Consider the following 288,358-nt stretch of genomic DNA (forward strand, 5'->3'; position numbering starts at 1 on the left):
TGTCCTTATTACAACATATTTATATTTTATATGAGACGTTTTCTTTAAAAAAAAAAACGTTGAAGCAAAAAATTAACATAAATACAAATACAACAAGTTTAAATCTTCACGTGTGGAAAATAAATCCTCACGTGTGAGAATCTGTGTGTTGTTTCTCGTCGTTCGTCTCAGCGGTACAGACACATGCTGGTGCTCTGGTACAGGTACATGTACGCGTCGCAGAACAGACGTTTGGCCACGCCCCTCATGTCCCGAGGCACCTGATTGGCCAGCTCGGCCGGCGTCATGTCCAGGTAGTCGGCGACCTCGGGGCAGAGCTGCACCTCCGGGATGTTGAAGCCGTCTCTCTCACCTGGGACAAGGCAAGGGACAGAGCTGTGTGACTGAGTGTGGTAGCCATGGTAACGACGAGTAGAGGCTGGGCTGGGACGATATGCGATACGCTTTTCTCCCGATTCGATTCTTCCTACGATTTATTTTGGATGCCGATTCGATTTAAATTGGGGATTCTTCGATATTGCAGATTTTCTCGATTTTTAGTCTGCATTTTTAACACCAGTGAAACAGTTGAATGATTATGATTGTCTACAGCAGTGGTTCTCAACGTGGGGAAATGTTACCACTTTTTTCTAGAAGTTTTTATTTTTATTTGACCACTTTTTCTAGATTTTTTTAAAAACGTTTTTGTTTTAGAAATTTTACCGCTTTTTTCTAGAAAATTTTTACTTTTTTATTTTTATTTTGAACATTTTTTACGAGAAATTTTACCACTTTTTTCTAGAAGTTTTTATTTTACCACTTTTTCTAGATTTTTTTTTTTTACTTTTTGTTTTAGAAATTGTACTGCTTTTTTCTAGAAAGTTTTTACTTTTTTATTTTTATTTAGAAAACACTTTTACGAGAAATTTTACCACTTTTTTCTAGAAATTTTTTTTTTTTTTTAACCACTTTTTCTAGATTTTTTAAAAAACGTTTTGTTTTAGAAATTGTACTGCTTTTTTCTAGAAAATTTTTACTTTTTTTTTTTTATTTTGAACATTTTTTATGAGAAATGTTACCACTTTTTTCTGGAAGTTTTTTTTTTTAATTTTACCACTTTTTCTAGATTTTTTAAAAAACGTTTTTGTTTTAGAAATTTTACTGCTTTTTTCTAGAAAATTTTTACTTTTTATTTTTATTTTGAACATTTTTTTACAAGAAATTTTACCACTTTTTTCTAGAAGTTTTTTTTTTTTTTCTAATTTTACCACTTTTTCTAGATTTTTTTTTTTACACTTTTTTGTTTTAGAAATTTTACCGCTTTTTTCTATACATTTTATTTTTATTTTTACCACTTCTTCCTAGAAATGTTTAAATGTTTTTGGAGAAATTGAACCACTTTTTTCCAGAAATTTCTCTCTAATATTTCCAATAATTCACGCCATTGGCCCCAATTTAAAAGTATAAAAAAGTAATGTTCTTCAGTCTCAGAACAAATATTTGTGTATTTCTGGTGTTTACTTCTAAATTTGGTCCAATGGGGGTCCGTGGTCTAATTTGTGTCAATTTCGGGGTCCTTGATGTACAAAAGGTTGAGAACCACTGGTCTACAGACTATTCAGGAACTATATTTCCCCAAAAAATACACATCATATGTAAGTCAGTTTTTAAGATATATTCAGTATAGAAAAAACAGACTTCTGAAACCTTTCTGACAAAATGAGATATGGACTGTAATAAGGTAAACTGCTACATTTTAACATTTATCTGCACACAAACACTGTAGGAGCCTATACATTAACATACTCCATTATAAAGTGAACTTAAACCCTTTTCAAAACCTGGACTCTCTGTAAGTTAAAAAGGCGAACAAATGCACATTGCACAATATTTAAAAAAAGAAAAAAGAAAATGCGCGCTCACCCTGTCTGTCGGCCATGCTGTCGAAGAAGAGCCAGTGGTGGCGATCCGGTCCGAACCGGACGAAGGAGACGTAGTGACTGGTCTCGATGCAGAGGACGGCGAACAGCTCCAGCTTGTCTCGGCTCATCGGAGCCGCGGGGGGGCGGTGGTCACGGTAACCAGCGGGGACGCGCAGGGGGGAGGGGGCGTGGGAACACCGCTGGGGGTGGGAGTGCACCTGCACACACACACACACACACACACACACACACACACACTGTTGTGTATATTCATAAACACACACTCTTCCTCCTCAAAATCACATGAATCAACTCAACAGAACATTAATTCTATCGTTTCAGCATCAGAGATCGATAATCGATCAGTTCTGAGAACATCTGTCCTCACAGAACATCTGTCTTACATCTGTCCTCACAGAACATCTGTCTTACATCTGTCCTTACAGAACATCTGTCCTCATAGAACATCTGTCCTTACAGAACATCTGTCCTAACAGAACATCTGCCCTCAAACAGAACATCTATCTTAACATCTGTCCTCACCAAACATCTGTCTTACATCTGTCCTCATAGAACATCTGTCCCTACATCTGTCCTTACAGAACATCTGCCCTCACCAAACATCTGTCCTACATCTGTCCTCATAGAACATCTGTCCCACAGCTGTCCTTACAGAGAACATCTGTCTTACATCTGTCCTTACAGAACATCTGTCCTTACCGAACATCTGTCCTACATCTGTCCTTACAGAACATCTGTCCTACATCTGTCCTTACCGAACATCTGTCCTACATCTGTCCTTACAGAACATCTGTCCTCACAGAACATCTGTCTTACATCTGTCCTTACAGAATATCTGTCCTCATAGAACATCTGTCCTCACAGTCCTCCATCTGTCTGATGGGACCAGGACATTTATGACCTGATGTTAAACATCTGTTTGTATAACGTGGACTCAAACCTTCTTTGAACATTCGCTGCAGAAAACTTTGAATCCAGTTTGACTGAAGACGGAGTCACTGAAACAGTCGGAGCAGGAAAACTCAGCAAGAAGACCACACAGGATGCACTGCTGAGGACCTGAGAGAGGGAGAGAGAGACTGATGAAGAACTGACAGAGAGAGAGGGTGTGTGTGTGTGTGTGTGTGTGTGTGTGTGTGTGTGTGTGTGTGTGTGTGTGTGCGTGTGTGTGCGTGTACCCTCAGACAGCAGGTCAGTGATGTCCAGCTCCAGAGACGGGACGATCTTCTCAAACATCTTGAATTTCTTTCCAAACCGAGGCATCTGCAGGATGAGACAGGACGGCACCTGAGGAGGAAGAGGAGGAGGAGGAAGAGGAGGAGGAGGAGGAGGAGGAGGAGGAGGAGGAGGAAGAGGAGGAGGGGGGGATCAGACAGTGACATCAGCGTCCTACAGAGCCCCCTGCTGGAGGACGGAGGAGTCACACCAGTTGTTCAAAAGGTGTAATCTGAATAGAAATCTCTTTTTTTGCTATCCAGGATCATGTAATCCGTCTTAAAGCAGAAGTAAGTGATATATTTGTGTTAATATAAGTCTTAAATAGTTATATCTTCTGACAGCAATCACTTCTATAGAGTGTTTGGTCTGAAACACGGGTCTGTCAGTCACTCTGCTCTGCTCTGAGCCGAGGAGAAAACTTTCCTTGTATCCTACAACCTTTATCCAATGAGGAGAGAGAACGGCTCACTCAGAGTGTTTGAAAACTGAGTGTATGTATTGTTTTCTGTTCTCTTTGTTGTTTCTTCAGTGTCTTTTAAACAGCCAGACTCCATCTGGTTGGGCTGTTAAAATATATATATTTTTAAGCAAATATACAGTACATTAGTGAAATTGTGAATATTTCCCCATGTGTTTCAAATTCAAACTTCAAATTTCATTAAATTCAGTTTTGGGGAAAAGTAGTTGGGGAAAGGTTTTTCAGTGGTAGAATATTCAAAAGTTAACTTTATTTACTAATCACTGTTATGGTTTAGAAATTAGGTGCATACCTTCTGGGATCAGAATAATCCTTTTTTTTTGGATCAAAGTTTTCCTGATCCTACTAAAAAGTTTTGAACAACACACAAACTGAGGGTTTGATCCAGATGAAAACCAAGACTGGATCACGTGATCCAATTCCAGGGTTCCTACGCAAGTATGGAAAGTATGGAAAAGTATGGAATTTGATTTTATACATTTCCAGGTCTTTAAAAGTATGGAAAATTGAAACTATTGTATGGAAATATATTTATTTTATTTATCTTATCTTGGTTTGGTCTTATCTGAAGTTATTTGGGTTAATTATTTTGAATGCGCTATTGTATCTAGCTACGATCTCCTGGAAATTATTTGATTGCATAATGGCATACCCATTCAGAATAATGAAAACAAATGATAAATTGCATGCTTTTTTTTATATTATGCACGTCTATTTACTTAAATATCACAAATTATTTGATTTTCTTTTACCGAGAAGTCTGGAAATTAGGGTCTGGAAAAAGTATGGAATTTGGAAATTTCAAATGTGTAGGAACCCTGCAATCCAATCTGATCTCATAATCCGTTTTTGGTTTTGAAACAACACATTTTCAAGATTTGAACCAATCCATTATCCAAAATCCTATCAGATTACTTTTGAACAACTGGGCCCAGCTGCTCAGACTCAGACACAGATCCAGATGTGATCACTGGATCAATAAATCAACCAGTGGTTGGCGGTTGTCTCACCTCAGCCAGTGTGAGTGCGGCGCTGTGCAGGGAATGTTCCAGCAGCTGTTGGACCGTGGGCAGAACCAGACTGTGGTTCTGGTCCAGGAAGATCTGGTAACAGTAACTCTCCTGCACTTTACCAAGAGCGGAGCTGCAGGGAGGAGGAAGAGGAGGAGGAGGGAGGGGGTTAAAGGGATAAGGCAACTTTTTTTACGTGTCTTGCCTCACTCCCGAGTCCATGACCAGCAGATAGACACCATCCTTTCGACTGTTGCGTGCAGTAACAAGGGAGATACGGGTAGAGCTGGTGCACTGCTAATTAGCTTATCTTGCTGAAGTGTAAAGTCGCTAATTAGCTTAGCTCAAATGCTGGAAGTGTATAGGTAGTGTTAGCCTGCCTCCTACCTAAAGTCGCTAATTAGCTTAGCTCAAACGCTGGAAGTGTATAGGTAGTGTTAGCCTGCCTCCACCTAAAGTCATCAGAGAAACTCTTCAGCAACTCGGCGGGCCGATCTTCGTCTCAGAGCTGACAAAACTCTCCGGTAAGGCATCTTGAGCGGTCAAATGCCGGTAACGGGACGAGATCGGTCAAAACGGAGGGTTCAAGCAAAGACGGTTTATTTTGGTTCAAGCTAGCTACATCGAGGGTAGGTTAGCTTCCTATTTCAAAGTAAAAGCACAAATTCTATCGTCATGGTTTTCTGTATGTAAAGGGAAACGGGTGTTTTATTTTGTGAAAGTAACCGGAAGTGCGTTGGTCACAACGGCTAGCTTGAGTAGCGCCGAAATCGTCCGAACAAAATAGTAAACAGCTGGTATTTAGACAAATTAACGACACACTGCTGATCTAAACGGCTACTTTCTCGCCTAAAAATGTTTGAAATGTGGATAAAGTGATATATTTACAGAGTTTAGAGCTAAAATTAAACCAGCTTCTGACTGCTGATTTCGGCTCGGGTAGGAGGCAGGCTAACACTACCCATACACTTCCAGTGTTTGAGCTAAGCTAATTAGCGACTTTAGCTGGAGGCAGGCTAACACTACCTATACACTTCCAGCGTTTGAGCTAAGCTAATTAGCGACTTTAGCTGGAGGCAGGCTAACACTACCTATACACTTCCAGCGTTTGAGCTAAGCTAATTAGCGACTTGAGCTGGAGGCAGGCTAACACTATCCATACACTTCCAGCATTTGAGCTAAGCTAATTAGCGGTGCGCCAGCCGTATCTCCCTTGTTACTGCACGCACAGTCGAAAGGATGGTGTCTATCTGCTTGTCATGGACTCGGGAGTGAGGCAAGACAGAAAGAAAATGTTGGCGTATCCCTTTAACAGAGCTGTGTTTTGTGTGTGTCTGTGTGTATGTGTGTGTGAGTGTGGTTAGCGTACAGTTTGAGCAGCGGGTCCAGGGCGAGGATGTGGTGCATGATGACCATGAGGAACTCCTCTGGGTCTGAAAGGAAACACGGAAACACACACACACACAGACGTCAGCAGTGACATCATCACCAACACACTCCTCACGTGTTTTCACCCGTGTCACACTGACCCTTCTCGTCTGTGGTGAACGACCGACTGTGGCCGAGGTCCTGCAGCTGCTGCCGTAGCTTCATCACGTGACGCCCCTCCACAAAGCCTTTGCTGCACACACACACACACACACACACAGAGGTTTTACCAAGCAAAGTCGAATCATGATATTTACAAAAGTTAAATATCAAACTTGTGGCGACACCTGCGCAGCGGGTTGACGATGTCGTGCAGCAGCGTTTTCTGGACCGGAGCGTCGTGCTGTGACGTCGACTTGAAGAGCATCGAGTCCAAAACAGAGGAGCAGGAGAAGAGACTGAGACACAGAGAAGAGTCACATCAGAGAACAGTTGGAAAAGTTGCATCAGAGAAAAGTCCGAAGAGTCGCATCATGGAGGAGTCAGAAGAGTCATAAAAGTGGAATCAGAGAAGTCACATCATAGAAGAGTCAGTGAATAGTCAGACACGTTGCATCAGAGAAGAGTCAGATCAGAGAAAAGTCGTATCACAGGCCAGTTGGAGGAGTCGCATCAGAGAAAAGTCGGAAAAGTCACATCTGAGAAGAGTCGGAAGAGTCGCATCAGAGAAGAATCGGAAGAGTTGCATCAGAGAAGAGTCTGAAAAGTTGTATCAGAGAAGAATCGAAAAAGTCGTATCAGAGAAGAGTCGGAATCACAGAAGTGTCGGAAGAGTCGCATCAGAGAAGAGTCTGAAAAGTCACATCTGAGAAGAGTCGGAAGAGTCGCATCAGAGAAGAATCGGAAGAGTTGCATCAGAGAAGAGTCGGAAAAGTCACATCTGAGAAGAGTCGGAAGAGTCGCATCAGAGAAGAATCGGAAGAGTTGCATCAGAGAAGAGTCTGAAAAGTCGTATCAGAGAAGAATAGAAAAAGTCGCATCAGAGAAGAGTCGGTAGAGTTGCACTGGAGAAGAGCCGGAAGAGTCACATCAGAGAAGAGTCTGAAAAGTCGTGTTAGAGAAGAGTCAAAAGAGTCACAACACAGAAGTTTCGGAAGAGTTGCATCAGAGAAGAGTCGGAAAAGTTGTATCAGAGAAGAATCGAAAAAGTCGTATCAGAGAAGAGTCGGAAAATTCGCATCAGAGAAGAGTCGGTAGAGTTGCACTGGAGAAGAGTCAAAAGAGTCACATCACAGAAGTGTTGGAAGAGTTGCATCAGAGAAGAGTCTGAAAAGTTGTATCAGAGAAGAATCGAAAAAGTCGTATCAGAGAAGAGTCGGAATCACAGAAGTGTCGGAAGAGTCGCATCAGAGAAGAGTCTGAAAGAGTCACATCACAGAAGTGTCGGAAGAGTCGCATCAGAGAAGAGTCGGAAAAGTCGCATCAGAGAAGAGTCGGTAGAGTTGCACTGGAGAAGAGGCACATCAGAGAAGTGTCAAAAGAGTCGCATCAGAGAAGTGTCGGAAGAGTCGCATCAGAGAAGAGTCAGAAAAGTCGCATCAGAGAAGAGTCAGAAGAACCACATGAGAAGAGTTGAAAGAGTCACATCACAGAAGTGTCGGAAGAGTCGCATCAGAGAAGAGTCAGAAGAGCCACATGAGAAGAGTTGAAAGAGTCACATCACAGAAGTGTCGGAAGAGTCGCATCAGAGAAGAGTCGGAAGAGTCGCATCAGAGAAAAGTCTGAAAAGTCGTTTCAGAGAAGCGTCTGAAAGGTTGTTTCAGAGAAGAGTCTGAAAAGTTGTTTCAGAGAAGCGTCTGAAAAGTTGTTTCAGAGAAGAGTCTGAAAAGTTGTTTCAGAGAAGAGTCTGAAAAGTTGTTTCAGAGAAGAATCGAAAAAGTTGCATCAGAGAAGAGTCAGAAAAGTCGCACCAGAGAATAGTCGTAAAAGTCGTATCAGAGAAGAGTCACATCACATAAGTGTCAGAAGAGTCACATCAGAGAAGAGTTGGAAAAGTCACATCAGAGAACAGTCGGAAAAGTTGCATCAGAGAAGAGTCGGAAAAGTCACATCAGTGAACAGTCAGAAAAGTTGCATCAGAGAAGAGTCGGAAGACTCACATCAGAGAACAGTCGGAAAAGTTGCATCAGAGAAGAGTTGAAAAGTTGTTTCAGAGAAGAATCGAAAAAGTCGCATCAGAGAAGAGTCAAATCACAGAAGTGTCGGAAGAGTTGGAAAAGTTGCATCAGAGAAGAGTCAAAAAAGTTGCATCAAAGAAGAGTCAGAAGAGCCACATGAAAAAGTCGTATCAAAGAAGAGTCAAAAGAGTCACATTACAGAAGTGTCGAAAGAGTCGCATCAGAGAAGAGTCGGAAAAGTCGTATCAGAGAAGAGTTATATCAGAGAACAGTCGGAAGAGTCGCATCAGAGAAAAGTCGCATCAGAGAGGAGTCGGAAGAGTCTGATCTGAGCTACCAGCTCTCTGACGTCCCCGTGCTTCACCCTCCTCACCTGAAGAGCGCGGCGTCCATGTAGCAGGAGTTACAGTGGCCCTGGATCCCCCTCATCCGTCCAATCAGAGTCTGTTTCACCTGCTCCGTGCTGATGGGGAGGGCCGTCTCCACCGGCACACTGCTGCTCTCAGCGCCTGTCACTGACACACACACACATCGACATCATCATCAGTGATACATGATGCGGCTTCAGCTGTTTATCAGTTGACCTCTTCATGTGGTTTGTGTACATTATGGATGTGGTTTATAATATATAATATGGAAGCATATAAACACAGTATAAAGTGCATATAAACAGTATAAAGTGTAGTATCTACATGACTGTGTACATGTGCAGTATCTACTCTACTACATCCAGGTGCACTCATATGTCGTGGGAATTCTTAGCTGTTTGCTGTTGGTGAATAATGAAATAGAGATTTCGCCGGCCGACATGATTTTATTTCCTTGCAAGGAAAGGTCAGTTCATACCCGAGTGGGTGATGGTAAAGAAAAGACCCTGAACAAAGGGAAAACCTAAACATTTATAGCTGAGGGAAGGTCCACTTCTGGAGTGTGTTTGTGTCCTTTGGCCGGCCCCTTCCCTAATTGTGTTTTCACACCTTCACCTTTAAAGGTATCATGACCGGTCTCCCGAGGTATGGAGTTAAGAGATACAATTTAAAATACAAAGGGGTTTGAGTGTGAATTAGGAAGTGGGAAGTTGGGCATCACAGATGGTTAAGTGTAAAGGAACTTGAATTCACAATTGCAGAAGGAAGTCTGGGAAAGTAGGGTGTAGGAACGTCTCAAGTGATTAAAACAAAGGAATATTAAGATTTACCATTACATCTACCTGTTCCTTCCTGTTTCTCCGTCGTCTGGCTGTGATTGGCCTGGAAGCGCGAGTCCGGACGCAATGAGCTCAGCCTGACGAACAGAGCTTTCTTGGGAGGACACGTGAAGTAACGCTCGTGTTTGAAGGTCCCGTTACTCACCCCGTCCTCCTCCTCCTGCACAAACACACACACACACACACGTCAGTTATTGCTCATCAGTCTGTTAGAGCCGTGTGTTTAACTCAGTGACTAGTTACCAGCTCCAGTCCGGCCATCATGTTCTCATTCAAGACACCGATCCACCGAATGATCCCGTATGAATTTCCTTTAGCCAAAGTCACCTCCACCAAGGAGTTGATGCTTAGGTCAACTCCATCCTGGTACAGATCAGAGTTCAGTTCAGATGGAGCATCAATGTCCATGCTCTCTGCCTCTGGAAAGAAAAAAACATTTTCCAGATTAATGAGGATTAAGAGGAAGAGACCTGCGTCTTCATCATGCTCATTAACAGCTGCTCTAACCTGCAGGAACCTCCCCTTTTATCACACACTCCAGGGGGACTTGAACCTGACCCCCTCTCTTCCCGTTCTCGTCCTTATCCTGGAAACAACAACAACAACCTGTTGAAGTGGCTACATGACACATTAAAACCATTATGAAGACAACACACTTCATAATTAGTGATGATAAAGTAAAAGGCTGGAATATGACTCACTGTGGAGATCCAGACAAAACATTTCCCAGCCTCATCCACCACATCCAGCACCATCCCATGATAGCAGGTGTCACTGAAGTAAGTGACTCTGTCCCCGACCTGCAGCTCCTCTGGCTCTAGCTGTGGCTGTGGACCAGGGCGGGGCTCTGGGACAGAGGAGGAGGAGGAGGAGGAGCTGGGAGCCAAGGGTCTGACTCTGGTGAACGGGACTAAAATGTCACAATTTTTTGGAACTGAAAAGCGGGTTTCATACCGGGAGGAGCCGGTGGATTTCCCCTTCTTGCGATCTGCGCCCTGCGTAGAGAAACACAGCAGAGTTAAGGTCAGACGATGCTACTTAGCAAATGATACAGAAACACATATAGCTCAGTCACTTTAAAGGGATACGCCAACAGTTTTTTGTGTCTTGCCTCACTCCCGAGTCCATGACCAGCAGACAGACAAGATCCTTTCGACTGTGCGTGCAGTAACAAGGGAGATACGGGCAGAGCTGGCGCACCGCTAATTAGCTTAGCTCAAACGCTGGAAATGTATAGGTAGTGTTAGCCTGCCTCCACCTAAAGTTGCTAATTAGCTTAGCTCAAACGCTGGAAGTGTATAGGTAGTGTTAGCCTGCCTCCACCTAAAGTCGCTAATTAGCTTAGCTCAAACACTGGAAGTGTATAGGTAGTGTTAGCCTGCCTCCACCTAAAGTTGCTAATTAGCTTAGCTCAAACGCTGGAAGTGTATAGGTAGTGTTAGGCCCAATCCCATTTCTCTTTCTTACCCCTACCCCTTCCCCTACCCCTTGCCCCTCGCCCCTTGAAACGGAGCTACAAGGGGTAGGGGTAGAAAGTCAACCCCTCCGAATTGGGACACCCCTTCAACAATCACATACGTCATCACGTAGTCTCACTGGCTTTTACGTAAGCTGATGTGGCGAGCTTTTGCCAGAAATCAAATAGCGTGTTCCATATAACTTAATAAAATAAGATAAAACTTAATGCAGACTGATCGGTTCATTGTAAAACATTTATTTACTGATGTAAATGTGGTGATTTCTGTACACAGAGCCCAGAGGCAGCGCTGCCTGCTCCTCTGACTGGTAGCTACATGAAGCATAACTTTTCATCCAAATAAACTAATGCTACTGCCACAATTGTCAGATTTCATCAATGAGACCAACATTTAAATGCTGAAAAGAATTTAACATGCTGGTGGTAAACCTCTAAAAACCCGCGGATAAGTTAATTAACGACCGCCTTCTCTCCCGGCGGGACCGGGACGAGGACGTAATTTGGCCGGTGGAGCAGCGCTGCAGACCGGCTGCTGTCTCTGTGAGGAGCCGCTCCTCCTGGAGCTTCACTTCTCCAAAAAATCGTCGGAGCAAACTTCTAACCCGCCGTCATTTGGATAAACTAACCACACATTTGGGACCTAAATAGTTACTTTCTCGCAAGAAAAAATATTAAAACTTAATAAAGTGACATAATAACCGCGCTACAGTGAGAAATAAAACAGCTTTTCGTTTTACAGCCACCGCTGCCGGCTGCCGCAAGATGCATTCTGGGAAATTTTCATACCCCTCCGTTTGGAGTGTGCCTCTGAAAAATCTCCGTTTGGAGGGCTATGTAGCCCTACCCCTTCCCCCTACCCCTCTGTCCTAACGGGGATTGGGACACCCCTACCCCTACACGTGAACGCGCAAAACGGAGGGGTAGGGGTAAGTGGTAGGGCCAAGGGGTGAAATGGGATTGGGCCTTAGCCTGCCTCCACCTAAAGTCGCTAATTAGCTTAGCTCAAACACTGGAAGTGTATAGGTAGTGTTAGCCTGCCTCCACCTAAAGTTGCTAATTAGCTTAGCTCAAACACTGGAAATGTATAGGTAGTGTTAGCCTGCCTCCACCTAAAGTTGCTAATTAGCTTAGCTTAAACGCTGGAAGTGTATAGGTAGTGTTAGCCTGCCTCCACCTAAAGTTGCTAATTAGCTTAGCTTAAACGCTGGAAGTGTATAGGTAGTGTTAGCCTGCCTCCACCTAAAGTCGCTAATTAGCTTAGCTCAAACACTGGAAGTGTATAGGTAGTGTTAGCCTGCCTCATCCTAAAGTCATCAGAGAAACTCTTCACCAACTCTAAACGGAAACCGGCGGGCCGATCTTCGTCTCAGAGCTGACAAAACTCTCCGGTAAGGCATCTTGAGCGGTCAAATGCCGGTAACGGGACGAGATCGGTCAAAACGGAGGGTTCAAGCGAAGACGGTTTATTTTGGTTCAAGCTAGCTACATCGAGGGTAGGTTAGCTTCCTATTTCAAAGTAAAAGCACAAATTCTATCGTCATGGTTTTCTGTATGTAAAGGGCAACGGGTGTTTTATTTTGTGAAAGTAACCGGAAGTGCGTTGGTCACAACGGCTAGCTTGAGTAGCGCCAAATTCTTCCGAACAAAATTGTAAACAGCTGGTATTTAGACAAATTAACGACACACTGCTGATCTAAACGCGCGAAATAAATAAAGTGATATATTTACAGAGTTTAGAGCTAAAATGAAATCAGCTTCTGACTGCTGATTTCGGCTCAGGTAGGAGGCAGGCTAACACTACCCATACACTTCCAGTGTTTGAGCTAAGCTAATTAGCGGTGCGCCAGCTCTGCCCGTATCTCCCTTGTTACTGCACGCACAGTTGAAAGGATGGTGTCTATCTGCTGGTCATGGACTTGGGAGTGAGGCAAGACACGAAAAAAAAAATGTTGGCGTATCCCTTTAAAGAGGAACTAAGCAGGACATTTTTACCTTAATAAAAAAGCTCCGGAGTAATTGTGATTATTAACTACATGACTTCTGCCTGTCTCTGCCTTCCACCTGGTGTGACATGGCTGAAAACCAACCTTGCAACATCAGTGAAGTTACTCGGTGTCCCAGCTCTCCTCTCTGCACAACGCAACACAAACGCGCTCCGTAACCCGTAATCTTTTGTTTATGATGGTTAAGACTACACAAACGCACACATCGTAACATCGTACATGTTATTATGTAACGTTATCCACCGCTCCATTTATTGATTTTTCGCCAGCTTCGTTGTAAACAAATGCACATGGGTGAGAGGAGTGTAACCAAAACAGCGGAAAAGCCACCAAACATAATTCCCCTTTAAAGTCTGACCTGCAGCTCGATCCCAAAGAAGGTGCCAACCAGAGGATCTATCCCTGGCTTTTTTTGTTGTCCAATGAAGCGGACGATGCCTCTCAGCTCCTTCCCTTCCTCCTGGACCGTGACTGGACTTCCCTCAGCCAGTCTCTGAGCCTCCTTTAGAGCTGCTTTCTCTCTGAACCACTTCAGCCTCTCTGCATCCTCAGACACGGCCAGCAGAAACCCGGCATCCTCTGCACTCACAGCTTCCATGATGTTCACTTCTGTTGGATAATCTAACAACGAATGAGAGCCCAGGAACATGACTGGCAACTTAGTGGGAGTGTCACATTTTCTGAGCTCTGCTCTGTATGTGTAGTCCGTTATGTAGCAGATACAACCGGCCTTGGCTTGTCTAGGGGAAGTAGGACTCTCTGTCAGGATGAAGTAAAACTGGTCTTTTGACGACATAGTGCTGAGGCTGGGTACTGTAAACGCACACATACACACACAGTGTTAAGAACAACAACACGCAAAACAATACATCAGTTTACTAGTTCATATTTTATAACATTCATAAAATTAAAATGACTAAAAAGGATAAAAAAGAAGCATCTGTATGTTTCCAGCATGGTGACTGGTATCTGACAGTGCTGCTACTTAATGTTAGTCAATGAGTTTGTTCTTTGTGGTGTCAAGTCCACACACATAAATCTATACATCTGGTTTCTTAACACAGCTTTAAAGGGACAGTTCAACATTTTGGCAAGTTTGCCTATTGCCATAATCCCTAAAGTCATAGCTGACATGAAATAATCATGTATAATTATGAGACGTTATGAGTTGTTTACATCCCAGACATGGCTGCTGGGCGGAGTGATTTCAAAAGCTCAAGTAGTTCAGAGTATTTGCTTCATGTGTCGTAATTGTTACGTAATGTTACATGATTATTTCATGGCGTGGTGAATGTGCAGGTCACAACTGTTTGATGAGGGGAAAGGTAAAAGTACCATTCACCTCCATTGTGTTCACTGAGTGTGTTCACGTCTCTAAGTTACCCTGCGGATCTCAAAACAACATGCACCACCGATCATAAAGATAATGAACCTACTGCTGCTATGACTATAGGGATTATGGCGATAGGAGAATTTGCCAAAATGTTGAACTATCCCTTTAAGACTAAATTATAACATGTGCGTTTACAAACATTACATTTGCACTGAGCCTTCTAGAGCTCTTAAATAACATTAAGGCGTCATTATAAGTCACTGGACAGCAGGTTGTGTCCTGTTTATTACACCTGAGATAAGTAAACAGGAGTTAGCTATTAGCTTCGTTAGCTTCTGTGATTGAGCAGCGTCAAAGTGAAACTGTAAACACACGATGTAAAGTCGGAAGAGCGACACTTTATATCCCGAATGACTCAATAATGTGTTAAACATCGACACACTGGGTTAAGTTAGTTAGTTATCTTCACCTGTTCTCCTCAGTTAGCTCGCTTTATCTTCACCTGTTGTTCAGACTGAGACTTCAGGTCCAACCAGCTCAGCTGCCTCTCTTAACTTTCACTTCCTTTTTCACTCCAGCGTAGTCCATCTATGGTGACGACATCTCTTCTGTCTTTCTTTCTGTCTGTCTCTATGGTTACAGTCCATATATACAGTCCATAATATGGTCCATACACGTCTTCATACGTCAAAACATCAAAGCAACTACGACGTGTTTCCTGATGACAACAGTGACAGTGGGTCTGAAGGAAAGTAGCTGAAGTGCTGCTGCTGCTGCTGCTGCTCAGGCTGTAATCCCTCAGCGTTGTCTCACAGGTGCAGTCTGCGTATTAAACATTCAGTAGATTGTATGTATTGTATGGTAATAAATATAACACACTTTCTTTTTTTGCACATTTGTGATTTCTAAAAAATGCCTTGTTCATATAAAATAGATCTGAAAACACTAATGAATAAATCATTGAAAAGCATAGTGAATTTTCGTCGTTTACAGTAAACACACGGAGAAGACGGCGCCAGCGTGTACCAACTTCCTGTTTTCAAAATAAAAATGGTATATGATCTTACAGTCTATGTATATAATTGAGCATACATTTTAATATTTACATATAGCCTAAAAAATAATAAAAAAATTATGAACATATGTAAAATGAAAAAACAAATGGTTTATCTCATGCAGCTAGTGGAATAGATAGGGCTCCAATGATTAACATGTGCCTTGTTTCTATCTTGTTTCACACCAAATAAATAAATAAATAGAATAAAATATTTCGCAGCTTTGAGTCCTGCTTAGGAAAAGTTTTATTTTTGTTTCTAAAAAAAGTATATCATTTGATTTGTTTACATTCAAGGAAAGCTTGTTCATCTGAAACCATCTTGAGGCGTATTCCAGCGCAGTATTTGCATTTCTGATTAGGCATCCAAAGTCAGAGTGAGACATGGCAAAGTATCATCCACAAATAAAATGGGCAGAGAAGACTCAGACATTACAGCGAAATCATTAATAAAAATTAGAAACAGATTCATGACCATAAATACAAACATTGTTCTGTTACAAAGCAGGTAATCACTAAACCATTTGATCACATTATCTTGAAGACCATATCGGTGGAGTTTTGACAGGAGAATATCATGGTCAACTGTGTCAAACCATTTTGAGGGATCCAAAAACATGCCAATGGCAAACATATTTTTGTCCAGAGCAGTAGAAATTTGAGAAAGTTGAGTGCTTTTTGCGAAAACTATTATTATGTGGGTGGTTTGAAGTTTTGCAGGGCAGGGAAGGGACCAGTAATATTATCTATAGGGCAGTTATTAGATGGACAGATTTTCTTGGCAAAGGTGCTACCAACATTTACAAAGAAATTATTATATTCATTTGCTATGTCAGAGAGATTGGAGAATGTGGACTTGCCATCAGTAAATTGGGATGGAAATTTTGCAGGTGCCTTTTTCTTGTTTAATAGTTCACTAATAATATTCCATGTATTTTTTTTATGTTGTTAGTAGATTCTTTGAATTGATCAGAATTAATATAATTATATAATATAATCTGTTTTTCACATCATCATCCCAATTTACTTTTTTAAGCATTTCTCTAAAGCGTTTGATGTTATCTTCATTAAATTTGCAGAAACCTGTTCTGACATTTGGGCCCTTGTGTTTGAAACTATTACTTGTAGTGACATGGAAGGTCGAGCTGATGCTTAGTTATGGAAGGTTGAGTCGATGCTTAGATCATCTCCACCCTGGTACAAATCCAAACTCGGTTCCTCCGATGGAGCATCAATGTCCTTGCTTTTTGCCTCTGAAAAGAAGAATACGTTTTCATTCAACAGCATGTCTCTGCCCCACGGATCTCAAAACAACAACCAAATAATGCAAATAATAAAGTAACAATAATACCTCCATAATATATGACTGTGTACATGTGCAGTATCTATTCTACTACATCCAGGTGCACTCATCTACCTGTTCCTTCCTGTTTCACCGTTGTCTGGCTGTGATTGGCCAGGGAGCGCGAGTCTGGACGCAATGAGCTCAGCTTGACGAACAGAGCTTTCTTGGGAAGACACGTGAAGTAACGCTTGCCTCTGAAGGTCCCGTCACTCACCCCGTACTCCTCCTCCTGCACAAACACAAACACAAACACAAACACACAAACACACATCAGTTATTGCTCATCAGTCTGTTAGAGCCGTGTGTATAAACCGAATCTCCTTGTTGTTTACATTCTACTAAGTTCCGGGTAGAAAACCAGCACGTAATTTGAATGAGATCAATAGTAACGAACGAGAGTTTAGAGATATCATGTTTTTCACGCCCTATCACTGTTTAGACAAATCTGAAATGATTGAAGAAACATTACTATTTCTGTGAGTGTGTTTTGTGTTGCTATGTGTTGTATTTATTCAGTTTGGGGGAATCACAGTGTCTAGAAAGCATCAGTGGCTCAGCTGACAGGGACAGCTGATGGCGGTAGCTAAGCTAACGGCGGTAGCTAAGCTAACACCAGGACGTCAGCTGTTAAAACCCTCCCATTGTGGGACACGACATGAAACTACTCCAGTTAGCTCAGTCATGTTGGAACTCAGATATCTGCTGGAGAAAATATTTTTTCATGGACCGTTTATTGAGTCACTGAGTTATTAAAGTTAAACAGGTAGCTAACCGTTAGCCCGGCTAATCTCTGATAACCATGACTAATTACAAATATGTGCACACAGAAATAGTAATGTTTGTCCAATCATTGGTTTTATAAACTTTACAAACATCAGATTAGTCTAAACGGCGATATAGTAACATGAAAAATTAGATATATATAGCGAAACTCTCGTCCGTCACTATTGTTCTCATGCTGGTTTTCTACCCGGAAGTAGTTGTAAACAACAAGGAGATTCGTCCTATAACTCAGTGACTGGTTACCAGCTCCAGCCCGGCCATGTGCTTCAAGACGCCGATCCACCTGATGATCCCGTATACATTTCCTTGAGCCAAAGTCACCTCCACCATGGAGTTAACGGTTAGATCCTTGTACAGATCAGAGTTCAGTTTCCCCAATGGAGCATCAATGTCCTTTCTCTCTGCCTCTGAAAGGAGAATATATTTTCCAGATTAATGAGGATTAAGAGGAAGAGACCTCTGTCTTCATCATGTACTAGACAGCTGCTCTAACCTGCAGGAACCTCCCCCTTCACCACATCCTCCTGGGGGACTCGAACCTCGCCACCCCTCTTATCCCCGACCTGCAGCTCCTCTGGCTGTGGAGCGGGACGGGGCTCTGGGACAGAGGAGGAAGAGGAGCTGGGAGCCAAAGATCTGACTCTGGTGAACGGGACTAAAATGTCATAATCTTTTGGTCGTGAAAAGCCGGTGGATTTCCCCTTCCTGCGATCTGTGCCCTGTGTAGAGAAACACAGCAGAGTTAAGGTCTGACGATGCTAATTGGCAAATGATACAGAAACACATATAGTTCAGTCACTTTAAAGTCTGACCTGCAGCTCGATCCCAAAGAAGGTGCCAGCCAGAGGATCTATCAGTGGCTTTGTCTGTGGTCCAATGAAGCGGACGATGCCTCTCAGCTCCTCTCCTTCCTCCTGGACAGTGACTGGACTTCCCTCGGCCAGTCTCTGAGCCTCCTTTAGAGCTGCTTTCTCTCTGAACCACTTCAGCCTCTCTGCATCCTCAGACACGGCCAGTAGAAACCCAGCATCCTCTGCACTCACAGCTTCCATGATGTTCACTTCTATTGGATAATCTAACAACGAATGAGAGCTCAGGAACATGACCGGCAATTTAGTGGGAGAGTCACATTTTCTGAGCTCTGCTCTGTATGTGTAGTCCTCTATGTAGCAGATACGACCGGCCTTGGCGTGGCTAGGGTAAGTAGGACTCTCTGTCAGGATGAAGTAAAACTGGTCTTTTGATGACATGGTGCTGAGGCTGGGTACTGTAAACACACACACAAGTACACACACAGTGTTATGTTATGTTATGTTAAGTTAAGTTAAGTTGAGTAATTTAAGTTAAGTCTTTTTTTCTTTTTTTTTGCCGCGGTCTGACTGAGAATAATGCTCGTGAGTCTGCTGCATCGGGTCCAGGCTTCAACATCTGGACCGGACTGGGCTGGGTCTTTGAGAGCTCTGGCACAAACAAAGAAGCAGCTTAGAAACTGTGTAAACGGGCGATCATCGACTATGAGTGGTTTTTTACATTCACAAGAACTTGCAGAAAATAGAAATAGACCCCGCTTCTAAATGAGCCCGGCTTTTATTTACCTAAACTTGCAGCCAGACCTGCCCAGTATAGGAGACCAGATAGAGAGTCACTCTGCAGGGGGGAGGGGGGGGTACCTGGTATTGGGAAACGTCTTTAGGACCCGAGCAGCGACTGAGTCGCCAGCGAAGGCCCTATTGAAATTGCGCTATTGATTATATATAGTATCTACATGACTGTGTACATGTGCAGTATCTACTCTACTACATCCAGGTGCACTCATCTACCTGTTCCTTCCTGTTTCTCCGTCGTCTGGCTGTGATTGGCCTGGAAGCGCGAGTCTGGACGTAATAAGCTCAGCCTGACGAACAGAGCTCTCTTGGGAGGACAAGTGAAGTAACGCTTGCCTTTGAAGGTCCCGTCACTCACCCCGTTCTCCTCCTGCACAAACACACACACACACACGTCAGTTATTGCTCATCAGTCTGTTAGAGCCGTGTGTTTAACTCAGTGACTAGTTACCAGCTCCAGTCCGGCCATGTGCTTCTCATTCAAGACGCCGATCCACCTGATGATCCCATATGCATTTCCTTCAGCCATAGTCACCTCCACCAAGGAGTTGATGCTTAGATCAACTCCATCCTGGTACAGATCAGAGTTCAGTTTCCCCGATGGAGCATCAATGTCCTTTCTCTCTGCCTCTGAAAGGAGAATACGTTTTCTATATTAATGAGGATGAAGAGGAAGAGACCTGCGTCTTCATCATGCTCATTAACAGCTGCTCTAACCTGCAGGAACCTCCCCCTTCACCACATCCTCCAGGGGGACTCGAACCTCGCCACCCCTCTTCCCGTTCTCGTCCTTATCCTGGAAACAACAACAAAAGCGTGTTTAATTAAGAAGATAATGTATCTTAAATGTTAACTCACAATAAAAAATAAGCTCAATTTTATCAGTGTGAAGATAAATAAATGTGTTTGGTCACACGTTAGACACGAGGCTACATGACACATTAAAACCACTGTGAAGACAAAACTTTTTATAATTAGTAAGGCTGAAATATGACTCACTGTGGAGATCCAGACAAAACATTTCCCAGCCTCATCCACCACATCCAGCACCATCCCATGATAGCAGGTGTCACTGAAGTAAGTGACTCTGTCTCCGACCTGCAGCTCCTCTGGCTGTGGCTCTGGGACGGAGGAGGAGGAGCTGGGAGCCAAAGGTCTGACTCTGGTGAACGGGACGAAAATGTCACAATTTTTTGGACGTGACAAGCGGGTTTCATACCGGGAGGAGCCGGTGGATTTCCCCTTCCTGCGATCTGCGCCCTGTGTAGAGAAACACAGCAGAGTTAAAGTCAGACGATGCTAATTAACAAATGATACAGAAACACATTTCGTTCAGTCTGACCTGCAGCTCAATCCCAAAGAAGGTGCCAGCCAGAGGATCTAACCCTGGCTTTTTCTGTGGTCCAATGAAGCGAACGATGCCTCTCAGCTCCTTCCCTTCATCCTGGACAGTGACTGAACTCCCCTCGGTCAGTCTCTGAGCCTCCTTTAGAGCTGCTTTCTCTCTGAACCACTTCAGCCTCTCTGCATCCTCAGACACGGCCAGTAGAAACCCGGCATCCTCTGCACTCACAGGTTCCATGATGTTCACTTTTACTGGATAATCTAACAACGACCGAGAGCCCAGGAACATGACCGGCAACTTAGTGGGAGTGTCACATATTCTGAGCTGTGATCTGTATGCGTAGTCCTCTATGTAGCAGATACAACCGGCCTTGGCGTGTCTAGGGGAAGCAGGACTCTCTGTCAGGATGAAGTACAGCTTGTCTTTTGATGACATGGTGCTGAGGCTGGGTACTGTAAACACACACACACACACAAACACAAACACACACACACACATTGTTAACAACAACAACACGCAAAACAATACATCAGTTAGTATATATTCTATGCTATTTTATGTTATGTTATGTTATGTTAGACTTTATTATGGACTCAGGTCCATATACAAGATACAACATTTATACAACAAAAATGACTAAAAAGGATAAAAAAGAAGCATCTGTACCAATGTTTCCAGATTTCTCAACACAGCTTTAAATGGACAGTTCAACATTTTGGCAAATTCTCCTATCACCATAATCCCTATAGTCATAGCTGTACGTTTGTTACCTTTAATCATCAGCATGTTGTTTTGAGATGGGCGGGGCAGAGACGTGAGCTGCTCAGTGAACACAATGGAGGTGAACGGTCATCAAACTCATCAAATACACAATCCAACAACTCCACAACGCTCTGGTGGACAAGTTGTGACCTGCACATTCACCACACTATGAGATAATAACGTATAATCATGTAACATTAAGGTACTTGGGCACAATTTTTGACAACCTTCTGAGGTTTTCCTCCAACCCTGAGAAGATCCTGAAAAAGTGCCACCAGAGACAATATCTCTTCAGGAAGCTGAGATCGTTTGGAGTGAATAAAGTCATTCACCTTTTATCACTCGAGAGTGTCCTAACTTTTTCATTCATCTCCGAGTTTTACTTCCATCAGCCTGCAAGATCGGACACGCCGTCTACTTAGCATCACCAAAGTCTGCTCTAAAATTATTGGACACCCTGTTAGAGCTCTGTCTGCCTTCTGTGACCAACAAACACTCTGCACTGCTCACAGGATCCTACAGGACCCCTCATACACTCTCTACACACTCAATGTTTGAGTGGCTCCCATCAGGTCACAGGCTGCGCTGCAGAACACAAAGGAGGAGGGCCACCTTTGTCCCCACAGCAGTCCAGCTCCTAAACTCTGATCCCTCCCTGTCCCAACATCACTGCCTTTCAACTTGCACACAGCACTTTACCAGCACAGAGCACTTTGACTGTGACAGTCACTGAAAATACTGACCAAAGTACCGACTATCACTTTATCTGATTTTATGTTGTTGGTATACTGTTTGTCCTCTTTTAATCATGCTGCTCCTCATGCCTCTTAAATTGCCCCTCTGGGATAAATAAAGTGTTTTGAATTGAATTGAATTGAATTGATCTCAAAACAACATGCACGGATCATTAAAGGTGATGAACCTACTGCTATGACTATAGGGATTATGGTGAGAGGAGGATCTGACTAAATGTTGAACTATCCCTTTAGGGGTAGCCTAATTAACGTGTATGTTTACAAACATTACATTTGCACTGAGCCATCTAGAGCTCTTCAATAACATTAAGGCGTCATTATAAGCATTATAACTCACTGGACAGCAGGTTGTGTACTGTTTATTACACCTGAGCTAAACAAGTGTTAGCTTATCTTCTGTGATTGAGCAGCGTCAAAGTGAAACTGTAAACACACGATGTAAAAGTCGGAAGAGCGACACTTTATATCCCGAATAACTCAATAATGTGTTAAACATCGACACACTCAGTTAAGTTAGTTAGTTAGTTATCTTCACCTGTTCTCCTCAGTTAGCTCGCTTTATCTTCACCTGTTGTTCGAACTTCAGGTCCAACCAGCTCAGCTGCCTCTCTTAACTTTCACTTCAGCGTGTGACGACATCTCTTTCTGTAAAAAAAAGAAAAAAGAAAAAAGGTTACAGTCCACATACAGTCCATAATATGGTCCATACACGTAAAACATCAAAGCAACTACGTGTTTCCTGATGACAACAGTGGGTTTGAAAGAAAGTGGCTGAAGTGCTGCTGCTGCTGTTGTCCCAAACAATCAACTACAGAATGTAAGACTTGCTAGTAGTTTATTGTCAACTGGCGATCCACACTAACTGACGTAAACACACATCACACAACACACTGAACACGGTGGTATGAATTTTCTTGATTTTTCAACCCTAAATAATACCTTCAAAATAAATTGGATAAAACAATTTCTTAAAAACCCATCCTCAACATGGAACTTTATCCCAAACTATCTGTTTTCTAAACTTGGTGGCCTTAAATTTGTTTTACTTTGCAACTACAACATTGAAAAGATTCCTTTAAAGCTATCTAATTTCCATAAACAGATGCTTCTTTCTTGGGCCTTAATTTACAAGCACAATTTCTCACCTCACAGATACTACATCTGGAACAAATACAAACGTAAAACTTTATTTTTTGAAAACTGGTTTGACCATGGTATCTATTTAGTCAAGCAGCTTCTCAACTCTAATGGTTTCTTATTGTCTTAGGTACTCTGATTTTCTCAACAAGTACAGTATTCCATTTTCTCCAAAGGAATATGCTGTTGTTTTTGACGCTATTCCGGCTGGTGTTATTATGCTACTTAGAAGCTCCATTACATCTGAACTGTCCCTTTTGGAGTTGGACCCTGCTGTCACTACTGTTGGTCAGATCTGTTTCTCTACTAAGAAAAGTAATAACAACTGTAATATACGTGCCTTATTTCAAAAGGACTTAATCTCTGTTCCAAATGTAATTTCTCACTGGAATAACTTTACTCCAGACTTGAACTGGAAAAAAAAATATGGTGCCTTCCCTCTAAATTTCTGATTATAAATAAGATTAAAGAAGTTTCTTTTAAAATGATCCATAGATTTTATCCCTGCAAACTATTTTTACGTAGACACAAAAAAGACATTGATGTGAACTGTTCATTCTGCAAACAATGTGAAGAAGATCTTTATCATCTGTTCTGGTCCTGCCCCTTTTCATCTGCTTTCTGGCAAGATATTTGTACTTTTATTTCTCAGAATATCTTGTCTGGTGTGTCTCTTACATATGTGAATGTGCTGTTTGGGTTCCACTCTTATCCTGCTAATAACAAAGATCATTATTACATCATCAACCTGCTTGTTCTACTTGCAAAATACCACATACACAAATCCAAATTCGCTAATCACAATCCATTGTTTTTAATTTTTGAGAAGGAACTCAAACAATAACTATTCAATATTCATCAAACAAAAAAGCTATTAAAACCACTGAGTTATGCATTTTATATAATATTTTATTGGATTAATAGCAATGTTTTGTATACTATTTTGAATACTGCGACCCCCTGGCATTGTATTGTTCTTTGTTTTGTATGTTTTACTAAATGTAATACCTGAATTGTCAATAAAATTTGCCTTAAAAAAAAAAAAAAAATACCTACATGGATTTTTGGGCTCCCTGACCTGAAAAAAAAAACAAGGAAAAAGCTAACATAACTTTTATTATCACCCTTATTATTTTAATGGCAAAATTTCATATTCACAAATGTAAGTTCAAAACCTTCCTTTACTGCTTTTAACGGTGAGCTCAAGCAATACATAACCTCCATCAAATTTTCAAACAACCAGAAAGCGATTAAGACTATCAATATATGTGAAAACTTACATATACATATTATATATTTATATATATAAAACATTTTTTGTAAACCTATAAATTCCCCCTGGCGTAAATATAAATGTGCTTTATTAATTGCATTTTACCATGAAAAACTGTTTTTGTATTGTGAAACAAAGTTCTGAATAAAAAAAAAAAAAGTAAACACACATCTGCTGGCGTTGACACTGTTGCCTGGCAACGGTCAGTGTTCCATTTACAAGTGAAAGTGAAACATTTTTGACTATTTTCTGAATTTCTCTGGGACTGACTCTACTAGATACAGTATGTCATTTTTTGCTATGTTGTAGTTACACAAGTCTACTACTGTCTCATACATTTATTCAGCCCCATATATTACACAAAGAGTACAATGTTGATTTATTTCTGAGAAGTCAAATGTTACTGTTGAGCCGCAGGGTGGGGTCAAGTGTAACACCATAGGGTCATGTGTAACACACTACAAAACAACCACAAATAAGAAAATAACTAAAGTTTTATTACAGAAAGTATTAATTCAAAACATTTTCTTATCTTATTAGCTCATGTAAATTTGATAATAATGAGTGGTGTAATGAATTCTAGCTAGTGAGTTCGAAAGCTAGCAATGAATTCTAGCTAACGTTAGCAGTGAAGCGCACTGTTGTTGTCCCTGAGATAACAACAGCTAAACCTCTGCTAGCTACTCCATAGAGTATCTAACTATGTACTAAAACATTGAGTAGGTTTGTTTCATTAAAAACAAGTAAAAACTGCATTGTGATGCAAATTGTCATTGCTGAAAACAGGGTTGTCAAGGTGTTACACTTGACCCCACCCTTGTCAGATAGCACCCCAATGTGCTAGCTAGAAGGCAATGAATCAGATGGCACTCATTTAGGCTGTTAGCTAAGACATCAGGCATCAAAATGATATAACTTGAGGTTCATTGCCTCAAGAACTCAGGACACCAGTTAAAATATACAGCGATTTTGAAAATTACTTTCTTACCCCAAAAACAGTGTTTTCCTGATAAAAACCTGATGGGGATCAGAAAATGGGCTGATTTCTTCCAGGTAGGCAGAGGACCATAGTGAGCATGTGCAGAGTGAATATCATGACTCTAGCTTGTTTCTGACTGGGTGAAAGTGAGGTGTTACATTTGACCCTCCGTTACACTTGACCCCACTCTCCCCTAGTACTGAATGTCTGTTGGGATATCTTTTTTGTTCTTTGGCCACCCTGTTAGGATCACATTGATCAGGTTTTTTTTGTAGCCAATCTTATTGAACTCAACAGAGATGGGTAGGTGGTTGATCATATTTACAGTTTCCAGCTGTCTCAATGTCATCTTTATTACAGTACTCTCTGGTAAGTAAGGTAAAGGTAAAGGTACTTTATAGCCTAGTAGCTACAGTGAAATTCTTTCTCTGCATTTGACCCATCCCTGAGGAGCAGTGGGCAGCCACAGTGCGGCGCCCGGGGACCAACTCCACATGAGCCAGTGCCTTTGTCATGGCTTTCCTGTTCCATTTGTTACTGTATTATGATATACCCAAACACTGACATGTTTTGCTCGGTTTTAAAGTATGGTTTGTTCTGCTTGTAAGATGTGTGTTTTATTGTATTATTTTATTTTTTATTTTATCTAGGCCTATACACACCAAATACTCTAGCTCTGATTTTACTCTGTAGCACTTTGAGATTTGTTTTTATGAAAAGTGCATTAGAAATAAAATGTATTATTATTATTATTATTATTATTATTATTATTATTATTATTATTATTATTATTATTATTATTATTATTATTATCAAAACAAGACCATAACAAAAAATACACGGGGTTATCCAGAGCATAGATATGTTATATCTATCGCTCTGGGGTTATCGTTTAAAAAAAAAAAAAGTTTCTGGTGTTTTCTGGGTTTTTCGCTGACGTCAATCGCATGATGCCGTCTTCCCGCGACGTCACAATTCCGCGACAACGACGAGCCGAAGGTAACTGGCGGCTAGCTGACCAGCTGGCTACAACAACCAACCACTCGGGACAGCGGAGATATAAACGTGAAGTCAAACCTCCTCATCCAGGGCTCATCGACACCGGTAAACGCAACTGGTAGAGGAGAGAAACCCCCGCTAGAGTGTTTATTTCCATGTGTTAGATGTGAAAGTGTGACAGTTTTCCTGTTAAAAAAAGAAAACGGCAGCGTCAGTGGGAAGTGACATGAGAGCTAAGTGAGTTAGCCGCGTTAGCATCACGCCGCTGTGTGGCTGACGTCACGAAGAGCTTCTTTAAAAACTCCTGACAGAAAATAAAGATTTGGTTTCTGAGCAGAACAAAAGTGTCCCGGTGAAATAACCTTTAATTCGGCCTGAGTGACGTCCAACTGTGTGACTCTGATATTGATCAAACCGCCGGTGTTAAGCAGCTACATTAAAGGGATAGTTCAACATTCAGTCAGAGCCTCCTCTCACCATAATCCTCCCTATAGTCATAGCAGTAGGTTCATTACCTTTGATTATCGGTGCATGTTGTTTTGAGATCGGCGGGGCAGAGACGTGAGCTGCTCAGTGAACGGTGACAGGTCCTCTGTCCCTCATCAAATACACAATCCAACAACTCCACAAAGCTCTGGTGGACAAGTTGTGACCTGCACATTCACCACGCTATGAAATAATCATGTAACAAGTTGTTTTAGAGGCAAATGCAGCCGGAACTACATTCCAGATCGCATGAGGCGGAGGGATTTCAAAAGCGAAAGTAGTTCTTCTGAGTATTTGCCTCATGTGTCATAATGTCACATGGTTATCTCATAGCGTGGTGAATGTGCAGGTCACAACTTTTGACTGTACCGTTCACTGAGCAGCTCACGTCTCTGCCCCGCCGATCTCAAAACAACATGCACCGATCATTAAAGGTAACGAACCTACTGCTATGACTATAGGGGTTATGGTGAGATGAGGATCTGACTAAATGTTGAGCTATCCCTTTAATAACAACTAGTATTGTATTACTCAGACTGGTCTTGAGACACGTTTTCAAAGTCTTTTTTCTCATGACCACAGCTGCAGTGACGTCTTTTCTTCTTTTTTTCTACCACAAATGGCTCTCTGTCGCTGGCTCACTTTAAGATAATTAAAATAATTGTACTAAAGTATCTGCTTGTTGTGTAACCGCCTGCAAAGCTCGGTGTCGCCAGTGGGAGGAGACTTCAGCTCAGCTGTGTTCTTCTGTTCAATACAAACTTTGTCTTCACCAAACAAACCTGAACATTGAACACGTTGATGTGATTCACCATCTTATGAATGAATAAACAAAACAACTAACTGTGATTGTGGTTGTCGTTGCTCTTCTCCGCAGGGTCTCACACACTCTTTCCCCTCAGTCGACACACACACACACACACACACACACACACACACACACACACACACACACAGAGGTCTGAGCCTCCGTCGTCACCATGACAGACAACAAGCGTCTCGCCTACTCCATCATCCAGTTCCTCCACGACCAGCTGCAGTCGGGGAACCTGACCTCAGGAGCCGCGGAGAGTCTGGAGGGTGAGTGACACGACACGATGAGGCTGTTTGTTTGTTTGTGTTGTTGCTGTTGAGGTCTGTTAAAGGGATAGTTCAACATTTTGGCAAATTGGCCCATTGCCATAATCCCTATAGTCATAGCAGTAGGTTTGTTACCTTTAATTGTCGGTGCAAGCTGTTTTTAGAACGGCGGAGCAGAGCCGTGAGCTGCTCAGAGCTACGCTACGGAGGCTCATTATGGGATTTCTTGGTTTCCCTCATCAAACTCATCAAATACACAATCCAACAACTCCACAACGCTCTGGTGGACAAGTTGTGACCTGCACATTCACCACACTATGAGATAATAACAGAACGTTACGAAACTGAGCTGTTTTCAAGGTAAATACAGAGACTGCTTGATGAAGAACTGTCCCTGAAGGCAACACGCATCAGCTGTTTTGCATGAATTTCCCTCTAAAACAACTCTGTCTGGTAACGTTGTGTTATTATCTCCTAGCGTGGTGAATGTGCAGGTCACAACTTGTCCACCAGAGCGTTGTGGAGTTGTTGGATTGTGTATTTGATGAGTTTGATGAGGGAAACCAAGAAATCCCATGAGCCTCCGTAGCGTAGCTCTGAGCAGCTCACGGCTCTGCTCCGCCGTTCTAAAAATAGCTTGCACCAACAATTAAAGGTAACGAACCTACTGCTATGACTATAGGGATTATGGCAATGGGCCAATTTGCCAAAAATGTTGAACTATCCCTTTAAGACGGAGGTTGTTTTACAAGATACAAGTAAAGAGTGTGTGTGTGTGTGTGTGTGTGTGTGTGTGTGTGTGTGTGTGTGTGTGTGTGTGTGTGTGTGTGTGTGTGTGTGTGTGTGTGTGTGTGTGTGTGTGTGTGTGTGTGTGTGTGTTGCAGTGGCGGTTCAGTGTTTGGAGACGGCGTTCGACGTGTCGACAGACGACCAGACTCTGGCCGTTCCCATGACGTTACCTGAGATCTTCGCCTCAGCTACAGCTCAGGTGAGACAGACACTGTTAGAGAAGATGACACGATGTCATGCTGGTGATGATGTCATGGTGTTTTAGTTTAGTTTAGTTTGTTAAGTTTATTTGTATCAGGGACAATGTACAAAATAACATTAGTCTCGAGATGAGAAGAGATGCTGTAGCGGATTTAGTTTACTAGCTACTTTCCATCCGTATAGTCCCTGGGCAGGTGAGTAAAAACAATAGAAATGTAAGAATTATCAGTTTACATAGCGTTCTAAACATCCATACACATATGCATATACACCCTCTCACACATCACAAACACTCAGAACATAGGCCTATTTCATATCAGAAAGAAACATACAGTTATTAAAATACTTCACACTTTGCCAAGGTTAAAAATAATTTCAGCTCATGATTAATGCTGACATGACTGATTTCTTAGGATCCATTGTTTGACTTCCCGGGAGAAAACATTGAAGTCTGTACAAAGTTTCAGATTAGTTGGAAGATTGTTCCATGATTTGACAGATTTAAAAGAGAAGGCAGATTGAGCAAAGGCAGAGCTACGCTTAGGAATATTACTTCTCCACTTGAGACAGATCTTAAAGCTCTGGTGGAATGCTCAGAGCAGAGTTTAACAAAGGTTTTCAATGGGGGAGGGGCAACATTATGAATTATTTTGTACACTAATGGTGATGATGTCATGGTGATGATGTCATGGTGGTCTGAGTCTCTGTGTTTGTTTGCTCTGCCTCTGTTGCAGCTTCCAGCTCAGTCACAGGTTAACAACAACGACACCTCCAACTCCAACTCCGTCAGCGAGGAGCAGAGAGCAGAGGCAGAGAGGCTGAAGACCGACGGTAGGAGGAGGAGGGGGAGGAGGAGGGGGAGGAGGAGGAGGGGGAGGAGGAGGGAGTAGGAGGAGGAGAAGTAAGAAGTAAGAAGGGAAGAGGATGGAGGAAAGAGAAGGAAAGGAGAAGGGACGAAGGAAGAGTTCAAGGTTCAATTTATTTCATGTCCCAAAGGGCGATTCGTGTTGCAGCTCATAGGATCACATGAAAGTAAAAACATAAAACACAGGAAACACATAGTGACATAAACACGCATCAGAATAAATAACAATATAAATAGTATAAATGTGCACTGACTGTAAGAAATATAAAATATAAGAAGTAACGTTATTCTCGTTAAGAGTTCACTGAGGAGGAGAGAGAGGGAGGGAGGGAGGGAGGAAGGGAGAAGTAAGGAGGCAGAGAGGAGGAAGAAGGAATGGAGGAGGAAAAGGGAGAGGAAGGGAGTGGGAGGGAGGGAGGACGAGTTCACTGAGGAGGAGGAGGGAGAGAAAAGGGAGAGAGGTAGGAGGAGGAGGAAGAAAGAATGGAGGAAAAGGAGGAAGGAAAAGTAAGGAGGGAGGAGGAACAGGGAGAGGAAGGAAGGGAGGGAGAAGAGGGGGGAGGAGGAGAAGGGAGGAAGGGAGAAGTAAGGAGGAAGAGGGAGGAGGAAGAAGAGCTCAGTGAGGAGGACAAAGAGGAGAAGGAGGGAGGGAGGAAGAAGGAATGGAGGAGAAGTAAGGAGGGAGGGAGAGAAAAAGGAGAGAGAGGGGGAGGAGGAGAAAAAAGAGAGAAAGAGAGAGAGGGCTCCACACCTAAACTCTGTGATTTCTTCTTCAGGTAACGACCAGATGAAGGTAGAAAACTTCTCAGCAGCTGTAGAGTTTTACTCCAAGGCGATCACCCTCAACCCCCAGAACGCCGTCTACTACTGCAACAGGTGGGAGGGGGCGTGGCCTCTGACGCCGTGATGATGTCATAGTGTTGTTGTTGTTGTTGTTGACATTGTGTGTGTGTGTCCTTTAGAGCGGCGGCCTACAGTAAACTGGGGAACTACGCGGGCGCGGTGCAGGACTGTGAACAGGCCATCAGCATCGACCCCAACTACAGCAAAGCCTACGGACGCATGGGGTGAGGACCACTGCTGCTGCCGCTGCATTCAGGGAATCAGACCTGCGATCACAGCAGCAGCTGAGACACACACACATACACACACACACACATTGACACAGTCTTCTTCTTTATTTTGGCGTCATTCAGCTTTAAATCGTCTCGGCTGCAGCTGCTCCGATATAATTTTTTTTGCTGTCACTATGACATCATCAACTCAGTAGGTCACATGACACGGCAGCGAGTGTGTGAGGAACTACAGCTGTGTCCCAATTCAGGGGCTGCAGCCTTCGGAGGGTGCATTTGAAGGCCGATTACGTCACAGCGCTGTGTGAAGGCTCCTCCAAATGCGTCCTCCTTTCCCCTGCATTCGGAGGATGCACCGCAGCCTCCCGTATCCCAAGGTGGTTTGCGCACCGTTGTTGTTATTAGCAACCTAGCCTGTTAGCTACAGGTCAGCTATCGAACGGTAGCAGCTCTGTGCTGTAGCCACGGTAACCCGGCTCGGAGGCGCAGTCGCCCGCTGAGCTCTGCTCTGGCTGCACAGGTGAGGAGCGGAGGCAAAGCATCTGAGTGACAACTTTTAATAAGAAAGCTATGAAAACACATTACTTGTGCTCTTTATAGCCTACCCCCCTGGCTGCTGTTTGTTTATTAGTATATTAATGATAACTGCCCTTGTATTGATTGAACTTCTTTAAAAAAAAAAAAAAAAGTGAGGAGCAGAGGAGCGGTAGAGCCGTTGCAAGCACCACTTTTAAATGTTTAACGTTCGGCCGCCCGTTGTTTTTGTTCGGATCAGGAAATGCTCTGAAGGCTAGACCGTCCCATCTACCGACCGTTGACGCAGCCCCCGGAGGAGCCTCCGAAGCCGTTGCCTCCGGAGACCGCGTAGGCTGGGTCCTCCGGAGGCTGCAGCCCCTGAATTGGGACACAGCTTACATGTTGAGCTCTCTGGGCCACCGTAGTTCCTCACTCTGGAGAGAGAGACTCAGTACGTTTACATGCAGAGCTTAATCCAGCTTTGCTCAAAATTCAATTTCAGCGTCTAATCAGACTTCTGTCCTTGTCCCAGTTTACACGCAACAGAGAAAATCTACGACTTCAGTCGCAGCAATTCAAGCATGTTTGAGGTTTTTGAGCCGATTCTGGACGCAGTCAGGTAGTGTGTCCTGGTTACCGACCCAACCGCAAACACGTCGCCCACAGCCAATGAAAAAGAGGAGGTGGGATAAATGAAATAGCGTGTGAACTACACGTCGACTCCTCCACAACTTGATCCAGACCCGTTTTTTCTTTTTAATGGATTTCTCACAGCAGAAAGCTGCGCAAACAACAGCAGCAGCAGCGAGCCATATGTTGTCCATGTTTGTTTACACACAATATGTGTTCACATGGCTTGGCCAGTCACAAGTTAACTCAACCAAAGATCCTCTATATACGTTCTAAACCGTCTTTGACTCAACTAACCGCATTTGTGGAAATTACACACTACACTCTTAAACTGTCACTCCCGCAAGAGTTTTTTTTTTTTGCGAGAGTTTGGTGCGTTCAGGTGCCTTCAGTTGGTTTGACAGATCGCGTAGTCTGTGCTTCCTCATCTGGCGGAGTTAAGTGTGTGATCCCCAGTCGTCATAAAAATCATTCCCTCCTCCCTACTCACTATATAGTGAATTCAATATAGTGACTATATAGTGACTCACTGGTCAAATGAAAAAACACTTTTGGACACTACTCCACCGCACAGTTAATGACGTATTACGTTGCGTAATTAAAACGTTCCGACCGCGATTGTAACCGGTGCAGGTACCATGGATACAACCATGGTAACGGCCGGTGTAGAGGAGTAAAGCAATATATTAAGCAGTAATATATATATATATATTTAAGCATCAAAGATGTTCAATCAAACCCACATAGTTTGAAACAACATTCAAAACACACACAGCCAGTGTCACAACTAAGGATAAAGTCCGCTAGCTTAATGCTAACGTTAATGTAAAACCCCATAGACGGGCTAACATAAATTAGCCTCGCTATCCAGAGTCTGTGGTCAGTTTATAACACTTGTTAGGAAATTTGCTCCGACGTTTGTTGTGGGAGTCTGTTGAAGCCGCGACCGGACAACTCTGGCAGCCTGGACACATTTATTGAGGCTGCTGCACTACTGCATTTATTTGGTAGCTATGGCTACACCGGTCGCTCTGGGCTGGTGTGGTAACGGCGATCCGTGACCGCAATGCATGATGGGATATCTTGCTCCGGTTAGTGACCATCGGATGCTCACTACATTTCGCGGTGAATTGTGGGATAGATTCAGTCACTATATAGTGAACATTAATAATCACTAAACATTCGGACACCACTACAACATGGCCTGGTCACTATATAGAGAGTAGGGGGTGATTTCGGACACAGCCCTAGTCTTTTCTAAATCGGCAACAACTCTGAAAATCGCGCAGTGTCCCCAGATTAAGGTAGTCGATAGTTGGAGAACTCCAATATTAGTCGGACTAACGCGTTTACATGCACTCAGTTGTCCAGTTATAGTCGGATTGAGGCAATAATTAGATTTTTCAAGTGTCATGTAAACGTACTGAGTGATGAACAGAGAGAGAGAGAGAGAGAGAGCCCTAACCCTCAGGTGACTCCTCCAGGCCACCGTAGCTCAGCCTGTTTCTGTCTCAGTGTTTAGACCTGAAGAAGCTGCTCTGAGACGTTTCCAGCCTCTGAATAACTGATACTGTAACTGTCTGAGTCTCCTGATGATGATGTTGTTGTTTGTTTGTTTGTTTGTTGTTGTTGTGTCAGCCTGGCCCTGGCGAGTCTCAACAAACACACAGAAGCAGCCAGTTACTATAAAAAAGCTCTGGAGCTCGACCCCGACAATGACACGTACAAGACCAACCTGAAGATCGCAGAGGAGAAGATGGAGACGTCCAGTCCAGTAAGAACACACACACTCTGTCCCTGTGTGTGTGTGTGTGTGTGTGTGTGTGTGTGTGTGTGTGTGTGTGTGTTGTGTGTGTTCACTGACTCCTCTCTCTCTCCTCTCAGACAGCCGGGATGGGCGGAGTCGACCTGGCAGGTTTGCTCAGTAACCCCGGCTTCATGAACATGGTGAGAACTCTGCACACCTACACACACTGTTACACACACACACACACTGACCTCATCCCGTTGCCGTGGATACGATGACTCAGTGACACCTCATGTTCATCTGGACACACTGCCAGGCTGATGAACAGTCTCACACATCATCACAGCTGATGAACTTGATTTATCGTCAACTGAGTGAAGTGTCACGGCTTCTTCCTGTATCTGGCCCTTCAAATTAAAAGCCCTCTAGCCTTTTCATACACAGTTAGGTCATGTATCAGTCCCTCCAGGATTTCGCAAGCCTTTTTATGATTGTTGTGACCTAAAATGCCGGATTTTGCGGCCGGATTTTAAAAAAATTTCGCTTTTGTTGTGATTAAATTGCGGGAGAAATCGAAAATTGAAATTCAAAAAAAAAATAGCAGTTTTGTTCTGAATAATTAATTAAAAATCAAAGGAAAATTGAAAATTATGAAACGTCACAAAATAATGAGGTCCTATTATACAAATATGCAATTTCCACAGCAGTTCTTGTGAGACGTTTGCCTGCATCTTCACATCCAAAACAAGGAAGTGAATTTGGTGGCGTATGTATGTTACGTTTGCGTGAGCACTGCTATGATTGGTGGAACTCACGGAAAGCAACGATGATTGGTTGCGGTGATCGCACATAATTTGTGCAGATTGGTTGAATTTGTGTTAAATGTTGCGATCGCGACACCGCAAATTCCTGGAGGGATATATAGATTTTGACTTAAAGGGTAACTAGCGTTTTTTACAATCTGGACCTTATTTCTAGCATAAAATCCGATCATTTCCTCCCCCAGATAACTTTGGTGTCATTACAAGTGGTTGTGATGAAATGAGCTCCAGCCGAGAGCCGCGTATATCCGTATAATGGAGTCTACAGGGCAGCAGAATGCAGCCTCTAAATAACACATTATCTGCAGAGAAACTCCTTCATTTCACCAATATTTACTTCTGATAGGCTAGTGCTATTCCCTTCTGAGTCCGGGGTTAGCTGTTATCAACATCCGGGGTCTGTAGGTTGACCTACTGACCTCTGACCTGGATGATGTCATCTCCGACCGCTGAACAAGTTTGTCTGCAGATAATGTGTTGTTACTTGAATTATACGGATATACGCGGCTCTCGGCTGGATCGTGTTCCGTCGGAACGACTCGGAATGACACCAAAGTTATCAGGGTGAGTAAATGATCGTATTTTATGCTAGAAATAAGGTCCAGATTGTAAAAAAAAAACAGCAATTCACCTTCAATCACGGCTCCAAACTTTTGTTTTTTTTTGTTTTGTTTTTCTCCGACCAATCAACCAATAACATTAAGGTTGACTAATTGTGGGCAGCCCAGTGTGGTGATGATGATGATGATGATGATGATGATGATGATGATGATGATGATGATGATCTGACTGTGACTCTGTGTCTCCTCAGGCGTCGTCGCTCATGAACAATCCTCAGGTGCAGCAGCTGTAAGTCGCCTCCTCCCTCCTTCTTTCTTTCTTGGGGCCTGTCCCAATTTGCACTTGATCACACTTACACACTTGGCCACTTGGCGTGTGCGTTCATGTTCTTAGTGTCAGTGCTCAGTGTGTCCCGTTTCTCCAACGACTGAAAGTGCAGCGCGCTTGATTTGCACTTTACCCACATTTAAGGTAAGACTGCATCCCAGCGGTATTTGGCCAAGTATAACTCCCACAATGCACCACGGTGAAGTCCGCCGTCACCGGGAGCCACAAGCCCATTTAGGAAATGCGATTGAATTAATTTCAATAAAATGAAATTAACTTTCTATCTCATAATTTTATATTCATCATTTTTTTTTCGTTTTTCTTGTTTGTTTTACTTACTTATGGAGTTGGGTTTACACATTTATGATCTGAATCTTGCACAAAGAGACACTTTAGGAGTAGATGAGACTGATCCAGCAGCACTGTTTATTAAAACTGTTGCTGTGCTGTGTGTGTGTGTGTCGTAGTTGTGCTACTGTGCGCAACGGCACAGGCTGCACTTGTCAAGTGTGTCCCAATTGCTTTTAAATGTCCCCCCACACGCTTGGCCACTTAATTCATGCTGCACACTATGTGCAAATGTACGTTCCACCAGCAAATCTTCACCAAAGTGTGTGTGCGTAACGAAACGCACTGAGCAAAGTGTGGACAAATGGCACAGGCTCTTTCTCTTCTTCCTCGCTGCTTTCTTAAAGTTCACTTCCTGTCCTCTTCTCCTCCTCCTCCCAGGATGTCGGGGATGATGTCGGGAGCGTACGGAGGGATGGGCGGTGGAGGTCCCGGAGCTGGACCAGGACTAGGAGCAGCAGCAGCAGCAGCGGCAGCAGCAGCAGCAGGAGGAGCTGGAACAGGAGCAGCAGCAGGACCTGGCCCCGGGGCGGGGGCAGCAACAGCAGCGGCGGCGGCAGCAGCGGGGGCCGGGGCCGGACCTGGAGGAGCTGGAGGCGGAGATCTGTCAGGACTGATCCAGGCGTACGTATTTAAGAAACATGTAAAGTCACTTTTTAGACTTAAAGCCTGTGGAAACCTGACTTTAAATCTAAAAATGCTTATATTATATTATTATTATTATTATTATTATTAGTTTATTTAGGGGACATTGTGCAATGACATTAATCATTTACAGAAAATGAGAAGATGGTTGCACCAGATTTAGCTCACAGCTAATTTCCATCTGCAGTCGCAACATGTAACATATAACAAACAGACAAGAAACGCAGACCACAAACTACTATACATATTACTACTACTATTACTATTACTATTACTATTACTATACAATATACTAGTCTATGTGTCCTAGTGTCATTCCATGTGCTGTGTGTTGTCTTCCTTGTTTTAATTACATGTTGTCTACCATCTCACAGGACCACAATGGAAACAAGCCTTTTGGCTTTATTGTGTTTTAATCCTTTTGAACACTTGTTTAACGTTGTTCAATAAAGTTTTCAATTCAATTCAATTCAATACAAGAGTGATACACAAATAGACAGTAGACAGCACATAGACAATACAAAAAAACAACAGTTTCCACATCTAAAAAGACCAGATCAAGTGCAACACACCTGAGAGAGGTGTACCCTATCCTATATGATCAGTGGAGAGAAAAGCTAAGTCTTACTTAAGATATATAAAACATTTTAGAATTCCATAGTTCATATTCCATAACATTTTAAGATAATCTCATGGATTGGGTGCATTGAGAAATACTAAGATACATTTTTTTAAGAGACTAACTGAGTAACAAGTGCCCTGCTTTTAAACGTGCTGGCAACTTTGGTTCTCCAGTAGCCATTGTTTTAGATTATGAGAGAAATTTAAATAGTTTGATCTGCTTTTCAGGGTTTCAGGCAGCTTGTTCCATTCTCTGATGGCTGTCCATGAAAAGGCAGATTGTGCAAAGGAGGAGTGTCGCATATCAAAGTCCAGTGTCTCATTAAGCATCCACAAAAGTCTGAGTGACAATAACTATTCATAACTATCAGAAAACCTGTTTAAAAAACAGCTCATTTTGCTGTTTAAGCCACTGGTCAGGACAGTGTGGGCGTGGCAGATTACGCTCTGATTGACAGCTCCCTCGTCACTTCAAACAATGTCATAGCAACACGTCAATGGCGACCGTTAGAAAAAAAGGGGGATGTTGACGGGTGTCGTTGTTCTGTGTTGCAGAGGTCAACAGTTTGCGCAGCAGATGCAGCAGCAGAACCCCGAGCTCATCGAACAGCTGAGGAGTCAGATCCGCAACCGAACGCCCAGCGCCGGCAACGAGGAGCAGCCGTGACGTCACCGACAGTAAAACAACATCCTCATCAATACATCAGCATAATAACTCAGATTCAGAATTACTGTATTCATTTTTTATTATTACACATTTTCTTTGTTACAAACTCTCGAATAGTGAGAGAAATGAACAAAAAAAACAGAATAAAATAAGATAAAATAGAATAAGAATAAAAAAAGCTGTTTTTTTAAATAATTTTTTCAGTGTTTATGAGTAATTAATATTTTTTCAGAGTCTTTTTTTTTTTACTTCAACTTTACGAGAATTCAAAATCAAGTAACATGTAACCGCTGCGGTCAAGCTTCCACTTCATCATGGATCTACCCATTGTTTTGTGCTACATGTTTATAGTTTTGTGCTACATGTTTATACTACAGTAAGACCGTGTAAGGACTAATTTCAAAATAAAGGTGCTACATCAGACTGCTCTCTCTCTGAGGAGGTGTTCTGTAATAACAGGTTGGCTCCTTTCAATATCATCATATATCTGAATTTACAGGGCACACAGTGAAAATAAGAAAATTTGTGGGCTTTTACTTTGAAAATCTACATCACTTTGCAAATTATGCAAGTCCATTTTGGAAGGTTACCTTTATTTTGAAATCAGCCCTTACATGTTCTTACTGTATATAAATATAGGCTGCATGTAGCACAAAACAATGGTGGTGTAAGTCATAGATCTAATAGATATTAAACATCCATGATGAAGTGGAGGCTTGACAGCAGCGGTTAATCGTTACTTTCCGGTCATTTTGATGCAGCTCATTTTGAAATCAGAAAAAAATGACTCAGAAAAACCAAAAAAAAAGTGACTGTATATAATAAAACAGGAGAAAGAGAAAAGAGTCGCTAAAAGAAACTGTTGAATCTTCTCTTCCTTCATTTTGACTTTCCTCCTCCTCCTCTGTCATCGTCGTAGTCGTTTTATTTTGGCGGGGGCTGATGTGTGTTTCCTGTGTTTTCCAGGTGGTGCAGGTGTGTGTGGAGGAGACGGACAGAGTGTTTGACCTTTTCTTCTTTCTGATTGGATCGTCAGAACTCGAAGGACTAAAAGGAAGTTTTTTTTTTTTGTTTGTCTGTTTTTTTTTTGTTTTGTTTAGTTTTTTTCCATCACTGAATAATTTCCTGCATGAGAGCGAATCAGGAGCCACGTCACCAAAAAAAAAAAAAGTACCACCACCACGCCCACTTCCTAACGGCGCCGTGGGACAGATGAATTGTTACACACGGACAGAATCAGGATCGAGATGTTTAACAGCTGTAGTGAAGCTGAAATGTCTTCTTTCTTTTTCTCTTAAAAAAAAAACTACACAGTGAAACTTTAAATGCAACATTTGGTCCAGTACCCTGTTTGTGTGAGTGTGTGTGAGAGAGAGTGTGCATGTGTGCGTGCATGTGTGAGTGTGTGTGTGAGGAAATGGGCGGAGCTACGAGGGGGCGGAGCTGTTTGAACCATGTGGAAATTAAATATAAAGCATCTCAACATTTTACACTTCCTGTCGTACGAGTTTTCACTCCTGTCGGTCAAATGTATCGAGGTTCGTTTTCATGAGCAGCAGCTTTAAAATTCACACCGAGAAGACGTCAGATGGATTGAAAAATATATATATATAAATGATAATAATGATGATGATGAATATGATGATGATGTGTTAGAAATGTTTTAAACTATGAAGTGAAGTGAAATCTCTGGTAGACTGAAGTTGTCCGACACCGATGCAGCTCAGGTTCCTTCGATCTGCTCTGAGATGTTTCTGCCCCCGTATGTGTGTGTGTGTATGTGTGTGTGTGTGAGTGAGAGGTCGGCTCATTGATCACACCTAACACCTAACTTCCTGTTGGAGAGAGTGGAGTGATGACTCTCCTGTGGAACTTGTTCAACCTGAACAGAGAAGACAGGAAGGACGGAGGAAACCACATCTATCTGGACCTGAAGGTCGCTGAGACACAGAGACACAGACTGACCGACCGACCGACAGAGAAACTCACAAGAGTGAAGTCACATTTCCTTCAAACAGTATGTGAACAAAGAAAATGAAGAAATAAAAAAATAAAATAAAAACTTTGACACTTAAAAACCTGCTGCTTTTGTTATTTAGATTGAGATTTACTTTATTGTCCCCGAAGGAAATTGTCCAAGTGCCAGACACCACAACACAGCTTCAAATAACACAAGGGAAGGAAAGTGCACAATGCCACAGGTTTACAGCAGATATATGAGTGTAATTGTGCACATGAAGAGCAGAGTGGTCACAATTTTGAACGGATTAAAAGCCTTGATAGCGAAAACAAAAACAAAAGCAATTAAAAAATGTACATCAGAGCAGTGACCGTTATGGGAGGACTGACAGTTTGAAGCGGTTGGCGTTGTATCTGCTGTTTAGCTGATAAAAACATTACTGATAAACACGAAACAAGACAGTGAGACAAAATCTGAGCAAACAAAGGTCAGAATTTATGTAAAGAAATATAAATAATTTGATAAATTAATACATTGTTCTAAATAATAAATGTACACTGCTAAAAAAAATAAAGGGAACACTTAAACAACACATTGTAACTCCAAGAATATCACACCCATGTGAAATCAACCTGGGATGATCATTGTTATGTTATTTTGTTCTCAACACACTCTACTATATATTGAATAACGATTTTAAACTGCAATATTTCATTAATTGAGATCTAAGATGTGTTGTTTAAGTGTTCCCTTTATTTTTTGAGCAGTGCATATAAAGTTAAACCACCATTACTGTTGTTTAGATTCCGCCCCTTCCTTGTACATTTTACAGGACACAAAACTTTTTTTTTTTTAATAATATTTATTTATCATCAAATAACATCACCAATTGAACAAGGAACAAAAAATAAAGCGACAGACATTCCAAGACATGACAAAGGCAAACATTATCGAAACATTTAAAGAACTAATATATAGGCTAGTAGATAAATAATATAAGAAATATAAAGATGATAAAATAATGAGTAAATAAATAAAATAAATAAATATGTCTAATAAAAGAAATAAATTATAAAAAAGACCTTAAAAATTTAAATTAAAGACATAGAACAAGTTATAAAGGCAGACAAGATTACTTCATATAATTTGAATAAAATTCAATCGCTGATATACATTTTTTGTTTGATTCAACATGTGATACAGACTCAAAATATTTTTTTAATTCGACTGAAAATAATGGGAATGATGGGGTTGTATTAGACATTTTGGCTTTATGAATATGGAATTTACCTAGTAATATGAAAAGATTAATTATGTTAAATTTATTATTGTGAGAGGAGGAGCCGAAAATAATAATTTTCTCATCAAAGTGATACCTAACTGTGGTTTTAGCTAAAAGAAAATTTTCCAAATCTTTCTACAGGACACAAAACAGCAACACACTGAACACGCTGCCTACGTCACTAGGAAACTGACCACTCAGGGGCCGCGGAGTGCGTGACGTCATCGCGGAAGTATCTGTGTACACCTGCAGAGAGTCTCTTCCTCTTCTGACGGAGGCCGCCGGGACAGGTAAAAACAACAAAATAAACCCCTTTTATCTACGTGATGTCGGCGGTTTTCTTGTCGCTGTGTCGGTGTGAGCTCGTTTTGGACCCGGAACGACAGAAACGCGAGCGGCTGTTTCCTGGGTGACCGCGACGTTCAGCTGTTAGCTGCCAGGAAGCTAACGGCGGCTAGCCGGTCAAGCTAGCGGCCGTTACCCAGAAACAACAACAACAGAAACCGGAAACGGGGCGACGTTTTATCTTTAAAAACGACCCTAAACTCAAAAGTAAAAGGCGAGAGGTGTGTTTTGTTAAATAAATGTGTCATAAAAATAGAAAAAGAGTGAGAGAAGAAAGTCAAAAAGTTAAAAATGTATTTAATTCAGACGCCTGATGGTGTTTTATTTTGAAGGTTTTGACAGGAAGTGGTCGTTGCAGGCTGCGAGCATAAGATAGAAACGAACAAAACAAACAGTGAAAATTAAACGACAGGGGTTTTCAGCAACGTTTGTACAATGCAGCCACTATTTGTGTGTGTGTGTGCAAACTATTTATTTATTTGTTTTACTTCCGGAATACGCTGCAAAAAAAAAAAAAAGAGTAAAGTTTTGTTGTTGTTCCTGTTCCTGTGTCTGTTTGTTAATTCACTGCTAAAATTCAATAAAAAATGTTGGAAATGAAATTAAACGACAGTTTTAATTTAAACTGTTTGAACGAGTTTAACGTTAATATTGGTTCAAAGGGCGATAGAGTATTTTTTAAAATCGATATCAACATGGACGGCAAGCCAGCAGGGTCAAAATTCTTCTGCTTTATGTTATTATATTATATATTTATTTACCTTTATTTGGAGCATGTAAGGTAGTACAGAAGAAGCTGACAGAAGACAAAGTGAACCATAACCATTATAAATAAATACAATTATGAATAAGTACTTTTTATCATATTATCCTCTAAAAACTTTTGATGGAGTCAGACATATTGTAAACATTAAAGCAGAAGTAAGTGATATATTTGTGTTAATATAAGTCTTAAATAGTTGTATCTTCCGACAGCAATCACTTACATAGAGTGTTTGGTCCGAAACACGGGTCTGTCAGTCCCTCTGCTCTGCTCTGATCCGAGGAGAAAACATTTATCGTATCCTACAGTTTGTATCCAATGAGGAGAGAGAACGGCATGCAGGGCTGTGTGTGCAGCCAAGGGACGCCGTGAATGTGGTGACGTAGGGACGAGGACTGTTATGGTGCGTTCAAGGCAACCCGTAACTCGTGTTTTTCCGACCTGTGAAGTCGTACCAGTTCGATCTGGTACGAGTTCACGGGTCTGAAGTTACGAGTGGCCGTTATAGTGACTTTCACCGGTAAAACAGGTCGGAAAAACACGAGTGGGTTGCCTGGAACGCTACAAAGTCGTAAGTTGTGACTTGAAGCTGTAATTTACGATTTCAAAAGCCTGCCTGGAACGCAGCATTAGCCAAAACGACCGGATCACTCACTTCTGCTTTAATATCGGTTCAAAGTGCGATAGAGTAGTTTTTTTAAATCGATATCAACATGGACGGCAAGCCAGCAGGGTCAAACTTCTTCTGCTTTATGTTATTATTATACACTGCTCAAAAAAAATAAAGGGAACACATTGTTGTTGTTGTTCCCTTTATTTTTTTGATCAATGTAAATCAAAATGATCATCCCAGGTTGATTTCACACAGGTGTGATACAGTATACTTGGAGTTACAATGTGTTGACGGGAACACATTGTAACTAACGGAGTCGGACGTATTGTAAAATTGTGTTGCTGTGTGTGTGTGTGTTAGGATGGCGTGTTCACGTTAGCGCGGCGTGGAGCGCGTGGTGCCGTTGAGTGGGTCGGGATGCAGATCCTGGTGGCGAAGCTGCTCGGCACGCTGGGGCTGTTCGGCCTGATGCTGGCCGGCGTCCTGGTGCCGGTGCGCCTCCTGCTGGTCGACCACGACAAGGCGCTCCGCTACCGGAAGGGGCTGTCGCTAGGCAACTCGTTCGGAGGAGGCGTGTTCCTGGCAACGTGCTTCAACGCTCTGCTGCCGGCCGTCAGGGACAAGGTCACACACACACACACACACACACACACGATGATGTCATTCACGTGACCTAACAGGCGTGTGTAGGGTTGCAAACGGGTGGGAAATTTCCAGAAACTTTCCATGGGAAGTTAAACTGGGGAATTTTGTAAATATTCCAAATTGGAAACTTCCCATGGGAATTATGGGAATTATTGGGAATTAACTGGAAATTGGGGGTAATTTAAACAAATTGTATCATATCTAGGGTTGCAAAGGAGTGGGAAATTTCCAATACATTTCCGGTAAATTTCCATGGTAACTTAAACTGGGGGAATTTTGGAAATTTTCCAATTTGGAAACTTCCGATGGGAAATTTGGGAATTTCTGGGAATTCTTGGGAATTCATGGGAATTAACTGGAAATTGGGGGTAATTTAAACAAACTGTATCATATCTAGGGTTGCAAAGGAGTGGGAAATTTCCAATACATTTCCGGTAAATTTCCAGAAACTTTCCATGGGAAGTTAAACTGGGGAATTTTGGAAATATTCCAAATTGGAAACTTCCGATCGGAAATTTGGGAATTATGGGAATTTCTGGGAATTAACTGGAAATTGGGGGTAATTTAAACAAACTGCATCATATCTAGGGTTGCAAAGGAGCGGAACATTTCCAATAAATTTCCAGAAACTTTCCATGGGAAGTTAAGCTGGGGAATTTTGGAAACTTCCGATGGGAAATTTGGGAATTATGGGAATTTCTGGGAATTATTGGGAATTAACTGGACATTGGGGGTAATTTAAACAAACTGTATCATATCAAGGGTTGCAAAGGGGCGGAAAATTTCCAGTTAATTCCCAGAAACATTCCATGGGAAGTTAAGTTGAGGAATTTTGGAAATATTCCAAATTGGAAACTTTCCATGGGAATTATGGGAATTTCTTGGAATTATTGAGAATTTCTGGGAATTAACTGGAAATTGGGGGTAATTTAAACAAACTGTATCATATCTAGGGTTGCAAAGGGTCGGAAAATTTCCAGTAAATTTCCAGAAACTTTCCATGGGAAGTTAAACTGGGGAATTTGGGAAATTTTCCAATTTCCGATGGGAATTTGGGTAATTATGGGAATTTATGGGAATTATTGAGAATTTATGGGAATTAACTGGAAATTGGAGGTAATTTAAACAAACTGTATCATATCAAGGGTTGCAAAGGGGCGGACAATTTCCAGTAAATTTCCGGAAAATTTCCAGAAACTTTCCATGGGAAGTCAAGCTGGGGAATTTTGGAAATATTCTGGAAATTGGGAGTAATTTAAACAAACTGTATCATTTCCAAACATAAATGTAAATATTTAGTTTTGTCATAAGCAGACATCCATGCAAAATAATACAATTAAAAAACATGATTTATTCCCATTTATTCCGATGGAAAGTGTCCAACTTTGGAAAATTCCCAGAATTTTGCAACCCTAGACCGTGTGTGTGTTCCCTCCAGGTGGGCGCGGTCTTGGCGCAGCTGGCGGTGAGCAGCGACTACCCGGTGGCGGAGACGATGATGATGGTCGGCTTCTTCCTCACGGTGTTCGTGGAGCAGCTGGTTCTGACCTTCAGGAAGGAGAAACCCGCCTTCATCACCTTGGAAACCTTCAACGCCGCCGCCGGTGGCTCCGAGGCCGGCAGCGACTCCGAGTACGACACGCCGTTCATCGGCTCGGCGAGCAGCAGCGGCGGCGGTCGCCACGGTCACCATCACCACGGACACCTGAGCGTGGGCGAGCTGGCGGGCGCGGCGCCGCTGCGTCTCGCCGGCCTCGTCCTGGCGCTGTCGGCTCACTCCGTGTTCGAGGGTTTGGCGCTCGGCCTGCAGGACGACGGCGCCAAGCTGGGCGGCCTCTTCCTGGGCGTCGCCGTGCACGAGACGCTCGCCGCCGTGGCGCTCGGCGTGAGCGTGGCCAAGGCGTCGCTGGGCATGCGCGACGCGGCGAAGCTGGGCGTGACGGTCAGCCTCATGATCCCGCTGGGCGTGGCGGTCGGCGCCGGCATCGAGTCGGCGCAGACGCTGGCGGGCGGCGTGGTGTCCGTGGTGCTGCAGGGCTTCGCCGCCGGCACCTTCCTCTTCGTCACCTTCTTCGAGATCCTGACGCCCGAGCTGGACGACAAGCGCGACCGCCTCCTCAAGGTGCTCTTCCTCGTGCTGGGCTACGCCACGCTCGCCGCGCTCGTCCTCATCAAGTGGTGACGATGCGACAGGAAGGAAGCGACTCAGCAGAACCAAAGGAAAACTCTTTTTCAAGAAGGAAACAGCTGCGAGAGGCAGAAACATCTTGGATCTACACTACAAAAACTCAATATTTGTCTTATTTCTAGTCAAAACAAATCTAATTCTACTTAGAATAAGACTCATCACATTGAAAAGCAGCTTGTTTTTAGACACGTTTTACTTTTTTCGAGCATATCTTCACTTGAAATAAGTTTTAAAAAATCTGACAGTGGAGCAAGTTTCTTATTACAAGCACAAAAAACTTGCTTTCACTGGCAGATTTTTCTACTTATTTCAATTGAGAATTTGTTTGAAACAAGTGAATATGATCTAAAAAAAACAAGTTAATTTTTTAGGTAATGAATCTTATTTTAAGTGGAAAGAGGTTAGTTTTGACTAGAAATTAGACATTTTTTATTAGAAAGATTTTGAGTTTCTGCAGTGTATGGTGGCCCCGGAGGCTCAAACACACGGTTTCCATTGGTTTCTGTGTGTTTGAGCCTCCGGGGCCACTGTAGAAGAAAAACTATGGAAGTTATTGACATTTATATTTAAACTTTTCTGAATCCTTCATCGTTTACATTCACATTTCTATGGAGGTACATTTGTGTCTTTATTATTCAATCAAAAGAAATCTTGATTTAAACAAAAAAGATATTTTCGATCAAAAAAAAAGTGTTTGAATGCAAAAAATATTTGAGACCCAAAAAATTGCGTTTGAACCCTTTTTTCTTTGATTGAAAAGTTTTTTGTTTTTGGATTGAAGTGAGTTAATATTTGATTGTAAAAAAATTTTTTTAATTAAAGTCAGCTTTTTTGGGGCCATATGGGTAGGATATTTGTGTCTTTATCATTCAATTAAAAAAAAATAATAATAATAACTCACCTCAATCAAAAAAAAAACCTTTTCAAAGAAAAAAAAAAGTGCTCAAATGCAATATTTTGTTCTCAAATATTTTTTTGCATTCAAACCCTTTTTTTTTATTATTGAAGTGAAGTCTGTTTTGATTGAAAATGTTGAAAACTAGTTTTTTTTTTGATTGAATGTTAAAGACACAAATGTAGCTCCATACATTTTCTTCTTAATGCTTTATCGGTGCAATCCTACTCATCGTGTGTGCTTGCGTGCTTGTGTGTGTGCGTGCGTGCGTGTGTGTGTGTGGCTCTTTAACCTTCAACCTGCTGCAGCGATGCACAGGTGTTCTTCATGACATCACAGCTGGGCGGGGCCACGTTAATCAGTGACAAAATGTACATGAAGTAGTAATTTATTAATCTATTTGTAAGAATCAATTAATTTCATTCATGTTTGTGATGATGAATTTGTTCGTTTTATTAGGAACCTCTGCAGTCAACGCCTTTTTATTGATTTATTTAAAGAGACAGGCAACAGGAAGTAAAGGAGAAGAGTTACTGTAATTCCTGTTTATAGGTTTCTACTTTCTACATTTGTGTTGTTGTCCAGCTCTTTGTTGTTTCACTATAACGATAAATAATGACCCCTGAGGTTCCTAATAAAGTGCTCAGAGTTAGTGATGTGCGATTCCACCAAAACGATTTTCATTCTAACCCGATACCCGATAGTTTGTTGCCGATACCGATACGTTGCATTTTACAGAAGCTTCATGTGCAAAAAGGGGGGAAACAAAAGTCGCAGATTATAGTTACGCAATGACACTAAAACTAAAACACAGACGGTCTTTCTGTGATTTAATTTGAATTGTCAGTATAACATAAAAAAAAACACTGAAAAATAGACATCAAATGCAAGGGCGTAACTATGGTATAGACATTTCTTTGTGCATTTCCCACAACACTATGATAATTAATATATAAAAATTAACTCATTTAGACATAGTTTTGTGGACTTCATCGACTATTTCAATGAATAATCTGCAATTTCAGCTGATAGCAGTGAATAAATCACAGATTATCTTTCTTATTCTTGAATTATAAACACTTTTTTTCTATAATAACATCCAAAATATTCAATTATCTCGCTTTCATTAGGTTTATCAGGGCTCAAGGCCCCTAAAATTGGAGACAGTGCAAGTGAGATGTTTGAATAATGAGAGAAGTTTGAATATTTGCTTTTTTCAAGTCTATTTACGGTTTGCGCCCCTAAGTTTTCTACTTGTGCTCCTAAAATTAGGGGCGACTGTGCTCCTAGTAACAGTTATGGATCCTGAAATGGACACCGTTTTGGTATCGGACGTATCCGCACATCACTACTCAGACACTAGAGGCTTTAAAACGTCTTTGATTGTTGTTGTTTCCATGAAATGTTGATTTTTATTATCGTTGATTGTGTTGACAGTGATGTCATGTGTTTACTTCCTGTCTCATGTCGGCTGATGACCGTCAGTAAACCTCAGAGCAGCTACGTCTGGATGGTTTGTCTGTTTCTTTCTTTCTTTCTTTCTCCTCAGCTGTTGCCTGAACCCTGTGACCTTTGACCTTTAGACCTGGTTCCTGAACGCAGCAGCAGCACTGAGGGGCGGAGCCACCAGGTGACACACCTGCTGGTTAAAGTTATTTATTACAGGGATGCAAACAGTGCGCCGAAAAGCGAAACTCGCTTTTTTCATGACCAATTAGGTGACTTGTGTGAATCATTCAGATCCGAAGAGTTTTTGTTTTGAGGGGGGGGGGGGGGTCTCAGCGTCTCAGCGTCTCAGCTGGGGTCAGTAAAATGTTTGTCTAACAGGCTGACAGTGACAATCACGTGAAACTGAGGCGAACTCATTCATGGTTTCTGATCATACTGATAACTGCCGACCTCCAATGTTGACGCGCGACGTGCGCGCTCGTTACCCAAAGCGGCGCGTATCCGCGTGCAGTCGGTACGTACATTACTGTGTCAGACAGGTGTCTCCCACGGAGCTCTGCCCCGTTTCAGAGGTGAAGGAGAGACGTCGCCTCCGCGATGTAGAATGTGTTCAATTAAAGTGAAACTAACACATTATATAGGCTATACGTATGTCCATTACACACTTTTAGGCCTTAAAATGTCTTAAATTTGTTGAATTATTGTGTTCAAGTCTTAAATAATTTTAGACAGGTCTTAAATTTTCTTATGCCCACCATGGGCGAGCATTTCACTCGCATTTGCCCCTAAAAAAAAAAGACATGTGTGAACCAGGAAAATTACAAAAAAGAAAGAGCACAACCTGCGATTGGTCCAAAACTACAAATCCCACAATTCTCTGGCCTCAACAATAACAGTAGTTAGTGTAAGTGAGGGAGAGTGGAGCTGTAGGTGAAAAGAGGAAACAACACCACGTCTGGTTCTGTTCTATGTTGTTCGTTCACACCGTAACCGTTTATTCGTTACGTCCGCGGTGTAAAAGGCCGTGACGCAAAGACGCGATTAGGCGCGAGACGCGGTATACGCGACTTTTTTTTTTTGCGACGCAATACACGTGATACTTTTTGTGCGACGGGACCTTCGCGTCTTCGTCTATTTCATCGTTCATCGAGGAACGCTTTTTTTTCGCGCGAGCTTTTACGCGCAACCAAACGCGAGATACGCGAGTTAACGCTCGTTTTGACTCGTGTCAAAAAAAAATTCACGAGCCCGCCAACAACTTTTTTTTTTTTTTTCAAAGGAGGTTCAACTGGACTTAGTTATTTGTCTAGGAAGACGTTTCACCTTCATCCAAGAGGCTTCATCAGTTCATGTAGCATCTGACCAGGCTGGGACTGGTTCAACTAACTGGTGTGGAGACTCAGTATAAGTCCAGTTGCTTTCGATTTAACCTCCTTTGAAATACTATGACCTGGACAAATGAGAATATGCACAGGCCTACAACAACATTTCTGCTCTCACCAACCATGGTTGAGGTCACAACGCTGCTGTAGCTGCTCTGCAAGTCCGAGACACTGAAAAAAAAAAAAAAAAAAAAGTCCGAGACACTGAGGCCAAACGCCGCCGTCGCTTCTGATCCATGAGGCGAGTTCCGGGCTGATGAGCTACAGAGACTGAGCAGTGCGTCGCTGTGTCGGACTGTTTGTTTGGATTTAATGAAGAAGCTGCACAGAGTCAGGTGAGCAGAAGCTGCCTCCCCCCCTCACCGTGGAGCCGCTGCTGTCTCACAGCCGCCACCGACCCATAGAATAAAACACCACTAAGCCGTGGACGGTCGCTGCGTGGATGAAATGCTGACGACCAAAACAGCCGCCACCAGGTCACTGACTGGAGAGTTTTAAAGTGGAACATGAACGCAGCTCAGGCCGGCCGGTGCCTCAGCTCGGTGATCAGCAGGACGCTATAGCCTACCCAGTACCGGCCAGCTCAGTACAGAAGGGGGGGCGGGGGGGCGATAACATGACGCACAGTAGGCTATACTGTTATGAGACACATTATGCATCCCAACTGTCTTTTTTTTTTAGAGGATTTTTTTTTTTTTTTTACCAAGAATGCGCCCAAAAAAATCATGATCCAGGGGCCAAAATTGGAAACAAATATATATATATTTTAATCATAATTCTCATTATTCTCCTGATGTCGGTTTAATGTAAACAGATTGCGCTGATATGCGTCATGTGACAGGGGCAGAGCTGCAGCTGCTGTGCTGTGATGGACCTGATCAGACTGGTGGTGGTCCACAGTCAATCAGTCCCAGATCCTCCACCGTCACCAGATCCCCCGAAAGCCCCCGCAAATAATACATCGACAAGCAGTTAAGTGGAAAGTTGCACCTTTTCGTCGGTTTATTATTTGCGGATTTTTTTTTATAGCCTATATAACGTCACTGCAACATGCGGCTCTCAGTGCTTGTCGGTGTTGTGTCTATAAATTGTGAAATAACTTTTCCTCGATAGAAATATGAGACGTCACGTGGTCGATAGGTTTCATTCATTCATCCATGTTTTGGCAGACAATACAAATAACCAATGATAATGAGATTTCCACCGCGCCGAACCAATCATGTGGCTGGAATAGAGCCAGTCAACAGTAACATGTGCATTTGTTTGGGTTGCTGCAGATGTGCACATCAGCTGACACCGCCGGTAAAAGAGAGAGAGAGATAATGAGTGTTGTCTCGAAAAAAAAACAGTGATGGAGAACTTGGACAAGTGACTGAAAAGACGCGTGGTGCGCAGTGGGGACACCAGGCAGCTGGAGCGGACCGTGGTCACGGTGCGGCCGCTCTGCTGCTCACCTCAGTGTGTGCGACAACTCATTCATGGTTGTCTCTGATTACACTGGTAACAGCCTTCCTATTCACCTCCAATGTAGACGCGACGTGCGCGCTCGTTACCCAAAGCGGCGCGTATCCGCGTGCATTCGGTGCGACGGCGCTGCCGTTTCCCCCCCCGTGCATGTCCGTTGCTGTGTCAGGCAGGTGTCTCCCACGGAGCTCTGCCCCGTTTCTACGGTGAAGGAGAGACGTCGCCTCCGCGATGTAGAATGTGTTCAATTAAAGTGAAACTAACACATAGTAGCCTATATGTCCATTACACACTGAATGGGATGTTAAATCCCATGTCTTTATTTCTTCAGTTTATTTTAATAGTAATAATTATGACTAACATTCAGTGAAGACCTAAAAATCAGTATCTCCAAAATTGAAATATTGCAATGGTTTTTCTTTTTTTAAAGCATTTTTAATATAGAAATGTTGGCCTTCTATGTCCATCTATATGCACTCAATACTTGGTTGGGGTTGAACTACTGGAAATTTACCTTTCTGTGATGGTGAGCCCCCCCCCCCCGCCAGACAATTCCTCTCTTTTTTGGTCCTGACCCGTTTGCATCCCTGTTATTAACAACGACATTAATGACAAAGTGAGAGTGAAACAGACAAATAGAGAATCATTAAAAATATCAATTACCGGTAGTTTAAAAAAAATGTTTTTATCACTTTATTTACTGTAAAATAAAAACAGATTCAGTTCCATTTCTGATCAGATCAATATTCGACCGGCCGCCCGTCACGATTATTACAGGACCGACTGATCACAATCACTTTGCATAAAGGTTCTGTATAAAAACAGCTGGATGAAACTAACAGAAATGTCAGATTTCATCGCTGTTTCCTCGTTGTTTTCCACCGTTTGAGGTTTGACTGGTCCTCTTTTGATGACATCATCCATCACGTTGCGCCCCCTTCCTCTTCTTCTTTTTCTTCTTCCTCTATGATTTAATTGCACATGAGTGGAACCACAAACTGTTTAAAGTGTCTCCAAGCAAATTTCCATCAGTACAATAAATAATAATGTTGTGACAGTTTGTATTAATTAAATTAAACCTTAATTCCCACACTGTTCTACAGCCTATGACACCATATATAAGTTTAGTTCAATAATTACACCAGTTTTCGATTAAATATATGTGGTTTCTTCTATGTTAAATCTATCTGAAAGGAAATTTGCTTAGACACATTTTAACTTGGGTCTAATTTCTGATATTCGACGACGGCACTTCGATGAGCATCTATTCACATTAGAATCATGGATTTAGCTGTAAAGCCAATAAATGTCTCTTCTTCTTTTTTTTATAAGGTGAATGTTGATTATTGAACTATTATAATAGTGGCATAAAATGATCAGAAAAAGACAATTAAATCATCAATTACAATTATTTGTTTAGCAACTAAAGTTTCACGGTTATGATAGCTCTAATAGTCAGTTGCGTCAACCTGCATGTTGATGTAACGGCCGCTCCACTTCCTGTGACGTCACACCTGATCCACATCCAGACTCTCAGTGATTGGATTAACTCTCATTGCTTGTTTGTTTATTGACACAGTTTAGAGCAGTGGTTGTCAAAGTGAGGTCCGGGGACCCTCAGGGGCCCTCGAGAGAGTCCAACAGGGGTCTCCAACTTCTTCTCAAAATGTTACCACATTTTTTTCCCCAGAACTTTCTTGAAAATTTTCCAAAAAATCAAGCCATCGGCAGAAATTTGAACTTACATTGACTAAAAGAAGTAATGTTATTCAGTCTCAGAACAAATATTTGTGTATTTAACTTGTTTTTAGATCATTTTCACTTGTTTCAAACTAATTTTCACTTGAAATAAGTAGAAAAATCTGCCGGTGAAAGCAAGTTTTTTGTGCTTGTAATAAGAAAGAAAAACTTGCTCCACTGTCAGATTTTTCTACTTATTTAAAGTGGAAAATTTGCTTGAAAAAATTATTTTATTTCATTTATTATTTTAAAGGGATAGTTCAACATTTTTGTAAATTGGCCCATTGCCATAATCCCTATAGTCATAGCAGTAGGTTCGTTACCTTTAATTGTCGGTGCAAGATATTTTTAGAACGGCGGAGCAGAGCCGCGAGCTGCTCAGAGCTACGCTACGGAGGCTCATTATGGGATTTCTTGGTTTCCCTCATTTAAACTCATCAAATACACAATCCAACAACTCCACAACGCTCTGGTGGACAAGTTGTGACCTGCACATTCACCACGCTATGAGATAATAACACAACGTTACCACACAGAGTTGTTTTAGAGGGAAATACAGAGACTGCTTGATGAAAAACTGTCCCTGAAGGCAACACGCATCAGCGGTTTTGCATGAATTTACCTCTAAAACAACTCTGTGTGGTAACGTTCTGTTATTATCTGGTACTGAAACAATAGCCAACATTATGGCAATGGGCCAAGAGTTAAGTTTTTCAGTCTCAGAACAAATATTTGTGTATTTCTGGTGTTTAAAGTTTTGTCCAGTGGGGGTCCGTGGTCTAATTTGTGTCCGTTTATGGTCCTTGATGTAAAAGAAAAGTTTGAAAACCACTTGAAACTGCATCATGAAGTGGTCCTGGTCCTGAGCAGACACTTGATTGGCTGATCAAGGCACCAGACCAGTGTGTGTGTGTGTGTGTGTGTGTGTGTGTGTGTGTGTGTGTGTGTGTGTGTGTGTGTGTGTGTGTGTGTGTGTGTGTGTGTGTGTGACACCCTGGTGACCCGGTTACTTGGCTGTTTCTAGGTCAGTGTGACATCATCGTTCCTCAGAGCTGCGGCCGTGTTTCCTGTAACTTGGCAGGATGGAGCTGAATCTGGTTAATTAATGACTGAAGCTCAACGAGGTTTAACACCTGATCAGTCATTGGATCAATGCTTTCATTTCATTTCCCAGCATGCAACACAGCAGCTCCCCTAGAGGGGTTTGTTCCTTTGAATTCGTTTGTAGAAATAAATGAATAAATGGAGACAACAGAGGCTCCGCTCCGTCGCAGCATCGACTAAAGGTTGGTTAACTCTGACCAAGAGCCGGTGATGTCATTGTGATGTCACTGTGATGTCACTGGCTGCAGCTGAGACTGAAGTTGGACCAGCAGCATCTAGTGGAGGAGAGAGGAACTGCAGCAGGACTCACACAGGATGATAAATGTCATGATAATAATGATGTCATGTATATATGAACAAGAGAAAAAAACCTGCAGATTCAAGGGTTACAGAGATATACTGATAGAGTTGTATTCAAATTGTAGTATAAAAAATATATATTAGGCAGTAAAATGTAAGAATAAAAAGGTAAAGGCACAAAACTTTGCTGAAAAATAGGCCTAAAGAAAAGAAACTGATTATGGTAGGATACAGTATTAAACAGTGTTTGTCCAGATGTTCCACACACATCTGTTCTTCATTAAAAACAAATCAACAGGTTGAACTTCACTTTTTCATCTGTTTTGTGCACTTACATTAATCTTTTTCTTATTATTAAAAAGATCTTTTTTTTTTCTTTTTCTTATTATTTAAAAGAAAAAAACAACAACAACGAAACGATGGGTGCACCAGGTTTGGCAAATTTCCACCTGTAGTCCATAAAACATATAATACACATTCCCACACTCATCACATAACATTGTTATAGTGATTACAAATAATTAGCCTACAGGTGCAACTATAAATTTCACTGAAGAATAGGATGGGATGATAATTAAAATGCATATATGAAAGTTAAAATGTGACATAAATTATACAAAGTATACCTGTGTAAGATGCATGTGTTATAAACTTCAACAGACTACGAATTAACACAAAAACAAAACAAAAGGAACAAACAAACAAAAAGGAAAACAGGAGGATGAGACAAGACAGAGAACAATGATGATCAGCTAAAGGTGATTGATGAGTGACATTATTGATGAGTTATTGAAAGCCTTTATTGTCATTATACATCAGTACAATGAAATTATGTTGCTACTCCACTGGGTATAGCTACATCAATAAATAGTAAAAACAATAACCAACAACATCTATACAGAAAGTGCAAGAAATGGAAAGTGCTTATTGTCAGGAGGGGGATGAATCTGCAGAGGCCCTGACCCCTGCCCCCCCAGCCCGGCTCGGCCCAGCTCGGTCGGCCCTCACCGTCAGGACCAGGACCAGAACCAGAACCGGGTCCAGCTCGGTCCCATCATGCACACAGGCGTGTGAGCAGGGCCGTTGCTAGGAATTCTGGGCCCCCTGAAAGTATACTAAAGTGGGCCCCTGCCCCCTAACTTTTCCACTTTTTTTTCATAGACTACGTATCTATTATAATTTCTTATATGAGTATTAGTCAGGGTCTTATGCAGAATAATTCAGTCATACAAAGATTAGACTACTGGGGTTTTTTATGGGCCCCACTGGGCGCTGGGCCCCTAGAATGATCATCACCTTTCTCCCCTATACAACGGCCCTGCGTGAGGTTTATTCCACCTGTCTAAGCCTCTTAGAGCCGGTAAGTCGCGCATGCAGCCTCGAGCCTCCAGCCGCCGCACCGTGAGGAGTTAATTAATCCCCCAGAGGAGGAGGAACTGGCTCCCCGGGGTTTGTCATCCTGCCAGACACCGCACACACAACAACCAGACCGGAGGAAGGAGGAGGCATGGAGGAGCTCCTGTTACCGAGCGGCGGCGGCGGCGGAGGAGGAGGAGGAGGAGGCCCCGAGGAGGAGGCGCGCTCCATCGGCAGCTCGTGCGGGGCCTCGGCGGGGCCCGCGCGGGGCAGCAGCAGGTCGATGGGGGAGCGGCTGCGGAGCTTTATGCAGGTGACGCTGAAGGCGGACGCGGGGAGGTCGATCAGGAACTTCTGCAAGAGGAACGGGCTGCTGACGCTGTCGGTCATCGCCGTGCTGACCGGCTGCACGCTGGGCTTCATGCTCAGAGGGACTCAGCTGTCCACACAGGTAAGGGGGTAGGGGGGCTCACCTGGACTGGACCCCCATGCTGGTTTAGGGCTCACCTGGACCTCCATGCTGGTTCTTCAGCTCCTGCTGCACTTCATTGATGCTTTTATTGTGAAATCTTCTGTTGAGTCTCTTCTTCAGCTTTCCTGTAGCTACTTTTCTCTACATTAGCCTACATCTAGCTACTTCATATTTCCCCCATTGTTTGAATTTCCCATCAACACTTGTTGGTAACACTTTACACTATTAAGCATTAGTTAAGCATTAGGCAAGGCAATTTTATTTGTATAGCCCGTTTTTTACCAACAGTTTGTCTCAAAGGCTTTACATGGCATCGTAACAACATCCTCTGTCCTTAGATCCTCACATCCACTGAGGAAAAACTCCATAGAAAACCCTTTTAACAGGGAAAACCAGGAGAAACCTCAGGGTGAGCAACAGAGGAGGGATCCCTCACCCAGGACGGACAGACGTGACATAGATGTTGTTACAGACAAGAAAACAGTTTACAGTTTATGACACAGAATGTGGGAAACATGGAAATGTTAACAATTAATAAATACTGAATTCTTCATTTATAAAGCATATACTTATTATAAAAGCTTTACCCACTTGTTTGTTTCCTTCCTAGTTTTCAATTGATCTGTGTTCTCAAACTAGGCTATATTTTACTTAAAGCTGGGGTATAGGCATGATTTGTTTTAAAAACAAAATATCAAAATTGTGTTTTCCCACTCAGCTATCTGGTCACAGTGTTTCTCTATGTCTCTGTGGAAGCTCCCACTATCTTTGAACAATCAAATCTACTCTGGTCTGGTGGTTCCTGATTGGTTGAGGTCAAAGATAGGCTTGTTTTCAAAACACTACCCCAGATTTACCTTTTTACTTTATTTCCTTCCAGTGTCAGTATCTTTCTAGTTTACAGATTTTCTCTTTGAATTTTGTGTTGATACTTTTCATTAATCATCCGTTGACTCTTCAAACAAACTGGACAGACAAGGGTTAAACTTCCCAACCTCTGGAGTTTACATTTGGCCATGCCTTCTTTTTTGTGAACATAACTAGCGTGGCTAGTTAGCCCAACAAACTACATTAGTAAACTCTCTTCAAAACTTGCATGTCATTGTATAGCTACGACTCTAAGTCAGAAATTTCCAGCTTCCGACATCATAGTGTTCATGCTACATGTCGGAGAGGAAAAAACATGGAAGAAGTTTGGCAAATTGTTTTGTGGCTGTTGCTGAAGACGAAAAATATACGCAGTGCTGCAATTTGAGTTTCTTTTGAAAGCAAATAACTTTTGTTGCAATGCCTAGTTGGAAAATCTGACTGATTTTGAGTCTCTGAAATGAGATGGATCCAAATCTTGGATAAAGATTCATCAGTCTTCAAATTAGATAATGTTAAAGTTATCAGTTTATATGTATCATGTATGTATAGTAGTGTATGTCTTCACATACAGTATACAGTGTGTGTATAAGATTGAGATAGTTATAAATAGAGCAGTTTCTCAGTGAACGGTGTTTCCAGGAAGAATTGATCCGTCTCAGAGAACCGAGTTGAACAGCAGCTGAATATAGATCAACAACACAAACATGGAGGAAACTCAACTCACTCTGCTCCACTCAGACGGGTTTCACACTAGCAGAGCTGGTTCCCTGTTGGTTCCGGTTCCCAAACCCAAGTTTGAACCGGTCGGCACGTTCGGACTGAAAAAGTAACAGGTTTTGAACCTGAAAAGTCGTTTCTCAAGGAAACCAAATAATGGTTGGTCTCTCTTCGAACCACAACATCATCAGTTGATGTGTCTGTGGAGACGAGAAGGGAAGAGGAGGAGAAAGCAACCGACCGACAACCTGGAGAAAAATATTTGTTGTAGTCTGCTAAAGAAATTAAATGTTTTGTGGCAATTTGGGCAAATGCTAAATTTCAAGAAAAGCGAGAAAGCAGCACAGGAAAGAACAAGTTGTATGAATTTCCCTTTAGGGCTTAATAATAAAGTAAAGTTATTCTTATCTTTGAACTTGATGGTCAAGAATGGGTTCACTCCAACGCCAGACCATAAACGTAAAAACTGAAGGAGGGATTACTGAGACAGCAAAACAGCAAACATGTTGCTGCTGTTGTGTTTACTTCCACCTGCCTGAGTCATGCAGAGTAACGTCTGGTGTGAATACAGACTGGTTCACCTGAGGAACCTCCAGCTTCTCAGGTTTAGGTTCTTAGATTATCAGATGGTTCAGGTTTGCAGGTGGTTTGGGTTCTTAGATTTTTAGGTTGTTCAGGTTTTTTAGACTTGCGGTTAGTTCAGGGTCTCAGGTTTTTAGGTTTTTAGGTTCACAGCTGGTTTATGTTCTTAGTCTTTCAGATTCTTTAGACTCTCATGTCGTTCAGATTCTCAGGTTGTTCAGGTATGTCCACGACGATCAGGTTCAAAAGGTTCAGAGTTCAGACCATAATAATTGAAACCTCACTGGTGATTTTATTACAGATTCTACAATCACTAGATTCTCTACTCATCTTCATCTCCTACTCCTCCTCTTCTTCCTCCTCACAGACGGGTGTTGGACATCTGTCCTCATCTGTCCAAAGGGAACGTGTTTGTTGTGATTTTTTGAGTTTGTTGAGATTTTTTGAGTTTGTTGAGATTTTTTCAGTTTGTTTAGTTTTTAGTTTTTGGGCCTCGTTAAGCCTTCATCCTCACAGGACAGTGAGTTAAACAGGGAATCAAGAGAGAGAGAGAGACAAGGACGACCTGCAGCAAAGTGGGACAAGTTGGATTCAAACCTGGGACTTTGTGTTTTAGACTCTGGCTAAATGAACTGAACCTCAGATTGTTTTAGTTTGAAATAACAATTCACAGCGATGGATGATGATGATGATGTTGATGATGATGATGATGATGATGATGATGATGATGATGATGTCATCACTCAGACGTTCCTTCTCTTCTCTCGTCAGGCTAAGATCTACTTCTCGTTCCCCGGGGAACTGCTGATGAGGATGTTGAAGATGCTGATCCTCCCTCTCATCACGTCCAGGTAGGTCGACGTCCAGTACAAACAGCAAACAGTAGTATCATGACTTCCTCACTGCAAAAACTCAAAATCTTTCCAAGAATATTTGTCTTATTTATTGTCAAAATGTCTCATTTCTAGTCCAAACTAATCTCTTTCCACTTAAAATAAGACTCATCACCTAAAAATGAACTTGTTTTTAGATAATTTTCACTTGTTTCAAACGTATTTTCACTTGAAATAAGTAGAAAAATCTGCCACTGAAAGCAAGTTTTTGTCCTTGTAATAAGAAAGAAAAACTTGCTCCACTATCAGATTTTTCTACTTATTCCAAGTGAAAATATGCTTGAAAGAAGTAAAAAGTGTCTAAAAACAAGCTGCTTTTTATGTGATGAGTCTTTTTTTAAATAGAATGAGATTGTTTTGACTAGAAATGACATTTTGACTAGAAATAAGACAAATATTCTTGGTAAGATTTAGAGTTTTTGCAGACACCCAAAGGAACGTGTTGGTTTTTCTTTAATGTAAATACTGAAGAGGTTAAACCTGGTCTGACTTAACTCCTCCCCCCTCCCCAGTTTGATGTCGGGGCTGTCGTCGATGGAGTCGAAGGCGTGCTGCCGGATGGGCGTCCTCACCGTCACCTACTACCTGTGGACCACCTTCATCGCCGTGGTGGTCGGCATCCTGCTCGTCCTCATCATCAAGCCGGGCGTCGGCACGGAGATGGAGAGCCACCGGCTGGGGGGCGGGCCCGTCATGACCTCGGCCGACGCCCTGCTCGACCTCATCAGGTGAGACGGAGTAGCCTACTCCACCCCAGTACTTGAGTAAGAGTACAAATACTACTGGTCAAAATTTACTCCGTTACAAGTAAAAGTAGCTCAGTCGACATGTTACTCGAGTAAGAGTAAAAAAGTACTTGCTTTTAAAGGTACTTAAGTATCCAAAAGTACATGCTTTTAAATTTACTTTAAAGGGATAGTTCAGCCAAAATTGAAATTTCACTCATTATCCACTCCCCCTCATGTGGACTAAGGGCTGGGAGAAGTTTCAGAGTCCTCCGTGGCTTCTCTGAGTTACAGGGGGTCTCGGCGTAGCAGTGCATGTCCATATGACAGTTGCAAATGGATACCAACTGTCTTGGTAACAAAAAGACACACAAAAAAACATCCAAATACCTCCACGCTGCTCGTATGTAATGTCCGTCTTGTATTGAAGCCCCGAAATGCGAAATTGGCCCGAAAAAAATTAAATAAGTCTATATTTCAAGCTTGTTTTGTAGCAGAAGCTCCTCTTCCTGGTTTGTCCAAATTGGGGCTTCAATACAAGAGGGACATTACAGACGAGCATTATGGAGGTATTTGGATGTTTTTTGGTGTGTCTTTTTGTTACGAAGACAGTTGGTATCCATTTGCAACCGTTATATGGACATGCACTGCTACGCCGAGACCCCCTGTAACTCAGAGAAGCCACGGAGGACTCTGAAACTTCTCCCAGCCCTTAGTCCACATGAGGGGGAGTAGATAATGAGTGAAATTTCAATTTTGGGTGAACTATCCCTTTAAGTAAAAGTAAGAGTAAGAGTAAATTTCTTATTTTTCACATCAATGAATTACTCTAATTGTTTCTAAATGAATTTAAGGACCTTTTAACTCTTGTTTCTGAGAAGTAACTCTTTGCTGCTGCTTTTAGGGGTTAGGGTTTCCTTCTTTGACAAACACAGCTTGTGTCCAATAGGATTTTAGAAAAAAAAAAGTAGAAAAGTAACAAGTACTTTTCAGCCTTCCTAGAAATTAACTGTCTTGGAAATGTATTCAAGTAAGAGTAATAAGTACCAAAGAAATCTAATGCTCAAGTAAAGTACAAATCCTCTGGATATGTACTCAAGTTCAAGTAAATTTACTCCGTTAACCACCGCTGTGCGTCAGTGAGGGATGTGCAGCGTCTACGGGTTTGATTGACAGCTGTGGAGTGAACGTCGGTGGTCAACAAAAGGCGGAGAACAAACGACCGTGATCTCGTTAGAGGCTGATGAGTATTTTTAGTAATCCTGCAGATTAACTCGGTCAGATGTCATGATCTCAGTGCGGCACGTTGGCCGACCGCGCCCTCGTGCCTCGTCCAGAGGACACGCCCCCACAACCGAAGGTCTCACGAGCAGGTCATCAATCATCCCGTTGACCTCTGACCTCTGCCTGAAGGTCGGCTGATCTGGAAACAGACGAGACCGAGGTCGACGCAGAGTTTTACTGACGCTGTGATTTATAGACGACTGTTCACTGGTCATCTACGACTGTGCAGTGCAGTGTTATTAACACTTAATTACATTATAAACACCCATTTACCTTATAAACGCTTAATTATGTTAAGTGTTATAAACGTTTAATTACATTAAGTGTTACAAAACACCTATTTACCTTATAAACGCTTAATTATGTTAAGTGTTATAAACGTTTAATTACATTAAGTGTTACAAAACACCTATTTACCTTATAAACGCTTAATTGTGTCATAAAACATTTATTTATAAATAAGTGTTACAAATGCTTCATTACCATTAAGTGTTAAAAAAATGCTTAATTGCGTTATAAACACTTAAAGCAGAAGTAAGTGATATATTTGTGTTAATATAAGTCTTAAATAGTTATATCTTCCGACAGCAATCACTTACATAGAGTGTTTGGTCTGAAACACGGGTCTGTCAGTCACTCTGCTCTGCTCTGAGCCGAGGAGAAAACTTTCCTTGTATCCTACAAGTTTTATCCAATGAGGAGAGAGAACAGCATGCAGGGCTGTGTGTGCAGCCAAGGGATGCGCCTGAATGTGGTGACGTAGGGACGAGGACGTTATGGTGCGTTCAGGGCAACTCGTAACTCGTGTTTTTCCGTCCTGTGAAGTCGTACCAGTTCGATCTGGTACGAGTTCACGGGTCAGAAGTTACGAGTGGCCGTTATAGTGACTTTCACAGGTAAAACAGGTCGGAAGAACACGAGTGGGTTACCTGGGACGCTACAAAGTCGTAAGCCGTGACTTGAAGCTGTAATTTACGGTTTCAAAAGCCTGCCTGGAACGCAGCATTAGCCAAAACGACCGGATCGCTTACTTCTGCTTTAACTACGTTAAGTGTTAATACTTTATTACCATTAAGTGTTATAAACACGTTATTATGTTAAGTATTAGTACTATTAAGTGTTAAATGATTTTTACTATTGTGTGTTAAAAATACTTAAAGCAGATATCAGCTTCACGGCCGTTTCGGCTAATGCTGCGTTCAAGGCAGGCTTTTGAAACCGTAAGTTACAGCTTCAAGTCACAACTACGACTTGGTAGCGTTCCAGGTAACCCGTAGCTCGTGTTTTTACCATCCTGTTGTCTGTGAAAGTTCCCTATAACGGCCACTCGTAACTTCCGACCCGTGAACTCGTACCAGATCGAACTGGTATGACTTCACAGGAAGGAAAAACACAAAGTACGAGTTTCTTTGAACGCACCATGAGTTAGCAGCCCCCGCCCTTGTCAGGCATCAATTGGTCCTCGTGCTACGTCACCACATTCACGCGCATCCCTTGGCTGCACACACAGCCCTTCATGCCGTTCTCTCTCCTCATTGGATAACACTTGTATCCCACAAGGAAAATTTTCTCCTCGGGTTACAGCAGAGCAGAGTGACGGAGAGACTCGTGTTTAGGCTGAAATACTTCATGTAAGTGATTGCTGACGGAAAATAGGACTATTTAGGACTTATATTAACAAAAACATTCCACTGATATCTGCTTTAAAGCAGTACTAAAGAACTTTCAGTTTTGGTTGAGTTTGGCGGCGCCTGTGGACCAAAGCGGTAGTGTTTTGCCTGAAGGAAGACTCCGTTTCCCATGAACACTAGCGTGAAGCCCTGTAAATATCTTGCATTAAAATTAACAGAAGACATCAAAACTAAGTTTCTGTTTCCAGTGGATCATTTCAAAGTGAAAACACAAACATAATCCATTGCTAAAGTGCTGTTTTGCCTGTTCCCTCCTTGTTGTGACTCGCAAAAGTGAAAGTGAAAGTAAAGTGAGAGCCGGGTTCCTACCATGCTCCTCAAAGCTGCTTAGTGCCAGAGAAAGAGATACAGACCATAATGATACAGACCCCCTCAGGCCATGACAGAGGTGTCATTCAACTTGTTGTAAGTCGATGTATCATCACAAAAGTTATGAAAATATTTTATGAAGGTTGAAAAGTTACTTAGGGCTGGTTTAACATAAAGTGATATAAACACTTTATGACATTATGTGATTTATAGACGACTGTTCACTGTTCATCTCCAACTGTGCAGTGCAGTGTTATAAACGCTTAATTACGTTATAAAACACTTATTTACCTTATAAACGCGTAATTACATTAAGTGTTGTTTATTAAATGCCTTTATTATCGTTAAGTGTTATAAATGCTTTATTACGTTATGTGTTTTAAATGCTTTTTTACCATTAAAGCAGAAGTAAGCGATCCAGTAGTTTTGTCTAACTTCCTGTCAGCCGATGGAGTTAGCAGTCTCTGCCCTCGTCCCTACGTCACCACATTCAGGCGCATCCCTTGGCTGCACACACAGAGAGGACCGCCCCTTTATGCTGTTCTCTCTCCTCATTGGATAAAGGTTGTAGGATACAAGGAAAGTTTTCTCCTCGGCTCACAGCAGAGCAGAGTGACTGACAGACCCGTGTTTCAGACCAAACACTCTATAGAAGTGATTGCTGTCGGAAGATAGAACTATTTAAGACTTATATTAACACAAATATTCCGCTTACTTCTCCTTCAAGTGTTATAAATTCCTGTTTTTCAGTCTTTGATTCTGTTTCCTCCACAGGAACATGGTTCCATCCAATCTGATCGAGGCCACGTTCCAGCAGGTAAGAGATGAAACCAAACACTGACCCCCCCCACCCCCCACCCCCCACACCTCCACCTCCACCCTGACTAATATAACCCACCATGTCTGTTCAGTACAAGACAGACCTGATCCCCATCCTCAAAGTCCCAGCCAGAACCATCCAGCCAAACTTCGTCTACGTCATCCCCGACGAGAGCGACCCCAAAGGTCGGACGGTTTACCTGGAGCTGACTCCGCCCCCTGACATCCTGTACAAGACGAGTCCCGGCAGCAGCCAGCAGATGAACGTCCTCGGCATCGTCATCTTCTCTGCCACCATGGGTGAGCAGGAAGTCACACCTCAGTAAAAAAAAAAAAAAAAAAAATTAAAGGGATAGTTCACCCAAAATTGAAAAACTCATTATCTCCTCCCCCTCATGTGGACTAAGGGCTGGGAGAAGTTTCAGAGTCCTCCGTGGCTTCTCTGAGTTACAGGGGGTCTCGGCGTAGCAGTGCATGTCCATATGACGGTTGCAAATGGATACCAACTGTCTTCGTAACAAAAAGACACACCAAAAAACATCCAAATACCTCCATGCTGCTGGTATGTAATGTCCGTCTTGTATTGAAGCACTGAAATGCGAAATTGTCCTGAAAAAAATTTAATAAGTCTATATTTCAAGCTTGTTTTGTAGCGGAAGCTTCTTGAAGCTCCTCTCCCCGGTTTGTCAAATTTGGACGAACTGGGAAGAGAAGCTTCCACTACAAACAAGCTTGAAATATAGACTTATTTAATTTTTTTCGGGACAATTTTCCATTTTGGGGCTTCAATACAAGACAGACATTACATACGAGCAGCATGGAGGTATTTGGATGTTTTTTGGTGTGTCTTTTTGTTACCAAGACAGTTGGTATCCATTTGCAACCGTCATATGGACATGCACTGCTACGCCGAGACCCCCTGTAACTCAGAGAAGCCACGGAGGACTCTGAAACTTCTCCCAGCCCTTAGTCCAAATTTCAATTTTGGGTGAACTATCCCTTTAATCAGGCTCATGTCAGTTCACATTAAACATTTACTTTGATTCCAGCTGTGAATTCAATCTGAGTCACAGCAGCTTAAACATCTGGGGCCACATCAACAGAGGCAAACCAGACAAACCCCGGGGCCCCTGGGACATATTTTGCAGTAAAAAAACAAACTATAAAGCTCCCTACATCTCCCATAAAGACGAAGTGAGGCTTCTGGTTAATGTCTGTGAACCCACTGTGAGATGTTTAGGGAGCATCTGGAAATTCCAATATCTGGCAACACTTTGATGTGTTTTTTTAAATATATATATATTTTTTTAATGATCCTAAAACAATGAACAAATTATTTGAATACAGAAGCTGCTGATTTGCTAACCAGCCAAGCAGTCTCATTGGTGTGCTCAGTCACTTGACCTCAAGACATTGTTCCTCTCCAACCCCAAATAACAAAACAAAAGAAATTAGTATGAATAAATGTATAAATAAGAGTTTAGCACTATATTAGCACAATATTTATAAATAACATTGATGTCATCAGGGTTTGGGGTGATTTGGTTTCTATCAGATTTAGAGACGTTGCCATGATGATGATGATGATGATGATGATGATGAAATTCTTTATTCAGTCAGTCATCATATAATACAACAACTATCAACACTACAAACACTATCAACAAGGTAGTGACTGAAAAGAAGAAGCATAACCCTTAAACTACCCAGCATTCTTACAATATAGGAAAAAACAAACATAAATGTAAAACTAAACCAGAGAAAGGCCATAACCAACAATGTTTACAGTAATTACATATAGAGTAGAAAATAAATTGTTAAATAATGTGTGTGTGTGTGTGTGTGTGTGTGTGTGTATGTGTGTGTGTGTGTGTGCAGGTCTGTTGCTGGGCAGGATGGGCGAACGAGGAGCTCCGCTCGTCAATGTTTGTCAATGCATCAATGAATGCGTCATGAAGATCATCAACGCTGCTGTTTGGTGAGTCACTGAAGACGACTCGTCTCACTGCTGTTATTATGGGCCATTTGTTTGGTTAACAACCAGCTTTGAAAAGATTTCTATAACATGCTCGCATTCAAAGAAAAATATGTTCCACCGTTTCAAAGTCCCTCTCGCAAAAACCACACAAATTATTGTTCCAGTTAAATCTTGTATGTAAGAAGTGGTTCGATGGAAAAATATAATTTAGTATCTTAAAGGTGACATCTTTATTATATTCTTTTCTTTATGAGGGATTGTATAAGATTAATATCGCTTCCTTTCTTGCCTCCACAACACTGTAATCGTGTATAACATATTTCTACACAGAGTGATCTCATTTCCGAAACATTTGAATGCACCAGCAGTTGTTGAGTCATTGTTTTAAAGGGAGTTGGAATGGCTTGAATTACTTTATCGTACTCTTTAGTTGAGCACTGAAGGTTGTATTTAACACAAAGGTTCTCGTGAGTTAGGAGATTACTATGATCATCCATTAGATGTGATACAGCCCAAATTCCTTTATCCAACCAGGTCCGCAAAAACGATGATTTACAATTGGTCAGAACATACGTATCTATTATTCCACAAGGGTGAATTGTGAGGTGTAAAATTGTGATCCCTGCTGAAAAATCCAGTAAAATACCATAAGAATGGGAATTGGAACCAAGGTTATTATCGTTAACGAAAACGAACGAAATGACGAAAACTATAATTGAAAAAACATTTTCGTTAACTGAAATAAATAAAAACTATAATCAAATGAAAAAACGACAACTAACTGAAACTGTATTGTGTGTTTACAAAACTAACTAAAACGTACTGAAATTATAGATAAAATTCCCTTCGTTTTCGTCTCTGTGCACTACCAGATAAAAGTGCACTTTAAATGTCCAAAACATTTGCTGTGTTCACTTTATGCTACTTTATGTTAAATACAATACAACATGCGAGGTAGGCTACTGTAAGCCTATTGTTACTTTACTGCACTGGTATGTCAAAAAAAAACTGCAGTAACTGAACACATTTGTTAAATGGTATCTTTTGAGTTTTATTACACAATACTTGCTCTGATCTTTTTGAATCCTTCAACTAACAAATAACCCAAAGTATGAAAAAACTAGAACTAATACTAAAACTAATAAAAACTAAACAAAAACTAAGCGTTTAGAAAAAAATTAAAAGTAACTAAAACTAGCAAACCCGCTCTAAAAACTAATTAAAACTAACTGAATTAGAGAAAAAGAAGTCAAAACTAAAAATAACTAAACTATAATTAAAAATCCAATACTATTATAACCTTGATTGGAACACCATTTGGAACCATTAGAAAAAACCATTAGGATGTAAAACCCTTAGGAACCGTTGAGAATAAAACCTAATGGTGTTCCAATTCCCATTAGACCATTGGGAACCATTAGTTCCTAATGGTCTAATGGGAATTGGAACACCATCAGGATGTAATACCATTAGAAAGCTACTGGTTCCATTAGGAGCTAAAACCATTAGAAAGCTACTGGTCCCATTAGGATCTTAAACTATTAGAAAGCTACTGGTCCCATTAGGATCTTAAACTATTAGAAAAACATGACTGAGAAACCTACTGCTGCAACATCAAGTTCCAGTAAAGGAGAAGTTGCTGGTGATAGTCCGAAAGTTTCACAGGAAGTTGCCGCTGCAGAGGTTGAACCCTTGCGAGTTCACTGCCTCCGTGACCTCTGACCTCTGGCCTCTGTCCTCTCAGGTACTTCCCTTTTGGGATCATCTTCCTGGTGGCGGGGAAGATCCTGGACATGCAGGACCCGAGCACGCTGGGGAAGAAGCTGGGCTGGTACGGCATCACCGTCCTCGCCGGCCTCTTCGTCCACGGCCTCATCCTCCTCCCTCTCTTCTACTTACTCCTCACCAGGAAGAACCCCTTCAGCTACATCCGCGGGCTGCTGCAGGCCCTGGTCATCGCCCTGGCAACCTCCTCCAGGTCAGAGTGCGAGGCGACGCAGCTCTCCAGATCTCCTCCGGCCGACGATGTGTTCAGGTGCTTATCGTTGGGGTGTTGTGTGTGTGTGTGTGTGTGTGTGTCCTCAGCTCGGCCACGCTGCCCATCACCATGAAGTGTCTGTTGGAGAACTGTCACGTGGACCGGCAGATCGCCCGCTTCGTCCTCCCTGTGGGCGCCACCATCAACATGGACGGCACGGCGCTGTACGAGGCGGTGGCGGCCATCTTTATCGCTCAGGTCAACGACTACGAGCTGGACTTTGGTCAGCTGGTCACCATCAGGTAAATCAACACGGACGCACTCTGAGACGTTTGAGGATATGATGAAGGGTCAATGATGAAATTCAAGATAAATAATAAGATTTCGACAGCTGTTGAAAGGCGAACATTTTGACACTAGGCTTTCCACAATGTATTTCCATGATACGAATTCAATTCCAACTGTCGGGGCGTCGTTTAGCTCAGTTGGTAGAGGAGGTGCACCGTATTCAGAGGCTATCCCGTATCCAATCCCGACTCAGGTGACCCCTCTCTCTGCCTTCCTTGTCCTGTCTCTCTCTTGACTATACTGTCCATTAAAGGTGAAAAAAGCCCCCCAAAAAATATATATATATAAAAAAAAAACTGTTCCAAATCAAACTTTCTTGTACCTGCACAAAATTTGAGAACTCGGACTGACCCAAGGAGAGCGCTGGAGCCTGTATGGCTACAGTCTGTGGCTGGAGCAACACATTCATTTAGAAGAAGTTTAATCGCTGGTTAACTTATAAATGAATGTAAGTTAACCAGCGACCCATCTTGATGCATCTGTTTTTTACACAAATCGCACACTGCCATGATGACTGACTGAGAAAGACAAGTGGTGCGTCATTTTTACATGAGCTCAAACTTGTGGCGCACACCGAGCAGTTGGAGGCTCGAGGTCCGGCTGCGTTAACATAACAAACGGACCGTGAGTCGAGTTCTACTGTAGCCATACCGAGACCACATGGGTGCTCAGACTCGCACCCGACAGGACTCGACACTGCCCACTGAGGGTAAAGTTGTATATACAGTGTAGTATATTATCCACCTTTACTTTCTTGCTTAAATATCTTGTATTATCTTATGTTCTTCTTTGTGTGTGTGCTTTCTCTGAACTGAAGGAATGTGTGAACTGATGCTCTGCTTCATGGGTTCCATATCCTGCCTAGAAGCAATTTGGTCTGTTGGAAAGTTGATGATTGTTTTGTTTTGTTTAGCCTAAAGGCTGAAACCTTAGGTCAAGGGCATCTTCTTCCGTTGACCTATGATAGCCCAAAAGTTATCGATTTGGTCAAGAGGTTAAATGCCAGACTCATGTTACCGAAAAAAGCAGGTACCGACGTATCGCACACAGTAACGTTCGTCTCTATGCAGACGATACAGTGATTTATACACAGGGGCTGTTTCAGACCCTGAGCTGCTTCCCAACTGTCTGATGGCTAACAGCTAACCGATAGTTTAATGTCAATCTGTCTGCAGCATCACAGCGACGGCGGCCAGCATCGGAGCAGCAGGGATTCCCCAGGCCGGCCTGGTTACCATGGTGATCGTACTGACATCGGTGGGATTGCCGCCGGATGACATCACACTCATCGTGGCCATTGATTGGATCCTGTAAGTGATATCAGAGTGTCGTGTTTATGTTGTCGTGTTGAGCCGACGATGAGGAGTCTCTCAGTGACTCCTCGTCTCCTTTGTCTCCATAGAGACAGGTTTCGGACGATGATCAACGTCCTCGGTGACGCCCTGGCGGCCGGAATCATCGCCCACCTCTGTCGGAAAGATTTCCCGCTGAGCGCAACAGGAAAGGTAAAAACAGTCACACCTTCCTGCCTAAATGTGACAGACAGCAACACACCTGTACAGGTCAGAGATGATGGACAGGTGTTGGGGTCAAGAGGTCAAGGCAGATTCCCTTGAGGAGGAAAAAAATTATGATGATTTTTAATTTCAGTCAGAGCTTCAACTTTTTGATTTATCCTCCTTTTATGTAAAAAGCTAAATATTTACTTCATAACGTCTCTCAGTCCTAGTTTGGACACAAGAGAGAAACTCTGAGCTAACAACTCCAACCGTCGTTAGATTCACCACAGGCCAAAAGTTTGGAAGCAACATCAAATTTGTAGAAAAACAAATCATAGTTTCATTGGTATACTACTGATTCTAACTTAAAGTCACTCATCAGAATACATTTTTACTGTAATTATCAGGTATTTAGGTTTTTCTTGCTTAGACTTTGCTCTCTTCAAAGTAACCTCCTTTGGCTTTAACAACATCATGATAAAAACGACGAGGCATTTGTTCTTTAAGTTTTTTCGTTTTCCATGGGATGCACTTTTCTGATTGATCGATCCAACTTGTCCACACAAGCTCAATTGGAGAGAGGTGGTTCCAACACCTTCCTCTTCTTTTTCTATCATCATAACTTCCTGTTTCCTCTAGTCTCTTCAGGGTGTAGTAAACTCCTCTGTTGGTCACCATTATGCGTTTTGCAATTTCTCTTTCAGTGTATCCTTTTTTCCTCAATGTACAAATCTGTTTCTTCACTCATCGGTGAGATATAAACACACACAGTTGAGATTTATTGGGGTTTTTCCCTTACAGAAAACCACATAACTTCACATGTGAAAAATTTTGCACATGGGAAACATGTGGTTTTGGCCCAATTTTATGTGAATTACATGTGAACCCATTTTGAACCCACATGTGGTAACATGTGGGTTCAACAATGGGTTCACATGGGAATTCACATGCGATTCACATACAATTGGGCCAAAACCACATGTTTCCCATGTGCAAATGACATGATTCCCACGTGTAAAATCTTTCACATGTGCAAAATTTTTCACATGTGAAAGTTCATGTGGTTTTTCTGTAAGGGCAAACTCTCAAAATCCAAAGAGCAAGCGAATAAGTAAATAATACAAACTGTGGATTATTTTTAACTTTTCCACTTGAAAATCTTCTTTTGTTAACATTTACCAAAATGTTGCATATCAATGAAAGCAAAGTCTGATCGTGCAGTACTGTATACTAAGTACATGCCAAAAAATCCATAGAGCTCATACAGAAACTTGAAGTTGCTTCCATACGTTTGGCCTGTAGTCCGACCGTCCACGCTCAGTGCAGCAGCTCCGTCAGTCAGCAGCAGATTACTGTAAATCATTGAACCTCCTCAGATTAGATCTGTCAGCCTCAATCCTGTTGAGTCTCAGTGTGGCTCTGCAGCTCTCTCTCTCTCTCTCTCTGAATGAATGGGTCGTGCTGCTGCTTTTAGTCTCTACAGACTTTTACAACCGCTGTGGTTTGATCCAGATCGAACCACTTCCGATGACTCAGGAGACGATACCCTGATCTCCTCACTTATTGACTGATGCTGCCATGTTAATGATTCACCTGTGTTTGAGCACAACTCTCTGTTACTATAGAAACTACTGAAGCTCAGGGAAGAGATAGGCAAATCCATTAGCAACATAATTACGTCAATCAAGTGATTGGTTTTCCTCTAAAACCCAGCTAACCTGTTTGCTTAACGTGTTTACTAACATGTTTGCTGACGTGTCCTCCCGTGTCCCTGCAGCCCGTCCCGTCCTACGGCACACACACCAATCACGGCCCCAGCGTGGACGTTCCCATGACGGAGATGCACACGCACAAAGACTGTATGTTTGAAATGGGCGGAGACTCGGGGGAGGGACACGCTCACACCGTCTACTACAACATCTGTCAGGTGTGAATACCCAGCCAGTCAAATACCCCAAGTATCTTGGAGTTCACTCATCTGGAGAACACCAACGCCAAGATCAACACCTGCAGTAACATCCTGCGGGTGACTAGTGAGCTCCAAGTGGTGCAGACCCACCAACCGTCCGTGCAGCTGCCACGGCACCGTGCTTCTACAACATGGAGCCGATCACACCACACCATCATCATGGGATGCATCAAGACAACACCCATCCTGTGCCTTTATGCTCTCGCTGGCATCTCCCCCCCACACATCAAACGATCAGTCATCGCTCCAGATGAATGCAGGAGAAAGACATCAGGCGGCATCAGCCCTTGCATGGCCACGTTGCACCCCAACGCCGACTCCGATCCACAGTCCTGCCCCTCCAGACCACCAAGCCAGAAGCAAGGACCCCTGTCTGGGAAGATGAGTGGCAAACCTGCATCACAAGAGCCCCTACATGGTTGGCCAGAGGAATCACACCCACCGAAAGCCTCGCTAGTGGCCACGACCTTGGTTGGGCAACATGGAAGTCACTGAACAGGCTGCAAGTGGACCAGGGGACGACCACACAAGCTGCAGATGATGTCCTGTCCAGAAGACCTGGCAGGTCTGGATGAGAGGTGAAACGTCTTCCTAGACAAATAACCAAGTCCAGGTGCTTTCGATTTGGAACTCCTTTGAGAGACTGGCAGAACCTACAACATCAGCTACGGCCTGTAGCCCGATACAACCGGCAGAACAATATCTGAGATTGCTACGGACTCGAAGAAGAAGCGCAATCGCCTCCGTGCCCCTGAAGAACAGAAGCCTGGTGGTCACCAGAGGATCATGGGAGCACGACGGCCTCCTGGGAGCAGCTACAAGATGATGTTGACGATGACATTTATTGGGTTGGAGATCACCGTTGATGGACTTCTGTAATCAAATCAGCACCTGCAGCTAACGCTAAAGCTAATGCTCTAGACAGACTGAGTCCTGGTTCTGGTTCTGGTCCAGTCTTTGCAGGATCAGAACTTCAACAAAACCAGAGAGTTACCAGCTCTCAGTTCAGACCCACCTTCCCTTCCGTCCATGGGCGGATAAAGACTCCCGATCCGACCCAGGAGGAGGATTCTGGGATTTTATGAACATCTTTTTTTCAAACACACGTTTGACTGAGCTGTGAATGTGATTGGCCGGTCGCGCTCGCCGCCTCGGACTAACCGAAGGGTTAACGGGCTAGAGGTAATCCGTCCAATCCCACGGCTGAATGAATCAAGTGCTCTTCACCTCACAGAACCCCCCCTCCCCTCCCCCCTCCCCCACTTCCTGTTGCTACAGCATGCTGGCATGCTCCATCTGGCTTCATGTGAAGTCAACGTGCTTTATTTTCTCCTCCTCTTGTTGTTGTTATTGTTGTTGTTGTTGTCTTCTTCACGTGTTGCTCAGTAAACAAAGTGCTGTAGGATCACGGAGTTTCAGTTGCAGCTAAAACTTGAACAGAACCAAAGAGCCACAAACAGAGTCGTTCATAAAGATATTGATTAGTTATTGATTATCTGTTCCCACAGTCACACAAAATCATATAAACGCACATACACGTGTATATAAAATGTAAAAAAAAACAAAAAAACAATGAAGATGATCTGGTGATAACTTGAACATTTTATAACTATTTTGATAATTGACTTATTGATTCTTTTAATTGCAGTCTTTTATTAGACATTTCCAGGTTTGCATGTGAGTTATAGTTTTGTTGTTATGACGACGCCACGTTCAGGTGTTCATATTGTCATGAGCTTTTCTTTTCTTTCTACACTTTTCTAAAGTTTTATGGACAAAACTATCAGAATCAGTTCATTGAGACAATAACCAAAGAATTAATCAATAAGAAAATCATCATTAATTACAATAACACGTTGATATACTTCGTTTACGTGAGTTTCTTCTGTGACATTTATTTTAGCCTACGGTGGCTCTGAAGGGTCAAATCTCTGTGGACTTGAAGGATTCAGCTTCTTTAACTAAACACATTCACTTCATTATTTCTTGAGTTTAACTCAAGTCATCTTTGTTATGCTATAACACTATAATTACCTGTCCGTTTGAACAGTAACCATAAAAACCTTCAGTGTAGTGTGGAGTGTGTGTCCTGTTGTAGTCAGATAACTTCTGAGCTGTGTGTGTGTGTGTGAGAGAGAGAGTGAGAGTGCGTGTGTGTGTGTGTGGTGGTTGAATCTCATTATAAAACTGTCGTGTGCATTTTAGTGTTTTTTTTAAAGTGCTCCTTGAACGTCTCATTGTCTCATTGTTCCATTCATTGTGTTGTAGTGTTGAGTAGTGAAGTAAAACAAAACTAGAAACGACGTAGACCTGCCTTAATCTGACCTTTGACCCTTCGTCATTACCGATCCACAAACCTCAAAGTTCCTCTGCCAACGAGCACAGCGACCTGCAGCATCTTCAACTCTCACACGTTCTCATCCAGCAGCGCCATGGACAAACATCACTCATGTTTTTTTTCTGTTTTTTTTTTTATATGAAACCTGTGTTTTTGGACCTTGTGTGTTTTATGTTTGTTTGTATTTGACAAATTTAATAAATGCAGAAACATTACTGATGGTGACGTGGTGGCTCATGATGAGTTTAGTTGTTAGGATCTTTAGACTTTATGGTTTATGGTCTGTTCTCTCCACAAAGACTGGGAGCAGGTAGAAACTGTTTTGTCTATAGCCTACCTGCATCTAATGAGAGAAGTAATTCCTGTCTGTGTCCTGTTCACTGTCATTAACTGCATATTTAGTGGTTGATAAAGTGGAAACCGGTGAGTTCTACAAACAGGAAGTGGTCAATGGAGACCAAAGCTGTTTCTGTACCAGGCTGTAAGGCATGCAAATACAACCTGGGGCTCTAGTTTCCTAATATTTTAGGTCTAAAAGAAGGAATCTGAAGATTTTCTTTGTAATTGCTCCTGCTCCAGAAATATCAACTCAGAGGTACGTTTCCTTTGTTGATAAATCAAACGGGAGCCTCAGACAACTTGTAAACATAGTGAACTCCAACTTGACTCTCATGCAAGACTTTGTATTACAGCTCCGTCTACAAACATGTCATTTTTCTTGAAGTAAACAAACCCCTGAGTGTAGACATCTGACGTCTGTCAGAAAAAAATTATGGTTTTGTGGGATGTAAACAGCCTAAGATCGGTCCGCTCCCAGTATACGCTGCTGTGGCGATGCAGGGGCAAACAGAACTACTGCAGAAAATCTGCAAATTCTTTCTTTTAGACCTAAAATAATAGGAAACTGGAGCCCCAGGTTGAATTTGCCTGGAATTATCCTTTAATATGGGAGTCTATGGAGCCTGACACACTGTTGGAGACTCACTCTAGAGGTCAGGAAAGGAACTGCAGCTGCTGGTCTCAGACTCGATGGTTGATGTTTAGACACTTTTTCGTCTCACTATGTTCATGACAGAGGTATGGGTAGGTATGAGGGACAAAAATGAGTTGTAATAAACCAGAATAAGAAAACTAGGATTGAGAGGGGAGGGTCAGAAGACTGGAGGCTACAGGAGGACTGCTGCTAATTTTAACCCCTCCACAGAGCTGCACTCATTAATCCAATAATATGAACGTGAGGGCGCACGAGACTGAAGCGTGCAGCTGCAGGTGGCTCGCTGCTAATCCTCCGCAGATTAAAATCACAATGAAGATTTACCGAGGGAGGAGGAACTGCAACAACAGGGATTACCTTTTTTTTCCCCCTCTGGGGTCTCCTGGCTTTGCATGCTGGGAGTTTCTCTCCTTAAAGACACTTAACGGAGCTGCTCAGAGTCCAGGGCAGAAGGTCAGGGAGGGTTTGACCTGGTGGTGGTGAGCAGGTCCGAGGGTCGGTGACGGAGAAGCCACAATAACATGTTGACATGCAGCTGAGAGGGATTAGTGATGTATTGTGTCGTTCCCACTGCGGCCACTAGAGGTCACCAGTGGAACGACAAGGCTGAGTGACAGCCACGGTCTAGGAGAGGCCCCGCCCCCTCAAAATAGCTCAAAGGAAACTCCTGTGTCACTTTAATTTTTCACTAATGTTGCACACATTATTATCATCATATTAAAGGTGTACAGAAAAGAAAATTGAATTTAAGCCCACTCTGGGTCATATAATTAGTGTAATAACTCATCAGACGATGTAGGCCAAACTTTGTGCAAAATTCTATTTTTGAGTAAATCTGGGATGAAAGTGTGTATTTTTTTTTTTGTCAGTCTGTACATGATTCACCAGCCACTGATATTGGATCCGTAATCCGTCATTCAAACGTCTGACACACGCACACACACACGGAGCTCGGGCTCGCCCCAAGCTTTGAATATCCCGCCCGCTCGATAACGACCAATCAAATTTGTTTTCCTTACTCGGGTAAACTCGTGTTGCAGCTCGTGACAACTCGGCGCGACAAACAGGACAAACGGCCATTTCTGTACACCTTTAATGATCACAGTGGGAATGAAGCTTTATTCTCAGCAGCTGTAACACATACATCAGTAGGCCTATAGAAAATACACACTGTTGATACACACTGCACAAAGTCTGTAGGAAGAAACGTGTAATGTCTGAATTCATCTACAAAAATATAACTTCTCACATTCACACAGCTCGTTCATCAACTTAAAAATAACGAGCACAGTGATGTCAGAGGGTTTGACAGAGGTAGTTGTTCACCCGGCAACAGCTGAGGTGTCAAGATTCACGACTCATTCACACAACAACACAACACGTCTATAAATTCACAGTGTAAACAGAGCGCGTCGTTTCACATCTCGTCATCCGACCCAGAGTCAGTGGTGCAAAATCCCTGATCCGTCTCCATGACAACCTCACATCTATAGGGAACCGACAACGCCAACGCCCTGATCTCATTCGTCGTCGTCAAAGTTGGCAAAAGCGGGATACCAGTAGCTGTCCTTCCTCTCCGACCCTCTCCCTCGCGCCTCGTCCTCCTTCTCCTGCTGCCGGACCTTCTTGATCCAGGCGATCTGGGCGGCGGCCAGAGCGATCATACACACCTGGCGGGGGAAACGGGACGTGATCAGAGCTGAACATGGACACACACACTCTGATGGCAACTGTGATGGATTGTGGGAGACGGTGTAACAGGCTACAGGTCATTAACTGTGACCAACTGGTAGGTTCAGTGTCTAATGATGAAGCAGAACTTATGTTAACCACAATCTTATGCTGAACTTCTCTGGTCTGGTCTGGTCTGGTCTGGTCTGGTCTGGTCTGGTCTGGTCTGGTCTGGACTGGACTGGTCTCAATTGGTCTGTTCTGTTCTGTTCTGTTCTGTTCTGTTCTGTTCTGTTCTGTTCTGTTCTGTTCTGTTCTGGTCTGGTCTGGACTGGACTGGACTGGTCTTGATTGGTCTGGTCTGGTCTGGTCTGGACTGGTCTGGACTGGACTGGACTGGTCTTGATTGGTCTGGTCTGGTCTGGTCTGGTCTGGACTGGACTGGTCTTGATTGGTCTGGTCACTTTGCTCTCTTCTGGACTCGTCTGTTCTGGACTGCTCTATTCTGGTTTAATCTGGTCTGGTCTGGTCTCAATTGGTCTGGTCTGCTCTGGTCTGGACTGGTGTGGTCTAGTCTGGACTGGTCCCGATTGGTCTGGTGGACTGGTCTCGATTGGTCGGGTCTGGTCTGGTCTGGTCCGCTCTGGTCCTGACTGCTCTGGTCTGGTCTGGTCTGGACTGGTCTTGATTGGTCTGGTCTGGTCCCGATTGGTCTGGTCTGGTCTGGTCTCGATTGGTCTGCTCGCTCTGCTCTGCTCTGCTCTGTTCTGGTCTGGTCTGAACTGGTCTGGACTGCTCTACTCTGGTCTAATCTGCTCTGGTCTGGTCTGGTCTGGACTGAACTGGACTGAACTGGTCTGTTCTGGTTTCACCTCGAGCAGCAGCAGTCCTCCGCTCAGACCGGCCACCAGCAGCAGGTTGTTCTTGGCCCACGACGTGATCGTCTCCAGGCAGCCGACGGTGAAGACGTCCTGAGCAGCCGAACGGTCTTCCAGCTGCTGCATCCCATAACCACACATGGTGTTCAGCACCGTCTGCAGGAGGACAACAACAGGCCACTGACTTATTTTTAAGTGATCCTTTTTTTTTCTCAAAATAAAAAAAACAACTATTTCATTTATTTTGCTGTTCAAACTGTGCGATCGATCATCAGGATGTTGTTCTGTTCAGCTGTAGGGAACATCACAACCTCCAGTAGTCACTAGAAGCTTAAAATTCTTGATCCAGTTCTCACCATAGACTGTAAAAAGAATGGACGAAGCATCCGTGACGTCACCCATTGGTTTTGGGGAGTCGTTTTTGTGACTCAAATATGGCGGCCTGAACAGCGCCATGTTGGATTGGCCGGCCGAGAACCCGCCCACTGGCCTCGAAGCAGCTGTCCTCCACGGAGCTGCTCGGACCTGTCACTCAACGTTTCCGCGCCCTAATTGGCCAGAATTTTAACTAATAACAGTAAAACGGAAGAGTTAAAAAACAATTCACCCCCCTCAGAGTGTGTGCGGGGGTAGAAACTATCGATTGAGACAAAAAAACGTGCTGACACCAGGCTTTGATCATGTTTATTGAGGATGTAAAGTCGGCGATTTTAACATGGGGGTCTATGGAGAATGCTGCTTTCTGACACCAGCCCCCAGAGGAATCCAAGGGGATTGCAGTTTTTTGAACGCGGAAGTGACTTCACTTCTCAGGCTGACAACTGCCCCCTTGGTTCTCACACATGAAGGAACTAAGGTTAATGTTCACACATTTGCAGACGATATCCTACTGTGTGTCTGTGTATCACTGAGGAGTTGTTTACAGAACTGTTCAGTGAAGAGACTGGGGCTAAAGGCCAGAGATGGAGAAGCTGTGTTAAAACCTGCCACAGGGACCAACTGAAAGCACCAAGGTGTTGGTTCTCACCTGGTTCTGCAGGTGAATGCAGCAGGAGAACGGGACTCCACAGGACTCCAGGCTGGGGTTGGTGTCTGAACACTTGAAGTAGGCGTTCTGAGACCAGTCCTGGTAGCTCCGCACCCCACAGCACTGGAACTGCAACAAGAACAAGGGCTCAGTGCAACATCTAACAGAACATACCTAACAAACGGATCTAACAGAACAGACACTAACATAACGGACTGTAACAGAATGGATCTAACAGAACAGAGTCTAAGTCTAACTGTGCATTCACACCAAAAGCTTCCAAAGCGTCAAAAACACCGGAAGTTAATTAATTTTTAATGAGAGCCTGGCGACACTGAGTGACTGCGTCAACAGCCGTCAGCCACGCTTCCAAAGCATCCAAAGCATCACCAGACGAGAAAATGAGTCTTGGTTAACTTTATGGTAACTAGCCCTGACGCGGTTCGACGGCAACCTGTCAGAATAGATATGTCCTTTGACGCTTTGGAAGCTTTTGGTGTGAACGCACAGTAACATAACGGACTCTAACAGAACCGACACTAACAGAACAGAGTCTAACAGAGCAGACTCTAAATGGACTCTAAAAGCCTGGACCGTGGTTCTTCTTCACCTTCTTCTGGACGAAGTCAATGGCGTTCTCCAGGTCCTGGTCCTCCCTGTACCGGACAATGGCCTTCATCATCAGCTTCTCTGTCCTCTCCATCACCTGAACAATAGTAGGAGCATCACATCTGGTTTGAAAAGTAACTGATTACATTTCCTGCTCCAGAGTTCTGAGGTAAGGGTTTTAACACCTGCCCATCTACATACACACTGATGCCTTTAATTATATCCCATGATGTTGATATCGCTAGGTAGGTACTATGATTATTATCACTTATATTGATACTGTGTACATAGTGCTGAACCATTGGACCATTTTGGAGGAGATGTGCTTTTACTTTTCGTCCATTTTGATGCTAAAACGTGTGTGTTTTGAAACAGGAGTCTGGATGTTTGTGGAGATTTCTGTCCCATCAGAGAGAGCAGAGAGACGTTACCATGTCAGTGAAGAGATATCCCACCACAGCAGCAGCGATCTGCAGGAGCAGGACGACCACCAGGATCCCCAGGAACTACAGGAGCAGACCAGGTGGTTATAGAAGACACAATGCTGGTATTTAGCTGAAAGTTACTGTCTGGGACGATGTTTCCACCACAGACCTCACCTCCATTAGCGAATATTAGCATGTAACACTAGAGCTAATGCTAGTTAACGTTAGCTAACCTGCTGCTACCAATGTTTTATTTATTTATTTATTTGTTCCAACCAAGGTAATTTCATGACTTTTCCCAAAAAAACATACCAAAACACAATACTTCTTTATTCCCTGTTCAAAAAATGTGTTCAGCAAATGTTGGTATTGCTAGCCGGCTAATTTTTAGCAGCCTAGCCAAGCCGACTGTGAGAGTGAAGGGGGCAGAGCCAAGTAGTAGTTCTGCTTTGAGATGGTGATGGATCATGGCAGTGATGGTGGTTTCTCACATGGTTTCAGTTCACTACTTACTTATTTTACCTCAATTCAGAGATTAAATACGTTTAAAGGGGACATATTATGGTAATGTCACTTTTTGAAGGCTCTTTAACATATATTTGAGTGTATGACTTGCCATTCCGGCCCCAAAATGTGAGAATTGACAAAGAATTTGTACTTTGCAGGTTTTACAAGCTGTTCCCTCAATTGTCTAGCAATGATATAACTAGTTTTCAAATTTGCATAACCCCACCCCTACCTGGTAACAGTAGAAGGGGTGGGGCAAGCAGTTGTTCATTTGCATTTAAAGGAACAGGCACTGAAACCAGCCGTTGGGAATAGGGCTGTTTTGAGAGGATGAAAAGAGCTGTGATGTTTGATTCTTGGGGTATTTTGACCGAAGTATGTGACAGATACGCCTTCAAGACACCTGGGAACTATTTTAATTTGTGGAAAAGGGGCATAATATGTCTCCTTTAACGTGTGATAATAATGAGAAGTTGTCACTAAGGTGATAGAGGTAGGCCAGGGCCAGGGTCAGGGTTAAGGGTCGGCGTTAGGCATCTTACCATCTTCAGTAGACAGGTGGTGTTACGCAGCGCCCCGAAACATCCCAGGAACGTGATGAGGAACATCACGGAGCCGACGATGATCAACAGCAGAGCGGGATCGACTGTAAGAGTGTCAACCACATCTACACACACACACACACACACACACATTACTAAGAAGCAGGGAAAGTCCAAACATGTCTGCTGAATTTTTTGTGGCTCAGGAATGAATGTTATTCTCAAATGAATTGTTTTTAGAAACACACACACACACTTGAAATAACATTCAGGAACTTTCTGGCACACGGTTTTTAGTTGAGCTTCCTGGCAATTTTTGTGATTTTATTTACCGGTATTCATTCATATATTTGTTCATTCATATGTTCTAGTTTTCTTTATTACTTCCTTTATTCTATTTTTGTTTTACTCACTCTCTCTAATTTAATATCTATATCTAATATATAGTATCTCTCAATTTTGCTCTAGATAGATAGATAGATAGATAGATAGATAGATAGATAGATAGATAGATAGATAGATAGATAGATAGATATACCGACCTTTCTCCTTGGCGACCTTGGCGTACACACCCACTGCAATGAGCCCAGCACTCACAACCTGCAGGGACACACACACACACACGTCTCATCTTATGACCTGAGCTACCTGTCAATCACATGTTGATATAAACAGATGAGAGACTGCGGACAAACTGAGGACAGACTGACAGAGACTCACCCAGAAGAAGTAGCAGCAGAAGAACAAAGTGAACTTGATGGCTCTGTATCCTCTCATGTCCTCTGAGGTCTTAGGACTGTCTCTTCTTTCTCTCTGTGTCCCTATCTCTGTGTCTCTGTCTCTGTCTCTATCTCGCTTTCTTATTCACTGTTCAAGCCTCTCTCCCTCTCCCTCTCCGTCTCTGTCTCTGTCTTTCCCCCCTCTCTCTCGGACGTGTCTCAGCCTGTTGGACACATTCCTCCTCTGAGGCTCTTCGTCCTCCTGTCCTCACCGTCCCTGTCAGATCACATCATAGCAACCAAATGTTTCACACATGAGCAGCTTCACTTACACAACCCAACACAACACACCCAGGTGATGATAAATTAATCATAATCAGTAATAACTAATAACAATCTGCTTCATGGCTTCATGTGTTAATCTGCTGGATTACATCACTGTAATGATAATATATATGTCATTTTAGAGGTATTGATTTGTGATCAAATTGCATTGGATTTGATCAGACTCAGTGAACAGACATTGACTGAATATTATTGGTAAATTATTTTATTTTGACGGTACAGGAAGTCCAGAGCCCAGACTAAACCTGTGACTGTGGCTACTTTCTGTCTCCTCCTCCTCGTCAGCAGGTCCAGGTCAGAGGACAGATTGAAGACACTGAAGACAGACTGAAGACGGAGAGGACAGACTGTGGACAGACTGAACTGATTGATTTTTATTATCATTTATTAGTCAGGTTTTCTTAATGATCCATTTTTCATTGTATTTTCTATCAGGCTCAGTGAAGAGACAGTGACTGAATAGCCTACTATTGGCCGGTTCTTTTATTTTGTAGGATCAGGAAGTCCAGGGCCAGAGACACCGACTTCCTGTCCCCCTCCTCCCCGTCCCCGGCCCCGGCACAGCAGGTGCAGGTCAGAGGATTAAAGTCTGTGTGTTTCCACGGCGCCGGTTTCCCTCTCACTCCTCTGCTCTAACAGACACCGACCGACCGACCGACCCCCCTCTCTGCTGCCAGACCAGAACCAGAACCAGGACCAGAACCAGAACCAGGACCAGAACCCGGACCAGGACTAGGACTAGGACCTGGACCAGGACCCGGCTGAGGACCATGGGTCTTCTGGACATCTTCTCCTCCGTCAGAGACCGAGCCGACAAGTTTCTGAACGAGAAAAACGTGGTGACGGAGTTCCTGGGGAAGTTGGAGGAGAAAACTGGGATAAGGAAGAAGATCATCGCAGCAGGTACAGTAGGCTACGTTGAGGTTCGATTCCTTCAGGTTCTCCACACTGTGAGGTTCTACCACCAAGGAGTGTTTTGGTTGAAAAACTACCTAATATAATGCGTGCAACCAACTCAGAATCGTGAAAAACCCCTAGTTTGACCCCTCACAAGCTACTTAAGGCCAAATTAAACATATTGGAATGTTCAGACATGCAATGGAATGTTCAATCATGTCAATGGAATGTTCAATCAATCATGTCAGGAAATCCAGGTGGTGGCAGCCAACCAATATAGCCAAAATAAACATACATGGGGTAATATTTCAGGTTGGGATCATCAACATTTGTTTACAAGACATCTTGAAGATTGTAAAAATATAAAGGTTAGGAAAAAAATGTCAATGGGACGCATTGGTTGAGGAGTTCCTGTGATAGAATTCCGCTGTTGTTGTGTAACTTTTTTGTGTGTGTGTTTTTTTTTATTTTTTGTGTACAACACATGATTTAATCATGGCAATCTTCATCTCTACCAATTCCTCATGCCAAGCCGAAAAGAAAATGGGGTCAGTTGTCTCTGTAGGATGTATAGTTCAGGAGATATAGGCCGATAGATTTTCATTTTTCATTTTTCACAGTCGGAAATCCAAGATGGCTACAAAAGTTGGTAAAAAAAAAAACATGCATGGGACAATAATTGGCGCGGGGATCATCAAAATTAATTTACTAGACACCTTAAGGATTACAAAAAGTTAAGTTAGAAAAATATATCTTTATATGTAAATATATCTTTAGACTATTCTGGATGGAAACACGTTCTCCAGGTTCTGTTTATAGTCGCTGTGCAGTGATGGCACCCGGAGCGTGTGAAGAGGATTCAGTTAATCCTCCTCTGAGCTGAGCAAAACATGAACCTGTGGGTGTTCTAGGCCTCAATCAATATCGATATAATGATTTTATATTGACGATGATGATGGATCGATGACTTGGGTCAGTTGACTCAACGGTCTCCAGACTTTCAGCCTCTTTTAGCTCCTCATTTTGGGGTTTGCTGGGTTTACATTTCCTGTCCAGAACATAAGCCCCTCCCCCTTTCTGACCCCAGTCTTATGTCACTTCCTGTTTATCCAGCACCACGTAACATAGTAAACAATCGTTTTAAATAAAATTTGTCGTAATTATTCTGTAAAGTCTCACTTTTTTGCTAAAAAAAAAAAAATCCTTCCATAGTCTACTTCCATCTAACTTTCCATAGCAACAGCAAAATTGTAGAGGTGTTACCGTGAAATAAACTGTGTGGATCAAACCGGATTAAACCACAATCATTTTAATGAAGTTAAAAGTCATAATTATTCTGGGAAGTGTCAAGTTTTTGCTAAAAAAAAAAAAAAAAGTTTCTGAGCTGAACTTGAAGTTTGACTTTGGACCACGAAATTTAATCAGTTTCCATAGCAACAGCAGAGTTGTACTGTGAAATAAACCATATGGATCAAACCGGATTAAACCACATTCATTTCAATTAAGTTAAAAGTCATAATTATTCTGTGAAGTCTCAAGTTTTTGCAAGTTAGAGTTGTAGAGACGTTACCGTGAAATAAACTGTGTGGATCAAATCGGTTTGAACCAGTTTCTGGTCGGTTTGTTTATTTTTAGCCTGTTAGCCTGTTAGCTAACGGGTGATTCTCTGAATTCAGTGACTTTGGGTTGAATGATTTTTGAAAAAAAAAACTTTCAACCAGCTTGTAACAATGTGACTCAATCACCTCACAGAGTGTTGTTTGAGTTTGTTAGGGGGTTGAAGATTTTGGCTAATTAGCCGCAATTGTAGCATCACATGACTTTAAGAAATCATGAAATTATAATATTTTTCAACATGATTGTTAGTTTTTTCCTAAACAGTTGTTAACTATCATTTATTTATACGATATAATGGTGTTGAGAGGTTGAGCATATGTCAATCTCACAATTTGCAATTGCAATTTCTGGGACATAGGCTGCACATTTGGCTGTCATCTACTCCTTAGAATCCCATTTCTTTTCTTTTTCTTAAACATTTCTATTGTTTTTTGTGTTTTATAATCCAAAGACACATGGATCCTTCAATTTACGGCTTTAAAATGCAAAAAATAGTATGTTACTTTATCTGAAATCACAAAGATGTTAGCTGTGGACACTTATGTCAGTCCAGTTGCTCTATTTTTATGTAATGTTAACTAATTAGCATCTCCAGCAAAGTTGGTTCAGTAGATGGATATGTATGACAGACATATAAGTCTATATATAAGTCTATTGATCCTTCTTCCTAGAATATCTGATCAGTGAGATGATTAATAAAGCAGAGACATGACGCTGATCTGATCTGATCTGATCCAGCATCAGTGTGTTCGGCAGAGCAGTGAACAGAAGTCTATTCACACACACACATGCTCATACAGTGGATCAGTAACACACACACACACACACACACACACACACACACACACACACACACACACACACACACACACACACACACACACACACACACACACACACACACACACACACACACACACACACACAGGACATGAATGATGTCAGTGTAGTGCCTGGTGCACAGTGTCGCTGAGTCTGAGCAGGAAAGTTAAAGCAGATTATCCTCATAGAGACAGAGAGGGACAGAGAGAGGAGAGAGAGAGACTCCATGAGTGAACAGCAACATAAGCTGATCAGAGGTAGGAGGCTTTTTACACAACTTCCTGTTCTGTCCATCAGTGTCCTAACTCTCTCTGTGTGTGTCTCTCTGTGTGTCTCAGGTGCTGTCTCACTGACCGGTCTCTACCTGGTCTATGGTTATGGGGCGGCTCTGCTCTGTAACCTGATTGGCTTCGTGTATCCGGCCTATTACTCGTGAGTTGTTTCTGTCCAATGTGATGTGACAGTGATGCTTTTAGGTGGGCGGGGCTTATAGCGTATTGAGATATTGTGCTTTCTTTTTCCTTTTCTTTTCTTTTTGCCTTCAATCGATAGCATAGTGAAGAGAGACAGGAAACTGGGAGGCAGAGAGAGAGGGGGTTGAATACAGCAAAGGGTCGCCCGGGTCAGGATTCAATATGGGACCGGCTGCAGCAAGGACCATAGCCTCTGCACACGGGGCGCCTGCTCTACCAATGGAGCTAAACGATTCCCCCACTCTTTTCGCAAATGTTATGGCCAAAACTATCAGAATCAGTTCATTGAGACAATAATCAGAGGATTAATCAATAAGAAAATCATTATTAGACAGCTGGCCTCCGTCATCGGTGCAGAGCTGGACTCGGTGGCGTCGGTGGCTGACAGGAGAACTCTCTCCAAACTGCTCTCCATCATCGACAACAGCAGTCACCCACTATACTACATGAACTGGTGGTGGGACAGAGGAGCTTGTTTAGTGGGAGGCTGCTCTCACTGAACTGCTCCACAGACAGACTCAGGAGGTCCTTCCTGCCAAGAGCCAGGGGAGGGAGTGGGGAATGATGTCCCACAATACATACTGTATATGCACTTGCACTTTCCACTGTAATCCTGCATTTTCATGTTTATTACCATGGGCTATTTATTGCCACTGTTTTTATTTATTCTCTATGCACTAGGCCGGTGCATATTCTCATTTGCCCAGGTCATAGTATTTCAAAGGAGGTTAAATTGAAAGCAACTGGACTTAGTTATTTGTCTAGGAAACAAATAACAAATAACTAAGTCCAGTTGCTTTCGATTTAAAGGGATAGTTCAACATTTTGGCAAATTGGCCCATTGCCATAATTGCTATAGTCATAGCAGTAGGTTCGTTACCTTTAATTGTAGGTGTAAGCTATTTTTAGTACAGCGGAGCGCAGCAGCAGGCTGCTCAGAGCTACGCTATGGAGGCTAAGGGAATTTCTTGGTTTCCCTCATCAAACTCATCAAATACAAAATCCCAAAACTCCACAGCGCTTTTGTAGACAAGTTGTGAGCTGCACAACCACCACGCTATGAGATAATGACGGAACGATACGAAACGGAGCCGTTTTCGAGGTAAATTCATACAAAACCGCTGATGCGCGTTGCGTTCAGGGACAGTTTTTCAGCAAGCAGTCTCCGTATTTACCCTGTATTTACCTCGAAAACGGCTCCGTTTCGTATCGTTCCGTCATTATCTCATAGCGTGGTGGTTGTGCAGGTCACAACTTGTCTACAAAAGCGCTGTGGAGTTTTGGGATGTTGAATTTGATGAGTTTAATGAGGGAAACCAAGAAATTCCATTAGCCTCCATAGCGTAGCTCTGAGCAGCCAGCTGCTGCGCTCCGCCGTACTGAAAATAGCTTACACCTACAATTAAAGGTAATGAACCTACTGCTATGACTATAGCGATTATGGCAATGGGCCAATTTGCCAAAATGTTGAACTATCCCTTTAACCTCCTTTGAAACTCTATGCACTAATTTTTTACTACTTTTTCTGTGTTGAATGATGATGTTTATTGTGCAGCTGAGAAACTCAATTTCCTTCGGGATAAATAAAGTATTTATCTATCTATCTATCTATCTATCTATTAGTCATCACAATCACACGTTGTAATAGTGTGTTTATGTGATTTTCTTCTATGACATGGTGTCTTGGTTTAGATCAGTCTCTAGCCTACAGTAGCTCTGAAGGGTCAAATCTTGTAACATGCGAACATTAGTCCGTTTCCTGTAATGATGATGATGAGTTTCCAGCATCTTGTCCCGACTGATCAGAGGTCGCAGGTTAAAGGTCAGAGGTCACCTGTTGTCTGTCCGTGCAGAATCAAAGCCATCGAGAGTGCCAACAAAGAGGACGACACCAAATGGCTGACGTACTGGGTGGTGTACGGCGTCTTCAGCCTGGGCGAGTTCTTCTCCGACATCTTCCTCTACTGGTTTCCCTTCTACTACGCCTTCAAGGTGAGGCGCTTTACACTGACTTTAACGGTCATTAAAGCAGAAGTGAGTGATCCGGTCGTTTTCGCTAATGCTGCGTTCCAGGCAGGCTTTTGAAATCGTAAATTACAGCTTCAAGTCACAACTTACGACTTTGTAGCGTTCCAGGCAACCCACTCGTGTTTTTCCGACCTGTTTTACCTGTGAAAGTCACTATAACGGCCACTCGTAACTTCCGACCCGTGAACTCGTACCAGATCAAACTGATACAACTTCACAGGACGGAAAAACACGAGTTACGAGTTTCCTTGAACGCACCATAACAGTCCTCGTCCCTACGTCGCCACATTCACGGCGTCCCTTGGCTGCACACACAGCCCTGCATGCCGTTCTCTCTCCTCATTGGATAAAAACTGTAGGATACGATAAATGTTTTCTCCTCGGCTCAGAGCAGAGCAGAGGGACTGACAGACCCGTGTTTCAGTCCAAACACTCTATGTAAGTGATTGCTGTCGGAAGATATAACTATTTAAGACTTATATTAACACAAATATATCACTTACTTCTGCTTTAAAGGAGAAATATGTCAGAAATACGTATATGGCAAGTTAAATTTTATTTGCAGCACGTAAATCATGTTTATGTTTTGATTTTGTGTTTCGTCCTGTTGCTCAATCTCCCAACAACAAAGTCAGGAGCATTTCAGCATCATCCATGTTGCCAGGTCGCACTGAGCTGCAGCTACAACAAACATTGTGGATTATTAACGTCTGACGTTATTAACATTAAAAGACGTCACCATGACTCTCAGAAACGTCTCGACGAAAACAAAACCAGGATCTTAACAGGAGGAGATGAGTTTGAAAGATGGAAACGGCTGAAAGCGGAGAAGAATTTGAGGACAGAGTAGATAATGGGGCCCGCTCATAATTCCGACAATCCATTATACCGAAAATTACTCATTGTTTCGTCATCCCATTGTTCCGACGTCCGATATGTGATTCATACTCGGCGTCATAGAGAGGAGAGAGTGAAACCATAACCTCCTGTTATTAACTCTGGGTCTGGGTTGTTTGGGGAGCTCTCCGCGGTGCTGACCGCCCCCCCCCCCCCCCCCCCCCCGGTGGGTTATGGGATGTGGTGTGGGTTAGGGACAATAAAGTTGTCAGATGTAGGCTATAACGTGCACAGGCAAAATACAGAGACTGCTTGATGAAAAACTGCCCCTGAAGGCAACGTGCATCAGCGGTTTTGCATGTATTTCCCTCTAAAACAACTCTGTGTGGTAACGTTGTGTTATTATCTCATAACGTGGTGAATGTGCAGGTCACAACTTGTCCACCAGAGCGTTGTGGAGTTCTTGGATTGTGTATTTGATGAGTTTGATGAGGGAAACCAAGAAATCCCATTAGCCTCCGTAGCGTAGCTCTGAGCACACTGCAAAAACTCAAAATCTTACCAAGAATATCTGTTTTATTTCTAGTCAAAACAAATCTCATTCTACTTAAAATAAGACTCATCACATTAAAAGTAGCTTGTTTTTAGACACTTTTTACTTATTTCAAGCAGATTTTCACTTGAAATAAGTAGAAGAGAGTACAAGCACAAAAAAAACCTGCTTTCACTGGCAGATTTTTCTACTTATTTCAAGTAAAAATTTGTTTGAAACAAGTGAAAATGATCTAAAAACAAGTACATTTTTAGGTGATGAGTCTTATTTCAAGTGGAAAGAGATCAGTTTTTACTAGAAATGAGACATTTTGACAAGAAATAAGACAAATATTCTTGGAAAGATTTTGAGTTTTTGCAGTGCAGCTTGCAGCTCTGCTCCGCCGTTCTAAAAATAGCTTGCACTGACAATTAAAGGTAACAAACCTACTGCTAAGACGATAGGGATTATGGCAATGGGCCAATTTGCCAAAATGTTGAACTATCCCTTTCTTGCAAATAAAAACGTGTGGATGGAAACATGGTGCAGTATTTTGAATTGAACTGCAGCACCAGTTTTGGCCACAGTCTTACAGTACGTATTGCTCCTTTAAAAGCTGGTGACCTTGTCCGTCCGTCCGTCCTCCTCTGTGTCCACAGTGTCTCTTCCTGTTGTGGTGCATGGCGCCGGTCTCGTGGAACGGGTCCCAGATCATCTACAACAAGGTGGTTCGGCCCGTGTTCCTGCAGCACGAGGCCACGGTCGACAACATGGTGAGCGACCTGAGCGGGAAGGCCATGAGCGCCGCCGAGAACCTGACCAGAGAAGGTACAGTAGGTGGGAGGTTTGATTGATTGATTGAAAACTTTATTGAACAACAATTGACAAGTGTTTGAAAAGGATTAAAGGGATAGTTCACCCAAAATAGAAATTTCACTCATTATCTACTCCCCCTCATGTGGACTAAGGGCTGGGAGAAGTTTCAGAGTCCTCCGTGGCTTCTCTGAGTTACAGGGGGTCTCGGCGTAGCAGTGCATGTCCATATGACGGTTGCAAATGGATACCAACTGTCTTCGTAACAAAAAGACACACCAAAAAACATCCAAATACCTCCATGCTGCTCGTATGTAATGTCCGTCTTGTATTGAAGCCCCGAAAAAAATGAAATAAGTCAATTTTTCAAGCTTGTTTGTCCAAATTTGACGAACCGGGAAGAGGAGCTTCGAGAAGCTTCCGCTAAAACAAGCTTGAAATATAGACTTATTTAACTTTTTTCGGGACAATTTCGCATTTCGGGGCTTCAATACAAGACGGACATTACATACGAGCAGCATGGAGGTATTTGGATGTTTTTTGGTGTGTCTTTTTGTTACAAAGACAGTTGGTATCCATTTGCAACCGTTATATGGACATGCACTGCTATGCCGAGACCCCCTGAAATTTCTATTTTGAGTGAACTATCCCTTTAAAAACACAATAAAGCCCAAAGGCTTATTTCCATTGTGGTCCTATTTGATGGTAGACAGTACACATTGATTTAAAACAAGGAAGACAAACACCCAACACATGGACTAAAGACATGGGAGAAAGACACTAAGGCACACAGACTCTACATACAACATTGAAGAGAAAGAACAAGATGAAATAGATAAAACAAGAGATTAGGTCCCAAACAGAAACAACACAAACAAACAATACAGTAATCTGGTGCTTCACGGCTCTTTTGGTTTAATTTCTCGGTTGGCCATCCATTTTTTTTTATTGAGGACTTAAAAAGAAAGTAGGAGGAGCTAACAGCTTTAAGGTCGAGGAGGAGGAGGAGGAGGAAGAGGAAGACTCTGATGACCCGTCCTCTCTCTCTCTCTCTGTCTCTCTGCAGTGCTGTCCACGCTGATCAAGAACAAATCTCTGGTGTCGCCGGCGCCGGGACCTCAGTCCGAACCCAGGAGTTTACCGAGCACGTCCACAGAAGCGCTGGCAGCTAGAGCCGCTCCATCAGAGCCCAGCGATGAGCGTCCGGTACGTATACCTGTCACCTGTCACCTGTTGCTACGGTAACACCAGTAACATCAGTGGTGTAGTCTAATGTTTTGTAGCGGGTAAACTGCTTTTTAGGTGATGAACTGTACATTCTTGTATCACATAGACCGGTGGTTCTCAAACTTTTTTATATCAAGGACCCCAAAATTGACACAAATTAGACCACGGACCCCCACTGAAGCAAACACCAGAAATACACGTACATTTTTGAAAGATTATAGAGAAATTTCTGGAAAAGAAGTGGTACAATTTCTCAAAAAAAAGTTGAAACATTTCTAGAAAAAAGTGGTAAAAATTCTCACAAAAAAATAAACAAAAAAGTTTTAAAAAATTTTGAAAAAAAACTGTACTTTTTTTTTTTAATCTGGTAGAATTTAAAAAAAAAAAAAAAAATTTTTAGAAGAAACTGGTAAAATTTCTCAAAGAAATTCTAGATAAAGTGGTCAAATTTGGCGTACATTTTTGAAAGATTATAGAGAAATTTCTGGAAAAGAAGTAGTCAAAGTGTGGAAGCTGATGCACACCTAAAAAATCTTGAAAAACAGGTGCGTCGGAGCATAGGTAGGGGGTGAACAAAGGCAAAAATGAAAAATTTTTGCCTTGGAAAAGAAGTAGTACAATTTCTCAAAAAAAAGTTGAAACATTTCTAGAAAAAAGTGGTAAAAATTCCCACAAAAATATTAACCAAAAAGTTTTAAAAATTTTAGAAAAAAGCGGTAGCTACTTTTTAAAAAAAAAAAAACCTGTGCTAACGAGCTGTCTCTTACCTGTTCCAGCCTTTCCTGGGTTAACAGTGGTGAGTTTTAGCGCCGTGAGTCACGGTCACTGTCACTGTGCTGTGAAGAGAGTTAGAATTAAAGCTAAAGCAGCAGCAGGACCCTCCACCATGAACACACCTGAACACACATTAAAGGGATAGTTCACCCAAAATTTAAATTTCACTCATTATCTCCTCCCCCTCATGTGGACTAAGGGCTGGGAGAAGTTTCAGAGTCCTCCGTGGCTTCTCTGAGTTACAGGGGGGCTCCGTGCAGCACTGCATGTCCATATGACGGTAGCGAATGGAGCTCACTTTTCTTCGTCCAAAAAGACACACCAAAAAACATCTGTAATGCCCCTCTTGTATTGAAGCCCCAACATGAGAAATAAAAAAAATAAAAAAAATTTAATAAGTCTATATTTTAAGCTTGTTAGTAGCGGAAGCTCCCAGTGTTGCTCTGCCGGAATCTCGCGCGATTTGCGGAGCCGTGAACTGGGTGTCAGTGCAAATCGCGCGAGATTTGGACGGACCAGGAAGAGCAGTGCTGGGAGCTTCCGCTACAAACAAGCTTAAAATATAGACTTATTAAATTTTTTCCGGAACAATTTCTCATGTCGGGGCTTCAATACAAGAGGGACATTACAGACGAGCACTATGGAGGTATTTGGATGTTTTTTGGTGTGTCTTTTTGGACGAAGAAAAGTGAGCTCCGTTCGCAACCATCATATGGACATGCAGTGCTGCACGGAGCCCCGCTGTAACTCAGAGAAGCCACGGAGGACTCTGAAACTTATCCCAGCCCTTAGTCCACATGAGGGGGAGGAGATAATGAGTGAAATTTGAATTTTGGGTGAACTATCCCTTTAACACACATTACAGTAATACACATGAACGCACCTGAACCCCCACACACACTCGTCTCCTGCTGCTGTAATAGCATCAACACTCCACTGATCAGCTGATTGGTTTTCAAAAGGAGAAACAGAAGCAGCAATTAAGAGTTGCTGGCTGTTGTTGTTTGTTCTTGTGTTGTTTGCTTTATCTGTTGTTGTCTATTCCTATCTGTTGTTGTGTTGTTAGTTGTTGTCAGTTGTGAGTCTGTGACGTGTTGATGTGACGTTGTATTTTCCATTTCTACTGGTGTGTTTATGTCTGGACGTCAGGATGAAGTCAGTATAGACTGACGGTAAGTCACTGATCACCCTCAGTGTCTCAATAATCAACCAATACAGTGTATTGATCAGATCAATACAGGAGCTGATGGAGGTCACATGATTCATCTCCAGGTTAAAGTGACTGTGGCTCCGCCCACCACCAAGACTGACTAACATGAATAATGTGTTAGTTGATGCTTCATTTGACTCCAGTTAAGAGCTGAGTGAAAAGTCTCAGCTCACCTGAAGGTTCAGGTCCCGCGCACAGTCTCACTCTCAGATCATCGTTTTATTGCAGCAACATTTCGGTCAATGTGACCTTCATCACGCATATCAGAACATCTCAACAATACATACAATATATATATATATATATAATATATATATATATACAGTGTGTGTGTATATATATATATATATATATATATATATATATATATATATATATATATATATATATATATATATATATATATATATATATATATATTGTATTGTATTATTGTTGAGCTGTTTTGATATGCGTGATGAAGGTCACATTGACCGAAATGTTGCTGCAATAAAACAATAATCTGAGAGTGAGACTGTGTGGGAGCTTCTTTTTTATTTATTTACTCCAATTAAAAGTAAAATGTGATAAATCCAAATAATTATAATTATTATTAATTATTGTCTGACTGTGACTTTGAACAGTCGGTTTTCCTGGAGACAGTGAACATGTGACCTGAATCAGACCGATAATTAGAGTTTAAGATGCTTTATTGTCATTGTACTATATATCATACAACGAAATTTCCATTTGAGGGCATTCCCAGATACCCATTTAGAGTTAAAAACTCACACACTTCAGTCTGATAAAGCATAGACTCTCTGGCCTCAGTCCTTCAGGTAGCAGAGGAGGAGGAGGAAGAGGAGGAGGAGGAGGAGGAGGAGGAGGAGGAGGAAGAAGAGACTGTGAGGAATGAGCAGCAGCAGCAGCAGCAGAAGAGGAAGAACTCCTCCTGTCAAAGACTGATTTCCTTTTGTATCACGTTTGTGTAAAAGCTTCAGTGTGAATCGTCCTCTCACTGTCTCTTGGTTTGTTTTTATGGATGTTTGTTTTTTAGATGACGAGCACCCAGACCAGCCTGTGACCGACTGACTGACTGTCTCCACCAGGGGGCGACACCTCCCTGCAACTGTGTGTGTGTGTGTGTGTGTGTGTGTGTGTGTGTGTGTGTGTGTGTGTGTGTGTGTGTGTACTACTGGCTGGTTCTGGGTGCTCCACATTGTTTTCATCATATTTTGCTGTTATTTGATTTACTCATATTCTCTATTTATTGATTTGTTAATGAATGAAATCATGACCTTCACATAAAAATCACATTATGATCAGAAATAAAAAAGAACTAATCAATGAGAATAAAGCCGATATCTGACTGGTGTGTGTCTGACAAACACATTTACACAGAAATATATATATTTTCTAAGTTTTTTCCCCTTTTTGTACACTGTAAAGCAACGTTGGGATTTGAAAAGGTGCTTTCAATTAAAGTTATTATTATTATTATTGTTGTATGTGTAGCCTACAGACTGTATAGGATAAGATATTGGTGCTTTATTGATCTCAGACAGAAGGAAATCACTGTGTCATACCAGCAGTCATATCATGCATTACACCAGTATAAAAATAAGAGTTAAAAAATAACACAGAAACTATTTTTTGGAATAAAAATATATACATGATTAAAAAAAGAATAGTAAGTTCAAAAATATACATTTTTGTAAATATTGGGTTAGGGTCTGTCAGGCAGAACTACAAATACATGAAACACAAAATCACCTGCTGTACAACAGTATGGGGAATATAACAGTAGCTGATCATAGATTGTTATATTGTCTTATGCATCTGCACATAAAAAAAAAAAAATCCCTCAACAACTACCAGCACCACAGTGATTGTTAGGAATATAGGTCGCGCTAAACTTATGTACATGAGTTTATATTGACTGTTTGTTTTAAAGTTTTATCTACTCTATTCACTCACTGTTTAATAATAATATTAATATATTTATAATTATCATGATCGCCACCGTTATTAATAAGAAGAAATAAAAAGCATTTGGACGTTGTTTTTTTTTTTCTTTTTTCAAATTTTTATTGAAAAAGTACAAAAATAAACAACACTGGCATTTTTCATAGTGCATATACCATAAGTGTCAAGGGAATGCCAGATGAACATCATTCAACATTAGTGCAAGTTAACTCACAATAGGAACGTACACATTAGTGCTTCAATAGAATACATTTAGAGCAGTTGAAATAAAAGTAAAATTAAAATAAACATCTCAAAATAAATAGTCAAAAATAAATTAAATATAAAATAGAATAAACATTGATTTCATAGGGGGATTAAAATCAATTTTAGTATAATCAGAGCCAGTCTATTGACTCAATATTAGAAATTCTCTGGTATAATACATCCTTTGGTTTCATGGGGGCTGGACTTCCGCGTTGACGCACTGACGTAACAGAGGACACGTTGTCGCTCCTGTGACAGGTCCAGCGTTGAGCTGTGTCGTGTTGTGGTGTGTTTACTGACGGGGCTCCGTGTTTTTCGGGTGAATTATCTGGTTCTGTGTCGGTCAGTCCGGCGGAAGGAGCCGAACATCAGCAGAACCGCAGCTCGGAACCGGCGGAAGGTCCCGGAACAAACGACGACGGAACCACGGTAAGTTAACGTTAAACAAACTGATGCTGCATGTAGCTAGTTAGTTAGCACCGTTAGCAGCACACAGGAGTTGAGTCTTCATTCAAGTACAAACTCTCTGTAAATCATCTATAATCACATCGCTGTGTGGTTTAATCAGCATAATTTTATTGACAAGTGAACAGAGGTCCGCAGGCTCCTAGTGCACGAGTGAATACTGCTGCCTACTGTAGCTAAATAAGACAAAACCATAACCAAAACCAAACAATATTATAGTAGGCTACATGTATTTACACAATTGACTAGAAAATTAGGGGTTATCGTTTCAAATAATCATACAGAAGTCTTTAGTGTTTTGTAAATGTCTAATGTTTTTATAGCTTTCCCTTCTTTCATACCATGTAGTGAGGGATTACTTTCCTGAATCCTTGGTCTTTTTGAGGACCATTTACATTTGTGAATGTAGTATTTCCCGTATAAAATTAAAAGATTTAACGAAAGATTTTCCTTGTCCTTATAATGCTTTTATTAAAATAATGGGGAATTATACCTTTTTCCCCTAAGTTTAAGCTTTATACCAGTTAAATGTCCAACTTCTACCCAGAACAAGTTCACATAACACGTCCTGCTCACATAAAGTACATCAGTTCACATTTCCTTATTAATAGGGTAAATTAAACGTATAATCTTCAATGAAACTTCCTTTATTTTGTTAGTGACACATCATCTACTGCTTGTAACTGCCTCTAAGTAATTAATAACAGTTAACTACGTCGCTGTTGGTTTCAGAGTGAAGCTCGTGGGTCTGATGCTGCACCATGAACCTCGGCTCCAAGAGTAAGAAGAGGGTGGTGCTGCCGAGCCGGCCGGACCCCCCCACCGTGGACCAGATCCTGGAGGACATCGACCGCGCCGCGCACAACGACCCGGTCTTCAGCCTCCTGGAGCAGAGTGGACAAGGTGAGTCCACACACACACACACACACACACACATGGACAGCCATCAAAGAATGGACCAAGCTGCCTGAAACCCTGAAAAGCAGAACAACAAACTATTAAAATTTCTCTCATAATCTAAAACAATGGCTACTGGAGAACCAAAGTTGCCAGCACATTTAAAAGCAGGGCACTTGTTACTCAGCTAATCTCTTAAAAAATGTATTTTAGTAGTAGTACCTCTTAACACACTCAATTTATGGAATTATCTTAAAATCTTATGGAATATGAATTGTGACATTTTAAAATGTTTTATCATATTTTGTATCTTGTATGACTTAGCTTCTCTTTCCATTGATTAGGCTATATAGTATAAGGTACACCTTTCTCAGGTGTGTTGCACTTGACCTGGTCTTTTTAGATGTGGAAACTTTACGTTTTTGTATTGTCTATGTGTGGTCTACTGTCTATTTGTAGTAGTTTTGTGGTCTGTGTTTCCTGTGTATTTGTAATATATAACAACATATAGTATAATAATATAAAGAATAAGAATATAAAGAACAAATTATTATGTATAGTTTGTTCTTTATATTCTTATTCTTTATATTCTTCTTATACTATATGTTGTTATCGTCACTGTGTGTCTGTAATGCTGCTGCAGCACTGTAATTTCCCATCTATCTATCTATCTATCTATCTATCTATCTATCTATCTATCTATCTATCTATCTATCTATCTATCTATCTATCTATCTATCTATCTATCTATCTATCTATCTATCTATCTGGTGCAACCATCTCCCCTCATTTTCTGTAAATGATTAATGTCATTGCACAGTGTCCCCTTAATAAACTAATAATAACACACACCTGCCCTGGCTGTAGTCCAGCTGTTGACCACCTGTGTGTGTGTGTGTGTGTGTGTGTGTGTGTGTGTGTGTGTGTGTCGTGTCTCTGCTCAGACTCGTCCCGGTCCTCGGACTCGGACTTGGACCTGAAGTTCCAGCAGTGCCGCCGGTACCTGGAGCTGAACGAGCGGCTGCAGGAGGCGCGGGAGCTGCTGCTGCGGCAGAGGGAGGAGCTGAGGGCGGCCGGGGAGGAGCTGGACAGAGACCTGGCCAAGGTCAAAGGTCAGCCACTCTGACTCTGACTCTGGACTGACTCGCCTCCGCTCACAGACTCTTCATCTTCTTCTTCTTCTCTGTGAGACGCCGCGGTTCAGCTGGATCAGGACTAACCTGCTGAAGACGCCTGGACCTGGACTCTATGTGTGTGTGTGTGGATGGAAAAAAAATTCTCAACAACAAATCTAAAGTAAAAAAAACTGATTTAAAGTGTCAGAACTTCACAAAGTAAAATTCTTTGTGTGCTCTTCTTTTGAAATTCACAATTTCTTGTTCCATCTTAGTTCAACATTTTGGCAAATTGGCCTGTTTTTGAGTTGTTTTAGAGGTAAATTCATGCAAAACCGCTGATGCGCGTTGCCTTCAGGGACAGTTTTTCATCAAGCAGTCTCTGTATTTACCTCTAAAACAACTCTGTCTGGTAACGTTCTGTTATTATCTCAGCGTGGTGAATGTGCAGGTCACAACTTGTCCACCAGGGCGTTGTGGAGTTGTTGGATTGTGTATTTGATGAGGGAAACCAAGAAATCCCATTAGCCTGCGTAGTTAAAATAGCTTGCACCGACAATTAAAGGTTACCAAACCTACTCCTAAAACTATAGGGATTATGGCAATGGGCCAATTTGCCTAAATGTTGAACTATTCCTTTACTGTAAGTGACTTGGTCCCTGAACGTAGCACGAAGCTCGTCCCTTTACAGGGTTTGAAATGTCTCCAGTTTAAACATGAAGTAGTAACACACACTGCAATGCACCTTGGGAAAACATGACTACAGACAAAACACAGAGGAGACGTCGTCATCACGGACCTCAGTCTGCACCAATCAGCTGTTGGGGGCGGAGCCAGCCGCTGTTACAGGTTAACAGAGCTGCTGCATCACATCACACATCAGCTGTTTGAGTCACGTGACACTCGTAGAAAAATGTAGTTCCAAAGTAAAAGTCTGTTTGCCATCGGATAAAGAGGAAAATGTTTTCAAAATAAAGCAAAAAACTTACATAACACATATGGCTCAGCTGTGTTGACTCTACAGTGAATTTATATCATATTTATTATATCACAGCTCTGGAAAAAACATTAAGAGACCAGCCCAAAATGTTATTAATAAATCAGCTTCTCCCTTCCCCTGTCCGATTCCAGTGCTAATTACCAAATCATATTTAATAGAGATTATAGAAAAGATTATAAAAACCACTGCTGAATTGGGGTTATTCCACCAATGTTAATTTTCTGAACTCTTCCTAAGTAAAAAAAAAAAAAAAAAAAAGAAATTAGTTTTGTGTTGTTTAAAAATGAATTGATTGATTAAACTTTATTAATCTCCGAGGGGGAAATGAATTTGTTGCAGCAGCACACAACGAAAAAAGCACAATATATGAACATGTTTTCTTTTGCATTGTCTGAAAACACTGCATCTTTTTTATTATTTTGTCTTTTAGTTTTTTGCAAATAAATGCTCTAAATGATAATATTTCTATTTCAAATTTGGGAAAAATGTTGTCAGTAGTTCATAGAATAACTCAAACATATACCTATAAATAGTAAAACCAGGTCTCCTAATGTTTTTTTCCAGAGCTGCTGTACATTCAGTTTCAGATGAACATGCGGGAGCCACAAAGACGACACGACCCCTTTAATGAAACACGTCACTTTTATTGGATGAAAACATTTATGATGTCACTTCTCTGTTCGCTCCGCCTATGTCACATGACACCAACACACGTCTGTGGCCCGGTTCACACAGGAGGCTGAGACCTGAACACTGATCCACAGTCAGTCAGTCAGTCACTCGGTCAGTCAACGTTCAGTTTCTACCCCAGTGTGTGAACGAGACAAAACTCTCCATGACCGTCCGTCTGAATAATGCGCTGCTCGTCTGTCTTTCTGGGTTCACAGAGGTCGTTGGTGGTGTTTGACCTTGTGGCTGTTACAGTGTTATTAGATGCTCGGTTACAAAGTCTTTAAGAAATTCATCTTTAAACTACAGGTACTGTACGGACTGCTGTAAGGGACAAAAAGGTCTGAGGTCTGTGAAACGATGTTCAGAAAACACATTTGCTCATCAGCTGATCTGACTACGAAGAAGAGAAGTGTTTAATAATTTTGTTTTGGATTAATCCAAAATGTGTTGAAATGCAGGAAACAGTTTTTTTCATCTTTTTCAGTCCTGTTTGATAAAAGAAATTCTGTTTCCTTTCTGTTTATGCTGCATTTTCTGCTCAAATAATTTCAGTTTTGAGTTTTTTTTTGGTTTGTTATGATGAAACAGTTGAACAAACGCAGGCGTCACATCGTTTCACAGACTCTCAGACTCTGACCTGAGCTCGTCTACAGGTTCGGTTCAGTGTCAGAGCTTCACACCTCAAGTGGCTTAAATGTGGGACAGGAAGGAGTAGTTTTGCATTCAAAAGATACTCAGGTATTATTCATAGTCAAAACATGCTTTGGAAACAAGGTGAGGTGGGGGTTGGGGGTCTTTGTTTAAGAGAGTGAGCAGCCCCTCCCTCCCTCCCTCCCTTGTTGTGGTGTCGATGGTTGAACTACAGAGAAGATTCCTCGCCGTATGTTGGGCTTCTCCTCCACCTATCACTACTGTTACAGCAACACAGTAAAGCAGATATTAACACAGGTATAAAGACTTCCAGAGGGGTAACGCGCACACACACACACACACATACATACATACATACATACACACACGCACGCACATCTGACTGACTGTCATCCAATCAGATCATCGCTTCGGCAAACAGCACCTGAATCTAGTAGCAAACACAAATATAATGTCATTGCATTGGATTAACATGGCGTTGCTTCGTTGGTCTTCTACGCTGACACGTCTTTTGCGTTACAGGTTCTCGGCGGCACGATAATACAGAAGGCGAGCGGGCGACGCTCTCGTCTTGTCCCACTACGCTAACAGTTGTGTGTGTTGTACAGTCAGTGGATATACAGTATTAGCATGCTGTCAGGGAGCGGCAGTGTCGTCATCGTCGCCGTCGCTGCCCCAACACCCCCCTCCCCTCCCCACCCCGCCCCACCCCACCCTCCTCCTCCAGGAAGCTTCGAAGGTTCAGTTTATCTGCAAGTTATTTACAGGTGAGAGTCACGTGACCCCACGATCAGCTGATAGGCTGGAAAATGGCGTCTTTGCCTCGTAGTTTTTCTGCAGCAGTGATGACAACAGAGTCCAGCCGGTGACAGAGTGAAAGTGTTTGATAAATCATCCCCTTGTTTTCTAATTCTACTACAGTTTTAATAGACTCCATTAACTTTCTGCTTTATACTAGGCTACATGGTATAGTAACACCTCGTGTAAGATATAATTAATGAATTAGCCAAAAACAAACATTCCTGTCAATTAATTTAGACTGTGAATCTTAATTAATCATTGTTTCATTTTCCTTCCCACCTAAGTTGTGACAAAAGTTGTTATCAGGGTTTCAGCTACAACCCAATGTTGTGTTAAAAGTCTACGACCACATGGTTGTATCCAGGTTCTAACGGTTTGCGATAAAAGTGCTTGATGAGACGAGGACAGATGAGCTAAATGTGATGGTGTTGATTTCTTTTGGAAGGAATGTTTTATCAAAACATGAACTCTGTCCTCGCTGGGCTCCGTACTGTACGTTACAGGAAAGGCTTACAGAGAATCATGTTCATTTGGGTGGTGGTGGTGGTGAGGCAAAGGCCCAAAGCATCGATGGATTATATATGTAAAAAAAAAAAAAAAGAAGCTTTGCACGTTGGAGTGTTTGTGTCCTAAGTGAAAGTCAACAGTCACCACAGATTGAACCTTTTCCAGGTAAAAGTCCAGCTGAGTTTTCAGTCTTTTATGTTTGCATAATATCATTCTTTTCATCGCTTCTGTCCAGGAGACTGACAGTGATTCATGTGCTGAAACCAAGTTCATTGTCTTTAGCTGTGTTTCCCACTACATTTCAACCGGGCAATGATTACTCTACAAATACAAAAAAAGTACAAAAAGATGCACTTCCTGTTCAGGCGAGATTTCTCTCTCGAGGTGCATCTAGAAGTTAAAGGTGGTCTGTTCATGTCCAACCCGTCTCGATGCAAACGTCCAACCCCCGTGTTGAGTGGTAGATGGAAGCTGTGATCGACTGATCAGAGAGAAAAACTTGGGATGCAGTGAATGGGGAAAGTAAAGGGCCAACACCCGAGGTAAAGGGACCAGAACAACACTTCTCTTAGTCCACCTGAGCACTGTGGTTCATCCAGGAACGCAGTAGTCGTCCAGTTCTCCTCCTTATGGTCTACGACTCGCTCTTTCCCTCCGACTTCTCTGTGACCGTGGCTGATTGGCTCTGTGCGTCCTGCAGGCAGCAGGCTATGGGGCTTGGGATGTAGTTGAATGGGGTGACTCGGACAGCCTTGCTGGGGGATCCGTGGCGGAAGTGGACAGCTCCTCCCACGTGGCTGTCTGATGTTCCTGTTCCTGTCGAGACGGTGCCGTGGCTCCTCAGAGAAACGTCTGAATCTCCATCCTGGAGGTTACTTCCGGAGGTGGCACTGATCTTCCTAAACACAGCCAGTCGGGCTACTTCCTCTGAGATCACCGGAGCTGTTTCGACTGTTGGAGAGGTGCTGGAGTTGGTCTTGTTGTTCGTAAAATCCTCTGTCTGGACTGTCGCGTCACTCGTCTTGCGAGAAGCAAGGAGAATGGTTGGCAGTTTTCCTGGAAGAGCTGGTGGCTTTGGCTTTTCCCCGTCAGGAGAAGGCACGAGAGGCAATGCATTGGCTGGCAGAGTGCTCTTCAAGATCTGAGGTACGTCTTCATCTCTGATCCTCCTCCAGGTGACTCTGTCATTCAGCCGAGATGCAGATCTCTGCCCTCTCTTCTTCGTTTCATCCTCACTCTTTGCCCTTCCACTCGAATCAGATGATGAAGAGCGGAGAGAGGAGCGGCTGGTCACTCTGCTCAGTATGTTTATGCTCGGTGACGAGGCGTGACGTTTGAAGGTGTCTTTGTCTTGTTGCTGCCTGGCTCCAGACACTCTGCCAGGCCCGTTTCTCTGAGCCACTCTGCAGGGGCTCTCAGAGCTGGTTCTCCTGGCTGGACGTCGTGTAGATAGATCCCTTTCACTGGAGGTTGCTCTGGACATGGCATTAGTCTGCCTCTGAAGGCCTCTCTCCGGCTTCTGGACTTGCTGTGCCTGTCCTGGACCCTTTACTTGCACCCGTCTTGGGGGTTGCACAGATGCCTTTAGTTCCTGACAACGCGATGAGCAGAGGAAGACAGCTGAAGCTCCAGGACCTGTTCTGCGGGGGGATCCATTCTGACATCCATGTATGTTGCATGCAGACCCATCACGTCTCAGCACAGTCTTTGACTCCTTAATGAAAGTCAGCTGCCTCAAGAATCCGTTGCGATCGGACTCACCCCCGCTCGAGTGGACAGACGTCATCCTGACCAGGTCAAATCGATTGCCCGGTGGAACCCGTTTCCCATTGACCTGACTGGTTTGTCTGCCGGCTGTTTGGTTGGTTACAAGTGGTGACAGAGGCCTGGCTTGCCTGCCCGAACTTTGCATGAAAGGGATCCGAACAGGTGACTTCTGGGTCTTTGGAGGTGGTGATTTTTCATTTTGATTCACGACAGGAGACCGTCCCTTCCTCTCAGGTGGACTGGTGGCTGGCGGGCTACCAACTGGTGTTGCGTTCTTCTTCTGGATGGGTTTATTTGTCTGACTTGGTGATGTGATCTTCTTCTGTGACTGTTTGGATGGTGTGGAGCTTTGTGACGATCCAGAGGACGAACTTTTTGGTATCCTGGGAGGGGGAGTAGAGCTCCTCTTTGGCAAAGACAGTTCTGTATCCTGGGGGCGGCCTAATCTGTGGAGGCTCTTTGATCTGTGCTGAGCAAGATCTGGGTTCTTTGGAGCATCTGTCTTGGTTGGTACCTTTCTGGGAGGAGGTCTTTGAGATGGAGCTGGCTCTTTTTTCGGGGTGTAGATCACTGTCCGGCCTCTGAATACCACTGGTAAGTTTGGGACTGGCTTGCGTTGTGCAAAGTCAAGAGGCTTATTTGCCTTTTTGTCTTTTGCAAACTTTCTTTCTTTAGGGGTGAAGCTGGATGTTGACATGAACGACAGGACAGATTCAGTCTCTTCAGAGGATGGTTCTTGAGACTTTGATGCCTGCAGCCCAGTTACAACACAGTTGGCCCCCTCCTGTATGGCTCTCCATTCAACACTGTTGAGGTCTGAGTCATTATCCCATGCCATATCATCACTGTCCATTTCTTCGTCCATGTTCCAGTCGTCACAGGCCTTTTGTTTTTGTTTCTGGGTGTTTTCTGCTTTCTTTTTCCTGGCAGCGAGCTTTCGTCGCTGCTTTGGCATGGCAGAAGTTATACATTTCTGAAGGAGGTCATCTTCTGAGTCCATGCTGACGGAACTTGGCGAGCTTTGCTCTTCGTATTGGCTGTGAATTGTCATAGACTTTGCTTGTTGCATCATATTAAGTGTTTTGTTGTGTCTATTTTTGTACCATATCTGTTGGGCTTTTGTTTTACTATCTTCAAACTCAGCGTCGCTCAGTGAACTAAGAGAGGAGCTGAGTGAGTAACATGCCAGAGATTCATCCTTTATCAGATTCTGTTTAATCCTGTGAAACCCTCTTTGCTTTGATTGGGAATTATCAATCCTGCCAATGTTTGTCATGCTCCGGGAGAGAGTATTTCTACTTGCTTCTCTGATCTGTTTTCTACTTGTTTGCTTCACCACTTCATCATTTTCATTTTCGTCATCATAGAAGCTGTCCTCTGATGAACGTGTCGTCTTTCGATATATGGTGTGTCCTTTTTGTGAGCCCACATTAAGGTTCCCCTCCGTGCTTTGCTTTATGACAGGAAGTTCCAGTTTCCTGATGGGGCCTTGGCCTTGCCTCTTCTTTTGTTGGTTAGGAGAGTGATCACGGTTTCTTTGGCTGGCCACTCGGTCGGCCACTTCTTTGCTCTGCATCAGCACCCGCTGAGTGGGAACAACATGTTTGGTTATTCGGTTCATTTGTATCTCAGGTGGGCAGTTCACCCTGTTGTTGGGTTTGTGGAAGTGTGAGAATATCCTTAGGTCTTCAATCCTCTTTGCTTCATCATCGAGCAGCTCTTGTTTGTTCATCCCTTTAGCCGTGCACTCTTTAGCTCCTCTATCTTTCACTGGGTACTGAAGCGTTTCGTCGCTCAGTGATGTTGTGCTGGAGAAGTTAACAGGTGTACCCTCTGCAGAATCAGTGAAGGATGAATCATCAAATTTGAGGTCCTTTTGTGGGATGACAATTCTCCTTCCAGGACACATCTGGGTCTTTCCATTCGGCAGCATCATGTACACAGGAAGAGATAGTGGTTTTCGCATTTGGGAGCTGAGGATATGGGAAGGAATCGTGGTCATCAGGGACGGTCGTACCTTTCTGAACTTGGAGGGCATAGCTGAGTTGATGCATTCCTTTAGGATTTCAATGTCATCGTCTGAGTTTCCCTCGCTGTATCTTTCCCCATGGTCGAGTCCTTGGTCATCCTCATCAGGAAATGGGAGATTTTTATCATTTTGCTGGAGGAGAGGCGTCAATTTCAGCTCCACATCTTTCTGTATGTAGTGTTCGTGAAGAGGCAGAGCGCTTAAGCTCGAAGCACAAGAGAAGTTCTCAGTGGGTTTTTCCACGGTGAAGTAGATCATTGTGTCCAGGTCAGGGGGGAGGTTAAACCTCTCCTTGGAGTCTGCAATCTCCATGAACTTCCGTAGGCTATTTTCCCACTGGCCTGCTATTCCTGTGGTCTGTATTTCTGGTCCATTAGACTCACCGCAACATGGAGTCTTGCTTCGGCTTGGGGGCATGGTTTGCCCCGGGCTGTCGGGCAGATCACTGGGGCTTATTGTCCCATCAATCATCTCACTGCATGGGTCGCTTTGGATTGAACTGGCAATAGATGGAGAATCAAAGCTGCCCAGGGAGCTGACCGAGCTACAGCGGCTCATTACCAGGGGCGTCTCGTGGATGTAGTTCTCTGATGAACTAGATGGAGATCTGTCTTCCAGTACAGCTGGTGAAGCTCCTCTGAGGAACACCTTTTCTCTTTTGGCAGGACAGGGGATTTCGATGGGATCTGTCTCTTTGCTTGGGAAGGTTTTTGAGTCGGTCATCAGAAGCTGACTGTCACTCAGATCCTCCAGAGTTTCATCTTCTTCAGTTCTCTTCACCACTTCTCCATCCTCCACTTCAATTATTTCTAATGATGAGTCACTCTCCAGCTCATTCTCACTTTGTCCATCCAGTGCTCCGTCGCCAGAAGAAAGGGAAGACAGCGAACTGCAGCGGGAGAAGCAGATCGGGGTATTCTCCACAGAGTACTTTTGGACCGTCTCCATTGTCCCAATGGTTGGGCTTTTGGTGGATGTCATTGGTGAAAACTTTGTTATGCTGCCTCCAGTCATCACGGTAGGTACCCATGCTTGTCTTCTCATTGCTTGAGCAGCCTGGACATTAATCCCTGTCTTTGCCACACCAAATTTGGCCACACTTTGAATAAGCGGGACCTGCTGATAAGATGGAGACAGTTTGATTGAAGTCATGCTGACATCAGAGGAGACTTTGGTGGAAACACTGACAGGTGTTTGAACAGGTTGATCCTGGTTCTTTTCTGAGTCTGTGTTGATGATCCCTAAAGTCTTTAGGTCTTTGTTATCCACAGAGTCCCTCTCTGGAATATCTTGCTGCATTGTGTCATTCAGGACGGAAGGTCCCAGGTAGTCTTGATGAGCAACCTTGAGATCAAGCTGGTTGGGTCGTTGTTGTTGCATCATTATGGCTCTTGGAGCAGGTCGCATCTGATCTTTGCTGCCACAGTAGCCATCACTGGTGCTGCCACTGTTGAGGCTGTCAGTGGAGACACTGGTGTGGGCGGTTTTGAGGCGCAGGAGGGCATGGGCTCTGCTGAGGCGGTCCTTGTGGGCCAGGCTGCTCGTGTCGGAGAGGCGGCAGGGGGAGCAGGAGTTTGCCCGGGCTTCATTGAGTTCATCGAGTCCGTAAGGCCAGTCGGCCAAGTGATCCTCAGAGCTGAGGCTCAGACTGTCCTCCGAAGACGTGTGCATGGTGATGTCCTCCACCAACCTGTCAATCTTGGCCACCGTGTTGGTGATCTTTTTGGCTAATTTCTCAGCTGCAGCAGACACCATGTCGTCAGCAGGTGCATGTCTCTTCTCAACCATCTGATGTGGTTCTAGGTCTCTCTCAGGTTCATTATCCCTCTTACGTGGCTGATTCTGCAGGAAGTTGGAGTTGGTAAGGAACATGGACAGCATAGAGAAGCTCCCGGTGTCCAGGCTGCTGGAGACGTTAGGGGCCTCGTCGTCGTCAAAACAACCAGAGTCGGATGCATAATCCTTTGCCAGACTCTCAATGTGCCGTAGCGGCTTGTTGAGGGTTAAGTGCTTCGGGCTTTGTTTTTCAAGTGTGTCAAAGGTCTCTGCTAGATGTTTGGCATCCAGCTCGGCCTCCAGGGCCTTTTGCTTCCTCATGTAGAGCGACGGCATGCAGGAGCCAGGGGATACGACGGCAGCATCCTTGTATTTTAGGGGTCGGTTGGTGAGTAGGTTTCGTAAAGCTGCGGCGCTGCCCATGGCTATCATCTTGTGCTTGGAGTGGATGAGGTTGCGCAGCATGCTAACAGCTCCCAGGTCCCACAGCAGCTCCTGGTCTTTCGGACTTCGGGCTGAGAGGTTCCAGAGAGTCCCACAGGCGTTGCTGACTATAGTCAGGCTGTGGGAGCGCAGGTGCTGCAGCAGAGTCTGGAGACAGTTATGGTCCCTGAGGATTTGCCTGAGAAGAAAGAAGCAGCAGACATTAAAACACATCCAGCTTCATTTCTGCTACAGTCAATACTAAGAGAAAATGAACAAACCCCTTTGTAAATGATTAAAGGAAATAGATGATAGAATGATAAATGAGCTAAAACATGAACAGAAAAGATGACCACTTGAAAGTAAAACATCTTTTAACTTTGGATATTAACAGTATCTGTGAAGTAAATTTATTTAATTTGAATGACTTTAGTGAAGATTTTATCACTCTTCAGACTTTAATCAACAGGAGACCGACCTGTAGTCCTCTCGCGTGGCGACCAGGCTCGACACGTTTCTCAGGATGCCGCCACCGCTTTCGATGATGGCGAGGGAGTTGGTCTGACATCGGTACGTCAGCGTGCTGACCAGGAAGCCCAGAGCGCCGTCCACCGAGCAGATCGCCACCTTGTTCTCGATGCTGTGAGCCGACAGGTTCCAGAGGGCGCTCAGCAGACTCTTCAAGGTGGACTCCTACAGAACCAGAACCAGAAAACAAGAGGGTTTAGTCTGGGTCACAAGGCAAAGATCGTTTTATACGTTTTAGTCTACTGAATAACACAACTTTAAAGTAACAGCTTCACATTTTGAGAAAGGAGGAGGAGCAGTGAAGAACCTCTGATCTCCAGACTCTGGAGAAAGAGACAAACATCACTGCCGGACTTTATCTCCAGCAGCATCATCTGCACTCCATCTCCTGACACGCTCAAAATCTTTCCAAGAATATTTGTCTTATTTCTTGTCAAAATGTCTCATTTCTAGTCTAAACTAATCTCTTTTCACTCAAAATAAGAACCATCACCTAAAAATGAACTTGTTTTTAGATAATTTCCATTTGTTTCAAACAAATTTTCACTTGAAATAAGTAGAAAAATCTGCCAGTCAAAGCAAGTTTTTTTTTCTTTTTTTTTCTACTTATTTCAAGTAAAAATATGCTTGAAAGAAGTTTTTAAAAAACGTGTCTAAAAACAAGCTACTTTTTAATGTGATGAGTCTTATTTTAAGTAGAATGAGATTTGTTTTGAGCTACTGGACTAATTTGAATTTCCCTGCTAGGGATGAATAAAGTATTCTCTATCTCTATCTATCTGTCTATCTAGAAATTAAATTTTGACTAGAAACAAGACAAATATTCTTGGTAAGATTTTGAGTTTTTGCAGTGCATGAACCAGTTTCCCTCCTTCCTTCCTGTCCACTGTCTGTAGTGGGTTGGTTTGTTTTAGTCACCTTGGTGGCCTGCAGGGCGCAGGTCATCAGCGCAGACACACAGCCGATGTCTCGGAGGACTCTCTTGCTGCTGATGTCGGCTCTCCAGGACAGATTCCTCAGGATGCTGGACACCACCTGGTGGAGCTCCTCGCTGTCGGAGGCCAGCTGGGCCACCAGGGCCTGGAGGCAGCTCTTCCTGGAGCAGAGGGTCGCCTGGAGGAGGAGGAACAGTTACAACAACAAGGCTTCAGTACAACCAGCTGCATTTTCTAAGGCCCAATTCCAATCCGACCCCTCACGGACTCACTGACTTAGAGGCGCGTTCACGGGAAGTCCTTGAGTGTGTGAGGGCTGTTCCATTGTCAGATCATCAAGTCAGTGAGTCAGTGAATGAGCCCTTGAACTGAACTGCCCCCTTACCGTCAGTCAGCACCAATGCTGACTTTGGGCAAGAAAATTACCCACAGTTCATAGCGTTGTGAAGTCAAACACATGGGATGCCGTCGGAACGCGAGTGTTAAAAAAAAAAAGAAAGTAAATTAACACACGTAGTCAGAGAGAGCTCCGCCGCTCTCTTTATTGTTAATGGACAGGAGCCAAAAAAAAGAAAGAAAAGAAGAAGTTTACTGTCAGTATTAACGTGCAGTTTGTGATTATTGATGATGATTTGATCAGATCTTATCCAGGAATATTTTGTTTTGAGTCCGTCCCCCTCACACACCTTGTGCGTATTGAAAGTACAGTAAATAATCGGTCCAAGGGCGGAGTTAAAAACATTTTGTTGTCAAGGTAACGTGTCGTGAGAGTGGGTAAGTGCTGTTCCAGTCATGTTTACAGCATCTGGACCCTCACAGACTCTCACACTCTGTCACTTAGAGCTGACGTCACTTCAGTCAGTGAGGGTTCAGGGCCTGAGTCTTTAGGGGGCGGATTGGAAATGGGCCTAAAACTCTAAAACTAAGAAGTTTGAGTTCAGCGGCTTCCAGGACGTTAATCAGGTCGGCTCAGAATCATTACAGATAATCAAAGATTACAATTAAACGATTATTAATCTCTACCTTGTTGACGACGTCTCCAAATGTGAGGTTGGTCATCGCCATCCCTGAATAGCGCCGCAGCGCCATGTTGATGGGGTCGTTCTGCAAACCGTACATGTCCTGGTCCAGGTGGATCATGTCGGCCACCACCTGCAGACCGCCTGCAGAGCCACAGCACAGTCAGCACCGTGGAGTGTGTGTGTATATGTGTGGAAATGGGAGGGTGGGGGTGGTGTCTACAAACCTAATTCATTCATGGCCCGTCGGTACTCCTCCTCAAATGACAGCTTCATGATGGCGCACATGGCCTGACAGATCTGAGGGTCGACGGGCTCTGGGATGTCTGAGGAGGAAAAACCACAAGTTCATCTTTGGTTCTGGTTCAGTTTGTCACAAAGTTTAAACATTTTCAATAGTTTTAGTGTGCTTTTTTATTTTATTTTAGTTTTAGTAAGTGATGACTCAGTTTTAGTTTAGTTTTTGTTTTTGAGGAATTTACTAGTTTTTATTTAGTCGTAGTCTTAGTTTTAGTTGTTCAGGTTTTAGGAGAAAGCCTCTGTCAGACTTCTGAAGATGAACTTGATCCCTTTTAGTTGCATCTATCCCATAATGTCCCCATCAGTCCTCATCAGGTTCCATTCACTCTTATCTACCTGTGGGTCGTACTCCAAGTCGTCCCATATTATCTTCCTGCAGCTTTAGACATCTCTAAGAAAACTACAACTAAGCTGATGTTATCTGACTTTACTTTAGTTTTTTCTGAATTGTTCATTGTAGTTTTTATTCAGTTCTTGTTTTTGGAAAAATTGTCATTTTTATTTTTATTTCAGTTTACTAAATTTCTTTTTCACTGCTAGTTTTAGTTTTAGTCTTAGTTTTAGTGAACTATAATGACCCTGGTTTGTCCTCTGACCTGCTGCAGCTTCTGATTATTGATCACTATCATGATATTGATCAGCCTTCACTGCAAAAACTCAAAATCTTACCAAGAATATTTGTCTTATTTCTATTCAAAACCATCTCATTGTACTTAAAGGCGCCATATGTAAGAATGTGGCCAAAAACGGTTACTGCAGTCAAATTCAAAACACAGTGATCTTGTTTTTCCTCCCAGTCGTAGCAGCAGCTCAGTGGAAGCAGACTGAGGCCGAAATGCCACTGACGCTGTCGTGACTGGTAGAGAGGGCTAGGTGGCGCAACATGTAAACACGTAAATTCGAAACATAAACATGATTTGCAGTCTGCAAAAAAGATTTTTAATGTGAATACTCTGGCTGTACTATTGTTGTTGGTGAGTTAATCATGTTATATGAACATTATTCCTGAGTCTCTGTGACATATTAGGAGGATTTTACGGCCAGTTGCTTTAGATTTCTTACATATTGTACCTTTAAAATGAGACTCATCACATAAAAAGTAGCTTGTTTTTAGACACTTTTTACTTCTTTCAAGCATATTTTCACTTGAAATAAGTAGAAAAATCTGATAGTGGAGCAAGCACAAAAAACCTGCTTTCACTGGCAGATTTTTCTACTTATTTCAAGTGAAAATTTGTTTGAAACAAGTGAAAATGATCTAAAAACAAGTTAATTTTTAGGTGATGAGTCTTATTTTAAGTGGAAAGAGTTTAGTTTTGACTAGAAATGAGACATTTTGACAAGAAATAAGACAAAGAAAGATTTTGGAAAGATTTTGAGTTTTTGCAGTGTTCAACTGTGGGACTGGACTCGCCTGCGGTTCTGGTTCCTCCGGGCGAGGGGGTCTGGGCGTGGCTCTCGATCCAGTCCCAGCCGCTGTCGCAGTAGGTCCGGACCTGCTCCAGCATGTGCAGGACCCTCATCTCCCGCCGAGCCTGGCCCTCGTCCTGCTGCGAGTAGATGATGTTGTGGAGCGCCGCGCTGGCTCTGGATTTGGCCTCTCGGCTGCAGCCGGTCACCGTCCCGCTTCCTCCGCCACCGCCGCTGCCTGTCGTCGTCTCTCCGGGCCCGGCGGCGCCACCGGGGGCCTCGTGCAGGATCTGGACCAGCAGGGGGACGCAGCCGGACTTCCTCATGGCGATGCAGCTGTCCTGAGAACTGGACAGGGCCAGAAGAGTCCGGGACATCTCCTCCTTGTCCCTGTTGGCCAACATGGACAGCAGCCAGAAGACCATCTCCACCTGAAGGATGGGAGAACAGGTGATGTATCAATATCTTATAAATATCATTTTCATCAAAAAATAAAAATACAAAACTATAAACAGCTGATTTATGCAAATCATGTTTTTAACAAACCACATGAGGGCCTAAATTCATTATTGTGCCTCTAAAACAGAACAAAAGAAAGAAAAAATCTTTATTACTTGCAATTATTTGAGTTATTAATTTGTTAATGCAGCTTCACATGACAGCTTATCAAATAAAATAAAATAAAATAAACTTTATTGTCCCGACAGAGACATTTTTCTTGGGCACATTGTGCTGCAGGCGTTTCATAAAATAAACAGCATGTGAAAAATGTATGTATAGACAAACAATATTAGACACGATGGACAAACTAGGGCGGAGTATTAGGGCCACACTGACGAATAAAAAAATCACAAACCTCGAGAATACTTTATTCTCGTAATGTTATGAGTTTTGTTATTGTAGGAAATGTACGGCTTTATTCTCGTAAATGTATGACTTTATTCTCTAAGTCTCTTCCTAATACTCCGTCGTAAGAATAGAACAGAATAAAGCGTTGGCATGTGAGACGTTCAGTCGGTACCGTACAAGTTGCTTCACATAGGAATCATAATAGGCTACAATAAAATTGACATAGAATGGCGCTTGTCCCGAAGGAGTAATAATTGAAGCCTGAAGAGAGGGATCATTAACGAGTGTTTGGGTGTCTGCAGCAATGAGCCTTCCCCTGCTCGGCTTATTATGTGTTCCAAAATGAAGAAGAAGGAAGAAGAACAACAGAGGTGGTTGATCATCATCATGTGCTTATTCGTTGATAAAGGACGTGAGGACTACTTATGCCGGTTGCTCTTTCATCTGACGGCTCTGTAGTAAGATAAGTGTGTGTGTGTGTGTGTGTGTGTGTGTGTTACATATTATATTTATGATGATGATGAAGATGAAGGTGGTGTGTCACCTTGCTGCCTCCGTCTGCAGCTTCTGTTCCTGCTGCAGCCGCCGCCGACGTGTTGTTCTCCGGTTCTCCAGCAGGAGGCTTCTCAGCTCCAGACAACTGAGGAGGAGGAGGAGGAGGAGGAGGAGGAGGAAGAAGAGGAGGAGGAGGAGGAGGAGGAGGAAGATAATAACGTCTTTGTTTAGTGTGAAGACGTTTTCCTTCATAAAACATTAAACAATAAAAATATAAAAAAGAAAAAATCCTGAATATCTATCTGTTTATTATGTGTTGATTTTATTAATTAGTGTTCATCGACCACTATTTCGTCTATTTTTCTCCTCCTGTGGACGTCGTTGGAATCAAACAGGCTTCATCGGATTTATAGAGCAAACTCTTAAAACGTTCATTTCACAGCCTGATAATCCTCCACACACACACACACACACACACACACACACACACACACACACACACACACACACACACACACACACACAGACACACACACACTCATTTAGATTCGCTCTGAATCCTCTGAGAGTTCTATCCCAGCTTTCATCGCCACCGTCTCCATCCCGTCGCCATGGCAACGCCTCCGGGTGTGATTGAATGTGTGTGTGTGTGCGTGTGCAGGCAGACAAAGAGAAAGGGAAGCCAGTGTGTGTGTGTATTTGAGTGTGTGTGTGTGTGTGTGTTGCACAGACTGAGTCAGTGGCTCTGATCCAAACCTCCTCCATTAAAAACGGCAGCTGCAACATGACCACAAAATGGACGCCAGCGAACACACACGCACACGTTTATACATCAATATGTGTGTGTGTGCGTATGTGTCTTTAGCTCAAATATGTTGCTTTTTGACCGGATCAACTCTTTACTACAGAACCAGAACCAGAGAGAGTCTACAGTATGCTGCTTTTAATTCTCAGGGTGAAGCAGAGAAAAGTCAAATCTCTCTCTCTCTCTCTCTGTCTCTCTGTCTCTTCATCTCTGGGTCGAGCCTGCTGCCTGGCAACAGCCAATCACAGCTCAGCTCAGCTCAGAAACGACCACATAGACCTGCTTCTCTGCATAGCAACGAGAGAGAGAGAGACTGAGGAACACAGACAGTAGAAACCTGTTAAGACGTTTGGTATCATTATCGTTATTGTTTATATAAGTAGCCATGAAAACATGTGTTTTTGTTTCCTTCTCACATTTGATTTGATTCTAGTTGACGACTGATGTTTATTGATCGTGCACGTTATTTATTCATATATGTTTAACTTCCTGTCTGATCAGATTATCACGTCTGATCCAAACTGAACCTGATTTAAAACATTTAAATGGGGCGGTGTATAGCTCAGTCCTCACTGCGTCGGACGGCCCTATCCTGCATGTCATTCCCCCCATCTCTGCCTCCCATTTCCTGTCACACTCTCAACTGTCCTATCAAATAAAGGCACGAAAAGCCAAAAAATAAAGGTTATTTTTATTATTATATTGTTGCTCCCACGCTCTGGCATAAGCTCCCCGCCGAGATGCGTCTTATTTCTGACCTGGGCCTCTTCAAATCTAGGCTAAAAATCCTTTTTATTTAGGATGGCGTTTAATATCCAGTAGCGTGATACTTTTATCTTATTTTATCTTATTTGATTTAGCTGTATTTTATTGTTTTTACTTGTTCTTCTTTTTATTTATTGCCTGCTGTAAAGCACTTTGGTACAGGATTGTTGTAAAAAGGGCTGTATAAATAAAGTACATACATTTACATGTATTATTCTATAGGTGTAATATTACACAGACACACAGACTGTTAAAATAAGTGACTGTGATTTAAAAGTAAAATATTCAAATTAATTAAAATAAATAAACACAATGTTTTATCTTATATTTTTATAATTTGGGTTTGTGGGTCAAAGGTCACACTCAGTTAAACCTGCTGAATAACTAATGAGCTCTGACGTAATCAATGATTTATTGAACATGATTGATTATTAATGAGGTCACAACAACCCCTCCCCCACCCACCAGGTGGAGCTGTTTTTAAAAGAGGGCGGGGCAGGAAACGGCTCATGAATATTTAATGAGTTTCACACAGGAACTGAGAGAACCAGGACCAGGACTCAGAACACTGCAAAAACTCAAAATCTTTCCAAGAATATTTGTCTTATTTCTTGTCAAAATGTCTAATTTCTAGTCAAAACTAATCTCTTTCCACTTAAAATAAGACTCATCACCTAAAAATTAACTTGTTTTTAGATAATTTCACTTGTTTCAAACTAATTTTCAATTGAAATAAGTAGAAATATCTGCCAGTGAAAGCAGGTTTTTTGTGCTTGTAATAAGGAAGAAAAACTTGCTCCACTATCAGATTTTTCTACTTATTTAAACTGGAAAATTAGCTTGAAAAAATTAAAAAGTGTCTAAAAACAAGCTGCTTTTTATGTGATGAGTCTTATTTTAAGTAGAATTAGATTTATTTTGACTAGAAATAAGACAAATATTCTTGGTAAGATTTTGAATTTTTGCAGTGAACCTGAGGCTGGTTCTGTTTCTGCAGCTGAATCCTAGAAGTTACAGTGTTTAACCTCAGACCTTGAACTCGTCACAAGACACTGAACACCTGGAGAGGATCGGCCAATCAGCAGCCGGTTCTCAGACATGGAGACAAACCAGTTCAACCAGCGGCGAGCAAGGAATGTAGAGAGACAGAGAGAGAGAGGCAGAGATTCTGGCAGCTCAGATCTAATCCGTATGAGACCCGGACACACACACACACACTCACACCTGGACACACACACACCTGGACTGAGACGTGGACTCGTCGGACCGACTGTCAAACGGAGACCGGGACGGACGGCGCCTGAAGCAGCCGTGAGTATCTGAGCGTGTCGAGTGTTGTTGTGTTGCAGCAGATTCACAGTGAACAGGTTTGAACATGAACAGAGACTCCGCTGTGATTCATCATTAGACTTGAACCAGTCAACCAGGTCGTCACTCAGTGGGCGGAGTCTCTCTGAAGGGTGTCAGGTGTCAATCGATCAATCTATCAATCAATCAATCAATCAAATAAACTTTATTGTCCCGACAGGGAAATCTGTCTCAGGCACACGGTGCTGCAGGACTGGAATAAACTAAAAGTACCGTATGTGAAAAACATGAAGTTGACTCAGTCTCAGGTGTGTTTCACGTTTGAGTTCTTCAGTTTAGGACAGACGTGTTGTCACATGGATCTTGACCTTTGACCTTTAAACATCTGGTCGTCAGAGGTCAGCAAAAGACAACCTTAACCGATGACGTTTGGATTTAACTTTGTAGCTCCGGGTACAAGACAGTAGAGACGGTAGAGACAATAGTGACAGAAATGTGGAGACAGTAGAGTTGAGACAGTAGAAACAGTAGAGATCTGTTTGTTCTGCGGCTGAGAATCCTCTACATGAGACTTTTTTAAAAGTATCTCAACAGGTTAATCTTGTTGACTCCGCCCACCAGAGCTCATCGCACCTGTACCTGACCCCTCCTCTTCTTCATGGAGCATTAAAGGGGACCTATTATGCTCCTTTTTCCACAAACTAAAATAGTTCCTGGGTGTCTTAAAGACATGTCTGTGACGTGCTTCGGTCAAAATACCCCAAAGATCAAACATCACAGCACTCTGTTCATCCTCTCAAAAACAGGGCTGTGCAAAACGGTCTGTTTCAGTGGCCCCTCCCTTTAAATGCAAATGAACCACTCCCTCAGCATTGCGTTACCATGACAATGTCTACTACTAGTAGCCTACCTATACTGATTTGGCCAAAATGCAGTATGTAGTATGTAGTATGCAAACAAAAGCTAAATCTGCAGTAGGCAAATTGCCAGTATATCCAGTATGCATCTGACCAGTCTACATTGAAATCCCAATCATCTAGCAGGGGTTACCTCCAAATGCATTAACCTCATGATATGGCACTTCCACGGCCTCTAGAACCATTATCCAACATTTTAAACATATATAAAATCTGAAAAGCTGGAAAAGCATAATAGGTCCCCTTTAAACAACAGTGTTTGTGTTTCCAGGTTCCGGTAACTCCTGAAGGAGGAAACACTGTGTCTACGTCGTCGTAGATAAAAACAACTGAGGAACTTTAGAGTGAGGATGAATCCCTCAGAGGAACCTCCTGAGGAACGTGTCCATGAGGACGAACGTGTCCAACGTGCCCATGAGGACGACAGTGACCACCCTGATGAAGACGTGAAGGTCAGAGGTCAGGGGACCAGGAGGACCATCGGCCCTCTGACTCTGTTCAGAGAAGACTTCAACCAGTTCAAAGACGACGTGCTGAAGGTGTTCAAAGAGACGAAGACGCAGCCGGATGAACGTCCGTCCAACCAGGCGGAGGACAGAGGCAGCGGCACCTTCAGCCTCATCAGAGAAGATCTGAGCAGCATCTTCAACGTCGTGTCCAGAGACCCGAGGACCAGACAGACGCCAGAGAAGACCACCAACCCCCTGAGCCTCCTCAAGGAGGACATCTCCAGTGTCTTCAGGATCAGTCTGAGGGACAACAAGGGTCCTGCTGCCCCAAAGGAAGACACCTCCAAAATAAGAGTCCAGAGGTCTCAGATAACAAGCAACAGTTTTAGAAGGCTCTTTAGGAGAGACCAGATAATAGCAGAGGACAGAGAGGACAGAGAAGATGAAGAGGACAGAGAGGACAGAGAGGACAAAGAAGATGTAGAGGACAGAAATGATGTAGAGGATAGAAAGGACAAAGGAGATGTAGAAGACAGAAATGTTGTAGAGGACAGAGAAGATGTAGAGGACAGAAATGACAAAGGAGATGTAGAAGACAGAATGGACAAAGAAGATGTCGAAGACAGAAAGGACAAAGAAGATGTAGAGGACAAAGAGGATGTAGATGACAGAGGCAGCGGCACCTTCAGCTTCCTCAGAGAAGATCTGAGCAGCATCTTCAACGTCGTGTCCAGAGACCCGAGGACCAGACAGACACCAGAGAAGACCACCAACCCCCTGAGCCTCCTCAAGGAGGACATCTCCAGTGTCTTCAGGATCAATCTGAGGGACAACAGGGGTCCTGCTGTCCCAAAGGAAGACTCCTCCAAAATAAGAGTCCAGATGTCTCAGATAACAAGCAACAGTTTTAGGAGGTTGTTTAGGAGAGACCAGATAATAGCAGAGGACAGAGAGGACAGAGAAGATGAAGAGGACAAAGATGATGTAGAGGACAGAGAGGATGTAGAGGACAGAAAGGACAAAGACGATGTAGAAGACAGAAATGATGTAGAAGACAGAAAGGACAAAGGAGATGTAGAGGACAGAAAGGACAAAGGAGATGTAGAGGACAGAAAGGACAAAGAAGATGTAAGGGACAGAAAGGACAAAGAAGATGTAGAGGACAGAAAGGACAAAGAAGATGTAAGGGACAGAAAGGACAAAGAAGATGTAAGGGACAGAAAGGTCAAAGGAGATGTAGAAGAAAGAAAAGATGTAGAGGACGGAAAGGACTTAAGGACGTCGCTCTCAGAGCAAACAGATGAAGGATTCAGGGGAAAACTCTCCGTGATGTTGGACGTTGAGAACATGAAGGAAGCAGAGGACGGTGAAGTGGACATCAGCGTCTCTGACACACGACCGGGTGAGGAGACGACGTGGACGTCTCACACAGGTAGGACCAGAGGTACTAACACATCGAGATCAAACCTGTGACCGTGTGAAAACGTTTACAACTTCAGGTGAAAAGTTAAACCAACGTCTCACAGTCGGTTTCTGTCCAGCTGCTTCCTGTTCGGAGGAGGAAGAGGAGGAGGAGGAGAAAGGAGATGACCTTCCCTTGGAGAACCTCCTCTCCGGGATCATTGGCTTCAGTCTGAGCAATGAAAGACAACGCGAAACGAGGTGAGACCGACCAGAGGACGAGTCCTTCAGAGACTGGACTGAGTGATATATGAGGTTCAACATGAACGTTTGATTCTGTGTCTGCAGGAGCCAGACGGGTGGAGACGTGTGGTGGGTGAAGAACTGTAAGATCACGTCTTTTGTTTTGCATTTGTTTTTCACAAGAAACATTTTCTCCTGTTGAATGAAGTGAAAGCATCGTCTGCATAGAGTCGCACCTTCACTGCATCTTTTTTATTGATAATGCCTCAACTTGAACACAGCATCTCATCCTCAGGTTTAGTTCAAGAACTGCGCAAAACAGAAACACACTGACGCTCATGAGTCATCAGTGATGATCCTGATCTTGAACTTATTGATCCAGTCCAATAAACATCAAAGTATGTACTTTTCAAGTTGAACAGTCGGAGGAAATTCAAAGGAAATGAGGCAGAACATGAAGTCCAGCAGGTGGATCAGGGTCAGGGATCAGGATCAGGGACCTGTGGTCGGGGAACCAGGGTCAGAAACCAGGGTTAGGTGACCAGGAACCAGAGCCAGAGACCAAGTCCAGGGACCGGGGCCAGAAACCAGTGACCAGGGACAAACAGTCAGGGACCAGGGACCAGTGGTCAGGAACCAAGGTCAGAAGCCAAGGACCAGAGCCAGAGACCAAGTCCAGGGACCAGTTTCAGAAACCAGGACTAGGGACCAGCAGTCAGGGACCAGGATCAGAAACCAGAGACCAAGTCCAGGGACCGTGACCATGGACCAGGGACCAAGGCCAGAGTCCAGTGACCAGGGACCAACAGTCAGGGACCAGGGACCAGAAACCAGAAACTAAAGATCAGACCAGAATTCAGGGCCAGAAACCAAGTCCAGGGACCGCGAACAGGGACCAGGGACCAGATTCAGGGCCAGAACTCAGGGTCAGAAACCAGGGACCAGCAGTCATGAACCACCTTGGGTTCTTGACCTGATCTTTGACTCCTAAGAAACCGTTTTAAGTGCCTTTGTCTCCGTCTCCAGATCAGCTGATCTCTGTCCCTCTGCCCCCAGATGCCTGTTATCTGACCTTTGACCCCAGCACGGCCAACTCCGAGCTGCGTCTGACCGACGGCAACCGGACGGTGACCCGCGTGTGGTCACCCGATTGGTCCTCGGACCACCCGGACCGGTTCGAGCGCTGCCCCCAGCTGCTGTGCCGGGAGGGGCTGCTGGACTCGGTGTACTGGGAGGTGGAGTGGAGCGGCGGCGCCGACGTGGGCGTGGCCTCCAACCGGCTCTGCAGGGACGGGCCGGTGGCAAGCTGCCTGCTGGGACTCAACCGCTGGTCGTGGAGCGTGGAGTGCTCGGAGGGAAGCTACACGCCGTGCCACAACAACCGCAGGTTCAAGTCCTGCTCTCCGGAACCCTTCGCCCGCAGAGTCGGGGTGTACTTGGACTGGGCCGCGGGGTCGCTGTCCTTCTACTGCGTCTCCCAGGACGCCATGGTCCACATCCACACCTTCAGCTCCGCCTTCTCCGAGCCGCTCTACCCCAGCTTCTGGGTCTGGGCCTACGGCGGCCGCGTGTCGCTGCCCCAGGTGCAGCTCGACTGGGAGCGGCTGCTGCAGTGACCTGAACACAGCTGATTGATCAGTCTGGACTCTTGTCTGGAGGCGGAGGCGCGAACGCTGCTGAGAATCAAGAGACTCTGGCGCCTCAAATGACAGTTAGCTGTCAGCAGTGATGGGAATAACAGCACTCCTTTTCTCAGTAACGAGTGATCAAAAAAGTTACTGTTTCCCCCGAAATAACGCCGATACCGTTACTGACAATAAATAAATCGTTTTGCTTCGTGCTGACGGACCACTTGCCGTTACCTGCAGCGGCTGTCGTCCGTCTGCCGTCTGCCCAATTTCATGTGAATGCAGCATGAAAAATACGATTGAGTTGCTTGCGATATACAACCGCAACGCTAGATGGGAGTAATTCCTACACAATGTCCCTTTAAGGAGTCCCGTCACAAAATGATAATACACCCATTAAACTGCATACACATTTTTCTTCAGTCCATCAACTAGTAAAAAAAGGAAAAAAAGTTAACTAACTAACCAACTCATTCAGTATCCCTTCTCTGTGTGGAGGAATACTGAGTGAGTTGGTTAGTTCCAGATAAACGGGAGGTTAGGGCGGCGAGTCCAAGTAATTTTATTACATATTTGAGCATTTTATAAAAAGTAATGCAATCGTTACTTTTCCTGGTTATTTGTTACTTTTATAATGTGGTAACTCAGTTTGTTACCTTTTAGAGGTTTAATTATTATTTAAAAGAAACATGCTCAACACTGGTTGTTTGGTGTTAGCGCCTCTTCACCAGTAGAGTGGTAGCGGGGCCTCACAAACAGGTTGAACTGTGACATCATCACAATAAAATAATGTTTTCTATGTTCATCGTATGTTTCCTCCAGTGTGTGTTATTGTGTGTGTTGTTGTGTTGTTGTGTCTGACCTGTAGCTGGCTCTCCTGACTCCCTCGGGCATCCTGCAGCTCCTTCTCCAGCTGCTCCAGACGAGACACACGCATCTGCAAACACACACACACACACACAGTTAAGACAGGTCCAGATGTGCTGTCTCTCCAGCAGCTGTCTGCATTACAGTTCATCAACAATGCAAATAAACATACACACACGACAGAGACTCTGCAGATCATCCCATAATAAACACTCTTTAAAGGGATAGCTCAAAATTTTGGCAAATTGGCCCATTGCCATAATCCCTACAGTTTTAGGAGTAGGTTTGTTACCTTTAATTCAGATTCAGATAATGAAACGTTACCAGACAGAGTTGTTTTAGAGGGAAATACAGAGACTGATGATGAAAAACTGTCCCTGAAGGCAACACGCATCAGCGGTTTTGCATGAATTTCCCTCTAAAACAACTCTGCCTGGTAACGTTGTGTTATTATCTCATAGCGTGGTGAATGTGCAGCTCACAACTTGTCCACCAGAGCGTTGTGGAGTTGTTGGATTGTGTATTTGACGAGTTTGATGAGGGAAACCAAGAAATCCCATAATGAGCCTCCGTAGCGTAGCTCTGAGCAGCTCGCGGCTCTGCTCCGCCGTTCTAAAAATAGCTTGCACCGACAATTAAAGGTAACAAACCTACTGCTATGACTATATGGATTATGGCAATGGGCCAATTTGCCAAAATGTTGAACCATCCCTTTAACCCCTCAATCTGAATCTGAATCATCTCCTCGTCCGAGCGTCCAATCAGGAGCCTCCGTCTCACCTGCGTCCGCTGCACGACCTCGTCACTGGAGCCGAATCGTTCCTTCATCGCCGAGCGGACGCGCTGAGCCTCGAACTCCAGCTGCTGCCGGATCAGATCCATCTGCAGAGAGAACTGCAGCACAGGCCACAGGTCAGAGTTCACACGTCACACCACAGACACAAAATGGAGGAATGTGATTCGCTGTCGAGCCTGGTGTGGTGATGTCACAGCGTCCTCACCGTGTCGATGCGAGGCAGGTGGTTGAGTCTCTGGGAGAGTTCCTCCAGCTGACTGAAGTACCAGCAGCGCTCCCTCTCCTCCTGGTCCATCTCCCCCAGCAGGAGGTCCCTGCACACACACACACACACACACACACACACACACACACACACACACACACCAAGGTTATTATCGTTTTAAAATTTCAATTAGTTTTTATGTGTATTTAGTTTTTCCAATTTGCTTTAGTACCACTGATTTTCATTCTGAGCCGATACCAAATAAAACCAAAGGCAGTGTTGCCGATACAGATACCGAAAGGCTATTTACAAAGGCTTCATCTTTGAAGAAGGGGGAAAGACAGTTTCAAATTATAGTTTTGCAATGACACTAAAACACAGACAGACCTTTCTTTGGTTTAGCTTTAATTGTCAGTGGCAATAAAACACTGAAAAATGAAGGATGTAACCATGGTATGTGGGAAAGTGCATTTCTATGGCATTAATATAGGAACATTTGATAATTTAGAGCGTAGTTTTGAGGACTACATTGTCCATTTTAAATTCACATTTAAAGGAATAGTCTGAAATTTCTCTGAGGTAGCAGCGAATACATCACAGGTTATCTTTCTTATTCTTTCATTAGAAACACTTTTTTTCAAGAATAACATCCCAACTTTAATCCTCCTGCTCTCGTTAGGTCGATGAGTTGAAACGCGTGGATTAATTTAATCTACACAGTCAAAATAGTTCGCAGATGTCGTCCCTTCCAACGGGCGGGGGACAGGTCCTGTAAACAGCAAAATAACGGTCTACTGTCATAAAAAATAGTTGTTAACCCCAGATTAGTGCAGACTGGTGATAGGATCGATACTGTCTTATGAGCATCGATCCTAAAACGGACACGTTTGGTATCGGAGGTATCGATACTTGAGTATTGATCTGCACATCACTAGTTTGCTTTTTTATTTCAGTTTAGTTTTAGTTAGTTCAACAAGTGATTGAGCAGTTTTAGTTTTGAGTTTTGAGTTTATTTTTGAGGAATTGACTAGTTTTTATTTAGTCGTACTCTTAAATGTAGTTGTTCAGGTTTTAGCAGAAAGCCTCTGTCAGACCTTTGAAGATGAACTTGTTCCCTTTTAGTTGCATCCATCCCATAATGTTCCCATCAGTCCTCATCAGGTTCCATTCACTCTTATCAACTCGTCGTACTCCAAGTCGTCCCATATTGAGCTGTGGCGTTTTCTTCCTGCAGCTTTAGACATCGCTAAGAAAACTACAACTAAGCTATGATGTTATCTGACTACACTTTAGTTTTAGTTTGTTCTTTAGTTTAGTTTTTATTTCAGTTTACTAGATAATTTTTTCACTGCTAGTTTTATTCTAGTTAGGTAGGCCTATAATAAAGCTCTGCTGGATGTGTGTTGCGTGTCTCAGTGACCTCACCTCTCCTTGCACAGCTTCTCCAGGTGATGGTCGCTCCCTCGTCCGTCCGCTCCGCTGATCACCGCCGTTTTGGGCGGCGCTCCGTCCAGGAAGTGGTGAGGCAGCATGACGGCGTCCCCCGCGGCGCTGCTCTGACGGGACGAGGACCTCAGCGGGCTCCTCGCCCGGCTGGCCGCCGCCGAGGACGAGGAGGAGCAGGAGGACGGCGGCAGAGCGAGGCGGTCGTCCAGCTCCGCCGCCCCGACGCCGCCGCCTCCTCCCAGCGTGTTGGTCAGTAGCCTCAGGTTGTGAGGTTGGTGCTTGAGCTCGTAGTAGTTGGTGAGGTCCATGTGGAGCTCTGGAGAAAAAGAAATAAAAGCTCTGTTGTCATGGTGACAGTAATTGGGTCATTCCGCCAAAAGACTGACAGACCATTTGCTCGTTGTAACTCTTAAAGGGATAGTTCAACATTTTGGCAAATTGGCCCATTGCCATAATATATAATAATATTTTATAATAATATATTGCCTATAGTCTTAGCAGTAGGTTGTTGTGTATTTGATGAGTTTGATGAGGGAAACCAAGAAATCCCATGAGCCTCTGTAGCGTAGCTCTGAGCAGCTCACGGCTCTGCTCCGACGTTCTAAAAATAGCTTGCACCGACAATTAAAGGTAACGAACCTACTGCTATGACTATAGGGATTATGGCAATGGGCCAATTTGCCAAAATGTTGAACTATCCCTTTAAAAATTAAACTTTTCATTCCATTTCAAATGAGTACTGGTTAATCTCAGGCTACTTTAAGTGTAGATATAATATGAAGTCACACTAATATGCAAAAAAATTAGATTTTAGAAGGATTTTATTCATTATGCATTGTGGTAAAATATGGCTATGTTTCAGTGTTTTGAAAGCCTTTTTATAGTAATTTAAAAAAAGATATATCTTTAATTTCTACAGTGATTCATGTGTATGGTGCTTTGTTTATTAATAAAATGTAATTTATATTATTGTATGTTTTTATACATTTAATATTCTGGGGACAGAAATGGCACTCTTTTAGTGGAATCACCCAATAATAATGACATAATGACATAAATCGAAAACAATGAATCTGCTCTTCAATGATCGAATTGTCTGTTTTCTGATTGTTAATTGATTAATAGTTGATCGGGACTGTGTGTGTGTGTGTGTGTGTGTGTGTGTGTGTGTGTGTGTGCTGCTGTTAATTGAGTTCCAGTCCAGACACACTATTTAGATTAACAGTGGCTGGTGGTTAATGAGTCATAACGAGCTGCAGCCAATCAGGTTTAGTTGAGTGAGTGTATCAATTATGTCTGAGAGCTGTGATTGGTCCCTGAGGAGGCGGTGACATAATCATCATCATCATCATCATCATCATCATCAGACCTTTGAGCTGGTGCAGCACGTCGCTTCGCCCCGACGACGCCAGAGTCCCCGCCTCCTGCTCCAGTTTACTCTGCAGCTGCTTCAGCACCTCCTGCAGGAGAACAAGAGGAGAAGATGAGGAGAACATAAAGAGAAGAACATAAGGAGGACAAGAGGAGATAAAGAGAAGAACATAAGGAGGACATGAACAGAAGATGAGGAGAACAAGACGAGGACGTGAAGAGAGCATACACTGTAAAATCTTACCAAGAATATTTGTCTTATTTCTAGTCAAAACAAATCTCATTATACCTAAAATAAGACTCATCACATTAAAAGTAGTTTGTTTTAGACACTTTTTACTTCTTTCAAGCAGATTTTCACTTGAAATAAGTAGAAAAATCTGATAGTGGAGCAAGTTTTTCCTTCTATTACAAGCACTTGCTTACAAACTTGCTTTCACTGGCAGATTTTCTACTTATTTCAAGTGAATATTTGTTTGAAACAAGTGAAAATGATCTAAAAACAAGTTAATTTTTAGGTGATGAGTCTTATTTTAAGTGGAAAGAGATTAGTTTTGACTAGAAATGAGACATTTTGACAAGAAATAAGACAAATATTTTTGCAGTGTAAGGAGAATATGAGGAAAACATAAGGAGGACATAGAGAACATGAGGAGAACATCAACATCCTTGATTGACAGAGTCTGCAGCAGATTAATAATCAATTAAAAGTCCGACATCATCAATCAATCACCTGCGTAACGAACCATCTGAGCTCTGTGATTGGTCGATCTGCAGCTTAACAATGAATCAAAAAAACCCTAAAGGTGGACTGATGATGATGTCATCGATCCAACTCTCCACTGACCTGATCAGCTGATCTGAATGATGACGTCATAGTCTGATCATCCTCCAATAAATCAATCAATAAATCAAACATCGCCATAAAACCAGTCGATCTCCCTCCTTCTCCTCCTCTCTCACCGGCGTCGTGTTGTGTTTGTGTGTCAGAGACCGACCGACCGTCGTCCTGAATCTGATAATCCAGCTGCTGTCAGCATCTGGACACGTGAGTGTGTGTGTGTGTGTGTGTGTGTGTGTGTGTGTGTGTGTGTGTGTGTGTGTGTGTGTGTGTGTGTGTGGCTGAGAGGATTTATATTCAACCTCTGGGTCTTAGCCTGGTTTCTCTCCCTCCCTCCCTCCCTCCCTTTCTTTCTCATCTCTCTCTCTCCCTCTCTTTCCCAACCCCCCTCTCTCCTTCTCTCTTTCTTTTCTTTTAATTGATCGTTTCTCGTTTTTTATATTTTTAACCGTTTAACTGAAATGTTTTAAATCTGATCAGAAACATCTTTATTCCAGAGTTCCTATCTAACCAGGACACTAAAGGTTTTCAGATCAATATCATCGATCAGACCCGTCAGACCCATCATGACCTTTGATTTTAATGAAATTGAATGAAAATACATCTGATACAGGATATAGATCCTCTACATCAGACTCAAAATAATGACATCATACAGAAAATAAACACAAATATACCATTAGAAACTTCAATAACATACATGCATACATAATATCACTTAAAGAGTAACTAAACCCCCAAACCCCTAACCCTTTCTGCTGAAAACAAATGTATTTGGGTATGAAGTAGTCTTGCTGATACATATACTGTATATCAGAATACTACAATTTCATAACCCCGCTTAATAATATAAATAATTATATATAAAAATCCTTATTTGACCAGCAACGATCAAGTTGATTTTTAAAAGAGTTCATTGACGGAGCTGCACTACATCCTCATCAGGAAGCTCATTCCATACTTTTACAGCCGTAAGTGCAAAAAAATATTTTCTTTTGTCACAAAGAAAATATTTTTGATTTGACCCCGCCCTAACCTCCTGCTGCATCCTAACCAAGGGGGCAGTTGTCGGTCTGAGAAGTGAAGCTCACTTCCGCGACCGCGTTCAAAAAACTGCAATCCCCCCGGCTTCCTCTGGGGGCTGGTGTCAGAAAGCAGCATTCTCCATAGACCCCCATGTTAAAATCGCCGACTTTACATCCTCAATAAACATGTTAAAAGCCTGGTGTCAGAACGTTTTTTTGTCTCAATCGATAGTTTCTACCCCCGCACACACTCTGATGGGGGTGAATTTTTTTTTAATTTACCGTTTTACTGTTATTAGGTTAAAACTCTGGCCAATTAGGGCGCGGAAACGTTGAGTGACAGGTCCGAGCAGCTCCGTGGACAGCTGCTTCGAGGCCAGTGGGCGGGTTCTCGGCCGGCCAATCCAACATGGTGCTGTTCAGGCCGCCATATTGGAGTCACAAAAACGACTCCCCAAAACCAATGGGTGACGTCACGGACGCTACGTCCATTCTTTTTACAGTCTATGGTCCTCACCTTCATGCCGGTGGTCTCCGTCTCCAGCTTGGACAGGTGGTTGGAGTTGTCCTCCAGCTCCCTCCTCAGGTGGGAGTTCTCCTTGCGGAGCGCCTCCACCTGGTGGGCGAGCTGGTCGTACGACGCCACGTTGGCCATGTTCACGCTCCGCAGCGCCACCTGGAGGAGCAGAGAGGGGGAGGGGGGAGGAGTCAGAGTGAAGTTTGGAGTCTGTGTTTGATCTGGTCGAGTTTAGGGATGTAGCTACAGAATTTGGATTTGGTCGAGTTCGGTTTCTGCTGAACCGTAGAACATCAATATAACCGAACAATACGCACATCGACGCCATGACGCCACATGAACGATATCCTGCCTTCTCTGAACGACAAAGTACAAATCACTCTCAGCACAGCCAGCATAAATAAACATTACGTCCCCTAGCTTGATGCTAACATATAATGGAAAACGTCATAGACAGGCTAACAAAAATTAGCCAACAAAACCAAACCAACAAACTGAGCTACAATCCAATAATACTTAAAGGCAGATATTTCCTCTGCTTTGTGGAAATATAATAATTTCAGTTTTTGGTCTTTTTCTTTCTTGTTTTGAATGAGAGAAAATATTAAAGCCTGAATCCTGAATGACTTAACATTTTGGCAAATTGGCCCAATGCCATAATCCCTATAGCTGCCCTATAAGCTACGGAGGCTCATGGGATTTCTTGGTTTTACCTCATCAAACTCATCAAATACACAATCCAACAACTCCAAAACACTCTCATGGACAAGTTGTGAGCTGCACATTCACCACGCTATGAGATAATAACACAAAGTTACCAGACAGAGTTGTTTTAGAGGTGAATTCATGCAAAACCGTTGATGCATGTTGCCTTCAGGGACAGTTTTTCATCAAGCAGTCTCTGTATTTCCCTCTAAAACAACTCCAAAATGTTGAACTATCCCTTTGAATGCTCAGTGATTTTCTATCTGAGTGTGAGAATGAATTCTGTTCAAATGCAAAATAGCAGCATTTTTTCTACAGTTAGAATAAAAAAGGAAACACACAGTGTGATATTTTCCACTGTGTTTATAACGTGCTGACCGGAGTAATTGGGATTCGGTTCGTAAATCAGTGGATTCAGTGTTCGGCACAATCCCAAAAATCAGGATTTGCTTCATCCCTGATAGTCTGTTAGTTTGTTGTGGTGTGTTCACTGGACCGATGGCGGCGGTGCGTTCACTGACAGTCTGTTAGATAACACGTTATCTAAGTTTGTCCTCGCTCGGGGCTGTTTCCACCATCTGATCCTGGATCTGCTCCTGGTCTGACGGACGGAAACAGAGGGAGGAGCTTCAGATTATAGTGATTGATTCTTCTGTTTTAATTTAATTCTGATGATGATTATAGATTATAGATTATAGATTTAACAGATACAGATATTTCTTTATATTTGATTGGGTGTCTCTCATGCCTCTCTCTCTGTCCTCGCCGTTCTTCGACTCTGCTGATCTGGAGTCAGTGCAGCAAATGTCACTGCAGCATTCATTATGAGGAGCAGGTGCCCCAGGGGATTGTGGGTAAAAACGGGGGAGTTTGAGGGGGGGGGGAAACATATAACATCCAGAATCTGGTCTGAAGTAGATTTTATTGGACGTGGTCTTAGGTCAGAGGGGGCGGAGTCACTGCTCTGACAGCACAGGATTGATCAATTGATGGATTAATGGAAAAAGAACATTTATAGTTTGTAAACACACACACACACACACACTGCAAAAACTCATAATCTTTCCAAGAATATTTGTCTTATTTCTTGTCAAAATGTCTCATTTCTAGTCAAAACTAATCTCTTTCCTCTTAAAATAAGACTCATCACCTAAAAATCATCATTTTTACTTGTTTCAAACAAATTTTCAATTGAAATAAGTAGAAAAATCTGCCAGTGAAAGCAGGTTTTTTTGTGTTTATAATAAGAACGAAAAACTTGCTGCACAATCAGATTATTTCAAGTGAAAATAGGCTTGAAATAAGTAAAAAGTGTCTAATGAGTCTTATTTTAAGTAGGATGAGATTGTTTTGATGACAAATGAGATATTTAGACTAGAAATAAAACAAATATTCTTGGTAAGATTTTGAGGTTTGCAGTGCACACCGTCATGTGATCAGACGATGGCCCCGCCCCCTCACCTCCACCTCCACCTCCACAGACCTCAGAGTGACTCAGCAGTTTGACCTTCACTCAGACCGGGCGCCGCCTCATCATCTCTCAGCTCTCAGGCTGTAGCCATGGCAACAGCACTGGAGCGCCAATCATCATCAGCTGCCGGATCAGAACCGGACCTGAGCGAGTTACAGCTGCTGCACCAGCATGTGTGTGTGTGTGTGTGTGTGTGTGTGTGTGTGTGTGTGTGTGTGTGTGTTTCCCATCAAACATCTCTAGGTGTATTGATGTTCTGCGTTACCGCGGTAACAGGTCCCCCTTCCCCCATCGTCATGGTGACACATTTACATCTAGTGATGGCTCTTTGTGCCTCCTCCTCTGTCATCTGATCCACACACACACACACACACACACACACACACTGCTTGCTGCAGTCGCTGGCTGCAAAGCATGCTGGGTAAGAAGAAGAAGATGTGAAGCAGCTCCCGAGAGAAAAAAATAAATCGAGAGAATCAAACGGAGGAACTTAACGAGCCTTAACGGAACCTATTAACCGCGGGGTTGCTATGGAAACGCCTGATCCAGCAGACGGCGTGACCCCGATATGAGACGGAGTGGAGAGATGAATCAGGAAGAGATCGTTTATTCACACCACAAACTGTACAATCCAACACAACACAAGGAAAGACAAGAAGGAAGGAAAGAAAAAAGAGAGAAAGAAAGAAGCAACGAGGGAGAGAGAGAAATAGAAAGAAGAAAGCAAGAGAGAGAGGGGGGGAAAGAAAGAATGAAAGAAAGATAGGGAGAGAGAGAAAGAAAAAAGGAAAGAAAAAAGAAGAAAGCGAGAGACAGAAAGAAAGAAAGAAAGAAAGAAAGAAAGAAAGAAAGAAAGAAAGAAAGAAAGAAAGAAAAATAGAAGAAAGTGAGAGAGAGAATGAAAGAAAGATAGGGAGAAAGAATGAAAGAAAGCGAGAAAGACAGAGAGAGAAAGAAAGAAAGAGACAGAGAAAAAGAAAGAATGAAAGAAAGAAATACAGCAAGAAAGAAGAAAGCAAGAGAAAGAATTAATAAGATAAAGAGAGAGAGAGAGAGAGAAAGAAAGAGAGAGAAAAAAGGAAAGAAAGAAAGAAATAGAGCAAGAAAGAAGAAAGAGAGAGAGAGAGAAAGAATTGCAGTAATAACATAAAAAAAGGGAGAGAGAAAGAAAGAAAGAAAAAGGAAAGCGAGAGAGAAAGAAAGAAAGAAAGAAAGAAAGAAAGAAAGAAAGATATCATAAATGCAACAAACAGGAAGTAAACAAACAGCAGAGACCCTCCACACCCTGAGGTGATGACATCACAGCTCCGCCCACCTCTGACATCATCACCAACACCAACAGCTGCGGTTCAGCTGACGGCCACGAGAGCAACTGACTGACAGGTGACCTCATCATCATCATCATCTTCATCATCATCATATGACCATGATGATGTCATCTCACCGCTCTGTGTTTTTTCTGTCTGAACAAAGAGTCGACCGACCACCAGCTCCCCCTCCCCCGACACACACACACCTTCCCCCTCTTCCTCTTCCCCCTCCTCCTCTTCCTCTTCCTCCTCCCTCCATCTTTCATCTCTCTCTGCCCCCCTGAGACTGTCTGGTTACCGCGGTAACCGCATCCTCCAGGCAGAGGATGGAGAGGGAGTAGGAAGAGGAGGAGGAGGAGAAAATGGCGGCGGAGTGTTTTCACTCACATAGCTTCAGTCTGTCTGGATGCTGAGGTCAGAGGTCACAGGTCAGAGCTGGTCTGAACCGTACAGGAGCCCAGGAGGGACAAAAAGGTGAAACGTCTCAGAGTGTCTTCCTCATCGGACTGATCCCAGGACGACGGCCATCTTTGTTTTTTTTAGGGGTGGGCATTTCAAGCAAAAGCACTATTCGTATACTATTTTTCTTTCTATCTATCTATCTATCTATCTATCTATCTATCTATCTATCTATCTATCTATCTATCTATCTATCTATCTATCTATCTGTCTATCTATCTATCTATCTATCTATCTATCTATCTATCTATCTATTTTTCAGACAAGAAGACTATAGATTTTTAATGGAACTACTATTGGAATATTCGATAATCCTTTCCCATCCTTTTTGTTTTACAGTAAAGTCTGAGACCTCACACACACACGGAGGAGGAGCTCTGCCTTCACTTCCTGTCATCTGACACACGGCGTCCATGTTGTTGCTGCTGCTCAGGAAGATGATGAAGATGAAGACGATGGGTTGATGAAATCTGTTGCTGTAGATGCAGGTGAGCATCATTCACTCAGAAACAGGAACAGGCGAAGGTCAAAGGTCAGACGTGAAGTCTCTCAGTCTCTCCTGTTACGTAAACTCTTCCTGTCCCCGAGGCCGCGGTGAGTCACGGCCACCGCAGCTCCGTCAGAGGTCAGAGGTCAGACCCCCTCCCCTCTGTGATCCCGTGTCACGTCAATCAGCCAATGAGACGACAGATCAGAACCAGATCAGAACCAGATTCAGACTCCTGGTCCTGACCCTAACCCAACCCATATTCTGCTCTCAGAGTACGAGATGCTTCCGATATAGATCAAGCAGATGCAAAGGAAGAAACACAGTTTGGTGCATTACCACCATCTGCTACTATTTATCAGTTTTTCTGGTGCTTTTATCTTTTTTTTAGTCATTTCTCCATGTAGCACTTTGCAGATAGATATAGTGGATTGTTTTCCTTCCTTCACATGCAATAATGTGCTAAATTATTTTTGCAATTTCAATTTCAAATTGTGTCAAATCTGTGTGGAGTTTGCAGGTTTGGTTAATTGGTGACTCTAAAATGCCCATAGGTGTGAATGAGAGTGTGAATGGTTGTCTGTCTATAAATATGTCGGCCCTGAGATAGGCGGGTGACCTGTCCAGGGTGTAACCCGCCTCTCGCTCAAAGTCAGCTGAGTCCAGCTCACTTGTGACCCTAGTGCAGGATAAGCGGTATAGAAAATGAATGAATTAATTAATGAATTTCAATTTGCAGCTGGAGCTGTGCAGTATCCTGTTATTCGCTGCTTTTATTTTGTTTGGCTTTGCCGTCTAGGACGCTCCTGTCTTATTTTATCTCATTTTATTTTGTTTTGTAATGGAATTAATTATGTGCAGCCAGGTGTTTTGTGTAATTGTGTGTCATGTCGGCTGCAGCACTTTTCTAGCCTGGGTTTACCCATGCTGCCTTGTGTCGTCTTTATCCACTCTGCAAGTCGACCTGGAAACCATGGACCCAATTTTTCCCTCAAGGAGGGAGCTAATCACAGAACGGGGGAGGGGGCAGCCAACATGGTGGCAGAGGCGTTACCTTTCGATGCAGCGTTAGAACGTGTTGTAGTAGTTTAGACCGGCTAAAAGACCTGGCTATAAGCTATGTACAGACGCATTTGATAGACAGTAGCGCCCGATAAACAGCTCAGGGCTTTCATAAATCACGCTTCAAATACGAAAAAATGTACGGGTGGTTCCCAGACTGAATCTCAATCTACACTGAGATGAGGTCTGGTGTTAGCCAAACTAGCTCTTTTGTGACCCAAGATAAATTTCCCCTCAGGGGACAATAAAGTTATTCTTTATTCTGATCATTCCAGCAAATCCAAATATGGTCAAAGAGGAGGAGCCTGATACCTGTCAGTCAAAGAGGCCCCGCCCCTCAAACACAGTCGGACTCAAACACACTGATGCAGCACAGACCCACTGTGCCTCAGAAAGAAAGGGAGAGAGAAAGAAAGAAAGACAGAGAAAGAAAGAAAGAAAGAAAGAAAGAAAGAAAGAAAGAAAGAAAGAAAGAAAGAAAGAAGATAGATTTGTTCTTTATGTGACAAATAAAGAATCTTGAATCTTGAAAGAAAGAAAGAAAGAAAGAAAGAAAGAAAGAAAGAAAGAAAGAAAGAAAGAAAGAAAGAAAGAAAGAAAGAAAGAAAGTAGGCGATATCCTCTGTTTTCGTTTCTTACGAAGAGAAATGAAACAAACAGGAAGTAAACAAACAGATCAACACCAGACACAGCTGCAGTTCCTCTAACGGCCACTAGAGTGAGTGAGTGGTGACAGCTGGGAATCGAACACGGATCAACAGCCGGGAATCGAACACTGTCACAAATGCAAATCGTCCTCCTCCTCCTGCTCCTGGTGACGTCATCACTACCACCGCTAGATGTCGCCTGGCAACAGCACCTGGCGACGCTTTTATAGCAACGACCTGTGACCTCGTTTTTTTCTGCAGAACGCGACAGACCAAAAGTAAAAACAGGAAACTGGACTTTTCAAAGTAAAAGCCTCCAGTCACGTCTCAAACAGAACTGATCGATTCGTTTGTTTTGGAAAATGTCATCAGTCAATTACAAACAACCAATGTTTTTAGTTACATTACATTACATTTACTTAGTTACATTCAACCACTGAGGAAACACACTGAGGTGTCAGATATCCTGCACACTGGCAGGACAGCGAAGGCAGCGCGGTTCATATTTTTACTGCAGTTTTTTGCAGCTCAACAACAAATCTAATGATGTGGAAGTAACACACACACACACACACACACACACACACACACACACACACACACACACACACACACACACACACACAGTCTGCTCTGTCAGCTGCAGTTATTTACAGGTCGTCACTCAGCGTCTGTTAGTCTGATTGATTAGATATTGATTAACCTCTGACTGTACTGTACATGTTACATAATGTTAATTAAAACAAACCATGCATATTCAAATAAGATATTAAAATAATCAGAAGAGGCTGATCAGATAAGAAACTACACAACACAACACAACAGACAGTGAATCTTTGTCCCAGTGCATCATGGACCAGTGAAACCAGCACAGGATGAGGCGTTCAAGGCCTCAAACCATCAAAAAAAAAAAACAGCCAGAGGAGCCCAATGAGACGTTCAAATGCACATGCAAATTAGCCTCGAGCTAACTCAGCTACATGAACACGCAGATACAAAGGAGCAGGAGCACAAACAGAAACCAGTGGAAGCCAATAGAAACAGGTTTGCGTTGAATCTGCAGCGTTGAGAATAAAACATCTTCTAATGTTTGACCTCTAATGCTTTTTTTTGTTTTTTTTGTTATTTTCCCCCTGACGACATCTATGATTCATCAGCTCCTCATCATCCTCCTCCTCTTCCTCCTCGCCCTCCATCCTCCGCCCGCATCAAGGAGAAAAACTAGGACGCCCCCCCCTTCCACCATCACCACCCAAAAAATTGAAATAAATTAAAAAAAAATGAAGATAAAAACGCGATGGATGAAAGAAAAAACACAAACACTGGCCTTATTATAATCCAGAATCGAGTCCAGACCCAGACCCGGAGTCGAACCTGGTCCTGGTCCTGGTCCCAGTCCTGCAGCCTCCGCTCGTCTCATCATCGCATCAACCAGGAGGAGGAGCGGTATTGTGTCCTCTCCTCCCGCACTGCGTGTGAACAGCAGCAGAGAGGCGAGCGGAGCTAGACCGAGCCGAGCCGAGCCGAGTCGAACCGAGCCAGACCGAGTATATAATGTGTTAAACCGGGTCACAGAAAGAAAAAAAGGAAAAAAACGGAATAAATGAAGGTTAAAGAAGAAGAAAAGAGAAGGAGCGGTCTGTTCTTACCTCATGACTCCGAGCGAAGCAGAAGATCAGTGAGGGAGAGAGAGAGAGATGGGAGATGGGAGGGGAGAGAGAGAGAGGGAGAGAGCAATAGAGAGAGGGGGGGGGGGCAGGGAGGGAGGGGGGGAGAGAGACTGAGAGGGGGAGTGAAGGTGGGGGTTCAGTTTGTGCTTCAGGTCTGTTTTCTCCTTTATAGTCATTTAATTAGCTTAAATGAGGCAGGGCGGAGCGGTGTGTGTGTGTGTGTGTGTATGTAGCTTTATTTTACAGACTCCAAGTCCAATAATTAACAGGCAGACAGACAAATAAACAGATAAACAAACAATATAGACAGCACACACACAAACTAAAAACGATACAGTTGTTCAGACCAGTATTTCCAAAACATGGAAGTGTATTTTGTGTCACTCTGAGTTGGGTCAGTCAGAGACATTATAGATAGATTATAGATATCTGATTATAGATAGCCTACATTATAAATAAAATGTAAATAAAAATCGATCTATCAATGGGCTTTATGCACAGCTCCACTACTTCCTGAAATAAGCCAGCTCCTTTATTTCCTGTCTTACATTATTGGACCAACTGATTAATCCAGGTGTGTCTGACCAGTGTTGTGAGGTATATCAATAATGATTAACATATTTATGTAAATGTGGGAAACTATAGGTAGGGTGTGGGGTTTTATGTTTTATGTATTTGTTGGTATGAAATGTGGGAATGCATGTAAATGTATTATGTAATATGGTCAAGGAGAGCTACACTCCTGTGGTCCTTTTTCCTGACTGGCTGCACTTCTCGAGGCTGTATGTATGGAATGGTGAAAACTATCTATCTATCTATCTATCTATCTATCTATCTATCTATCTATCTATCTATCTATCTATCTATCTATCTATCTATCTATCTATCTATCTATCTATCTATCTATCTACATCCTATCTATCTATTTCATTTCATTTCATTTCTTTATTTATTGAATTGGGACAGTGCACGTTCATCAATAATATGTCGGACTTCGCACAACTGCTAAATTTCAGCCGCAGTCCCAAGGCAGGTTTCTAAAAAACATAAACACAGAAGACTTTACTGTAAAACCTTGTGACGACAAATCATACAATGGACAATTACAAAACAGAACACAGACAGACAATATCAAGGCAAAACAGACGCAGACAAACAGAATAAGAACAGACAATTTTAACCCAGACATAAAGAACAATATACCATTATGCCCCGGGAACAACATCAGATTAAAAACAGTATTTATGCTGTATGAGTACATGTCTGATTTGTTTTTAACCAATGTTTAAGATTTTTTTTAAAGAGTGAGTAATTGTTGCAGTTTCTGATCTATCTATCTATCTATCTATCTATCTATCTATCTATCTATCTATCTATCTATCTATCTATGTTACGTAAGGCCAAGTCAATAATAATCAATCATCAATTACCAGATGATCCATGACTGACTGAGTCTCCATCTTCCCCTCCTGGTCTCTGTCCCTTTGGTCTCTGTCCCAGCTGCTGATTGATCATATAAAATATTTAATGTTCACATTGATTCTTCTTATAAAACATTTCTGATCTGAGCTCAGACTGTGAACCGTTTTTTTTTTTTTTTTTAAATCACCTACAGACAGATTTCCTGTCCACCAGGAGGCGCCACAGGCCTGAGGAAATAAAACCAGACATCCAACAGCAGAGAGACGTTCACTGCTTTACTGTAACTGGAGATCTGAACCTGTTGGAGCTGAAGCAGGTGAAACAGGAAGCTGCACATTAAAGAAAATTATTAAAAACATTATTTTTTATTGATTTATTTATTTTATTATTGTGAATAATAATAATAATAATAATAATAATAATAATAATAATAATAATAATAATAATAATAATAATAATAATAGCCTAATATAGAGGGACAAATCACAGCTGAAAGAAATATAAAAAATATTTGTCTTGTCTGTTCTGGGAAGATGAAATGATTATGACTCCATGATGACATGTGTGAAAATTATAAATAGCAATAAATTATAAATAACAGTGTAGCTAAATACCAGACTGTGTGTCGTGGTCACACCGTGTGTGTGTTTTTGTGTGGATGCGTGTGTTCAGTCTAATAATGAGATATTTGTTGCAGGTTTAATTCTGTTTTTCTGCTGATGACGTATCAGAGTGACGTAGGTGGAGGTGAAGGCGTGGAGGGAAAATGTATTTTTATTTTTACTTTGGAGGAGGGGGTGAAGCTGAAAAAAACACACTTCCTGTTGGCAAGCACATCCTTCAAAATAAAAGTGAAAACACGCAATTATTGTGACTTTTATGATGATGATGAAGATGTTTTTTTTTTCAATTCTGTTTTTATTGTGATTTTCATAGTTCACATGTTCATTCACATATCAATTCACCAATCTCATCCATTCATCTGTAAATTACAACTGAATTGCACAGTAATACATCCACGATTCCACTGACAATACAGATAGATAGGGATGATTGGTCCTCCCTCAATCACACTAAAGATGAAATTAATAAAGTACAACAATTGAGAACGTAACTCCTTAGGCTTAGAACAAGAATGCTGGGGTGCACATCTGTTATAGGCCTACTAGACAAAAAAACAAAACAAAAATACTGATGCATAAGGGTTGAAATGGAAAAACATAGATTTGATTCTTGGAAAATTGGATAAAACAGGTTTTAATTTTGAAAATAAAAAGTTACTTAAATGACAAAATCTAAAGGTATATCATTATAGACCTTGGTCTTGGCAGTACAGCAATGTATCGGTGCAACCTCCTGATTTTGTTATTTTTTCATAAAATAGGCGTTTTTACAGCTATAACTTTGTTTTTGTTAACACCGTCAGACACAATAAAAGGCACATTATTTTGAATTTATTTGGTCTAATTGGTATTTACAACACATTTTTGAATTAAAAGAGACTAGTACTTTAATAACTCAACAGCACTGAGGAAATGTTGTAAGTATGTTCATTTAAAACAAATAAAAGTCCCTCTGACGGTGGTGACACTAATCTGACGGTGGTGACACTAATCTGACGGTGGTGACAATGGCTTCATTTACAACATACAATTCAAAAATTAATACTACCAAAGTCAATCACTTCTTGCTTAACAAATTTATTTAAGTATTTGGTCCAAAACATAACAATCCTGAGCAGTATGAACACATTTTCTTCACCGTCAGACACAAAACCTGACGGTGGTGACGTCTGACGGTGGTGACAAAAATCTACTCTTTCACATGATATGCATGAGTTGTTCACATTAGCCATTTTGTTTTCCTCCTGTTGCTAGCTACTTCAAACCTCTTTTTAAAAAGTATACATTAATGTCATAATCTAATCTAATATTTTTTTTACAAAAGAGACGGTGTTGACATGTTATGGTTGCGACAGTATCAGTGTCAACAAATATGAACCATTTTAAGAGAAAATAGCAAACTTACAGGAACTTGAGTGATCTTAAAGCATGCTGTAGAGCTGAAGGTTTGAAAAGGGGGTCCTCAGAAATATTGCTGACCTTGTATTTGCCTGATTTTATTGTTTTTTATAAATATCTGACGGTGGTGACGAATATATGGGACACATTTTCAGCAGCCACAAAGTAATAGTAAATATTGTTCAAAACTCACTTTTTGTAGTTTTTAATAAACATTACAATGTAATCTTTCATTTAGTAAAGATATTATTCAATTAAATTATTACTTTTTGTTTTTTTAATCAAGTTGAAATTATTAACCCCTATCCGAGGACAACTGATTTTGTAGGCCATGGGCCAGCATATAATCATGAAATTAATACAAATTAAAAATAAAACCATAAAATAACATTACATGTGTGCAAAGGACCCCCTGAGTATAATCTTTCTTCTTTTTATTCATGACAATGTTATTCATTTCCAACAGAATGAGCACTTTTCTTAGTGGGACATGTTTTTGCCAAAGTTTCAAGAATCAGTATAAGACCTGGTACTAGACAAACGATGGACAGTGACATAGCTATCTAATCCATCTTTCCCATCTTTTTCAAAAACAGACCCTGTTTTAGCCTTATAGCAAAAGTAATTCTTTTCATCATAAAAATGTTATAAATTATGTCAAACCACTCGTCCACTGTAGGTTTTTCTAGTTCCTTGTTATAGCTTTAGAAGCGGCACTTAGAATCTGAAATAAGTATTTGTCACGACTCACGAGACATTTTCTGATGGTAAAACTCCTAAATATAACGATACAAAAACTCAAAAGTTATTATTATTATTATCTTTATTATTATTACTATCATTTTATTACAGTTATATCCAGACCCCCTCTCTCCCACCCTCCACTATGATATCTGATTTTTTTGCGTGACGCTTTTATTCTGAAAATCACGGTAAAAATGCGAGCGGAAGTGCCGTCTCTTGTTTTTGCCGGCGAAGCAGAGAGAGGAGGTGATGGAGAGAGGAGGAGGAGGAAGAGGAGGAGGAGGAGGAGGGTTGATGTGAACTGATCAGCAGCAGGTCTGATGATGATGATGATGATGGTGATGATGCTGTAGTCAGAGAGCGGAGCTTCAGGATGTTCACAGCCGCTCCGGAGTGACACAAACCCCGCAGACGGACCGAGACAAGCCGCGGAGACGCCGGTGGTGAGTCCGAGAACACACACACACACACACACACACACACACACACACACACACACACACACACACACACACACACACACACACACACACACACACACACACACACACACACAGTCCTTATAAGAGCCGAGGAGTTGAGTCGGGGTCGCCTCTCTCTCTTCAGGGCTTTTATTTATTTGTCTCTCAGTCTTTTGTTGAAGTGTCTCAGCTGCTCTGTGTCACTGGTTTCATTCATTCAAACCAACCGGTTTCTACACACACACACAGACACGCACGCACACACACGGCTTTGAGCTACAGTAATGCTGCTTTCACTCCGTGTAGTTTCTGAATACAGGCTGTGTGCATTTCTCTGTGGACTGAGGCTTTGGTACTTTCACAGTATTAATATAGAACCTAGAGCTGCTTTATAATCACACTACACATGGACATCTACCTTTATACTGTATGGAGCTTTAATACAAACATCTACCTTTATACTGTATGGAGCTTTAATACAAACATCTACCTTTATACTGTATGGAGCTTTAATACAAACATCTACCTTTATACTGTATGGAGCTTTAATACAAACATCTACCTTTATACTGTATGGAGCTTTAATACAAACATCTACCTTTATACTGTATGGAGCTTTAATACAAACATCTACCTTTATACTGTATGGAGCTTTAATACAAACACCTACCTTTATTCTGAAGGAGCTTTAATACAAACACCTACCTTTATTCTGAAGGAGCTTTAATACAAACATCCAGGGCCGGCCCCTGGCATAAACACTCTATGCGGTTGTTTAGGGCCACATGATCAGAAAGGTACCGGGGTTCATCAAGTCATTTAAACATCCTGAGGTCTGCACGTGCAGCTATGAGCTTTATATGTAATGTGAAGTCAATATTCAGCATCTTTTATCTCACATTTGAGACATTTGGTGAAAATAGAACGGCAGAATGACAACATTTGTGCTCAAAAAGCAATTTTACAAAATTTCATTTTAGAATTTCAAGCACCAAAACAGTTCATTCTCATGACTAAAGGAGTGTTTTCACAAGGGATTTGAAATTTTTCAAAAAGCAGACCTCAAATTTCCAGCATTTGGCCTAAATTATTTCTTTCTACAGTGTTCTAGGACAAACTGGCCTCAGTGTGCTTACAGCGGAGGTTCTAATATTTAGACATAAAACACTTGAGTATTGTTACATCTGCAAGTATCTTAAAAAGATCAATTTAAGAAAATATGTAAAAGTTGAGAAAATGGCCTCAAACCTCAGAGGGAATAAACACGTCTGTATTCAGTTTTAACCAGTGATTTGGTGTTTGCGCTTAGAGTGCAGGGCCACAAACAAAAATCTTGTTTAGGGGGCCACCAAAATCCTAGGGCCGGCCCTGTAAACATCTACCTTTATACTGTATGGAGCTTTTAACACAAACATCTACCTTTTTACTGTATGGAGCTTTAACACAAACATCTACCTTTATACTGTATGGAGCTTTAACACAAACATCTACCTTTATTCTGAAGGAGCTTTAACACAAACATCTACCTTTATACTGTATGGAGCTTTAACACAAACATCTACCTTTATTCTGAAGGAGCTTTAACACAAACATCTACCTTTATACTGTATGGAGCTTTAACACAAACATCTACCTTTATTCTGAAGGAGCTTTAACACAAACATCTACCTTTTTACTGTATGGAGCTTTAACACAAACATCTACCTTTATTCTGAAGGAGCTTTAACACAAACATCTACCTTTATACTGTATGGAGCTTTAATACAAACATCTTCCTTTATACTGTATGGAGCTTTAATACAAACATCTTCCTTTATACTGTATGGAGCTTTAATACAAACATCTACCTTTATACTGTATGGAGCTTTAACACAAACATCTACCTTTATACTGTATGGAGCTTTAACACAAACATCTACCTTTATACTGTATGGAGCTTTAACACAAACATCTACCTTTATACTGTATGGAGCTTTAACACAAACATCTACCTTTATTCTGAAGGAGCTTTAACACAAACATCTACCTTTATACTGTATGGAGCTTTAACACAAACATCTACCTTTATACTGTATGGAGCTTTTAATACAAACATCTACCTTTATTTTGAAGGAGCTTTAACACAAACATCTACCTTTTTTCACTCTACTGGAGCTTTAAATGTATTTCTGTCTCTCTGGTGATTCCCATCCTCGCTGCCTCCGCACAGGAAGTGATGTCAGACGATGTGGGCAGGAGGGTAACTATGACAACGGCCCTGTTGCTGCTGCTGCTGCTGCTGATGATGACATGTTTGCACTGCTGTCTGTAATCTGTCACCATCGCCACGGCAACCAGACAACTCTCTCTCTCCCACACACACGCACACACATGCAGACTACATTCAGGTGTGTGTGTGTGTGTGTGTGTGTGTGTGTGTGTGTGTGTGTGTGTGTGTGTGTGTGTGTGTGTGTGTGTGTGTGTGTGTGTGTGTGTGTGTGTGTGTGTGTGTGTTCAGCAGCTGATCTGGAGTCAGGTGAAGTCCAGGTGTTATGAGGAACCAGATGTTCTACAGATGTTCTACAGATATAGACAGACCAAACAAACACACTGAGTCTGTTTCAGATGGTGCGTTCACTGACACGTCCTCCAGTGTTTCAGGCTGATGAAGAGAGAGGAGCAGGTTTCCTCAGCAACAAGGTGCACAGCTCTAATCAAAGGGGAATACAGCAGTGCATGCTGGGAAACTCCCTGAGGTCCTCCTCGCTCTGTTTTTAATCCATTCCCACGCGTCACATGAAAACACCCAGTTCAGAGACAAACACAGTAGCCTACAAACACAAACACACACATCACATATGATATAACCACTCATTAACTAATTTACATTATTAAACCTCAGATTAAGTATTATTGTTAATCTTCATTAGATTTCTCACCGTCAACAATATGACACAGCAGTTAAACAAAGCTAAACCGTTAGCTTAGCCTGACTAAGCAGTTTTAACCTCAACCGTTAACCAAAACAGTCACTGGTTTGGTTAAACCAGCTCGTTTGGACTGAACTAGACTAGAGACCAGCAACCTGCTTAATAGAATAGAACTTTATTAATCCTTTGCAGGAAATTATTGTGTCACAGCAGCTCCAATAGCATAGAATAAAAAAATACAGGTAAAATACTTAGGGGAATAAAATAACTTAGGCTATAGCAATAATATTAAGGGTTATAAAGATATAAAATTGTAAAGAGACATAAAACATATTTACAGTAATTTAGTTAGTGCAGGATGAACAATTGTGCAATAATACTCGCCTCTGAAATAGTTTGTTCTTCCCTGCAAACCGTGACGTCATCAGTGGGCGTGAATATTCAACCTGACAACCTGGAGAAAAATAATTTGTCATGGTCCGCTAAAGAAACAAAATGTTTGTTGCCGATTCGGGCGAATACAGAATTGCAAGAAAAGCTAGAAAGCAGAACAAGTTGTATGAATTTGTCTTTGTTAAAGGGACAACGAGGAGTTTTGGAAAAGCGAAGTGTTTCCACACTACATTTATGAGCCTCCGCACCGTGAAATTCTTTTACCGGTGCAAGACAGACTCATGTTTTCATTCATCAAGAATTAAAGTCAGAGGTTGGAAGACGATCACATACCGCCGTAGTTCCCACCACAAACGGCGATTTGGCGGCGTTATTCTCATGACTCGCCACAAAACCAAAAGTAAGGAAACGCTGGTCGGCTCGCCCAGCATTTCCACCACCACTAATAATAACAAAATAACCATAGAGACAAAACCATAGATTTATCTAAAATGGACCCATTAACAGGTGTGGGTAGCGTAGATTCATCCACATTTATATGAGACTTTTTTATAACCAAATAGAAACTCCTCGTTGTCCCTTTAAGTAAAATAATTCTTATATTTGAATTCTGGGAAGAGACGACAGAGGCTAGGTTCACTCCAACGCCAGACCAGATAATTAATAAACATGAAAAAACAGACGAAGCATTACTGCAACAGCAAAAAAGCACTTAAAAAGCACTTTTAGTTCCACTTAAACTGGTGTGAAGGCAGCTAACGATTGGTTCACCAGGAAGCACCACAGTTCTGAGACTCCAGAACCAAAACCAGAGTCTCAGATCGTTAACTCATTTTCTCCTCGTGTGTTTCTTGTGGTAACGAGTCTAACGACCTGAACTTCCTGTCGTCTGACTTCCTGCCTCTCCTTCTTCTTCTCCTTCAGGTTACAGGTGATTGATCCAGAGCAGCAGGTGAACTCCAACTCCCAGAATGCCCGAGCAGAGCAACGACTACCGGGTGGTGGTGTTTGGGGCCGGGGGGGTCGGGAAGAGCTCGTTGGTGCTTCGCTTCGTTAAAGGGACGTTCAGGGACACGTACATCCCGACGGTGGAGGACACCTACAGACAGGTATGAGGGGGGAGGAGCTACAGGCTACAGACAGGTGGGGGTGGGGGGTAGGTGTTGGTTGATTGATTGTTTTATTTTTCGTATGAATGACAGACATACATACGTACGAAAAAAGGATAGGTAAGAAGCCAAGGCTTATGAGGAACCTACCCCCTTGCAACTGTTACATTTACAATCAATCATGGTGTAGAGACAAGATCACTAAGCTACTTGCATATAGGCAAATTTGAAACATGATTAAGTAGCCTAACATGATTAAGTAAGCAAATCAGACGGTGAAAATAGGGTGCTCTTGCAGAATTCATACATCACAATTTATGAGAAATGAGGAATAGCTTTACTATAGCTTATTAAAGCAATTTCATAAACAAAGAAAACAATGAAGAGCGAGAAATTATTAATAACTTAATTTCACCAATGACTATAACAACTTAGAATACAGTAAGTTTACATGAAAACATTCGCCTTCTTCACGCGATCATGTTCAAATCAAAACACACGAAGCCTTAAAACCACGTGATTACATCAAAACCTTCATACTCAGAAATACAAAAAAAAACCTTCATACCCAAAGACCCTTAGCCTGCCCCTATGGATCCAAGAATGTCCATACCCTTTTTGGACAAAACTTTTTAATGGTGATATTTATTAGAATTCCCATTTTTAATGATGTATTTATTCATTTTCTTACATGCAACTAGCAGACTTGCACACAGCTGCCAACTCTCTTTCTTTTCTGGTTTCTCTGTTATGTTATGTGTGTGTTTGTGCTGTTATGCTGTTATGTGTTTGTGTTTGTGCTATGAGCATGGTGTGCGAGCCACCAAATGGAATTGCCCTTTAAGGGATTAATAAAGTAGTCTTGAATCTTGAATCTTGAATCTTGAATCGAGTTTAGATTTTATGAACATTTTTTTGAAATGATAAATATTCTTACTTATTTTGATCTCATCTGGTAATCCATTCCATAGTTTCACTCCCTTAACTGATGTACACATACTCCTAAGTGTTGTCCGTGTCTTAGGTCGGCTGGTAGGTAGGTTTTGGCTTATTGATGAGCAACCTGTTGTGTCTCTGCAGGTGATCAGCTGTGATAAGAGCGTGTGCACACTGCAGATCACCGACACCACAGGAAGTCACCAGTTTCCCGCCATGCAGCGTCTGTCCATCTCCAAAGGCCACGCCTTCATCCTGGTCTACTCCATCACCAGCCGCCAGTCGCTGGAGGAGCTCAAACCCATCTACCAACAGGTGAGAGGCAGACGGGCGACCTCGACCCGACGACGGCCGACCAACGGGAACCAGAGAGAGAGTTTGTAGAGCAGGAAACAGTTTGAGGCAAAGTGAAGCTTCTTTGTTCTGAACCGTTGAGTCGGTTCAGTCTGAGAGGTTTATATAAGACAAACTCTGTCCTGTCCCACGGGGCTGAGGGACCATGAACGCAGCGTCACCACCAATGATGGACGATAAGTGTGACTTGAGGACTCTATAAAATATGTTTTAGTTTTTCCCAAATTCTGTTTTTTTAATTTTTGGGAATTCCTGTTTTTTTGTTTTTTTGTTTTTACCTTTTTCTCTTATTTTACTTCCAAAAAGATTGGGTTTTTAGTGTTAATGACTAAAATGTACACAGTTTAAATGGAAAATACCTTAAATTTATTGAGGTAGGCCTAACAGACAAATACTTTTCTTCAATACCTTAAGAACAAATACTGCATGATGCAACACAACACTGCACTATAAGTACTTCAAGTACCAACAAAATATTAATGCTTTTGAGCATTACACTGTTTCCAGCCAAATAAATTGTTAGTTAAAAATAAATAAAATAAAGTTCTTAATTCGCTTTTTCTTTCTTCAAGTAGGCTAAAAAAATACAGGACCACACAAAACTCTCATAACTTTGTTATACATAACAATGTACTTATAATAATCATCTTTTCAATATACAGTACATTAAAGTGCATCAAAAACAAGGCAAAATGCAGCAAGTTCTTTCTGAGTTATGAGATTTAAGTCGACTTTGTCATGAAACAAAAACCAAAAAAACATTTTAAACGTAAAAGTGTTGAGTTTCTTAGTTTGATTAGCCAATTCCATTATTGTGGAAATCATAGGGCTGGATTAGCGGATTTAACACAGTCACTTCCATTCACATCAGATCAAATCAAAAACACTAAAATATAATTTGACTTTTTTGCCACATTCTCATTTATTGATCTTTACAGTTTTTTATCGATAAAAACTTAGTTAAGTTAGTTAATTATTTTTGATATATGACTAAACACTGAATTTCAAAATAAAAGTCCTACAAATGATGATAGGTGTCACTATCTGATTGTTTTAATTTTGGATCAGTGCTGTCGATTGATCGATTATGACTCACCTGTTCTCACCTGACCCGTGTCTCCACAGGTCCTGGCCATCAAAGGCAGCGTGGAGTCCATTCCCATCATGCTGGTGGGCAACAAGAGCGACGAGACGTCTCAGCGCGAGCTGGAGGCGAAGGAGGGCGAGGCGCAGGCGGCGGCGTGGAAGTGCGCCTTCATGGAGACGTCGGCCAAGACCAACTCCAACGTGAAGGAGCTGTTCCAGGAGCTGCTGTCGCTGGAGAAGAGGCGGGACATGAGCCTGAGCATCGACGGCAAGCGCTCGGGCAAACAGCGGCGAGCCGACAAACTGAAGGGGAAGTGCAGCATCATGTAAGGGAGAGGGGGGGCGGGGCATCTCGCTGGCTCCGCCTCCTCCTCCTCCTCCGCCGTTTCTTGTTCTTCTTCTTCTTCTTGTTCTGGAGCCTGAGGAACAAACGACATGTGACTGATGACAGAAACATTTACACAGAGGGGGGCGGGGCCTCACCTGGACGCTCTGGCTCCGCCCCCCTCACCTGTAACAACACTGTCTGTGGTGAACGTGGCTCTGGTTTGTTAAAGGGATAGTTCACCCAAGATTGAAATTTCACTCAATATCTACTCCCCCTCATGTGGACTAAGGGCTGGGAGAAGTTTCAGAGTCCTCCGTGGCTTCTCTGAGTTACAGGGGGTCTCGGCGTAGCAGTGCATGTCCACATAACGGTTGCAAATGGATACTGTAGGAGCCATTTTTTATGTTGTGTAGGTATTTACTTTTCCACAAGGGTGCAGTATTGTTTCAGTTCCTTTCTTTTACCCCAGAATCTGCCCCAGCTGTTGGAGATCAGGAGAGCTGATTAGTTTGAGTTGAGTGGTGGTGGGAGAGACACAGTTTTTACACGACAGCCAGAGAATCAATAGAAGCTTTTTGTTTGTCAACTTGCCTTATCCTTTTTGTTGAAATAAACGGGAACCTCACCCAAAGACATCATAACCTTCGCAACCTTTCTTTTTTATTCACTCTGGAATCGAGTTAAGAACCATCCCAAACCACCATCAGGTGACAAGTTTTGTTTTTTGAATAGTCACCACAGATACCAACTGTCTTCGTAACAAAAAGACACACCAAAAAACATCCAAATACCTCCATGCTGCTCGTATGTAATGTCCGTCTTGTATTGAAGCCCAGAAATGCGAAATTGTCCCGAAAAAAATTTAATAAGTCTATATTTCAAGCTTGTTTTGTAGCGGAAGCTTCTCGAAGCTCCTCTTCCCAGTTCGTCCAAATTTGACGAATCTGACAATTTCGCATTTCGGGTCTTCAATACAAGAGGGACATTACATACGAGCAGCATGGAGGTATTTGGATGTTTTTTGGTGTGTCTTTTTGTTACGAAGACAGTTGGTATCCATTTGCAACCGTTATATGGACATGCACTGCTACGCCGAGACCCCCTGTAGCTCAGAGAAGCCACGGAGGACTCTGAAACTTCTCCCAGCCCTTAGTCCACATGAGGGGGAGGAGATAATGAGTGCAATTTCAATTTTGGGTGAACTATCCCTTTAATGTCTTGTGATTCCTGACCAATCAGAAGCAGCGACTGATCTTTCAGTGACAGCGATGACATCATGACAACGACACTTCCTGCCAACAAAGATGATGATGATGATGATGATGATGATGATGCGTTCAAGAGTCGTTGGATAATTGTACTTTACGTTACAGTTGTTGAAAATCGTCTCTGAAGTCAAAGGTCGAGTCCTCAGGTCAAAGGTCAAAGCTCCACTTTGAAGGTCTGCAGCTGTTCCCGCCGCCCCCACCGTTACCTATAGCAACCGTGACAAACACCGACAGTTGAACTATGACCTTGAATCATTGGAAATGTTGAAGGAGGAGCTTCTGAGGTCACGATGGTCGAATATTATTAATATTATCATTATTATTATTGTTACAGCAGTGACGTCTCCTCAAGTTGTTGCTATAGTGATCTTTGGTTCCCACGACTACAGCAACATGTGGTCAGAAACGTTAATAATAAAATCTGTTGATAAGAAACAGTTCTTTAATAAAGTCTTAAAAAAGTGTAAAAAAAAAAAATGCAGTGATCGCCGGATCGGTTCCCGACTGCACCAACAATCTGTGCTGAGTGTCATTTCCCCCCCAGTCTCTCTCTTTGACTTTCCTGTCAATTAAAGGCAAAAATGCCCCAAAAAATGATGTTTAAAAAGTAAATAAATAACAGTGACGCAGTGTCAGTGAACGTTCATCATGTGACAAACAACAACCAATAAACAACAATTAAATAAAAATAACTTCTCTGTCTGTAACAGTCTGTCTGTTTAATGAAGATCCTGCAGCAACATCTGCCCCCTGCTGGCCGACTGCAGCACTGCCTCCACTGATGTCAACCATCCACCTGAAACATCTGGACCGGCTGACACACACATCTGGCCGTGCAGAGACTGAGACTGGAGCTTACAGCTTCATCACGTCTCTGATTTAAAGGGATAGTTCACCCAAAATTTAAATTTCACTCATTAGCCTATCTACTTACCCTTGTGCCGACTATAAGGGCTGGGAGAAGTTTCAGAGTCCTCCGTGGCTTCTCTGAGTTACGGGGGGCTCCGTGCAGCAGTATTTTTCCATATAATGGTTGTGAATGTTGCTCACTTTTCTTCGTCCAAAAAGACACACCAAAAAACATCCAAATACCTCCATACTGCTCGTCTGTAATGTCCCTCTTGTAATGAAGCCCCGACATGAGAAATTGTTCCGCCGGTTTGCACTGACACAGGAAGAGCAGTGAACTGAGACACTGGGAGCTTCCGCTACAAACAAGCTTAAAACATAGACTTAGAAGTCTTAGAACATTATTTCATGCTTCCATCGCATTCTCTCATTCCCTCTGTACTTTCTCTGCAATCTTACACAAGAAGTCATTCACACATGTGCACGCACGCACACACACACACACACACACACACACACACACGCACACTCTCACAAGAGAAAAATAGCCTAAACCTTTACCTACCTTTTATTCTTTATTTTCGCATTCTATTTGTATTTATTTCTTCATTATATATATACTTATACTTTTTTTTCTTCTTTCATTTTATTATGAAATTCACTAACTTTATTACTATTATCATATGTACATATATATATATATGTGTGTGTGTCTTGTTTTGTTCTAGTCTCTTTTCTGTTTGCCTATTTGAAGTCTTGTTGGTATGATATTGTTATTTGTTAGTCACCCATACATGTCTTTACACTATATGGCACTATTAAAAAAAAAAAAAAAAAAAACATAGACTTATTAATTTTTTTGCGGAACAATTTCTCATGTCGGGGCTTCAATACAAGAGGGACATTACAGACGAGCACTATGGAGGTATTTGGATGTTTTTTGGTGTGTCTTTTTGGACAAAGAAAAGTGAGCTCCATTCACAACCATCATATGGACAAATACTGCTGCGCGGACCCCCCGTAACTCCGAGAAGGCACGGATAACTCTGAAACTTCTCACAGCTCTTAGTCGACATGAGGGTGAGTAGATAATGAGTGAAATTTTAATTTTGGGTGAAGTATCCCTTTAAAGTTTTTATCTCAATCAAATTAAAAATCTGTAAAAACATCAGAGTCAAACTGAACGTGTCAGTGAACAGAACTGAGACGGAGAAACAGGTGAGACGCATGTGGTCATCAACACAGGTAGGAACCAATGAAACTATCTATCTATCTATCTATCTATCTATCTATCTATCTATCTATCTATCTATATTCCAAATTTACTGGTTGCACATTGGCAAGTACAGTACTACTTGCAGTGTCTTTAGGGGCAAAATGCCACAAACAGCACGGACTCTGCTGCCCCCTACTGACTGATCTGAGGTGTCAACACTTGTCTGTGTCTGTAGCAGCATGAAGTGAAAGCAGAAAAAGAACAAGAAACAATACAGACGGACAAGACAGACACAACGAGGAATGAATCTTCTTGCCCATTACATAAAATAAAGGCTTTTTAATTTTTCAGAACCAACCTGAGTGCCTGGACTTTGATCTCTGTTTATGTCTTCTGGATTGTGAACCCATGTGAGCACAATAGCACATTCTGTTCTCCTCTTCTTCAACACAGACCAGTATTAGTCCAGTAATTTTAGGCCAAAAAAGGGGTCAACGCTGAACAAATTGCAACAGAAGCAAAATGATTTTGTATCCTCAACATGTCCCGAGTGAGGGGGGAAAAAAAGCCCAGAAGAATCCCATTAGGGGAAAGTGTAAGGTTGAATGAACAGCCATAGTTATCAGTTTGTGAACACCTGCAGCCTAAATGGGTTCCATTCAGACCTTAAAGCAGAAGTAAGTGATATATTTGTGTTAATATAAGTCTTAAATAGTTATATCTTCCGACAGCAATCACTTACATAGAGTGTTTGGTCTGAAACACGGGTCTGTCAGTCACTCTGCTCTGCTCTGAGCCGAGGAGAAAACATTTATCGTATCCTACAGTTTTTATCCAATGAGGAGAGAGAACGGCATGCAGGGCTGTGTGTGCAGCCAAGGGACGCCGTGAATGTGGTGACGTAGGGACGAGGACTGTTATGGTGCGTTCAAGGCAGCCCGTAACTCGTGTTTTTCCGACCTGTGAAGTCATACCAGTTCAATCTGGTACGAGTTCACGGGTCGGAAGTTACGAGTGGCCGTTATAGTGACTTTCACAGGTAAAACAGGTCGGAAAAACACGAGTGGGTTGCCTGAAACGCTACAAAGTCGTAAGTTGTGACTTGAAGCTGTAATTTACGGTTTCAAAAGCCTACCTGGAACGCAGCATTAGCGAAAACAACCGGACCACTTACTTCTGCTTTAATATCAAGTTTTTTAACTGTAATATGTTAACAAGACTGAACAAGACATTTTCACCTGCTATACCCAATGTTAGCCATACGTAAATTCTTGAAATTTAAAGTGATTTCTTGTCGGTTGACCGATGGAGTCGTTTTCATGCCGGTACCACCACACCACCTTTATATATAGGACATGTGCCGTCAAAACGGTGGAATTTATGCAAATGTATGCAAATTTGCTCATATTAACAAAAAATTTCAAAAAACTTGTAATACATTTTTTGTTTGTCTTAATGTAAGTAATCAACTCAGTAATTTTCATGGAGATATCTAAAGGTTAATTTTGTTTTACCCTATTCACATGAGAAAAATAATTAGGCTAATAGCCGTATTAAATGGGATATATTTGGGTCTTTTTCGAAACTTTCCCCTACTGGGATTCTTCGGGGCTTTTTCCCAGTCACTCAGGACATGTTGATGATACAAAAAAATCACTTGAGTTTGCTTCTGTTGCAATTTGTTCAACCTTTTTTCATAAAATGACTGCCTGGGCTATTTACCAGAGCTGTCACATCAGAAAGTTCAGAGAGCTGTGATGGAGACAAAGACGGTTTATAATAAACTATTGAATATCTTTGATGGAGAGAAGCAGGAACAGATGAAACCGAACTGACAGGACCAGCACACGGCGACTCTTCACACGTCCAGCAGGGGGCGGTGCCTCCATTCGGCCTCTGTCCTCTGGAGGAAGGAGAAGGGGGAGACTAGGAAGAAGAAGCGCCTTCAAATCATAACACGTCCATGCTTCAAACCGAAAGTAAACAGAGCTCCACAAAGTCCGAGTCGAGAGAAAAGACGGAGAAACTTGGACGTCGACGTCTGCGTGTTGTCCTGAATGCTTCACCTGGACAGGTGAGTCTCTGCTCGGTGAACGTCACAACGTTACGAGTTTACCTCAAAGAATGTGTGTAGCTGTGTGTGTGTGTGTGTGTGTGTGTGTGTGTGTGTGTGTGTGTGTGTGTGTGACAAGACATTTTGTACATCGCACAACTTTCCTGTCAATGGGCACATGGATCATCAGACAGACAGACAGACAGATGAAGTTCGTCCAAATTAATTAATTCAGCAAGTTATTGTGCTGCTGGCTTTTATTTTATTTCCATGCGAGGCTTTTTGTTTTTATGTTATTTATTTTTGACTGCTGGTGGTTACTTAGCAACAGTAAAGCCTTTACTCAGTCCCCTTCCATAGATTTCTGTGCTTGTCCGCAGTGTGTGGATAAGTGTGTGTGGTATGTAGCCTACTGTAAACAGCTCCGTGTGTTTTTCATTTGTTATCATTTTTTAAGTACATTTTAGAAATTATATAGCGTTTCATGTTTTGTAATGTTGTCATCTTTAATTTTGTGTATTTTACCTTACCTGTGTTTATCATTTTAGCCGTTACTGTATAGTTCCAGTTTATTTAGGTTTATTTATTGTATTTTATGTCATGCACTGCAAAAACTCAAAATCTTTCCAAGCATATTTGTCTTATTTCTTGTCAAAATGTCTAATACCTAGTCAAAACTAATCTCTTTCCAATAAAAGTCATCACCTAAAAATGTAGGTTTTTAGATTATTTTCACTTGTTTTAAACACATTTTCACTCAAAATACATAGAAAAATCTGCCAGTGAAAGCAAGTTTTTTCTGCTTGTAATAAGAGAGAAAAACTTCCTCCACTATCAGATTTTTTTTCACTTATTTTAAGTGAAAATATGCTTGAAAGAAGTAAAAAGTGTCTAAAAACAAGCTACTTTTTATGTGATGAGTCTTATCTTAAGTAGAATTAGATTTGTTTTGACTAGAAATTACATTTTGACTAGAAATAAGGCAAATATTCTTGGTAATATTTTGAGTTTTTGCAGTGTGTATAGGGGGCAGGAGCTGTGCTTTGCGTCTCCATCAAGTGACCATCAGCTTTTTTAAAATCTGTTTGTCAGAAATAAACACCGTGAACCTGACTGTATCTGCTGCTGTCTACTCTGTGGACCCGTACCGAACAAGGTTACTGATAAAAATGTATATTTATGTTAGCTGTGATGTATTATACAGTAACATCTGGAACGTTTGTCTCAGCTAAATGTCTCTTTGTCCTTCTGACAGAAAACAGCTAGATCCTCTGCACTTACACATCTGTGGTGAAACTAATGTCTCCTCTTGTCTCTCATGTCCAGCAGGGTTTTGAGGTCCAAACAAGGGAGTCAATAAAAGTGAAAAGAGTGATCAACACCAGGATTATCAGATCATCAGGAGGACGTTGTTCTGCCGCTGCCGCTGGTTCCTGGTGTCGGAGGGTCCACCCAGTAACAAGACGTCATGAAGACAAAGTGCTGCTGATGTTGAGTTGGTCTTCTGTCCCCAGTTCAGTCCGTGGCTGATTTGGACTCTGGCCTGTATTTTTTTCTTTTTGAACATTTTACTTTCAGTTTTCAATTTAACACACTATATACAGAGACAAAGCTGCAAACCCCTTCCCTAATCCACCCAACAACAAAGAGAGAGGGAGAGGAAAAGACAGAAAAAAAGGTGAGACAGACAGTTCTTAGTATTGATGACAAATGGGTTGTAAATTCAATAACTTTTCTATAACCCGTCCACTATAGTTTGTAAGGTGCCAAATAAGGCTGTCACATCTCTGTAAAAGTGTTATAGTCTCTCATTTCTGAGTGTAAGTTAATGTAATTTTTTCAAGTGGAACACAGCTTTTCATTTCCTAAACCCATCATCCTATAGGGAGTTGGGAGTCAGACTTCCACGTGATGGCTATGCACTTTGTAATTTTATTTTTATTTAACATGCAGTCCTAGACGTTTTGTCATGATGTCAGAAAAATCCAGAAGGTATTGAGTTTTATGGAATGAGCCCTCCTCTATAGCACATTCAAAGCAAATGCAGGATATTTCGGGTTATTATGTATGTAATATAGGTTTGGTGAGGAAAGTTATAATAGCTCAGCCTGTACAGTTAAAGGAGACATATTATACCCCTTTTCCACAAATTAATACAGTTCCCAGGTGTCTTAAAGACATGTCAACCGAGGGAACAGCTCGTAAAACCACATGTATTTCAACCTAGGAAGCCTGCAAATTTCCTTTTTTTTTGTCAATTCTCACATTTTGGGGGCCAGAAGGCAAGACAAACACCCAAACATATGTTAAAGAGGCTTCAAAAAGTGATATTTCCATAATATGTCCCCGTTATAGTGGCAGTTAGACTTTTTTTTACACAGTTCAGACCAGAGCTTGGTACCCATTGGACTTCCAAGTTGGACTTCCATTTCTCCCTTGATTTATGCAACCCTGGTTTTGGAGCATCGTCCATCAAGGGAGAATAATACTCTGACCTGGTTGAAAAGACAGTTTGACTTTTGCATGGACCCAAAAACATGGATCCAGATCTCAGCATCGTCCTCCTCGGTAACTCGGGAGCTGGTAAAAGTTCCTCAGGAAACACCATATTAGGACGAGCAGCGTTTGTGTCCAAAGTGTCCTTCAGACCCGTCACCACAGAGATCTGCGAGGCGACAGGACGAGTGTTCGAGAGACAGATCAGCGTGACGGACACTCCAGGAATATTAGCCTCGGAGCAGCAGATCAGAACGCTCTGTCAGGACCTCCTCGAGTCCGACAGACCCGTTCTGTTCCTGGTGGTCATCAGGATCGGACGCTTCACCACCGAGGAGCAGGACGCCGTGGAGGCAGCGATCAAGATCCTGGGTCCTCAGGGGATCGAGAAGAGCTACCTGCTGTTCACCGGTGGAGATGCCTTGAAGGACATGACACTGAAGGAGTTCATCTTTGGACAGGAACGTAGTCCACTCCCAGTTGTTGTTTTGAACTTTAAGAAGCCGTATCACCTCTTCAACAACGAACACAAAGACCAGGGACAGGTCAGAAAGCTGCTGCTGAAGTCGGGACTCCTCAGAGCAGGTGAGTCAGGCGTTGTGTTCAGCTCCCCTGAGAATGTTATTCAAATGAAGACTGAGTCATTACAGAGGTTTATTCATGTTTATTCATTACCTCTGGACCAAACCTCTGGTTCTGAGGCCGAACTGAACCAACAAGGGTCAATTTGATCTCGAATCAGATCTAATCAGACTGAGTTTAATCAATTCATAGGTTGCAGTGACGTCACGTCGAAGGGACCGCCGCCATATTTGTGTCCGATTTGACAGGTCTCCTCATATGACAGCATGCAAACCGCAGGATGGAAATGACAGTTTCTTGACAAAATGACAGGGTTTCATACATCTTGTCTGGGTTTATATCTCTATAACAACAGACAAACTCTATATTATCCCACTTATTACACAATTTATGAATTAATTAATTAATTTGAGACGTAATGTTGATCAAAGTCCTTAGTCCGGTCACTTCTCCGCTGTTTGCTCCTCACCCTCCTCTCGGTCGACTCGTGTGTAGTTGTTTTCAACGAGCTTTTGATAATCAATCAGTAGATTGATGAATTATCATGGAAATGTTACAATATGCGCATTTATGTAGTCCTGTCTGTCATAAGAGATTACGATACGAGACACGTTTGTGTCACGGACTCGCGGCGGCACAGACACAGCTGGTCACAGCTGTGACACTGCGCTGGCCCGTCCGCTCTGTCCGCTCTGATCGCAGCAGCGGTGAGGGAGGCAGAGAGCCTCCACTCTCCCTCTAACAAGCTACGAGTCATTTCTCTAACATAGTGTTGTCACGATACCAACATTTTGGTACCGGTATCGGTACCAACATGTTTTTCGATACTTTTCGATACTTTTCGGTACTTTTCCACATAAAAAGAGAACACAAAAAATGTCATTATTGGCTTTATTTTAATAGAAAAATTTTGGACCATAAAACAGGAAATCAGTAAACAGTTACTGCTGCTGCAGGATTAACATTCCATCTATATTAATCTGAACTCTTCCTAAATTAAAAAAATGTCTGTTTAAAAATGAACATCAACTTGTTTTCTTTGCATTATTTGAGGTCTGAAAACACTGCATCTTTTTTTGTTATTTTGACCAGTTGTAATTTTTGGGAGAAATTGTTATCAGTAGTTTATAGAATGAAACACAAATGTTCATGTTACTCAAACATACACCTATTGTTTCCCATATGTAGACCAAATTGATTCTGTTCCCCCCACCCCCATCAACGCAATATCGTTCCGTTAATTCATCTCTGCGTAGCGCTGCTTCGCCGTGCTCACTCAGAGAGAGAGAGAGAGAGAGAGAGACAGAGAGAGCATGCAGCCAGTGGTGATCCGCGGTAAAAACAAAACTTATTAACGAGGCTGTGGCGGCCGTCTCTCTCTCGCGCGCGGCGCGCTCACACACAGACACACACACAGACACAGACACAGGCACATGGACAGGTCGCGCTGTAACGGTAATGATAAAAAGCACCTTGCTTCGTTTGTGACTCGCTCTCTCGCTCCTCGCGGCTCAAATTACAATGCGGCGACTTCATGCGGCGACGTCAATGAATGAAAGTACCGGTCCCATCTAAGCGCAGTATGGTACCGTTTGAAATGCGTTAGTACCCCGGTACCAATCTAGTACCGGTATACCGTGCAACCCTACTCTAACATCACAATTAGTCTGAAGCTGGTAAAAATTAAACACAAGGTAAAAATCCTTGATAGTTATTCTGCCCTGCTCCGCTGATCAGAGCGGCGTCCCTAGCAACGGCCCATTTTCCTTAGCAACGGTCTGTAATACAGAAATAAAAGACCCTAAATGCAGAATCAGTGAGTAATTAATAAGAAAGTAATCAAAATGCAGAATTCAATATATCCATGTTATTAAAAAAAAAGTGAATCCCCTCTTTTTGTGAGACTTGTCACAGCCCACGCTGCACTGATAGACTGCCTGCAGTCAACCATTTATTCCGCCTATAACTTTACGTCTTTTGGGATGGAATAAAACTGCAGTCCGGGTTTTTTTTTGGCGACTGCTATCACAGTCAACAGCACAATATAATCCTGGCATCTTTCAAATAACGTCAATTTTCGGTCTCTTGCTGATTTCCTCCTACTACTCCACTTGTTCTGGTAACGTGACGCTGTGATCTGTGCCCAGATTGCCCTGATTCGGACACAAATATGGCGGCGCAGAAACACAGTGACGTCATGTGAATCTAATGAATAGGGACAAGTGTCAATATCAAAAGGAAAGTTAGATCAATGGATATCTAAGTTGTTTCAAACTAGCTGAAACACTGCAGTCTTCTTATTTGTGTTTCTGTCTCTGTCCAGTTTCCTGTCCAGATCCTGTTTCACACAGGGAATTGGATCTACTCAGTGTTTGAGTCTCAAGCTGTGTCTCAATTCGAATACTTCCATGAGTATAATGTCATGTAGTATACTACTTACTTCTGTAGTGAATGAATTTTAACAGTCACAACGGTTGCCAACATCAGTCACAACGGTTGCCAACGTCTTCTTTTTTGGGCGCTACTGTCGCCCATCAACACATCTACCGGCTTGTTTTGTTTGTAATCTCAATAATGCAATAATGAACACCCTTACTTGTACTTTGTGTTTATGTACCCTATGGACCCCAGGAAGATTAGGCTAGTGGTTGCCAAGGCGGCAGCTAATGGGGATCCATCTAATAAACAACAATAATAGGTGGCCATTACGTCTCCGCTTCTTACTGCCAGAAAACATTGGCCAATGTAATTTACATTCTGCTATGTAGCCAAGACGGTGATCACTGACGGAGGGAAGTGTCCATCAGTCAACATGCAACTTTTTGACTGTTATGAGTGCACCATCAAGGTATTTACAGTGCACTGCATTTTGCCACCCTTGTCAGTGTCAACGCACTTACACATTCAAAGTAGTTAGTGTAAGTATGGAAGTTTTCGAATTGCTGAGACACAGCGTCAGTTTCTCTGAGGAACTCAAGTTCAGTCAAAGTGGTGTACAGGTGTAACAGAATTGAATTTAGAGTTTGAGTGTGTAGAGAGCGTTAAATCTGATTTTTGTTTGTTTGTTCTTTTGTTAATCTATAATGTGTTTGTGGAATTGACCAACAGAACCAGAAGAATTCGAGGAACCGGAGGAACCAGAGCTCAGGATTGTGCTTGTTGGGAAAACTGGAGCTGGGAAAAGTTTGTCAGGAAACACCATCTTAAGGAAGAAGGTTTTTCAGTTTAAAACATTGTCTTCTTTACTGACATCACAGTGTCAGAAGGAAACGTCTAAGTTTGATGGTCAGACACTGACGGTTGTTGATACTCCAGGTCTGTGTGACACTGGTAGACCTCAAGAGGAGCTGAAGAAAGACTTTGTGACATCCATCTCATTGGTTGCTCCAGGTCCTCATGTGTTCCTGGTCGTGATCCAGCCGAACAGATTCACAGAAGACGAACGACAAGCAGTGAAAATCATCCAGGATGTGTTTGGAAAAGCAGCAGAAGGTTTCACCATGGTCCTGTTTACCCATGGAGATGATCTGCAGGCGGATGGGGTCTCCATAGAAGAGTTCATTGGTCAAAACGAGACCCTCAGAGACGTCCTCAGGCAGTGCCATGGAGGACACCACGTCTTCAACAACAGAGATGGTGGTCCGTCTCAGGTCCGTGAGCTGCTGGAGAAGATCAATGCAATGGTTCAGAAAAATGGACGAAGCTACTACACCAATGAAATGTTGCAAGAAGCTGAGAGAACCATGAAGGAAGAGACAGGAGGATGTCTTCAGAGAAAGGCAGAAGAAGACTGCTGGTGTCCATGGAGACTGTGTGCTGTTTGTCTCAAAGGAGTTGTAGCAGGAGTTGTGCTGGGAGTCACAGCGTTGGCTGTAGCTCAGGTGGTCAAACAGAAGGCATGTGTCCTATGATATTTAATGTTAATTAGAAATCATATTGTAAGAGCCATTTTGCCCTTTATTTTGTGTTTTATTTTGGTGTTTTATGTTTGGTCACTTCCTGGGAAAAAGGAAGTGACGCAAGGCACTCTAAGTCACAAGGTGTTATTTGATTAGGGTGAACAAGCCACAAGGTGTGGCTGATGAAGCACACATTTCTTTTACCGTGACATGCTGCGCGAGCACACATGCACGCGTCAACATTGTGTATCAGCTACCGTAGTAGTGACTTTCTTTATGGTTGTATGTTTGGAGGACAGAAAGGCCACTACACATATTAACGTTGCAAAGTTATCATGACAACTACATAACCTTGATCTTACCTGTTACACTCTGGACACACTGCACCTGATTTACTTGAATGACTCGTTTATCAAAAGGTTTCATGTTAAATGAAGTTTATTTTGTTGTGCTTTGGAAAAGTTTTTTTTTTTGTAAAATCTCTTTACACAATAAACAAATAATATTACAGAACTGTTCCTGTTCCTATGTCTCAACTAATATGTTTCCCACATTCTGTGTCATAAACTATAAACTGTTTTCTTGTCTGTAACAACATCTTTTGCGCGTCTGCCCGTCGTGGGTGAGGGATCCCTCCTCTGTTGTTCACCCTGAGGTTTCTCCAATTTTTTCCTGTTTAAAGGGTTTTCCATGGAGTTTTTTCTCAGTGGATGTGAGGGTCTAAGGGCAGAGGATGTTGTTGTGATGCCATGTAAAGCCCTTTGAGACAAACTGTTTGTAAAAACGGGCTATACTAAAATTGCCTTGCCTTGCCTTCTTTATATTAAAGAAGGTTGTGACAATGTAATTTATTGTTTATTAGGATCCCCATTAGCCATTGCTTCATATACTGTATGAGCAATGGCAGTGAGTTCATGTACTGTAGTAAGTAAATGGGCATCAGGAAAGACAAGCTGACACCAGAGTGGATTTACTGACACCTGCAGACCTGTTGCTGTAATAACACGTGAGCAAACAACACTCTACAACATCAGGACATTTCTGCAAACAATGAAGCCTGTTGCCTCTATCAGTACAGCTGGATCAGTTTGAAGTGCTTATGCTACAGGTCTATGGAGATATGAAGATATGATACATGATGCCAGTAAGCCTGTGAATATTCTCATTTGTCCAGGTCATAGATATGTCAAGGAAATTTGAATCCAAGCAACTGGACTTGGTTATACAAATAACCAAGTCCAGTTGCTTTCTATTTAAATTTCCTTGACATAACTACGGTAGGACAGAGATGGAAATTTAAATAGAAAGCAACTGGACTTGGTTATTTGTATGGTACTCTGACTCCACCGCTTTCACCTCCTCGTCCAGTTTCTTCTGGTAGAACTTTCTGAGCTTCTCCTCCCTCTGGTTCAGCATCTCCACCACCTCCAAGTAGGTGGGGTTGGAGTAAAACTTTCCTTTGTTGGCATCCACCATCTTCTCCACCTTCTTGAGCAGATCCAGGACCTGTCTTCGGTCATTGACTTTGTGGTTGTTGAAAAGGTGGTACCTGTTGTCGACCTTCTTCAGGATCTCCTGCAGCTCAGCTCCAGATTCCTTCTTCAGCATCTCATCAAAGTCTCCCTGGACTTCGTCTCCATGACTGAAGAGGACGATGGTGTATCTCCAGACGTCTTTCCCAAACACCTCCTGCACCTTCTGAACAGCTTTTTCTGTCTTCTGCTGTAAAGCGCCCCACCCTGACGACCAGCAGGATGGCGTGGGGCCCCGGGGCCGACATGTTGATGCACTTGGAGGTTTCTCTCCCCACTGTGTCTTCATTTAACAAGGTGTCGAAGAGGCCGGGGGTGTCAACGATTGTCACCTGAACAACTCCTGCCGAGGTCTCCATAGCATTTATAAATTGAGTTTTTATAATGAATTTAACACGTGTCAAATAACTGTAAACAGACTCTGGTATCAATATGTAACACACACACTCACACATGTTTGTATGACTATTATATATATTATGTGTTTGCATCAGATGCTTGTCTCTCTCATTGTTGTGTCCAGCAGGTCCCATGATCCTCAGATATGGATCCAGGTCCAGGTCCAGATCTCTCCATCGTCCTTCTGGGAAACACAGGAGTCGGTAAAAGTGCAACAGGAAACAGTATTTTAGGACGAGTCGCCTTTGAGTCCAGACAGTCCTTAAAACCTGTGACCACAGAGATCAGAGAGAAAAGAGGACAAGTGTACGGGAAACAGGTCTCAGTGGTGGACACTCCAGGAATCCTAGGACCTGGATTAGAGCAGAAGATCAGAACAAGGTGTCAGAACCAGCTGAGCTCCTCCACTCCCTGTATGTTCCTGGTGGTTGTCCGGGTCGGACAGTTCACTGAGGAGGTGGAGAAGGCTGTGAATTTGTCCATCAGCGTTCTTGGAGACATCGGACTGAAGAACAGCTTCCTGCTCTTCACAGGTGGAGACGACCTGAACGAGTCTCTGCAGGACTACATCCTCAAATCCGATAGAAGCTCCCTGAGAGAAGTGGTCAAGAAGTTTGAGGGCCGATGTGTCCTGTTAAACAACAAGACAGAAGACAAGAGTAGACAGGAGCAGGTCCAACAGCTGCTGCAGCAGGGAGAGAATCTTAGGAGCTGGGCGCTGCCAGGACCAAAGGGTACCACACACACAGACACGCACAGTATATATATATAGAGACCACTTTCCACTTTCACAAATGTTTCTTAAAAAGCATTCCATTCCAGTTTTTTTTTCTTTTAAATACCAATACAAACACAACTCATTCTACTTCATGGGGCAATGATGAGGTGATCACCTGAACCACATCTGATTGTATAGGAAGATTATGAAAACCACTGCTGGGATTAAACATTGACATTACTTACTTACTTACTTACTTACTCCTCTTCGTCCCCGATGGGACATAAGGCTTCAATGAGCTCTTACAGTCTTTGTTGCATGTTGTTGTGATTGGTTGATAGGAGAGCTAGGTTGTCAGCAAAGTCATAATCCCTATAGTCATAGCAGTAGGTTCGTTACCTTTAATTGTCGGTGCAAGCTGTTTTTAGAACGGTGGAGCAGAGCCGTGAGCTGCTCAGAGCTACGCTACGGAGGCTCATGGGATTTCTTGGTTTCCCTCATCAAACTCATCAAACACACAATCCAACAACTCCACAACGCTCTGGTGGACAAGTTGTGACCTGCACATTCACCACGCTATGAGATAACAGAACGTTACCAGACAGTGTTGTTTTAGAGGGAAATTCATGTAAATTCATGCAAATAGATGCGCATTGCCTTCAGGGACAGTTTTTCAGCAAGCAGTCTCTGCATTTACCTCTAAAACAACTGTCTTTTTTTTGTTTCAATCAACTTTTTGTTTGATTGAATAATAAAGACACATTTGTACCTCCATATTTACCATCATTTTTGTCTAGGTCAGTAGTCATTAGTTTGGTATCTTAAATAATTCTGTTTTGGTCAGTTTCAAGTTATTTCAGTGATAGTTGAGGGAACAGAAGGGTACCAACTATTTTGTCATATTGAATAAAATCAGAGGTTTACAGTCTTTCTTTTTTTTCTTTTTCCAATGTGATCCAGATCTCACCATCGTCCTTCTGGGGAACACAGGAGTCGGTAAAAGTGCGACAGGAAACAGTATTTTGGGACGAGCAGCATTTGAGTCCAGAGTGTGTCTCAGACGTGTGACCACAAAGATCAAACAGGAAAGAGGACGAGTGTGTGGGAAGCAGATCTCAGTGGTGGACACTCCAGGAATCCTAGGACCTGGATCAGAGCAGCAGATCAGAACAAGTTGTCTGGACCAGCTGAGCTCCTCTTCTCCCTGTCTGTTCCTGGTGGTGGTCCGAGTCGGACGGTTCTCCACCACGGACCAGGAGGCCGTGGAGGCCGCCATCAAAGTCCTTGGACCTCGACGGTTTAAAACCTGCTACCTGCTGTTCACAGGTGGAGACACCTTGAAGGACGTGTCTCTGCAGGACTTCCTGTCTGAGGGAGAAGACACTTCACTGTCTGGTGTTGTCGGGAGGTTCTCAGACCGGTATCATCTGTTCAACAATGAAAAGAGAGGACAGGAGCAGGTCTGGGATCTGCTGCGCAAGTCAGGTAACCTTTGATGATGATGACCTTTGACCTGACAGTGTTGCAGCTGTTTGACCTTTGACCTTTGACATGGCTGTGTGTTCTCTCTGCAGCTGCTGGTCTGGAGGAATCTCTGAAGCGGGTGAACAGGAAGATCACTCTGGTGGGTCTACCTGGAGGAGGGAGGAGTTCAGCAGCCAACACCATCCTGGACTCAGACCGGTTCCCCTCACACAGTGGGTTCGATTCCCTCAGTACAGACAAGACTGTGTGTGAATCAGCAGCAGTGGAGGGTCGCTGGGTCACCGTGAGAGACACTCCTGGACTCACTGTAGGAAATCCTGATCAGATGACTGATGAGTTAGAGAGTTTTAGAGATGGTGGTGATCCAAAACACATCTTCATGTTTGTGGTCAGAATTGGACGGATGTCCAGAGAAGAGTCCATCCTGCTCCGGGCTCTGACAAGGGGGTGGCACCGTATACTTCTTCACAGATCTGTGGTCCTGTTCACTCATGGAGACCAGCTCAGAGGTCAGACCATCGAACAGCTGATCAGGTCGAACATACAGGTGTCTGAGTTGGTCTCCAGGTGTGGAGGTAGATACTGTGTGTTAGACAACACTCAGAGAGGAAACAGGCAGCAGGTCAGACAGCTGCTGGATCAAGTGGACCAGATGGTTGCAGCAGCAGAAGCAGCAGAAACAGCAGCAGCAGAAGCAGCAGAAGAAGCAGCAGACAGGCCCTTTTCCATCATGTTGAACAAGATGTTCTCCTTATATGTTTTATCTTTTCACCACCTCCGTTCTGTTTGTCATCGTCTTGACGAGCTCTATAAGCAGCTGGAGAAGTGACCTCTGGTCAGAGTCAGACATGTGAACAGGACCTGAAGACACTGAAACTTTATTTAAACCTGTTTCCTGTCAGGATGTTCTCCTTCTGTTTGTTCAATAAAGAGTGGAAACAAAAAACACTGATGCTGAAGGTCTCCTGTTCCTCCTCTTCCTCCTCCACCTCGGAGGACCGGTCAGTGAACACAACAACTGATGTTGTGTTTGTTGACTTTTGACCTCTGCTGCATCAAGTTCATCATGGAAGACAAACCGAGCCTCTGTGTCTTCCTCTCTGGTTGAACAGCTTTGGACCCTTCTTTATCCGTGAAGATCAAGACATGAGGAGCTCGTCCAGCCTACTTCTCCATCAGTATCTATTTAAACTAAATCTGGTCACAGACTTTGTGTGTGCATGTTGTTCTCGGTCCTCACACACTCACACACAACAGAAGCTGCGAGTCACAGGGTTGGCTGTAGCTCAGGTGGTCAAACAGTAGGCATGTAAGGCAAGGCAAGGCAATTTTATTTGTATAGCCCAGTTTGTCTCAAAGGGCTTTACATGACATCATAACAACATCCTCTGGCTTTAGACCCTCACATCGACTGAGGAAAAACTCAGTAGAAAACCCTTTTAACAGGGAAAAATTGGAGAAACCTCAGGGTGAGCAACAGAGGAGGGATCCCTCACCCAGGACGGGCAGACGTGCAATAGATGTTGTTACAGACAAGAAAACAGGTTATAGTTTATGACACAGAATGTGGGAAACATGGAAAAGTTAAGGAGAGCTGATGGAGGGAGGGAGAGCAGGCCAGCTTAATGGGAGGACTGGATGGCAGACATGGGAAGGGAGGGCAGGCCGGTTTAACAGCAGGGGAAGGGGGCGATGCAGGCGGCGGCTGGTGCAGGGAGATGGAGCTCCGGTGAATCTGTGGAAACAGACAGAGTGCGAGACACCGAGGCCAAACTACAAAGTACAACAGATAGGCTAATGATAATGACAGTTCAAAATGTACTGAGAGCAGAGGAGAGGAGAAGGAGGGAGGAGGAGAGGAGAGGGCTCCATGTAACCAGATGTGTCCCCAGCAGTCTAAGCCTATAGCAGCGTAGCTATAAAATGGTTCAGAGCTACCTGAACCAGCCCTAACTAAAAGCTCTGTCATAGAGGAAGGTCTTAAGCCTAAACTTAAAGGTTGAATATGTAGAATATTTATTAACTCATTGAGTGCCATTGACGTATATATACGTCAATCAAAATCCAACGCTTGAGTGCCATTGACGTATATATACGTCAAATGCAGTTTTCTGCGGCTGGTAAATGGGGACGCTGTTGCGCACACTGTGAGTAATTTTGGGGCTCCTGGGATGTGTAGAACGAAGAAGACTGTAGATCAGAGCAAGAAGTGAAGAGGAAGGAGAAGACGAGTGCGATCGGTACAGAGATAAAAAAGTTGGGGAAAGTTTCTATTTCTAGAGAAAACGACGGGCAGAGCCTGGAACAAGTGTAACGTGGAGCTGGAGGAAAGCTTAGCCACGGATACTGTTAGCATAGCTCCAGCATGAAGTGATCGGAGGAGGCAGGAAAGGTAAACTGATCTAGATGATCAGCACCGAAATGCCGAAGCGAAAGCGGATCGCGGAGTCAGTTTCACCAGTTGCTGTCTAACCGACGTGACGACGAACCGAGAGATCCGCGCGGTGCGTCGCTGCCGCGGCCGCGTCCAGCAGAGAGGCTGAAGACGCCATGACGTCTCCCTCACTACTTCAGGGACGAGGGGAAGCAGCAGGAGGAGAGGAGAGTAGGAGAGGGGAGGGGCAGAGAGGGGGTGAGGGGGTGAGGGGAGGGGGAGAGGAGGGGGGAGGAGAGGGTGAGGGGGCAGCAACTGCAGGAGGAGTAGGAGAGCAGGCATCACTCTGCATAGTAGGACTCCTACTTGTTGTATTTTAGTTTTTTTTTTTTTTGTACAATGAAGAAACATGTGAAATGAAATTTTCAGATGTCTTACATGTTTTTGAAGCCAAAATTAAAACGGATAAATCACTGTTTTTCTTGAGAGACTCTCTTTCACAAAAATGCATTTTTCTCAGCTTTCTAGAAAAAAAGTGGTATTTTTGGTGCAACCAGGCTCTATTAAACTTAATATAAATTAAGAATGGAACAAGGTACAAACAAATGTTTTTTTCCCTAGTTAAATAGAGAGTCTCCTCTTTCCTTTGAGCTATTTTGTGTTTTCAGAGTCATAATACAAAATATTCTCTTGGTCTTAAAATATTACTTAAAATGCCCCGAAACGCTGGCACATGGCACTGACCATTTTATAAAAGGGCTGGCACTCAATGAGTTAAAAGCTATATTTTTTCAAAAAGAATACATCCATGGGGCCTTTAGAGGGGTACAGAATGAAAGTATTGCTTTTCCACAAAAAAATTTTTTTTAGTCTGAATTATTATTTTTAATTTTTTTGACGGGCTCGACAATGACTTTCTGTCAACGTTCTGTTTACATTCGTACCTGCCTGTAGCCGACATGTGGCTCAGTTCTCAGCTGTTTTCCTGCCTCCTCCCGGTCCTATGCGTTTGTTTCCAACCAAGCCTTTTTAATAATCAATCGGTGGATCAATGGATTATCATATACTTGTTAGGATGGGTGTATTTGTGTAGTCTTATCTGTCATAAACACGTTTATCGTCGCGGACTTTCGGTGCCACGGAGCTCCTTTTTTTTTTTTTTTTTTCCAACTTGAGGAGAGCAGTGACAGTGGAGGCTCTGAGCAGCAGCGGTGTGGAAGGCAGAGAGCCTCCACTGTCCCTGTAACAAGCTACAAGTCATTTATTATGCTGTTAATGACGGTAAAAATGAAACATAAGGTAAATATCCTGCTTAGCTCTCCTCCTCTGCTGTCCTCTGTTCAGAGCGGAGTCCCTAGCAACGGCCCGTTTTACCTAGCAACGGTCTGGCAATCGACTGCTGGAATTCTTTTTCTGTTGTTGTTCTTGTATTTCTACATAGTCAACCTTTAAATGTAGTTAGAGTGTCTGCCTCTCTGACCCATGGAGAGAGCTGGTTCCACAGTAAAGGAGCCCGGTAACTGAAGGCTCTCCCAGTCTGTTTTTAGAGATACTGGGAGTCACTAACAGACCTGCATTCTGGGAGCGGAGTGCTCTGGTAGGACAGTAAGGAATGATTAGTTCTTTCAGATAGGATAGAGCTTTATCATTAAGAGCCTTATAAGTCAGCAGAAGGATTTTGAAGTCTATTCTAAATCCTACAGGAAGCCAGTGGAGAGAAGCTAAAGTGGGAGAGATGTGCTCTCTCTTCCTAACTCCTGTCAAAACCCTCGCTGCAGTGTTCTGGACCAGCTGGAGACTCTTTAGGGAGTTTTTAGACATCCTGACAGGAGAGAGTTGCAGTAGTCTAGCCTAGAAGTGATAAATGCATGCACCAGTTTCTCAGCATCACTCTGGGAGAGAATATTCCTAATCTTAGTGATACTGCGCAGATGGAAGAAGGCGGTCCTAGTCACGTGTTTTATGTGGGAGCTGAAGGAAAGGTCTTGGTCAAAAATGATTCCAAGGTTCCTCGCAGTTGTACTTGAGGTCAGGGTGATGCCATCTAGAGTAGCGATCTGATTAGAGAAAGTGTCCCTGAGGTGTTTAGGTCCAAACACAATGACCTCAGTTTTATCTGAATTCAGTAGGAAGAAGTTAGAGGACATCCAGGATCTAATGTCTTTCAGGCAGTCTTGCAGATTGATGAGGCGGCTTCTGTCATCTGCCTCCATGGACAAGTAGAGTTGCGTATCATCCACGTACAGCAGTGACGTCTCCTCAAGTTGTTGCTTACTGATCTTTGGTTTCCACGACTACAGCAACATGTGGTCAGAAACATTAATAATAAAATCTGTTGATAACAAACAGTTCTTTGATGAAGTTTTAAAAACACGTCCCATGTTGGCAGGGCCCGATGCCCAAGTGTCATTCCCCCAGTCTCTCTCCACTTTCCTGTCAATTGGCTTTATGCACAGCTCCACGACTTCCTGAAATAAACCAGCTCGTTTATTTCATGTCTTACATTATTGGACCAACTGATTAATCCAGGTGTGCCTGACCATTGTTGTGAGGTCAGACACACCTGGATTAATCAGTTGGTCCAATAATGTAAGACATGAAATAAACGAGCTGGTTTATTTCAGGAAGTCGTGGAGCTGTGCATAAAGGCAAAAATGCCCAAAAATTATGTTAATAACAGTGACACAGTGTCAGTGACATTCATCACGTAACAAACAACCAATAAACAACAATCAAATAACGTCTCTGTCTGTAACAGTCTGTTTGTTTAATGAAGATCTTACAGGAACATCTGCCCCCTGCTGGCCGACTGCAGCACTGTCCCCATTGATGTCCACCATCCACCTGAAACATCTGGACCACCAGACTCACACACAACTGGCCTTGCAGAGACTGAGACTGGAGCTTAAAGCTTCACATCTCTGTTTTAATATGTTAAGTTTTTATTTCAATCAAATGAAAAATCTGTAAAAACATCAGAGTCATAAGTGAGTGATGTGAAATACAACAATATATACTAATATTTGCATTAAACTACATCCTTTGTTCCAAGCCTAAATTATCATACAATATTATTTGTAATAGAAATGTTTCAGAACGCAGGTTCAACCAACTCTGACCATAATTCCTGAATGACAACGGCGTAGGAAACATTGATATGAACACCAGCAGCGGCTCTTGAAGGAAGTCGGTTTTATTTTGAAGGGCTAACCGGATACGGCTTTCTGAAGGGTGTGTGGTCCGTTCGTTGAAGTAGCCTGTCTGATTGTGTTCGGTGAAGTCATTGAAGAGGGAGCTCGGTGATGGCGGGGCCGTCAACACTTGGTGAGTTTGATAGATCGATAGAGGAGTGTGACTGAGACTGAGCGTCACATAACCTGGCGACTGTCTGAGTTCCAAACACTTTACACTGCGGCTTCACTGAAACACACTCTTTATATTTTACTTTCGCTTTCACGTCTGCCAACAGTTCACTGGTGTTCACTTGTTATGTCGTGATGTTTACGTAGGTGGCAAGCCATTTTAACATTTAAAAGCCAGACTGGATATGAGTTGCAGATCTGTAATTCAGTTTTGCCACTAGTCAAAAAGAATATTCCAGATATCCGCAACTACATTCTTCCTATCCACAATTGTCGTTTCAGATATCCACAACTACGTTATTTCTGGGACAAATTACGTCACTTTTGCCATTCATGTGTATGGGGTTTGTCATTACAGATAGGCCTATCTACAATTCAGTTTAAGATATCCGCTATGTGAATTAATCTGAAATATTCTTTTTGACTAGGCAAAACTGAATTACAGATATCTTGAATGAAAAATCCAACTACTCAAAATGTAACAACTAGTCAGAAAGACGCATTGATGTCTACAATGTTAATTTCGGATAGTCAAACTTAGCTTTTAAATGTTAAATCCACTTGCCATAGTGAGTTACCTGCAGGAGGTTCAGCCGCTGGGGGCGGAGCCAGCTGAAAATCACTTTCACCAACCAACCATCCAACAGTCCAAGATGCTAAAAAAAAAAAGGAAAGGTGCAAGGCACTCAGGAGCAGGAAGTGACATCACTGACAGTAATCAATCACTGACAGAAAAACATGTGAAATGTAACCCATTGGTTAAATAGTCATCACACAATACATCCTCAAGCATGATAGAATACATAACTCATTAGAATCAAATATAAATCGTGTATGTGTTGACCACTGCTGCACAGATATTTGCCCCTTTGGGGATAATAAAGACTGTTTGAACTCTGAACTTGAACTTAAATAGGACTAATAAACAATAAATGCATGAAAAAACATTCAGAGGAAAGGAGCATAATCTATTTACTCATTTAGACCAGGGAACACCATGGCTTTCAGATGAAAAATCCAAAAGGTTTCCTGTTAGAGGAGATGCTTCAATCTTTCTCCCCTTCTCTGGGCGCTGGGGATCACTTGGATGGCCTGGGCTTTTAAAGAGTTAGGTTTAGAGTGCCCAGACTGTTTAGAGTCTTTGGCCATAGGATATTTGTCATTGGCCATTGTGATGGCATACAGAAGTGTAGAAGCTAAAATATATTTTTGCCTGCCATTTTACTTTAGCATTACGTCATTGCGTTGATGACCTCATTTGCCTTGACACATTGAGGGGGTGTGGTTATTTTCCTTTCTTATTGTGTGTGGTGTCGGGAGTTTCAAACACAAAGAAAGAGAGAGAACTAAGCTCATATACTTTTTGTTGACCGTCTATTCACCGTATTTTCATTCACCATCTCACCATTATCATTATTATGATTAATTGAAAAGGCACGTATTATTTTCCCTTTTTAGCTAGAACTGCTTGTTGGCTCTTTTTTGCTTTTTGTTACAATAAACACCTTAAACTGATCGTGGACCCATCACACAAAAGAGCTTTAAGTTCCTCAGCGGCTTAAGTTTCGTTGAAAGACAGCTGCAACAAGATGATCAGATATTCTGTTCTGTTCTGTATTATGTAAACCATCAACCTTTGTCTTTGATGTTACTGTGTGTTCTCTCTGCAGCTGCTGGTCTGGAGGTGAACAGGAGGATCACGCTGGTGGGTCTACCTGGAGGAGGGAGGAGTTCAGCAGCCAACACCATCCTGGACTCAGACCGGTTCCCCTCACACAGTGAGTTCGATTCCCTCAGTACAGACAAGACTGTGTGTGAATCAGCAGCAGTGGAGGGTCGCTGGGTCACCGTGACGGACACTCCTGGACTCAGTGTAGGAAATCCTGATCAGATGACTGTTGAGTTATGGCATATGATAGTTGATTGTGATCCAGAACACATCTTCATGTTTGTGTTCAGAGTTGGACGGATGTCCAGAGAAGAGTCCATCCTGCTCAAGGCTCTGTTAAAACAGTGGCACCGTTTACCATTTTTTATACCTCGTCACAGAACCATGATCCTGTTCACTCATGGAGACCAGGTCAGAGGTCGAACCATTGAACAGCTGATGATGTCAAACAAACAGCTGTCTGAGCTGGCCTTCATGTGTGAAGGGAGATACTGTGTGTTAGACAACACTCAGAGAGGAAACAGGCAGCAGGTCAGACAGCTGCTGGATCAAGTGGACCAGACGGTCGCAGCAGCAGCAGCAGTAGAAGAAGAAGAAGAACGTCGTAGGGCAAAAAGACGAGGGAAGGACTGGATGAATCCCGAGGACCATCGTGTGTTTATCGAGATCAAAGAATCCCTTATTGAGTTTAGTCGTCGTGTTGACGAGACCCTTAAACAGTTGAACGACTGACACAGTAGTGTCTATATGTGGTGTATCTGTTGTATACATGTTGCATTGACCTAAGTAAAGTTCATTAAAGGAAACAAAAACAACTGATGCTGCAGGACTCTCCTCCTCCTTCCTCCTGTCTTATGTCAATCACACACACCTGTTCATTTATTGTGGTGAGCAGCTCTGTATCCACCAGACAATCAACACAAACCAACAAAAACAGTAAACTGACACAAATAAAGAGGAAAACGAGTCCAGTGATACATGTGACCAGCAGGAAGTTACGCTGTGTTGTTTCTTTCTGTTAATGTGACCACACAGTGACACTTTGTAGTGACTGAAAAATACTGAACCTCTTCATACTGTACAGTGAACTGTCTTTGCCCAGATTCAAACTTAAATTCTCTGATTACAAAACATTGTTGTACATAATTCAGATTGTGTAATGCCTTGTGAATTTGTTTTTTATTTAACTTACAATTAATTGTAGTTTACTTTATTGTACTCTATTTTGTATTGCTTTGTATAATCCTATTAAGCTAAAGTATATTAACGTTTACTTTTTATTTTTGCTTTGTTATTTGTGTGTTACCTTTTATAGGGGAGGTTTAAATTTAAGCCCAGAGTGGGTTTTCTACTTTACTCTACAATTGTGCAAATAAAACAAAATAAAAATAAAGAAGCAGGAACATCAGTGGGTTTATATGACTCAGACCAGCAAACGGTCCAGTTAGTCCAGTCATGGCCCTTTTCCATTACATTGGATTCAGTTCAGTCCTATACTTTTGGGTCTGTGGTCCTGGTCCAGACTCCTGTCCAGCAGGGGGCGGTGCCTCCATTCACCGCTGCAAAGGCTGTCCTCTGGTGGAAGAAGAAGAAGAAAGAACCGCCATTGAAAAAAAAGAGTCGGGAGAAAAGACGGAGAAACTCGCGGCGTTTTCTGACGTCGACATCTCGTTTCACCTGGACAGGTGAGTGTCTGCTCAGTGAACTTTACCACATTACGAGTTTCCCTCCAAGACTGTGTGGCTTGTGTGTGTGTGTGTGTGTGTGTGTGTGTGTGTGTGTGTGTGTGTGTGTGTGTGTGTGTGTGTGTGTGCCCAGATTGCGGCCGGATGATCGGCTCACGGATCGGCCTCGTCAGCCACCTGAAGTGGCACCAGCGACAACATCGCTAACCCCCCCCCCAAGAAGCAAGTGTCATCATCGTACACGATGGACAGCTAAGAGGTGTGTGTGTGTGTGTGTGTTTGTGTGTAAGAGATAGGTGTGTTTGTGATAGAGAGGCAGAGAGAGAGGTGACAATGCAGTTTATTGTTTATTTATTAGGATCCCCATTAGCCATTGCTTCATTATACTGTATGAGCAATGGCAGTGAGTTCATGTACTGTAGTAAGTAAGTTGGGTTCCTGATCTGTGAAATTCATGGCTCCAAGCAGCATCAGGTAAGAAAAGCTGACACCAGAGTGGGTTTACTGACACCTGCTGACCTGTTGCTGTAATAACACCTGAGCAAACTACCCTCCAGAACATCAGGAAGTGTTTATATTCCTACAAACAATATCATATTTTCAGCTAGATCAGTTTGAAGTGCTCATACTACAGGTATATGGAGATAAGAAGGTATGATACATTTATCTGTCTTTTCTGTGTATATGTGTATGTGTTGTTGTTTTTCATTGTTCTATGGATCGCCTCTGTGTCCGAAATAAAGAATTGAATTGAATTGATACATGATGTCATCTCACCATTATTTCTTTTAAATTTGAGCAAAGTGGACTTGTTGTTCTTAACCCTAATAATTTAGCAATTTGCATCATCTCATGCGTAATGCGTAATGTGCGTAATTTCCTCCTCACCTGACAACTTGCCTTAGAACTTTCATGACCGGGTAGGCAGCAGCAAAACACAAAGTTACAGACTAACTGAACATACAGGAGACACAACACAGAACACAAACATTAAAGTAGTTGGTGCAAACTACAAAATACAAAGAAGAATAAGACTTAAAGCAGAAGTAAGCGATATATTTGTGTTAATATAAGTCTTAAATAGTTATATCTTCCGACAGCAATCACTTACATAGAGTGTTTGGACAGAAACACGGGTCTGTCAGTCACTCTGCTCTGCTGTAAGCCGAGGAGAAAACTTTTCTCGTATCCTACAGTTTTTATCCAATTAGGAGAGAGAACAGCATGCAGGGCTGTGTGTGCAGCCAAGGGACGCCGTGAATGTGGTGACGTAGGGACGAGGACTGTTATGGTGCGTTAAAGGAAACTCGTAACTCGTGTTTTTCCGACCTGTGAAGTCGTACCAGTTCGATCTGGTACGACTTCACGGGTCAGAAGTTACGAGTGGCCGTTATAGTGACTTTCACAGGTAAAACAGGTCGGAAAACTACAAAATCGTAAGTTGTGACTTGAAGCTGTAATTTACGGTTTCAAAAGCCTGCCTGGAACACAGCATTAGCCAAAACGACCGGATCGCTTACTTCTGCTTTAAGTACATGTGCAGACCCCCACAGACTGTCTTTCAGCCTTCCTACACGCAATTTGAAGTCCCCAAACGGAATAAAGCTGGGTCCCAGCTTTATTCCGTTGTGACGGACCCTCCAAAGTTTTCGTTGGACTACGAACCGGTACTCCCGGGTCTCCAGATGTACTATATATAGGAATAATAAACTACTCCTGAGTATTCTTCATCATCATGAGGGTGAGTCAATAATGACTGAATTTCATTTTTTTTGGTGAACTACTCTTAAGCTTGTTCTGATTGCATTATCAACAATCAATACATTTCCTGCTCTGTGTAAACACCTGATCCTGAGCCAGGCTCAGGTATGAAAGCAGGATACCTGTGTACAGGTGAACTCGTATGAGGAAGTTGTGTACCTGCTCTAAATGCCTCAGATGTTCCTGTTGGGTCTGTCTGTCAACCGTTAACGAACAATGTTGTTTATCGGGAAGGAAACGTCTGGAATGCAGTAGTGCACAGGCTTTAGTGCCAAGTGACAGTTTGGGTTTGTCATGGCTACATATGAGCTTTTATTTGTGTTCGTAGCCTGCACCCTTTGATATGGGCAGCCACATCAGATCTCAGTGGTGGATCAGAGCAGCAGATCAGAACCTGGTGTCGGTACCAGCTGAGCTCCTTCACTGCCTGTCTGTTCCTGGTGGTGGTCCGGGTCGGACGGTTCTCTTCCACGGACCAGGAGGCCGTGGAGGCCGCCATCAAAGTCCTCGGACCTCGACGGTTTAAAACCTGTTACCTGCTCTTCACAGGTGGAGACTCCTTGAAGGACGTGTCTCTGCAGGACTTCCTGTCTGAGGCAGGAGACACTTGACTGTCTGGTGTGGTCCGGAGGTTCTCAGACCGGTGTCATCTGTTCAACAATGAAGACAGAGGACAGGAGCAGGTCTGGGATCTGCTGCGCAAGTCAGGTAACCTTTGACCTCCAGACCCGACTGTAACTTACTTAGTGGTTAATTTGTCCATGAGGAGGTCAATCAATCGAGTAGCACCTGTATACACACACACACACACACACACACACACACACACTACACACAACAACACAACACCTCTGTCCATGGTGACACATGAGCCCCTGAACCAGCTGAACAGGCACTGATGCACATACCACACCCACACAACGATGGGACTTCAATTTCATTCACAAATGAATTAAACACTGAACTCACTGTAACTGAAGTGATAAAGATGGTTAACTGACGACATGTTTGAGTCTCAGTGGTTAAAACAAAAAATCTTCTGTAAACATCTGTTGATATTTAGGGTAAAGTGCATACTGGGATACTTCACTGTCCACATAAACACACAGGCTGCATTCCAAAAGCGGATTGAGTTGCCCTCGCTCATTTGCCCTCAGGGGAATCCCCGCTGCCATCAAGGGCTGTTCCTTTTCTCTGAAAAGCTGAAGTGAACTTGGTGAGATCGACCCTTTGAGGGCTCCTGCAGTCAGTTTACTTGAGCCAGTGTCCTGGGGTCAGTCTGAGGTACATGGTGGTGTTGCACTGTAAATTCTAACAAGTTGAGTTTACTTAAAGAAATTTAGGAAACCGATTACCTTGGGAAAAGTAAGTAAACGAACTTAATTGTGTGAAGTAGTGTGAAATTATTGTATCTAAGTAAGCTTTACTTTCTTTTAAGTTGTGAGCACTTAATTTATCTGAGTATAGTTAAATCCACACAAGTGGGCATTACTTGAAATTTGTAATATATTACACTTAAGATATCTAAGTGTAATCCACTTCAATTAAGTTGACAGAACTCAGTTAAGATAAGTCACCTGTACTTAATATACTTTGCAAAATTAAGTGAGCGCTACTTCATTTTAAATAAATTCACTTAACATACCTTAGTTAAGCTAACTTAAATAAGAACACACAAAATGTCATTATGAAAACCATAGTTTATTTTCTATTTCAGTAAACAACAATAACAACAATCAACAAGCTGTTCTTCTGAAACTTGTCTGGAAAGAGACCATCAAAAGTCGAGTTTGGCTGAACAATTGGGGGTGGGAAGTTTGACATTGTACTGTATAAATAAATAAAAACAAATAAATTAGTGCCATTTCCCTGCTATATTGACAATACATTTTCTTTTACATATAAGTATAAATTCATAATTTTTGTGAGAGGGATTATTCTCACTGTGTTGTGTATCAAACATATTTTCTTATTTCTGGAGTACACAATATGGAGAGCTGTCCAAAAAAAAAATCATCAAAACATTTTTAAAAAAGATGCAAGTAAAATATAATATTCAATTCAGTAAAAATAAATGCATAAAACATTCAATAATGTTTTGTTTAACTTGTTCAGCCCCATCATACTAGCACTCATTCACACACCACACTGTAGACAACCAGTATAGCTATCTCTAGCCACAACATCTAGCCCATAAGAGCATGTTTTAATGTTTGCAGTTTTGGACTGAGTTTTTGTTGTCCGAGGTTCAACATTATCTTCTGGATGAAGTCAAATGTGTTCTTCATACCTTTAATCCAGATGGAGTGCATATATTATGCCGCAGACAGAACACAAAGTGCTTGAGAGGTTTTGGGGATTCTCATCCATGACAATGTTTCCTTCAAGGATGATTGCAATGCTGTTAATCACTGGAAGCGTGTCCTCAGTCATGACCCCAACAGGCACCTGGGTGAAGTCATCTCAGTGTCCGAATCCTGCAATCAAAATAAAAGAACACAAATAAATTTAGGTAGGATGTTATTACCCACGGTTAGGTGTGTTCATTCTTGTAATCAAAGTGTCCACAAGAATGATACCACATAGAAGAAACTAGCACTCTTGAATATTGTCTGGCAGAGCTCTTTTTAAAGACTATGAGCAGGAAGAAATGGCCGCATTTCAGCACAAAGTCCGAACAAAAAGCATAAAAATGTGAACAAAAAAAAAATCCTGCACATTTTGAAATCAGCCACGGTGCCTGAGAACTTTAAGACATGTGTTTGGACTGTGGCTGTTAGAAGTCCAGGTGCAGGTATGCATGTGCTCGAGTAACAAACAACATTGAATTTTAAGAAATACTTGCACTGTAGTAGTAGAGGTAGCAGGAGCACTACAACACTTACTTGTGTATTGGGAGGAGTGATTGGCCGACAGCTCCTTTTCTGGATTTGAAGAGGTCAGTGAGACGAGAAGTATGGTGGTCCAGAGCTTCGTAGAGGTCTTTTTTGAGGTTTTCACTGGCAACTCTGTAGAACTCGGCAAACACCTTAAGAAACAAAAAAACACATCCAAAGGATTGTTTACTCCACCATGGTAGTCATTTAACGCCAATAGTCTATTTGACTGTCACATATGATACAGTCAACACAGTGTTGGTGACCGAGCGTACCTCTTTTCAAACTGCCACCAACTTCACTGCCAGAGACACCACCTAAGGAGAAAAAAAAAATGTAAAAAAAAAAATTAAATAAGTACAATTTTAACAGTCATGTGTTGTGTCTTATCCAAGAAAGATTAATTGATGAACTGATTAATATTGTTTCAATAATGTTTTTTCAAACTAGTGCCATAAAACAGACAGCATTTTTGAATTTCTAAATGAAAGCAGTACAGTACCCACCTTGTCTCTTTTCTTCTGTGTTGATTTGTTGGCTTTGTTTACCAGGGTCTTGTACCACACCTGCATGAAATAAAACAAACAGGGTAAAGTCACTAGTCAGTGCCAGGTATGAGCATTGATCAAAATACTGTAATTATTCATATCATCATGATCATCCTTTGATAGTTGAATAACAGCTGAAACCAAACTTTCTCTCCTATTTAGCTGGTTATGTTACTATGGAATATCTGATTAGCATTGGATTTGCACCCAGAGCAAACAGGAAGGCAGCAACGATATTTTATAAAAGTATTCGGCTTCCGTGCTCGCGGCGGCACGTCGAGGCTACCGTTGCCTGGGCAACAGCCATGATCTGCCCACGGAGCCGCCCCCTCCACGGCCGTTAAGATAACTGGTTAATTTAAAAACAGCTAAGTTAGCAGCTAATTTAGCAGCTAACAGACAGCAGGGCTAGTGCAGGAACAGGGGGGACATGTTACACTACATGGGGGCTCGCACCACGCCGTTTAGACCGAGTCACAACACTTTTTTTCGGACTCGCTCTTTAACTTTCTAACGTCTGCTCTGTGAACAGGCGCGCAGACACACACACATGCTAACATGCCACCGGTCTCGGAAGAGTGGGGGCTGTTGGCTGGTTTATTTGAACAATTCTCATTCCAAAAATTAAATTATATTGACAAGATATAAACAAAAGCTTTACACTTACCGAAGTAAACGTTAAATCCATCCTTCCGTGAAAGCACCGGCTGTACTGTGCATGGCCTCTACCGGCTTGCGTTGCGTGGGCATGCGCACTGGGGCACACAGCTCTGTTTACTTGAGTCTCATACCACAAACTGTGCTACGAACTCAGAAAAACCAAGTACGTAAAACTTAATAAACAAGTATGCAGGTAAAAAGTACAGAAAACTCGGTGTAATAAAGTAAACTTAAAGAACCAGTATGAATTGAGTTAAATGCACTATTTTATCTTTAGTCAGGTCATTGTTTGCATTTACAGTGTGGATGCATCAATATGACATTGATATTTATATCATTAACTGCACGTGTGTGAGTCACGTTTTATCATTTTAGTCGGTTTGATTTTATGAAAGTGAACAGGTTACAGAAATTCAAAGTGTCACACTACTTTCAAATTAAAAGGAAACAACAGTAACAAGTTCATAACAACCGTTCACAATGAACCGGGTGAGATGATGACAGTAAGTATGACAGTGAGCCACAGCCACCCAGATTTTAAAGCTTTTTAAGAAACCCCCACACCCCGCTCTGTTTGGTGCATTCACGGTTCACTGAGGGAAAAAACAACTCAGTCTTGACAACTTTTCCATCCTGCGGGCTGACAGGACCATCCAGTCCGGCAAGGACAGAGGAGGAGGCATCTGCATCATTGTCAACAAGTGGTGGTGCACTAACATCAAAGTCCACCGCACAGTCTGTACACCTGACGTGGAGATCCGTTCCACCTCCCGAGGGAATTCCCCACCATCGTGATCAGCTGTGTTTACATCCCACCAAGTGCCAACACCAGAGCAGCAGCTGAGCTGGTAGGCGGGGGTGCTAGCCACATGATGGCTAAATATCCTGATGCCCCGGGTGTTCATTCTGGGTGACTTCAACAGCTGTAGACTCGGCTGTGTCATGCCATCTTTCCATCAGTACGTGGACATTCCCACAAGGAAAAACAACACGCTGGACTTACACGTTATGGGAACATTTCTGATGCATTTATCACTCACGCACACCCACCACTCGGCTACTCTGATCACAATGTTGTTTTCCTGCTACCGCACTACAAACTGGAACTGAAACGTGTCAAGCCACACATCCACCGCGCCGCCCTCTGGTCAGAGGATGCCACTACACAACTACATACGCAAAGCGCTTTACAGTACATCACATTCACCCATTCACACACAAATTCACACACTGATGGCGGAAGCTGCCATGCAAGGCGCGAACCACGACCCATCAGGAGCAAGGTGGGTAAGGTGTCTTGCCCAAGGACACTACGGCAGCAACCGGGACAGGGCGGGATTCGAACCCCCATTATTAAGCGTGTTCTGATTGTGTAATTAACAATCAATACATTTCCTGCTCTGTGTAAACACCTGATCCTGAGCCAGGCTCAGGTATGAAAGCAGGAAACCTGTGTACAGGTGGACTCAATGTGAGGGCGTTGTGTACCTGCTATAAGTTTCTCAGATGTTGCTGTTGGGTCTGTCTTTCAACCAATAATGAACAATGTTGTTTATCAGGAAGGAAACATCTGGAATGCAGTAGTGCACAGGCTTTAGTGCCAAGTGTATTATTTGTGATTGGACAATCCAATCAGAGTCAAGTGTCAGTGCTGCAGTATCTGTATGACCTCTCAGCATTTAGCATCAGATGCTTGTCTCTCTCTGTTGTCTTCAGCAGGTCTCATGATCATCAGATATGGATCCAGATCCAGATCTCACAATCGTCCTTCTGGGAAACAGAGGAGTCGGTAAAAGTGCGACAGGAAACAGTATTTTGAGACCAACAGCGTTTGAGTCCAGACTGTCCCTCGGTCCTGTGACCACAGAGATCAGCGAGCAAAGTGGACAAGTGTGTGGGAAACAGATCTCAGTGGTGGACACTCCAGGAATCCTACGACCTGGATCAGAGCAGAAGATCAGAACAAGGTGTCAGAAGCAGCTGAGCTCCTCCACTCCCTGTATGTTCCTGGTGGTGATCCGGATCGGACGGTTCACTGAGGAGGATGAGAAGGCCGTGAATTTGTCCATCAGCGTCGTCGGAGACATCGGGCTGAAGAACAGCTTCCTGCTCTTCACAGGTGGAGACAAGCTGAACGAGTCTCTGGACGACTACATCCTCCAGTCCAACAGAAGCTCCCTGAGAGACCTGGTCAAGAAGTTTGAGGACCGATGTCTCCTTTTCAACAACAAGACAGAAGACAAGAAGCAACAGGTCCAACAGCTGCTGCAGCAAGGAGAGAAGCTCAGGAGCTGGGCGCTGCCAGGACCAAAGGGTAACACACATACACACAGTCTCAAATCATAATCAAATCAGATGCATAGAATCATTCACATTCACACTTAATGTGACATCACAACCAGCTGTGATGATGTGGATCTATCTGTCTCTTTGATAATTGGAGGGAAAATGAGAAAAAAAAATGCAAATTACATAATAAAAGTGATTATTATTTTCTTTAGGATTATTATAAAATATAATTTAAAATAAGATGTTGAATGAAATCTTCTTTGCCTTGCTCGTCTTTCCAATTTCCTGCCAGTCAAAACATAATTTATGATGTCATAAAATGGTAGGTGTTGTCTGTCTTCACTCTGATCAATAATGATGATTTTGGTAATCAGGCCGGGCCCTAACCAATCTGGCGCCCTAAGCAAGATTTTAGGTGGGCCCCCCCCCCCTTGCATCGCCAGTGTAGTATACTCACAAGAAACCGAATAGCTTTGTCTTTGACCTTTTTTTTTTACTTAAAGAAAGGAAATTCACAATCAGAATAGTTAACAAGTGTTGCTGAGGTGGAGGCAGCAGCGGTAGATGTGGTAGATGGCCCAGGTGTGGGATTTAGAAACTTCAACAGCGCATATGAAGAGAGGAGTATGTGACACCATTGAGTATTACAGTCTAATAATAAAAACATATGATTCCAAGAATAAAATGAAATAAACATAACCAGGACCAGCTGAGCTCCTCCATTGCCTGTCTGTTCCTGGTGGTGGTCCAGGTCGGACGGTTCTCCACCACGGACCAGGAGGCCGTGGAGGCCGCCATCAAAGTCCTCGGACCTCGATGGTTTAAAACCTGTTACCTGCTCTTCACAGGTGGAGACTCCTTGAAGGTCGTGTCTCTGCAGGACTTCGTGTCTGAGGGAGAATACGCTTTCCTGTCTGGTATGCTCAGGAGGTTCTCAGATCGGTCTCATCTGTTAAAAAATGAAGACAGAGGACAGGAGCAGGTCCTGGATCTACTGCGCAAGTCAGGTAACCTTCAGACCCTACTGTAACTTTCTCTAACTGAAGTGGTAGAGATGATGATGATAACTGTAGCTACACTGGTCCAACAAAAAGGCCACAATTTGTATTGATGTCTAGATTTTCAGCTTTATTTCTCCTTCTCCACCGATGTTGTTACAAAATCGTAGAACACCATGAGAACTATAAGTAAAAGGATAAGAGTCCATTGAAGCTAATGCTAACACAATATAAATAAATAAACACATGAAGAGGATACTTTATGCTCAAGCATGTTGTAAACGACCAAGAAATTAAATACAGATAAAGCAAAAGCACAATTACCATTTGCACCTCTTGAACACAGTGCAAATAGCTCTGACCATGTACCATGATTTCCTGCTTTGACCATGTACCATGACTTACTGCTTCCATGTCTGTGGTCCCGCTTCTGCTTCTGACCCACAATCCCACAGTTCACCCTCAAAACAGACCAGGGTCATGTGACCATACACTTTCAAAATAAAATGTCCTCACATGAAGGTTTTTAAATCTGAATATATATATATATTATAAATGTACGCCCCTTTTTAATTATCTTATTTATTGTCATGAATGTATGTCTATTTATTAACCCTTTTAAACACTTGGAATGGAATTAAATCTATTTTTGTATCTTTGTAAGATGTGAAACATAGATTTACACAATGAAATCTGTCTCACAGACAGTTACAATAACCAACCAAATCATATGACAGGGAAAAATTGGAGAAACCTCGGGGTGAGCAACAGGGGAGAGGAGAGGAGAGGATGTGTCCCCCAGCAGTCTAAGCCTATAGCAGCATAGCTATAAAATGGTTCAGAGCTAAATCCTACAGGAAGTCAGTGCAGAGAAGCTAAAGTGGGAGAGATGTGCTCTCTCATCCTAACTCCTGTCAAAACCCTCACTGCGGCATTCTGGACCAGCTGGAGATTCTTTTGAGAGTTTTTTAGACATCCAGACAGGAGAGAGTTGCAGTAATCCAGCCTAGAAGTGATAAATGCATGCACCAGTTTCTCAGCATCACTCGGGGAGAGGATATTCCTAATCTTAGTGATACTGCGCAGGATGGAAGAAGGCGGTCTTAGTCACATGTTTTATGTTGGAGCTGAAGGAAAGGTCTTGGTCAAAAATGACTCCAAGTTTCCTTGCAGTTGTACTCGGGGTCAGGGTGATGCCATCTAGAGTAGCAATCTGATTAGAGAACGTGTCCCTGAGGTGTTTAGGTCCAAACACAATGACCTCAGTTTTATCCAAATTCAGTAGCAAGAAGTTAGAAGACATCCAGGATTTAATATCTTTCAGGCAGTCTTGCAGATTGATATGCAGCTGTTTGCCCTTTGACCTTTGATGTGGCTGTGTATTCTCTCTGCAGCTGCTGGTCTGGAGAAAGAAGAAGAAAAAACAGCAGCAGCAGCAGCAGTAGTAGGAGAACATTGGCTAGGCTTCATCCCCTTCTTCATTCCCTTCTTCATTCCCTTCTTCGTTCCCTTCTTCGTTCCTTTTGTCCTGTTTGTCATGATCTTGATGAGGTCTATGTTAGGTTGGAATTTCCTTTAACACTAAATATTTATGTCTACACTGGTGATTACTGATTGGAACTGGAGAACTTAATGTTTACTGAGCACAATACGTTTTTTGACTAAGCTACCCTTTAAACAATGTGATAACTGAGTTGAGAGAGAATCAAGCACTGGTCTCGTGTTACGAAGGACTAATACAGAGGAGAGTAGAGCCAGGACACTCTGAGTGATTTATTCTTTACACCATGAAGAAACCAGCCTCAATCAAGTGTTTTTATACTTTTGTGTTATGTACCGTAGGAAACACATTTATTCAAGCTATACTTTTGTTTGAACTTGTTTTGAATTTGTTTGGAACTTAGTTTACCTGTTAGGATTAGTTTGCTATGTTATGTGTAGTTTACTTAATGATTAGTTAACCTGTTATGTATGTTGGTGTGCACATTCTTTAGGAGCAGATTCATGAGCAAACCAGGCCTGAGCAACATGATACAAAATTAGGAAGGATAGCTATAATGATGCAGGTGTCCTTGAGAAACAGGAGGTGAGAAAAGTGAAAAACAATCCCAAATATGGGAGGCCTGGAAACAGAATATAGGGAGGTCTTCTTTTCAGGGCGCTGTCTCGGATGATTGGATGGATCGTGTGCCAAGAGGCTGGGACCAGCCTGTGCACCAACGATGGGAGAGCTAAGTCTAAACCATAGTTCCTCTCCACCGGTTTTGACCAATAGAATTAATAACACACACATAGAGCAAAAATATATTATGCGATTGTAACGGAATAGCTTCATCCTTTTCTTGGTGGGTGGTTACAGACTAACAGCGAAGCAGACTGTGATTTCCCAAACAGTTAAGGTCCTTGTACAAGATTCTTTTTCTTGATCCAATTTAATAAACAGAACTGGAATGTCGTTGTTTGTCCTCTCTCAAATAAACCAACACGCCTGACACATTCACCTTCTGCATCTGGCCACATGTTCCCATCTTCTCTGGCAATGCACTCTGGGAAGATTTCAGGATTCAGGAGAATTATCTGGTCAGACACCTTCAGGACGGGTGAAGACGGAGGAAAGAAGAGACAGATGAGCCGGTCAGTGAACGCACCAGGGCAGTGAATGCAACATTATTACACACAACAAGTAATGTTGTGTTTGTTGACGAAGAAAAAAAGAAAACACAGTTTGGAATATTGATTATTCATTTTATTTATGAGTCAAAAAAATGCAGCTACATTTTGAAAATGAAAAAGGATTTCTGTTAATCCATTTTAATTTCAAATATGAGACACATTTGCTTGGATAGGATAATGCCCTTCGAGGTGTCTAATTATCAGGTTTCAGTTTTTCTTAGTCGCTGGTACATCCTCGACATTGTTTCTCAAAACAATTCGTACAAATAGTAAAACACCATGGATTACCTGCAAAAGCTAGTCTCTTGCTCAAAATCCTTAGTTCATCTCTCAAAAGTGAATATCTGTGTCAATGAACATGTCAGTGCCATTAGAATGACAAGTCCTTGTGTGATTGTGTACAGATAAGACAGTGAAATTGCTTAGTCATGTCAATATAACAGTGTACTCTGGAGACATGTTCTGATGTAAACTATGGCTAAAGGTTTGATGACAATTATTGTAAATTGTAAGTTACACCTTAGTGTATGTGAGAGATCGACTCCAAGAGACTGGACAAGATTCACATTCATGCTTTTACTGTTTGTACTGTAATTTGTTGACAGACCATATCATCTCCTTAGGGAAAACTGTACATGCAGTGCTGTAGGAATTACAGTGCAGTCTTCCTACCTCCTGACATTCCTGTCTGTTGGGCCATTTCAGATTTCACTGATTGATTGGTTGATCTAATGCTTCACACAATTCCCTTCGGTAGAGAAAGTCAAGATTCACCTGGGAACAATTTACCAATTCAGGACAGATATAGAAAAAAAAAAGTCTAATGGAAATATATATAAATATGCTTGACAACATGACATAAGCAACTGATAATGTAGGAAACAGCACAGAATTTTGCCTATGACAATAAAGTTTCTATTCTATTCTATACTACATAATCATTTGCATTTACCAATGCATTTGCAACTTGCTCCAATTATAAACTGCTTTTTTGATGTGACACAATGATGTGAAGAATGAACAAGTAGTTTTGAAAATTTCAATTCTGATCTGAGAAATGTACCAAAGTGACTGTGAAAAAATGTAATGGACTTTGTGTGTGGCCTCTGTCAAAAATACCAGGGCCTCTTTTTGGTGCCAGTCCGCCACTGGCTGTCCCTGATCCTAGCCCAGGTGTCTTTCCTTATGTACAGTCGTCCTCCCAAATCAATCTGTTAAATATCCATAACACAAATAATAATAGACTGTGTTATGCTTACAGAAAAAGTATTTGTTGGGTTACCACCCAACATACACAGAGACAGAGATCTTCTTCTATAATACCGTTTGCTAGTAGCTTAGTTATATTTGTAATAGCAATGCATGCATATTACAGTTTTTCTCTGTTGGTTTGGCTCATTTCTTGAAACAGAAATTACATTCTTAAAACTATAAGACCATTTGGCTAAACAGTCTTACAGTTCTGCACAACATTACAGCTCACTAGCAAAAGCGCATATCTCTCCCAAAACTGTTCACACATGCTTCAAAACTAGATTCCTTTACCATGTAAAGTGTCAGTACCATCAAAATGGCAAAGATCTTTCTCAGTTGCTTTTGGCTCATTTGCATTCACTTAGTGCTTTTACCAAAAATAAACTGGATGGTTCAGCATAACACCATGGATGAGCTGCAGAACCTCATATTTCTCCCAAAACAGTTTACTTATGTGTCAAAACCAAACTTCTTTCTCATGTAAGTAGTCAGTGCCCCCAAAATGCATCATCCCTGTGGCATTCTGTGAGCACTGCAAGTCAAAATGCTTAGATGTTTTGTCACTATGGCAGAGACGTATAAAACCTAATAAAAGGACTTTACAGTAAGAGCAGCCTCCAAAGTTTGACATCACACACACTGCACTCATATTGCCAAGGGAATTGTAACCATTTTTATTCACATATAGCCTACATAAAGTAACTCAAGATTATGTACTGTAAAAACAAAATGTATAGGCCTACAGTTCTCTGTACATGTATGAAATATGAACACAAAAAAAACAGAAAAAATATACCAAGCCTATAGTGCAGTAAACAAAGTTTCACGAGTAGAGACATTTTCACTGGTCATCACTGTCATCACCCTCTGTCTGACTGTCAATTACTGTCATGAATTTATGAAATGCTGCAAGAAATTCATATGGTTTTCATGGTATTAGCCTACAGTATGTTGACTAATTTTGACAGTTGAACAGACTATTGTGCATATGATGATTTACACAGTGAAATCATGCTGACATGTTTTGGAGAGAGCAACCATTAGACTGAGAATCAACTAATCAGCTTAGATCAGCAAGATCTATTCATTTGGAAAATGTGCTAAATGTATGCTCATTGTGCTAACTCTAGGGTACTTGTACATAACCATTTGCAAAGATGCACTAAGACACTTGAGACATGTACTAAGACATTTGCAATTTGATGAAATCAATGAGAAATGCCATTCTGTTGTGAACATTTGCAAGGTGGTTTGGAGATTTGTCCATGTTATTTTGAGAATGTAATTTCTGTTTCAAGAATTGAGCCAAACCAATAGAGAAAAACTGTAAGTCAATGTAAAATCGAAAAATCACTGGGGTTCCGAGTGACAGCGACCGAGTGACGGAGCAATTTTTTTGCTCTGTCGCTCGAGATGAGAAATCCCAAGTCTCTGGCCGTCAGTCGCTTGCCATAATCCATGCGTAACTCACAACTAACTAACAACTACTGAAATCATGGAAACATAATACAACTCCACCGGTCCGGCAGAGCAAAGCCGGCTTGCCGTTGTACGGCGCTTGTGGGACAACTGGTAAACAGTAGGTACAATGTCAGCCGTGCTGGACCAATACAAACGGGAAGAAAAGAGCGACTCCGAGCGAGGTGAAATTCTTTCGTGTGTGGAGTTTAACATGTGAACACGAGATACCGGGGACAAAGACCCGACCCGGTCCAGTCCGCTATTGCGACCAGACTCAAGTGCATTAATTCTCGTAACCCGAGTTATTAAATGTTTTCTGGACCCGGTGCGTCCGTTCAAGTTGTTCGGCCCGTTGAGAATTATATTATGATTATAGGCTATTATTTCCCAAAAGTATTTCCCGAAATTAAATAAAAGCCTGTCCCATATAGACGCCTATTAACATATGAGTTGATGTCGATGTGACTGTATTGGCTATAAACTACAGGTCCACAACAAGATGCCCCAACGCCGCCCCCCGCAAACTATCCCCCCTCCCCTGGAGGGACCGGTTCTCAGCTCTAGACCAGCAAGGGGTTGGTGCTGGTCTGGAACCAGTTTTAAGAACCAGGAGCTGCTAAGTCAGGAACTGGGTCTGAACCAGCACTGGAACCAGCTCCATGGAAAAGGGTTATGACTGATGTAGTATAGGTACTAGTCATAGACTGTAAAAAGAATGGACGTAGCGTCCGTGATGTCACCCATTGGTTTTGGGGAGTCGTTTTTGTGACTCAAATATGGCGGCCTGAACAGCGCCATGTTGGATTGGCCGGCCGAGAACCCGCCCACTGGCCTCGAAGCAGCTGTCCACGGAGCTGCTCAGATCTGTCACTCAACGTTTCCACGCCCTAATTGGCCAGAGTTTTAACCTAATAACAGTAAAACGGTAGAGTTAAAAAAAAATTCACCCCCATTAGAGTGTGTGCGGGGGTAGAAACTATCGATTGAGATGAAAAAACGTTCTGACACCAGGCTTTATACATGTTTATTGAGGATGTAAAGTTGGCGATTTTAACATGGGGGTCTATGGAGAATGCTCCCTTCTGACACCAGCCCCCAGAGGAATCCGAGGGGATTGCAGTTTTTTGAACGCAGAAGTGAGCTTCACTTCTCAGACCGACAACTGCCCCCTTGGTACTAGTCAGAAGTTCACCAGTAGCAGGACCAACACCACCACCAGCACCAGGACCAGTACCAGTACCAGTCAAAGCTAGTAGGTACTAGTCAGAAGTTCACCACCCCCTGTACCAGCACCAGCACCAGCACTAGTCTCGCTCACCAGACCTTTCTCTAGAGAAGAACTGCTCCATCTACCAACAGGGTTCACCCATGACTTGTCAAGGCCAGAACCGTTGGTCCAAAGCAGGACAGTCCTACATCTGACCCGGGCCATGCGTCCTCATGGTTTTGGCGAAGCCCAAGTCTCAAGGTTCGAGTACCGAATTATTTTGGAGAGACGGACTCTTGATTGGTCCTGGTCCCAATCGTTGCAGGTACCAACAGTTTAGATGGTGAGAAACACGTTTGGCTGATCCACCAAGTCCAGAACCAGGACCAGGACCTTTACCAGTCTTAGCTGCACTAGTGCCAGTCTCTTCTCCAGTGAAACTCCACCAGCACCAGGACCAACACCAGTTGTAGCAGAACCAGTACCCTGCAGCAGAACCAGCACTAGTACCGGTTCTGGTACCGGTTCTGGTACCGGTTCTGATAATGGTTCTGGTACTGATTCTGGTACCAGTTCCGGTGTTAGTTCTGGTACCGGTACTGGTTCTGGTACGGGTTCTGGTCTTGGTACCGGTACCATAACTATGGGGGGTATGACCGATGTAGTATACTGTAACTGTGTACATTTTCTTTTGAGGATTCAGGTGGCTCCATCAGACTCTCACTGGTAGATTCTTACACTACTGTATGTATAAGCATAATGTATAGCCAGCAGCCATAGTCCATACTTGTGAAAATACAGAGAATCACATGAAATGAGCCAAAACAGGAATGAAAACCAGCTTCTCAAACAGTGTAGAATATAAGACATTTTTTTTCAACTGAATCATTACTTCATGCAGCAAATTATAATGTTATTTTTTTTAGGAATCGCAACTGGGTCCCAGCTTTATTCCGTTATGTTGGACCCTATTACTCTCATATAAAGTTTTCTTCTTTTAAGCTTGTTCTGATTGTGTAATCAACAATCAATACATTTCCTGCTCTGTGTAAACACCTGGGGTCTCATTTATAAAACTGTGCGTGGGATCGTTACTAAAAGTGTACGTACGTCCAAAAGCCAAGTTTTGCGTGCGCCAGTAAATATTCAGACTTATAAAACCCTGCGTACGCACACTTGCAAGCAAACTTCCCTTTATAAATCAGAGAGTTCCTACAAGTGTGCGCAGCTGAATCCGCTTCACGTTCCGCCCTGTTTTAACCGTAGATGGTCAATGCAAACCACCACATGAATGCGATCTGCATGTCAATGAGCCTGACGTGCTCTTGTTATGTTGGTGTTGTGAATTAGCTGCAGGTGTGAAAGTGACAACGTGACGTGTTGCTGCAGCTGTTAACGGCGTCAGCGGCTCAGAGCGCACACGGTGTTGTTTTGGTGCGCTGCCCTCTCAAATGCTGGACCCGGTTCGGCACATGGTTACAACAATGACAACAGTTCTAATCTGAAACGAGTTATTAACCATTCATCATGGTCTCCCTCTCCCTCCTTTCTCCTCCAGCGGTGCCGTGGTGCAGAATTACGCACGGGGCTCACCGCTGTATATATTTACAGTAATTAGACTGATCGATAAAACTTTTTATTAGCAGAATCAGTTACATTCTGAGGAATGATCAAACATGACACTCCTCTTGATAACAAGCAAACAGAATGTAACAATTGTGCGAACGATTACTGGATTCCCCCTCCCCCCCCCAGGGTTTGAGATTGAATTGACTCTCGATCATATGTTCACACAGTATCATAGGAGCATATAGTTATTTACACCATGTATTTATTCCATGCAGCCGCGCCGTCCTCTCCTCCTCCTGCGCTCTGGGAGTGGACAATATGACGGAGAGACGGTGGTGATTAAATATAGAGAAGGAATTTTGATTTTGAATTTTAGGTTTGCTTAGGGCTGCGCACATTCTCCCGTCAAGTTTGTTTTTTATAGATCACAACCTTGGCGTGGAAAGTCACGTACGCCACTTTCAGCCCCGTTTTGTGCGTACGCAACGGTTATAAATGAGACCCCAGCTCACTCGAGATGAGCCAGGCTCAGGTATGAAAGCAGGAAACCTGTGTACAGGTGAACTCAGTGTGAGGACATTGTGTACCTGCTCTAAATGCCTCAGATGTTCCTGTTGGGTCTGTCTGTCAACCGTTAACGAACAATGTTGTTTCAATAGAAAAAGACGGCCACCGCACACTGATAAGACTCTGCTGATATACTTTATTAATGAACAACGCGTTTCGCTTTCAGCGTCGTCAGGTTCGCCTCTGGCGTTGCTGGGTGTGTTCATATACCTTCGGTCACATGACCCAAACCATCAACAGATGGCAAAAAAGTTTTAAAAAACACTTGTGGTTATCATATGATGTATATGTACAATATAGCAACACTCAAATAAATCAAAAAGGGAAGCAATACACCCATCAAATACAATAGAATACAATATAATAGAAAGCCAAGTTATGAGTAGCGCAACGTAATCACAATCACAATGTTGTTTATCGGGAAGGAAACGTCTGGAATGCAGTAGTGCACAGGCTTTGGTGCCAAGTGACAGTTTGGGTTTGTCATGGCTACATATGAGCTTTTATTTATTTGCACCCTTTGATATGGGCAGCCACATCAGATCTCAGTGGTGGATCAGAGCAGCAGATCAGAACCGTGTGTCGGTACCAGCTGAGCTTCTCCACTGCCTGTCTGTTCCTGGTGGTGGTCCGGGTCGGACTGTTCTCCACCACGGACCAGGAGGCCGTGGAGGCCGCCATCAAAGCCATCAGACCTCAAAGGTTTAAAACCTGTTACCTGCTCTTCACAGGTGGAGACTCCTTGAAGGACGTGTCTCTGCAGGACTTCCTGTCTGAGGCAGGAGACACTTGACTGTCTGGTGTGGTCAGGAGGTTCTCAGACCGGTATCATCTGTTCAACAATGAAGACAGAGGACAGGAGCAGGTCCGGGATCTGCTGCGCAAGTCAGGTAACCTTTGACCTCCAGACCCGACTGTAACTTACTTAGTGGTTAATTTGTCCATGTGCTACTCAATCAATTGAGTAGCACCTGTATACACACACGTAGCACACACACACTACACACAACACCTCCTCTGTCCATGGTGACACATGAGCCTCTGAACCAGCTGAACAGGCACTGATGCACATCACACCCACACAGTGATGGGACTTCGAAGTTTTCATTCACAAATTGGCACAAATTAAACACTGAACTCACTGTAACTGAAGTGGTAGAGATGGTTAAAGCAGAAGTAAGCGATCCGGTCGTTTTGGCTAATGCTGCGTTCCAGGCAGGCTTTTGAAACCGTAAATTACAGCTATAACGGCCACTCGTAACTTCCGACCCGTGAACTCGTACCAGATCGAACTGGTACAACTTCACAGGTCGGAAAAACACGAGTTACGGGTTGCCTTGAACGCACCATAACAGTCCTCGTCCCTACGTCACCACATTCACGGCGTCCCTTGGCTGCACACACAGCCCTGCATGCCGTTCTCTCTCCTCATTGGATAAAAACTGTAGGATACGAGAAAAGTTTTCTCCTCGGCTCAGAGCAGAGCAGAGTGACTGACAGACCCGTGTTTCAGACCAAACACTCTATGTAAGTGATTGCTGTCGGAAGATATAACTATTTAAGACTTATATTAACACAAATATATCACTTACTTCTGCTTTAACTGACGACATGTTTGAGTCTCAGTGGTAAAAACAAAAAAACTTCAGTAAACATCTGTTGATATTTAGGGTAAAGTGCATACTGGGATACTTCACTGTCCACATAAACACACAGGCTGCGTTCCAAAAGCGGATTGCGTCGCTCTTGCTCACCTGCCCTTAGGGGAATCCCCGCCGACATCACGAGGGCTGCTCCATTTCTCTGAAAAGCTGAAGTGAACTTGGTGAGATCAACCCTTTAAGGGCTTCTGCAGTCAGTTTACTTGAGCCAGTGTCCTGGGGTCAGTCTGAGGTACATGGTGGCGTTATATGCATCGATATGACATTGAAATTTATATCATTAACTGCACAGGTGTGAGTCACGTTTTAACATTTTAATCAATTTTATTTTATGAAAGTGAACAGGTTACAGAAATTCAAAGTGTCACACTACTTTCAAATTAAAAAGAAAACAACAGTAACAAGTTCATTACAACCATTAACAATGAACCGGGTGAGATGATGACAGTAAGTATGACAGTGAGCCACAGCCACCCAGATTTTTAAAGCTTTTCAAGAAACATTTTTAAACATTTTTTTCTGCAGCTTTATATATGTGTGTGTGTGTGTGTGTGTGTGTGTGTGTGTGTGTGTGTGTGTGTGTGTGCTGTAGGGATGCATGTAACAACTATTACAGTATCATTTGAGCCTCAATGTTAGAGGCTGTGTGCTGCTCATACTGCTGCAGTGTCCATGGATCAGTTCAACTTCAGCTTCTCATGGAACTCCTTCATGATCTTATTGAAGGGCTCAGTGTCTGCAATCTTCTCCACCACATGTCTGACTCCGCCCTCCAAGGCTTGGTAGTACCTCCTCAGCTCCTTCAGCTCACACTGCAGTTCTTCCTCCACCTTCTGTCGTTCCTCCTGAGCCTCCTCCAGCTTCTTCTTGTACTCTGACTCCACAGCTTTCACCGCCTCCTCCTGTTTCTTCTGGTAGAACTCTCTGAGCTCCTTCTCCCTCTGGTCCAGCATCTTCACCACCTCCTGGTAGGTGGGGTTTGAGTAAAACTCTCCTCCATTGGCATCCACCATCTTCTCCACCTTCTTGAGCAGATCCAGGACCTGCCTTCGATCACTGGCTTTGTGGTTGTTGAAGAGGTGGTACCTGTTGTCGACCTTCTTCAGGATCTCCTTCAGGTCAGGTGGTGGGTCCTTCAGCATCTCATCAAAGTCCTCGACTCCATCTCCATGAGTGAAGAGGACGATGGTGTATTTCCAGGCCTTTTCCCCAAACACCTCCTCCACCTTCTCAACGGCTTCTCTGTCTTCTTCTGTAAAGCGTCCTGCCCTGACACCCAGCAGAATGGCGTGGGGCCCCGGGGCCGACATGTTGATGCACTTGGAGATTTCACTATTCACTGTGTCTTCATTTAACAAGGTGTCAAAGATGCCGGGGGTGTCGACGATGGTCACCTGTCTGCCCCACACCTCCCCGCTCTGTTTGGTGCATTCAGTGGTCACTGAGGAGAGAAAAAACATGTTCAGGTTTGTGTGTTGACTGATCTGTGATCAGCAGAAACTCCACACGGTCTGTGAAGGTCCTCAGTCATCCAGGTCTTAGTTCTCTGAGAAAGCTGAAGCTTCATCAACTGAACCTGGTTGTAGATTCTTGAAGACCAGTTCTCCAGTTCTTACGACAGGAAAAGCCTTTGATAAAGGTCAAACATCTTCAAGAATCTACAACCAGGTCCAGCTGATCTAGAGGCAACACTGACCAGGTATCTGCTGGTCCAAATGTGGAAAAGTCAGAACACCATGAAACCTTAAAGCAGAAGTAAGCGGAATATTTGTGTTAATATAAGTCTTAAATAGTTATATCTTCCAACAGCCAGGGGTGGAAAGTAACGAGTTACATTTACTCTCGTTACTGTAATTAAGTAGCTTTTTTGTGTACTTGTACTTTTTTGAGTAATTTTTTAAATCAGTACTTTTACTTTTACTTGAGTACATATTTTTGGAAGAAATTTACTTAGTTACATTTTAAATAGCTTCCATTACAAAGTAAAAAAATATATGAACTTGCACTGCGTCTGTGTGGGTTGTCAAAAGTAGCTACGCCGCTGCCGCCTCTCTTTCTCTCTCTCTCTCTCTCTCTGTCCCTTCACAGACGCACACAGCAATAATAATAATAATAATAATCAATTTTATTTGTAAAGCACTTTTCATAAAGTAATCTCAAAGTGCTACAGAAACCAAAAACAAAATAAACAAAAGACTAAGAGAAAAATCAGACACGATTAAAATCAGCAGTAGAAAGAACAGCTAAAGGAGGAGATGAAAGTGCAGAAAGAGAATAAAAACATCTAGGAACGACCTAGGAAAGCCTGTCTGAATAGAAAAGTTTTAAGCCCTTTTTTAAAGGCATCGACAGACTGGGGTTGTCGTAGGTGTTCAGGGAGGGAGTTCCAGATGTGGGGGGCAGTGGAGCACCTGTTATGCAGTAACTCACGTAGCGGTGAAGGGGGAGAGGTGTGTAGCCTACCTGCTGCTCCTTCTCTGATGCAGAAAAACTCGTCCACGCCCTGATCTCCTCCAGGCTTGATTACTGTAACAGCCTGCTCATCGGTATACCCAACAAACACCTTCAGAAACTTCAATTCATTCAGAACTGTGCTGCCCGAACTCTGATGAAAACCCGCAAATACGACCACATGTTGTCGTCTTAATATTAGCCATTAGCCGCAGCTAGCTGTTAAAAGCTGACGCTAACGATTAAAGACAACGTTATCAGGCATGTCCATCTATTCGGCTACGTTTACAGTGACCAAACGTCCTCTTTTGCCACTTCTCACGTCCTGTCCGTGGCGTCCGTTTTTTTTTTTTTTTTTTTTTTTTAATGAACTCATGAACATGTCCGGCTGTGTTCGGTAACGGGACCGCTGACCCTGCCAGATTAAATGACTAGACACACTGGGGCTGAAGGCCGGACCGGCGGTCCTACTCCTACCGGCCCGTTGAGTAAAAATGTAGGAGCCCAGTCAGATCCATGGCCATGCTCAGAGGAACAGACAAGCAGCCCACTGCTTCAGAGCAGTTACAGTAAAGAGACAAGTAAGTGTGTGTGTGTGTGTGTGTGCCCCCCCCCCCCCCCCCAGAGCAGACAGGAAAGACAGTAAAGAAGCAGGTGTGTGTGAGTGAAAGAGGGAGAGAGGGAGAGATTCTCTGAAAGAATCTCTGGGCATCAGGCTCAGGTATGAAAGCAGGATACCTGTGTACAGGTGAACTCAGTGTGAGGACATTGTGTACATGCTCTAAATGCCTCAGGTGTTCCTGTTGGGTCTGTCTGTCAACCGTTAACAAACAATGTTGTTTATCGGTAAGGAAACGTCTGGAATGCAGTAGTACAGGCATTAGTGCCAAGTGGCAGTTTGGGTTTGTCACGGCTACATATGAGCTTTTATTTGTGTTCGTAGCCTGCATCCTTTGATATGGACAGCCACATCAGTCAACACATCTTTATGTACAGTATATGATATACAGAAATGTGTAAAGTGTATTTATCCCTCTGTTCTAATCAATCAGCGCATACAATAAATTGTGTGTGTGTTACCTGAAGAGTGACTAACAGCTGCTTTGAAGACATCTCGTCCCAGTATGGTGTTTCCACAGGAACTCTTCCCTTCTCCAGTCTTCCCAACAAGAACCAGTCTGCAGGGTCCTGAAACTGGAACAGACAGAGGTCCAGTCAGACTCTGGAGCCAGACCCCCCCATCCCCCACCCCACCAACAACCACTTCCCGCTTCTACCTCTAGCTTCTACACTCTAAGAAATGAAATGTTGGTTTTACTTAACTGAGTTATGTCAACTAATCCCACGAAACTGTGTTGTTTAAATAGGAAAAGCAATATACTATTAATGTGAATAACACATATTAAGTAAATCCAACTTAACTATCTTACTTTAAAGCTACATAATATCACCAAATTGCATAACCACAACAATGTTATGTTGGTTTAACTTACACCTCATTCAATTAACTTAATATGATTGAGTTCAATTTACTTAACTCATATTATTAGGTTTGTGTTAATACAATAACTCAAATGAATACAATTTAAGTTGCTTAAATTCAGTTAATCCTTTATTTTACTCAGGACTGGAAGCATTATTATTACAAATAACAAAGTCATGAGTACAGTCTAAATGTATGTAACAACACTCATCCCTGACCAATATCCCCAAACATGTGGCTTTCTTTACAATCACAAACATGAATGCATTTTTATCAGTTGTATGTTTGCTGTTGACCTCTTATTTATGTTTCAGAGTGTTTGTGAAGGTGCTTTATGTTAATGTACTGTATGAGTGTTGTATGCGGCATTGTGTGCTGAATGTTTGTAGCTGTATGATGATTTTGCATGTGTGGATGCTGCTAAGTGTGTACAGTATGTGAGTGTGTGTGACTATTCAACTAAATAATACTGCATAATTTACTGCAAATAATCTTACTTTGACCTCCACTTGAATTGAATCCAACTCTGTACCACAGGTGGGAGTGTCAAACACAAGTACAGACAAACAAAATAACATGTTGAAGATTAACAGTTGTGTCCAGCATCAGTCCACAGTCCAAAAACATTCAGGTTTTTTTTCTTGAGTAAGAATCATCAGAAAGCCAAGCACAGTTCTTATCCACAGTCTTGCTGGCAATCTTTGTCCTTGATGAACTGCACCGTAGTAGAGAACTTGTTTCCATCATGGCAGGTTCTTGGGATAGATCATGTCTAAACAATACGTAGATTGACCCAACGGGGCTGCACATCTCTCAGGTCTTGTAGCACTGTACATCCTTTAACGATGATGCCAACATCCACAGGCAGATCTGTTCCGTCTTCTCCCTCTCATTTACACAGCGTGAATTTCCAAATCCACTTTCTCCACTTCTCCCACTCCACCAACATCAGCATCCTAATGGCAGAAAGAAACAGTATTAATCAAGCATATGTATTATAAATGTTATTTTGTATTAGCATTTGCCTGAGTCTTAAAAGAATCAGACTTTTAATTGTATTTTTCTTGTCAGGAAATCACAAGTAATCATGACAGCACAAACCCAGAATTTTAGGAATTTTTGCAAATGAATTAAAGAAAAACTGAAATAAAATACCTGAACATAAGAATTTAGACCCTTTACTCTGACAAAGATCACTGTGGCTGAGCTCCAGAGATCCTGTGTGGAGATGGGAAAAAGCTCCAGAAGGTCAACCATCACTGCAGCCTCCACCAATCTGGTCAGTATGGAAGAGTGGACGGACGAAAGTCTCTACTCAGTACTCGACACATGAAAGGCTGCATAGAGTTTGCAAACAACCACCGAAAGGCTGTGAGTAATGATGATGGTTGACCTTCTGGAACTTGATCCCATCTCCACACAGGATGTCTGGAGCTCAGCCACAGTGATCTTTGGGTTCTTGGTTTCCTCTCTGACCAAGGTTCTTCTCCAACTGTTCGGCTCAGAGCTGTAAGGCCTTCTTTATACAGGTGTGTACCTTTCAAATCATGTCCAAACTATTTAACTCAACACAGCTAGACTCTAATGAAGTTGTTGAACCATCTCAAAGATTAAAAAAATAATTTGACGGCACCTGAATGACCTACGTGAGTGTCAGAGCAAAGGGTCTAAATACTTAACGTTCAGGTGATATTTCAGTTTTTCTTTAATTCATTTGCAAAACTTTCTAAAATTGTGGGTTTGTGCTGTCATGATGGGGTAGTGTTTTTTTTTAACATAAAGCTGCAACATTACAAATGGTGACAAATTTAAGGGGTTCTGAATACTTTCCCATACCCATTGTATGTCAACAGTGTTTAAAAAAAGATTTTTCTATATTAATCAACTAAATCTAAAGCTATGTTTGATCGACAGTGTCATAACTTACCATATACTCCTTGACAAGGTTGTCAAGATATCCATTTAAGTATGCATTCTGGTCTTCTTCGATTCTTGGCCTCTGTGGGAGACCAAAAACAGATTTTAATAAACCTTTTTAAATGGTTTCTGATTTGTGATTAGTAACATAAGAGTGACATAAACTAGAGGAATATAGAATTATGAAACTGAATTAAAAAACTATGTTAATGATAGATGCTCATGAGTTAAAGCAGGAGTAAGTATCTATTTGTGTTAATATAAGTCTTAAAGGTGTACAGAAAAGAAAACTGAATTTGAGCCCACTCTGGATCATAAAATTAATGTAATAACTCATCTATCAGACGTTGTAGGCCAAACTTTGTGCAAAATTCTATTTTTGAGTAAATCCGGGATGAAAGTGTGTATTTTTTTCCCCCGCATTGGATAATGCAGGCGCACGGATTATACGTCAGCCTGTACACGATTCACCAGCCACTGATATTGGATCCGTGATCCTTCATTCAAACGTCTGAGACACGCACACACACACGGAGCTCGGTCTCGCCCCAAGCTTTGAATATCCCGCCCGCTCGATAACGACCAATCAAATTCGTTTTCCTTACTCGGGTAAACTCGTGTTGCAGCTCGTGACAACTCGGTGCGACAAACAGGACAAACGGACATTTCTGTACACCTTTAAATAGTTATATTTTCCGACAGCAATCACTTCTATAGAGTGTTTGGACCGAAACACGGGTCTGTCAGTCACTCTGCTCTGCTCTGAGCCCAGGAGAAAACTTTTCTCGTATCCTACAGTTTTTATCCAATGAGGAGAGAGAACGGCATGCAGGGCTGTGTGTGCAGCCAAGGGATGCGCGTGAATGTGGCGACATAGGGACGAGGACTGTTATGGTGCGTTCAAGGCAGCCCGTAACTCGTGTTTTTCCGACCTGTGAAGTCGTACCAGTTCGATCTGGTAGGAGTTCACGGGTCAGAAGTTACGAGTGGCCGTTATAGTGACTTTCACAGGTAAAACAGGTCGGAAAAACACGAGTGGGTTGCCTGGAACGCTACAAAGTCGTAAGTTGTGACTTGAAGCTGTAATTTACAGTTTCAAAAGCCTGCCTGGAACGCAGCATTAGCCAAAACGACCGGATCGCTTACTTCTGCTTTAATAATAATGAATTTGATTATGATAAGGGACTAAAGCATATTTAAACTTGATTCAAACTCAAAAAACAAGGGAAAGAGGTTAAATATAGTAATACCAAACAGCTTATTTATGTTAAAGAGTAAATGCTGAGGGTACACACCTGGTCCATGGCTACTAGGATTGGGCTGATACTGCGTGTTGTTCCCGTCATCATCCTGTTGGGTCACAAGGGTCAAAAGCAGGGAGTCGGTGGTAAAGTGGGTGGACTCTGCATTTACCTGCAACAGATAGGACAGAATTTCACATAAAACCAAAAATGATCACTTTCAACTGATCACATAATGTGGAAGTGTAAATATAAACATCTGTTTTAGTGACTGGTACCTGGTAGGAGTGACGTTTGCACCTCCACATCCAGAGCCTAAAAAGAAGAGAGATTTTTTCAATATGATATAGCCTAACATTTAAAAAAAACGATCTAAGTGTTACACTTACAACAGTGGCACAATATTTCAGTGGTACACCCTGAACTAATTTATTCCTACCAAACGTCAGAGATAAACATTTTAATCACCAACATTGCCATACAGCCTTCTGGGAGAGAAGTAACATTAGTAGGCTACTTTAAAAGCACAAATCTGTTAAACACAAAACACTCCTGCGTCACATTTACAGAACTTATTGAAACTGATACATTATTTAAACCAGAGTCTCTGAAATTAATTTTCATGTCACATCTGCTTAGCGTGACCCACAGCGTCTGTAATTAACTTAAGTTAACGTATCCACAACACCTGCTGCATGTCTGTTGCAGGGCAAACAGCTAAAACTTTCCACATTGCATACAAACCTATCACTCACCCAGCACGATCTGTGTAACCAAAAACACCACAGCTACACTCCTGTTAGGTGTTATAAAGTAAAAAAAAAAAAAAAAAAAAAAATCGCTGACGGCATTTTTTTATACCGAGTGACAAGCCCACAAACACTTTAACGTTAGCAAGAAACCGTGTGCATTTTAAGCTAGCAATGACAATTACCTAAACTAAATGACCGAGAGCAATAAAAACTGAAAACTCTTATCGTCGGTTGGCACAACGTACAGTTTAACACGGTATTATTTAGGAAACTTTTGTACTTACCAAATCTTTTAAGGACGTTGACTTCCCCCAGAGCTGTGAGCACATTGCACTGCAGTGACGGTTGAAAGTGAAAGAAAGTACCCTACTGCGCATGTCTGACACCTGCGTGGGCGTGCATGTATGATTTAATTGAGATAGTTATGTTAGTTTGAACATGCTGTGTTTTGTAGCCTTAACATCTCATTTTATTACGTTATTCCAAAGAAACCTTCTTATGTTTTAAGTAAAAACCTAATAATTATAGTAATTTCACCATAACAAAGTGACATAGTATGAACAACATGGCAATTTCATTTCTTAGAGTGTAGCTTTGAATTGATTCTTACTGTTGGCAGGCTGTTCCATGCTCCCTGCCCTCTGTCTCTCACCTGTTCAGACACAGACAGGTAAACGATTACACCTTTGGCCACGAGTTGAAGAGGCTCCGCGTGTTAACACAAGTTCATAAATTGTGTTAACTACGTGTTCTAGTGACAACGACCGTATCAGCATCACTTTAGTCTGTCATCAGGTAAACAACGTCACAGGTGAACACCGTGTTGTGAGAGGTGAAAGAGGAAGTAGAATATAAAAAGTGTGTCTCAGTGAGGCCACAGTGTAAAGTGTGTGAGGCTCAGAGAGTCATCATAGATTTCCTGAGGATTAATAAAGTAAATCAATCTATCAATCTATCAATCTATCTATCTATCTATCTATCTATCTATCTATCTATCTATCTATCTATCTAATAAAGGTGAAGCTAAGTCTCAGTCACACTTCTCTATGAATCTGTTCATCACACTCACCGGGCGTCGAAGGCTCCACCATCACCGAAATCACAGACTCTCTCACTTCATCCAGTACACCTCCGTTCCGTTCTGACTTCACCAAACTGCTTCACTGAAACGAACCACACACCTTTAGAGAGCTGTATTCGACCTGCCCTTCATAATAAAACCAACTTTCACCAAGAGCTGCTTGTGGACAGTATGTTCAAGTCGATTTTTTCTCTTGTGCTCTTATTGTGAAGGAGCCACAGCTACCTGTCTAACCCCTCCCTTCCCTGAACATACCTGAAAGTAACAAGAACACAACTTTGGCTCAACCCGAGACGGTTCGATGGTTGTAAGCTGCTCTACCTGGTCAGGTGAGTCCGGTGGGGGTTGGGGCTGAGGGGCTACACACAGTGGGGCTCCGTGTTGTTAGTGACACATCTGGTAACTGGTCTAGATGTTCAGTCAAGGGTCTTAGACTGGATCACATTGAAGCAGTTTGACATGCATGTCAAACATCAGTAAACACACCTAGAGGAGACAGCCTCTGCCCAGGTGGATCATGTTTTATGTAGAGTACTAGTAAAACAGAATTTAGTAGTGATGACTGATCTGCTGTGATAAAACTTTGAGCTCTGTAAACTAAGTATTAGTTTAGACATCATCTGCCTAGGTCTGCATAGCATTTATAAATTCTGTTTTTTAAATTTAAAACCTAATACATTTAAACTTGTCCTCTAAATGATGTGACTCTCCACACACACACGCACGCACGCACGCACGCACGCACGCACACCTGTCTGAGTTGGACCTGTTTGCCAAGACAAACAGGTCCAGCTTCCTACAGGTTTCAGCTTATACACAGGTATAAAGTCACACTACAGGCCAAAAGTTTGGCAGCAAGATCAAATTTGTACAAAAAAGATCATAGTTTAATTGGTATTCTTTGCAGCTAAATAAATATGATTATTATAAAGAATCACTTACCAGGATACATACAGAATTATCAGGTATTTGGGTTGTTCTTGCGTAGACTTTCTTCAAAGTAACCTCCTCTGGCTTTAACAACAGCATGGCATATGATATGAGGCATTTTTCTCCACAAGTTTTTTTTTTATGTGCCAGGAATTGCATTCCAGGCTTCCTTAAGTTCATCAATGAGAGACTACTGATTTGTGGGACTGATCAGTCCAATCCATCCCACACAAGCTCAATTGCAGAGATGTTTGGAGATTGTGAGTGACCGGCAATAAAAGAGAAAGAGTGCTATGTGGTGATGAATGAACGGAACGATATTGCGTTGGTCGTGCCAAAAGACGAAAAATCTATTTGTGGCGGACGTGAGTTATTTGTGGCGGGCCGTCACGAATAAATGAATGTATGGGAAACACTGCCTATAGGCCCTGCTTCCAAACTTTGGCTTGCAGTATACACCTTCCTGCTTGCCTACCTACCTACCTTCCTATTTACCTACCTGCTTGCCTGCTCAACTTTACATGGCATCATAACAACATCCTCTGAACTTAGACCCCCTTAGACCTACCTATCTGCCTGCCTACCTTCCTACGTACGTACCTACCTTCCTACCTACTTACTAACCTACCTACCTATCAACTTGGTAGGTGGATAGGTAGGTAGATAGGTAGGTAGGTGGCACCTACCTACCTATCTACTTAATAGGTCTGTAGGTAAGTAGGTAGGTGGATAGGTAGGTAGGTAGGCAGTCCAGCAGCCTGGTAGGTGAGGGGCCGGGAAGAGACATGAGGAGATGAGCACCACCCCACTCCCTCACTGCTCGGTGTTTCCGAGAAGTGTGTGTGTGTGTGTGTTCCTGCAGGGTCGTGACTCAGGTCTTCACATGCTGAGTGTGTCACTGTTCATACAGTGAACCTACCTATACACCTACCTTCCAAGCATTACACGTCTGCTTTTACCCTGTATGACATTCTGTGGTTCTGTGGTGTCGTCCAACCTAAAACTTTCAGGATGTGACTCTTATTTGTGATTGGACCTTCCAATCAGAGTCAAGTGCCAGTGTTGCAGTATCTGTATGGCCTCTCAGCATTTAGCATCAGATGCTTGTCTCTCTCTGTTGTCTCATCAGCAGGTCTCATGATCCTCAGATATGGATCCAGATCCAGATCTCACCATCGTCCTTCTGGGAAACACAGGAGTTGGTAAAAGTGCGACAGGAAACAGTATTTTGAGATCAACAGCGTTTGAGTCCAAACAGTCCTTCAGACCTGTGACGAAAGAGATCAGAGAGGAAAGAGGACAAGTGTGTGAGAAGCAGATCTCAGTGGTGGACACTCCAGGAATCTTAGGATCTGGATCAAAGCAGGACATCACAACCTTGTGTCAGAAGCAGCTGAGCTCCTCCACTCCCTGTCTGTTCCTGGTGGTGGTCCGGGTCGGACGGTTCACTAAGGAGGAGGTGAAGGCCGTGAATTGGTCCATCAGCGTCCTCGGAGACATCGGACTGAAGAACAGCTTCCTGCTCTTCACAGGTGGAGACAAGCTGAACGAGTCTTTGCACAACTACATCTTCAAATCCAACAGAAGCTCCCTGAGAGAAGTGGTCAAGAAGTTTGAGGACCGATATCTCCTGTTCAACAACAGGACAGAAGACAAGAAGCAGCAGGACCAACAGGTCCAACAGCTGCTGGATGAGGGAGAGAAGCTCAGGAGCTGTGAGCTGCCAGGACCAAAGGGTAACACACACACACACACACACACACACACAGTCTCAAATCATAATCAAATCAGATGCCTAGAGTCATTATGACATGTTTCATCAACTGACATCAACTTATTTATAAATGTAAGCCCCCTTTTAATTCTCTTATTTATTGTCATGAATTTATGTCTATTTATTAACCCTTTTGAATGAAATCTGTCTCACAGAATATAACAGGGAAACATTGGAGAAACCTCAGGGTGAGCAACAGAGGAGAGGAGAGGAGAGGAGAGGAGAGGAGAGGAGAGGATGTGTCCCCCAGCAGTCTAAGCCTATAGCAGCATAGCTATAAAATGGTTCAGAGCTACCTGAAGTTAGAGGAAATCCAGGATTTGATGTCTTTCAGGCAGTCTTGCAGATTGATATGCAGCTGTTTGACCTTTGACCTTTGATGTGGCTGTGTATTCTCTCTGCAGCTGCTGGTCTGGAGAAAGAAGAAGAAGAAACAGCAGCAGCAGCAGTAGAAGAACAACAACATTGGCTAGGCTTCATTCCCTTCTTCCTTACCTTCTTCATTCCCTTCTTCTTTCCCTTCTTTGTTCCTTTTGTCCTGTTTGTCATGATCTTAACGAGGTCTATAAGAAGCTGGAGAAGTGACCGCAGGTCAGAGTCAAACATGTGAACAGGACGTGAAGTGAAGTGAGAGCACGGCTGTTTGTGATTGGTGGATGATCAGAGCACTGTCATGTGACCTCTGACATCACTCTGACATCACATGATGCTCTGATGTCACAGACAGTTTCAAAACACTGACTCTTTATTCAGAGGCATCAGTGACAGAGACAGAAGACACGCCAGAGTGTGTGTGTGTGTGTGTGGTCTGAGGTTTGTAAAGCTGAAACTTTTAAACTTGTTTCCTGTCAGGATGTTCTCCTTCTGTTTGTTTAATAAAGAGTGGAAACAAAAACACTGAGGGTCTCCTCTTTCTCTTCCTCCACTTCCCTCTCCTCTTCCTATTGTTTAGTTTCCATAATCACATAAACAACATAAATAGATCCAGGGATGAAGGTGACCAGCAGGGGGCCACACACACACACGCACACACACTGGCGTGTCTTCTGTCAAGTCAGTGAAAATGTTTAACACATTCACCTTCTGCATCTGGTCACATGTTCCCATCTTCTCTGGCAATGCACTCTGGGAAGATTTCAGGCTTCAGGAGAAATATCTGGTCAGACACCTTCAGGACGGGTGAAGACGGAGGAAAGAAGAGACAGATGAATCCATAGATATATATAAGAACTAGATGACTCACCCGCCGCTGTTTCCCAATGACAAAGCGTAGCCAGTGCGGCGGCCATCTTGGGACGGGCAACTCTCTCCCTCAGAGCATTAAGCCTCTGCTGCATGTTCTGCTATAATGACTAGAACTTGCTCAGTTTTTGTCCGATTTCAAAACGGTTCGATTTTTTATGAACGTTTATGCAGTTATGATGCAGCATATTTAGAATCACGGATAATTTTAATAATGTATTTTTTTTTGTAAAAGTAACATTACAGTGACATTATGCAAATAGTTAAACTAATAGCTACATACTGATTTATTTTTCACAGACTTATGAATAGTTTTTTTTAGTGAAGATGACTGGATCACCTATCTACTGCACTGTAACTGCAGCCAGAGTCTGAGCTACGCCTGCGTGTAGTCCGATCCACCCCCTTGGATGAATCAGTCAGTGAACGCACCAGGGCAGTGAATGCAACATTATTACACACAACAAGTAATGTTATGTTTGTTGACGAAGAAAAAAATGCAGCGACATTTTGAAAATGAAAAAGGATTTCTGTTAATCCATTTTAATTTCAAATATGAGACACATTTGCTCACATAAAAATAATGCCCTTCGAGGTGTCTAATTATCAGGATTTTTCTTAGTCGCTTTGGTACATTTCTCGAATCATCCTCGACATTGCATTTGCATTTCTCAAAATAATTCGTACAAATAGGAAAACACCATGGATTACCTGCAAAGGCTAGTGTCTTGCTCAAAATCCTTAGTTCATCATCACCACAGCACGTTCCAATTATGTCAAAACATAAAATGGCAAATGGAATCTTGAATCTTGAAAAGTAAATACTGTATCTGTGTCAATGAAGCGCCATCAGAATGACAAGTCCTTGTGTCATTGTGTACAGATAAGACAGTCAAATTGCTTAGTCATGTTGTCAATATAACATGAGGCATGATGTAAAATATGGCTAAAGGTTTGATGACAATTATTGTAAATTGTAAGTTACACCTTAGTGTATGTGGGAGATCGACTGCAAGAGACTGTACAAGATTCACATTTGTGCTTTTACTGTTTGTACTGTAATTTGTGAAAAAAAAGTATGAAAAAAACAAACAAAACAAATTATCTTTATTTTCAGTTATGGTATTTTTTTTCATGTGTTGTCATTGCAAAGTATTCATTTGTTATGTCTGTATATTACCGTATTATTTTTTATTTCTTTTAATGTGTCCGAAATAAACTTAAACTAAATACTAAATTTGTTGACAGACCATGTCATTGCGATACAGAAAGGAAAAGACAGCACTGCACAGCAAGAAGAAAAAAACAAACTGTATGCAGTGCTGTATGCAGTGCTGTACATACAGTGCTGTACATGCAGTGCTAATTACAGTGCAGTCCTCCTACCTCCTGACAGGAGTACTCCTGTTCTGGGTATTATTTGTAACTTGCATGATTACTGTGATGTAATCACACAAGACTTTATGTCTGTCATCAAGTGATGTGTACCCAGAAAAAACTTAAAAATAGCAATTTCATATATAGCAGTGGGTGAAATGCTAGTCAAGATTGTTATTTCCAAGAATCCAAGAGTAACATTTTTTTGCACTTACTTTCAGAGGTCCCCCTTGGAATTGGGCAAAAGGGACCTTTCACAGAGAGAATAACAAAGATATTATTATTATTATGATTATTATTAGGTTAGTATTAATTGCATCAATCTTTTCAGCTTTACTGTATAAAGTACTTGGACCTGGGGTCCTGTTGATCAGTGTGTGACACTGCACAGCTCGGCTCGCTCTGCCCTCTCATCCGGACTTCGACGTAAATAAACACAGGAACAGTCCGTAAGTACTTCTTTCATGTCATGCCAGTACTCGTTGACTGAAAAATGACTCTGTGTGTTGCTGAAAAAAGTGACTCACTACGAAATAACGGTAAATATCAACTCAACTGCCAGTTAGACGTTTCGCTAGCTAGCACGGCTAAACAAGACAGACGTGACATAACGTCCTGTAACTGACAGAGACACTCACCATCCATGTACTCTATGTTGAAAAATCCTCTTCCCAGTGAAATCCTGTTGACGTCCCAGTCCTTGTTGTTAGATTTCCTTGTTTCTTTCTTTTCTTTTCTTTTTTGGCGTTTAGCTAACAGAGGAAAACATTGTAGTCAGCCAGAGAACTAATGTTCGGTTACAACGGTCATAACGGCCGGACGTTTAAAGGGACAACGAGGAGTTTCTATTCGGTTATAAAAAAGTCTCACGTTAAAGAGGAACTAAACCCCCAAACCACTTTTTTCTGCTGAAAACAAATATATTTGGGTATAAGGTAGTGTTGTCAGTTGATTCTGGTCCAACTTTTGACATTTTAGTCAAAATATTTCAATTTGGTGTATTTTGTAGTAAAAATGCAGTGTGACTGCCCTCTATGGGTTGAAACACGGCTATTACAATCGAATTTTTCTATTGGCTGAGATGGAGGCAGATGACGTTTTGGAGGCAGCTTTCGTCACCGGCCACCAGCTCCCCGACCAATCAGCGCCGGCTGCTGCCTGCCGCTAACGGTTGCTAGGCACTCTAGCTGCTCTGCTGCAGCTAACGGCTGCTAACAGCTGCCTGAACGGGAATCGTTAGTGCGGCCGCCGCTGGCGCTAACGAGCCGTTAACGAGCTAACGAGCAGGCGGATCAGCTGTAGATGCTGTGTCACGGCTCCTAGTAGTGTCCACGCTACTAGTGCTGTTAGAGTGGCTCGTTAGTAGCTCGTTAGCGCTAGCAGAAGTGTCGATGTGTGTTTATTACTTTTTTTTCTCTTTTGTGTGATTTCGCGGGTGTGAATGGGGCGCAAGGGGGAGGGGGGATCGGAGAGTACTCCTGGAGTCCCGCCCATAATCAAGGCATTTTTTGAATTTCAAGCTTAGAGCACGTCATCCAAAACTGAGGGGTTTAGTTCCCCTTTAATGTGGATGAATCTCCGCTACCCACACTTGTTAATGGGCCCATTTTTGATAAATATATCGTTCTGTCTCTATCGTTATTTTGTTATTATTAGTGGTGGCGGAGATGCTGGTCGAGCCGACCAGCGTTTTTTACTTTCGGTTTCGCAACGAGTCATGAGAATAACGCAGCTGAATCGCCGTTTATGGTCGGAACTGCGACGGTATGTGATCCTCTTTGAACCTCTGACTTTAATTCTTGATGAATGAAAACATGAGTCTGTCTTGCGCCGGTCAAAAGAATTTTACGGTGCGGAGGCTCATAAATGTAGTGTGAAAACGCTTCGCTTTTCCAAAACTCCTCGTTGTCCCTTTAAATATCCCAGCCTTTGAAGCGCGCGGCCACAGCCACAGTTTCAAAAACACTGAAACTTTATTCAGCTGCATCAGTGACAGAGACAGAAGACACATAAGTCTCTCTCTGTGTGTGTGTGTCCTCCTCCTCTTTCCTCAATCTCCTCTTCTATGTCTCCTGTCATTGATTGATTGATTGATCAATTGTATTAAACCAGTTGTTTGTTTGTTTGTTGGTTAATTTCCTTCGGTGATGAAAACTATAGTGAAAAAGGTGCGTGCGTGTGTTCAGTGAAAGCATCATGTGTGGACAAACTGAGGTTATGACAACTCAACAGCAATAAAGTCCAGTTCTGGTAGAGTCAGTGTTTTATTATAGAAAAAGATAATCGCTCTTATTAATGTTAATTATAGTGTAACAAGAATGAATCAGCAGCAGTGCAGTTATTTTTACTTTATTACATTTCTTTTCTCCACTTCTTTGCTCAGTGATTTACAGAATTTACAGGAAAAGACACAAAACATCCCACCGAGCATTTTCCGGTCTAAAAGACGTCTAATAGACGTCTAAATGGTCCCTAGACGTCTAGGCTAAAATCGGTCTACCACTGGTATAAAAGTGAAAGTTTTTTAGACGTCTAAGTTTATACTAGCCGTCTAAAAGACGTCTAAAAGACGACTACGTCTAGACATCTTGTCTAATCATAGACGTTTAAATAACCGCTAATAGACGTCTATTTATAGACGTCTAAATTTAGACATTTGCCAGACGTCTATTTTTATACCAAATGTATACGTCTTGTCTAACCTTAGACGTTTAAATAACTGCTAATGAACGTCTATTTATAGACTAATTTTAGACGTTTACTTTTATACCATATTTAAAGCCCATTACAAAATCTAGACATCAATTAAACATACTATTATATGGATATTCTAATAAATCTAGATATTTAAGTCATGTAATTACAATCTATCAAATTATTAACAAGAACCCTATATTAAAAAGGACATTAAAGTTGTCAAAATGCATCATGACCAAATTTAACCTGTGATCCTTACCTTGATGTAGTTGCAGTATGTTATGACAATCTATTCACATTATGTGTTTTTTTGGTCTTTTAAATAGGTTTCAGTAACACTAATGTCATGCTTATTTTACCACTGGATATAAATATATCTCTTGATGGGAACATTAACCAAACTATCCTACTGTAATCTCAATCAACCTACATTTTTAAAACAAATTCCAACCATCACAAACATATGAAAGTGCAATATAAATATTTTTAATTCCTTTACAAAACAGAAAATACAAAACATGGAGGGAGGGAACAAGTGGATCAAGAAGAAGGAAGAAGGAAGGATGAAGGGAAGGAAGGAAAGAACCAAGGATGGAGGAAGTGAACAGATTGGGTCAATTTGAGTCAATTTGAGTCAGAACAGAACAGAAGGGTTAAAAACATTAGAAATTTGAAAAGAACACCCTTCAACTGTGAACAAAAACAACTACACACTCTTGTAGCCCCCTCCACCGCTGCGAGCTGGGGCCTGCTTAAAATGTAGCCCCGTTGCTGAGGCAATGAGGTCATCTGTGGCATCCTTAAAGGACTTTCGTACAGCTTCTGCAAACAAAGCAATAAAATAAATGAAGAGAAATTGCAAGTGTGGTTGCCCATTGTTTTACGTGATGTCACAGAGATACTATCCAATAACAAAAGGTACATGGTTTCAAAGGACTTGACTCAATGGGCATTGGTCACCACCCATTTGAGACTTGGGGCTCTAGTTTCATAAACCAGGCGCAGTCGCGCCAACGGGGTGTGTCTAGGAGCACTTTACAAGTTTGGTGCACGGCGCAGCTCGGCACAGGCACTCCTCCCGTCCCTCTACTCCTACCGGCGCAAATGGCAAAGGAGAGGGTGCGAGTCCGTTCTTCACCAATCAAATGAGCTCCTCTCCTCACCTTTAAATGCGCCACGAGTGATGCGCACTGCAATTTTGTCATTTCGACATGGACGAGACTAGATGGAGCCAGTGGCGGAGCATATCAGATATAAACAAGTGCAATCCGTCGTCAGAGAGAGAGCAGCCTCGTTTGGTGATAAGAAGAACAAGTTCTCTAGTGTAGGACATGAGGAGAAAAAATATGCCCCCCCCCCCCTCACCGTGCGATTGGGGAAAGGAAAAAAAAAACTCCCTAGTCGACACGGCAGCTCTACGTCGCGCACAACCACAACAACAGCTACAACTTCCTCCTACAAATGCACGACGGAGTACGTGCAGACCGCAGTGGACGACTCCTCAGTCCATGAGTTTCATGTCTCAGACCAGATCATGTAAATCCAACTGCAGAAATATCCGGGGGACGGGAGCGTCGCCGTAACTGTAGTAACTCACACACACAGACGCATACACATGTCTGGAGAGGAGCAGCCTCTCTGTTTTCCAAAACTACAGAGTGGCCCGCGTTAATGTGCCGTTAAAATCATTTTTGTGTCAACACGTTAATAACGCTGAGAGGACAGCTGAAGAAAGACACAGGGGCGTGAAGAGAAGTGTTCTACCGAGCGATTCGGTGACTGTAAGCAGTCTAACACTGCTACATTACAATTTTCTATTGAATTTTTGCGATTCGGAGTTTGGTTTTCCGCGTTCCGAGTGCAATTAAACGCAGCAAGCGTCGGGCCGGCTTGGATCATAACATAGACAGATTCTGCATTTGCCCCACGGACACTACACTGTTTGCTATTTTCTTTGTAAATTTATTTATGGCTCCCCCGACCAATCTTTTGCATATTTCAGCTTATTTTATGCTATTACTGCTGTATTTGCGATAATGCTCCTTTAAACCCCTGTAACCACTGTGCACAGATCACATCAACATAAAAAAATAGTAATGGGGATGAAACCAGAAGTAGCTGTGCGTAAAGGACGCATCGCAGAGCGTCTCTCTCTCTTTTTTTCCGGAGATGAGCAATGCCGAATATATATTCACTCTCTGATGCTGTTTGTGGTTGGCTGAGAGAGATGTTAACTTGTTATTTTGCATCACGTTTTAATCTGTGTTAAATCAGGCAGGTTGAGTTCCATTACACATGCCAACTGCCTTTGATCTGACATCAGATGTGACGGGACAATCTATATAGATATAGATGTATGTGCTGATTAAGATGATTGCATTGAATAGTGACAATTGCAATTGCATTAAAATGTGCCTGAATCTGTGGAAACCTGCCTGTGAGGTCTTGGTGACGTGTGCACTCTGCGCCTGTCAGCCAAACTACCACTGCACTACCTTGCGCTGAGAGTAGACCTGATTTTAGTTGGCAAGCATTCAGCGCACCGTCGGCGTTGCTCTTTGGCACGAAACTGTCACTGCGCCAAGCTGAATGTGACTCCTCCCCCTGCTGCGCCGCCACACCCATCTCTGCACACCTCTGTCTACCAAACTGCAAACCAAGCGCGTGCTGCACTGCGCTGGACAAAACTTGCACTGCGCAGTAAGTCTGTGAAGATTAATAAATTAATAAATAAAGCCTGACTATAACTGTATTGTGGTTCCCTTTCATGAAACAACACCAATTAAGTTTCATAATTGTCAGTATTACAGAGATTACCTAGTACAGTCCAGACAAATTGTTGTTTGTTAATGTCATGTCAGTCACACATGTTTAACATGAAGCAATTTCCAAATAACTAGCAGACAGTTTTCTATTTACCTGTGACCACAGAGTAGAAGGCAGTCTGTGTGAAGGCCTTCTTCTTTTGCTTCCCACCTCCAACATATTAAATTGTGTCATGATGCTGTTCATGAAGAGTCTGCAACAGATAAAAAATGAAGACAATTGTTAACAGTAAACTTATATAACTTGTAACTTGTAACCACCCACTATTAGCCTATGTTGTCTGTTCTACAGATATTAAACTTCTATGTGTAATCATACCTGTCCATGATTTTGTTCGTGCAGGTCTTCAAATCCTTTCCTCCAATATGAGACAGTTTTGCAATCTGTATGATATTAGAAATTATCAACATTGTGAAAAACATGGAATTAACGCTTATTGTTATTAAACGCTTTTCAAAGTTGAATTCAGGGACTCTGTTCCTTTAGGTAAGGAAAATGTGACCCTTACAAGTCTGTAACTGGGAGTTTATGAAATCAAATAGACACTGGAAATAGTGCTGCTAGCTATATTTTAATCAATTTTGGGCTTATATTTTCAGGTAGTAAGTATTATGCATCATATGACTCAAGAAAATCTGCTATTGTATGTGCTACTGTGTAAAGTCTCATTTAAACCTTACTTTTGGCTGAGCATGCCATATTTCACAAACAAACAAATCGTTTTTGCAATGATGCTTGTACTAGCAGGCAAGCCATAGCTAGCGAGCTAGCAGGGCAGGCAAGCCATAGCTAGCATATCAAGCATATCGTCGGCATTTTGCAAACGGATTGATGACAATTAAATGAACAAACATTGCAGGAAAAAGCAGCATTTCAATAACGTAACCTTGACCACTCACCTATAGGTAGTGATGGTCCTTTGACACCAAGGCTCCGACACATGCGCCGTAGCTCATGAAGCAAATTGTATCGAACCAGTGTGCCGAGGCGTGGTTTGGTCACGTGACTTGTGACGTATGAACCACTTGTATGACGTTTGAAGCAGTTCAGTGCTTCAGACGTCAATCGAAGCACCTGATTGGTTCGGTTTGTCATGTGAAACACCTGGCGCACCAGTCCAGGCCAAGCACTTTCTGTGCACGCCGGCATCCTCTGTCCCGTGCGAACGCACATTTTCGAAGGCGGGGGAAATATTGTGCAAGAAGAGAAATCGCCTCAACCCCCACACTGTGTCTCAACTTTTGTTTTTAAATAAAAATTCACGACATGTTACAGAAGCACACCCTCTGCCCAGTTCTTCAAGCACAACATCTGCACTGTCTAAGCACAACATCTGCACTGTCTAAGCACAACATCTGCACTGTCTAAGCACAACATCCTTACATAGGCCTAACCATGAATGATCAATATCCCCCAACCTTACCCAAATCAATAATTTGAAAGGAGGTCTGCCATCAGGTTATAAAATTAATAAGTAAGGGATAATGTATAGTTCAGTGTGGTTTGCTACATGTGGTAGTGCAGTGGTTAGTATATCAGACTTTACTGCAAGCAACCTAGGATCGAATCTTGGAAGGGTTTTTTTTCTCTCTCTCTCTCTCAACGTAATCCCTGATCCTGACCCTAATCATGCTTCTCGCCGGCTTCACATAGCCTACAAGATGCAAAAGGAAAATATACACCCATCTACTTGCAACGTTTCTGTCATAAAACGTTTAGACTAGTAAACATTTTATGACAGAAGAGATAGAAGGTTAGAGTGGGAATCGAACCCCGCTCCCCTGCATAACAAGCCACATCTCTCTCCACTACCCTATGCAACCCAATGGAAAGTAACGTCACCCCAGTGCCGTTCCGACGTCAGCATGATGATACATCCACGCGTTAGCCACTCTTTGAATCAAGTTGGTGTTTCGGTTCGGAAAGATCACGTGACTAGTGACGTATGAACCACTTCACTGCTTCAGTCGCTCATGAAGCACCGTTATGTTTTGGTTGTCTCGGCTCTCTGTGGGAGCTGAGCTGAGCCATCAAAGCACATACAAACTGAGGCGACAGAGATTTGGTTGTTAAGTGTAGCGTCAGGCCGTTAGCCTATCAGAAATTGAAGGATATTACTAAACCATGGTAGGTTTGGAGGAGTGGGAAAGAAAATGATTGAAGCGTTCTAACATTCATACTTGTAGGATTTGAAGAAGTATGAGCAGGTGTACAGCTGAGGTTGAAGACTAATAAATATAACCGTTTGGAAATGGTAGTCAGATCAGTGGCGCATACAGATTATACACGCTCGGTGATCAGATGTCCCGGGATCGTATCCAGGTCTTGTCGTAAGAATTATAAATTATATCACGTAATTTTAATAAAGCTTATCTAGTTTGCAATGACATCACTCTACACCATAAACTGTTTGGACTTGTTTCATAAGATAATGTGTAGCCTATATGAATCAATATATGCCAAAAAAGATACAGAGTCTTAGCCACAACTTAATGTTGATTTTATATTTTATTGTGTCATCTTAAAACCATACATAAATGTAGAGTACTGTTGTTGAACAGGAGTGTGCGTGGCAACTCAAATCTCACACAATCAATGAACCAATGAATGACACGTCTCAATTGCACTTCATTTTATTGAACACTAGATGTCATACTCGAGCGACTGTGTCAGTGAAGCCTCGAGTAATGAACCATTACTCGAATAAGGTGTCGAAGCCTCAACAAAGCCTCGGTTGCCCATCACTACCTATAGGAAGCTCTTCTTCTTTTCGCACACTCTTCTCCGCTCTCGACCGGTGTCGTGCATGGATGTGGTGTAGTGCTAGAAGCACAGACGGCCAGAAGTCGTTTTTCAACTTCCCGAAACTGATTTCCGGTCCACAAGACAACTTCCAGCGTGTTGCTGCCTCCTAGTGGGGAGGGGAGGGATCATAGAGGGATCTGCTGACAGTATCTCCATATCCATATCTACTGTCCCCGATCGCCTATACTGCAAATTTTATTTTATAATTATTTTATTTTACTGTTCACCAATAATTATTTTTTCAAAGGAATTATTTGCATTAATGCTCAATAAACTTAATTGCAAACTGCCTATATATAGGTTAATAGTGATATCTAAATATTTCTAAACATGGTTGGCATAATCTTATGCTTAAAAAAGAAAGCATAAGATGTAAACATAACATAAACAACATTAAAAAAAATAAAGATCACTTAATAGTTTAAACCTGGTCTAAATCTAGATGCTGATTAAACGTCTAAATCAAGGCTAAATCTAAACTTCACTGTATATTGATCAATGGTCATTCAGATGATTTTAGTACAATATCTGGACACCATTGTGCAACTTACAGTTAGGCTATTTCTTTGGTCAGTATTCATTATTTAATGTATTTAATTCAATCGTCTAGATTTGGTCTAAAAATAGACGTTGATATGAGGTCTTGATTTAGACGACTAAATCGCGTCTAAATCTAAACTACACTGTACATTGATAAATGACTGTTAAAAATGTTTTAATCCAGCATTTGGCCATCATTTATACAATTTACAGTTGTTTTCTTTGGTCAGTATTCATTATACAATTCAATTGTCTAGATTTGGTCTAAAAATAGACGTTTAAATGAGGTCTTGATTTAGACGTCTAAATCGAGTCTAAGTCTAAACTACACTGCACTTTGATCAATGACTGTTATAAATGTTTTAATCCAACATTTGGTCATCATTAATACAATTTACAGTTACTTTTTGGACGGTATTCATCATTTAGTGCAATCATCTAGATTTGGTCTATAAATAGACGTTGATATGAGGTCCTGATTTAGACGTCTAAATCGAGTCTAAATCTAAACTACACTTTACATTGATAAATGACTGTTAAAAATGTATTAATCCAACATTTGGCCATCATTTATACAATTTACAGTTGTTTTTTTATTTGATATTTAATGATTAATGGATTAAATTCTATCGTCTAGATTTGGGCTAAAATATAGACCGATTATAGACGGGCGAATGTTGGTCTAAACTTAGACTAGACGTCTAATAGACGTCTAATGCTCAGTGGGATAGCTAGCCATAGCTAGCATATCAAGCATATCGTCGGCATTTTGCAAACGGATTGATGACAATTAAATGAACAAACATTGCAGGAAAAAGCAGCATTTCAATAACGTAACCTTGACCACTCACCTATATGAAGCTCTTCTTCTTTTCGCACACTCTTCTCCGCTCTCGACCGGTGTCGTGCATGGATGTGGTGTAGTGCCAGAAGCATAGACGGCCAGAAGTCGTTTTTGAACTTCCCGAAACTGATTTCCGGTCCACAAGACAACTTCCAGCGTGTTGCTGCCTCCTAGTGGGGAGGGGAGGGATCTGCTGACAGTATCTCCATATCCATATTGGCTACTGTCCCCGATCGCCGTGCAAATTGCCATTTTATTTTACTGTTCACCAATAATTATTTTTTCAAAGGAATTATTTGCATTAATGCTCAATAAACTTAATTGCAAACTGCCTATATCTATATAGGTTAATAGTGATATCTAAATATTTCTAAACATGGTTGGCATAATCTTATGCTTAAAAAAGAAAGCATAAGATGTAAACATAACATAAACAACATTAAAAAAAATAAAGATAACTTAATAGTTTAAACCTGGTCTAAATCTAGATGCTGATTAAACGTCTAAATCAAGGCTGAATCTAAACTTCACTGTATATTGATCAATGGTCATTCAGATGATTTTAGTACAATATCTGGACACCATTGTGCAACTTACAGTTATTTCTTTGGTCAGTATTCATTATTTAATGTATTTAATTCAATCGTCTAGATTTGGTCTAAAAATAGACGTTGATATGAGGTCTTGATTTAGACGACTAAATCGAGTCTAAATCTAAACTACACTGTACATTGATCAATGACTGCTGTAAATGTTTTAATCCAACATTTGGCCACCATTTATACAAGTTACAGTTACTTTTTGGACGGTATTCATCATTTAGTGCAATCATCTAGATTTGGTCTAAAAATAGACGTTGATATGAGGTCTTGATTTAGACGTCTAAATCGAGTCTAAATCTAAACTACACTGTACATTGATCAATGACTGTTAAAAATGTTTTAATCCAGCATTTGGCCATCATTTATACAATTTACAGTTGTTTTCTTTGGTCAGTATTCATTATACAATTCAATTGTCTAGATTTGGTCTAAAAATAGACGTTTAAATGAGGTCTTGATTTAGACGTCTAAATCGAGTCTAAGTCTAAACTACACTGCACTTTGATCAATGACTGTTATAAATGTTTTAATCCAACATTTGGTCATCATTAATACAATTTACAGTTACTTTTTGGACGGTATTCATCATTTAGTGCAATCATCTAGATTTGGTCTATAAATAGACGTTGATATGAGGTCCTGATTTAGACGTCTAAATCGAGTCTAAGTCTAAACTACACTGTACATTGATAAATGACTGTTAAAAATGTATTAATCCAACATGTGGCCATCATTTATACAATTTACAGTTGTTTTTTTATTTAATATTTAATGATTAATGGATTAAATTCTATCGTCTAGATTTGGGCTAAAATATAGACCGATTATAGACGGGCGAATGTTGGTCTAAACTTAGACTAGACGTCTAATAGACGTCTAATGCTCAGTGGGATGTTTAACACATTCACCCCCTCTTCTTTTCTGCCTCTGGCCACATGTTCATGTTCACCAGGGCAGTGAATGCAACATTATTAGACAAAAGACAACAACTCTAACCTCTGCTGTATCACTGGTCTGGCCTACTCTATTAGTGTTGTGTTTGATCTGATGTGTGAACACACACTCTGTGACCACGGACGTAGTTTTAGGGGGGGACGCAGGGGACATGTCCCCCCCACTTTTTCAAAACGCCGTTTTTGTCCCCCGCTGTTTTTACCGTCCACAAACAATGTTACACTGTATTAACACTAGCACCGCCATTGCACACTATATACCTATAACCGCCATGAGTCGTTCATTGGACGAACTGTAATAAAGCGTTAATTAGAGCTGTATAGGTGTTACATTTGTCGTAGTCTTTTAACAGCTACTCTGGGCCATGAAGTAGGCTGCACCCCGCAGCCTCCGCGAGGCAGGGGGGGGGGGGGGGGGGGGGGGGGGCATACCGTAGGAACCCCGCCCCCGCCTGTAAAGCCAGGTTTCCACCGTATAAACGACCTTTTTTTTCTCTCTCTCTCTTTTACGGCAACATCCATAGTCCTTAGTGATCTTTGTTTGATATGTCAGGTGGAGCTGCTTCCCCATCATACCGACGCAGGATTGCCCCCCCCCCCCCGCGTGCGCTCACGTTGGCGCTTTACATGAAGAGCACAGCGACTCTGTTTTTACACTAGTTTGCTCCTAAATACTGGCTTTATAAAACGAATTTCGTTTTCTTTTGATATCATATTGATATTTCCCCCCTGAATGTAGGCTACACCTCTTCTACAACCAGTCTGTCCAGTCTGGAAAATAATTTCTGCACCGTGCGTGCGTGAAGTGTGGACGTGAGTGTGCATCTGCGCAGCCTGCGCACGTGTACACACAGAGATACACATTAACACGCACGCACGCACGCACACACACACACACACACAATCACACACACACACACACACACACACACACACAGAGAGAGAGAGAGAGGGGGAGAGAGAGCGCATTATTATGCCGGCGCAAATCGGTGAAAACTGTAAGAAACTGAAAGAGTTTGGGTTTTATTAAAATATGTCCCCCCCACTTCTAAAATCAAAATTTCGTCCATGTCTGTGACACTGATGATGGGAACTCTCTCATCTCTTCCTCACATCTCATTGGTCGACTTGGCCACTCTCTGATTGGCCCAGAAGTTGTTTCTGCAGCATTCAATCAGCTCGCTCCGAGGCTGTGGCGCGCTTCATCTCATGAGGGGTCAGGAAGAGACGGGAGGAGACGAGCATCATCCCCCTCCCTCACTGCTCGCTGTTTCCGGGAAGTGTGTGTTTGTGTGTGTGAGTGTGAGTGTGTTTAGGGTCATGACTCAACTCTTCACATGCTGAGTGTGTCACTCTGTTCATACAGTATAAAAGTAGATGTTTCTATTAAAGCTCCTTCAAAATAAAGGTAGATGTTTGTGTAGTATAATTGCAGTTTTTTACAATCTGGACCTTATTTCTAGCATAAAATACAATCATTTAGGCCCTACTACTATTACTATATTACTACTATTAGGATCCCCATTAGCCATTGCTTCATTATACTGTATGAGCAATGGCAGTGAGTTCATGTACTGTACTGTAGTAAGTAAGTTGGGTTCCTGATGTGTGAAATTCATGGCTCCAAGCAGCATCAGGTAAGACAAGCTGACATCAGAGTGGATTTACTGACACCTGCTGACCTGTTGCTGTAATAACACTTGATCAAACTACACTCCACAACATCAGGAAGTGTTTACATTCCTGAAAACAATGAAGCCTGGTGCCTCTATCATATTTACAGCTAGATCAGTTTGAAGTGCTCATACTACAGGTATATGGAGATATGAAGGTATGATACATGATGCCATCTCAACATTATCTCTTTTATATTTGAGCAAAGTGGACTCGATGTTCTTAACCATAATAATTTACCCATTTGTATGATCTCAATGTGAAATATCCTCCTCACCAGGGAACTTGCCATAGAACTTTCATGACCACCGTGTCCTGCAGTCAGTTTACTTGAGCCAGTGTCCTGGGGTCAGTCTGAGGTACAGGGTGGCGTTGGATGCATCGATATGACATTGATATATAATTGCACAGGTGCAAGTCATGTTTTAACATTTTAATCAGTTTTATTTTTATAAAAGTGAACAGGTTACAGAAATTCAAAGTGTGACACTACTTTCAAATTTTAAAGAAACAACAGTAACAAGTTCATAACAAGCATTAACAATGAACCAGGTGAGATGATGACAATAAATGGTAAATGGACTTGCACTTATATAATACTTTTCTAGTCTCTCATACCACTAAAAGCGCTTTACACTGTAGGTCACATTCACCCTTTCACACACACATTAATACAGCGCTAGGCACACTGCGGGAAACTAACCATTCACACACATTCATACACCCAATGTACACATCAGGGGGCAAGTGTGGGTTCAGTTTCTTGCCCAAAGACACCTCGACGTGTCGACTGGGGGAGCCTGGAACCTCCGACCTTCTGGTTAGGGAACAACCCGCTCTACCTCCTGAGCCACAGCCACCCAGTGGTTTTTATAATCTTCCTAATTCAGACCTAGTTCAGGTTATGAAAGGGGGGCTGCGAAGGGTACCGAGTCCTCGGGGTGGAACAAAGAAGTAAACTCCAGGTGTTGCGGGATGTTCTTGAAGTAAAAAATATATATAAGAAGAACGGAAAAGCACTGGGCTAACTTCAGGCACTCACTCGCAGGAGACAGGTGCCTTTAATTAATCAGGGCATATAGAACATTAGTAAAAACCGCCAACCGGTTTCGACCGTCTTGGTCTTCTTCAGGGCGTGTCGGTAAAGGACCAGAGCTACAGGTGGGAGTCCCTTATATAGACTCAGGGGGTGGGCCAGAGGCTTGACAACACTGGTTGCTATATAAAGACAATATTGATAGATTAATACAGTTATTCATTTGTGAGGGCATATCAACCAAATAATAGAGGCAATATTTATAAATTATGAGGACATGCCAAACAAATAAGAAAAGTATATCCACAGAAATAGTTCAGGTTATCACCTCACCAGGTAATCATTAAGTTGTGTTAGTATTTTAAAAAAAAAAACTGAAATGGACTAAGTGCTGTAAATGAAGAGATGTTTCAAGCTTTTTAAGAAACATTTGCTGCAGTGTCCATGGATCAGTTCAGCTTCAGCTTCTCATGGAACTCCTTCATGATCTTATCGACTGACTTATGGTCAGTCTCTGCAATCTGCTCCACCACATGTCTGACTCCGCCCTCCAAGGCCTGGTAGTACCTCCTCAGCTCCTTCAGCTCACACTGCAGTTCTTCCTCCACCTTCTGTCGTTCCTCCTGAGCCTCCTTCAGCTTCTTCTTGTACTCTGACTCCACAGCTTTCACCGCCTCCTCCTGTTTCTTCTGGTAGAACTCTCTGAGCTCCTTCTCCCTCTGGTTCAGCATCTTCACCACCTTCTGGTAGTCGTCGTTCGAGTAAAACTCTCCTCCTTTGGCAGCCACCATCTTCTCCGCCTTCTTGAGCAGATCCAGGACCTGCCTTCGATCACTGGCTTTGTGGTTGTTGAAGAGGTGGTACCTGTTGTTGACCTTCTTCAGGATCTCCTTCAGGTCAGCTCCAGATTCCTTCAGCATCTCATCAAAGTCCTCGACTTCGTCTCCATGAGTGAAGAGGACGATGGTGTATTTCCAGACGTTTTCCCCAAACACCTCCTCCACCTTCTCAACAGCTTTTTGGTCTTCTGCTGTAAAGCATCCTGCCTTGACAACCAGCAGAATGGCGTGGGGGCCCGGGGCCGACATGTTGATGCACTTGGAGATTTCACTCCTCACTGGGTCATCAGGTAACAAGGTGTCGAAGATGCCGGGGGTGTCGACGATGGTCACCTGTCGGCCCCACACCTCCCCGCTCTGTTTGGTGCATTCACGGGTCACTGAGGAGAGAAAAAACATGTTCAGGTTTGTGTGTTGACTGATCTGTGATCTGTGATCTCAGTCATCCAGGTCTTAGTTCTCTGAGAAAGCTGAAGCTTCATCAACTGAACCTGGTTGTAGATTCTTGAAGACCAGTTCTCCAGTTCTTATAACTTGGATGAAGGTGAAACGTCTTCAAGAATCTACAACCAGGTCCAGCTGGTGACACCTGGTGGTCTCACCTGCAGATGAACACTGACCAGGTATCTGCTGGTCCAAATGTGGAGAAATCAGAACACACTGAAACCGTAAGCTTATTCTGATTGTGTAACCAATAATCAATAAATCTCCTGTTCTGTGTAAACACCTGATCCTGCACCAGGCTCAGGTATAAAAGCAGGATACCTGTGTACAGGTGAACTCAGTGAGAGAAAGTTGTGTACCTGCTCCAAGTGCCTCCCATTCAACAGCATTGACACTTTCACACTGGAACCAGATGTTCAACTGTTAATGTCTGTGTAAAGTGAAACTACATCACTCGGTTCCCTATTTAGTCCCGCCTAAAATAACAGAGAAATCCTTGTCCTCTAAAACAGTTCTACTCTCCAACTCCACACTTCAGTGCTCTACTAGGTATCAATCTTTTAATCTGTTTTCAGCAGCCATATTATAACTTATTTCAAGTTTTCAATTAAATTTCCTATTTCATTTAACACAGACTTTAACGCAGAACATTGTTCAAACATCTGGAGTGCAGGGGCGGTGCGTGGCGCAGTGGTTAAGGACGGCCGCCCCATGTAGAGGCTACAGTCCTCAACGCAGGTTCGAGTCCCGCGTCGGGCAGACCTTTCCTGCATGTCATTCCCCCTTTCCTGTCTATCTCACTGTGCTATCAAATAAAGGCAAAAAAGCCAAAAAAACAAAAACAAACAAAAAAAACATCTGGAGTGCAGTAGCCTAGAGCACAGGCTTCAGTGCACAAGTGGCAGCTGGAGTTACAGTCAACCACATGATTTACTGTACAGTCAACACATCTGGATGTAGCCTACAGTATGTAATATGCAGAAATTAGTTATGTGTTACTAGGTGTATCTATCCCTCTGTATCTGTCCCTTCTGCTCTTTTCATGTGCTTATAGCTGAGAACTTAAAACTGTATCTTTTTTTCTTTTCTTTTACTTTTATTTGCTATTGCTTTTAACTCTGTTTTTAGTGTTTTGTTTGTTTTTATTCTGTCTTATGCTTCTTTTTTAAAAATGTTTTGTCTTTATGTAAAGCACATTGAGTTGCCTTGGTATGAAATGCGCTATATAAATAAAGATGCCTTGCCTTGCCTTGCCTTGTTCATGTGTGTGTGTGTGTGTGTGTGTGTGTGTGTGTGTGTGTTACCTGAAGAGGGACTAACAGCTGCTTTGAAGACATCTCGTCCCAGTATGGTGTTTCCACTGGAACTCTTCCCCTCTCCAGTCTTCCCAACAAGAACCAGTCTGAGTCTGGGTCCTGAAACTGGAACAGACAGAGGTCCAGTCAGACTCTGGAGCCAGAACCCCACACACACACACACACACACACCCACTCCCCCAGCAGATAGATTCTTACAGCAGAGAGGCTCTTCCTTGCTCCCACTCCTCTTTCTCGCACCTGTTCAGACACAGACAGGTAAACGATTACAAAAGTGACAGCGCGACCTCATCAGCATCACTTCCAATCCGTCATATCAGGTAAACAACACGAGAACAACGGGTGAACTGTTGGCGTTGAAAGTGAAAGTGAAAGTTAGAGAATAAAAAATGCGTCACGGTGGAGCAGCATCAGAGTAAAGTGTGTGAAGCCCAGAGAGTCATCTCATCAGGTAGCTAAAGGTGAAGCTTCAGTCACAACTCACCGGTTGACTCCGCCATCACCGAATTCTCTTCTTTCTTCTTTTTCACTTTATCGATCACCTCCGCCCTGACTTCATCAAACCGTTACCTCACCCGTATCCGACCAGCCCTTCAAAATAAAACCAACTTTCTCCAAGAGGTGCTTGTGGACGGCGTGTTCAAGTCGATGTTTTCTCTTGTGCTCTTATTGTGAAGGTGGTATACCGTGTACTTGTCTCTTCCTCAAACATAACCGAAAGGAAAAAGAAGAAAACTTTGGTTCAACCGGGAGTCCTATCGACTCTGGTTTCTCGACCTGGTCAGGTGAGTGAGGGACTGAACACCGAGGGACGATGCGCTTCCGTGTTGTAGTAAGTGATACATCTGTAAACTGGTCCAGATGTTCAGCGGCGCCGAACTCGGTCCGCTGCACCGTTTCTGTTGGGGGGGGGGGGGGGGGGCACTGACGGAACCGGAGGCCTTTTGCTGATCCGAGTCCGAATCAACCAAAACAGATGCAGGTGTAGGCTAGTAGATGGAGGACGGACGGGAGCTCTGTGTTACGTAAAACAAGGCTTTAGTAGGAAGTGATGATTGATAAAACACTGAGCTCTGCACAAATGGACATAAACATAAACAGCTTCTGGTTTACAGGTTTCCATAGCATTTATAAATTCAGTTTTTATAATGAATGTAGCCTAACACTTGTCAAATAACTGATGTGTAAACAGACTGTGGTACACGTTTATTGCTATCTTTGTGAGGATACCCATTGACATGTTAAATCATCCTGTTAAATGCCCCAAGGGCACACTCTTCCCTGGGCCGTTCCTCTTTCCAGGTTGCGGCCGCCGCAGCTGGAATCAACTCCAAAAATCCCTACAGTTACAAACTCTTACTTCTGTCAACTCCTTCAAACATGTCATAACTAAGTCCATAAAGTTTACCTGCAGCTGTCCCAGCCAAAGCTCTCTCTGATCCTGTCTCCTCACTAACATCACTAACACCGTCTGTACTGTTGTTGTTTTGTTACTGTCTCATCTAGTATGACTGTTTTTTTTTTTAGTGTCTCTGTCCTTATATAACTTGTTGCATGTCACTGTACGTCAAACTAACTGTCATTTTGTGGTGTCATTGCATTATGTTGGCTTATTGTCTTTATTCTTTATTCTTTTGAGTCACTGTTGTTTTATTGTCTATATTTTAATGTAATAGCCTCCCCCTCTCCCTTCCCCTTAGGAGGTCTTTCACCTCCTACCAGGCCATTGCCTTAATAAGAATGTATTCTTAGCAATTCTTGCCTAAAGGTTTACTACTACTACTACATGATGTTTTCCCTAGCCCCTAACCGTAACCATCCAAAACAAATACCTAACCTTAACCATTACTCTTAACCTAATTATAATAACCTAGTTATTGTAAAGTCTTGACCCTCAAACATAGGGGTCTGAGTTAGTGAGGACCGGCCAAAATGTCCTCACTTTCCCAAAATGTCCTCACTCTGATGGTTTAAAACTCAAACTGGCCCTCACATGTGTAGCTGTACAAGTAGCCTGCACACAAACACCTCTCTGAGCAGTTAGCATCAGATGCTTGTCTCTCTCTGTTGTCTCCAGCAGGTCTCATGATCCTCAGATATGGATCCAGGTCCAGGTCCAGGTCCAAATCCAGATCTCTCCATCGTCCTTCTGGGAAACACAGGAGTCGGTAAAAGTGCGACAGGAAACAGTATTTTAGGACGAGCTGCATTTGAGTCCAGACGGTCCTTCAAACCTGTGACGACAGAGATCAGAGATGAAGGAGGACAAGTGTGCGGGAAACAGATCTCAGTGGTGGACACTCCAGGAATCCTAGGACCTGGATTAGAGCAGAAGATCAGAACAAGGTGTCAGAACCAGCTGAGCTCCTCCACTCCCTGTATGTTCCTGGTGGTTGTCCGGGTCGGACGGTTCACTAAGGAGGTGGAGAAGGCCGTGAATTTGTCCATCAGCGTTCTCGGAGACATCGGACTGAAGAACAGCTTCCTGCTCTTCACAGGGGGAGACGACCTGAACGAGTCTCTGCAGGACTACATCCTCAAATCCGATAGAAGCTCCCTGAGAGAAGTGGTCAAGAAGTTTGAGGGCCGATGTGTCCTGTTAAACAACAAGACAGAAGACAAGAGTAGACAGGAGCAGCAGGTCCAACAGCTGCTGCAGCAGGGAGAGAAGCTTAGGAGCTGTGAGCTGCCAGGACCAAAGGGTAACACACACACACACACACACACACACACACACATATATATATAGCAGCCTATACATCTGCAGAAAAAATGAAGAGACCACTTTCAAAAATGTTTCTTAAAAAGCATCTCTACATGTTTGGCACTTATTCCATTACAGTTTTTTTTCTTTTAAATACCAATACAAACACAACTCATTCTACTTAAAGCAGTACTAAAGAACTTTCAGTTTTGGTTGAGTTTGGCGGCGCCTGTGGACCAAAGCGGTAGTGTTTTGCCTGAAGGAAGACTCCATTTCCCATGAACACTAGCGTGAAGCCCTGTAAATATCCTGCATTAAAATTAACAGAAGACATCAAAACTAAGTTTCTGTTTCCAGTGGATCATTTCAAAGTGAAAACACAAACATAATCCATTGCTAAAGTGCTGTTTTGCCTGTTCCCTCCTTGTTGTGACTCGCAAAAGTGAAAGTGAAACTTAAGTGAGAGCAGGGTTCCTACCATGCTCCTCAAAGCTGCTTAGTGCCAGAGAAAGAGATACAGACCCCATCAGACCACGACAGAGGTGTCATTCAACTTGTTGTAAGTCGATGTATCATCACAAAAGTTATGAAAATATTTTATGAAGGTTGAAAAGTTACTTAGTGCTGGTTTAATGTGGCACTGATGAGGTCATCACCTGAACCACATCTGGTTTTATAGGAAGATTATAAAAACCACTGCTGGGATTAAACATTGACATTGTCCCACCACAATTGATTTATAAATTCTTCCTAAGTTAAAATATTTGTGTTGTGTTGTTTAGGAATGAATATGAACATGTTTTCATTGCATTATTATTTTTCAAGGGCTGAAAAGACTTAAAGGGATAGTTCAACATTTTGGCAAATTGGCCCATTGCCATAATCCCTATAGTCATAGCAGTAGGTTCGTTACCTTTAATTGTTGGTGCAAGATATTTTTAGAACGGCAGAGCAGAGCCGTGAGCTGCTCAGAGCTACGCTACGGAGGCTCATTATGGGATTTCTTGGTTTCCCTCATCAAACTCATCAAATACACAATCCAACAACTCCACAACGCTCTGGTGGACAAGTTGTGACCTGCACATTCACCACGCTATGAGATAATAACAGAACGTTACCACACAGGGTTGTTTAAGAGGGGGTTTTAAAGGGTTCAATGAAATCTCAAGACTATCAAGGCGTTCTGGAGGCAAATGTGCTGCCCAGTGTCAGAAAGCCCGATCTAAGAGGCAGGTCAGGGGGCGTCCAACAGGGTAATGACCCAAAACACACAGCAGCTAAAAACACCCAAGAATGGTTCAGAACAAAACACAGGACTGTTCTGAATGTCCTTCAATGAGCTCTGATCTGAATCCTACTGAACATCTGTGGAAGGAGCTGGAATTTTATTTTTATTTATTTTTATTTAACCTCCTTAAGAACATGTTCTTATTTACAATGATGGCCTGACAAGAGGCATAAGCTTCTTGATGGGGGGGGGGGGGGGAGAGGGGGCTGTGAGGGAGAAAAGATAGGTTAAAAGACAATAGCAAATATACACAACAATACAAACATTCAGCAGAAACAGGGCATAAAAGTTAATAAGAAGGATATTCAAGAAGATGGAAGATGCAGTCTGGAGAAGGACAACCTTCAAACCTGAGACACATGGAGTCGACAAGTGCAGAGTTATAGAAATCACCTGACTGCAGTGATTGGCTCAAAAGGTTGTGCAACAAAATTAATTAAGATTCAGTTAAAGGCCCAGGCCAGTTTCATTAGTTTTTTTTTTAAACAATTCAAAGGCGAAATTTTTATTTATTATTACTTTGGTCAGTTTCAAGTTATTTCAGTGAGAGTTGTGGATTTTTCTTTCTTAACGGAAGGGTACCAACTATTTTGTCCATGTCTGTATATACAAATCAAATCAGATGTTTACAGTCTTCTTTTATCCTTTTTTTTCTCCAACATGATCCAGATCTCACCATCGTCCTTCTGGGAAACACAGGAGTCGGTAAAAGTGCAACAGGAAACAGTATTTTGGGACGAGCTGCGTTTGAGTCCAGAGTGTCTCTCAGACCTGTGACCACAGGGATCAGAGTGGAAAGAGGACGAGTGTGTGGGAAACAGATCTCAGTGGTGGACACTCCAGGAATCCTAGGACCTGGATCAGAGCAGCAGATCAGAACTTGGTGTCAGAACCAGCTGAGCTCCTCCACTGCCTGTCTGTTCCTGGTGGTGGTCCGGGTCGGACGGTTCTCCTTCTCAGACCAGAGGGCCGTGGAGGCCGCCATCGAAGCCCTCGGACCTCGACGGTTTAAAACCTGTTACCTGCTCTTCACAGGTGGAGACACCTTGAAGGACGTGTCTCTGCAGGACTTCCTGTCTGAGGCAGGAGACACTTCACTGTCTGGTGTTGTCGGGAGGTTCTCAGACCGGTATCATCTGTTCAACAATGAAGACAGAGGACAGGAGCAGGTCTGGGATCTGCTGCGCAAGTCAGGTAACCTTTGATGATGATGACCTTTGACCTGACAGTGTTGCAGCTCTTTGACCTTTGACCTTTGACATGGCTGTGTGTTCTCTCTGCAGCTGCTGGTCTGGAGGAATCTCTGAAGCTGGTGGACAGGGAGATCACTCTGGTGGGTCTACGTGGAGGAGGGAGGAGTTCAGCAGCCAACACCATCCTGGACTCAGACCGGTTCCCCTCACACAGTAGGTTCGATTCCCGCAGTACAGAGACTGTGTGTGAATCAGCAGCAGTGGAGGGTCGCTGGGTCACCGTGAGAGACACTCCTGGACTCACTGTAGGAAATCCTTATCAGATGACTAGTGAGTTACAGAGTTTTATGTTTAATTGGGACCCAGGACACGTCTTCATGTTTGTGGTCAGAATTGGACCTATGTCCAGAGAAGAGTCCATCCTGCTCCGGGCTGTGACAAGGGGGTGGCCCCGTACACTTCTTCACAGATCCGTGGTCCTGTTCACTCATGGAGACCAGCTCAGAGGTCAGACCATCGAACAGCTGATCAGGTCGAACATACAGGTGTCTGAGCTGGTCTCCAGTTGTGGAGATAGATACTGTGTGTTAGACAACACTCAGAGAGGAAACAGGCAGCAGGTCAGACAGCTGCTGGATCAAGTGGACGAGGCGCTCGCAGCAGCAGCAGCACCATTATGGTAAAAGAAATTAAAAGATTTTTAAAATCATGATCTTGACAAGGTCTAGAAGCTGGACCGTAACCTCAGAGTCAAACATGTGAACAGGACGTGAAGTGAAGTGAGAGCACGGCTGTTTGTGATTGGTGGATGATCAGAGCCCTGTCATGTGACCTCTGACATCACTCTGACATCACATGATGCTCTGATGTCACAGACACAGTTTCAAAACACTGAAACTTTATTTAAACCTGTTTCCTGTCTGGATGTTCTCCTTCTGTTTGTTCAATAAATTATGCTGGGGGTCTCCTCTTCCTCCTTCACCTCTCCTCCTCTTCATCTTTCTCCTCCTCCTATTTTCTCCTCTTTCTCTTCCTCCTCCTCTCCTCCTTCTCATCCTCTTCCTCCCCTTCTATGTCTCCTGTCACTGATTGATTGATCAACTGTATTAAACCAGTTGTATATTGGTTAGTTTCCTTCTGTGATGAAAACTAGTGAAAAAGGTGTGTGTGTGTGCGTGTGTTCAGTGAAAGCATCATGTGTGGACAAACTGAGGTTAATGACAACTCAACAACAATAATCACATAAACAACATAAAGAGATCCAGTGATGAAGACAAACAGCAGGGGGGCAAACACACACACACACACACACAAAAAACACACACACTCAAAATTTACAGAGCCAAGGAATGCTTTTTTTTTGGTCATTTAAACACCCTTAAATTTTATGATGTAGTGAAATTTAAAACGGCACAAATCATGTTTAAAGTAACCAAAAACCAAAAAAAAGTCCAGACCCGACTCATCGCTGTTGTATTTTTTTCTCTTTTTCTCTTTTCTCATTCGTTTTGGTAAAAAGGGTAGGCATAATAAGCATGAGCTTCAGTCTACACCTTTTCAATTATCACTCCTCATTGTATTTGTATTTGTGTGTATTAAGTGAATTCCATCTGTTAGACGGGGGGTGGGGGATAAAATGCTAATCAAATAAACTGAACTGAACTGAGTGAATCAGCAGCAGTGAAGTTATTTTTTTACTTCACTGTAATTACATTTCTTTTCTCAGTGTTTCCACAGTATTTACAGGAAAAAACACAAAAACATGTTTAACACATTCATCTCCTCTTCTTTTTTGCATCTGGCCAGATGTTCATGTTCACCAGGGCAGTGAACAACTCTGACCTCTGCTGCATCACCGGTCTGGCCTACATCTCTATCAGAGTCTATATTTAGTGAATCAGCGTTTCTGACTTAGATGAATGTGTGTGTGTGTGTGTGTGTGTGTGTGTGTGTGTGTGTGTGTGTGTGTGTGTGTGTGTGTGTGTGTGTGTGTGTGTGTGTGTGTGTGTGTGTGTGTGTGTGTGTGTGTGTGTTTAATTGTCAGAGTTGTGTTTGATCTGCTGTAAAACTGAACACACACACTCTGTGACACTGATGATGGGAACTCTGTCTCATTCTCATCTCTTTCTCGTATCTCATTGGTCGACTTGGCCGCTCTCTGATTGGCCCAAAAGCTGTTTCTGCAGCATCCAATCAGCTCGCTCCGAGGCTGTGGTGCGCTTCATCTCGTGAGGGGTCGGGAAGACTGCCGGGAAGAGACGGGAGGAGACGAGCATCACCCCCCTCCCTCACTGCTCGCTGTTTCCGGGAAGTGTGTGTGATGTGTGTGTGAGTGTGAGTGTGTTTCTGCAAGGTCATGACTCTTCACATGCTGAGTGTGTCACTCTGTTCATACAGTATAAAAGTAGATGTTTCTATTAAATCCTTCAAAATAAAGGTAGATGTTTGTATTACAGCTCCATACAGTTTTCATTTTATTGTTTATTTGACGAGGACAATGCACATTAATGAACAATTTGTGACACGCACATCACGTCATGTAAATATGCCGGATTCAGCTCAAAGCTAATTTCCATCCGTAGTCCTCACATTTAAAGACGGACAGACATACCATACAAAAGGATAATAATAGGAAGCTACCTGCGCAAGTATATGAAAAAACATAGTCCTATTTAGTATAGTAGAGTATAGCAGCAGTTACAACAACAAGAAAACAGATAGCAACCTGCATACATATAAGAGAGAAAACAGATAACAATGCCATAAGCGCTGCATGGCATTGTTATCTGCATAAATATAAGGTAAAACAGAATATTAGCAGCAGATTCACAATAAAATTCTAATACAGAATAAGATACAGTAAGATAAAGGTAGATGTTTGTATTACAGTAAAGCTCCATACAGTATAAAGGTAGATGTCCATGTGTAGTGTGATTATAAAGCAGCTCTAGGTTCTATATTACATACTGTGAAAGTGTCAAAGCCCCAGTTCACAGAGAAATGCACACAGCCTGTATTCAGAAATGTCCTGTGACATCACAATTTGCAGTCACCTGGACCCGTCACCTTCCAACAACCTGCAGGATTTGGTTTCTCTGAGTGTTTTATTCTGAAATGTAGCTCTGTTTCTATTGGATCAGTCTGAAAACAGTCAGTACAGTGTAAATCAGTGACACCTGTCATTGCCTTTATTGTCCACAATGTGTCTTTGGCCTCACCACATAAAATAGCACATAAAATCACATAATAACATACATTAAATAAATAACATGTCATTCAATACACAAGGAAAGAGACCAATTTATTTATTTATTTATTTGGATCTGGACCTGGAACAAACACAGAACCGAGCCATGTTCACTGTGCGGATGTTTGAACCAATCAGAGAGGAAATGAGAAGCAGGAAGTGACAAGTGCAAAGACAGATGTGAAGCAGCTGTTGACCAGCAGAGGGAGCTGTGACATCACAGATCGGCTGAGAGGAAACAGACTGACTCAGCGTCTCCTTCACTGACCAGCTCACCGTCTGTAAATCTCAGTCTCTGTCTGAACTCTTCATTTTTTTCCCTCTTACCTCACCAAAAAAGTCAGTTCTCCCAGAATCCCACTGGGCAGCCGTTGTGTTCCCGCCACAGACTCACATGACTCATCAGACTCATCCGTTTGAATTTTCAGGTCACAAACAGATGTTTCAGTGTTTCCTGTTTTCAGTTACACAGAGAAGTTATGAAACCAACTCATTAATATTCACACAGCTGCATCATTTGTTTTCACACTGAGCTTCAGTTTCTGTTGTTAATCTCTCTCTCTCTCTCTCTTTGTGTGTGTGTGTTTACTGGAATCATCTTTTATTACATTTTCTGTTTTTATACTAGCATCTTTCACATTTCAGGAACATGTGTTTGGCCTGTGAGGAGCTGGAGAGATTCTGAGGAGAGCCTAAAGGGACACAATAGTGGGGTAAAGCACGCACATCCAAACGTGTTACAGGTGCAGGACTAAAAAACAAAATATACTTAGATGAAAAGAGTGAAGTCCACTCACTGTATAAAGCTTCTCGAGTGTTTATTATAGATCAACGTTTCGATCCAAGTGGATCTTTGTCAAGATAAGAGACAAAGGAAACATCAAGCCCGGGATGCAACTCAGGTGAGGCAACCCAAAGACATAGCCTACACAACAGTAAATTACAATATAATCTCTGTCTGTTAAAGGGATAGTTCACCCAAAATTCAAATTTCTCTGTGGCTTCTCTGAGTTACAGTGGGGGTTCCGTGCAGCAGTATTTGTCCATATGACGGTTGCGAACGGAGCTCAATTTTCTTTGTCCAAAAAGACACACCAAAAAACATCCAAATACCTCCATACTGCTCGTCTGTAATGTCCCTCTTGTATTGAAGCCCCAACATGAGAAATTGTTCCGAAAAAAAATTAAATAAGTCTTTAAGCTTGTTTGTAGCGGAAGCTCGAAGCACTGCTCTTCCTGGTCCATCCAAATCTCGCGCGATTTGCACACAACACCAGATGCACAACTAACTCAGTAAAGGCCAGTGAAACATGATCTAAATATAGGACATACTGGGAAAAGAGAAGGACATGATTAAATACCACATAAACCTGATAAAAAATGAATAAATAGCCTACTGAATAAATACCACTTAATGCTATGCAGCAGTGTCAAGTCTGACCCTAACAATGTTTGTTAAAAAATTTGACTGCTGCAGCAACCAAAGACTTTCTCACAGCTGCAGTTCCTCTCCTGACCACCAGAGTGTCTTTAACACTGATGAGTCTTCATTGACTCTTAGGGTTGTTAGATGGAGTACATGATCTGCAGGAAGTGACCAAGGGGACAGTTGTGGGTCTGAGAAGTGAAGCTCACTTCCGCGTTCAAAAAACTGCAATCCCCCCGGCTTCCTCTGGGGGCTGGTGTCAGAAGGGAGCATTCTCCATAGACCCCCATGTTAAAATCGCCGATTTTACATCCTCAATAAACATGTTAAAAGCCTGGTGTCAGAACGTTTTTTTTTCTCAATCGATAGTTTCTACCCCCGCACACACTCTGAGGGGGGTGAATTTTTTTTTAACTCTACCGTTTTACTGTTATTAGGTTAAGATCCTGGCCAATTAGGGCGCGCAAACGTTGAGTGACAGGTCCGAGCAGCTCCGTGGACAGCTGCTTCGAGGCCAGTGGGCGGGTTCTCGGCCGGCCAATCCAACATGGCGCTGTTCAGGCCGCCATATTTGAGTCACAAAAACGACTCCCCAAAACCAATGGGTGACGTCACGGACGCTACGTCCATTCTTTTTACAGTCTATGGAAGTGACGTCATAGACAACATGCAAACTTTACTTATCTGTGCCTAAACCCAACCAATACAATGGCGTCACTTACTTTTTGTTTTTTTCCCCTGTTTTACACCTGTACATGTCAGTTTTACTAAACTTAACCAGTCGGGAGTTCTCAACAATTTTTGGTGAGGTTCCATGTCAATTCCTGCAGATCATGTATACTCCATCTAGCCACAACCGACTCTCAGGTCAAAGTGCAGCTTCCTCCTCCTCTTCGTCATGGCAACTGGCTCCTCCTCCCAAAAAAACTTTATACAGAAACAATACAGGAAGTTCTTCTCTCAGGTGAAGGAGCTCCGTCCGTCTCTCAGGTGAAGAAGCTCTGGCCAGAAGACTCTACTCTACCTGTCAGGTGAGTGGTTCTTCCCACCTGACATGACCTTGACTTCATCACCTGTCTACTCTGTTCTGATCCATGTTCAGTTTAGGTTTAGGTGAGACAGAGAAGGTAAGTGACTCACCTGTAGTAGACTCACCTGTAGTGGACTCACCTGTGGGCGGAGTCAGCCGGTCGTAGCCTCTAACATACTGTATACTTTAGTGACGAGTTCTGATGGATCTATAATATGTTCTTGTAAGCCTACCTGTCTAAATTCCTGCTTACACCTGTTCACTCACATCCAACAGGCGCAAAGGTCAAAGGTCCGTGTGTCCCCATGGCAACACTGCAGGAAATAAATATATCACAACAATAAAATCCAGGACATCATCACGCCCTTCAGGTTTTAATCAATAACTAATCTTTATTGGATCTATTTGTGTGTGTGTGTGTGTGTGTGTTATATGCTATTATAAAACAACTTAATTTAAAGGGATAGTTCACCCAAAATTCAAATTTCACTCATTATCTACGCACCCTCATGTCGACTAAGGGCTGGGAGAAGTTTCAGAGTCCTCCGTTCCTTCTCTGAGTTACGGGGGGGTCCGTGCAGCACTGCATGTCCATATGATGGTTGTGAATGGTGCTCACTTTTCTTCATCCAAAAAGACACACCAAAAAACATCCAAATACCTCCATACTGCTCGTCTGTAATGTCCCTCTTGTATTGAAGCCCCGACATGAGAAATTGTTCCGAAAAAAATTAAATAAGTCTATATTTTAAGCTTGTTTGTAGCGGAAGCTTCCAGTGTCTCAGTTCACTGCTCTTCCTGTGTCAGTGCAAATCACGACTGGCGGAACAGTTTCTCATGTCGGTGCTTTAATACAAGAGGGACATTACAGACGAGCAGTATGGAGGTATTTGGATGTTTTTTGGTGTGTCTTTTTGGACGAAGAAAAGTGAGCCCCATTCACAACCATTATATGGACAAATACTGCTGCACGGACCCTCCCGTAACTCAGAGAAGCCACGGAGGACTCTGAAACTCCTCACAGCTCTTAGTCGACATGAGGGTGAGTAGATAGATAGTAGAAATTTGAATTTTGGGTGAACTATCCCTTTAATCTCTATCCTGTCTAACTGTTCGTAATATAACTAGACTAAAGTTATCCTTCTGTTTCCACTTCTTGCTCTTCTTCTTGGTCTCAAACAGACATGACTGAGCGATGTGAGGAAGAGCTGAGGATGGTGATGGTGGGGAAGACAGGAAGTGGGAAGAGCACCACAGGAAACATCATTCTGGGTCGTGAGTACTTCAACTCTCAATGCAGCGCCACGTCCATCACTAAAGAGTGTCAGAAGGCCAGAGGCTCGGCGGGGGGTCAGAAGGTCGTCGTCATAGACACCCCGGGTCTGTGCGACACCGACGTGGACGAGGAGAAGACGAGGACGGACGTCACCCAGTGCATCTCCTACTGCTCCCCCGGACCGCACGTCTTCCTGGTCGTGGTCAGAGTGGGACGGTTCACGAAGGAGGAGAAGCTGACGGTGCAGAAGATCCAGGAGATGTTTGGCGACGCTGCAGACAGGTAAGAAAAAACAAAACACCTACAAATCCATGTTTCATCCAACTAAAAACTTCAAAATTTGAATAATGATTCTATAATTAATTGGTCCAATCCAATCCACTTGATTTATATAGCACATTTCCAAAACAAAAAAGTTTACCAAAGTGCTGCACAGTGATTTACATACAAGACAAGGAGCACAAAATGATTAAGAAAAACGTTACAAGAATTAAAAATAGAGATTAAAAAAATAATTTAAAAAGATTTTTAGAATAAAAAGTAATAAATAATTAAAGAAAATAAGAAAGAGCCATAAAAGAGCTGACAGATAAAAATACAATAAAATAAGAATAAAAAGACAAACAAGAACAGATTATTAACATGTGTTGATTATGTGGCGTCCCCAGTGGTGGGCTGGTGCCATACCGCTGGTCACGCCCTCCTGATCAAGGCCTGCCGGTGACACCTGGGCCCGGTGTCACCAGGTTATAAAGCCAGGCCTGCTGATTGTGCTCTCTCTCTCCTTTTCCCCTCTCCTGCAGGTACCGGTGACGGCGATGCAGTGTCCTTAGTTTACTTTATTGCACCTTTGTGTTATGCACCTTACAACACCCCACACACACATATGTCTTACACTCACACAAGAAGCTCTACATACCTATTTACTGACACTCACACCCCATGATCTGGTCCTTTGTTGCAGTATCTTATTATTTATTGTTAAATAAACAATAAATAAACAATAAACACAAAATTGGGGGCTCGTCCGGGATGAACTGGCGCCGCTCCGCCCGGCGGTCATACAGCTTCTTCTGCTTGGACTGAGCACAACCCAAATTCTCACAGGCTCTCTCTACAGCTGTATACAAACGATGTCGGAAACCATTAACATATTCAACAAGATCCCCAGGTGGTTTAAAGACAGCTAAAGGACCACGCACCGCATGACCAAAGACGAGGTCATTTGGGCTGAACCCAGTGCTTTCCTGCACGACCTCCCTGGCCGACAACATCAGTCATTGTCATAGCTGTAAGAGCCAGGCTGTGACAATTATATGCTACAGAAGATTTTGGTTTATTGTTTCTTTATCTGTTTGTTTTTTTTAATTTTAGTATTACTTATATATTTATTGATTCAATTGTTTTTTGTTTTGAAACTGATGAACTGAACTTGGCCCATTGCCATAATAGCATAGCATAGCAGTGGGTTCATTACCTTTAATTGTCGGTGCAAGCTGTTTTTAGAACGGTGGAGCAGAGCCGTGAGCTGCTCAGAGCTACGCTACGGAGGCTCATGGGATTTCTTGGTTTCCTTCATCAAACTCATCAAATACACAATCCAACAACTCCACAACACTCTGGTGGACAAGTTGTGACCTGCACATTCACCACGCTGTGAGATAATAACTGAACGTTACCAGACAGAGTTGTTTTAGAGGGAAATTCATGCAAAGCCGCTGATGCGCGTTGCCTTCAGGGACAGTTTTTCATCAAGAAGTCTCTGCATTTACCTATAAAACAACTCTGTCTGGTAACGTTCTGTTATTATCTCATAGCGTGGTGAATGTGCAGGTCACAGCTTGTCCAGCAGAGCGTTGTGGAGTTGTTGGATTGTGTATTTGATGAGTTTGATGAGGGAAACCAAGAAATCCCATAATGAGCCTCCGTAGCGTAGCTCTGAGCAGCTCACGGCTCTGCTCCACCGTTCTAAAAACAGCTTGCACTGACAATTAAAGGTAACGAACCTACTGCTATGACTATAGGGATTATGGCAATGGGCCAGTTTGTCAAAATGTTGAACTATCCATTTAACCTAACAGGTACAGCATGGTCCTCTTCACCCACGGAGACCTCCTGAAGGACAGCAGCATCCAGAACTACATGAAGGACAGCGCCGAGCTGCAGGAGCTGGTTCACCGCTGCAACGGCCGGTACCACGTCTTCAGCAGCAACAACAAGATGGACGACCGGCGGCAACAGGTCACCGAGCTGCTGCAGAAGGTCAGATACATCGTCTATATCAACGGGGGAGGACACTACACCAACGAGATGTTCCAGCGGGCGGAGAGGGCGATTCAGGACAGGGCGAGAGAAATTATGATGGAGAAAAAGGCAGAGATGGAGACGGAGAAGAAGGAGATGCAGAGGAAGCTGAGAGAGGAGCTCGAGGAGAAGATGAGGGAGGTGGAGAAGGAGGAGAGGATGGAGATGATGGAGAGACGAGACGACGAACAAGTCCCACTGGTGAGACAGGAGAGTGTGAGTGACAAAATAGAGAGAATGAAGAAGTTGGAAAGAAAAGAGAGCGAAGAGAGGGAGAGAAAAGAGAGGATAGAATCGGAAAGAAATAAGAGGATAGAGAGGGAGAGACAAGAGAGGATGGAGAGGGAACGAATAGAGAAAGATGAGAGTGCGAGAGGACAGTGGATGGAGAGAGAGAGGATAGCGAAGGAACAAATAAAGAAAGTTGAGACAGCAAGAGGACTGTGGATGGCGAAAGAGAGAGAAAGGGTGGAAAAAGAAAAGAGGGAGAGAGGAGAGAGAGAAAGGAAAGAGAGAGAAGGGAGGGTGGAGGGAGAAAGGATTTGGAGACACAGCATGGAGAGAGGATGGAGCATGGAGACAGAGACGATGGAGGGAGAAGGGATGGAGAGAGAAGGGAGGATGGAGGGAGAAAGGACGGAGTTAGAGACGATGGAGGGAGAAAGGATGGAGAGAGAGAGGAGAGGGGGAAGTTTGAAGGAGGAAGCAGAGGGAAAACGAGAGAGTAAAAAAGCGCGGAAGCTGAGAGAGTTGGAGGCTAAGTATGAGAAGGAGGTGCAGCTCTACACCACCCAGCTGGAGGAGAAGTATCGGAGGAGAGCCAGAGAGGTGGCGGAGCAGGAAAACCCTGTGTCCCGGTGGTTCAGGAAAGTCCGGAACTTCCTCAAGAGGGACCTCCGCCTCCTCTGAACCATAGAAGAAAAATAACAAGAACAAGAAACGCTGACTCCAGGCTCTAACTGTTCTACTGCAGAAAAGACTCAGTAAACTGTACGCAGACTTTTGTTTTGATAGGCTCTTCCTACATCCCGATAGAGACTCATTGATTGATTATTGGTGTTTGATTATGGAGGAGTCACTGTTTCCATGTTGTGATGAATCTCTCTTTATAGGGATAGTTCACCCAAAATTCAAATTTCACTCATTATGTACTCACCCTCATGTGGACTAAGGGCTGGGAGAAGTTTCAGAGTCCTCCGTGGCTTCTCTGAGTTCCAGCGGGGCTCCGTGCAGCACTGCATGTCCATATGACGGTTGCGAACGGAGCTCACTTTTCATCATCCAAAAAGACACTCCAAAAAACATCCGAATACCTCCATGCTGCTCGTCTGTAATGTCCGTCTTGTGTTGAAGCCCCGACATGAGAAATTGTTCCGAAAAAAATTAAATAAGTCTAGTCTAGTTCCTGGTCCGTCCAAATCTCGCGCCAGGAAGAGCAGTGCTGGGAGCTTCCGCTACAAACAAGCTTAAAATATAGACTTATTCGATTTTTTTCGGAACAATTTCTCATGTCGGGGCTTCAATACAAGAGGGACATTACAGACGAGCAGCATGGAGGTATTTGGATGTTTTTTGGTGTGTCTTTTTGGACGAAGAAAAGTGAGCTCCGTTCTCAACCGTCATATGGACAAATTCTGCTGCACGGAGGATTGGACTGAGCAGTGACAGAGGAAAAGACGAGATGCAGAGCTACTTGGAGCTAACGTCTGGAGAGCTGGGACTATTTTTTTTCACAGTGAGGCTATTTTATTGGATAATATGTATTTCTGGTTGAATAAAACTACTGTACATGAAATTGATTGCGTATTCCTCTTTCATATTGTCATTATTGGTAACCGTTTTATAAAAGCAATATATCACTCCAGTCCGTGGTATATGCTCATTATACCACTCTAAGGGGGTTGTCGTCCCTCAGCTTCGCGTCAGGCCCCTTAGCCGTAGTATAATGAGCATATACCAAGGCCTGTCGTGATATATTGCTTAAATAACAAGTATTTGGCAAATATTCAACAAATGTTCCCAAAAAAGTATCTTAAAAAGTATTTAGAATTTTTGGGAATTATTAGAGAAAGACAATAACCTAAAGGGAACCTGAAGAACCTGAGAACTTTTGCAGCGAGATGCGATGTCGCTGTCCCTGGTGGTTCTGATGATCCTTGATGGTCCTTGGTGTTTCTGAGGGTCCTTGAGGTTTTTATGATGGTCTTCATGGTCCTGGTTAGGTTATCGTTATTGATCCCACATGGGGAAACTATTTTACCACCAGGTCAAAAGAAATCTTCCAGCCGACAAACAGCACAGAGACAACAGACAACATAAACACAAGAGCAGATGCACAACAAACTCAGTAAAGGCCAATAAAACATGATCTAAAAATGGGACATCATGGAAAAAGAGAAGGACGTGATTAAATACCACAGAAGCCTGATAAAAAATGAAGTAAAGGCTACGCAGCAGTGCCAAGTCTGACCCTAACAATGGCTTGTTAAAATATCTGACTGCTGAAGGGACGAAAGACTTTCTCAGGCTCTGATGGTGTTACAATTGGATATGTTCTACTCTGTTTTTATACTTGAATGACGTGATGTATGTTTTGAGATATCATGTAGGCCTATTCTATTTTAGTAGTATTTGAACGCACATAACCTGATGTGTGTGAACATGAAGCCAGATAGTGTGACTCTAGCCTGATAAACAAGAACAAGATGTATCCTGAAGGTTCTGGTGGTTCAGCCTCACAGCTGCAGTTCCTCTCCTGACCACCAGAGTGTCTCTAACGCTGATGAGTCTTCATTGACTCTCAGGTCAAAGTCCAGCTTCTTCCTCCTCTTCGTCACAGCAACTGGCTCCTCCTCCCAAAAAACTTTATACAGAGTCAATACAGGAACTTCTTCACTCAGGTGAAGGAGCTCCGTCCGTCTCTCAGGTGAAGAAGCTCTGGCCAGAAGACTCTACTCTACCTGTCAGGTGAGTGGTTCTTCCCACCTGACATGACCTTGACATTATCACCTGTCTACTCTGTTCTGATCCGTGTTCAGTTGGTTTAGGTGAGACGGAGAAGGTAAGTGGACTCACCTGCAGTGGACTCACCTGTAGTGGACTCACCTTTGGGCGGAGTCAGCCGGTTGTAGCCGCTAACATACTGTATAGTGACAGGTTCTGTATTAATATAGTATTGATATTAATTCTTGTTACCTGTCTAAATTCCTGCTTACACCTGTTCACTCACATCCAACAGGAGCAAAGGTCAAAGGTCTATGTGTCTCCATTCAGGTAATCAATTTAATCAATAACTAATCTTTATTGGATTTATCTGTCTCTGTGTGTGTGTGTGTGTTATATGCTATTATAAAACAACTAATCTCTATCCCGCCTGTTGGTAATATAACTAGACTAAAGTTCTCCCTCTGCTCTACTTCTTCTTGGTCAAACAGACATGACTGAGCGATGTGATGAAGAGCTGAGGATGGTGATGGTGGGGAAGACAGGAAGTGGGAAGAGCACCACAGGAAACGTCATTCTGGGTTGTCAGCACTTCGACTCTCGCTGCAGCGCCACGTCCATCACTAAAATGTGTAACAAGGGCAGAGGCTCGGCGGGGGGTCAGAAGATCGTCGTCATAGACACCCCGGGTCTGTGCGACACCGACGTGGACGAGGAGACGACGAGGACGGACGTCAGCCAGTGCATCTCCTACTGCTCCCCCGGACCGCACGTCTTCCTGGTCGTGGTCAGAGTGGGACGGTTCACGAAGGAGGAGAAGCTGACGGTGCAGAAGATCCAGGAGATGTTTGGCGACGCTGCAGACAGGTAAATAAAACCACCTACAAATCCATGTTTCATCAAAATAAAAACTTCAAAATGATTCAAATCATGTATAGAGAAATAAATGAACAATTACCAGGTAGTATCCAAGGGTTGTTTCAACTGAGACCAGGTATGCACAAGAGAGGAATCAATATATTTGAAAAACCACCATTAAAGGACAATTCCAGGCGAATTCAACTCGGGGCTGTATTTTCCTGTCATTTTAGGTCTAAAAGAAGGAATCTGAAGATTTTCAGTTTAATTGCTCCTGTTTTGCGGTAGTTAGGGTTAGGGTTATTATTATGTCTGTCCCCGCATCGCCACGGCAGCAATGAATGGGAGTGGATGCAAGTTACGCTGGTTAGACTGTTTACATCCCTCAAAGCCGCAATTTTTTTCCACAGACAGCGTCAGATGGCGACTCAAACATGCACCGAGGAGTTTATTTACTTCAAGCAAGCCGACATGTTTGTAAAACTAGATCTAATTCAAAGTCCCCCAGAGTCTCGCGCGAGACCCAGTTGCCGTGCTGGTGTATTCAGGCGCAGTTGGAGCTCCCGTTTGTGTCATAAACACAGGAATATCAAATCTTGACTTGCTTGAAGTGTACATTTCTTTCCACAGACAGCGTCAGGTGGCTACTGAAACATGCGCAGAGAAGTTTTTTTTAACTTCAAGCAAGTCAAGAGTTGATATTCCTGTGTTTATGACACAAACAGGAGCTCCCACTGCACCCGAATACACCGCGCACGGCAACTGGGTCTCGCGCGAGACTCTGGGGGACTTTGAATTAGATCGACTTTTACAAACATGTCGGCTTGCTTGAAGTAAATAAACTCCTCGGTGCATGTTTGAGTAGCCATCTGACGCTGTCTGTGGAAAAAAATTGCAGCTTTGAGGGCTGTAAACAGCCTAAGCAGTGGAACTTGCATCCGCTTCCATTCATTGCTGCCGTGGCGATGCGGGGACAGACACAACTAACGCAAAACAGGAGCAATTAAACTGAAAATCTTCAGATTCCTTCTTTTATACCTAAAATGTAGGAAAATACAGCCATGAGTTGAATTCGCCTGGAATTGTCCTTTAAGGACAAGGCAAGGCATCTCTCAATGTGCTTTACATAAAGACAAGCATAAGTGATGAGATGAAAATATGTGTCACCTTAGCTAAAATAAGAATACTCTTCAGAAACAAAATACTGTGTTTTTTTCTAGTTCTATTCTTTTATTTTGTGGACTGTATGAATGTCTGGTATATTCATTTAGACTATTTTGTTCTTGTTCTGAGCAAATGAATTGATTTGTTTGTATTGGCTGAGATAGATAGCATGGACTGATGGCTGTGAACGGAATTTTCATTTAGTCCTGTAATTTTAAGCCAAAAAAGGGGTCAACGTTGAACAAATTGCAACAGAAGCAAACTCAACTGATTTTGTATCCTCAACATGTCCTGAGTGAGGTAAAAAAAAAAAAAAAAAAGCCCCAGAGAATCCCATAGGGGAAAGTTTCGAAAAAGCCCATTCATACGCCTATTAATTATTTTTCACCTGAATAGGGTAACATTTAAACTTTAGATATCTCCATGAAAATTACCCAGTTGATTAGTTACATTAAGACAAACAAAAAATGCATTACAAGTTTTTTGAAATTCTTTGTTAACATGAGTAAATCTGCATAAATTCCACCGTTTTGACAGGACATGTATATATAAAGGTGCTGTGGTGGTACCAGCTTGAAAATTGGAATGAGTTGACTCCAGAGGTTCATAAAGGGACCTGTGTATTGTCTTGAAATTTCGGACCAAGTCACAGAGTTTACTTTCACTTTCGTCAACTTACCAACTGTAGCTTTAATGAGCTAGGGCCCATAGGCTACCATGTAAAACCAACGGATTCAAATCCAGTCCACGTCCTTTGCTGCAAGTCCTTCCATCTCTCCACCCCACTTTCACAAATATCTCTCTATCTATCATTAAAGGCGAAAATGCCAAGTATTTTTTTTAAGAACTGTTCAATCAAAACAACCATCAAAAGATAAGTGCCCTTCTCCTTAAAGCAGAACTATGCAGGATTTCGGCTGTAATTATTGTATTGTATTGTAAAATTGCCAGTGTCTCCAAAATATTTACTGTAGAAACACCAAATCGTACCAAATTTTTCAGGAAGTCCTTACAGCACCGTTGATCTGTGTTTTGTTCTGATAGGAGTTACCGTTTTGTCACAGTAAGCCTAAATGCGAGACCGGTGCAGAGGCAGAAAATCGCTCTTTTTCTCGACGTTTCTGTCTGCCTCAGCCTGGGGGGGCCCTATCGTCATTGGTAACCACCTCAAGTTGCCGTGGTAACGTCTGGACCGTGCCTAACATCCGACAGAGGGTCTAGCAATGTAAATCAGCCTAAGGCTGCAATTGACCTATGGCTAAGCCACGCCCCCAAACGCCATGAGCCAATCACAGTGCGGATAGCTAACCCATACACTCGGACATTCACTGCTTCCACGTCCATTGAAATGCATTGCAGTTAGTCAGTTTTCATTCGTTTTTATATGTTTTTTCTTGACATTTTAAGTTTAAAATGGTCAAACGGTGTGCATGGGGTACATGCAACTCCGACACTAGGTATCCCGAGAGGCTGGACGACGGGGTGTATTTTTTTTACCTTTTTCCCAAGCCACATCTCATCCAAGAGAAGTGTCTCTGTCTACATCTGTTCTAAGTTAAGTCAACAACGTATTTGAGGCAACATATTGTCAGAGATGTTTAGATGTTAGCCAGTATCACAACTAAGAATAAAGTCCGCTAGCTTAATGCTAACGTATAATGTAAAACTCCATAGACAGGCTAACAGAAATTAGCCCGTCGCTATTGGCGTTTTGCGGCAACCGATTTTGTTGTTTTGACATGTACAATAAAACTGATAAATCAAACTAAACTTTAAGCGATAGTTCAACATTTTGGCAAATTCACCCATTGCCATAATCCCTAAGGTTAATTGTCGGTGCATGTTGTTTTGAGATCTGCGGGGCAGAGACGCGAGCTGCTCAGGTAACTGTACATACAGTAGTTCCCTGTCCCTCATCAAATTCATAAAGTTCACAATCAAACAACTCCACATTCAACACACTAGGAAATAATCATCTATAATTATGCAACATTACGACACATGAAGCAAATACTCTGAACTACTTGTGCGTTTGAAATCCCTCCTCGGAATGTAGTTCCGGCTGCTTTTGCTCTGTCTCATAATGTTACATGATTATTTCCTAGCGTGGTGAATGTGAAGGTCCCAACTTGTCCACCAGAGCGTTGTGGAGTTGTTGGATTGTGTATTTGATGAGTTTGATGAGGGACAGGGGACCTGTACCGTTCACTGAGCAGCTCACGTCTCTGCCCCACCGATCTCAAAACAACATGCACCGATAATTAAAGGTAATGAACCTACTACTATGACTATAGGGGTTATGGGGAGAGGAGGATCTGACAAAATGTTGAACTATCCCTTTAACCTAACAGGTACAGCATGGTCCTCTTCACCCACGGAGACCTCCTGAAGGACAGCAGCATCCAGGACTACATGAAGGACAGCGCCGAGCTGCAGGAGCTGGTTCACCGCTGCAACGGCCGGTACCACGTCTTCAGCAGCAACAACGACCCGCGGAAACAGGTCACCGAGCTGCTGCAGAAGGTCAGATACATCGTCCATATCAACGGGGGAGGACACTACACCAACGAGATGTTCCAGCGGGCGGAGAGGGCGATTCAGGACAGGGCGAGAGAAATTATGATGGAGAAAAAGGCAGAGATGGAGACGGAGAAGAAGGAGATGCAGAGGAAGCTGAGAGAGGAGCTCGAGGAGAAGATGAGGGAGGTGGAGAAGGAGGAGATGATGGAGAGACGAGACGACGAACAAGTCCCACTGGTGAGACAGGAGAGTGTGAGTGACAAAATAGAAAGAATGAAGAAGTTGGAAAGAAAAGAGAGCGAAGAGAGGGAGAGAAAAGAGAGGATGGAGAGGGAACGAATAGAGAAAGATGAGAGCACGAGAGGACAGTGGATGGAGAGAGAGAGGATAGCGAAGGAACAAATAAAGAAAATTGAGACAGCAAGAGGACTGTGGATGGCGAAAGAGAGAGAAAGGGTGGAAAAAGAAAAGAGGGAGAGAGGAGAGAGAGAAAGGAAAGAGAGAGAAGGGAGGGTGGAGGGAGAAAGGATTTGGAGACACAGCATGGAGAGAGGATGGAGCATGGAGACAGAGACGATGGAGGGAGAAGGGATGGAGAGAGAAGGGAGGATGGAGGGAGAAAGGACGGAGTTAGAGACGATGGAGGGAGAAAGGATGGAGAGAGAGAGGAGAGGGGGAAGTTTGAAGGAGGAAGCAGAGGGAAAACGAGAGAGTAAAAAAGCTCGGAAGCTCAGAGAGTTGGAAGCGAAGTACGAGAAGGAGGTGAAGTTCTACACCACCCATCTGGAGGAGAAGTATCGGAGGAAAGCCAGAGAGGTGGCGGAGAAGGAAAACCCCGTGTCCCGGTTCTTCAGGAGATTCCAAAGCTTCCTCCACAGTTAGATCCGCCTCATCTGAACCATAGAAGAACAAGAACAAGAATTATAGCTGCTGCGCAGCGATGGGTCGGGTCCGGGCTATTCTTTGGCAAATTTAGGCAAATTCTGATCAACAAACAGGAGAATAGGAAGACAGGACAGTTGAACTTATAATTTTCACTTTGCACCAGTTGAGGATTGAACACACGATCTCTAGAATCATCAGACATCATCTACCATGACTCTAAGATTTCATACATTTGTTTCACAAAGACCATTTAGTATTTTGATGTGTTATCATCAACTCCCTTGCTGGGGCTTGAACCCACAGCCTCTGGCACCAAGAACCAAGAACTCCTTACTCACTGAGCTAATTACCTGGAAGTGAGACATGATGTGTGACTTCTCAAATAGACTCAGGGAGTCAGTGTCCGGGCAGCTGTTGTCAAGGCAGATTTCAAAAATTGTCAAAATGTCACAAATTCTGTTATCTAAACAAAAATCTGATAATACATAAATTGCATCTTGACAGCATGGAAATGTTGGTGATTTGTTTTTAATGATAAGTGTTTTGCTTCATAAGAGAAAATCTGATGTTTAAAAATGTCACTCTTACATTGACTGCAGTTGTTCCCATGAGCAGAATTCAAAATGTAGAAAATTCAGTTTTTGAGATAAAACTCTGGTATTTGCCAAACTTCATCAACCATGACACCAAAATATTACCTTTTTTTCCAGGAAGATTGAAAATGTATCTTGCAGGAATTGGATGGTATATGTTTACAGTACTGTTTACAGTCAAACGTTTTCATGCACTGTAGGCTCAATTTTTGCTTAATCAAAAATCTGAGGAACAAGTTTTGTTGAGGACGGTGCTCTCTAGCAAGTTTGGTGACAATTGAGCAAAAATTGTGGGAGGAGAAGAGATTAGGAGATTGGTTTGGTAGGAATTTTTAAAGTTTTTAAATTTAAATGCTTATTGAGGGGGGGTCACATGTCCTTGGAGTTGAGTAAATCTGGTATTGGACTTGACCTTTGTGCAAAGTTTGGTGATCTTTCGCCCATGGGAAGTAGGATTTCCTCGGAAGAAGAAGAAGAAGAATACAATAGGGTCCGGCCAGCTTAAGAAGAAGAAAAGCTGGCTCCAGACTCTAAGGGCCTGTCCCAATTCTCCCCCTAGCCCTAAATATTTGCCCTAACCCTATATTTTGCGCGTTCATGTTTAGGGGTAGGGTGTCCCATTACTCTAGGGAGCAAGGGGAAGTGCGATTTTGCCCTTAAAATCAGCCCTCAAAATGTAGTGAGGTCCGATGCGGGCTTAAAACGAAGTGGAAGATGAAATTACCCGTTGTAACGATCGTTCGCCGTTTAGACACATCTGAAATGCTTGAAGAAACATTACTATTTCTCTCTGTGTGTGTTTTGTGTCGCTATGTGCGGTATTTATTGGGGGAATCACGGTGTCGCATCAGTGGCTGCAGCTGACAGGGACAGCTAACGGCAGCAGCAAAGCTAACGGCGGTAGCTAAGCTAACGGCGGCAGCAAAGCTAACGGTGGTAGCATCAAGACGTCAGCTGTTAAAACCCTCCCGTTGTCGGACACGACATGAAACTACTCCAGTTAGCTCAGTCATGTTGTAACTTAGATATCCGCTGGAGAAAATATTTTTTCATGGACCGTTTATTGAGTCACTGAGTTATTAAAGTTAAACAGGTAGCTAACCGTCATAGACGGATTATCATGACCACGGGCCCTGGACACAAACTCGCCACGGGCCCCTGCCTACACACGCAAACAGTGTGCACGCAAAGGCGCTCTTCCTATTACGCACATAACAACACAAAATTACTGTCATTTTAGGTCTTTTTTGCGCGGGGGTTGGGGGGGTTGTGCTCACCTGAACCGGGCTCTACAAACACTGGTGCGCATCATGCCACGTAGCAATGGGATTGGATTATTAATAAGAGCCTATTGCACAACTGAAAAACAGAAAATATTGTAGCGACCCCGCGTTCTTGTTATGATGTTTAGCTAAGTTGTGTGATTTCTGACTGACTGTGAATGTGTACGGTACGGGCCGGGCAGGTAGGGTACGGTTGGATGAGGGGCCGGGGTGAGTGTGAAGAAGACAGAGTCCTGTGTGTGTGTGTGTGGGCGTGTGTGTGTAGGTGAGTTAGTGAGGAGGAGCAGATGAAGAAGTGAGAGCTGTCAGATAAGTTTGTGTTATGTTGTTGTAGTTACGTCGGATCGGACACGACAATGTCAATAAAAACGTGTGTTTAACATCGACGTCGGACGTGAAATAGCTGCAGAGCGGAGCCAGTTTCCTTTCTGCGTCGTTAACAGATTGTGCCAGATGCGCCAGAGCGCGCACCTCTGCTCGCGCTCTGCAGCGGTTTCTATTTATTCATCTTAACAGAGCGAGAGAGAGATTACTGTAACACACACATTCACACAGGCTACACACACACACACACACATACCCACAGACACACAGCTGAGGGACCGAGGCGCTTGTCGACCGGCATGGAAAAATGCGCATAGTGGCGTGCCCCCCGGGGTGCTCAACCTGGTCAGTGGGTGCTTGAGCACCGGAGCATCCACGGAATCGGCGCCTATGAGTCGGGGTCAGACTGCACTCGGATGCCGAGTAACCTACTCGAGTACTCTGATATCGGCTACAGCCTATAGAAACTACTCACCAAAACCACCGGCTTTTTCCTGGTCTTCTTCGAGGAAAAGTCCTTGATAAGGTAGTCCAACACTCGGATCAGTCTGTCCTCTACGGCCACTTACATAGCGCAGTTTCAGCCATTTCAACCGTTTCAGCTTTTTCTTTCCTTTGTTTTCGTCTAGCAGCTAACAGCTGATCCACTGAGCGCCGCGTCTCTATTTTAAAAACGCACTGTATATTTGACCCCAGCGCACGTAGGCTACGTCATTGTGTCATCACACATTACTGATTTATCATTTCTAAAGCATTCAATTGATTTTATAATCATACTACATTTTCAAAACCACATTCATTCCAATATATATATTTTTTTATTGTACAAAAAAAAAAACCCCAAAAACTCTGAAGGCCAAGGGCCCCTATTGGATCTGGGGCCCTGGGCACACGCCCACTTTGCCCATGCGGTAATCCCTCTATGCTAACCGTTAGCCCGGCTAATCTATGATAACCATGACTAATTACAAAAATTGTTTGGACTGAGATAAACAAACACAGCCAACGCAACAGGCAACACAACAGCGGAACCGCCGACATTTTTCCTGAATGAAAATAGCAGCACGCTCCACCGATATAATTGTAAACATGTGACGTACGTTATCACGTTCGCTACGTTCACTACACTAGTGGTGTCCCGTTTCCATAGGGAAAGATTTTCAGCCACTTGAGGGCACTCAAAACCAAGTGGAAGTTTTAAGGGGGAGAATTGGGACAGGGCCTAACAGTTCTACTGCAGAGAAGACTCAGTAAACTCTACACAGACTTTTATTTTGATAGGCTCTTCCTACATCCTGATAGAGACTCATTATTGGTTATTGGTGTTTGGTCAGAGAGGAGTCACTGTTTCAATGTCATAATGAATCTCTCCTGTGATTTTTTTTAACCTGCATGTTGTCGTTGTTGACTTGAGCTGCGTCGGCCTGTAACCATTGGCTTTTATTTTGAAAGGTTTTGATCATTTCCCGCAGCATGTGTGTAAAGTGTTGATGAATGGAGAAACAAACAACAGCAAAAAAATAAATAAAGGAAGTAGAAGAGCTGGTTTCCAATTGTTATTTTCTACAGAAAAACCTCAGTAAACTCTACGATGACTTTTATTTTGAAAATATTTTGATAGTCTCCTCCTACATCCTTGGTACATAGAGATACTAATTTATTGATTATTGGTGTTTCATTATGGAGGAGTCACTGTTTCAATGTCTCTCATCATGACTGCATGTTGTTGTTGACTGTAGCTGTGTCTGACCAGGCACAGTCTTTTATTTTGAAAGGTTTCGATCATTTCCTCCCTGCTGCATGTGTGAAGTGTTGATATTACAGTAATTATGTTTTCACTGAATGAAGAAACGAACAACAGCAATAAACACATAAATAAAAGAAAAAGAACCTTGCAAAAACTCAAATATCTTACCAAGAACATTTGTCTTATTTCTAGTCAAAAACAAATCTCATTATACTTCAAATAAGACTCATCACATAAAAAGTAGCTTGTTTTTAGACACTTTTTACTTATTTCAAGCATATTTTCACTTGAAATAAATAGAAAAATCTGATAGTGGAACAAGTTTTTCTTTCTTATTACAAGCACAAAAAAACTTGCTTTCACTGGCAGATTTTTCAACTTATTTCAATTGAAAATTAGTTTGAAACAAGTGAAAATGATCTAAAAACAAGTAATTTTTTTAAGTGATGAGTCTTATTTTAAGTGGAAAAAATTAGTTTTGACTAGAAATGAGACATTTTGACAAGAAAGAAGACAAATATTCTTAGAAAGATTTTGAGTTTTTGCAGTGAAGAAGAAGAAGAAGAAGGTGTGTGTGTGTGTGTTGGAGGTGTGAAACAGCAGGACGGTGTGAGAACTTGATGCTCGTCCTTCTCCTCATCAGTGGGGGGGTCAGAAGTCACACGACCTCGTTTTCATTAATCACCTTGTTAAGTCTCTCACACACACACACACACACACACACACACACTGTGACCTGCTGCAGACACGTTCATTCACACCTCGAGAGTCGAAACTCGCACTCAGCATCTTTCTCACAGGCTCCAGCTCATAAAATAATTACATTAAAGCTGCAACAATTAACTGATTAATTGCACAATAATAGATTTTTTAATTAACCGTCAACTATTCTGATAATCTAATAATCGGTTTGAGTCGTTTAAAAAAAAAAAGAAGACCAAATTCTCTGATTCCAGCTTCTTAAATGTGAATATTTCTGGTTTCTTTGTTCCTTTATGACTATAATAAACTGAGTCTCTCTTTGGTTTGTGGACAAAACAAGACATTTGAGGTCGCCTGGTGGTTTGAGAAACACCTATTGATATTTTTTTTTTTAAATTTTTTAACAGTTTATTGACCAAACAACTAATCGATTATTTAACATATTAATTGATAATGAAATTAATTGTTAGTTGCAGCCCTACACTGCATAACTCAAACTCTTACTAAGAATATTTGTCTTATTTCTTATTGAAAATTTGTTTGAAACATGTGAAAATTATCTGAAAACAAGTTCGGTTTTAGGTGATGAGTCTTATTTTAAGTGGAAAGAGATTAGTTTTGACTAGAAGTATAGAAGAATATAAGACAAATATTCTTGGAAAGATTTTGAGTTTTAGCAGTGTAGATTACATCATCATCATCAGAAACAAACAGAGAGACTTTTATTTTGAAGGGGTGAAGCGTGTGTTTTCCTGACTGCACTTGAACCTGTCACAGACGTGTGAGTGTTGTTGCTGATCAATAAATCAATACACATCACAGATCACTGCTGCTGTTTCTGTCATGATGTGACCAGCAGCTGAAGGTTCGATTCCCGGGGGCGGCTGAGTGACTGAGAGCAGCAGGTGTGAAGAGCCGACGCCTCAGACCGCTCAGACGCCCCGGGGTCAGAGGTCAGCGCTCAGACTTCCCTCAGCGCCGACCTCTGACCCCCGAGCAGGACGACGACCACGACCACGCTGCAGAGACACAACGACGTCAGCTGTCGGCCGGCAGGGGGGCTGCTGGGAAACACAGCCCCGACACACACACACACACACACACACACACACACACACTGCTGACCTCACGTCTGACTGAAACGCTCCCGGTCAGATTCACACACACACCTGTCCGACAGGTAAGAGTCTGTCTCGGACGTTGTGTTTTGCCTGCTTGGACTTTTAATTTGAAAAATAGACATTTGAATTTACAATCAAATTGAATAAACTTTATTGATCCTGAAGGAAATTCTCAATGCCAGCAGCCCAGGCATACATCCATTCTAAACAACATGACAATAGATCGACAGAATAACAATAAATAGACAGACAGTACCTTTAAAATACATCCAAAACAAATGTGTGTAAAAAGGAGTGTTTAAAAACAAAATGCATAGAAATAAAGTGCATAAAATACATACAACTGCCTAATGGCACTAGTCAATTGTGTAGCCTGAATGATGAATGATCTGTTGAGTCTTTTAGTTTAACAGTTTTGGCCTCTCAGACGGCCGCAAATAAAATAAAATAAAATAAAAATGACATTAAAAAAAAGACGTAAAATGAAATAAAATAAAATAAATTGAAAAGAAATGAAATGACATAAAACAAAATAAAATAATAAAGTGAAATAAAATAAAATAAACATCATGTTCACTGTTCTCACACTTACTGTAATACTTCCTGTTTGCAGAGGTTGTGGTCATGTGACATAATGTTCAAGTCTTTTTTCATTCTAATAAAGATGTTTGGACGCACGTCACTGTGTAATACTACTACAACTATTACTACTACTAGCCTACTACTATTACTAATACTATTACTACCTCTATTACTATTATTAGGCTACTACTGCTGCTACATTGTAGCAAGTGCATAGAAATAAAGTGCATAAAATACATTCAACTGCCCTATGCCACTAGTCAGTTGTGCAGCCTGACTGACCTGGAGATGAATGATCTGTTGAGTCAGTTTTGGGATCTCAGATGGCCGCAAATAAAATAAAATAAATGACATTAAATGAAATTAAATCAAATAAATGTCATTTTCACTGTTCCTCACACTTACTACTTCCTGTTTGCAGAGGTTTTGGTCATGTGACATAATGTTCAAGTCTTTTTTCATTCTAATAAAGATGTTTGGACGCACATCACTATACTATTACTATTAGCCTACTACTACTATTACAGGGTTCTTACGGATCCTTAAAAAGTCTTAAAAGGCATTGAATTCATTAATATAAAAACAAGGCCTTAATTGGCATTAAAATGTCTTAAATCAATTTTTCAAAGTCTTAAAAATGTTAACACTTGGTAAGTGGGATTTTATGATTGTAATTAGTCTCAAATCTCAAAATAATTGGTAACATTTCAACATAGAGAAGTTAGTGGCGGCCGTCAACGCTAAATTTCTCACCGCCACCAGCTCCCGAGTCAGTGGGGTTTTTTTTCCCGGACTTTTTATGCATTTATTTTGAAACCTATGTAATTGATGTGGTGGTTTTTTTTCTGCATTTGTGTTATTATTCTGTATTGTGAAGTCGGTCTTAAATTTCATTTCAAGTGGCTTTAAAAAAGTCTTAAAAAGTCTTAAATTTAACTTGGCTTAAGCTGTAGGAACCCTGAATTAGGACTAAATCTATTCATACTATTACTACTATTACCACTGCTACTATGACTGCTACTACTGTTACTAATGATGATAATGAAACTGTTAAGTAACCAAAGCTGAATTAAACGTGAGTTTCTTTCCCTGATTCATGCCGTTAGTCAACATCCCACACCGTTACCGTGACAACAAGCATCTTCCTATAGGCTACTCATACACAATCACACACACAGACACACACAGACACACACACACACACACACACTCAGGCTGTTTTATGTAAAGGGACTGATCAGCTGCAGAGACGACGACGGAGCTGCATGAACTGAAACACACAGAGAGAGACTGATACTGAAGGAGGAGAAGTGTCTCTCCTTCTCTCCCTCCCTCCTTCCCTCTCTCCCTCGCTCTCACTAGATGTGTCCATATAAGGGCAGAGCAGGAGGAAGTGGGGATTTCTCTGCAGAGTCATGTGATTTCCAGTTACAGCGATGCTCTCAGCACGACACACACACACACACACACAGTGGACGGCCTCAGCTGCAGCTTCAGGGTTGATGCTGCAGGTGCCTCGGTCCAAAGCTGTTCCTGTACTGGGTTGTAAACATGTTGATTTCATTTTAACGTGTTGACTGACTCACTGTTGCAGACTCACCCTAGAGGTCGGGACAGGAACTGCAACTTTCTATAGAGATAGTTCAACATTTTGGCAAATTGGCCCATCACCATGATCCCTATAGTCATAGCAGTAGGTTTGTTACCTTTAATTGTCGGTGCAAGCTATTTTTAGAACGGCGGAGCAGAGCCGTGAGCTGCTCAGAGCTACGCTACGGAGGCTCATTATGGGATTTCTTGGTTTCCCCTCATCAAACTCATCAAATACACAATCCAACAACTCCACAACGCTCTGGTGGACAAGTTGTGACCTGCACATTCACCACGCTATGAGATAATAACACAACGTTACCAGACAGAGTTGTTTTAGAGGTAAATACAGAGACTGCTTGATGAAAAACTGTCCCTGAAGGCAACGCGCATCAGCGGTTTTGCATGAATTTACCTCTAAAATGCCCCCATGAGCCTCCGTAGCGTAGCTCTTAGCAGCTCTGCTCCGCCGTTCTAAAAACAGCTTGCACCGACAATTAAAGGTAACAAACCTACTGCTATGACTATAGGGATTATGGCAATGGGCCAATTTGCCAAAATGTTGAACTATCCCTTTAAGCATTAAATACTTAATTCATCATTTATAACACATGAATACCCATTAGTATGTAGTTTATAAACACAGTTAACAATGTTTTATTCATCTCTCATTCAACTGTTTTGAAGAATTAATTATTTATTAATGCTTAACTAATGCTTAATAGTGTGTACTTATTATAAAGTGTTACCAATGTACTTAACAGACGTTCATGAACATCACAACACTACATTGAGTGGTAGGTTACAACTATTACAAGATTACAAGATATTTGTCACATAGCTACACAAGTCACAGAGTAACATGCCGTGAAATGTCTCCTGGTTGCTCCTAAACTGGCCTTATAAATAAGATAAATGAGATAGACATAAATAAAATAAATAAGATAAAATAAAACTAATATGATGGAAATAATGTAATTAAATAATCTAAATAATGTAATCTGAAATTAAAATATGTGCAAGGGTGTGTGTGTGTGTGTGTGTGTGTGTGTGTCAGGCTGAGTCCTGGTGGTCTGTCACCAGATTCACAAGTGACTCAGTGATTCACAGACCACATGACCGTATCACTGCTGCTGCTGCTGAGAAAAGGACGAATCAGATCAGGAAGTGATTCTGTTCAGTTCGTTCACTCATTTGCAGACAAGAGTTAGTTTCAGGATGAACTGAACTCAGGTCAGTTTAATCAAATTTTACTGGTCGTCAGTGGCATCAGACCAACCTCCTGCAGGAGTTCAGTCTGACACACAGTGATGGACCATGTGACCACGTGACCATGTGCGGCCAATCAGAGAGCAGCTGTGAATCTGCAGACCCAGTTCCCTCTACGGTTATGTAACTGATCTGAGATCTGTTTGTTCTTATCCACCTGCAGCTGCAGCTCACACACACACACACACACACACACACACACACACACACACACACACACACACACACACACACACACACACACACACACACACACACACACACACAGTGTTAGCGTTTCCCCATCTTGACATCTTAAACTACCTCTTGTGCAAATTCCTTCTGTGCAACAATCCATATTTAATGCCATATTTAGTATAGTGCAAATAACTCTTGTCCATGTTTGTACTTGTACATATATATTTTTTATATATATTTATATTTCTTTATTTGTCTATTGATCCCTTTGCTCTTTTAACTTTTACACTTTGAGTTGGAGGTAACAAAAAGCAATTTCCCCTTGGGGATCAATAAAGTATTCAGATTTTTTTTTTTTTTTGCTTTATTTATCTTCAAATAGTATGAACAAGTGAAAAAGGAACAAAAAAACAAAGCGACAGACATTCTAAGACATGACAAAGGCACAACAACCAACATCGGAATGATATAAGGACAAATATTAACAAATTATTTAGATAAATAATATAAGAAATATAGAAATTACAAAATAAATAAGTGAATAAAATAAAAGAATAAATAAATAGGTCTAATAAAAGAAATAAATGATAAAAAGAGGGCGATTTCATCTTGACATCTTGTTTATCTGCCTGGACACTGATGATGTCACCACACAGCGGTGGCTCTGATTGGCTGTTGGAGTTAAAGCACAGTTCCATGTGAACTCTGTGTGTTTCCCAGGCCCTCGGCTCCTCGCCACATCACGCTCCCGCTGCATCATGGGAGCTGAGAGCCTCAGGCAGACTGAGAGGCTCCCGGCGAGGAGAGGAGGAGGCTGTGGTGAACTGGGATGCACTGGGAGAAAACCGGTTCCCGTGGAAACGACAGAATGAAACCTCAGCGCTGCTCTGAGGGTCAGCGAGTACGGAGGCCTAGGAGGTGACAAGTAACAAAGTACAAATACTTCGAATTTTCCCTGTTAAAAGGGTTTTCTCTGGAGTTTTTCCTCAGTGGATGTGAGGGTCTAAGGACAGAGGATGTTGTTGTGATGCCATGTAAAGCCCTTTGAGACAAACTGTTTGTAAAAACAGGCTATACAAATAAAATTGCCTTGCCTTTGTTACTGTACTTAAAGCAGAAGTAAGTGATCCGGTCGTTTTCGCTAATGCTGCGTTCCAGGCAGGCTTTTGAAATCGTAAATTACAGCTTCAAGTCACAACTTACGACTTTGTAGCGTTCCAGGCAACCCACTCGTGTTTTTCCGACCTGTTTTACCGGTGAAAGTCACTATAACGGCCACTCGTAACTTCCGACCGGTGAACTCGTACCAGATCGAACTGGTACGACTTCACGGTCGGAAAAATACGAGTTTCCTTGAACGCACCATAACAGTCCTCGTCCCTACGTCGCCACATTCACGGCGTCCCTTGGCTGCACACACAGCCCTGCATGCCGTTCTCTCTCCTCATTGGATAAAAACTGTAGGATACGATAAATGTTTTCTCCTCGGCTCAGAGCAGAGCAGAGGGACTGACAGACCCGTGTTTCAGACCAAACACTCTATGTAAGTGATTGCTGTCGGAAAATATAACTATTTAAGACTTATATTAACACAAATATATCACTCACTTCTGCTTTAAGTAGATTTTTCAGGTATCTGTACTTTACTTGAGAATTTATTTTTCTGATGACTTTTTACTTTTACTCCCTACATTTGTTCAGAGAAGCAAGACATTCCCCATCCATGGCCCTATTTAAAAGAGTTATTCGTTGTTGTCGGCTACAAAAAGGACTCATGGCGTACGCGCTGTGTCCTGTGCCAACCGGCTTAAACTGGTCATAACTATTACTGATGATTACAGTTTGGTTGTGCTGCAGTGGAAAAGGAAAACAATTAACCTGTAGTATTCAGAGTACCAAAGCTGTTAACAGTTAACATCCAGATGCTCATGCAGTAGCTACCTCTGGTCAATTCAATCTTGAATTATCAAAGGATGTATTGTGTTTCATTAAGGGCAAAAATTCATTTTTTACTTTTTACTTCGAAAGTACATTTCGGAGCCTGCACTTTCTTACTTTTACTTGAGTACACTGCAAAAACAATATTTGTCTTATTTCTTGTCAAAATGTCTCATTTCTCGTCAAAACTAACCTCTTTTCACTTAAAATAAGACTCATCACATTAAAAAGTAGCTTGTTTTTGGACACTTTTTTTTACTTCTTTCAAGCAGATTTTCACTTGAAATAAGTAGAAAAATCTGATAGTGGAGTAAGTTTTTCTTTCTTATTACAAGCACAAAAACTTGCTTTCACTGGCAGATTTTTCTACTTATTTCAAGTGAAAATTAGTTTGAAACAAGTGAAAATGATCTAAAAACAAGTTAATTTTTAGGTGACGAGTCTTATTTTAAGTGGAAAGAGTTTAGTTTTGACTAGAAATGAGACATTTTTACAAGAAATAAGACAAATATTCTTGGTAAGATTTTGAGTTTTTGCAGTGTAAAGGAGTTGAATCAGTACTTCTACTTTTTTTTTTTTTTTTTTTTTTTTACACATGTATCTGTACTTCTGGTATTGGGGTCGGGGGGGGTTGGGGGTCCTCAGTCTCTGTGAAGCAGAGAACATGCAAAACCTGCAGAGTGGGCGGGGCCACACCTGTACATGTATGCAAATGAGCGCCCCCTGCCCTCACACACATATATGGTGTGATTTGCATACTGGTTGTGTGTGTGTGTGTGTGTGTGTGTGTGTGTGTGTGTGTGTGTGTGTGTGTGTGTGTGTGTGTGTGTGTGTGTGTGTGTGTGTGTGTGCGTGTGTTGATTGAGGGTGGGCTCCGTTTGCTGATGACTCATGTTGAGCTGATAAAGGGCAGATTCACCTTCAACAAACTCACCTGAGGATTCGTGTGTTTGAGCACATTAACATTTCACTGACTGATAATCAGAACAAACTGTGTCTCAGTTTGTTTTAAACAGAAATAAATTCACAGTGAATCACTGAGTCAACACTCTGGTTGTTTACACACCTCAGACTTAAACTGTAACTTTTTCTTTCTTTCTTCCTTTGCAACAGTCACTTCTGTGTAAACATGTTAAATATGTTTGTTTTCTATTTTTAAAGTGCAGGACGATGAGTTGTCACCAAGACCTCAACTGACGTGAATCCATGTTATAAACAATGACCTTCAACATGTTTATGCACAACATAACTGAACAATCGATAATTAAATTAATCATCAACTATTTTGATAATCTAATGATCAGTTTGAGTAGTTTTTGAAGAAAAAAAGTCCAAATTCTCTGATTTCAGCTTCTTAAATGTGAATATTTCTGGTTTCTTTGTTCCTTTATGACAATAAACTGAGTCTCTCTTTGGTTTGTGGACAAAACAAGACATTTGACATTTTTCAACATTTTTTAACATTGTTATTGTTTTGTTTTAGAGGGAAATGCAGGGACAGCTTGATGAAAAACTGTCCCTGAAGGCAACGCACAGCAGCTGTTTTGCATGAATTTCCCTCTAAAACAACTAAAACCACTGATGCGCGTTGCCTTCAGGGACAGTTTTTCATCAACAGTCTCTGTATTTCCCTCTAAAACAACTCTGTCTGGTAACGTTGTGTTATTATCTCATAGCGTGGTGAATGTGCAGGTCACAACTTGTCCACCAGAGCGTTGTGGAGTTGTTGGATTGTGTATTTGATGAGTTTGATGAGGGAAACTAAGAAATCCCATAATGAGCCTCCGTAGCGTAGCTCTGAGCAGCTCACGGCTCTGCTCCGCCGTTCTAAAAATAGCTTGCACAGACAATTAAAGGTAACAAACCTACTGCTATGACTATAGGGATTATGGCAATGGGAACAATTTGCCAAAATGTTGAACTATCCCTTTAACTGTAAAACACACCACAAACTACAATAAAGATTTTAACTCTCTTCACAACAATATTGGCTCCTACATTACATTAAAAATGCTCCACCGTTGCATACGTGTTAACGCCACACTGGCGTGCATATAACACCAAATTCCACAAACTCTTGTGTCACCACATGCAGATTCCCCAAACGTGGAATAAAATGTGAGAATGCACTTTTCTGTTCAGATCATTTCCATAAAAGACAAGAAATAAAACACGCATTCACAAACTCTCATACAGTGTGTGTGTGTGTGTGTGTGTGTGTGTGTGTGTGTGTGTGTGTGTGTGTGTGTGTGTGTGTGTGTGTGTGTGTGACCCCTCCAGGCCTCCGTACTCCTGCATCCTGTCTCTGTCTCTTCTCTTCTCTGTTACTGTTACAGCCTGAGGACGACGTCCGCTGGTCCAGCTCGTCCCTCTGGTCCGTCCTGATCCTCCGCAGCCCCTGGTTTCACTCAGGACACACACACACACACACTGACACACACATGGACACACACACTCTCACCCTCCTTCTTTTCACAGAGCAGGATCAGTTTCATGGTCTGTGTGTGTGAACGCCTCCGGACACGACTGTGATTCAAAGTCTCACACTGATGGAACAGGAGGAAGACTCACCATCATCACCTTCATCGTTGTAATTTTTCCACATACAAAACAAAAAATTACAGTAATTTCCGGACTACTGAGGGCGCCTGAATATAAGCCACACCAGCCAAATTTGAAAATAAAATAAATTCTGCACATATCTAGGCCGTACTTGAATATAATCCTCAGGTTTTCATGTTGTAACGTGAGATATTTACACAGAAAGACAGACGGGAACTGTGACAGTCTGCTCGCTTTTCCTCTGTTTTGGTTTCGCTCCTCTCCATGTGCATTTGTTGACAACAAAGCCGGCGAAAAATCAATAAATGGAGCGGTGGATAACGTTACATAACATATACGATGTTACAACGTGTGTGTTTGTGTAGTCTTAACCGTCATGAACAAAAGATTACGGGTTACGGAGCGCGTTTGTGTTGCGTGTAACTACACTGATGCTGCAAGGTTGGTTTTCAGCCATGTGATGCCAGGTGGAAGGCAGAGAGCCTCCGTTCTCACGGTAACAAGTCACAAGTCATGTAGTTAACGATCACAATTACTCCGGAGCTTTTTAATTAAGGTATAAAAATGTAGCATAGCCACGGGAGAAAATAAAACATTGCACCAAAACTCAAAACTAGTGTCTTTTTCGGCGCATAATCTTTCCCCACATGTCTAACCCTAACCCTAACCCTAAAATCTATAGTAGTGTGTGTGTGTGTGTGTGTGTGTGTGTGTGTGTGTGTGTGTGTGTGTGTGTGTGTCTGTGTGTGATTGTGTGTGTGTGTGTGTGTGTGTGTGTGTGTGTGTGTGTGTGTGTGTGTGTGTGTGTGTCTGTGTGTGATTGTGTGTGTGTGTGTGTGTGTGTGTGTGTGTGTGTGTGTGTGTGTGTGTGTGTGTGTGTGTGTGTGTGTGTGTGTGTGTGTGTGTGTGTGTGTGTGTGTATGTGTGAGACAGAGTGATTTGGTTCCCGCCGGGTTTCACCTTCTTCATCCTGGATTCTTTTCCCAAAAACCTCTGAGCTTTGGTTTGTGTGTGTGTGTGTGTGTGTGTGTGTGGGAGCAGGCAGGGTGCCCAGTATCACATGACAGGGTGGGGTGAGGGGTGGACTGTGAGAAAGTAGGAAGAAGACGGGACGAGAGACAGTGAGAAAAACACATGAGAGAGAGAGAGAGAGAGAGAGAGAGAGAGAGAGAGAGAGAGAGAGAGCATGACAGACACAGAGAGAGAGAGAGAGAGAGAGAGAGAGAGAGAGAGAGAGAGAGAGAGAGAGAGCATGACAGACAGAGAGAGAGAGAGAGAGAGAGAGAGGGAGGCCTGGGAACCGAGTGTAAATCTGTTAAAGAGAAACAAACATGAAAACATGCTGACATCAGCTCTGCAGGTGTTTGACCTGCAGGTGGCGCCGATAGGAGGTGAAAGAGTTGCTGCTTGTCACCGTAGCTACAACACTATAAACAATAATACCACTGTGCATTCACACCAAAAGCTGCAAAAGCTTTAAAAACGCCAGAAGTCATTCATTTTCAATGAGAGCAACCAAAGCTGACGAGAAGTTGAGACTTGGTTAAAGGACAATTCCAGGCAAATTCAACATGGCTGTATTTTCCTAACATTTTAGGTCTAAAAGAAGGAATCTGAAGATTTTCTGTTTAATTGCTCCTGTTTTACGATAGTTGTGTCTGTTTACATCCCTCAAAGCCACAGACAGCGTCAGGTGGAGACTCAAACATGCACCCAGAAGTTTATTTACTTCCAGCAAGTCCAGAGTTGATATTCCTGTGTTTATGACACAACGGGAGCTTCCCACTGCACCTGAACACACCGAGCGTCAACTTGGGTCTCGACTCCGCCAGACTTTGAATTAGATCTAGTTTTACAAACATGTCGGCTTGCTTCAAGTAAATAAACTTCTCGGTGCATGTTTGAGTCGCCATCTGACGCTGTCTGTGGCTTTGAGGGATGTAAACAGCCTAAGCAGCAGAACTACAATCCGCTCCCATTCATCGTTGCCGTGGCGATGCGGGGACAGACACAACTACCGCAAAACAGGAGCGATTAAACTGAACATCTTCAGATTCCTTCTTTTAGACCTAAAATGTTAGGAACATACAGCCCCCAGTTGAATTTGCCCGGAATTGTCCTTTAACTTTATGGCAATAATTGCTATGACGCGGTTCGGCGGCCACCAGTCAGAATAGTGACGTCCTTCGGCTCCCTTAAATGACCAGCACGATCGAACTTTGACCTCAGTCACGTGAAGAGCGACCAAAGCAGCTAAAAATATTCGTTTTTATGAAGTTGTATTGTGACAGTATGCCTATAATAAACTAACCACCTAATGAGCTAAAAGGCTAACCAGCTAATAAACTAACCAGCTAACAGGCTAACCTGCTAATGAGCTAACGAAATTAAGTCTGCGGTTGAGTGAAGTCATCATGGAGAGTCAGAGTGAGGTTTAACAACCAAACACATTAAAGTCAATGATGATGAAGATCAAAGGTCACAGTATCGTGGGAAACTGATGATCTGGTTCTACTCTAAATGTTTGTTTTGGTTTTAAATATGTAGATTTCAGAATAAAACACTCAAGAGAAACCAAATCTTGCAAGTTGGCTGTTTTAAGGCTCAGTTTCTGAATACAGGCTGTGTGCATCTACCTTTATAACTATGGAGCTTTAACACAAACATCTACCTTTATACTATATGGAGCTTTAATACAAACATCTACCTTTATACTGTATGGAGCTTTAACACAAACATCTACCTTTATACTGTATGGAGCTTTAAAATCCACCTTCCTTATTTTGAAGGAGCTTTGATATAAACAACGCTGTGTTTACCTGTGATGACTTCACTCGGTCTCTGTAACTGTGTAACAGGAGCTGTGATTCTCCTCCATTAGCATCGATCCCTGCAGCAGGCCGGGATCGATAAACGCTGAGTGGACGGTAACGGTAACGTGACCCCATGCAGCAGCTGCAGAGCTCCGCCCCCTCTGAGAGAAAACCTGCTGAGCTCTGACTCAGGTGAGTCACGCTGCTGCTGTTTACCTGCTGTACTTTACTGTAAACACTCAGATCTGTTTGTCGGTGTTTTCCCGAGATCAGGAGCTTCAGGCGTTTGTGGCTGTTTACCTGTCATGGTGTTGATCGACAGCTCTGACTCAGCAGAAAATAAATAACAAGCTGAGCGTCTTTTTCGTATGATGTCATATCCTGTAGCCTACACTGCAAAAACTCAAAATCTATCCAAGAATATTTGTCTTATTTCTTGTCAAAATGTCTTATTTTTAGTCAAAACTAATCTCTTACCACTTGCATAAGACTCTTCACCTAAAAATTTACTTGTTTTTAGATCATTTTCACTTGTTTCAAACTAATTTTCACTTGAAATAAGTAGAAAAATCTGCCAGTGAAAGCAAGTTTAGTAACACTTTATTTGACACCTATCTCTATAACGCATTATAACCATACTTATAATGAGTTATAATGCAGTTATAGCACTGTATAACTATAGTTATAAACACTCATAAATGATCATAATGTTTTATAACAATAATCACAACACACTATAAAGCATTTTATCTTGACTTATAAGGTCAGGTATTATAATATGTTATAAGTTAGTAACTGGCTGACAATGCCCACATCGATAATGCATTATAAATATAGTCATAATGTGTTATAATTGGCTTATAAACGTTCATAACTATCATTATAAACACTCATAAATTATCATAAGACTTTATAACAATAAGAATAACACATTATAGAGCGTTTTATAATGGTTTGCAAGGTCAACTATTATAATAGAGTTATAATGCTCTATAATGTGTTACGTTTATTGTTATAAAGCCTAATGATAATTTATGAGTGTTTATAATGATAGTTATACATGTTTATAAGACAATTATAACACATTATAACTATATTTATAATGCATTATCGATGTGGGCATTGTCAGTGAGTTACTAACAATTATAATGTCGCTCCACTATCAGATTATTTCGAGTAAAAATATGCTTGAAAGACGTAAAAAAAAAAAAAAAAAAAAGTGTCTAAAAACAAGCTATACTTGAGTCTTATTTTAAGTAAAATGAGATTTGTTTTGACTAGAAATAAGACAAATATTCTCTGTAAGATTTTGTGTTTTATCAGTGTATACAGGTGACAACAGCAGTTTTCTCCTCTCCGTCCAGATGTGACAGATGTGTGAGGATGAGTCATCGTGTCATGTGTTGTGTGTTTCTACTGTTTTTCTAATGTGGAGCAAAGTGAAAGTGACATCATCATGTGATCACCCTCTCTCTCTCCATCCTCAGCCGCCTGCTCTGATTGGTCGGCTGAGCCCGCTCCACTGTTTGACTCATCCAATCCAGCTGCAGAGCGTGTGTGTGTGTGTGTGTGTGTGTGTGTGTGTGGTGGCATCAGCAGCTGACTCACCAATCACATGAGATCACCCTCCCTCTCTCCCGCTCTATATTTCCCACAGATCATCAGAGCTTCCAGTAAACATATCAGCTGACTGAGTGTGTGTGTGTGTGTGTGTGTGTGTGTGTGTGTGTGTGTGTATCACAGTCTGCTGATGTCAGACTTCATTTTTGAGCAATGACCTCATCCTGCATAAAAAGAAAAACCTGCCGATGTGTGTGCATGCATGCGTGCATATATATGTGTGTGTGTGCAGCAGCCTCCTGCAGTATGGAGTCATATTTGTGTCTTGTTGAAAGTTGACTGTAAACAAAAAAGACATTTTCAATCAAAACAGACTTCATTTCAATCCAACAAAGGGGTTTGAATGCAAAAAAATATTTGAGACTCAAAAAATTGTGTTTGAACTCTTTTTTTCTTTGATTGAAAATGTCTTTTTTGTTTAAATCAACTATTTTTTTGATTGAATAATAAAGACACAAATATCCTACCCATAATAGATAGATAGATAAATATAACTTTATTCACCCCGAAGGAAATTCTTCTGTCAGGATGCTCCAAAGGGAAATGTGCAAGGGAGCTAAATAGGATACAAAGAGGAAGTATATGATAAAATAAATCCCCTTAGACGATGTCTAAAACAGTAGAATATACGCTACAAGTGCAAAGGGAGCAACCTAGACATAGGTTAAATGTGCTACAAAATTTGAGTGCAATAGGCTGTACATCATTTAAAATGATATAATAGTATTAATGCAAAATGCAAAACATAATTTAAAAATGAGGAGTGTTGTTGTGCTTGGACATATTATTGTTTATATTTATGTTTATGTTCCCCTCTTAGCGAAGGGAGAGGAGTTATAGTCTGATTGCCACAGGGAGGAAAGATCTCCTGATACAAAGAAGGTAACTTTAATCCCAAAAAATATTTTCAATCAAATAATAACTCACCTCAATCAAAAGAAACCTTTTCAATCAAAGAAAAAAAAGTGCTCAAGTGCAAATTTTTTTGCATTCAAACACTTTTTTTTTGATGGAATAGGTGTTTATTTTGATTGAAGTGAAGTTTCTTTTGATTTGAATAATAAAGACACAAATGTAGCTCCGTACTGCATCATCATGATTATTGACGTCAATACTATTAAAAAGCTGGTGAACTGCATGTGTTTACGTGTTGCATTCAACTGCATCTATAAAACTCAGACGTTTAATTTCTCAGTTTGACACAGTCATCACTGACACACGGTCGGTCTGATCAGCATGACTCATGAGTGTGTGTGTGTGTGTGTGTATGTGTGTGTGTGTTGTCGACTAATCAGCAGAAAGCAGTCCGGCTGAATTTCATGAGAAACAGTTTTTCCTTATATGGACAGTGGGAAACAAAGGCAGCAGTCACCACAGCGCTCGGAGGGGGATTCCACTGAAAACAATGGCAGCTTTGCTCCACGTTCAAGTCTATGAGAGAAATAACATCAGCAGTGAGTCACAGCAGCCAGAGAGATGGAAAACAAGCGCTCCCTGACCGGGTGGGTGGGTGGGGTCCTTTAACTGGGTTCTGGTATGTGTGTGTGTGTGTGTGTGTGTGTGTGTTTGGGGGGGGTCAGCTGTGACCTAAAGGCTGATGTCAGAGGGCAGTGAACCGACGTCATTGGTCGGTGAGTGGAGGCCCGTGGTGCGTTCAGGTCCCACTCATGCATTCAGCAGTAAAGCCCCAGTATGTAACTTATTTGGCTTTTTATCAGCAAAAATCAAACATGTCTTTCATAAATACGTATTTCACTGAAGTTGAATCACAGCCGCATACAAATGAAAGCTTTCTCGTACCTTAGAATGAGTTGTTACAAGCTGCTTCGTGAGGCGTTCGGGTGTCACTAACGTTCCTGTAAAGTGGAGCGTTTAGTGTGAATTAAGCCTCATGTGAAAGAAACGTTTCTTCCTCTTCTTCCCTCTGCTGCTGCAGAAAGAGGAATCCAATCAGCACTCACTTCCTGTTTCTGCACAAATCAGCTGCTACTGCACACACATACACATGCACACTAACACACACACACACACACACATGCACACACACTCACAGTCAGCTGATACTACAGAGGGGACAACTGTTTCTTTCTCTCTCACATGGCTGTCATGCAGATTGTCTAATTACTGCTGCTGCACGTGTGTGCGTGTGTATGTCTGTGTGTGTGTGTCTGTGCATGTGTGTGTGTAGGTGTGTGTGTGCATGTGTGTGTGTGTGTTAGACAACTAAATTACCTTCAAGGAAAAATCCAGTCTCAGTTTTTCTGCAGCTCATTTATGGCGCCAAAGTTTTTCCTCCCAACCCCCGAAGCACACACACACACACACACACACACACACACACACACACACACACACACACACACACACACACACACACACACAGCTCAGTGTGTGTCTGTGTGTGTGTGTCTGTGTGTGTGAATAACCACACACTATTTCAAGGCTTCATTGTTGCTCCTTGTGGAAACTGGACGTCTCAGTGTTCAACTTTCTACCTAAAGTTTCCTTCAAAGTTTCACTTCACTGGTTTTCTCTTTGTCTCTGTCGTTCACCCAGACCCGTCGCCATGGAGACGCATTCAGGAGAATAAAAGTTTAAAATATTATATTATATATAAGTTGTTTTTTAAATAATTTTGGTGTTTTGTCCACATGCACGTGCAGAAAAGATGTGAGAGACAAATAAACTTTTCCCTTCAGCTCTTCCTGTTTTCCCATCAGGCCGTTCTGCCGGGACCAGAGTGGTGATGTCAGGAATCGTCTCCACGTGTGTGTGTGAGTCCGTTTGTTCCTGGACGTTTTGTCTCTTTGTTGGGAAACGAGGAGGAAAATCTGCACAATACAGTAGGTCAGTGCGTGCGTGTGTGTGTCTCTGTGTGTGTGTGCGTCCTGGAATCTCTGTGAGGGAACAATGTCGAGTTATCTAACAGTAAACTCACTGCAACCGTATCCAGGAAAACCTGAGAGGTTGTGGTGCAACACACACACACACACACACACACACACACACACACACACACACACACACACACACACACAGCTCTGGTTTCTCCTGCTGGAGGTATTGATTTTACTTTGACACATAAATGCAGCGTTCGCTCTGTAACTGCTGTGAGAACAAGAGTCAAAATCAAATTTAATGTTCTAGGAGGTCTTAAAACTATTTGGTTGCATTTTATTTTGAAAATTGTTGGTGTTGTGTTTTATTTTGAAAACTCTTGGGTTGTATTTTAATTTGAAAAATCTGGGATTGTGTTTCATTTTCAAACTTTTGGTGTTGTGTTCTATTCTAAAAAACTCTTGGGTTGCATTTCATTATTGAAAATGCTGGGATTGTGTTATATTTTAAAAATTCTAGGGTTGTATTTTATTCTGAAAACTCTTTGGTTGTATTTTAATTTGAAATATCTGGGATTGTGTTTTATTTTGAAAATTCTCGGGTATTTTATTCTGAAAACTCTTGAGTTGCATTTCATTATTGAAAATTCTGGGATTGTGTTTTATTCTGAAAACTCTGCTGTTGTTTTTCTGGTTGGGAGACGTTTTGGAGACGATGATGTCTGATTGGATGAATCTGATCGATTAAAGGCTAATTGAAGATGCAACACGATGACGTCACAGCGTCTACTTCCTGTTTGCTGCAGCTCGCACATGCTCAGTGGAGCTGACGGTCACGTGACGTATGTGTGTGTGTGTGTGTGTGTGTGTTCAGGTGAATTCAGACTCAGACTGGAACTGATCTGGGACCAGATGAAAAGGCTTTAACATGTAAACACACCATGAGGCTGCTGCAGGGGGGCTACACACACACACACACACACACACACACACTGACACACCTAAGGAGTCAGAGTTCAGGTGGAGTTCCTAGAAGTGAGCAGACAGAGTCCTGGTTCCTGGGTGGGCCGACTGACAGGGACAAAGAGCAGGCATTCACCGTGTGTGTGTGTGTAACAGTATGTGTATGTAGAAGTGTGTGTAACAGAGTGTGTGTATGTAGAAGTGTGTGTAACAGAGTGTGTGCGTGATTTCTAGGAAATCCTGGGGGGTTGAGGAGCAGCTCTCAGAGTTTAACACAGTTTTCTCCTCTGTCTCCTCTGGAGCTGCAGCTGCTGCAGCGACTCTGAACCTCTGAGCCCAGAGATAAAGACTTCTCTGCACCCGACCGTAAATCAATAAGTCCAGATCAATATGTCGATAGCCGATAATCGTACGTTAATCGATCAAAGTTTTATCGTGATCCCAGCTGGAGGTGATTTCATCGTCCCCCCGCCCCTGAGTGAAGGTGAACAAATGAAACGACTGTGTTTCCTCCAACGCTGCAACAGTAAAGTGACGGACTAAAGGCTAAAAGGCTGAAAGCTAAAGCTAAGCTAACAGGCTAATGCTAAGCTAACAGTCCATGTGATCAATAACATGTGAATCATGTGATATTGACGTTCTAATGAACCAAACAAACTCAGCGTATTGTCGAACCTCCAGCTGTCTGCACAACTTCTAAACCAGGGCTGAATCTGGGTGGAGCCAAAACTAAACATTAATGTTTCAATGCATTAAATTAAATATGTCTATAACATAGACTAATTGTGCAAAATAAACACTCATACAAAGTCATTTTGAAATGAATAATTATTGTTATTGTTATAATCATTGTTATTATTGTGTTTCAATAAAGCAAAGTTACTGGTAGCTAACTCTCTGGTTGAGAAGGGCGACTGTCTGCTCCATGTGTCGTCCCCGGAGAAGCAGAGTAGCATAATGTGAAGTTGTTGCCATCTCTCTGGTACCGGCTCAGGCCCAGTCTCCCTGCTCCCCTAACCCACACAAGAGCTCCCTGTGCTGGGCTGCACGGCCGACCAGCCAGCCTCTCCTCCAGAGCTCACCGGAGCTAAATATGTCTACAATTCATCATATTGACCATTTTCCTACCACTTAAAAGAGCTGAGAAACATTATTTTAAAGTCGAAAAACTACATAGTGTTGCTGTAAGTGCATGAAATGACTGAACATCTATGTATAGCCTATGGTTCTTTGCCTATAGGTAGAGGGAAAATAATAATTAAAAAAATTAAAAATTAGAGGGCCCCAACTGGCCTGCCCTGTTCTAAAGTCAAGAGGAAGAACAACTGAAGGCCCTATCGGTCCCTCGCTGTATTTAACACTTCCTGTTGGGTTGTTTTCTTCAGTTGCAGCACGTTTCTGTGTGTTTGTGTGTTGAGCCTTCAGAGCCACCGTACTGCTGAGCTCGTGTTGTTGTGGTGGGTTACATGCTGCCATTACGACATGCTGCCACTCCGACATATCGCCATTCCGACATTCTACTATTCAGACATGTCACCATTCAGACATACCACCATTCCGACATGCAAACGTCCTGCCATTCCGACAGTTTCGTCCCGCCATTCTGACAAGGCTTTAATTTCCATAAGGAAATGTGCTACTCCGAGGGCGGTTAGGTGTATGTGTGTATGTTTTGTTTTTGTTTTTTCATGTTTTAAGACATGTGTACAGATGTGATACAGTCAGTGGAAGCTTAATAAATAAACAAACACAAGTCTCGCCATTTACAATCACACACTCCGATGTCAGTTTGTAACAATTTCCCTTACAATAAGGATATAAGAGGAACTGGCACAACTGCTGCAGGCGGATCTAGGCTCGCGCTACTGGTGCGTCCAGGGAAGCAATAATCAAAGTCGCTACTTATTCTGAGTCTCTGTATTTCACTGAACTCAAAACGCGCCCATCACAGGCGGCATATAATAAACAATTACACACAGATCAACAGAACCCGAAAGCCCCCCCCCCCCCCCGCTGTCCATTAAGTCCGAGTGGGAATGAGTGTGTGTGTGTGTGTGTGCGCGAGCGCACTGTCACTGTCCGTGCCGGCGTGTATGTGTGTGTGCGGGGGTGCGCGAGCTCACAGTCAGTGTGTGTGTGTGTGTGTGTGTGTGTGTGTGTGTGTGTGTGTGTGTGTGTGTGTGTGTGTGCGTGCGTGTGCGTGTGCGCGCGCGCGTGGCGTGCGTATGTGTGTGTGTGTTGGTGCGTGGTGAGGGTGAGTGAGAGAGAGTTTGTTTGTCCTACTGTCCACACGGGAGAGACGCCGCGGCTCCGCCGAGGTGACCACCAGTCCTCTCCCTCGTCCCGCTTGGCTGAAAACGGGCTGTGAGGTGTCCAAACGGGCCTTTATAATCCACAGGGTAATCCACCGGGAAAAATAATCCACTATGCCGCCTCTCCTCCCCTCTCACCACGTCACTTCTCCATTTAAACCCTCGGTCCCACTAATGCACTTTTACGCATTACGCACACAACTTACAGCAAAAAAGAAACATTCATTCATTCATTAAAGGTCCGCACGTCCCAGTGCGCAAACCACAAGGATAATTGATAATTTCCCTGGCCTAATACACAATGAAAAAAACCTGGGGAGCAAACCTGCAAATCAACTACCCCAGCTCCAATAGACTATGGCCAGGCAAAACCCAGTGGATCACTACAAGTTGTTGCAACTTTTGGGAATTTACTCCTGGTAAAAAGGCTTACAAACATGGACAGGACGGCTCCATAATACGCACAAAAATCCAAAGGAAACGAAAGGTAACTTTAAAAAAAATAGCAACAGCACGAAGTAGTCAAAATATGTGTTTTACGCATGCCTCTGTGCGTCTGCAGATCAAATTGTCTATAATTAAACTTGGAGCCAGACCCGGCCAGGCTACAGGAGAGATCAAACATATGCAGGGGTCCAGGACCCCCATGAGAACCACTGATCCTGTTGAACGTACTGTAACCACTGTGATACAATAAAAACAACATCACTGATCTGATTCACCGGCGTAGCGGTCCCTCTCTCCATTAACTCTCTAGCTCTCTCGACCACAGCTGCAAACTAAGTAGCACAGCTGCCAATAATAATAATAATAATGCATTTTATAATCGAGATGGGATGTGACAAGGGCGTTGACCAGAGTCAAAGTGCTGTTAGAGGAGAGAGATGGGCGGAGGCGGTGATCATTATTAACCTACACATTTAATGACCTTATGTCGGAATGGCGGAACGTTTCCAAAAAAGGAAAGTACCGCCATTCCGACAATGGAAACAAAAATTGTCGGAGTGGTGGGACGTTTTCAATTAATGGAAGTGCCGCCATTACGACAATTAGACGTCAATGTCGGAGTGGCGGTATGTCGGAATGACCCACGGATACCGTTGTGGTGATGTGTTCACAGGATCTTGTTACTTTCATTTACTACAACTACTGCTGCTGCTACCGAAAATCAGCTGAGTCAGATTTCCCATAATACAGTATAAAGTCTCTGACAGAAAATGACTCAGCAGTTTCCCTCCGTTGATCATCAACATCACAATCATCAGCTGCTGTTGCCGTGGCAGCAGATGTTGTTTGCTCAGCAGCACAGATGTGTGTGTAAGTGTGTCACATCTGGACTGTTGTTATACCTCAGGGTGTGTTTGAATTATTGACCAGCGTCTGCCTCGTCTGACACGTCCAACTCTCTGGTGACGCTGTTACCCAGCAACCCCTCCCATGGCTGCCATGTGTTTGTTTGTGGAGGGAAACACCTCACAGGATCTCAGGGGGGCGGGGTTTGTGTTAGTGTTGCAGATAAAGGTGGCTTTGTTTTGTTTTAAACTTTATTAACAATTATATACATAACAAAACTGTTGAGCCAGGGGAAGAAAAAAAAGGAAAGTATGAATATACAAAGAGTATAGAAGCATCATATATAAATAAAATGCATCGATGTAAAGAAAAGCATATTAATTAAATGAAACATTTTCCAAAATAAAGTTTGTTTTTAAAGCATTTGGCATTTCTAGTCCATTTATGTCGGTGCTGTATTGATAAAGTTCCTTCAAAAAAGTGTATAATTTGGTTTGCTGTCAGTCCATTTCTTTTTGTGGATATGAAATTCACCTAAAAAATAAAACAAGTTGTACAAAAAAAATTAAATCATTTTCCATTTGGTTGTTTTCAAAGTAAAGAAAAAAAAGTCCTTTTCATGCAAATGTAGCTACTGAATGTGCACTTTTCTTTCAATTTTGTACATTCAACCAAAACATCTGACAATATAAACAGTGAAAAAGTGAAAAATAAAGGTGGCTCTGTGTGTGTGTGTGTGTGTGTGTGTGTGTGTGTGTGTGTGTGTGTGTGTGTGTGTGTGTGTGTGTGTGTGTGTGTGTGTGTGTGTGTGTGTGTGTGTGTGTGCGTGTGTGTGTGTGTGTGTGTCTGTGTGTGTGGTGTCATGTTCCTGTTTGACACAGTGAAGAGCTTCATTGAACAGTGAGACAGTGAGAGACTGTTGGTGACACATCGTCACGGCAACATGGAGGAGGAGGAGTCATGTGATGTGTCACATGATCACTGGGTCCTTTCTTCTTATTCTCTGTTTCTATTTTAAGCTCATTGTTTATATATTTTATTTGTACTATTTTGTCATGTACATTTCTAGAAACACACACAGAGAAAGTACAATAAATAAATGAATAAACAATATAAAGTTTTGTTTCTCTCTCAGTCGGAGCGGCGGCCGTTTTGAATCAGGGGTCAGAGGTCAGATAACGAGATGTGAGTGATGTTGACGTTATGTAACACATGTGATTGGTTAGTCACAGTGTCACATGCTGCCTCATCAATGCCCAGCGTTGTGTGTGTGTGTGTGTGTCTGTGTGTGTGTGTGTGTGTCTGTGCCCTGCAGCTGTTTTTGACTCTGGTTAAAGATAGAAACAGTTTGAACTTGAACAGACGACTGGACACAGAGACAGAGACACAGCAGCATCTTGATAAAGGGATAGTTCAACATTTTTGGCAAATTGGCCCATTGCCATAATCCCTATAGTCATAGCAGCAGTAGGTTCATTATCTTTAATTGTCAGTTTGGATTTCTTGGTTTCCCTCATCAAACTCATCAAATACACAATCCAACAACGCTCTGGTGGACAAGTTGTGACCTGCACATTCACCACGCTATGAGATAATAACACAACTTTACCAGACAGAGTTGTTTTAGAGGGAAATGCAGAGACTGCTTGATGAAAAACTGCCCCTGAAGGCAACGCGCATCAGCGGTTTTGCATGAATTTCCCTCTAAAACAACTCTGTGTGGTAACGTTGTGTTATTATCTCATAGCGTGGTGAATGTGCAGGTCACAACTTGTCCACCAGAGCGTTTTGGAGTTGTTGGATTGTGTATTTGATGAGTTTGATGAGGGAAACCAAGAAATCCCATGAGCCATATGGTAACAAACCTACTCCTAAAACTATAGGCTAGGGATTATGGCAATGGGCCAGTTTGCCGAAATGTTGAACTATCCCTTTAAATTAGGACATTTCACTCACACACACATGGTTAACATGTGTGCGAACGTCTTATTTTCTCATCAGAAACAGAAAGTTGAGTCGACGCGTCTCTTAACGAGTGATTTAATTGAATCAGAGTCGTCGTCATGTGGATTAATGAGCGCGGATAGCGTCCCTCAGCATGTGTGTGTGTGTGTGTGTCTGTGTGTGACAGCTGTGTGTCCGCGCAGCGGAGGATTAAACTGTTCACACACACTCTTCTTCTCACAGCTCGTTAATGATTGTTGTTGTTTAATGAGTGTGAAGCACGTTGATCTTCATCGTCATTGACTCAACAAACTGAACAAACAGAGATTTTAAAAATAAGAGTCACCAAAATAAGAGTCTGGAGGATTTTACAGGACAGAAAAACCGCCTCAGGTTTGTTCAACAAGATAATATCTGCTGTGTGTGTGTTTGTAGTAGGAACTAGTGGAAACAGTTAAGCAGCAACTCCTCATGATTCAGCACCGCCCACCGTCTGAAGGTTTTTACAGGATAAACTCCCCCCAACACACACACACACACACGTGTACGCACACACGGCGCTGAGGGATTCTGGGTCACCCCCTCTTTCTTCTCTCCATCAGCAACAGACCGGGGATTCCCAAACAACGCCTGTTGCCAAGGGACACACCGTAGTCCAGTCACCATGGTAACCCAACTCACTCCCAGGAGGACCCACACACACACACACACACCATGTCGAACAAAAACAGGTCGAGTCAGTGAATCCAGCAAGTTAGTTAACACTACTGGGCTAATTAGAAGCTAAAGAAATAGAGCTAACTAAACTGGGTTAACTAAATTGAGCAACTAAAATAAGATAATTAAACTGATCTAACTAACTAAGCTAACTAAACTAAACTACCTAAACTGAGTTTACTAAATTGAACTAAACAAGCTTACTAAACTAAGCTAACTAAACTGAGCTTACTATGGGCTAGCTAAATTGAGCTAAACTGATCTAACTAAAGTAAGCTACCTAAACGGATCTATAACTAAGCTAACTAAACTGAGCTAGCTAACTAACTAAGCAAACTAAATTGAGCTAACTAAAGTAAGCTACCTAAACTCGAGCTAACTAACTAAGCGAACTAAATTGAGCTAACTAAAGTAAGCTACCTAAACTGAGCTAACTATAGTAAGCTACCTAAACTATGAGCTATCTAAATTGAGCTACCTAAACTTGGCTAACTAAATTGAGCTAACTAAACTAAGCTAACTAAATGGAGCGTTAAGATTTTAAAACGTAAGCCAAGTTGCTAAGTTACACCTTAGTGCATCACTAACAGGAACTGTATCTAACTTTAAGCCGGTGCATATTCTCATTTGCCCAGGTCATAGTATTTCAAAGGAGGTTAAATCGAAAGCAACTGGACTTAGTTATTTGTCTAGGAAATGTATCTAACTTTGCTTTGCAACTAATCAAACCCTTTGATGAATGATATGATTAATCAATGCAACTGCTCATTAGCTTGTCAGCTTGTGAGAATGTAACCTGACTATGAGCAGAGCTAAGCTAAGTTCAGCAACAGACTGTCCCTGTTCTAACTGTGGCTAAGCTAACTGCTCATTCTTTGTTTGCAAGATCAATAATAAGCATGATTATTGCAACATCTGGAGTGAAGGAACAGGACGAGCAGGCCCAGACTGGACCAGAACCAGAAACAAACTGGACCAGAACCAGACTGGACCAGAACCAGACCCAGAACCAGGAACAAACTGGACCAAGCCCAGACTGGACCAGAACCAGACCCAGAACCAGACCCAGAACCAGAACCAGAACCAGACTGGACCAGAACCAGGAACAAACTGGACCAGAACTAGACTGGACCAGAACCAGCCTGGACCAGGACCAGCCCAGTGTGCAGTGTTTTCCCTCCTGACTCAGTGTTTCAGTGTAAAACAACATGTTTGTTCCACTGTAGTTTATCGTCAGAAACTCAGTGTTTCTGTTCTATCACCAACTGTTCGTCCTCCACCGACCAAATAAGGAAACAGGTCGTTGGCTCAGTGTGTGTGCCTCTGCCTGTGTGTGTGTGTGCACGCACGCAAGCACGTGTGTGTGTGTGTGTGTTTGTTTTACTGGAAGCTCAGGAATGTGAGGAATGAAGTGAACACAGTTCTCTGGAATCAGGACGTTCCCCACTCTCTCTCTCTCTCTCTGTCTGTTTCTATTTCTGTCTGCCTCGCTCGCCCGCCTGCTCCCTCCACCCTGCATGAGTCATAATAACGGAGAAAAACTCACGAGTCCTTAAACACAACACGCCGAGCGGACAACAGTGGGTGGACCGTCTGTCCCACTGTCTCACTGTCTCGTTATAGATGATTTGAAGATTACAGATGTGGAAAACAATGCACTGCAAAAACTGAAAAATCTTTCCAAGAATAGCCTATAATTTGTCTTATTTCTTGCCAAAATGTCTCATTTCTAGTCAAATCTCTTTCCACTTAAAATAAGACTCATCACCTAAAAATGAACTTGTTTTCAGATCATTTTCACTTGTTTCAAACTAATTTTCACTTGAAATAAGTAGGAAAATCTGCACGTTTTTTGTGCTTGTTATAAGGAAGAAAAATGTTGTTCCACTATCAGATTTTTTCTACTTATTTCAAATGAAAATATGCTTGAAAGGAGTAATACGTGTCTAAAAACAAGCTACTTTTTAATATGATGAGTCTTATTTTGAGTATAATGAGATTTGTTTTGACTAGATGACTAGAAATAAGACAAATATTCTTTGATTTTTGAGTTTGTGCAGCGTAAACAGATGTGTAACTATAACATCATAACAAATCTGTGTTCATTTTGTCTCCTTCCTGTCTGGACAGAACTGGGTCGGTTCTGGTTTGATCGTTGTCGGTGTGTGTGTGAGTCAGACGGGTTCCCCTCATCATCATCATCATCATCATCAGGTCTAGACCAGCTGGACCGGGATTCATCTGTCTGTCGGGACCTCCTGCCAGTCCATCTGATCCTGATCCCGGTCCTGATCCTCCAACATCTGTGGAAACACAACAACTCCATATATGGGCGATGATGGGAAAGTGGGACGGCCAATCAGAGCAGAGGAGACAACGACCATCAGACAGAGAGAGAGAGCACGGGACGAGCTGTACACACACAGGGACAGGACGTCATCTGGACTCACTTCAAACTAAGTCCCAAAGTCTAACGGACAAACGGACGCACACACGCACACACACACACACACACCATGACCTTTTCTCCAGTGTGTCTCCTTCCTGTCTCTGTTCTGACCTGAGACTCTGAGTCCTGGATGCATCATGTCACCGCACAGGAATCCACACACACACACACACATCCTACACACACACACACACACACACACACATTCCACCCCCCTACACACACACACACACTACACACACCTGACAAACACACACTACACTACTACACAGCCTGCAGAGAGAGGAGCCGTTGCTGCTCTGCTGTTTCTGCTTCAGTCCTGCACTGATGCAACCGGCTGCAAAGCCCCGCGGCCTCATGGGAAATGTAGTAGTGAGTGAGGACAGGAGGAAACAACAAAGATAAAATAAAACACATAGAAATAAATATACAAATAGATCCAGAGATGGACAGACAGAATACTCGACCCCAGTGCTTGAGTAAGAGTACAAAATACTACTGGTCAAATGTACTCCGTTACAAGTAAAAGTAGCTCAGTCCACATGTTGGTCGAGTAGGCTACTTGCTTTTAAAGGTACTTAAGTATTCAAAAGTACATGCTTTTAAATTTACTTTAAGTAAAAGTAAGAGTAAGAGTAAATTTCTTATTTTTCACATCAATGAATTACTATAATTGTTTCTAAATGAATGTAAGGAGCTTTTAACTCTTGTTTCTGAGAATGAACTCTTTGAAAGCAGCTGCACTGATGTGCTGCTTTTAGGGGTTAGGGTTTCCTTCTTTGACAAACACAGCTTGTGTCCAATAGGAGTTTAGAAAAAAATAAAAATAAAAAAAATGAGCAGACCTGAAAGTAACGAGTACTTTTCAGCCTTCCTAGAAATTAACTCGAGTAAAAGTAGAAAATATTTGTCTTGGAAATGTATTCAAATAACAGTAATAAGTACCAAATAAATCTAATACTCAAGTAAAGTACAAATCCTCTGGATATGCACTTAAGTACAATTGACTCCGTTACTGAATAAATCTGATTCTACCTGAAATAGATGAAGCCGTTACAGATTATTATTGTTATAATTATGATTATTATGACATTCACATGACGGAGCTGGAACATCCAGTTAATTTCTCTAATTGGAGCGAACAGAAGAGTCTTTGTCCTCGCGTCCTCACAGGAACCGAGTCGTCTCCCCGGTCCCGTGAGGACACGACGAGACGACGAGGACCAGGTCTGACTCCGCCCCCCCAGACCAGGACCAGGACCTGGTCTGAACCCTGGAGACAAGAGGTCACGTCAGACCAACAGGCTGCAGCTGTTTGACCGTTTAATCCAGTTACAGAGGAATCTGACCCAGGACCAGGGTTCATCTCAGGACCTGGTCCAGACTCAGTACGTTTACATGACACTTGAAAAAAACAAATTATTGCCAATTATTGCGACTATAACTGGACAACTGAAGTGCATGTAAACACCTTAGTCCGACTGAAATCGGAGTTGGAGAACTCCGATTAAGACACCCAGATAATGCGATTGGAATTTGATTTTCTCCGTCATGTAGCTATAGCCTTAGTCGGACTGAAGCTGGACAATGCATGTGCGCTGCTCCACAACAGTAGAGACGGCACCAAGTGGAGCAGAGAAGCCGCCCAAACCCGGCCAAGTAAAGAAAAAAAAAACAACGTCAGCGCCGATTCAATGCATTTCACACAGCGTGACCAGCAAGAGTGTTTTTGTTTTTTTTTAAAAGAGAGCGAGACGAATCCGGCCCAGACTGGCGCGTCTGGTCGGGAACTGCAGTTGAGAATTTATTATTACGCTACTAATGGCGCGTTTCCACTACATGGTACCGGCTCGACTCGACTCGACTCGGCTCGGCTCTGGTACCAGGTACTATTCTAGAGAGCGTTTCCATTACAGGATAGTACTGGCTTTAGAGTGGCCGGTCGTCATAGCGACCGGCGGCGCTTAACAAAATAAAACAAAACTATAAACAGGATTTTCCCCGTGGTTATGCCACATTTTTACCTTAATTAAAAAGCTCCGGAGTAATTTGATAGCTTACTACATGACTTGTGACTTGTTACGAGTGAGAGCGGAGGCTCTCTGCCTTCACCTGGCCTCTCACGGCTGAAAATCAACCTTGCAACATCCGTTACCTGGCCGCAGCCCCCCGGTGTCCCAGCTCTCCTCTCCTCTCCTCTCTGCTGCACCGCCACACAAACCAGCTCCGTAACTGTAAGCCTTTGTTTTTGACAGTTAAGACTACACATCGTAACATCGTAACATCCTATTTGTTATATAAAGTTAGCCACCGCTCCGTATTGATTTTTCGCCGGCTTCGTTGTCAACAAACCCACATGGCCAGACGGGGAGAGGAGGGGAGGGGAGGGGAGGGGAGGGGAGGGGCGGGGGGGACAGCGACAGCGGAAAAGCGACCATACTTGCATAGTTTGTTCATTTTAAAACATTTATTTATTGAAATGTGGTGATATCTGATGACCCGCGGCCACCGGTGACGACTCTCTGACCAATCAGCAGTCCGCAATGTTTACACGTCACATTTTAGTACCGCTTCAGCCGTTTTGGAACCGCGGCTGAGCAGGTACTAAAAAAATAGTACCGGGTACCAGATTCCAGGTACTTTTACGTAATGGAAACGCAAAAAGGCCGAGTCGAGTCGAGTCGAGTCGAGCCGGTACCATGTAGTGGAAACGCGCCATAAGTTGTTTATATTCAGTTTTTTAGGAGGTGACAGAAAAGTCAACAGGACAGGGGGCGTATTAACCCACTGAAGCAACGGGTGACGCCGCATGAGGGGGCGATGGACCCCGTCAGTTATTAGATTTTCTCAGTTGCATGTAAACTGAGACAAGGACAGACTTGATAGCTCGATTAAGCTCTGCATGTAAACGTACTGAAGTTCAAAGTTCAAACAGTCTTTATTATCCCCAAAGGGGCCGTTATCTGTGCAGCAGTGGTCAACACAGACACGACACTCAACGCACATGCAGAAAAAGAATAAAATAGGATAAAAATAAACAACACATTACAAATTAGAGACCTGGTCCAGACTGAGACCTGGTTTCTCTGCCCCCGTCGGCCTCTGAGGACAGGAAGAGTCCAGACCAGCTGTGACGGTGCGTTCAGGGTCACACAGACTCTGACATATGTCTCTGCAGCGTCTGATCCAACCTGGTTCATTAAACACAGCGTCAAACACCGGCTGCTGATTGGACGGCTTCACCCCGACCCCCCCACCCCCCCTTTGCTGTCAAGCTCTGCTGAGCTCGCTGGACCAGCTGCCCCCCCCCCCCACACACACACACACACACACACACACCCTCCAATACATGGGAATGGGAACAACAGCAGCAGCTACACTCTAATAACTGAATATTGATTCATTTAAGTTTCTGTTAAGTTAAGTTAAAGGGATAGTTCAACATTTTGTCAAATTGGCCTATTGCCATAATCCCTATAGTCATAGCAGTAGGTTCGTTACCTTTAATTGTCGGTGCAAGATATTTTTTTAGAACGGTGGAGCAGAGCCGTGAGCTGCTCAGAGCTACGCTACGGAGGCTCATGGGATTTCTTGGTTTCCCTCATCAAACTCATCAAATACACAATCCAACAACTCCACAACGCTCTGGTGGACAAGTCTCCAACACACGAAGCATCAAGTCTGATCTGAACTCACAGGTTAATGAATATTATGATACTGTCACTGATGAGGCGTTCAAAGACAGTCGGACAGAAAATGACACTGAGGTCAGAGGTCAAAGGCCTGTGCGTGTGTGTGTGCATTTGTGTGTGTCTCTAAACTCTAAATTACAAGTTTTAACAAAACCTCATTATAATCACCCCCCCACCCCACCCTGATGCTCCTGTCTGCTCCTCACCACAGCCCCCCACCACCCAAACCCCCTCTTCTATTCTCTGCTCTAAAAATAAACTGAACAGACCCCCCAAACCCCCACCCCACCCCACCACACACACACACAGACACACACACACTCGGCCCAGCAGCAGCAGCAGCAGCAGCAGTGGTTCTGACCACAGACCCTCCCTCCCTCCAGCCTGACTGCTGTCATTAGAGGGAGGGGCTCAGACCACAGACCAGAATAGATACTGGGTGGTGGTGGTGGTGGGTGGGGGAGTGGGGGTGGGGGATTGGGGTGCATTGGGGGTTACTGAATGGGACAGTGCATATCAATGGACATAAAAACATGTAAATGTGCCGGATTATAACAAGATGCTAGCTTCCATCCAGAGTTATAAAAACAGTTCAATGACAGTACACAACATTACACATAATAATGTAGACAACACAAAAAGACAAATAGGTGCGCTTACATGGGTCCAAAAATCCTATTTACAATCAGATTGAGGACAACACTGCATGTAAACGCACTTTATGACAATGAAGAACATATTGACAAACACATTCCACAGGTAGAAGGACCATAAGAGTTTTGTTCTGGGAGATAAAGTGCAGAAGTGCTGGATTAAAGTGCTAAAGTACAAAGTGCATAAGTACCAAGTTGTGTTTCACGACGCCCATTACACCCATAGTTGCACAAGCAGAAGTGTGTAGATACTGCACAAAATGTTATACATAAATGTGTTATGTAACTACTACTAAAACTAAACTGACATACACAAAAATATCGTGTACAATCAACTGAAAAGTAAAATCTCAAATGCTGCCTCGGCAGTTGTTATATACAAACGTAAACATCGCTGCCCTGTAAACTGCTTCACTCAAAAAAGACTCAACTAAAAGGTGCCTGACTAAAATGATTCACCTATTTAAATCAACATTATATTTAACAAATTAACATATTGATATTGTGTATTTGCTTACTCACAAAGGGAATTTATAGCTATATATATATAGATGCATATATACCCTCCAATACATGGGAATGGGAACAGCAGCTACACTCTAATAACTGACTATTGATTCATTTAGTTTCTGTCTAGTTAAGTTAAGTTATGTTATATTAAAGGGATTAAACAGACTCAACTAAAAGGTGCCTGACTAAAATGATTCACCTATTTAAATCAACATTATATTTAACAAATTAACATATTAATATCATGTATTTGCTTACTCACAAAGGGAATTTATAGCTATATATATAAATAGATGCAGAAACACACGCTGGGCCTGGAGACATGATGAGGCCTGTTGCTCAGTGGGAGAAAGAAAATTACACAACACACACACACACAGTCTCAGTGTGACTCACGCTGGTTTCATCACACACACACTGTTGAATGAAAACTACCCCAGACTCTGTAAATGCCCCGTCAGACGGGTTCTTGTCTGAGTGAGAGTGTGTCACTGGGTTTTCTTTTCTTCCTTCTTTTTCTCTCTGTTGTTTGTTTATTGTGGTTTTTCCTTCTATCTTTTCCCTTTCTGCTTCTTCCCATCTTTTCTCTTCCTGTTGGCTGATTTGTTTTGGAGATTTCTGCCTTTTGTACTATGAACCATATCATTGTGCAGATAAATAAATAAATAAATGAATGAATGAATGAATGAATGAAATGTTCTCCTGTTCAGACGATGCAGATGTTAAAGGAATAAGACAAAGTTTCCTGAGCGACGCTCGGCAACAGCTGGAGACGGAGAGTGAAGGAGGAGAGGACGTGACCTCGATCGGCGACACCTGTTCACCTGAGGAGGCGTGAAACAGCCAGAGGTCAACGGGTCAACACACACACACACACACACACACACACACACACACACTCACACACACACAGAGATACACACTGTGTCTGTGAGTCGACACCTCTGTGTGTTTCCAGTCTCTGGGCTCTGAGGTGAGAATCAGCTGCTGGAGGGGGGGAGGGGGGGTCAGGGGTCAGAGGTCAAGATGTGATCGGCTTCTCATGAAGGTAACTGATCAGTTTGTATCCATTATTGATCAGTTTTTATTCATTATTGATCAGTTTCATTCAGGAAACTGAGTTTTACTGCTCAAACGAGACATTGAATGCACCTTCATTTATACATTTGAAGATATGCTGCTGCAGTTTAGTGTGTGTATGTGTGTGTGTGTTTGTGTGTGTGTGTGTGTGCATAAAGTAAATAAAGATGAATGAATGAATGAATGCGTGGCAGTTGTTTGATGACATCACAGGCGGTCAGCAGGAGGGGGCGGGGCCAACAGCAGCAGCAACTGATGAGATGATGATGATGATGATGTGATGTGATTGGCTGATGATGAGTATCAGTAACAGTCACTCAACTGTTTACTAACAGAAACAAACAGGCAGGTAAACACACACACACACACACACACACACACACACACACACACACACACACACACAGGAGAGACTCACTGGTCATTTGCATTGGAAATGGATCCAAATGAGGAGCAGTGAGGTTGAATATGTATGAGACCTGTTGACCAGGATGATGAGTATCTGTCTGCAGACATTTATTTATATTAACTTATTTTATGCTCCTTTGTTGTGGTTCTTCTTCTCCTTTTCTTCTTTACTTTGACACAGACTATATTAATTATCTCATTTGTGAAAGAATCTTTTGCTAAAAAGGGGGAGAAAACACACACACTACTCACAAAAAGTTAGGGATGTTTGGCTTCTGGATTAAATTTCAGAATGCACCTTTAATGCACTATAACCTTTTTACAGATGAACTTAATTTAACCTTCTCTAAACTTTTGAATGCACCAAATGTCTAGTTGTTCAGTGTTTCAGTTCTTATTGAATAACATGCTGTTCTCTAACAAGGTGATTAAAGGACAATTCCGGGCAAATCAACTCTTGGCTGTATTTTCCTAACATTTTAAGAAGCAATCTGAAGATTTTCAGTTTAATTAATTGCTGCTGTTTTGCGGTAGCGGATTGAAGTTCTGCTGTTTAGACCGTTTACAGCCCTCAAAGCTGCAATGTTTTTTTTCCATAGACAGCGTCAGACGGCGACTCAAACATGCACCGAGGAGTTTAGTTTGTTAAAGCAGCTGCAGTTTCCTCCGTTAATGAGTGAAGAGTCAACTATGGGTGTGTGCATGTGTGTGTGTGTGTGTGTGTGTGTTAGTGTCTATGTGTGTGTGTGAGTCACTTCTGGACTGTCAGTGTTGTCACATGTTCCTGCAGCATTCCTCACATTCCTGCTCAGCTGCTGCTACACACACACACACACACACACACACACACACACACACACACACACACACAGCAGCCCCTGCTCCTCCAACCATTTATGGAGTGTGTGTGTCTTCATGTGTCTGTGTGTGGAGGGAAACATGTTGCAGGTTCGATTCCCGAGTGGAGTCTGGTGGAAAACGCGACAGTGATTCACCGTCTGAACACACACACACACACACACACACACAGACACAGACACACACACACACTCAGACACAGACTGAGACCGTGGGCGGAGGAGGAGACTCTGATCCAGACTCTGAGGTGGTCCTGGTCCCAGATCAGCCTCTGGTTCTGGTTCTGGTTCTGGTTTACCACAGACGGGTGGAGTCTAGAGTCTGAGACGCTTCATGACTCAGAAGTCTGAGTCTGGTCTCCTCAGACCTGCAGGTCCAGGACTAGAGGGACCAGAACTGAATTTCCCTTTAGGGATGAATAAAGTATTTTATTTAGCCTTTATTTAACCAGGTACACTGCAAAAACTCAAAATCTCTCCAAGAATATTTGTCTTATTTCTTGTCAAAATGTCTCAATTTTAGTCCAAACTAATCTCTTTCCACTTAAAATAAGACTCATGACCTAGAAATCGACTTGTTTTTAGATCATTTTCACTTGTTTCAAACGTATTTTCACTTGAAATAAGTAGAAAAATCTGCCAGTGAAAGCAAGTTTTTTGTGCTTGTAATAAGAAAGAAAAACTTGCTCCACTGGCAGATTTTTCTACTTATTTCAAGTGAAATCTGCTTGAAACAAGTGAAAATGATCTAAAAACAAGTAATTTTTTAATGTTTTGAGTCTTATTTTAAGTAGAATGAGATTTGTTTTGACTAGAAATAAAAATTTTACTAGAAATAAGACAAATATTCTTGGTAAGATTTTTGAGTTTTTGCAGTGTAGAAAGACCCGTTGAGATCGAGATCTCATTTTCAAGGGCGACCTTAGTGGCCAAGAGGGCAGCAGCACACGTCGTCAACATTATAAAAATACAAAATACATTACAATATTACATTATAATAAATAGGGCCATAATACAGTAGGGGTTAAAACAACAGTGCAAGGAGCAAGGGGGTCATGGTGACAAGGTTGGTCAGCAAAGGCACCGCTCAATCGATTTTTGTTGTCGGACCTTTAGGAAGTGACCAAACACATTAAAAGATACAAGTTCAGACAATTCGGGTAGACAGTATTAATCTATCTATCTATCTATCTATCTATCTATCTATCTATCTATCTATCTATCTATCTATCTATCTATCTATCTATCTATCTATCTATCTATCTATCTATCTAGAGGATCCAGGACTGGAAGATCCTTGTTAAACAGTTTGAACTGCACACGTCTATACACTCATAAAAAAAACTCCCATGATGCTTTGCAGCGTCTGGTTCCCCCTCTGTCTCCGGTCATTCTCCCACTCACTCACTCACTCACTTTGCATCTCATTTGCATCTCATTTGCATATGGAAACACACTCCTCCTCATGCTACGTCTCCACCTGGGGGACCCCTCGACCCCCTCGACCCCCCAGGTGGAGACAAACTCCTGATATCATGTAGAGACACACACAGACACACACACACAGACACACACTGGATCAGACAAGAACTCACACACACACACACCCTCTCCTCCCTCTGTCTGAACACACACACACACAGACACAGACACCCAAGTGTGTCATGAGACGTTCACTGTTACATCATCAGTCTGAAAATAAACTGCAGGAACAGAGTCACTACTGACCGAGTGGAGTTGACCTTTGACCTCGTCCATATTAAAAACTCCATTTCTTTTTATATTTTTTGTTTTTCTTATTTTACTTTTTTTCTCATATTAATCCATTGCATAATAATTTACCTTGTCCTTAATTTGTTGCTCTTTATTATTCCCTTTTTTATTCTAATTATTTTTTTATTAATTCATTTTCATTATTGTTGTCTTACTCTAACCCCATTGTTCTCTCAATTCAGTTCTCCCGTTCCTTCTGCCTTCTGTATTTTTAGTAAACTGGAAGGGAAGAGGAGTGAGGGTTTTTACTTTTGTGTAAAAGTGGAAAACGGAAGTCTTTTTCTATTGTTACTTTTCACATGTCACATGCTCTGCAATTCCTCTAATAAAGACATGTTAAAGCAGAAGTAAGCGATATTTTTGTGTTAATATAAGTCTTAAATAGTTCTATCTTCCGACAGCAATCACTTACATAGAGTGTTTGGACCGAAACACGGGTCTGTCAGTCCCTCTGCTCTGCTCTGAGCCGAGGAGAAAACATTTATCGTATCCTACAAGTTTTATCCAATGAGGAGAGAGAACGGCATGCAGGGCTGTGTGTGCAGCCAAGGGACGCCGTGAATGTGGTGACGTAGGGACGAGGACCAATAGATCCATGACGAGGGCGGGGGCTGCTAACTTTTTCCGACCTGTGAAGTGGTACCAGTTCGATCTGGTACGAGTTCACGGGTCGGAAGTTACGAGTGGCCGTTATAGTGACTTTCACAGGTAAAACAGGTCGGAAAAACACGAGTGGGTTGCCTGAAACGCTACAAAGCCGTAAGTCGTGACTTGAAGCTGTAATTTACGATTTCAAAAGCCTGCCTGGAACGCAGCATTAGCCAAAACGACCAGATCGCTTACTTCTGCTTTAAAAAAAGAAAAGAAAAAAAGAAACTCCATTTCAGTTACAGTAAATATCAGGAATGTGTTCTTCCACCACTTCCTGTTTCTGTCGTCCTCAGCCTCGGGGTCAGAGGTCAGAGGTCAACGTAGCGGCTGGTGAACGACTCTCTGCTGTTTCCTGTAAATAAACGTTGATGTGATTCACACAAAACACATCAAGAGAAACTTTACAGGAAGTGATGAGTTTTAATTTTCTGCTGCTGAAGCTCGTTAGCGAATCAAAAGCACCGTGGATTTACTCACCGCTTATTACTTTCTTTCTTCTTTTTCTTCTCTGTGTCTCATCCTCATTAACCCCTCCCTACCCCTCCTCTACCACACCACATCACATCCATCTGAGGGGGGGGAGGTGTGTTACTCACTAACACTTTCTCTAGATGACTCCTGTGAAGCTGGATGAGTCAGTGCTTTTATTGTGGCGGGGTGTAACCTCATAAGTGGTTCCTGCCACGTGTGCACACCCCTACTCTCTTATCTGAGTCAAATCAAACTTTATGTTTCACACAAGATGAGAGAAGTCCAACCTCTCTCAACTTACTGAAAATAAAATGAAATCAGCAACAAAACTAAGAAAAAGTAATGATAAACTGTTAGTTTTAAAGGGATAGTTCAACATTTTGGCAGATTGGCCCATCGCCATAATCCCTATAGTCATAGCAGTAGGTTCGTCACCTTTAATTGTCGGTGCAAGCTATTTTTAGAACGGCGGAGCAGAGCCGTAAGCTGCTCAGAGCTACGCTATACGGAGGCTCATTATGGGATTTCTTGGTTTCCCTCATCATCAAACTCATCAAATACACAATCCAACAACTCCACAACGCTCTGGTGGACAAGTTGTGAGCTGCACATTCACCACGCTATGAGATAATAACACAACGTTACCACACAGAGTTGTTTTAGAGGTGAATGCAGAGACTGCTTGATGAAAAACTGTCCCTGAAGGCAACGTGCATCAGCAGTTTTGCATGAATTTACATCTAAAACAACTCTGTCTCACAGTAATGTATAGCTCACTGTGGTTAAAATTATAACATTGTTGTGCAATTTAGTAAAACAGTCGGCCTACTGTCTGTACGTAGTGCAGATCGGTAACTCAGCTGCAGCTTGGCACCAACTTGTTCCTTATATTTAATTGAACATAAACTGCACACCCGTTAGCTATAGCAGCAGAAGCAGACGTCCGGCAAGGAATCATGGGAGTAAGACCTAAAATAAATTGTTTTTAAATTGTTTTTGCACATGTTTTCATTCATAAAATGACCAAAAATGAACACTTAAACTAAACAAATGATTTAAGCAGCATTTGTAGGCTATAGAAATGAGTCTTTTGATCCATGCGAGCGGTTGATTCCTAGATCTGTGATGTCATGAAGCTGCTAAAACTGATAAACAAACCTCACCTCTTCACTCAGGTTAAAAAACAAAACAGGTTCCAGGTGAGTTCCTTCTCTTCCTCTTCATCATCATCATCATCATCATCCTCCTCCTCAGTCTGACTCTGATGACTCAGCTGTTGGCTGCCGGCGTGTTAGCGTTGTGTTAGCGGCGTGTTAGCGGCGTGCTCAGGTTGTTTCCCTGCAGCTCTACCTGTCTGTCTGCTGCTGCTGACTCACACACACTCACTCACACACACACACTCTCACAGGTGTGTTACCTGCTCGGCTCAGCGACAGGTTGAGTCTGGTTCATACACATAACATGCTCTTCATCATCATCATCATCATCATCATCATCATCGCGTGGCTGCAGCGGGAGCTTCAGGTGCTGTAGGACATGTTTGTGTTTTACAGACTTGCTCTCATGTGATCGTCCTGTCATGTTAATATACTGTTACTACTACTACTAGCATTTACAACATCTTCTGCACTGACTTTGTATTTAATTTTAATATACTAAATTGCCTCTTTTAAAGGGATAGTTCAACATTGAATCTTCTCCCTGCTCCCTTCCAACCAATGAAAGAAATGTTGTGATGATATTGGCAAATTGTGAAATTGCCTCGGTTGGAATAAAAGGAAAGAAAGAAAGAAAGAAAGAAAGAAAGAAAGAAAGAAAGAAAGAAAGAAAGAAAGAAAGAAAGAAAGAAAGAAAGAAAGAAAGAAAGAAATAACTTTACTCCTCCACTCTACGTGATGCCAGTTTGACTCAGATGCTCTGAGTCGTTATTTGTGTCAACTCTTCAACTGTTATCTCATCTTTTCTTATCTTATTACATCTAATATGATAAGATAATGTATCTTATATCGTATTATATCTAATTAACTGCATCCTGCGTTTTAATGTGACTCCTCCTGGTCTCAATTTGTCGTTTAGTTCTCGTGTTTCCTGTGTTATTGCTGCTGCGGCGGTAACCTCCATCTCTTATGGTTTTA

General features: G+C 42.4%; 14 protein-coding genes and 1 long non-coding RNA gene across 15 annotated transcripts in view; 10 read left to right on the forward strand and 5 right to left on the reverse strand.

Annotated features, from left to right (window-relative positions):
* The window catches only part of cyldl (cylindromatosis (turban tumor syndrome), like), a 22,794-nt gene extending 332 nt beyond the window's left edge, over positions 1-22,462 (reverse strand). The window contains exons 1-20 of the mRNA XM_083970027.1: positions 22,377-22,462; positions 20,322-20,776; positions 19,979-20,239; positions 19,697-19,775; positions 19,431-19,609; positions 19,196-19,349; positions 18,188-18,642; positions 10,082-10,375; positions 9,888-9,966; positions 9,624-9,799; positions 9,384-9,537; positions 8,547-8,688; positions 6,344-6,454; positions 6,158-6,249; positions 5,998-6,061; positions 4,629-4,761; positions 3,101-3,209; positions 2,863-2,981; positions 1,903-2,119; positions 1-352 (exon numbers count right to left, since the gene is read on the reverse strand). The exon at positions 1-352 is cut by the window's left edge and continues 332 nt beyond it. Of these exons, the coding sequence (XP_083826153.1) occupies positions 168-352; positions 1,903-2,119; positions 2,863-2,981; positions 3,101-3,209; positions 4,629-4,761; positions 5,998-6,061; positions 6,158-6,249; positions 6,344-6,454; positions 8,547-8,688; positions 9,384-9,537; positions 9,624-9,799; positions 9,888-9,966; positions 10,082-10,375; positions 18,188-18,642; positions 19,196-19,349; positions 19,431-19,609; positions 19,697-19,775; positions 19,979-20,239; positions 20,322-20,759 (3,441 nt within the window). The 5' untranslated portion in view covers positions 20,760-20,776; positions 22,377-22,462 and the 3' untranslated portion in view covers positions 1-167. The remainder of the gene's footprint in view (positions 353-1,902; positions 2,120-2,862; positions 2,982-3,100; positions 3,210-4,628; positions 4,762-5,997; positions 6,062-6,157; positions 6,250-6,343; positions 6,455-8,546; positions 8,689-9,383; positions 9,538-9,623; positions 9,800-9,887; positions 9,967-10,081; positions 10,376-18,187; positions 18,643-19,195; positions 19,350-19,430; positions 19,610-19,696; positions 19,776-19,978; positions 20,240-20,321; positions 20,777-22,376) is intronic.
* A 5,186-nt stretch (positions 22,463-27,648) lies between these two features.
* LOC310984943 (small glutamine-rich tetratricopeptide repeat-containing protein alpha-like) lies at positions 27,649-39,215 on the forward strand. The gene is made up of 11 exons (XM_083970324.1): positions 27,649-27,795; positions 28,680-28,783; positions 29,520-29,616; positions 30,427-30,526; positions 30,613-30,717; positions 33,508-33,643; positions 33,754-33,816; positions 35,249-35,286; positions 36,055-36,297; positions 37,495-37,617; positions 38,573-39,215. The coding sequence occupies exons 1-10, from the start codon at positions 27,696-27,698 to the stop codon at positions 37,604-37,606; spliced, it is 1,098 nt and encodes a 365-aa protein (XP_083826450.1). The 5' UTR covers positions 27,649-27,695; the 3' UTR covers positions 37,607-37,617; positions 38,573-39,215.
* Positions 39,216-41,086: 1,871 nt separating this feature from the next.
* Positions 41,087-45,481, forward strand: LOC310984947 (zinc transporter ZIP3-like). The gene is made up of 3 exons (XM_083970329.1): positions 41,087-41,138; positions 42,930-43,193; positions 44,653-45,481. Exons 2-3 carry the CDS (start codon positions 42,987-42,989, stop codon positions 45,394-45,396), a joined length of 951 nt encoding a protein of 316 aa, XP_083826455.1. The 5' UTR covers positions 41,087-41,138; positions 42,930-42,986; the 3' UTR covers positions 45,397-45,481.
* Positions 45,482-55,243: 9,762 nt separating this feature from the next.
* LOC310984714 (excitatory amino acid transporter 5-like) lies at positions 55,244-71,190 on the forward strand (the record flags this gene model as incomplete). Its single annotated transcript, XM_083970028.1, has 11 exons — positions 55,244-55,543; positions 58,505-58,584; positions 59,139-59,354; positions 63,410-63,452; positions 63,547-63,754; positions 65,333-65,432; positions 67,177-67,410; positions 67,518-67,712; positions 68,934-69,068; positions 69,161-69,263; positions 71,035-71,190. The coding sequence occupies 11 exons, from the start codon at positions 55,244-55,246 to the stop codon at positions 71,188-71,190; spliced, it is 1,770 nt and encodes a 589-aa protein (XP_083826154.1).
* Positions 71,191-76,078: 4,888 nt separating this feature from the next.
* Positions 76,079-80,994, reverse strand: LOC310984956 (tetraspanin-33; the record flags this gene model as incomplete). The annotated part of the gene is made up of 8 exons (XM_083970339.1): positions 76,079-76,228; positions 77,102-77,263; positions 78,135-78,263; positions 78,745-78,840; positions 79,175-79,249; positions 80,218-80,342; positions 80,760-80,817; positions 80,938-80,994. 8 exons carry the CDS (start codon positions 80,992-80,994, stop codon positions 76,079-76,081), a joined length of 852 nt encoding a protein of 283 aa, XP_083826465.1.
* Positions 80,995-82,051: 1,057 nt separating this feature from the next.
* reep6 (receptor accessory protein 6) lies at positions 82,052-93,574 on the forward strand (the record flags this gene model as incomplete). The annotated part of the gene is made up of 6 exons (XM_083970029.1): positions 82,052-82,184; positions 84,956-85,049; positions 86,944-87,082; positions 89,147-89,315; positions 90,367-90,506; positions 93,548-93,574. 6 exons carry the CDS (start codon positions 82,052-82,054, stop codon positions 93,572-93,574), a joined length of 702 nt encoding a protein of 233 aa, XP_083826155.1.
* Positions 93,575-94,989: 1,415 nt separating this feature from the next.
* cUnh19orf25 (chromosome Un C19orf25 homolog) lies at positions 94,990-97,548 on the forward strand. The gene is made up of 3 exons (XM_083970346.1): positions 94,990-95,151; positions 95,920-96,090; positions 97,029-97,548. The coding sequence occupies exons 2-3, from the start codon at positions 95,949-95,951 to the stop codon at positions 97,208-97,210; spliced, it is 324 nt and encodes a 107-aa protein (XP_083826472.1). The 5' UTR covers positions 94,990-95,151; positions 95,920-95,948; the 3' UTR covers positions 97,211-97,548.
* A 3,916-nt stretch (positions 97,549-101,464) lies between these two features.
* apc2 (APC regulator of WNT signaling pathway 2) lies at positions 101,465-127,083 on the reverse strand (the record flags this gene model as incomplete). The annotated part of the gene is made up of 13 exons (XM_083970292.1): positions 101,465-107,024; positions 107,304-107,518; positions 108,272-108,466; positions 109,312-109,451; positions 109,535-109,633; positions 111,022-111,448; positions 112,411-112,506; positions 120,740-120,814; positions 121,525-121,638; positions 121,746-121,854; positions 123,171-123,507; positions 124,561-124,651; positions 126,946-127,083. 13 exons carry the CDS (start codon positions 127,081-127,083, stop codon positions 101,465-101,467), a joined length of 7,596 nt encoding a protein of 2,531 aa, XP_083826418.1.
* A 16,594-nt stretch (positions 127,084-143,677) lies between these two features.
* On the forward strand, positions 143,678-146,521 carry diras1a (DIRAS family, GTP-binding RAS-like 1a; the record flags this gene model as incomplete). Its single annotated transcript, XM_083970544.1, has 3 exons — positions 143,678-143,815; positions 144,896-145,066; positions 146,231-146,521. The coding sequence occupies 3 exons, from the start codon at positions 143,678-143,680 to the stop codon at positions 146,519-146,521; spliced, it is 600 nt and encodes a 199-aa protein (XP_083826670.1).
* Positions 146,522-154,535: 8,014 nt separating this feature from the next.
* On the forward strand, positions 154,536-158,944 carry LOC310984946 (GTPase IMAP family member 4-like). The gene is made up of 2 exons (XM_083970328.1): positions 154,536-154,986; positions 158,092-158,944. Exons 1-2 carry the CDS (start codon positions 154,833-154,835, stop codon positions 158,892-158,894), a joined length of 957 nt encoding a protein of 318 aa, XP_083826454.1. The 5' UTR covers positions 154,536-154,832; the 3' UTR covers positions 158,895-158,944.
* A 1,234-nt stretch (positions 158,945-160,178) lies between these two features.
* Positions 160,179-160,773, reverse strand: LOC310985360 (GTPase IMAP family member 7-like; the record flags this gene model as incomplete). Its single annotated transcript, XM_083970934.1, is given in 2 exon segments — positions 160,179-160,595; positions 160,597-160,773. Coding segments are annotated over 2 exon segments (594 nt in total).
* Positions 160,774-160,958: 185 nt separating this feature from the next.
* On the forward strand, positions 160,959-164,166 carry LOC310985361 (GTPase IMAP family member 8-like; the record flags this gene model as incomplete). Its single annotated transcript, XM_083970935.1, has 4 exons — positions 160,959-161,547; positions 162,492-163,016; positions 163,106-163,638; positions 164,155-164,166. The coding sequence occupies 4 exons, from the start codon at positions 160,959-160,961 to the stop codon at positions 164,164-164,166; spliced, it is 1,659 nt and encodes a 552-aa protein (XP_083827061.1).
* A 26,366-nt stretch (positions 164,167-190,532) lies between these two features.
* LOC310985362 (GTPase IMAP family member 8-like) lies at positions 190,533-237,831 on the forward strand (the record flags this gene model as incomplete). Its single annotated transcript, XM_083970936.1, has 8 exons — positions 190,533-190,546; positions 203,146-203,221; positions 224,587-225,156; positions 227,116-227,640; positions 227,730-227,852; positions 234,525-234,900; positions 236,700-236,964; positions 237,718-237,831. Exons 3-8 carry the CDS (start codon positions 224,835-224,837, stop codon positions 237,829-237,831), a joined length of 1,725 nt encoding a protein of 574 aa, XP_083827062.1. The 5' UTR covers positions 190,533-190,546; positions 203,146-203,221; positions 224,587-224,834.
* LOC310984590 lies at positions 196,276-199,801 on the reverse strand. Its single transcript, XR_014595317.1, has 5 exons — positions 199,759-199,801; positions 199,001-199,037; positions 198,777-198,894; positions 197,492-197,563; positions 196,276-196,520 (listed from the first exon to the last, which is right to left on the reverse strand). It is a non-coding gene; the product is annotated as an uncharacterized lncRNA (long non-coding RNA).
* Positions 237,832-240,358: 2,527 nt separating the features above from the next.
* LOC310985363 (GTPase IMAP family member 9-like) lies at positions 240,359-255,571 on the forward strand (the record flags this gene model as incomplete). Its single annotated transcript, XM_083970937.1, has 3 exons — positions 240,359-240,732; positions 244,239-244,494; positions 255,401-255,571. 3 exons carry the CDS (start codon positions 240,359-240,361, stop codon positions 255,569-255,571), a joined length of 801 nt encoding a protein of 266 aa, XP_083827063.1.
* Between the last annotated feature and the right edge of the window lie 32,787 nt (positions 255,572-288,358).

This window comes from Trachurus trachurus (genome assembly GCF_905171665.1).
Source record: "Trachurus trachurus genome assembly, chromosome: 4".
In the NCBI taxonomy this organism is placed as follows: Eukaryota; Metazoa; Chordata; class Actinopteri; order Carangiformes; family Carangidae; genus Trachurus; species Trachurus trachurus.

Bases quoted from the DNA above. Each gene is read 5' to 3' on its own strand.
- LOC310984947 (XM_083970329.1), top strand. From the start codon at position 42,987: ATGCAGATCCTGGTGGCGAAGCTGCTCGGCACGCTGGGGCTGTTCGGC. The intron at 43,194-44,652 runs GTCACACACACA...TGTTCCCTCCAG, and splicing joins TGCCGGCCGTCAGGGACAAG to GTGGGCGCGGTCTTGGCGCA.
- LOC310984943 (XM_083970324.1), top strand. From the start codon at position 27,696: ATGACAGACAACAAGCGTCTCGCCTACTCCATCATCCAGTTCCTCCAC. The intron at 28,784-29,519 runs GTGAGACAGACA...CCTCTGTTGCAG, and splicing joins TCGCCTCAGCTACAGCTCAG to CTTCCAGCTCAGTCACAGGT. The intron at 36,298-37,494 runs GTACGTATTTAA...TCTGTGTTGCAG, and splicing joins CTGTCAGGACTGATCCAGGC to AGGTCAACAGTTTGCGCAGC.
- cUnh19orf25 (XM_083970346.1), top strand. From the start codon at position 95,949: ATGAACCTCGGCTCCAAGAGTAAGAAGAGGGTGGTGCTGCCGAGCCGG. The intron at 96,091-97,028 runs GTGAGTCCACAC...GTCTCTGCTCAG, and splicing joins CCTGGAGCAGAGTGGACAAG to ACTCGTCCCGGTCCTCGGAC.
- LOC310984946 (XM_083970328.1), top strand. From the start codon at position 154,833: ATGACACTGAAGGAGTTCATCTTTGGACAGGAACGTAGTCCACTCCCA. The intron at 154,987-158,091 runs GTGAGTCAGGCG...ATTGACCAACAG, and splicing joins GTCGGGACTCCTCAGAGCAG to AACCAGAAGAATTCGAGGAA.